Below are 288,358 nucleotides of genomic sequence, written 5' to 3'. Positions count from 1 at the left end.
GAGCCAGCCAACCATGGACTGTAACTGAGAAATCATGAGCCTAGATAAACCTTTTCTCCTATTTCTCAGGTAATCTGTAACATCAATGAAAAACTGACTTACACACCAGACATTGACTACCTTTCTATATCAATGAAAGTTCTATATACTAATGTGAAATATAAGTCTATTTTCTCTACACTAAAAAAAATGTGTAGTGTGTTCTCTTCCATCAGTTACCTTAGCTGTATCATCTGGAAAACTTGCTACAACCTCTACATCAGCACTTGCTATTTCAGCTTATACTTTCATTTTAGGGAGATGGCTTCATTCCCTAAAGCAAATAACTGACTTCTAATAATTTTACTCTGTAGCTTTTTTACTTCACTCAGTCTTCATAAAATTTCATAGATTTAGAGCCTTGCTCCACATTAGATTCTGGCTGAAGGGAATGTTGTGACTCATTTGATTATCTTTACAGACTTAAAATTTTTCCCTTTTAACAATAAGTCTGTTTTGCTTTGTTGTCATTCATGCGTTTACTGGAGTAGTAAGTTTACTTTCCTTCAGGAATTATTCCTTTCTCCTCACAACCTGAGGAACTGGCATAAGAGATCTGGCTTGCTGCAGAGGATGTCTTTAGAAACATCTTCCTCAATTAGTCTGATAATTTCTAGCTTTAAATTTAAAACAAGAGATGTGTGGCTCATCCTTTTACTTGAAAACTTGGAAACAAGTATGAGGTTATTAATTAGACTAATTTCAATGTTGCTTTGTCTGAGTAACTAGGGAGGCCTGAGAGGAAAATTATAGAGAAGAAAAGACTGGCCAGTGGTGTAGCCAGAACACACGTAATATTTCTTAAGCTTGACATATTATATAGTCATGTTTTGTGGCATCCCAAAACATTTGATAAAGAAAAATTAAAGATCATTGATTAAGATAACCCATAACAAATATAAAGATAATATGAGTAAGTCTGAAATATTATGATATATTATAATCACAATGTAAAAAGAGACTCTGACTGAGAGTATGCTATTGGAAAAATGGCAACGATTGACTTTGACTCAAAGATTCTACATTCCTTAAATTCATAAAAATGCAATGTCTGTGAAGCATAATGAAGTACAGTAAAATGAGGCATCTCCGTTATCAATACTATTCCCCAACTATCAAAGTTCAGCTCTGAATTTAAAATGTGGTTTTAACAATTGTTTTCCAAGTGATACTTAGGAAATTACTGAACCCCATATATCTTATGATTTGCATGTGTAGGTGGAAAAAATAATGTATAAACACTATGGGATTTTTGAGTATCTAAATTATTTGACTAAGATGCACAGATACCTGTGTAAACAATATTTCTGAGTAAGGATATTTCTCAAATATATTACCATTTGAATTGGCAGACTGAATAGAGAATATCACCCTCACCCATGTGTGTGGGCATTATCAAATCCTTTGAGACATCAAACGTTTGTTTTTTTTATATACTGGGGATTAAACCCAGGGTCCTATGCATTCTCAGTAAGTGCTTTAACACTAGCTAAACCCCCATCCCTGGATTAAATAGAACACAAAATCAGAGGATGAGTGAATTATTGCTTCTTGAGCAGAGACATACATCTTGTCTTGTCCTTAGACATGAGTGTTCATGGTTCTCAGCTCTTAAAATATGGACAGGGACTTTTAACATTGGCTCTTCTTGTTTTCAGTATCTTCGTTATGTGCCGCAGTCTTGGCTGGGCACAGAATCACGAGCCACTCAAGCAGGAACAAAACTTTATTTTTGAAAAAGCCGCCAATACTCCGTAGGCGCCGGCAAGCCAAAGCCGGTCCTCCCACGCGGGCGTCTGCCAGAACCGCGCATTCCCCGGAACCGGGGGGCTCGGACCTCCCCTGGAATTTCCTCCTACTATCCTTCCCCAACCAATGGGAACTCTCCAGGAGTCCTGTAACATGAGTCCGGTAGCAGGCCAAGGTGAACAGCAGGAGCCCAATTTCCATATGAATGTAAATCTTAACATAATCATATCATCTCAGTGGCTAGCTGGTGTCACTTTACAACCAAAGGTGCCATGCATCATTTATCTGCTTGTGGCTCCTAGCCTCTGCCCCCTTCTGTTTAATTAAGCAACAAGCAATGTGGCTAGGGACCATGCCTGGTAGGTTGTCCAATTCAACATATGGTTCTTACCCGTCATGGGAGAACTGACCTTTAGGCGTCAGCTTCCTGTCTTAGGTTGAATCCACTGCAATCAGATCAACCCGTCACTGACTACCGGTCCAGCATTCAACCATGCTTGTGGATAGGCCTATGCACCAGTGGGGGGGTGAGGTTCTTGCCTCACCTCTGTTGGCCCCCAAATTTTGCCTTGGTGCCAGTGGGGGGGGTGAGGTTCTTTGCCTCACCTCTGTTGGCCCCCAAATTTTAGACCATCACTAGTAGAAGGGAGGAGGATACAGAAATGCCACGACACCAAGCCAATTGATGGCTCCTTTGGAAAAATTGCGTCACTGGTGACACCATCAGCAAAGATATGCCAGTATTACCACAATTAACATGGGGTGAGCTGGCAAGAAAATTGCATCACTGGTGACACCATCAGGAAAGATATGCCAGCAGTACCACAATTTGGTGCACCAGATCATATTTCACAATGTATGCAACTGATATATAGTCCAGGCAAGTTCTGCAAGCAGTTCAAATTGGAGGAGTCTATCAATATGTCCATTTCCTCCCAAAGTAAATCAAGTCCTTGATTGAGCATTACTTGTTGAGTTATATTCATTGATGCATCAGTTTATACAGTTTACTGTGATAGCTATCATAGAAGCTGTAGTTTGGTTTTATCTCAGTCTTCACCGGAATTGGGATGGAGATGGAAATTCTGGCAATGATGCTAAAGAGACATTATCCTGAACAGAATTATTAAATATAATGAAAAGGAAAGGTGAAAGTAAACAAACAGATCTGTTAAACTCCTTTAAAAACAATCCTTAACAGCTGTTTACCTAATTTAAATTAGTAAACAAACAGATCTGTTAACCATCTTTAAAAACAATCATTAACAGCTGTTCACTTAATTTAAATTAAACCATAAAAATCACATGAATAAAGAAAAAATTTGGATCCATTTTTTCATGAGCGCTCCTCATATAAGAAATATGGACATACACACATACAGACATACAACACAAAACAGAAGTGTGCACACAACATACAACACATAACACAATAGTAAATAAAGGCCTTGTAGCTATACCTAGGTGAAATCTCCATTGCAATGTTTAAAAACTCCACAGTCAAAAAATAAAACACAGTCAAAAAATAAAACTGATCAGAAAAACATTAACCTAGGTTTGTATGAACTCAAAAATAAAATAGAACATTATGATGCGGGAAAAATGCAATAATAAAATAGATATTGAAAAAAAAAAAACACCTTGGTTAATCACTGTCACAGATGTAAGAATAGCCAAGCTGGAGCTCTGGATATCAGTTGTTATGGATTTGAGTCAAATCATCTTCTTTTTCTGTAGAAATTGTTTTAGTTAATCTCTCTGGAATCCAAATCGGTTGCTGTTCCTCCTGTGGAAAAACACAGACAGAGCCCCGATTCCAGACTATCACTGGATCTGGGCCTTTCCATTGTCCTGTTAGAATATCTTTCCAAAGTACCGTAGGCTTATGTATATTTTTTGGGTACAAATGTCTTTCCGCTGCACTAAGTCCCGATGAATCCAAATTCCAGCATCATTCTGAATGGAGAAAAATTGAAGGCATTCCCTCTAAGATCTGGTACAAGACAGGGATGCCCTCTCTCACCACTTCTATTCAACATAGTTCTCGAAACACTGGCCAGAGCAATCAGACAGACGAAATAAATTAAAGGCATAAAAATAGGAAAAGAAGTACTTAAATTATCACTATTTGCAGACGGTATGATTCTATACCTAACAGACCCAAAAGGGTCTTCAAAGAAACTATTAGAGTTAATAAATGAATTCAGCAAAGTGGCAGGATATAAAATCAACACGCATAAATCAAATGCATTCCTGTATATCAGCGACAATTCCTCTGAAACGGAAATGAGGACAACTACTCCATTCACAATATCCCCCCAAAAAATAAAATACCTGGAAATCAACCTAACAAAAGAGGTGAAAGACCTATACAATGAAAACTACAGAACCCTAAAAAGAGACATAGAAGAAGACCTCAGAAGATGGAAAAATATACCCTGTTCATGGATAGGCAGAACTAACATCATCAAAATGGCGATATTACCAAAAGTTCTCTATAAGTTCAATGCTATCCCAATCAAAATCCCAACAGCATTTCTTGTAGAAATAGATAAAACAATCAGGAAATTCATATGGAATAATAAAAGACCCAGAATAGCAAAAACAATGCTAAGAAGGAAGTGTGAATCAGGCGGTATAGCGATTCCAGGCTTCAAACTATACTACAGAGCAATAGTAACAAAAACAGCATGGTACTGGTACCAAAACAGGCAAGTGGACCAATGGTACAGAATAGAAGACACAGTAACCAATCCACAAAACTACAACTATCTTATATTTGATAAAGGGGCTAAAAGCATGCAATGGAGGAAGGATAGCATCTTCAACAAATGGTGCTGGGAAAACTGGAAAGCCACTTGCATCAAAATGAAACAGAATTCCTTTCTCTCGCCATGCACAAAAGTTAACTCAAAATGGATCAAGGAGCTCGATATTAAATCAGAGACACGGCGTCTGATAGAAGAAAAAGTCGGCTATGATCTACATACCGTGGGGGCAGGCTCCAAATTCCTCAATAGGACACCCATAGCGCAAGAGTTAACAACCAGAATCAACAAATGGGACTTACTCAAACTAAAAAGTTTTCTCTCAACAAAAGAAACAATAAGAGAGATAAACAGGGAGCCTACATCCTGGGAACAAATCTTTACCCCACACACTTCAGATAGAGCCCTAATATCCAGAGTATACAAAGAACTCAAAAAATTACATAATAAGATAACAAATAACCCACTCAACAAATGGGCCAAGGACCTGAACAGACACTTCTCAGAGGAGGACATACAATCAATCAACAAGTACATGAAAAAATGCTCAACATCGCTAGCAGTCAGAGAAATGCAAATCAAAACCACCCTAAGATACCATCTCACTCCAGTAAGATTGGCAGCCATTAAGAAGTCCAACAACAACAAGTGCTGGCGAGGATGCGGGGAATTGGGTACACTTGTTCATTGTTGGTGGGACTGCAAAATGGTGCAGCCAATTTGGAAAGCAATATGGAGATTTCTTGGAAAGCTGGGAATGGAACCACCATTTGACCCAGCTATTCCCCTTCTCGGTCTATTCCCTAAAGACCTAACAAGAGCATGCTACAGGGACACTGCTACATCGATGTTCATAGCAGCACAATTCACGATAGCAAGATTGTGGAACCAACCTAGAAGCCCTTCAATAGATGAATGGATTAAAAAATGTGGCATTTATACACAATGGAGTATTACTCTGCATTAAGAAATGACAAAATCATAGAATTTGGAGGAAAATGGATGGCATTAGAGCAGATTATGCTAAGTGAAGCTAGCCAATCCTTAAAAAACAAATGCCAAATGTCTTCTTTGATATAAAGGGAGTAACCAAGGACAGGGTAGAGACGAAGAGCTGGAGAAGAAGATTAACATTTAACAGGGATGATAGGCGGGAGGGAAAGGGAGAGTCAAGGGAAATTGCATGGAATTGGAAGGTGAGCCTCAGGGTTATACACAATTACATATAAGAGGAAAGGAGGAGTAGGAGAGAAATTATATAAGTGTAAGAAACGATTTACAGTAGAGGGGGTGGAGAGAGAGAAGGGGAGGGGAGGGGAGGGGAGGGGGGATAGTGGAGAATGGGATAGACAGCAGAATACATCAGTCACTAGAAAGGCAATTTGTAAATCAATGGAAATGTAACTGATGTGACACAGCAATCTGTATACGGGGTAAAGGTGGGAGTTCATAATCCACTTGAATCATTCTGTGAAATATGGTATATTAAGAACTATGTAATGTTTTGAACAACCAACAATAAAATAATAAAAAAAAGAATAAAATAAAGGTATTGTGTCCAAAAAAAAAAAAAGTTTAGAGTAAAAAGGGTTATTTTAAGTTTATCTTTGGGGGATATATACCCCTTTCCAATTCCCTCCTTTTGTTTTAATAAGTACATTTTAATAGTTTGATGAGCTCTTTCAACTATGCCTTGTCCTTGTGGATTGTATGGAATTCCTGTTATGTGAGTAATACCAAATGATGAGCAAAATTGTTTAAAAGAGGTGGAAGTATAACCAGAACCATTGTCCGTTTTTAACTGTTTTGGTACGCCCACAGTGGCAAAATTTTGTAAGCAATGAGCTATAACATCTTTAGTTTTTTCTCCGGCATGAAGGGAGCCCATCAAAAATCTGGAAGAAGTATCAACTGTAACATGTAAATATTTTAATTTTCCAAATTCTGGCAAGTGTGTGATGTCCATCTGCCAAATATGGTTAGGTATCAGTCCTCTAGGATTGACTCCAAGATTAACTTGTGGTTAAAATGTCACACAATTTTGACATTGTTTTATTATATGTCTGGCTTGTTCTTTAGTTATTTTAAAACACTTTTGTAAAGTATTAGCATTGACATGGAACCTTTTATGAAAATTTATAGCTTCTTCTATTTTGGAGAAAATATGTATGTCATGTGTAGATTTATCTGCTAGTTCATTACCCATACTAAGGGCTCCAGGCAATCCTGTATGTGCCCTGATATGACCTATAAAGAATGGATCTTTTTGGTCCTAGATTAGACTTTGTATAGCGGAAAACAAAGAGAAAACAGTAGAAGAAGGTGAAATCCTACCAGCATCTTCAAGGGACACTATAGCATTAACTACATACTGACTATCAGAAAATAAATTAAATACAGAATCTTTAAACATCATAAAAGCTTGTAATACTGCATTAAGCTCTACCTTTTGAGCTGATTGTTTGGGTACTAAAAATGTAAAAGTTTGATCAGGAGTAACTACTGCTGCTGTACCATTGTTTGACCCATCAGTGAATATATTTGGAGCATTTATGATAGGGGTTTTTCTTGTCATTTTTGGAAAAACTACAGGATGCTTATACCAAAAAGACAACAAAAGATTAGATGGTAAGTGATTATCAAATGAAACACTAGTTTTACACATGATTATTGCCCAAGTATTTAACTCATTAGCTAACTCATCAATTTGATCCATAGTATATGGAGTAATAATTTTATTGGGAGAAATCCCAAACACTCCCTTTGCTGCTTTTATTCCTTTGAGTATTAATTGTCCTACAGCCTCAGGATATCTAGTAAGAATAGTGTTAGGAGAATAAGATAAATGTATCCACAATAATGGACCTTCTTGCCGAAATACTCCTGTAGGATTATTTTTTTGTTGGTAGTACAATAAATAATAAAGGCAAACTTATATCAATTCTATCCAAATGCACATTTTCCATATATGTTTTAATGATTTTTAATGTTTTTCTTGCTTCAGGCGTTAACATGCGGGGTGAATTTGGATCTGATGGACCTTTTAGAATATCAAATAAAGGTCCTAACTCTCCTGTTGGTATGCCTAGATAAGGCCTTATCCAATTTATGTCTCCCAATAACTTTTGAAAGTCATTAAGTGATTTGAGTTGATCTACTCGTATTTGAATTTTTGGTGGACGCACCATGGTTGAGGATAATAGAACTCCTAAATAATTAATTGGAAGATTTAATTGTACTTATCTATTGCTATCTCTAGATTATAATTTTTCAATAAGTTTGTAAGTGTGGCATAACATTCTAGTAATGTGTTTTTATCTTTATGTGCCAATAACACATCATCCATATAGTGAAATATTTGTAGTTCAGGATTTTGATTTCTAAGTGGCTGGATTGCTTTATTAACATAAATTTGACACATAATTGGGCTGTTAGCCATCCCTTGAGGGAGTACTTTCCATTCATATCTCTGATCAGGACCTTCATGATTCAGTGCAGGGATAGTAAATGCAAAATGTGGACTATCCTCGGGATGAATTGGAATTGAAAAGAAACAATCTTTAATATCTATAGCTAAAACATGCCAGGTTTTTGGTAAAGCAGACAATTGAGGAAACCCTGATTGAGCAGGTCCCATAATAACCATCTCATTATTAATGGCTCTTAAATCTTGTAATAATCTCCATTTACCAGATTTATTTTTAATGACAAAAATGGGAGTATTATGGGGGGATATGGAAGGTTGTATATGTCCTTCCGCTAATTGTTGTCTGACCAAGTCATGGGCTACTTATATCTTTTCTTTAGTCAGTGGCCACTGAGGAACCCACACTGGTCTTTCTGATTTCCAAGTAATTTTGATTGTCTCAGTGGCCCTTTCTGAAAACCCAATCCATGTCTACTTATTTTTTGATCTATTTGAATAGGTGCTGTCATACCTTGTTCTTGTTCTCTTAATCTTTTTTCTTTCCTAAAGCCTTGTTTAGCCCTAGTAATGGGCACGTTAGGATTGATGTTATTTGTTAATGTCAATCCTAATTGATCTAGGACATCTCGTCCCCATAAATTTATGGGAAGATGATCCAATACATAGAGCTGTATAGTTCCTTCACATCCTTCAGGATCCCTCCAATCTAATACCATAGCACTTCTATGAGGATTTGTTGCCACTCCTAGGCCTCGAAGCGTTTGAGTGGCTTGTTGTAATGGCCAATGTTTTGGCCATTCTTGACGAGATATGATGCTGAGGTCAGCTCCTGTGTCCAGCAGCCCATTATAGTCATGTCCTTGAATATTTAATTTTAGCATTGGGCGAGAATCTAAATTTAAAGACAGCATAGTCCAATCTACACCTGTGGAGCCTAATCCCTTGGAACCTCTTTCTATATTACAACTGGAAAATTTATCATGCAGGCTGGGTATTATTAATAACTGTGCTATTCTATCTCCTGGTGAAATTACTGATATACCTCTTGGAGAACTAGCTATAATTTTTATTTCACCCTCATAATCGGGATCAATTACCCCAGGACTTATCATAAGTCCTTTTAGTGTAGAAGAACTGCGTCCCAATAATAAGCCTACTGTTCCCTGGGGAAGAGGTCCTTTTACTCCTGTGGGAATGATTTGAACTCCCATCTCTGGAGTTAGTACTGATTTGGCAGAGGCACAGATGTCCAGCCCTGCGCTCCCTCTAGTTTGTCTGATGAGGGATTTAATGGATAATGCGTCCTGGGCACTACCTTGATGGTCTTGCTGGGTTCCTCCATTGCCCCATATATTTGTGGTTTTGGGCCCCGGGGCATTGGGCCCTCTAGTCCGTTTTTTGGCAATGGAGCCTGATACCTTTCTCCACAATATCGTGGGTAAACACTTGGTCCTTGTCCGTTTTTTGATAACGGAATACCCTCTATGGTGGTTTGAGAACGGCATTCATTAGCCCAATGTTTCCCTCTATGGCATCGTGGGCAAATACCCGGTATTCTATTCCTTTGATACCCAGCTTTGTTAAACCCTCCTCTTATGGGGCAACTCCTTTTAAAATGTCCTGTTTGATTACAATTATAGCATGTTTTTGGCCTGGCATCTAAAGCCTGTTGTACTGCTGCTAAGACTTGCCCTTGTTCATTAATGTCTCTACATAATTTAATATATGTGTTTAAATCTTCATGTCTCCATGGTCTAATGACCTCTCTGCAGCAACGATTTGCTTGGTCATAAGCCAGTTGTTTTATAAATGGCATTACCTGTTCTGTATTTCCAAATATCCTAGAGGCTGACTGAATAAGTCTATCTACAAATTCAGCGTAAGGTTCATTAGTTCCTTGTATTACCTTAGATAATTGACCTTGTAAGTCTCCATGCCCCTGTAAAGTTTTCCATGCCCTAACTGCATCTACAGCAATTTGTGCGTATACGCCAGGGTCATGTTCAATTTGCTGTCTTTGACCCTCGTAAGGTCCCTTTCCCAATAGCATATCTATATTTCTTTGAGGGTAACCGGCTTCTGCATTTCGCCTAGCTGTCTCCATGCAAAATTCCTCATTGGTAACCTTCCATAACAAATATTGTCCTCCGATTAGCACAGATCGACACATGTTAGCCCAATCTGCTGGTGTCATGTCCAAGTTGGTAACAGATTCGACCATGCTTATTGTGAAGGGAGCTTGCGGCCCATAGGTTGTTACAGCCTCCTTTAATTGCTTTACTGTTTTGAAATCTAAAGCACGGTGAATTCGTTGCCCTCCTGCCTGCTCAAGTACAGGGCATGCTAATCTTTGGGTCCTGCCTCAGAATTCCGTCCATCAACTACGGGAGTTGAGGGCCGCTCAGTTGTAGATGGAGCTGTTGGTTGAATTACGCCCTCTGGTGATAGAACGGAGTTAGTAGCAACCTCCTGTTGTAATTCTCCACCTGATGGCTGTTTTTCCTCTAAGCTTTCTTTCTTTAAATTTTCCTCTGTCTGACTAGCTTGAGAGACCTTCTCTTTTGGTTGACCTAGCGTTTTTTCTACCATAGTTTGGACCTCTAACAATTTACTTAACAGTTTTTCGGTTTGTTTTTTACTAGATTCTAATCTACTATAAAGGTAACGTAACCCAATAAGATAGCATAAAACAAAGCCAAAACACGATGAAACAAAAACGGAACAGAGAATGGTTATATCAATTTTCTCTTTCTCAGGGCCGAATAACTTCAAACCTTGAGCCAACCATTTTTCCCAGTTTGCCTGAGAAAATTCTAGGGCTAGGGAGCTTGAAATAAAAACAAAATAAATCAAAACAAGAACACATTGTGTTTTGAAATGGTCACCCATTCCGTCGCCTTCCCTCAGGGGTGAGCAATTTTACTCACCTCTAAGTTTCAGGCGTTCCCCACACGGGCCGCCAATTGCCGCAGTCTTGGCTGGGCACAGAATCACGAGCCACTCAAGCAGGAACAAAACTTTATTTTTGAAAAAGCCGCCAATACTCCGTAGGTGCTGGCAAGCCAAACCCGGTCCTCCCACGCAGGCGTCTGCCGGAACCGCGCGTCCCCCGGAACCGGGGGGCCCGGACCTCCCCTGGAATTTCCTCCTACTATCCTTCCCCAACCAATGGGAACTCTCCAGGAGTCCTGTAACATGAGTCCGGTAGCAGGCCAAGGTGAACAGCAGGAGCCCAATTTCCATATGAATGTAAATCTTAACATAATCATATCATCTCAGTGGCTAGCTGGCGTCACTTTACAACCAAAGGTGCCATGCATCATTTATCTGCTTGTGGCTCCTAGCAGTTATGGATTAAATCTATACCACCTGCTTTCTTGGTTATGTAGCTTGCAGAGGGCCTTTTTCATCCCGTATGCTAGTAATTTGAGTTCTGTCTCTTCTTCTCTTCGTTAGCATGGCTAAGGGTCTGTCGATTTTATTTATTTTTTCAAAGAACCAACTTTTAGTTTTGTCAATTTTTTCAATTGTTTCTTTTGTTTCAATTTCATTAATTTCAGCTCTGATTTTATTTATTTATTGCCTTCTACTTCTTTTGCTGTTGTTTTGCTCTTCTTTTTCTAGGATTTTGAGATGAAGTATGAGATCATTATTTGTTGGTTTTTTCTTTTTTTAACGAATGAACTCCAAGCAATGAATTTTCCTCTTAGAACTGCTTTCAATGTGTCCCATAGATTCTGATATGTTGTGTCTGTGTTTTCATTTATCTCTAAGAATTTTTTAATTTCCTCCTTGATGTCTTCTATAACCCATTGATCATTCAGTAACCTATTGTTCATTCTCCAAGTGATACATGATTTTTCCTTCCTTCTTTTATCATTGATTTTCAGTTTCATTCCATTATGATCAGATAAGATGCATGGTATTATCTCTACTCCTTTATATTGTCTAAGAGTTGCCCTGTGACATAATATATGATCTATTTTTGAGAAGGATCCATGTGCTGCTGAGAAAAAAGTGTAACTGCTTGATGTTGGGTGGTATATTCTATATATGTCAATTAAGTCTAGGTTGTTAATTGTGTTATTGAGTTCTATAGTTTCCTTATTCAGCTTTTGTTTGGAAGATCTGTCCAGTGGTGAGAGAGGTGTGTTGAAATCTCCCATGATTATTGTATGGTGGTCTATTAGACTCTTGAACTTGAGAAGAGTTTGCTTGATGAACATAGCTGCTCCATTGTTTGGGGCATATATATTTATGATTGTTATGTCTTGTTGGTGTATGTTTCCCTTGAGCAGTATGTAGTGTCCCTCTTTATTCGTTTTGATTAACTTTGGCTTGAAATCTATTTTATTTGATATGAGTATGGATACTCCTGCTTGTTTCTGAAGTCCATATGTGTGATATGATTTTTCCCAACCTTTCACCTTCAGTCTATGTATATCTTTTCCTATCAAATGTGTCTCCTGTAGGCAGCATATTGTTGGGTCTTGTTTTGTGATCCATTCTACTAGTCTGTGTCTCTTAATTGGTGAGTTTAAGCCATTAACATTTAGGGTTATTATTGAGATATGGTTTGTTCTTCCAGCCATATTTGTTTATTTATGTTACTAAACATGGTTTGTTTTCCTCTTTGATTATTTTCCCCCCTTTACTGTCCTACCTCCCACTGTTGGTTTTCATTGTTATTTTCCATTTCCTCTTCCTGAAATGTTTTGCCAAGGATGTTTTGAAGAGATGGTTTTCTAGCTGCAAATTCTTTTAACTTTTGTTTATCGTGGAAGGTTTTAATTTCATCTTCCATCCTGAAGCTTAATTTCGCTGGATACACGATTCTTGGTTGGAACCCATTCTCTTTCAGTGTTTGAAATATGTTATTCCAGGATCTTCTAGCTTTCAGAGTCTGTGTTGAAAGATCAGCTGTTATCCTGATTGTTTTACCCCTAAATGTGATCTGCTTCCTTTCTCTTGTAGCTTTTAAAATTCTCTCCTTATTCTGTATGCTGGGCATCTTCATTATAATGTGTCTAGGTGTGGATCTCTTATGATTTTGCACATTCGGCATCCTGTAGGCTTCTAGGATTTGGGACTCTGTCTCATTCTTCAAGTCTGGGAAGTTTTCTCATATTATTTCATTGAATAGTTGCTCATTCCTTTGGTTTGGACCTCTATACCTTCCTGTATCCCAATGACTCTTAAGTTTGGCCTCTTTATGTTATCCCATATTTCTTGGATGTTCTGCTCATTGGTTCCTTAACAGTCTTGCTGAGCTGTCTATGTTCAAGTTGAAATACTTTGTCTTCATTGTCTGATGTTCTACCTTCTAAGTGTTCTACTCTGCTGGTAGTATTCTCAATTGATTTTTTTTTAAGACAGAGTGAGAGAGGAGAGAGAGAGAGAGAGAGAGAGAGAGAGAGAGAGAGAGAGAGAGAGAGAATTTTTAATATTTATTTTTTAGTTCTCGGCGGACACAACATCTTTGTTGGTATGTGGTGCTGAGGATCAAACCCAGGCCGCACGCATGCCAGGCGAGCGCGCTACCGCTTGAGCCACATCCCCAGCCCCCGAGTTTTTAATTTGGTTTATTGCTTCCTGCATTTCTAGGATTTCTGTTTGTTTTTTATTACCTCTATCTCCCTGTATAGTTGATCTTTTGCTTCTTGGATTTGTTTATGTAATTCATAGTCAAAGTGATCTTTGTCTGATTTTGCTGTCTGATGTCTTCCTTGAGACTCCAGATCATCTGAAGCATGTATATCCTGAATTATTTATCTGACATTCCATCTGCTGCAGCTATTACCTCTTCTAAAGTTCAGTTGACCTGCATTGCTTGTGGTCCTTTCTTTCCTTGTCTTTTGATACTGCTCACATTTCTTTCTGCTTGGTGAAAATGTTGTGTTTTTGAAATTTTCCCCCTATATATTTATATTGCTCTTGTATAGTTGACAAGTCTCCCTTGCAGGGCGGGCAGCGGCTGTACTCTTCCTCCAATTGGGGTGATCTACCACGCTGGCGGGCCGCTGGGTCTGTTCTGCCGGTCGGTCGTAGGTCTGCCTACCTTGTAGGCGCAGGCGGCGGCTCTGCTCTGCCCCTCCTCCAGTTGGTGTGACGTGTCTACCACGTCCGCAGACCCCTGGGCTTGTTCTGCCAGTCGGTCGCAGGTCTGCCTACCTTGCAGGTGCAGGCAGCGGCTCTGCTTTGCCCTTACTCCAATTGGGGTGATGTGTCTACCATGCCAGCGGGTCGCTGGGCCTGTTCCGCAAGGCAGTTCTTTGATGAGGAGAGAAATGAAAGTATTTGAAGTGTTCAGAGTTGCATCACCTGAAATCACAATTAGAGATATAATCTCCATACCCTTCTGTAACAATTGTTCCTGTCCTCTGTGAGGCTCTGGTTGTTGGTTATTATTTATTTATTTGAACTAAATTTTACATTTATGATATTTTTATTATTGTTTGCTTTGAAAAATAATGTTACTCAAGATAGTTCAAATTATCTTTTATAAAAGGTGATAGTATTAGATTCTCAGTGATGAAAGCTAAAATATGAATATGACAATGAAAAAACAGACATAAAAATAAAATATATATAAATCTGTTTAACATAAAGAGTATTGGTAGCATTGTTGATTGATTTGATTTGAAAAGAGACGTCAGAAGATGAGTCCAGGCAATTTTTCATGATTACTACTTTCTGCAAACTTATGTAAATATATATCCTCTACTGAGCTAAATAATATAAAAACAGAAGTCATCATAAGATATGTAAAAGTATCATGGGATAATAGGATTTCCACATGTAAGTTCTACTTATCTCTTTTTTCTTCAGAGGAAAAAAAATGATGTATTGGGACCTTTTCTTATCCATAATTTCTTCTTGGTTTTCCTATGCACATTCACCATTCAACAATTTGACTGTGTAAGGTTTAGCTCCTGCAATTCTTGCTGCTAAAAATAAGCATTTTGGGGAAGTGTTGAACATATTTTGGTTCTCAAATCATAGAATATGTAACATCTCACTGAAAATATTGTGAAGATATTGATAGAAAATATGAATTCAAATGAAATATTAATATCACTAAGTGAAGTTAAATGAAGCTAGTGGTAGAGTAGTCCAGTATAAATTGTGTGTTATCTCATGATTATTATATAATAATGAGTAAATGAGGTATTATTTATTGTTATTTTTAGAAACAGAAACTGTGATATAGAAAAATATTTTGAAAAAAAAATGATGATTCAAATAATGCTGTTTGGAGTATGCTGAAAGTAAATAAAATATAATTATATTTCCAATTAAGTGGTTTCATTACACAGTTTTATTGAGTTATAATCTAATTACCATGAAATTTTCTAATTTAAAGTATACAATTCAATGATTTTTAGTATGTTTAAAAAGATGTGGAGCCATCACTACAATCAATTCTAGGACATTCCCATTACACTGAAGTTTCTATGTACTCATTAGTAGTTATTTCCATTTCCTTCCAGTCTACACTGCTTTAAGCAACCATTAATCCACTATTATGTTCTATGTAGATTTTCTAATGGTGGACATTTAAAATAACTAGTTACATAGTAGGTCTTCTGTTCTGCCTTCTTTCACTTAGCTTTAAGTCTTTAAGTTTCATCATGTTGTAGAATGTAAGAGTACTTGATCTCCTACTGTTGATCAACATTCCATTTTGTGGATATGTGAGATAATATTTATTCATTCAACAGATCAATAGATGTGTATACGTTTCCACTTCTTGGTTATTATGAACAATGCTCCCTTTACTGTTTATATGTATAATTTTACATGGAGGTATGTGTTATGGCTTAGATATGAGGTGTCCCCCAAAATCTCACATGTGATACAATGCAAGAATGTTCAGTGGTGCCAACTGTGGTGATGCACACTTGTAATCTGCAGCAAATTGGGAGGCTGAGACAGGAAGATCATGAATTCAAATCCAGTCTCAACAATTTAATAAGGCCCTAAGCAACTTACTGAGACCCTGTCTTAAAGTTAAAAAAAAAAGATGGGGATGTGGCTCAGGGTTCAGAGGTGACATTTTTAGATTATGAAATCTAAACATAATCAGAGGATTAATTCACAGATAGATTAATTGGGTGAGCACTAGGCAAAAAAGAAGTTGTTGAAGGAAACAGGCCATTTAGGGGTGTATATTTTGTCCCTCATTCCTGGTTGCAATGTCCAGAGCTGCTGCTCTCTGCCATGCTCTTCCACCATGATGTACTTCCCTATCTCATGCCCAGAGCTATGGAGTCAACTGACTGTGAACTGAACCTCTGAAACCGTGAGTCAAAATGTATAGTTTCTCCTTTAAATTTTTCCTGTTAGGTATTTTGCTGACAGCCTCACAAAGTTAACTAAAACAACAAGTTTACATTTCTCTTGATATATTCCTGGGAGTAAAATTTCTGGGTTATATGGCAAAAAAAAAAAATTAAATTTCTGAAGATCTGCCATGGTATTTTCAAAATAAGTTTTGCTATTTGACATATTATGTGTAACATGAGGCTTGCTATTTCTCCACATCAGAATCAACACTTCTTATTAATGGTTTCTTTTTTTTCTATTATATATATGGTATTTTCTATTATATATGTGGTATTTTCTATTATATATATGGTATCTCTATGGTTTTTATTTGCATTTTCTAATGCTTTAGGTTTTTGAGCATCTTCTTAGGCATTTATTACTTATTTCCACATGTCTACTCAAATCTTTAACCCATTTTAAAGTTAGATTATTAAACTATTTGCACATGTATATTTATTATTGAATTGAAGAGTAATTTAGATACTCTAGATAAAATTTGCTTATCAAATATATTACTTACAAATATTTTTTTGTCAAATTTTGAGTTGTTCTTTCATATTGTTAATACTATGTTCTGAAAAACAAAAGTTTTCTTAAATTATTTTGATAAAATGCTATTAACGTATTTTTTCTTTGGTCACTTTGTAATTTTGATTCCAAATCTAAGATGTACATTTTTGACTTAAATTCTATTTTATATTATTCAATCATAGATGCTTTTTATATAAACATAGTAAATCCTGCTTGCTTTTCTATTTTCAAAGAAAATTACTATTTCTAATCTTTTTCTTTTAGTATATGTCTTTCTTTAGTGGTAAAATGAGTTTCTTTTAGGCAGCATTATCATTGAGATTTGATTATCTATTTTTGGCTCCATGTCTTTTGTTTGAGAAATTTAATTTACTTTCATTCAGGAATATTATTGATGAGTAAAAAATTGCTCCTACCATTTCCTTAATTGTTTTGGATTATTTTGTATAATCTTTTTCTTTTCTATCTCTTACTTGATTTCTTTGGTTTGGAGGTACTGGAGAGTAATTTTTTCCCCTTCATCTCTGTATCTGCTTGATGAATGGAGTTCGGTCATTTACCTGTTTTCATGGTAGTAGCTATTGCGCTTTCAGATGTAGAACTTCATTAATAATCTCTTATAGAGTTTATCTAGTGGTAATAGGTTTCCTCAATTTGTCATTTTCTAAAACTGTTTTTAATTCTCCTTTGTGAACAAAAGACAGGTTTTCCAGGTATAATACCTAGGTTGGCAAGGTGTTTTTCCTGTTGTTTTGTTTTGGTTTTTCTTTTCTCTTCTGTGTTTTGAATGTTTGAATGTGTCATCTCACTTCTTACAGCCCTACGAGATTTCTGCTGATAAATCTGCTCTTAATCTTATGAGGACTCCCTGAATGTGTCATGAAAGTTTTCTCTTTGCTTTTAAAATTCATCTTACAGTTTGCCTATAATATGACTTGCTTAGGATCTTACTTGATTAACTCTATTTGGGATTCTTCTTTTCCCCTGGACATGGATGGTGATTTCCTTCTCAAGATTTCAGAATTATTTTATTGAATATATTTTCTACAATCTTTTTTTTTTTGGCTTCTCTTCTTGTTATAGTTTGAATATGGAATACTCCAAAAGCTTTCATGTTAAAAGTTTCAACCCCAATGCATAATGTTCAGAGAGGGAACTTTTAGGATATGATAGGGTCTAATCTCTTCAATGGATTAATCCTTTGTAAGTTCATAATTGAACGGACGATTTGGAATTTATGGAAACTGTAGTATTTGCAGCCTAATTGGAGAAAGTGGGCATGGTGGTGTGCCTTGGAAGAATATATCTTAACTGTGGTTCCACCATCATTCTCTTTCTCTGTTTTCTGGCCCCCATTATGTGAGGAGTTTTGCTCTATTATGTGTTCCTTAACATGATGTTCTGCCTCGCCACAGCACTAAAACCACTGGGACCAACTGAACATACATTAAAAATCCTGAAGCCATGAATCAATAAAAGCCTTTCCTTTTAAATTAATTTTCTGATATAATTTGTCACAGTAATAAAAAAGCTGATTAAGACACTGGAATATATTTAAGGAAAATATTTTTTCACTAAAGAATAGTCTTGGGCTGGGGATATAGCTCAGTTCCTTGCATGCACAAGGTCCTGTGTTCAATCCCCAGCGTGCACGTATACACACACACACACACACAAGCACAAATGCACACACACACACAAAATTGTCCTAAGGCTTAATTCATTCTCTTACTTATTGATTTGTGTTTTTTGATCTAACTGGGTTATTGCAAAAGATGTTCTTCAAGTTCAGAATTCTTTCCTCTTGATTTTTTCTTTTATTGAAGCTCCAATTTGTATTTTGTTCTTTAGCACCAATAGTTCTATTTGGCTCTTTTTGATCATCTCCATATCTGCTGAATTTCTCATTTATATCATGGTTTGTTTTTCTGATCTATTGAATTATCTGGGCATTTTCTCTTGCATTTTAATGAGTTTTCTTGTTACCATAATCATTTTCAATTATTTTGTAAATCCTCCTTAGCTTGCAGTTTATTTTGGGAAATCATTGTGAAACATTGATGGTGTCATCTTTACTTGTTTTTTCAAGATGATAATGTCTGTGTGTTAATGTCTACATATCTGATATAAAAATCACATCTTTTATTTTTGTGGAGTAGCTTTTATATATAAAGATATTTTCTTACTTATGAATCATAGGGTTTTGTTTGAGTATGGCATTTTGGCCTTAATTCTGAGTGGGCACAGAATTAATTAAAATTCATATAAGGTATGAATTTTTCAGATCTAGTCAACATTGGTAATTTCTCTGATTGTCTCTGTTCTTTAGACTGCTTATGTTTGTGGTTGTAGTAATGTGAGCCTGCAGAGGATTTGAGCTACCAGAACCATATAAGCTCAGAACCTAGGGGAAGGAACTTCAATCACTGATTGTGAACAGGCCTCTAAAATCAGCAGGGGCAGTGTTAGGATGTGTGGGGAACTTGTCCTCAGACCTATCCGGGAGTGAGTGAGCACTGGTGGTAGGATACTTCTGGCAATGGGTGTTATGGTGGTAGGGTATAGTAATGTTGATTTTCCCTTAGGTCTTCTAGCATCAGCTCTGGTGGAGACATGGGTCTCTGATAGTGGTGACAGTAAAGTCAGAGGCATGAAACACATTAGTTATATCTTCAAACTCCCTTAGTGGCAAGCTCCGCTGTCATCAGAATTTTGGGCAAAGACAATAGTAGAGCTGGGAAAAGAAAATGGAGTATATATCCTTAGGTTCCAAAAGGGTAAACACAACTAGTGGTAGGGATTTCCAGCAAAAGCAGTGGTAATACTGGGACTGTGGATAATAGTGGATTTGTCCCCAGCCCTTGCTTGTGAGTAAATTCTTTTGATGTTGGGGGGCCTCTGGTGGCTGCAGGGACAGTTCTTGGACACAGATTGTGGCAGTATGTCCTTAGTCTTTGCTTGGACTATCTCTGATCAAGCAGGTCCTAGTGGGAGGTTCATCAGCAAGCCCTATGTCTTATGTCTAAAGCAGTGGCAGAAGCTGTATTGAGTGGCATGGATTACAGGAATCACATCTCAAACTCTACAGTGTAAAGCACCAGTTGCAACACAGGGTGGTGATGAGGTAGTGCCGAGGAACAAATACCAGATCATATGGGACAAACACTGTGGTTCTGCATACCTTGAGGGCAATACCTTCACTGTGAAATATTATGTGTCCCCCAAAATGCAAGACACTGTATGGTCTTGAGCTCTAGGTCTGCCTGTGTTCACAAGTTTGCAGTCTTTTGCTTTCGTGTGGTATATTGTTTGTTCCCTGGTGATGATATGTAGTGGCTTCTGTGCCCATGGCAATATGCACTCTCACAATGATTCTGTTTTCAAGATGTGCTGTGTTGCAACAACTTACATTGTGTTTCCCTTGAAGCTCTCCTTGAGCTAGAGTCTGCAATGGCAATGAGGTTTGCTGGCACTCCTCTGTTTACCTTTCTCCCTGCCATGGAGTATCTCCACAGCTGGATTATCAGAGTTGCAGTTGCCAGTGAAGTTTTTCCCTCTCTCTTTGTTGTTATTCTGAGTCTCTATGTCTTTAAGTACCCTCTTGCTTTTTTGCTGAGTCTCACTGCTGCCTCTCAGTCCCTCATGTCAAGATACACTATTCATGTTTAGGTAGATTGGACTTTGTTAAGGAGCCAGGTATTGGACGCTTCTATGTGGTCATCTTGGCGGTTCTTCCTGGATTCTTTGTTAAGAAATGCAAATTTTTCCACAGAATGTTTTTACATCCACTTTATATTTTTTCTGATGTCCCATTAGTGTAATGTTTTAAAGCACTCTTTCTTTCCCTGATTATATAGCTGAATAATGACTAGTTCCACAGAACTGTCATTTTATTGATATATTTTTTCAAAATATATTTTGGGATTTGGACATTCTGTATCCTCCACATTTTGAATATGGGACCTTTTTCAGACTCAATATTTGTTTAGCTTTGCCACTTGGGACACCAAATTGACAATGGTCTCCTGCTGAGAAAATTTTCAGCCTAGAGGTTGAAATTAAAATGCTTCCCATTACATCTGAAAGTATATGAGTCATTGTAGTTTTAAAAACAATCTTTTTGATCCTGTTATTAAAATTGTCATTCGGATATATATTAAGAAATTTGGAGTAAACCTAGTATAACATATTACCTAATAAATTATTTTTTAAACAATAGCCTTCATTTTGTGTTTTTGGTGATTATTCTATTGACCTATTGTTATATATGTACATGAACATGTGCACACACACAAACACATACATTTTCTTTCCATAACAGTGAATCAGGGCCCATAGTAAAGTAAAATTAGTTTTTTCCCCCCACAGGAAGATAATTGATAAAGGAGATAGGATACAAAAAGAATTTATTTTTCTCTCTGTCCTAGGAAAAATGCGTGTCTTTTTTCTACACAGAGTGGTAATGATGTTCTAGGTTAAGGGGTACTACTTGTGTGTTTTCTATTTAGTGGAATGTATAAAATAGATTCATTATGTCAATAGCTGCCCAAAGAAAGCCAGGGATATATTGATTTCACCATTAAGGAGATCAAAGCTGCAAATGGAATCTTAACTTCATTAAGCTTAAGCAAGCATATTACCATTACCTCAGACCCATCTGTCTTTTCTCCACAGGGTGATCAAGAATGTCAAATGAGATGTAATAGAAATTGCTTTTAGTATAGTATAAGAACAAAGGTTTTGGTGTGAAAGTGCTCATGGACACATTTAGTTTTCTTTGGATTAGTTGTGAAACTTAGGTATTCATTTAATGTTGCTGGGTTTCAGTATTCTCTTTTAAAAATAAAAATTGTAATTGCTCCTGTTTCTTAACAATGTGGTTAGAAGTAACAAGACAGTAAATGCAATATCATGTGACTTCAAATGAAAACTAATAGTTATTATTTTATTATTATTCACAGTAGGTGATTATAGAAATTTTGCAATTGGATATGGTTGTACACACCTGTATCCCAGTGACTCTGGTGCCTAAGTCATGAGAATTGCAAGTTTGAGGCCAGCCTTGGCATCTTAGTGAAATCCTTTCTCAAAGGAGTCTGTAGGTACTATGATATAAGTCTTTAAATGGCAATGGGAAAGTGACTGCAGTCTTAAAGTTAATAGCACACAAAGTTGTAGTGGAGGAAGTCTGCATCAAATGTGTGGTAGCCCTCAAGAAATTCACCAGATTTCAGCAAATTGTGAACAAAGATTAGAATGTTTTTGGTACAGAACTAAGCCCCCTGTAGTCTGTCCTGTGGGTGGAGACCCAGCTCAACCACATGATGACCAGAGTCCTGGAGAAGTGCTGCTGAGGAGGCCAGAGAAGTGCCCTGGACTGAACAATACAGAGTACACCCTCTGTTCCAGAACCTGATTAGGTTTTCCTTTTTAACAAAGGAAGAGAGGAGACCTGCTTTTGAAGTGTGTCATTCCAATCTTCTATGGAACTTTTACACAAAATTCTAAGTGAAACATTACCCAAAGAGGTAGAAAGGCATGCACAGCAATTGAGAGAAACAAAAATATGATATCAGAATCACAGACGATGGCTCATATTTTTTTTAAGAGCATATCATCAATTCTAACAAAGAATTGTAAGGTATTAGAAAGACTCATATTGGTACCAGCCCATTGAAGATCAGGAACAGGCCCTTGTTCCCCAGTGTTGAAGATTAAAACATCAGAAAAATGCCAAGGCAAGGGTAGAGAGCAAGTTTTATTTAAGAAAGTGATAGAGACAGATTTCTCCAAAGAGAAGGCGCCTTCAGAGCCAAAAGTCCATGGAAAGGGATGTGACTTGCTTTTTTATAGACTCCAGAACCCTTCTACTTAACCATTGTCTTCTTTTTCTCCCCCATATTCATGCAGAGAGCAGGGAAACAGAGGTTCATTATTAGCACCCAGAGTGCTCAGGAGCCTAATCGTGGAGGCTGAAAACCCATTGTTCTTTCTTTGACAACTAGTCATATCATCCTCTCTGGATTCCATCATTCATTACCTACACTGACTCCCCAACTTTGCCTCTGCCTCAATTTGTTGATGAATGTGACATACCCTATCCACTTAGGCCAAATGGGGCTGCAGGTCAATTGCTTTTTGGCAAAGAAAGCATGTGGGGTCAGCAGAGTGGGCCCGTGTTACAGAATTATTCTCTTAATCTTGTGTTCTGACCATTCTCATCTATCTGTCCCCTATCAATTATGATCATCCACAACCATCTGAGGTTGTGTTTTATAGTATACTACACAAAAACTCAATGACAGACTGATTGAACATATCTAAATTGAAGTAGAAGACAAAAATGGGGTAATAAACCTAAGATACTTGTAGGAAATAGTCAATAGAACTAACTTGTGTATAATTTGTTTCATAAAAAGTAAGTTCAAAGGGAATAGTAGACACAGAATTTGGCAAAATACTGATTTTTATTAAGAAAGTATTTTTCCAAAGTAAGGAAGGGCACAAAAATCATAGTCAGAAGTCTCAGCTCTCTCCATACAGGAAAACAAAACACAAGTGCACACACACTCATATACAAACACACAGAGCAAGGTACATCCTTTCCAGACTTTGGAACTCCAAAGATAGAGAACATCTTCAAAAGTAGGGAGAGATGGCTAGGTATGGTGGTACAGGCCTGTAATCTTAGCACCTTGGGAGGTGGAAGCAAGAGGATTGCAAGTTCAACAACCTAAGCAACAGTAGAGTGCCAAGCAACTTAGTGAGACTAAGTTTAAAAATGGGCTGGAGATGTGGCTCAAGTGGTTGAGTGCCCATGAGTTCAATCCTTGTTACCAAAAAAAGAAAAAAAATAGACAGGGATGAAAATCATTGATTTCTTAGGTAAGTAGTAAAATAAATGGCTGATGTTTCAGAAACCAGGGAAGCAAAGGAGTAAAATTTTGAAAGAAGAAAACAACATAACAGATGTCTTAGATTTCTGTAGCTAGAGAAAGTTTCCAGAAAAAAAAAATAAAAGAATTTTGGACACTTAAAATCATTACCAGTTCTAAAAGAAGTACTAAGAATACTTATAATAATAATAATAATAATAATAATAATAATAATAATAATAATAATACTTAGAATAAATGTAATTATTCCAGAGAGAATTATGCAAAGTTCCATTTCTTTGATAAACTACAATGGTTCTAAAGTTCCTGAAAAAAAGAATTTCAACATCTTAAGACAAAGATGGACATATATGTTTTCAATTCAATTTCATTAAGTTCACTTTAACTTTACAAAACATGTGGGTCTGAGATTACAGAATATACAGAATATGCTATGAAAATTCCAAGAAGGTTATGAAAAATTTCTTGTCACAAGATGTCAGTCACATGCAATGATACATAAGTGGATGATAATACCAAATTAACATGCTGACACAAGTACCCACAGACACATATACACAGGTTCTGAGGTGCATAATCTCATCACATGTTGCCAATAACTTTGTGCTTAAATCTGGGAATAAAATAAAAAAAAATAAAATTACATTTTAAAAATATCACTGCTTTCTACTTTTTACAGTGATTAAGAGTGAATGTTTCATATTTTACATAAAATAAAGGTTTAACAGTGCTTAGACAACACACTAAACTTATTAAGACGTTAAAAGTCTTTATAAGGAGAGAAACAGATATATAGGACATCATTTAAAAAACACTAATAAACTACAAGGAAAATATTGAGATAATTATTATATCTGCAAAAATCAAAATTTTTTATCCAAAATGAAAATTGTAGAATTGAATATTTTTCCTGTAAGTAAAGTTTACTTCATGGTAGTCATATAAATACTGGATATTAATTTATAATCTGACCTAGATTACAAGGTGGCTATGCTTGCTTATGGGGAAAGGGGACTGGGCTTGAGTGAAATAGGAATGGTTTGAAAGAGAGAAAATACTCTTCAGTAGATAATGTCTCAAACTAAGAAATCAAAAAGTACATATATAAGCAACATTTCACAAAATGAAGGCATTTGCCAACATGTTTAAATGAAATTTATTTCTACAGAATTAAAATTAAGAGTGCATTGCAGAAGCAGTAAATATTTTAATATATGTCTTTATCACATTGATAAAATTAATAAAATAATTTAAATGAATAGAAAATAAAGATGTAGAGAAAATAATGTAGATATTCTTTGAAAAATTTAGGCCCAGGAAAACTGAAAATACCAAGGGAAAACAAGAATATAATAATTTTAATATTGATCCACACCTAGATATGTTAACATTGATCTACAGATATTCTGTTGGTCTTTATTGATGAAATTATTTAATTGAAAGATGACACAATAAGCCTCAATAAAACTTGTATACATACAGCTTTATGAAAATGTTAGATTAAAAATAAGTATAATAAAAATAAAATGTTAATCTTATTTATTATTTGAATAAAATTAAATATAATTTGCAGATCCTTATATGAAGATTATATTACCAATAAATAATTTTTTTAATAAAATGTGAAGCATTATTATTATTAATCTCAGATATAAAAACTTTTAAAACTATGCTGTGCAATTATATTTCTATTTTACAGTAAAAAGTGTCAGAAATTATAAAACAAGACACAGATTATTAGAATATTTGGAACAATTGAGGTAGCCTATTAAATAATACAAAATATGAATAACAGTAAAAAAGTCCAAAAATACTAAACTTGAAACTCAGTAAGTTTTAATTCTTAAATTTGAAGACTACATATTCTAAATAAAAAACTTAATTAAATGAGTTTTAATGCAATACTAAAAATATTAAAAATTAATATGTAATATATATAATATATGTCTATATAAATAAATATATATATATATATTTTTTTTTTAATGGGAAGTAGTACTAGGGAATGAACCCAGGACCTCACACAATCTAAACAAGTACTCTTCTACTGATTTATATCTCCAGGTTGATATTTTAATTTTGCAACTGTTCATTTTTCTTTCCTTTATCTATATTTCTATAACTATATCCCTATGTATATGAATATACAAGTTAAATAAAATTAGTAATTTGAGGATAAGTATTTTGTGGTTCTTTACATAGTGTGAAATACATAGAGAAGTACTGATTTTGGAGGGTGTTTGTTATTATTAGAGTAAATATACATTCAACAAATTATCAACATGTCACAGTCTATATTGTTTTCATTATTAGTAGAATTTGTGTCTTTAAATTTTCAATTGAGGAAACTGTTTTTGTTTATGTAATTTTTCAAAGTATGTCTACTAATAACCTTGACAGCTAGCATTTAAAGGGTAACAAATATTTTTCCTTCATATTCATCTTCAGATTGGTTATCTTTCTTACTCTAACGTGAAAAACATCTGATATTAGTTTATGAGAAAATCATGATATGAGAAATTATTTTTAAAGTCTTCTTAGTTATAACATATTGGGGGATAATTATTATATATTTTGGGGGAATTACATTTATTGTGCATCACATAATTCGATAACAATAAAAATATAATCATGAAAAAAAAACAAGTAGAAATACTAACAAATCAATCAACATAAATCTGTAATAATACAGAATTGTTTATTTACCTTCAGTTGGAACAACAGACTATAAAATAATGTTTGATACTTAGATATTAGATTCAAATTCTCTAATTTGAAATCTCTGGGTTTTCTTATTTGTTATTTGTTATAATTTACCATGTCGTTGCAAAATTCATTTAACTATCTTTCTCTCAATCAATAAATGAAGGTGACAATCATATTAGATAACCTATGGGGCTATCTAAGACTTCAGTGAGTTATACCTGAATTAACATTCAGTGTTAAAAGCTCTCTTAATTTTATTGTGTTACTACTACTAAATACCTGCTGAGCACTGGAATATACCTGTAATCCCAGATACTAGGTAGGCTGAGGCAGGGGAATGGCCAGATCAAAGGTTAGCTTCTACAATTTAGCAAGACTCTGTATTAAAATTAAAAAATAAAATGACAGATCATCCCTGGGTTCAAGTCCATACCACAAATTAAAAAACAATACACTTAAGGAATTCCTAGAATTAGGAATTGATCTATTTTGAATTTTTTAAAATGACACATTATCCCACTGATTGTTACTGTTATTGTAGTTTAAGGCTCAGGATACTCATCTTTAAATTAAAAACAAACAAACAAAGAAAACCAAACAGTCATTTGTTTCTGAATCCTCTAAAATTAGGAATGAAGCACTTTACCTTGGTCCTGCTGTCTTCCAGAGTTTGCTGTTTCACATTTTGTTTATCTCAGAGCTGATAACACCTTGGACCCCTTATCTTTCCACTAGACTACACTTTCTTCTGTCTGCTATTTTTACTCACCACATGAGTTAGTTGGTTAGGACTCCTGTAACATAGTACCACAGATTGCATGGCCTAAACTAGAGAAACTCACTTTCTCACAATATTGGAGCCTAGAGGTTAGAATCACGTATCACCATAGTGGGTTTCTTCTGATGCTACTCTTCCTGAGGTTTCTCTCCTAGTTTCTTCACTTGGTCTTTCCTCTGTATCTGTGTGCCTAAATTTCCTCATCTTATATAAGGATACCAGATGGTGGAATTAGGCTCCCCCTGGTAACTTCATCTTAACTTGATTACCTCTTTGAAGAACCAATTTTCAAATAAAATCATCTTTTAAACTACAAATTCCTTCTTTTATCAGGCTCAGTAGGCTGTCGTTTTGATTCAAGAACTTTCCCTTTTTATTTTCTCTTAAGTTCAGGTAATGTCCTCAAACCAACATAATCTTCTATGCCAATAGTATTTTAGATCCTTTCTTAGTTTCCAATATATTAAGATATTTTGCTAGTCACTTTGTCTCACATATCTCTTCATTCTATGTGGAATTAGACCAGACAGTGGTACAGATACAGGGAATATAAAATAAAGGATAGAAAGTGGACTTTTTTCATTCAAGTCTCCAAAGGAATGGGTTCATAAATTATAATCAAAATAAATGAAATGAAATTTTGATGGTGTAGAATCATGAGAATGTGCAATGCGTTAAGAATATACAATATTGGGGTCAGACTGAGAAGGTCAGCAAAGTTGGCTGAGAAGGGTTATTGGAATTGACTAAGCACATGAGGAGGCACATCACTGGTAGGAATGTGGCAGAATAGATGAGGAGTTGGAATTCTGTGGCTGTGGAAACTCAGTGCCCCTGAAAAGCCGAATGCAGACCAAATAAGTCACCAAAGCATTGTTTGTTGGGTTTCTAGTATGATAGTTTCCTAGTCTCTGTGTTTAAAAACATAAATGGTGGGAAGGGAAAACATGACATACATGTTGGTTTTAATAAAATTGAAAAGGGCAGATCTGGACATTAGAAAATTAGGTAGGTGTCTATGCAAGTAGTCTAAATTATCATATCTTGGTACTGAGCAGTAGCAACTACAATGGCTGGAAGTAATTAGATTAGTGAAGTATGAAATGAGTAAGAATGACACAATTAATCACTGCTTTATGGGATTTAGAACAAAATCAAATTAACAAGGATGGCTCTTAAATATCTGGCTGATTGGCCAGATGATGGCAGTATTTTATATACTTAGAATCTAATCTTTTGTGCTAGAACCAAAGGAGAGTGGATCTTACTCATTGAAGTGTTAAGTGAGTCTTCTTATGTTAACCTCAATTGTAACTTCAAAGAGTGTGGGTTAATTTTAGCATAATATAGCAAAAAAAAATGCTTACAAAATAATTCAATCTTTAAGCATTTTTTCTATGATTTAATTAAAAAACCCTTTAGTTTCTTCAATTTATTTATCTTCTAAGGATCCTTTTTAGAATGTCCCCTATTTTTTTCTATTGTCCATGACAATTTTAATATGAAATATAATTCTACATATCTGTTTATATATTTTATACATATTTGTGCTTTAGCATACAAATTGTAACATTTTTCATACCAGTCCGAGTAGCAATATAAATCATTTCATCAGTGAAAATTCTGTCACGATAAACAGAACTCATGATTCTATGCTGTAAGATACATGTCTTGGAATCATGTCTTATACATTATAGGTCATTATCACATAATATCATTCCTGAAATAATTTGCAAAAAAGGAAAATCACATTAAGTATGCAAAAATAGTCATCATTACATAAAAACAGAGTCCTCATACCAATGCAAAAAAAGGAGAAAATTTAAGAGAAAAGCTATTTTGGTAATAAAAATTAAATCAGGAAACTTTATAGATACATTTGAAAAATATCCCAGAATCAATACACACACACACACACACACACACACACACACACACACACTGGACCCTTTTAAAGCAGACATTTGTTCTTTCTTAAATGACCCCCATTAGCTATGGTTTCTATTTCTAGTTCTTTTAATAACTTATTAAAAAAATTATAGAAGGTGAATGTAGAGGTTATATAAAAAGGCTTTCTTTTTTTTTTAAGAGAGAGAGAGAGAGAGAATTTTTTTAAATATTTATTTTTAGTTTTCGGCGGACACGACATCTTTGTTTGTATGTGGTGCTGAGGATCGAACCCGGGCTGCACGCATGCCAGGCGAGCGCGCTACCGCTTGAGCCACATCCCTAGCCCTAAAAAGGCTTTCTAAGTAATCTATATTAATTAGGAAAAAATAAAAACAAGAAGGTTATATCAGTAGTCAAAAGGCTTGAAAAATTATAAAATCATATTCCTTGGTAACTTTCCCAAATTAAGTATATCTATAGGCTATATAGTCACCTTTTGAAAAAGTTTGTTCTTAAGCCTTCCTCTGCCTTATTTGTGATAAAAATAGCCAATGTATCCCATCTCAGTGTAAAAAATTATGATTTTCTTACTCTTTTACCAAGACTGATACACATATACACAGACATGCAAATAAATACACACATGCACACCTATATATAAACACACATTTATATGGATATTTGTATCTAGATATTGAGAGTCCCAGGACTTATGCAAAAAGCAAAATAATTTATTTTTCAAAATATTAGAATGATACTGATTTTCTTCTGTGTTTTATTCTAGAATCTGCTAATCATGGTAACACTATGCAAATTCCCTTCTATTCTTTAAAATAAGCAAGGTGAATATATGTTCTATCTTTTCACAATGAAAAGAAACAACAAGTCCTGGTGATCTCAGGCTCTTTGTTTTTATTTTTCATAGCAACTATATGCTGCATAGACAGGAGTCTTATGGCTCTGTCCTAAGAATGGCAAGATGAACAAGCTATAAGGTTTGGTAAGATATTCAGACCCTGAAAAATGTGAAAAGCATCTATACCTATATCTCCATCTGATTATCACCTTATGCAACCTCACTGTCATAATAACTACACACTAGGTTTGCTTAGTTAAGCAAATGGAAGGGAAATGAAGTCTTGGGGAAAAGAGGAAGAAGTGGTCATTATAAGATGAAGAACATAATCTAAGAAAAGATAACCTAGAGGATAGAGGAAGTTTAAGTTTCTCTAGTCATGATCATCTGTGGGTGATATCATTATCACTGCCAATAGAAATTATCTAAAATATTTTTAAAGTACCAACATTATGAAACAGAAGAAAATAAAATGTCTTTCACTGGGTGTCAACAAATTTTTCCTTCTACTATTTGTTTTTCTCACCTGATGAAAATTAATTATTATTGCATTAAATCCAGAAGAATTTAGACTCTTTTGCAGGTAGGCATTTGAGTATGAATTTCAGTATTCTTATAAATAAACATATGTATACACACACACACATATCTTAATTTTGTATTCATTATATTGGAAAGTGGGGGTGGGGTGGGGGGAAAGGCTGTGTTGACTGCTATGTCCTAGAAGTAACAGTCCTGATCATCATTCCATTTATTTTACTTTGATCTACATTTCCTAAGTTTTGATTGAAAAAATGAGTTTCAGATGGGTCAAAAAATTCAGATACTTTACCTATACCTGAATAAACTCAAGTGTCTTAGCTTTTTTGTCTTATGTATCATACTTCATTAGAGCTAAGATTGTTAGACTATCAAAATATGCAGTAAATCAAATTTAAAATAAGCAATATATGTTTTATCTTTTCACGATGAAAAGAAACAACAAGTCCTGGTGATCTCAGAGGACACACACACACATAAAGATACAGATACACTTAAGTTTTATTGTTTAGTAATTAGATTTTATCATATATCAAGCTCACATTTTACTAAAATATTAAGTATGTTACTAGCTCTTGAAGATGATATTGTTGTCATGGCTAATCAAAATTCTATAGTTTTGTAGTTTACAAATAATTCACTTCACATTGTGTTTAGATCAAGGACCAAAGATTTCTTTGTCTTGTCTTGTCTAGATTTATATCAAAGTGAATTTCCCCTATTTCTTCAATAAATTTTAGTAGCTAGCTTTTATTCTCACATATAAAAAACGTAAATTGCAATACTGTTCTTCCTGTCAGGTTATTCACATGAATTGTGATGGATTCCTGTTGAAAGTTCACAAAAATCTCTTTTGATATTACACAGATATTCCTTTCATTATATATTATATATATATATATATATCACTAAATGATAAGATAATTTTTGGTCTCAACTTAAGATCTGACTCCTCAAAAAAATAATAAACTTATTGTCAATCAGAACTGAGATTATTAAGACTGCACTTAAGGAGCATGTAGGAGGAGAATCAAAACTTTTTAAATTCAGTTTGTACTGATTTCTATTTCTACCCAATACTATTATTTAAAACAGCCCTAATGGTAGTCAACATAATAGGGAACATTGTTAAGATTGTATAGGCATTGCAACTAATTTTAAATTAAAACTACATATTTTCATATATGATTTTATCTGAATTGTAATGCATGCCTATGGAATCTTAAATATTCACATGCAATTCATAGTATTACTATCTCTTGCTGTATATATTATTTAAAGTCCCTATTAGTAAAAGTGCATGTAATCACATATGATAAATATATGTATGTTTTTAAATACATGCATATGTAAAATTACATTGATACAAAGGTACTATAATATGGTTTTCAGAGTTTCATTTTTGAAAATATGGTTCACCATTTTTTAAATGCAGTATTTAAGAAATCATGAAAACTTACACATTTTACTCAGGCCTAATGTATGTATACCACATATCACATATGAGCTATCTAAAGCAGAGAGAATTTTAGAGGGGTTGTCTATTTTTTAATTGAGGTCAGTAGGTAATCTTTGGATATGTGCTTTCTCAGCTTAAAAAAAAGGTAGACTTTGATTCTAGAAGCCCAAATCACTACTAGTAGATCAATTTTTTATATGAGTAAAGTATAGAGAAGATTTTTAACCTATCTGGGATTTTTAGTTTTTGAGTTTAAGATGCAGTGTTAAGGTGCCAATTTCTCAAGTTTCAGAATAGAGTGTAAGGATTTCAAGTCTTCATTTTCTAACAGAATCATAGAAAATACAGCAAATAAAGCTTTTTTTAGTTAATTAAAGAAATTTTCTTTTATACTCTATAGAATGTTTCCTCCATAATCAAAAACCTCTTAATTCAGGCCCCAAAATGTAATGATAACTTAGCCTTCATGTTTAGCTTACCCTAGATGCTCTTATTTCTACAAATAGTACTTCTTTCCTTGCTATATTTCTACTTATTCTTGAAAAAGTATCTGTAAACTCATTTTCTGTAGAAACATTTTCAACTAAATTTAAATGAGCAAATTTTGCTGCCTATGTTAACTCTTCTATGTACCTCAATAGAAATTATAAATTGTTATATTTATTTCAAAACAATTTCTCCAAAAACACTACCAACATTATGGTAGTATTTTAATATATATTCATTTTGTATCTCCAGCATATAAAATAAAACCTGAACATCATAGATCATCACAATTTTTTTTTTGTAAATGAACATTAATTGAGGTTTTTTCCCTTTCCCCTAATTTATTGTATAGTCCAGAGGAAGGAAAGACTCAGAAATATCTCTGTCATGTTTCTCAAGAATGAGAAGCACTTTAGAGGAATTTGGGCAGATGGCCCAGATGAACTTAATGCTGAGAAGGTGAAATTAGAATGTGCCATCCTTGGGTCACAGTCTTCATGTATATGTGCAGGAAATAACAGTCTCTAACAAAAAAGGAAGACTAAAATATCCTTCAAGCAGCTTTGGGATGTGTATCTGAAAAATGCAGAAATAACTGTTGGATGGTCTATATATTTGTGTATGTATATATGGTTATAGGATATAGGATTTAGATGTAAATCCTAATTCAGGATAATGTTTCAATATTTCAAAAATTATTTCACCTTCAGCAAGGAGAATTAAAAAAAACATATCCATTAATCTCCCCCTCATAAATTTAACACCAAGTGTACATATACTATGCATATAGTTTTTGTGCATACTAACCAAAACCAGAGTGATTTATGTGCTCCTTATGATCAATTACATCCCTATGAAGGGAATTTTACTTCTGTTGAGAATGCATGACTTTGAAGTACAGTTGTCCAGGTTATATATTAATAGATGAAATCAGAGAAACTCTTAGATCATATAGATACTGAAGTACATAATTAGAAATTGGCAGATCTGGATAGTTATTTGAATAATTTTCTATAGTCTTTATATATGTATTATAAATATCTTATTACATTAAAATTAAGAAATTTAACTGATTAAAATCACTATTATTTTGAGATATTATACTTTCCAATTCTCCTTTGAATATTATTACTTCTTTACAAATCTGTGAACAATTTATTTTCTTTCAGAGGTTCATTTTATTCATATGTAATCTGAAACAATAACAAAACTTACTGAGAAGTTATGTTTATTAAATTATCAAATTATAGTGTATGCAATGTAGCATGGTGAATCACATGTGGTAGGTGTGCAACAAATATTAAATAAAGCTGAATTTAAATTATCCATCAATAAGATCTAAAAAACAAATAGATTTAAAATTAATAATAATAATAAGAAGAAGAAGAAGAAGAAGGTACGAATAGGATTTGGCATGTACTAAAAATTGACTACATTCTGTGCACTATTTTTAGTGCTAGCTACATATCGCCATAATGAATAATGTTAGAAACTAGAAACTTAGTTTCCAAGAGCTAAGTCAGCTCTTCATTGTTAAAATCACTGGAGGGATTGTAATTCTACAGCAAAGGCCTGGAAAGAAAATGCTGACTGGCAAGCTCTTGTGAATGACTAACTAGTTATCCAGCGGCTGGCTTGTCAGACATTTTAAGCATTGTATCAGGAAACTTCCAATGGGTTTCCATCTACAGTATGGGAGGAGCTAATCTGAATAGCTTCACTCATTTTCTGTTTTTCAGAATAAACCTAAGATCAAGATTGAGTGGAACCATCTAGGTGGAATTAAAATTTACCACATATCTGTGGATCACTGTCTCCATTTCCCTCTCTCTTTCTCTCATTCTAGTTTTTATTCTCTCTTCCTTGTGAAAGGCTCAAATTCACCTACTTTTTACTTTCTCAATGAATGTCTGCTTAGCTATCTATATATTTTTGTCCTTCACATCGATTATACTATGCATTAATTTTATGATTCAGGAACAAGAAGGAGATTTTAGCACATGCTAATTTGCATTTCTACATAGATTTCTACTATGTAAATGTATCTTGACAAAGCAAATGGGTTCTTTTTGAAGGATAAAACATATAGAATATAAATATCCCATAAGATAGAAATTGAAAATACAGTCTCAATATTTTTCCATAGAAGCAATTAAACTTTACTTATTATATCATTTAATTTGTATTTGCCACTGTGGTTGCAAATTATTGGATTTCTGTACTTCAATTTCTCCCATATTCTTTTCAGTTTTACTTTTTCCCAATTTCTACTATTACTTATGAGTTTGTTTTTTTATATCAATGATGCATAATTCAGTAAACAAATATTTATGTTTGCTATATCACTATTGCTGATCACTCGTTTAATTTTATTAAAGGAAAAGCTTTCTTGTTTAATGTAATAAATTGTAGTTTGAAAATTGCAAGTTAAGATTTTTCCCCCTTATTTTGTATTTTTGAAGAATGGAATTTCAGCTAGTATATATCTGTTTATTCTCAGCTTTGACAGGATGTCTCTTATATTTTACTACTTTTAAATATTTATAATATCATTAGGAATTCATTGGATATTATCACTTAAAAGTTATTTTAATATCCTGTGCTTCACATTTTTTTGTGTGTTTTTAATGAGAAACTGTAGTTTTATAAAGCTATTTAACAAAATTCCCTTTGTATTGAATTGTCCATATTAGGTTTCTGCTGTGTGTGCTAGTTTCATTCTTAAAAATTCATATTTGTTTTGTATTATACTATTACAGTTATTCTTACTGTACTTTTATGATGACTAAAATATATAAATCTTATTTTACCCTTTTTTATATTTATTGAGTAAATGAGTCAGTATATAAATAAAAAGGGACTAAGAATTGCAGGTATGAAGTAAATAACTACATTATACTGTATAGGCCACAATTCTAGGTCAACAATTTTAAATTTAAGTTACATGAAATAAAATGTTATTTCAAGCATTTTGTTAAAGACAAAAGTCTATTTATGATACATTAAGAGCAAATGTTTTCAGGGAATGAGACAGTGGGACAGGGAAAGGAAAATACACTGTACATACAGCTAATCATGAAGGTAACACACAGTGACAACATCATCTCAGCTTCTAGGCCTAGGTCTGGTGTTTGGTCAGACAAGTAATGAATTTCAGTCAGGTTAATATTGTTGCTTTATAAGATTAATTCCTGCTGAAGTCAGAGTTACTGCTTATATCTTCTAAAATGCACCTCCAACATCAAGTGTGGTAGCAGTAATTAAACAATGGTACTGAAATATATTTAACTTTGCATTGTATTCATAACTCAGAATATTTATTTTTCACTTAAATTCAGATCTAGGCAGTGATGGTGAGGAAAAATATGACATATCAAACAATCCACCATATGAATTATTTAGGAATGTGTTTTAATTAATTTGTTCACAAGCACTTAGTTCTTGATTCAAGGCAATAATTTTTTACTTGAATATAAACTGCACGAAGACTATAACTCTGGGGTATAATCCCCACCGCTAAGAATGGGAACAGAGCCATGTGCAGTAGTGCACCACTCTAATCCTGAAAATTTGGTGGATTAAGGTAGGAGGATAACCAGTTCAAAGCCAGCCTCAGCAATTTAGCAAGGACTTAAGCAACTTAGCAAGACACTGTCTCAAAATAAAACATAAAAAGGGCTTGAGATGTGACTCAGTGGTTTAGTGCCAGTGTTTTCTATTCTCAGCACCAAGAAATAGATAGATAGATAGATAAGGAATGGATACATTTCAGGCTCTCACTAAATGCAAATGTGTTGTAAATGTCAGTGTGGATGATATATGATGGAATCAACAATTTATGACGCCATGAAAAATAGAAAGGACAGGGTAGAGAAAAGTGAGTGGAACCAGAGAGTTAGGGTAGGAGAGAAGACAGGAAGAGAGGAAGAAGGGAAAAAGAAGGAAGGAAAGACTATTATGAAATATACTTCATCTTATTTAGAAATTATTATATTACCTATAGGGTTTGTAAAGTCTTAGCTGAATTTTTTCCCAATTAAAACAAAAAGGATTCTTATGCTGATTTCAAATTGAAAATCTTTTTCAATTCTTCAAACAGTTGGTAACCTGAATGTTTACAATTCGAATAAAAAGTAGGATGATTTCCAAGGAGGAATTGAGTTTTTAAAATTCAGGTCTCTCAATTGGGAATTGGAGAGCAGTTCTCTGAGCAGTTTCTACAGTGTGTTGCCTGCTGTTTTCATGAAACAGTAACTGCTTTTTTTTTTCTCTTTTTTGAACTTTGCCCTACAAAAGTAGATAGAAAATAAAAAAGATCAAATGAATTCAAGTCAAACAGTTGGAGTTTCAGGTAGAACTGAGGTGTTTTACCAAAAATGTCAAGTACTTAAATGTAGATGGTTCATTTTCACTGTTATAGTAAAAGCCACATTCCTTAGATTGAAGTTGATTCACATCATCACTTCCTAAGGAGCCAGAAGAACTCACCCATAGAGATGGAGAGGCAGAGAAAGCAGCAGCCCAAACCAGAGGATGCTGACTGGGAACATAAATCCTGCTCATTTCCTTATCTGTCTCATAGAAATACCTTAATAAATAGCATCTAACAAACAAATCATGTTAGAAATCAACCTTCAACAAAAATAGACAATTCAACAAATAACTCTTAAGGTGTACTTAATTATTCATCTATTTACAAGAAATTTTGCATCTTTTCATAATCGTATTTACCATACACTTCAGTTAATTTAAATACTATGCTTATTTTACATAAATTATAATAAGTTAGTTTGAAAAGTTGATTACAAAAGTAATTATAAGTTATTTTATAAGGTTCCTATTTTCAAACATCTTTTTGCATTTAATCTCATAATATGAACAAACCCCAATCCTTTAATTTTCTAATATATATGTGAATGTATATTAGAAAATTAAAGGATTTATATATATTAGATATAATATATATATTATAACAAGATATTCTAATCTAGAGGTCTGGCTGAATTATGTGAAATCAAATATACTGTTCATAGTAAAGAAATAGTTCTCTGGTTGATTTTAAGAGGCACAGAATAAGTAAGATGAAATTATGCACTCAATTTTATTTACATCCTAACACCGACATTTGCTAACTTTGATATTCTGGATAATCTACTTAATTATCTCAGGAGATACCTTGCATTTAAAAAGAAAAAAAAAAATTGTGACTCAGTTGGTGGAGCACTTGCCTAGCATGTGAGAGGCACCGGGTTCTATCCTCAGCACCACATAAAAATAAATAAAATAAAGGTATTGTGTCCATCTACAACTAAAAAAATTTAAAAAAGGAAAAAAAGTTATGTATATCCCAGTTTTATTGTCAAAGAATTTATATGTTTATAGCAGTACCTGGAAAATGTTGTGAATTTTGTATTTGAGAATATGCTTACTCATTAAATTTATTTCTAAATTAAAATCAATAATTGGGAATGTTTATGGTTGTGTGGAGACATATGCAATGCTGAAAAATTTGGGCCACTAGAATATACATTTGCTGCTGAGACTTCATGAGGCAATTCTTTTCCTTTGTTTATTTTTATTTATTATTATTAGTAGTAGTAGAACCAAAGATTAAACTCAGGAGCATTTAACCACTGAGTCACATCCCCAGTCCTTTTTTGCATTTTAATTAAAGGCAGGGCCTCACTGAATTGTTGAGGCTGGCTTTGAACTCGAGATCCTCCTGCCTCAGGCTCCTAACTGTCTAGGATTACAGGAGAGTGCCACCACCACCACCTGCTAATGGGGAAAATTTCTGCTATCTTCTCATAGTCTTTGGTACTCTATTTAGATCTATGTGGATCCATTTAGATCTATTTAGATCTACCTTTTTTTGTATGTTTTCTGTTTTCTTTGTGATTTTACTATTTAAAAGTACTCCAGGTGTGGAGCTGAAATGCTTATTAATATTCTCTAGCACAAAACAGACGTGATGTCTTATGGAGAAAATATTGTACTTGCATAGGACAAGCTTTATTTAAACTCAAGTTATATGCTGTTGTCTATGCATTTAATATTTATGTATCAACAATATAAAGTAAAGTGACTTTAAAAAGAAACAAACATAAAACAAGGCTATGTATTAACTGGTTGACTAAAATGTGCTAATCACATGTTCACAGTACCTTAACTCTGTATTTCTCCTAGAAACAATGGTTGAATATTTGCTAATGCATAGTAGCATCTACACAATAGAATACAATCATTATAAATCAGAACAAATTGTGAATGTAATATAATATGATATATAAAATAAAAATATCAAGTACATTATTAAGCTTATATAAATGTTTGCCACATGCAATGGTTAAAATAAAATATTTGAAATAGAATTTTAACTATATATTGCATACATATAAACAATGAGCTAAAAAGATGTGTAAAATATAGACAAGAAAGAAATATGCTGACTAAAACAGAAAGCTAAATTTGTTATCTTCTATGAAGTTATGAAAACATTTTTGTGGTCAACAAATAAAAGCAGTAACAATGTTATATTATATTAAATAGACAATGTTAAATATTACGGAATGGGTTATCTATGGACTGAATTGTGACTTTTTAAAATTCATGTTTTTATTGTATCCTCAAGAAACTTGGAATGAGATCACATTTAGATATAGGCTCTTTACAAAGCTATTTAATTAAAGTGAAGTCATTAGAATGGAGACTAATCTGATATAAGTGCCATTATAAAAAGGTAAATTTTTGACACAGATAGAGAAAGCATATACAAAGAGAAGAAGGCTCTTTTCAAGCCAAGGAGGAGCTAAGGTCAGATCCTTCCCTCCAAGCATCATAAGGAATCAGCCCTATAGATACTAAACTTTAATCTCCTATTTCTAGCCCCCACAGTTTTGAGAAAATATATATGCTATTTTTAGTCCCACAGTATATGGTACTTGTTATGGCAGGCTTGCTAAACCAACACAGGGGAGAAAGCATTAGATCAATATAGTTCTTCTTAGAAGAGGGTAGAAAAACAGGGCCGAATTTCTCTGTGTATTTTATCCTGTCTGTCTGCCACTCTCACTCTATTTCTGTCTCCATCTCTATCTCACAAATTTTTAAAAATTAGGAAGTTATAGAAATAGTAGAGAATGAGCTAAACTGAAAGAATCACATTTTTCCCATGGTCACTTTCTGCTTTATTTTAGGGAATATGGTAATAATAGATCTTAATAGCAATAAAATCTAATTTTATGTAAGTTGGCCCAATTATATTTTAAAGTCATTAGGGTTATTAAAATTTTTTTCTCTAGATCCACTTTCAAAAATGGCCTTCATTTTTTTTAACAAATACTGTTCTCAAAATTTGTCACCAGAAGCATCTATAATTATACTACCAAAAATAAACTGATTTCAGATCTATGATGACTTTATTAAGTAATTAAATTAAAACATTTTAATAGGGTTATATTACTCTGAATGACTGATTTTTTTACAGCTACTGAGATTTATGTGTTGAAATGGTAACAAAATTTATGTTCTACTACTAATACAATCATTACACATAAGAATAATTAATTTTTTTTAAAGAGAGAGTGAGAGAGGAGAGAGAGAGAGAGAGAGAGAGAGAGAGAGAGAGAGAGAGAGGAGAGAGAGAGAGAGAATTTTTAATATTTATTTTTTAGTTCTCGGCGGACACAACATCTTTGTTGGTATGTGGTGCTGAGGATCGAACCCAGGCCGCACGCATGCCAGGCGAGCGCGCTACCGCTTGAGCCACATCCCCAGCCCAAGAATAATTAATTTTTAATACATAATCTTTTAAAAAATTAGTGTACTCCTTATTATATGGTCTCTATATTTCCCCTTTAGTACATTTCAAAAGAATCATGTGAACTATTTTACTGAAAAGTAGTTTGTCTCTCAATGTATTTAATTTAATTTATTGTCAAAATTAATATTGTTTTGAAATGTAATCATAAAATGTTTTCCTGCTGTCCTTGAAAGTGAAAATTTCAGGGAGATATTAAGTTTTACTCTGAAAAAAGTTATCAGCAGTTATATTAATTAAATGCTTATGTATTTACAGGATGCTAAGGCAAATAATTTTGACTGACAGAATAAATGATTTTTCTACTGGGAAAATAAAATCTCAAATCTCTGGTGATTATAACAATAAATTCTCTGAAAATGGGGGAGAACAATTTATGACTGAATGTGCCTATGTTACTGTTTTATTCTAATTATTATGTGCGTATGTTACTAAGTTTTATTCTAATTATTAACAGTTATTTTTATCCAAATAAAATTTGGATTAATCTATTTCAATTTATTTTACCTCTAAAAAAACATAAAACCAGTTATAATCTTACCAAGTCTAAATATCATTTCTTTGATTACAACTGCTATCCATATTCATAGAGTCTATGAAAAGCTTTAAATGTTCACATTATCATTTCTGTTGATCCTCTTAAATCTTTGTGTTATACCAGGCAAGGATTATTTTTTTGTTGTTGTGGGTTTCCATGAGAATGATAGCCTGATTTGAAAATTGCCATGTGTGGAGCAGAAGAGAAATAAAGAATCCTGAGTGTGTGACCATGGGGATTGTTCTTAAGGAAAATGTGAATCAGCTTTTTATCAGTGACCAAAATAACTAAGAACAATTTAAGGAGGAAAAGTTTATTTTGAGCTCATTGTTTCAAAGGCATTTATCCATGGCTAGCTGGTTCATTGCACTGAGTCTGAGATGAGGCAAAACATCAAGGCAGAAGGGCTCAGCTCATGATAGTTGGGAAGCACAGACAAAGATCAAGAGAAGCCCCTGCCACATTCCACCTCCTAGGGTTATCACTCTGTAGCCCACTAATTTAGATTAATTAAATGTGTTAATCTGCTGATGAGGTCACAGCCCTATTCATTGCCTAAAAGCCTTCTTCTGTAGCTTCAGAGATCATGCTTTCAACACATGTGTTTCTCAGGGGGCATCCATAACAAACCATAACAGAAAATAGGCAGGAAAAGATGAGGCAAAGATTCAAAAAGGAAAAGGCAATGATTCAGAGTTTCAAAGAGTATAGCTTTTGAGATTAAAAAAAAAAAAAAAAAGGTAATAAGGAAAAAGGTAGAAGAAAAGCCAGACTGAGGGAGCAATCAAGGAGTCATGTAAATTCAATATAGACTTCCATAGTGCCATACAGTGTTTTCATTTGTTTCTTATTATTTCCATTGTGTTGTTCAATTACTTTTCCAGGTAGTCTCTACTTTCCTTTATTCTACTATCACTTTAGCATGTGCAAATAAATTACTTTTTGCCACACAGAGAATATGGTGCAAGAAATGCTTCAACTTCCCACTAACACACATATAAGCATAATATAGTCTTTGTGTGTGTGTGTGTGTGTGTGTGTTTATAATTTTTTATGAGTTACAGATGCTAATAACTTATTGAGGTATTTGAAAATCATTCCTTTTGTATCTTTACAGCATACTTTCTTAGAATCAATTATTTCCTACAAAATTATCTTAACAGCTGAACTTTGTGAAGACATATTTGCCCTTATGAGATTTCTCAGAGCACTTCACATACACACACACACACACACACACACACACACACACACACACAAAACCATGGCAGTTAGAATGGTATTGAAAATACCATAGAGTAGGTAGCTTAAACAGCAAAATACATATTCCTCAGAGTTCTGAAGTCTAGAAACTTCAAAATCAAGATATTGACCAATAATTTTCCTGTGCTTGATGCATCTCTACAGGTAGAGTGAGAGATCATCTGTCTCAGGGCATGAATTTCTTTCCTCAGGGGCTCAAATCTCATGATTTAATTACTTTCCCAAGGTCTTAATTCCCAAGACCAACAAGTTGGGATTTGGATTTGGGGAGTACGCAAACCTCTCAGTCCATGGCATGTTCAATGAACATTCAGGTCACTGATTGCCATTTTATGAGGTTTTGAGAAAAACAAATTTGGGGAAAACACAGTCATTTATCCTATATCCCACTTCAGAATAAATTGAATTCATGTTCCTCAAGCATATATGGGAAAAATAACACATAAATTGCCTAACCATTTAACAAGCAATACAACATTACCTACTTAGAAGGAGACTGTTTAAGTGAACTTTCAAATATCGTATTATAAACACCAGACAGAATTTAGGCACTGAATCACCTGAAAATGTCTCATAAATGAATAGATTTATGTATGTGATGAGTATCTCAATTTTAATGAAATTCAAATTGTAAAAATGTTCTGGAGATCCACAAATTATATCACCTCCTTATTCTCTAGTAGTAATGAGTGCCTATTGTCTCCACATTCATTTTGAAAAAAAAAGGGCATGATAGTAGAAGTTTTGAAAGAAGCAGATGAGTAAGTGGCAGGAGGTTAATATCCATGGATTAGATCCTAATATTAGTTGAGCTAATGGTAATGGTTTTTCCTATTACATCACATAATCAAGATGCCTCCCTAAATGAATATGGAAGGAATACAGTACAATCCAATTTTTTATAAGCCTCTCATTTCAGCACTCTTGGAAGCCAATTTTCATATTCATTTTCCTGGTTCCAATAAATCAAATTGAAGTACTACAATTTATCCTTGACAAAATTATATGAAATTAAAATATGCTTTTGGAACCACCTATAACAAATTTCACATTTGTAAATTATTATTGCTGGAATCATTTTTAAAATGCTGAAAGACTCCTATGTCCTTCTGAATTTTTTTAAATTTTTTTTCTTAAAGCTATTACTGTTCATACTATAGTTGATATGGCTTTTTATAGGAAAATATCATTTTTATAAATAAATAGACCTTTAATTGAAATATCAATGTCAATAACTGTGTACTAAGATGTTTGTGTGTGTTTATTTCCTTAGAATTTAGATCTACATGGTATGACATATATGTAATATTTTCATTCCACAAATGAAATTCATTAAATTTGTATAATACGAAACAACTTTTATAAATACTACATTGTTACAAGTTAAGGAAATAAATTATTACAAAAGAAATAAATACATACTTTATGTTTTGTGTCAATACTAATATGTAATAACACTAACATAGTCTGTGTAAGAGATAATCTAGGTAAGCTGATATAATTAGATTTCTGTTGCTAATGTGCATTTAAAATTCTTAGGGTTATTGGTAGTGCAGGCTATATTTCTTTTCTGGCTCACAGTTACTTGAGGCTTAGCTGAATCATAATGGTTTGGAGCAGTCCATTTTCTCAGCATTATAGTAATGTGTGTGTATGTGCATGTACCTCATTCTATATAATGTTCAGAATAAAACTAATTGAGCCAGGCATGGTAGCACATGTCTGTAATACCAAATGCTCAAAAGGCTGAGGCAAGATGATCACAAGTTTGAGGACAGCTTGGAAAAATTGGACTCTGTTCCAAAATGTAAAAAAGAAAAAAAAAAGGGTAAAAATCATCTGTAGATATTGCTTAGTGTTAGATCACCTGCCTAGTATGTACAAGACCTGGGTTAGATACACTGGATTGACAATGCCCCTCAAAAAACAAAAAAACAAACAAAAAATCCAAAACTGGGCATTTAGAATTTTCCAGATACTCATTCAATCTTTGTAGTTTAATTCTCACAGCAACCTTATGCATGATTGTATTCTTAATCTCCCTTGGTAGATGAAGAAATAAAAAAAGTATTGTGAATGCAAATGTCTCTGATTTCCCTGCTGTCTCACTGATAATCCCAGTTATAATTTATTTATAAAAATTTCAAATTATGTAATTTTGTTTTCAATGGTATATCTGTTAACTTTCCAATAAATGTATTATAAAGTTATAAAATTAAGTGCCTATGTGATTAATGATGACTGCAATTGCTTGTTAAGATTGTGAGTCTATTAACCTTGTTGCCCCTAAAAATGTTAAGATAGTAGGTTTGACACAGCTGCCCCAAATCTGTATTTTATAAAGAAAAAGTGGAGGAACTTATTATCAACTTGGAATTTACTTCTTGATTATTCTCAGTCTGCAGAATTTTGGGTTCCTGGGCAGAGCATTTGTTTTCTGTCGGGTGACAGGCTTTCTTGCATCTGGGTCACAGTCTAATTGGACCTGATTTCTAAGAGACCTAGGAAAAAAGTGTTTTTACCTGACTTTTATTGTTAAATATTAGTTTTGACCTATCTAGAGTATTCTACTTTAGAAAAAAGATTGTACTTATATTTTTAAAAGGACATAGTATTGTCTCATTGCCAGTTTCTTTACCACAATTAAATGGCTATATTTGAATGTTTACTTATTTTCAAATGAATTTTTGTATCATTTTTATCACATCATCAAAATCTCTATTGATAGTGCTATTTAAGTACATTGATCATATAAATTAATTTATATAGTTAACATTTTAACCATATTATATTGGAAAAGGGAAAAATTGCAGATGTACATATTTCTTCAAAATTTGTTCCTGAAAATTTCTATATTTTCATTATAAATTTTTTATAATTATATACTTATTTATAGGTACTCGATTTCACACTATAGTTAATAAAAATATCATCTAATTTTAAATTTTCTGTACTAGTTTTTATTGATCTCTGGAACTGGTGGAATAAACTATGCCTAGAACTGCTTAGAGACTTGATACTGAGGAATCATCCTTCACTCTATGTGAATGCTCATTTATTCTGCTACTTGGTTGATAAGGCCCAAGATTTCTGGCAGATCTAAAATATACTGACTACACGCATTTTGGCTTATAACAATAGCCTCTATATTTTTATAATCATGGATATCAATAGTAAAACACAATCATGAATCCACAATATTAGTATATTTATGCATAAATTTATGTTCATGCCAACACACATATAATACTGTCAAATTCGCTCCTACTATTTTTGGTAGAAAGTAAACATAGAAGCCTGGCAAGGTGGTGCATGCCTGTAATCCCATTGGTTCAGGAGTCTGAGACAGGAGGATCACAGTTTCAAAGTCAGCCTCAGCAACAGTGAGGCACTAAGCAATTAAATGAGACTGTGTCTCTAAATATAATACAAAATAGGGCTGGGGATGTGGTTCAGTGGTTGAATGCCCCTGAGTTCAATCCCTGGTACTAGAAAAAAAGAAAGAAAGTAAACATAGAGAATGCAATGCTTTCTTCCCATACTCCTAAATTGTCTCTTGGCCAGATAATTTCTCCTACAACAAACCCAGGAAAAAAAATGTTTTAAACATACATTGTTTTCCTACAATTTACTTACTAACTAAATTCCAGTGACCTTTCAAGTGTTTATATCATACCAAAATATATTGATATTGCTTATAATATACTTCATGCATTTTAACTATTGTTCTTCATGCTTCATCATTTATCACTTTCGAGCAACAGATTTCAACATTCACATAAATAGATTGATCAATTTGAACTTTGAAAAATTCTATTCATTCATCTTCCAAAATATTTTTTTTCTTTCTGTACTTACTATCATGTGGATTGAGGTTTATATACAATTGTAAGCTCTCAAGTCGTCCCTTGCTCTTGAAGATGTTAATTAAGACCTTCTCTTAATGTTTTATATAATCTTGCATATAATGTTTTGGCAGCACTCACTTCACTGTATTACCTACAATTGTTAGATTATATCCCAGCACTTCTTGATTTATTTTTTCACAAATAATAATAAATACCATGATTTTAAATCCATGATGTGAAATCCCAGGAACTAATGAGTAGTTTCAGTCTAAAACTAGTATGCCGGAGACACAAGAGCCAATGTTTTAATTTCAATTCAAATATTGGAAAAGTCAAATGCCCCAGCTAAAAGCGGTCAGCCTTTTTGTTCTATTCAAGCCTTCAGCTGATTGGGTGAAACCCACCACACCAAGAACCACAAACAGCCTTACTCACCCTACCAAGGAAAATGTCAATCTCATCCAGAAACACGCTCCCAGACATGCCTGGAATAATGTTTGGACATCTTGTAGTCCAATCACCATTACAGTGTTGTTCATGAAAATGATATAATAATTTTAAATAAAGAAACTTTTATATTGGGAATTTTATCGTGTATGGAGGCAAGTAATAATATCTGTACCTTTCTCACAACATTCCAGATATTCTCAATATACTATAAAATTAACTGCATATAAAACAAAATTTTGAAAATCATCACTGTAGACAATTTAAGTAATACATTTCTTCCTCTTTATTGTAGCATCTGGAGAATGCTACAACGTGGCAGGGTTTACACTGAATTAATATGTATATCTGTACTTTTGGGGGTGTGTAGTGTATGTTTAAAGAGATGGAAAATGCATAATCTTATACTTAAGACTCCAAGAATAAATGGCATTTGAAAATCAAGCAAATAAATCAAAAACCCTCAATTAGCTTCCGGCATATCATTGAGACACAACTCTTTTTCTTAAATGGTCTGCTATCGATATTTTAAATATTGAATAATACATTCATTCATTATTCTTTAATAAAAAGCCCTAAAAAAATTCATAGGTTATATAAAGTCTGCCAGTTTTACAGTTATAATTTATTAATATTATACTTATGTATTTTTGCTATTTTCCTCTGAATTTTTAAAGTTAAATTACAATAACAATGAAAATTTTAGTGGTAGCCAAATGATGAAAGATATCTGTTTCATTTGTCCTTACAAAGTTATTTGACATTACATTGATCTTGATCAGCTAAGGTTGTCCTAAGAAAATTCCATACACACAATGGCTTAAACAATATCAATTTATTTCCTCAGTTTGGTAGGATGGAAAGTCTAAGGTGAAGGTTCTGGCAAGGATTTGATTTCTGATAAGGACACTTTTTCTTCCTTTTAGTGGATCATCTTTCATGTCTTCACATGGAAGAGAGGAAGAATGATCTCTGATGTCCTTCCCTCTTCCCATAAGGATGCCAGTCCTAAAGGAACATAGTATCTCATTATAACCTCATTTAACCTTGACCACTCCCTTCAATTAGTCCCTTCTCTAGTACAGTCACCTGTGGGGATGAGGCTTTGATAGTATTTTAGAGATACATTTTTGTTCTTTGCAAAGGGAGAAAGTGGTCACAAAAACTTCAGCCTAATCACTAATCAATGTCTAATAACCTGAAGAGTTTAATTTGCTCTTATAACTTGAAGAGTTATTAAAAATAAGAGCAAATTATTTTCATGGTTTACAAATGAGAAGCAGAAATGAACATTGAAATTACAACATGAATAAAAGTTAAAATAATTGTGTCTTTCACACCATCATGACTGTATTGATCATTAATCCTATTATGTCCCCTTAAATTTTCCTGTGTATGAAGAAAAAATTTTAAGTCTTAGTCTTCAAGGACTTCTCAATGGAAAGCACAATCTATGTACGCATGTGCAATATTCTTATAAAATATACAACTTTTAATGGTTGAATATCACAGAAATTATGGAATATGTTGAAATTTATTATTGTCTAATTTCACTGGTGGGTTTAAATTTAAATTACAATAGCAATTAATGTTAAACATATTATGGATACATTATGAACACATTATGATGCAGGCCCTATACATGATGAAGTGAAACAAATAATTCTACGAGCAGTTCAAACTGTGTTAACCTCATTTCCTAAGAACAGGTGATTATTTAACTTGCTACAGATGATCCATTACATTGGTTTAATAGTTGTTTTAGTTCTCATTATTATGCCCTGCATGAAAATGATAATTCAGTTTAACAATGAATAATGTAGATTAAAAGCCTAAAAGTGCAAAAAAAAAGTTAATTTTTTATGCACTAACTTTTGCTGATCTGAAAGTAATTTAAAATGGGACTCTATTTTAAAATGGAAAAAAACACTAATTGTGATCCAATCTATATTATCTAACATGAAAGAGGTAGTAGGAAAAAAACTGGCCTATTATGTTTCCCTTTTAGAATTACAGGCCATAGAATCAAATATAAGCAATATAAAACATTGTGATTCAAGGGTTTTAAAAGTATCTATTTGGGTTAAAACGAGAGAGGTTTTTTTTTGTTTTTTTTTTTTTTTGTTCAGAATGGGAATGATGATTCTGCACTTAAAAAGTGTGGAGAAAATGTTGAAGCTGACATTTTTTTTGAGGATAAGTTCAGGTTAATGGCTTGAGAATTTTTATGATGCCAAATAATTTAAATGACATTAAAATCTTTAAGAAAATTGAAAATCTATGTAATAATAAGTCAACAATTTTTTATGAAATTGGGTTGATTTCTAGGAAAATATGAGACAGCCTTTTAGAAATGTAGGGTAATAAATAAACTATGTGTTTTAATTGTTCTTAGAAATGTGGGATAATAAAATTTGACTTTTAATTCATGTGAAAACATTTTCATTTGAGAAGTGTTTTCAAAAGTTTTAATTTTTATAATTTTTATGTAATAGAACTGATATTAGAGAAACATGTGTATTTGTACAAACAGAATTGGGGATATAATTTAGAATTAGCTATAAATTGAATTATATATACAGAAAAATTCAAATGTGGGTGCATTACATATTGTTTTAGTCAGCTTTTGTTGTTGTTGTTGTTGCTGTGACTAAAGAATCTGACCAGAACAATTTTAGGAGAGAAAAAATGTATCTGTAAGCTCACGGTATCAGAGGTCTCAATGCAGAGACAGAAGGTTCTATTCCTTGGTGCTCAAGGTGAGTCAGAACATCATAGTGGAGGAAAGAAGCAGAAACAAGCAGCTTCCTTCATGATCAGGAAGCAGAGAGAGACTCCATTTGACAGATACAAATATGTACCCCAAAGCCACGCCCCAGTTCCCACCTCCTCCAGCCACACCCTACTAGTTCAATTACCACTCAGTTGATTCCTATCAGGGGATTAATTCACTGAATGGATTAAGACTGTTATAACCCAATCATTTTTTCTCTGAACCTTCTTGCATTTTCTCACATGTGAGCTTCTAGGGGATATCTAAACCATAACACATACCATATAATTTAATAGTATAAAATTATATTCTTCCTGATGCTATTTGTCATTCTTTTCTATGTAATATTTTGATGATTTTCTAATATTCACTCTGATGGAAATACTTAAATTGCAGTTGAAATGTATCCTACTCTTCAATCATGGCTGGAATTGCAGAAAAGAAATCTGTCTATACGTAATGGTGAATCTCACTATTTTTAGTTACTCATCTGTGTGTGAGAAATTGTGCCTATTTATCAAAAGGTGTACAATAAGAGATTTAGTTTACAGGGTCAAATAATATTGTACCAAGTATATGAATTTTAAAAAGTAACTTTAGCTGGGCATAATAGCACACACCTGTAATCCCAGCAACTCTGGAGGTTAAAGAGGGAGGATCACAAGTTCAAGGCCAGTTTCAGTAACTTAGAGAGACCTTTACCAAATTAGCCAGGCCCTAACCAGGTAGTGACACCCTGTCCTCAATAAATAAATAAATAAATAAATAAATAAATAAATAAATAAAATAAAAAGGGACTTAAATAAGTGAGAAAAATCGCCCGTGAGTTTAATTCCCCATACACAAAAAGAAAAGACACCTTAAAAATTTAGAATAAAAAACAAAGGGATAATTCTGATGGAAGAGTCTTAAAGACTTTTTAAAGGAAATTGTGTAAACTGTGGCAAATATACAAAATGTATTTTCCATAAGTAGATAGAAATGTTGAGAGAAGAAAGTCAAAGAAGCTAGATTTTAAAAAATCACATAAATTTAAGTCAAATCATCAATTTTAGGAATTAATTTTCCAACAGTTTAAAACATCAACAACATCACTGGACAGAAAAGTATTATCAATATATTGTTTAGAGTTAATTTAAAAACATATAAAAAGAACAAATAAAAATTAAAAAAATAAACTAGAGACATAAAAAATAACATTGTATATGGCACATATACTTTTTCCTAAAATTTACTCTAAATAATTAATGCCTTTTTTATAGATTTTATTCTTGTTCTTTTTAAATGAATGACACATAGAGTCATGGAAGGGTAGGAAGTATATGGAAAGAGGTCTATGATTTGGAAAGCCATTTTGGTGTAATGTGCAATTAAAAAAAAATAACTTGAGGGGCTGGAGTTGTACCTCAGTGGTAGAGCACTTCCCTTGTACATGTGAGGCACTAAGTTTGATTTCCAGAACTACATATAAATGAGCAAATGAAATGAAGATCTGTCAACAACTAAAAAAAAAATGTTTAAAAAATAACTCAAGAAAGTGTAGTATTTGCTTAAAGAGGGAGGGAAGTAATTCAATAAAATAGTATTGTGATTACCTTTATCATAGTAATGATAAAAGACACAATTTTAACATAATACTGCCCCAGCAGAGGATGTAAAATATGGACCTCTAAAAGACTGGCATTGTACTGGGCCATGTTACATGATTTGAATGATTAAACAGTGGACCAAATGGAACAAAGACTTTGAATGTATTTGCAGATTGGACCTGGATATTTGTGCTTCTAAGGTTTATCTTGGGATATTGCTTTACAAGGAACATAGGAAAGCTTATGAAGTAGCATTTCACTTGAACAATAATATGAAAGTAAGCTGTTTCATCTTACCTTCAGAAACATGGAGAAAATGAAAGTTTATTATTATGTTACTGAGATTTTATGTCTTCTTTAAAAAAATCACATACCATTATTGAAACAATAGATGGCTAACAGAACCATGGTTATACTCGCAAGGAGGAAATGTATTTTGTCTTCATTGGTCTATGCAAGATAACTTCATTTGATTTATTATTCTCTTTATTTCCTTTTATTCTTAAAACATCTATTTTCTACTTTTATTCCTCTCTCCCAATTCTGTACTACCAAACTATCATTATTCCTAAATGTTTTCTAAGTATCCATTTATTTTTTTTTAAATATAAATATACTGTTTTATATGTATAAAAGTTGATTTTATACATATATATTATGCTATATTTTTATTTTGTGTTTTTTTTCTTTTTCTTGTGTAATACATATATGTGGGCATATTTTTTCATATATATGTATATACATATATATATGTGTATATATATATATATATGCTTCATCCATATTGCTAGTATATACCTAGCACATTACTTCAATGTGCTTTATGGTTTCCTAGTCTATGCATCCAGAATATTTTACATACTCTCCCTCTTTTCCATGACGAATAGAATATTTATATGCCATGCATCACATACATTTTAGTAGATGCTTTCCAAATATTTAGTGCATGTAAAATATTTCCCTGATGATAAGAGCAGAGAATCTGATTGACCAATCCCCCATTTTAACATATATGTCTATTCTACTAGTTGGCAAAATTCAAGACATTTATTCATCTTAACAAAGTATTTACATTTAAATTTTGGAAAGTAAAACATTCAATGAAATACTGGGTAGAATATCAATCATATATTTTAGTAGTAGCACATTTTAATGTAATCTGTTTGTTAAGGTCTCCATATTCTTATTTTTTAAATAAAGTTTCATTAAAGTAAATATGAATGATGCATGTTACATATATGTTTATTATATAAGCTGATAAGTAATTTGCCGTATACAAGTAAGATAGAGTCAATGGCCTCAGCTCAAGTTAAATAGCAGTATGAATACGCTGAAACCATTCATCAGTTGAAATACTTCTTTCTTCCATTGTAAGGAGTTCTTGCTACATACAAATTAAGGTGACATTTGCTATGGTTTAGATATGAGGTGGTCCCTAGAAGCTCATGGGTGAGACAATACAAGAAAGTTTAGAGGTGAGGTGAGTGAGCTTTAACTTAATCAGTATATTAAACCTCTGAAAGAGATTAACTGGGGTGGTAGGTATGGGCAAGTATTATGTGGCTAGAGGGGGATGGATCGTTGGGAGCGTGCCTTTGGGATATATATTTTTCAAGCTGAGCTTAGTCTCTCTCTTTTTCCTGATACAAAGTCCTAGTTGTTTTCTTCTACCACATCCTACTGGCATGGTGTCCTGCTCACCTTAGTATCAGAGCAATGTAGTCAGCTGTCTATGGACTGACACCTCTGAAAACTTGAACCCCAAAGTAAACTTTCCCTTCTCTAAAATAGTTCTTGTCAGGTCTTTTGATCACAGCAATAAAAAAAATCTGACTAAAAAATTATAAAACTATTCTTACATTTATAAAATATATCTACTTATTTATATTTGTAGCTTCAGGTGTTGCTTTTTGTAAAACATGGTTTTGAGTTAAAAAAGATAAAAAGCTTTTATTTTCTTTACAATTCCTTACATCCAGATGAATAAAACTTAAGCTTTTTCACCTCATGTTTTGGCATAACTTTTATTAACATATCATAGACAATTTAGTTAAGTTTTTAGATTAATCAAATTGTAGTGTTGATAACTCCTAGTATGATAAAAACTAGGAAAAAAAAAGCAAGAGCTGCCAAAATCCTGTAGTGATCTCTAGTCAGGTGGTAGAAGATGCATAATGCTTGTGACAGAGACTTATTGAAATTTTATATTTAATTCTTACTTGCCTCTGAGGATTTATGTGATGGAAAAGTTATCAAAAGCTATATAAATATTTCTTCTCACTTCAGAGTTTATTGATTCCGTGAGCTGATTTTTTTTTATATTCAAGATTAGAATAGTGAAGAGAAATTTAAAATACATTTTCTTTAGAGTTCTCTTTAAATGATAATGGCATTTTGGGGAGGATTAAGTCACATTTTTTTTCTGCTAATGAAATATTCTTTTAAAATGTAATTAAGATAATGCTTCAGAATATATTACAAAAAGCTAATCCTAATTTTTATATTATGTCTTTAAAATTTATAACATCCATTACTTTATTTTGAATATTAACATGATTAAAATTGGCATTCACAGAAAAAAACTAGGCATGTGTTAAGCCAATGCAAATGATGGATTTTACCATCTTAAAAACAAATACCCCAGCACAGTGTCTTATAATTTCTTTTTATTTGAAAAGACAATAGGGAAAAGACATAAACACAGTGTGTTCAGATATTTAGAAGTATCTGTACCACAGATTCTTTGGGAAATATTTAAAGTGTGAGTTTTCAGATTTTCCTAAAGAGATGGTGTCTACTTCCCCACTAAGTAAATACTGCTTAGTATGATATAAATGTGATAGAATCCTGTCTCTGTCATCATCAACAAAACAAAACAAACAAACAAAAAAAGCTTCCATAATTTTAATAGCAGTATGGAAGAATGATGAGGAATTGAAACAGATATTAGTCTAGACCCGTTAGCCTTTAGTCAGTGTAATGAAAGAATTATAGAGGTTATGAGCACACTTAGCTAAGATCATCCAAAACCAGAGCAATGGCTCCAACTAATCCCAGAATAAACTACCAACCCACAGAATTCTGAGTAAAATAGCTATTGCTTAACCCATTAATAATCCATAAGTTCTTTAAATAGCAATAACTAAATAATATACATATATTGAAGGGTGCAGCTTCTGAAGACAGTATATGTCCAACACCTACCACAAATGTGAACCTAAAGTGCCACTCAACAAAAAGAATAACTTTGTGAGAATTAACATTTAGCATAAGTCTCTGAGATGTCAGATATGTTTGTCACAACACACTTTATCCTATTCTTACCTTTAAAGGTGTAGACATAATTCGCCCTAGATATACTATGACAAGTGTTTTCAACGTTTACTGAAACCTTACTCTTTCCAAACACAGTCCTAAGGGTACCTTCATTTGTTTAAATGTTTTTAATGCTTTCAAAATTGGTATCATTTATATTTCTTAACTTTCACTTAAAAACAAACGAACAAAAAAACAAAAAACGAACACTCTGTAATCCCAGCAGCTCAGGAGATGAGGCAGGAGGATCACAAGTTCAAAGTCAGCATCAGAAACTTAGCGAGGCCCTAGGCAATTTAGCAACATTCTGTTTCAATATAAAAAAATATAAAGGGCTCAGTGGTTGAGTGCCCCTGGGTTCAATCCAAGAAAAAAAGAAAATCAAAATAAACAAACATCAAAAACCAAGAACACTAAAATAATATGACTAAGATTATATACCTTGCAATTTCAAAGTCTAGTACTGATGGGTAAAAAAAAAATTGTAATTAATTAACCACAAAATTTGTCTCAGAACAATATGAATTGAATCAACAAAGCCAGCAAGGCTTTTAATCTGTTTGCTTTTTCTCAGTTCCATGTGAATTAGTGCACTCTAAATTCTCTACTAGATATCATTTAAGCTTAATTTACTTATGGTTAATAATGTTTTCTTTTTCCCCTCAGCTTTGTGGCAATTACTCAGAACTGATTGAGCTTCCATGAGGGGACCATGCCTGTTGTATATTGAATCACCCCCACACATACCTGCAATTCCTAAATCCAGTGCATGATCTTACTTGGAGATAGGGTCATTTTAAATATTAATAAGATCTAAATTTAGAAGAATTCTTAAAGTTTAGGGCTAACACTGAATCCAATTTCTGATATCTTTATAAGAAAAGATAAACACAACCAAGGATAAAGCCAGGTGAGAATGACGGCAGAAAGTTGGAGCCATGTCTCTTTGCCAGGGAAGCCAAGGATTGCCATGGAGCCCTAGCACCAGAGGGAGGCATGAATAAACACTCCTTTAGAGCCTACAGAAGAAGCCAATGTTGGCATCTTGACAGGAATTCTTGAGAACTATAAGAAAACAAATTCTTGTTGTGGTGGGGCACTCCTCTTGTGGTATTTTTTTATTGAAACCCTGGGAAACTAAACCCTTGAGCTAAACTTTCCCATAATTATTTTTATTCATCTAAAACTTGGAATGGCATCAGATCTTAGACTTAGCCTTTCATTTGGAGACTTTATTCAAAGCTTTCTTAAAACCTCAAACCCTATCTCTTACCTTTTGAAATTTCAAAGCTAAAACCTAGTTTCATTTGGCAAGTTGCTAAAGGGTTAACTTGTCTTATTTCCAATTCCTTACAAATTTACCCTTCCCAGTTCCTACACTAATCTCTTGCATTTAGTATTTTATCAGATGAAGCCAACAGTAATTAAGGTAAACTAAGAAAGTTTAGTTTTCCATATTTTATTACTGAAGTTTTAGGTTTCAAATGTATTCATTATGCTTATGAATTTTTTTTCAGACAACAAAACACTCTCTTATTATAGTATTGTATTAAAAATTTTTCCTTCAGCCTCAATGATCATTTTCCAACACATTTAACCACTATTCACTAAACAAATCCCTGAATCTTTACATGACACCAACACATTTTGCTGTCTGGGGATGTAGAAAAAAAAAAAAAAAAGCCCTAGGACAATGTAGACATTCTTATGCTCAGGTAGATAAAAGAAACATGCTATCAAAGAAATTTAGAAATGTCTAATAATATCTATTTAAGGGTATATTGGGCTGATATTTCTGATTGGCTGATGAAACCTTGTAAAATTTAAAGAAAAATTAAACTCCCATCTGAACCCAATCTCACCACAAAACAAATACCATCTATAAAAAATCAACACAAAAATCTTGTTATTTTGTGAACAAATAATGAGATTTATTGATGTTTTTTCCAGTAATCCCAACACTTGCTATTATAGATCATATCTTGGATTACTGTGATATGTATTTTCCTCCTTTTTATAAGAATTATTTTCTAACAGAAAGTACTACAAAACATGTAAGGGAATAGATGTCATCCTTTAAATTTTAGATCTCTGCAATTATTTTGCCAAACAACTAATGTACATTGACATACAATAAATATGTTTATTTCATATATATAATTGTACATATATGTGTGTACACATATATAGAGAGGGGGCAGGATAGATTACTATATAAGATGTGCCTTATTCCATCCTTTTGTGTGTGTGTGTGGGTGTGTGTGTGTGCATGCATGTGTGCACACACATGTGATCCTCTCAATTTCTTGGAATAATGAGCAATTGTAAACTGCTACTCAGGAGAAAGATTAGTTAAATTCAATAGCATATAGTTTCAGATGTATTGTCCCAAGAGCTATTGGATCTGACTGCTGTACATAAGGAACACAGCTAGGAAATCATTGCATCATTTATGGTGAGTCACATTACAAAGAGCAGATTGAACTTCTGAATGATCAGATTGAGGAGAATTTCATTTATCTTCTGATATCTGCTCAAACAAAATTGCATAGAGACCACATGTGATAACCAGAAGACAGCCCTGCAGACTGGGAAGAATTGTTAGCTAGGTCTTGTAAGATGTTCTCTAACTGAAATGTGTCATAATTCTAGTTAATACTAGGAAAAGGGGACTTTATAGAGCCAAAAAATTCCTTCAAAAATTCCCTGTTAAGTGTAGGTATACATACAATAATACATACATACTCAGAATATATGTAGCATCTTTTAGGTTAGTAAAAATATTTTCTTATGAGCCCATAAAAATATAAAAAAATTTCAAATCAATTACACATATATGTGTGAATGCTTATAAAATTTTTTATATTTCCAAGATTGTAGTGAAATCATAACTGTCAGTTTTGATGACATACTTAGATTCCAGTTAAAGCTTTTTTACTTACCACTTAATTTATTGAATACCTCCTTTATCAAGTTTTATCTGGCAAATTTTCTCTGCTTCACTTAATAGTATATGCATTTTCAACTTTCTCTTTTCTGTGGCACCTCAAAAAAATATGTTGTAGATCAACATTTTTTGCCTTTTTCTCAAAACAAACAAACAACAACAACAAACACTCTTCTAATAAAATCTCCCTTAATGGACATAATGCAAAATCCAAAAGTCAATTGTAAGTTCTCATTTTCCTTGACCTATTTCCACTACTTGAAATATGTGATCATATTATTCTTAGGAGAACTGCCTTTTCTCTTAATTTATCAAATACTATTCAGATTACTAACTTACTTCACTAGTTAATACATCCCTGAAATTTTTCTACATCCTCTTAATTTTCACAATTTAAATATTTTGTTTTCCTGGACACAGTTCTTACCCCTCTTTCATCCCCTTCCAATTTTCTCTCCCTGGCCTCATTCATTAGCACATAAACTCTGATGATTGATAGTCTCTGGATGGAAATCCAGGCATGTGTTTACTACTTCCCAATTCCATTTTCATATAAATATCTAATAACATCACATGCAAAGCATCCATGCTTATGCTTTTGAAATCCCTAACTCCTTATCACCAACAACCAAATCTGTGTACTGTTCACCATGTCTTCTCCAAATACTCTGGTCCGAGATATCAGCATACCTTTTCTAGAAGGTTGTTATAATCATCATCACCTGTACTTCTGCTTCTAGTTGAGTTCTTACACAGAAATGTGGTTTCCACATATTAACCACAATGGATATTTTTAAATATAAATTTATGTTGGGACTAAAGCCAGATTTATTGCATAGAGTTTATATGCTCTCAAAAGAGATTATATCTCATTTATGTAACAAATATGTTGTTTTTAATATTTATTTTAATAAAGCATTAATTTTACATATTAATGGGATGCACCATGATACTTCCATCTATGCCTTCAGCACACCTTGTTCATATCCTTCCACCTTTACTTCCATCTTTGTTTCCCACTCCTGCCACCTTTCCTGTCCCCTAATAATTATTGTATAACTGTCCTATTTTAGGTTAACTTTTTTTTAACATATGAGAGAACATGCAATTCTTTTTTTTCCTAAGTCTGGCTTATTTTTGTGTAACATGGTGTCATCGGGTTCCATTCAGTTTCTCAGAAATGATATGATTTTATTCTTCATGGTTGAATTGTTTATAGCAATGTTTTTATTCTCCATTTATCTCTTGATGGACATCTAAGCTTTTCCATATCTTGACTATTGTGAATAATGTCACAACAAACAGGCATCTTTTCTATATCCTGACTTCATTTCCTGGAGTGGTATAGCAGGATCATATGACAGTTCTATTTTTAGTTTTTGAAGAACTGTTTGCCACAGTTGCTGTACTAATTTCCATTCCAACCAACCGTATACACGAGTATTTTTTTCCTCTACAGACTCTTCAGCTTTTATTACTTTTTGTGTTATTTATAATAGCCATTCTAACTGATGTCAGATGATTATTCATAGTTTTGCCAAAATGTGATGTTTAAGAAAATTAAGAATGCCTTTTGCTTGCCAAAAATATACTGTTAAAATGTATTTATTTCTCATAGTACTTATATATTAAATAAGAAATAATAATTTTCACGTGTTAAAAAATCTAAGAATTAAAATTTCTTTTTTTCTAAGTTATTTTATTTTGCAATATTTTTCTCATTTGTATTTCAAACATTTTTATATTTTTTTTGTTTTACATCCAAATCCTTAACACCCTCCATTATTTTTCACAACTTTTGCATTTAATTGGTTGTAAACTTAATCTGTGATTATTAATTACCAAAAGAATTTTTCTAATACTGTAATTAAGCCATTAGTATAACTTTAAGTATAGCAAAACACAGGAGTGACTTATTGTTTATACGAGCTTGTTTTCCCTATGATATTTACAGTGCAAATTAATTGAAATTCAGTTTAATAACAAAATGTCATCATATTTTTCTTAAAGGGCATCTTATGTTTATTAGCCATTAGAGTGTCTTACCAGATGTAGACCCATTCACACTCTCCTTGTCCATATTCTATTCTTTCTTTGATATTAGTATGTAGAACTTTCCATTTCCCTAAAATGCATCTTTTTTGTTGCCCTACCTTCTCCAATTTACTATTTTTATGGTTTGGATGTGAAGTGTTCTCCAAAAGCTCATATATGAGACAGTGCAAAAGGTTTACCTTTTAAGAGTTTTAACCAAATCAGTTAATTAAATCCCTGATAAGGATTAACTGAATGGTAACTCAAGTGATAGGGTGTGGCTTCAGGAGGTGGGACTTGGGGTGTAGCTTTGGGGTATATATTTGTATCTGGTGGGTAGAGTCTCTCTCTTTGCTTCCTGATCATCACATGAACCACTTTCTTTGCCTTTCTTTTACCATGATGTTGAAGAGCCTCACCAAGGAATGGGGCCATATTTCTTTGGACTAAGACCTCTGAAACTGTGAGAACTAAATAAACCTTTGTTCTTCTACAGTTGTTCTGGTAGGGTCTGTTAGTCACAGCAGTTAAATAGTTGACTAAAACAACTGTATATATGATTTGTGTATGTGTGTGTGTGTTAAATTATGCAGTAAGTGTATCTGATATGAGGTAAAAGATAATAAAAGACCATAATAGAGGTTAACACCTAAGTTTCTATTCTGAGCACCTTCATGGTAGATCTCAGGATAGGAACTAAAGCTAGACATATATATCTGAGAACTGCAAAAGTTCATAATTTAAGCTAGCTATTTATTTAAAAACAGAAGTATAATGGAAAAATGGTTAATGAAACATCCAGCCTGCAATACAGTAGATTTTAGACTATTCCTATTCCAAAAACTGAAAAAAAAAATGTGGTGTATACTGTTAAAAAATCCTATCAAATGAAGACCTTTATGTGACTTAAGGATTTGACTATTTTGAGTTCTTGGGTTGAAATTAATTGATTTTAGAGTTTTATGGGGTAGGATATCCCAGTTTTAGTAGGATAAAAGGGGAATAGGGATAGAATCAGTTGAATATTTGTGTACTGGGGATTAAACCCAGAGGGATTCATTTAAGACACAAAACAAGGTCAGTAGTTGTAGGACTACTGACAGTGCCTACAATATATTTCCTTGCTAATTACAACAATGAGAATAAAAGAAAATATTGTGTTGATGCTGGCCTCTCTCCGCAGTCTAAAGGAGGTACTGCAGCTCAAATCATGTACAGATGATAGAAGTCTTCCATAGAAGTAAAAACTTGTTATTAAAAAAATAATATTTTAATGAAAGAATGGAGGACAAATTTTGGTCTCTCCACTTTTTCAATATATCACAGTCAATGGAGTCAAGTGAATCGGTAAAAGAGCTGGCTCTAAGAAAGAGGACATATCAATATGTAATATATTTCCCATCTTTATGGGGTAACATATTGTGATTATCAGATTGATGAGGATAAAATGTCATTGGAAACTTGAGAAGCTCTCATCTCCTTTCTTAAAATAAAAGTCTCAGGTAACTGAAAACAGTAAAATAGCCCTGTAAGAATAAGGTCTCAAATTTCCCAGGAACAATAATAAAAGAATTGGACAACAATGAGATGTCATAAATAATTTGTTGTCATTACTTTTAAGTTATTTAATTAATTATATTATTTTCTTCAGAGCTATTCTGGAGTTCAGTTAAAAAGTGCAATGAAAATCATTTTTACTTAATGAGAAATAGGGCCCTGCCCATGTATTATGTATTAAGTAGTATGCCCCCAAATTTATCTCCACTAATAACCTCATAATGTGACTTTATTTGGAAATAGGATTTTTAGATGAAGTTGTGCTGGATAAGGGTGGACCCTTATCAAATGACTGGCATTTGTATAGAAGGGGACATGATGATAGAGATACACAGAATTAATATGGCCATATAAAGGTGGTTGCAGGAATTAAATAAAATTAGTTTTGACTCAAGAATTCTAAAGATTGTCATCACCAACCAGAAGATAGGTCGAAGCATGAAGGATTCTTGCCTAAAGACTTCAAAAGGAGGATGGCCCTGCCAGCACCTTAATTTGGGAACTGACGTCTCCAGAAATATAAGCAACCCGTTTGAACATTTTTTTTTTATTGCTCAAGGCCACACAGGTTGTTGTATTCTGTTACAATAGGAACTGACACATAGCCATTTAGAATTAACACAATCAATCAAAGAAAAAGACAAGAGGCTAAAGTGTGTCTAGTTGGGTTTGTTAGAAAGTGGTTATGTCATTCCATGGGTTCTAAGTTAAGAAAAAGTAAGAAGCATATTTAAGGGGAATGTTGATACTAAGAGGTGAACAGGATCTCTGGATTCTATGCAGAAAGTAGATAAAGTGATTATTGAAGAAGGATTTAAAATTAGAAAGGTACAAAAACCACCAATGACAATTGTGGCAGGATGATCAAAATTCATAATTTGGAAATATTGTAATGTTGTTCTAGTGAAAAATTCTAAAATATGATCATGTGAGTGTTACGGTGAGGATGGAATAAAAAGCCATAGGGCTTTGGAAGGTCAGGACAGAGAATATGAGCAATTGAATTAGGAGCAATGGAAAAATTCAGGATGTAAAACATTTCAGTGAGTATAGGTTGCTGTAAAAGTGAGGGCAGGTGAGACAGAACTAAGGAGCTATGGTAGGTGGTATGCTTTAATTTTAGACCCTTCAAATAAGAGTTGTTTTAGACCAAATTTCAGCAAGAAATACTATGGGTACATTTTCTACTTTTAAGTTCTAATGTTAAAATATCTGACAGTACCATTTACACATAGATAACCATGATCTACAATTTTTTTTAAAGTATCATTTGTTTAACCAAAGGAAAACATCAAGTTGTCAGGAAATTGATGATACAGTATCATCTTTTGAAACTTTAAGTGCTACGTGTATTTTTTCAGGGGTCATTATTTAGTCTGCTACTATTAAATATTTTTAAAATTAATGATTGGGGTGATGAACTGGAGTGTATCTTTATTAAATTTGCTGATGACACCAATTTAGTAGGACAATTAGCACATTTAAAAGCTGGATTAAAATTCAAAATGACCTTGATGAGTTGGAGAGGAGCCTGGATATAAACAAGATGAAGCTGATTGAGTTCATGTGCCGTAATTCATTTAGCCTATTTCACATTCACAGTGGCCAAACCATTATGCAACCCTGATCGGAACTTTTAATCAAAGTAGTTTGAACAATCTGTCTTCATTGCAGTGCAGTCACAATGAAAGTGAAGTCAAGAGTTTTGTGTATCCAACTGGCATAAAACCTGAGTTATTAGTTTAATCAAAGTGATGTAGCTGCCAGGGATCTTCAAGGCATGAACACTAAGTTTTATTTCCACATAAAACTCACATGGAATAGGTCAGTCTTTCTTAGATAAAAACAACAGATACTCGCATGTTGGAAATGCCAAAATTACCATATGACCTGACAATTGTGCTAGAAAATTAAACAATGCTATAAGTATGAATAGAAGAGAGTTTGAAGAGCATGCTATGTTAATTGATGAATGCTTTGAGGGAAAATGTCCCTAACTTAATTATAGTATCACTAATTCAAATTTGATTATAAGTGAATAAATTGTTACATGTGAGTGAAGTGACAAAAAATAGTTGTGAACAGTTAAGAAAGTAAGAATTGACTTAAACATTAACAATAATATTCGCACTTTAGGTATGAAACCTTTAAAGTCAAGGTGTATAGTGAGAATCTCACAGAAATTTTAAATGACAAAGATAAAAATTTTCACATAGATGTCAATATTCTTAACTTATTCTTGGCACCTTTTCTTTGATCAATAGATCCATGAGCAGGCATGTGCATGTATACTTGTGTGCATAGTATTTATATATGTATAGTATTTATATATTATACATGATATACATTACATAGATATTTTAAATGTAAACATATATTGGTATATAGATAGATAGGTAAATATAAGATAGATTAAAGAATATCTCAATGGTTTTCAGCTTTGGTAATCATAAAAAAAACCTACTATAAAAAATAATGCATTTTTTTATAGACATAAATTTTCAGTTTTCATCTCTTTGGAAAAATATCCAGAGTGCAACTGTTAGATCATATGGTTAAAGTATGTTTAAATTTGTTTAAAAAGTTCCACATCTTTCTTTCAAAGTGATTATATCATTTTAAATTCTGATCTACAGTGATTTAAAGTACTTTTCCTCTAGTCTCTCTATTTATATTGTCATGGTTTGGGATTTGGTCCATTCTAATTGAATTGTCATGGGATTTTGTTGTTTTGATATATAATTTCCCAATTATATAACATATGATGAGCGTATTTTCACATGTCTACTTTTCTCTCTTCATGTCTTCTTGAGTAAGGGATCTATTCAGTTTTTTTTTTCCCCCCCGCATCTGACCCTCCCTTTCCTTATTGATAATTTTAAAGAGTTACTTGCACACTTTAGTCACAAGTCCATTTTCAAACATGACTTTTGGACACACTTCCAGTTCATGGATTGTAATTTCTTTTTCTCTTAATAGGATTTTTTCACAGAGTTATTTATTTATTTATTTATTTAATATTCTTTCAATAGTGTCTGCCATCATTTTTTTTCATTAGTCCTGCTTTTGATGCATATAAAAACTAACAGCCAAATTCAAGGTCACCTATATTTCCTTCTTTGTTAATTTGACAAATCTTAGATTTTGTGTACTATTCATATTTCCCATATTTCCATTTTCTGATGCCACATATAATATTTTACTACTACTATCCTCACAATAAGAATAAAGATGAGCAATCTGAAAATCCAAAATCCTTAGTTCCATGAGATCATTGGGGTAACCAAACTGCAGCCTTGAAACTTGGGAATGAAGGCAGACAGACATAGAATCAAGATTAGATATCCACATTCAGAGAAATAAAACTAAATACCTATCTCCTACCAGTGACAAAAATCAATTAAAAATGGACTAAGTATTTACACATGAGATGTAAATCTGTAAAACTTATACATGAAAATGTAGGGGAAATCTTTCAGGAGACTAAAACTGGCAAGACATTTTTTTAACAAAACACCCAAATCAAAGAAAACAAAAGCAAAACATAGAGAAATCAAACTACATCAAAATAACACCATTTTGCTCAGCAAATGAAATGATCAACAGAACAAGGAGACAATGCACACTTTGGGAGAAAGCATTCCAAACTCTACAAGAGGTGGATTCCAAAAATATACAAGAACTTGAAAACACCTCAGACCAAAGCAAAACAGAAACAAGCACACCAATGAAGAAATTAACGATGGACCAAAAATGACATTTCTAAAAAAAAAAAGACATACAAATAGCTAACATGTGTATAAAAAAGACTTGACTTCACTAACAGAGAAATGCAAATCAAAGCCACACTGGTTTATTGTCTCAACCCAGCAGAATGGCTATTATCAAAAAGTCTAAAGGTAACAAGTGCTGGAGAAGATGTGGAAAAAGGGGAACCCTTATAAATTTTCCTCTATCATGGAAAAGAATACAGAAGTTTTTCAAAAAACTGAAAACAGAGATACTATAAGATACAGCAATGCCACTACTAGGTAAACATCCAAAGGAAATGAAATCAATCATGTCAGAGAGACATTTACACTGCTATGTTCTTTGCAGCACTATTCACAATAGGTAAGAAATGGGAACAACTTAAGCGTTCAGCAATTATTGATGGATAAGGTAAATATTGCACACATACACAATGCAGTACTATTATGCTGTAAATAAAATGGAAGCCTGTTATTCATGGCAACATGGGTGGAACTAGAGGTCATTATGCTAAGTGAAATAAGCCAGCAGAATAAAACAATTACCTCACAGTATTACTCATGTGGAATATGAAAAAGTGGATTTTGTAGAATTTGTGAAGAAAATGATGGTTATCAAAAAATAATAATGTTAAAGTCAAGGGTAAAATAGAAGGAGGGATCTTGGATAGAGGTTGATCAGTGGATACTCAGGAGTAGGAGGTCCTGGTGTTCTATTGTACAGAAGGCTGACTGATTATACATAATAAAAATGTACTGTATATTTCATGGAGGTAGGAGAAAGGAATTTGAATGTTCTTAAACCATAAAGAAATGATAAATGTTTGAGGAGCTAGATATGTTTAACTTGATTAAAAATTACACTATATGTATCCATATATCACAAAGAACAACAAGAAAATATATAATGTTTATGTTTTGTAACAGTACAGAATAAATAAAAAAACCTGGGAATGAAGGGAATTTGCTGTTTTAATATATAATTTCCTAATTATATAACATACGATGAGCATATTTTCACATGTCTACTTTTCTCTCTTTAATTTCATAAAATTTGCCAACAGAATTGCTATAGTTCAACAATAATAGATATTTGATTGACAATTACTCACCATGACATTAGTATCTCAGTGTTATTATTCATTAGAAAATGCTAACTAAAATCGCAATGAGATATCTCTACACCTCTACTTGAAAAATCAAATTTAAAAAGACTAAATAATTAACAAATTTTGGGCTGGGGATGTGGCTCAAGCAGTAGCGCGCTCGCCTGGCATGCGTGCGGCCCGGGTTCGATCCTCAGCACCACATACAAACAAAGATGTTGTGTCCGCCAAAAACCAAAATAAATAAATATAAAAAAAAATAATAATAATAATTAACAAATTTTGATGGAGCATTCCCTTGTATTGCCATACAAAATGGGATAGCCACTTATAAAACAGTTTGACAGTTTTTTTTTTTTTTTAAAGAGAGAGTGAGAGAGGAGAGAGAGTGAGAGAGGAGAGAGAGTGAGAGAATTTTTAATATTTATTTTTTAGTTCTCGGTGGACACAATATCTTTGTTGGTATGTGGTGCTGAGGATCGAACCCGGGCCGCACGCATGCCAGGCGAGCTCGCTACCGCTTGAGCCACATCCCCAGCCCATTGACAGTTTTCTATAAAATTAAAACTATCTTTCTCATGGCATCAGCAGTTTCACTCTGAAGTAATTATGAAAGTAAATTAAAGTATATGCACCCAAAGACAAGACCCAGATACTTACAATAGTAGTTTTTTTATATTATATGAAAACTGGGCAAATAAATTTTGTATATCTATATAATACAAATAAACACTATAGTTTAAATTCATTTCTGATTCATGAAATAGTTTTATAAATCTCAAAGATATATTTAAAAAGCCAAAACCTGAACACTATATCTTATATAACTTTATTTAATATGGCGTCAGGAATAAGTTTATTCATTGCTGGTATACAGAGCATATGAGGAGAAGACTGCTTATAGAAGTGCACAAAGGACTTTGCTGATGATGGAAATGTCCTGTATAATCACTGTGGCTGTAATTAAATAATTGCAAACTTTTAAGATATCATCAAATTACAAGTTAGAAACTGTTTACATTAAAATGATACTTTAGTAAGACCTAAATTAAAATAAATAAGGAGGCAAGCCACCTAACTAAGGACATTTTTATAGTTTGGGTACAAATTGTACCCTAAAGATTCATATAGGAAGCCTTGGTCCTCAGGTGGTAGTATTGGTAGGTACTGTGGACCTTTATGAATCGAGACCTTTGGGTGGGTTCTAAGTATATTTTAAGTACACATTTAAAACAATTATGGGACCATGCTGATCCTCTTTCTCATTCTGCTTTGGTTTAAAATGTGAGTTTGGGGGGCTGGGGATGTGGCTGAAATGTTAGCACGGTGGCCTGGCATATGTGCACGGCGCTGGGTTCTATCCTCAGCACCACATACAAATAAAATAAAGATGTTGTGTCCGCCAAAAACTGAAAAATAAATATTAAAAAAATTCTCTCTCTCTCTCTTTCTTTTAAAATAAATGTGAATTTTTCTCTGATCTTTATTAATGACCATTAGCATCAGCATCATGAGGTAATTTCATTAATCACTGACTATTTCGAGGTCAGTACTTTGAACCTCTGAATTGTGGGGTGAATAAGTGTTTTCTCTTTATGAAGTTAAGTATTTCAGTTATTTCATTATAGTGATGCAAACATGACCAATATATTCAGTTATTTCTAAGGGTAAAATATTTGCATTATTCTATATTTCATTCTTTGTCAAATGCCATGACATGAAATTATAACCATTATGGTATGTCCAAGAAAGATCTAATTCTTCAAGGCACTAACAGGAAGGTGATCCTTTCCATTAATGAGACTCTGCTATTAAGTAACAGATCAGAATATTCATTCCAGTCTGGTGCCACAGACAGATTGTCTTATTTTGACACTTTATATACCTGATTCTAGAATTCAATTTTAGTTTTATTTGGGGCTATACATTTTATCTTGTCTTGTTACACCTTCAAGCACCACAGAATATTCTATTCCTTTCTTAATTGTCTGAAGCATGGCTTTAGTCATTGTTTTCACCTCCATATATCTAGGATTTAGGGATTCTGTGTCCTGTCCTTAAAATCCTTTTATTCTATGAAAGATCCACCCACCAAAGCTTATCATTTGTTCAATATACAAAAACAGAGAACTTCCAATAAAAGTTATTGGTATATAATAAATTCTTTATGTATGTGTCTGTGTGGTGTATGTGTGTATTAGAAACACTACATTTCAGATATGACTTATTGTTTTGGTATTTGATGAAGGGCTATCCAAATTACATGAAAACATGAATTATTTCAGGATAAATTTTACAGTTTAACAAGGAAATAAAATATGCTGTGGTAAATTTTTAGATGGCGAGTTAAAAAAAAATCTTGCCTTTTTAATTCATGAATGATCTCTCTCTCTCTTACTTTTTATGCCCTTCATTGCAAAATGAAAGAAAGACAAGTATTAAAAACAAAATGGCACAACTGGAAAATTTTGACTATGTAAAATGGAAGATAGAGCCAAAATGGAATGTCTTTAAAATGGTAGAGCCAGAGAGGCATTGTGTTGAACTTCATACAAAATGTCATCATTTTTTCTCACCTTCTCATAATAAGTTTTGTTGACTTTCTAAAGGGGACAAAATCATCCTGGTTTTTGGATGAAAATTTAGCAGGACTGTCAGAAAGATCAAATTTTTCTCAAGTATTATTCTTTGTCACAAAACTCAGAAGTACCAGATCCCCTGAGGCAGATGTAAACAGCCTGCCACTTTTGGACTCTGTCTGCTCCACTGCTATGTGATGCACCGTCTCTTGGGAAACAGACCTGCTTCACTGACTTCTCAAATATTTACTTTGTACTACTAAATACTAGGTTAAATACTAGGTTAGAAAAAGTCAAGGTGAAATGATTCCTCACAATTTAGAATGGATATTTTAGACTTGGGATTCTTTAACATTCTTAGTCATCAATAAAGATCCATTAATTAATTAAAAACAAAAATATTATAAATCAATATGAATAAAACAATTAATTTTATACCATTAAAGCAATTATTGGCATCAAATAGTTAACACATAAGAGAGAGATGAGATAAGGACATTTTTATAGTTTGGGTACAAATTGTACCCTAAAGATTCATATAGGAAGCCTTGGTCCTCAGGCAGTAGTATTGGTAGGTACTGTGGACCTATTATGATGGTGAAACAAATCCATGATTATTTCATTATTACAAAAATATAAAATAATTAGTAAAGTTTTCAATATTTCTATTTGAGAATAATATTGCCTCAGTAAATTATCAAAAGCAAGGGTAAAACAGGAAAGAAAATTAGCATATATAAATATAGGTCCCAATAGATATACCTCACGGCACACACTACAGAATAATATTTAACTTTATTATAAGCTTTTAGACAATAGATATCTCAATAACTGAGGAGTAGTAAATAAAACTTTTACAGGGAAATACAGGTGTTTTGCACACACACACATAAATACAGTACACAAAACCATAGCCATAGGCACAAAGTCCTGGCTTCATTCAAATGTCAAGTCATGGAGATATTTATTAAACAATTGCCATCTCATTTCATCCTCAAAGCCATATATCAGTGTATGTGCTCTTTCACTTATTTAATAAATTGAGGGCACCAAGAATCATTGATTTAAATAGCTTACACAATCTTGTAAGTGAAAAGGTTGTATTTAAAACCAGATGTGACTTTATCCATGGTTCATCATATCATAGTTACCCTGATGCCACCTTACTGCTGCTTTCTGAGAGAAAAGATATAAAAGTGAAAAACTACAAAAGAAACACAAAATACACTGATGCACAATAATGTGGCTAACAAAGCATTTCAGAGTTTCACCAGATTGAACTTCCCTAAAAAGTCTTATTTTTAAGAAGTCAATGAAGTTAAGAAAAAATTTCTCTGTATATTCTTCATATTATTTATAAAGAAATTTAAAATAGTAATGTGGGTCCAGCAATACCACTAAAGTTCATACACAAAAAAATGAAATCAGTAGATAAAATAAGTATCAGCTCTGCCATAATTGTTTCACCATTATTCACAATATCCAAGTGATAGATTCAAAAGTATCTATGAACAGATGAATGAATCCAGAAACAGAGAATACACAGGGATACGCAATGAAATACTACTCAGTCTTTAAAAAACAAAGAAATCCTGGCATTTACAATAACATGGATGAACCTAAAGATCAGCATGTTACATGAAATAAGCCAGGTACAGAAAGAGAAGCACCACAGGATCTTATTTACATGTACAATCTCAAAAGTTAAACATCATAGAAATACAGAGTAGGATTGCAGCTACAAGGGTCTGACAGAATTGGGGAAGATTGAAGATTTTGGTTAAATACTACAAAACTTTTTTTATACAGAGAAATAATTTCCAGAGATATATTATATAACATGACAACTGTAATTTATATCAACATATTATTCTTGAAAATCTCTAAAGACTAGAATGTGTGTGTGGTGTGAGACACTAAAACCAGGGTCTCAGACAGGCAAAGCACACAGACTTACCATTGAGTTACACAACCAGCTTCTAAATAGTAGATTTTTAAGTGCTCTCACCAACAAAAAGAGGTGAGTAGGTGAGATAATATGTATGTCAAATATTTCAATTTAGCCATTATACAATGTATACATATTTCAAAGCATCATGTTTTGCCATGTATCTATGTTTTATCTATTAAGAAAACAATGAATTTAAAGATAATGAAACAATGTTGAACAATCAGATCTCTAAAATAAATATCTGAGTGAATGAATTAAAAGCTAAGGTAGTCGTGTTCAAATTGGTTTAGGCTCAACTGCCAAAGCAATCAAATTTACACAATTTTTCCAATCTTCTATTTATGACATCTCTAAATAATTTCATATAGATTATTACATGACTAAAATTATCTTAACAAATTTTATGTGGGAAAAAGTTTTCAATTTTAATGAGGCATGCCTAGTTTTACAATTATTGCACCATATGATACAGTATTTAACTGTGTCAGAAATGACCAAAATGGAAGCTGGGTACGGTCAACCACATCTGTGATCCCAGCTACTCAGGAGGATCACAATTTTGAGACCAGCCTTGGCAATTTATCTGGACCCTGTCTCAAAATAAAAATGGTTGAGGATTTAGATATCCCTAGTAAAATAACACCAATAAATTTAAATATCCCTAGTAAAAATAACACCAATAAATAAAACTAAACAAAACAAAAAACATAAATAAAAACAAACCAAAAACCCTGCCAAGTATCTTTTATATTTTAAAGCAACTGTACCAGTTTTCATTCCTACAGCAATGCATGAGAGTCTCTGTCTTCAAGCATTCTCATCAGTACTTGGTAAGAAAAATATTTTATGTATTTTTTATAGTGTATAGCAGTGCTTTATGCTGTTTATTTATGTAAGTTACTATTTTTTTTTTGAGAAATTTAAGGTTTACTCAGAAGTTGAATGGAAAGTAGAGTTTCCATATGCCCTGAGACATGCAACCACCAAACCACCTTGGTTTCTCCTAATATTGACATCTTGAATTATTGATGTGCCTTCTTTATGATCAACAAGTGAATCTTGAAACATTGTTATTAATGAAAGTCTATGTGAGTTTTTACTCAGTCTTGTATCTGTGATGAGTTTTGACAAGTATATAATGACATGTATATACCCACCATTATAGAAGCATATCAAATAATTTCATTGATTCAAATGTTTTCTTATTCTGATTTATAATTTTGGTTATTGTGCTTTGTTTGCTAGTAGTCCCCTTCCCCAGGTGAAAACACTTGAGTCTGGATTTCTTAAATGCTTAATATTTCTTAATATATTATTTTTAAAATTAATTTATTTATTATAATTTGTTAAACATGACAGAAGAATATATTTCAATTCATAGTATAAATATAGAGCACAATTTTTCATGTACCTGGCTTTTCATAAAGTAGAGTCACACCTTTTGTGTCTTCATACGTGTACTTAGGGTAATGACTTCCATCTCATTCCACCATCTTTCCTACCCCCATATTCCCTCTCCTCCCCTCCCCTTTGCTCTATCTAGAGTTTGTCTAATTTTCTCATGGTTCATTATGAATTAGTATCCTTATATCAGAGAAAATATTTAGCCTTTCGTATTTTTTGATATTGGGTTACTTCACTTATTCTCCAACTTCATTCATTTACCTGCAAATGTCAGGATTTTATTCTCTTCTAATGCTGAGTAATATTCCACTGTGTATATATATCCCACAGCTTCTTTATTCATTCATCTATTGAAGTGTATCTAGGTTGGTTCCACAATTTAGCTATTGTGAATTGTACTGCTATAAATATTAATGTGGCTGTGTCACTGTAGTATGCTGGTGTGAAGTCCTTTGGGTATAACCCAAGGAGTTGGATAGCTGGGGCAAATGGTGGTTTCATTCCAAGTCTTCCAAGGAATCTCCATACAGCTTTCCATATTGGTTGCACCAATTTGCAGATCTGCAAGGGAATTTGACTCAGTGTTGCATTGTTGGTCTGTTTCTAAGACTCAGAACTTTCTAGACATTTGTTTAATAGCATATCACAATGCTTATTTGCTTAATTCATGGATAGCTTTGGTTATCTGTGAGGTAAGGATTGTCTTTATGGTTTCAAAGACTTTATCACAAGGTTATTAGTTTCAGAAATTCTCTGGGTAAGAATTCTTCCAGAAAACCCTGTGTGAATCACATTTACAGAAAGCTGGTTTCCAGGCAAATGATAAAATGCCAAACATTACACAAAGTTTTCCCCAGCTTCAGTTTCCTCAAAGAAGTTCCTAATTAAGTTTATTTCAAGTGCATGTATTTTTTACATGAAAATCTTTTTATTTTTTATCTGACTGAGGGTGGAACAAGAATGTTAAGCAGATTGACATATTTTTGTTTGTAGATATATATTTCTAAATAGTGCCCATTACATGGAAGCTTCTCACTCCTTCCCTTGATGTTTCTCACATACCTCATGCATTTAGTGGGCACATTGATTATTATCCATGGAAGAGTTGGGTGTAGTAGCATTTTCTACTTCTTCACTTCTCAACCACTTCTAATATGACCTTTTAACAAATTATTTCATTAAAATAATTCCCCCAATAAAAGTCTACAAAAAATCTAGAAAACAGTACAATGAATAACTTTCTATTCTTTACTGATATTCCTCAATTATTAAAATTTGTCTCTTTAGCCTTATTTCTGGTGAAACAAATTTTCTGTACTAATATTTTCTTTATGACACTTTGTTTGTTTGAACTGGCTTGACTTTAGTATGATAGTTTGTCTTGCTTTGTTTCTGAATAAATTGTGTCTTTAAAATAATAATTATTATTTTTTATTTCAAAAACTTGATAACAAATTTTTTTTAACCAGAAAAAAATACTTATTTTGAAACTGTCTGTTAGGTTTAATTTTTAATTTTATTTTTTAAAAATTTATATCTTTGAACAACTCATCTCCAAACATCCTTTTGTCTTTTACTGACCCTGTTGGTATAGATATTATGCTCAATTCCACTGTCAATACATCTTCTTTAACCAGATGCATTATCTTCTTGAAAGTTCTAAAGTACTACTTAGCATTTTTGCTGAGATCTGATACATCCATGTATTGATTTTAAAGTCATTAATTCTGCAAATTCATGCACTAAAAATATAAGAATTTATGGAGGATAAAAGATATGACAGAGTAATTAAAACTTTGGCAGCTTTGTAATCTGGGCTTCAACTAAGCTTCTAACTATCCTAATAATCACACAAGCATATTAAACCTCCACTGGCATTTCAGCCCAGGATCAGCCAGTTCATCAGAAGCAGACAATGCAGGGCTTTCTGCCTCTTCCTTGGAGACTGTCAAAAGAAGCATGGATTCTATCCCAATTAAAATTTTTATAAAGCCTACATTTCTATCAATCAGGTTTTATTTAAGTATTTATTTTTTGCACAGGGGAAATATCTCTGCATTTATTTTATTTCTATTTGCAGCATCACAGTGTCACCAGAGAGCTTGACATCATTGGGAGAAAAACACTGTTTCCAACCACTAAAATGAATACCATTGATCTTAGAAAAACACACTTGGCAGATATTTCCAACTATAATTTTTCCTTTTCTTTTTTTGACAATTGTTTTACTGATTTTTATTTAATTAGTTATACATGACTGTAGAATGCATTTATGCACTTTGATATATAATACATAGATGGGATATAATTTCTCATTTTTATGACTGTACATGTTGCAGAATCATATTGGTCTTGTAGTCCCATATATACATAATGTAATAATGTCTGTTTCATTCAATTATTCTTCCAATCCCCACATCCCCTTCTTTCTCCTCCCATAACTTCTCTCTACCTAATCTAAGGTAACACTATTATTCTCTAGTGCTTCCCACATTATTGTGAATTAGCATCTGCATATTAGAGAAAACAATTGGCCTTTGGTTTTCTGGGATTGGCTTATTTTGCTTAGCATAATATTTTGCAACTCCATACATTTACTGGCAAATGCCATAATTTCATTGTTCTTTGAAGTGGAGTAATATTCCATTGAGTATATATACCACATGTTCTTTATCCATTCATCTATGAAGGACACCTAGGTTGGTTCCATAGTTTAGCTATTGTGAATTGAGCTGCTATAAACATTGACTTGGCTGCATTACTGTAATATGCTGATTTTAAGTTCTTTGGATATAAACTGAGGTACATAATTTCTCCTTTTCTTACTTGAAATTTTGGCATGTGTTCTTTTATGGTGCTACATATTTTGAGGCTTAAAATAGTTTGTTTTTTCATATTTCTCTTTATTTGTTATAATATTGCAATAGGAGTGTGGACATTAACAGTCTATAAAGAAGATTTTCTAAAAAATTTGCATTCTTTCTGAATTCGAATTCTATTATAGCATACCTATGTGAAGCTATTAAAACTCATGCATTATTTCATTTTATTTATGGATAATATTGTCTGTACCATAAAATGCTTATATGGTGAATATACAGTGTGAAGATAAAAATAAATGCATTGTAAGCTTAAATATGAGTAGAATAGAAACCTCCTACTATGGTTTATCTATAGTTTTTATATGTCACCCAAAGGCTTGTTTACTAGACCTTGGACTCAGTCTGAAGATATAGAGTCAGTGGTTTCTTTAAGAGGTGGGATTTAGTTCAAAGTCACTAGACCATTGAAAGTACTTCATTTATAAGGTATAGATGCTGTACTACTAGGATCCTGGTTAATTCTTATGAGATGATTATTGTAGAAAAACAAGCCTGGCCCTTATATCTCTTCTCTCTCTCTCTCTCTCTCTCTCTCTCTCTCTCTCTCTCTCTCTCTCTCTCTGTCTTTCTTTCTATAACCTGTCCCTCTCACACACATTTGGGCCATGGTGATGCTAAGATTATCCACTATACCCTAAGATGTGAGTGCCATGCCTCTGAAATTCTAGAAAAGTGAGCTTAATAAGTATCTTCTCTTTATACTTAAGTCACTCAAAGTTATTATAGTACAGCAAAGGACAACCATTTATTTATATATTTATTTAAGTAACATAGCTATACAAAAGTCTTGAAAAGTTGATTTGGGGCCAAGTAACTGAAGTCTAGCTATTGAAGTATAGAAGAAAGGAATATACTTCAATTTCTAGGTTTGACTCTTAAGCTTTCCAACATATGATCCTCTTCTTCCTATTACATCACAAATTTGAAGGCACTACCAAAAAAAGTAACTTCAATCATGGGAAAGCCATACAAGCAGAAAAGTATAATTCTAACAGCTTGAAATGAACTCTGGTGGTGGAAAATTAATTGTTATTATACCTTAACAACATATTTGCACTATTTGTTTCAGCATGCCTAATATAATGACAAATTGCCAGAAGAAGAAAGTGGGAAGTATAAGAGGAGAAATAGCTGATTTGAAGGCACCTCAGAAAGTGTTGACTATGTAATAATTTATATTCTCCAATTCAGTGAGGGTGGCAGCGCTGTCCCATGCCACCCTACAACATCAGAAATTAAATCCAATGCATTTTTTCATATGGATATTATTATAGCTACTGTCTATCCACAAGTTTGGTGGTTCCCTATGACTTATGATAATGCTTCTTTGTGCTTTGTGGCAACGGCTGTCCTCAAGAATGTTAAATTTGCTCTATAAGCAAACCATGATTTACTAAGAGGAAACAACTTGAAACAATAAGTATTAGATTCCCAATTTTTGTAATCTAATTTAGAGAAACCTGAGAAACAATTCCTTATTTCAGATGCCATAAGCCATGTGAGAGGTAGAACTTCTAACAAGATCTGTGAAGAATCTGATATTTTATATAACATGTTTAGTTTAAATTTATGTAGTGCATCTCAAAGGTATTAAGTCAGCAAAAAGAAGGAGGTATATAATTGAATTTCTATAGAACAATGGCTCAAATATATTAGGATTCCTTGCTAAATCTAATTTTTTATATATGAATTAACGTTCAGAAACTATTTTATATTTTGACATGTTCATTGACATGTCCTGAGTTCCTTTCAATTAAGAGAGACTGACCCTTTAACCCACTACATTCTAGTTTTCAAAAACAAAAGAAAACAAACAAATTTTAGAAGCGATTATAACCAATATGTTATGACAAATCAGGTGATACACCCTTGAAGACTGCACACAGGAAATTGGTATGTTTAGTTTTGAGGAAGAGCTGCTCCTTAAGCACAGATGTTACAGCTCACACAAGGGAAGCATGCTAGGCATACACAGCCGCTCTCTCAGTGGGGATGGGCCACCTCAATTTTTGGAAACTGATTTTCTTTGCCAAACATAGGATGTATTATACTCACTGCCTAATTTTCTTTGCAACATCTAATTTTCTTGCCCTCAATAAGAATAGACCCATTTTCTTGGGTAGAAGAGTATTTATATCAACCCTAGGTCCACATATTTGAAATAAACATTCTTTTTATTGGATAGACATAGTCCAGATTGAGCTTCTCACAGGATTACCCCCTTGTTCCAAAAATCATTCATTCAATGTAAGTCCAAGTCCCTGGATGATCCATAAGACATAGTCTTTTTTTTTTTTATCTTGTGTAAAGATAAAAAAAAATTAAAAAGGGGCATATAAGTCAACTGGCAATCATAAGACACAAATCTGGACCTATTGGTGGACAACTTAGTTTTCACTTTGAGAATGCCTTGAAATGAAGCAAATTCAGTTGGAAATGATATAGAGCTAGAAAAAATAAGATTCTTGATGATGGTACTCAAACATCTGAACCCAGTTCTAGTAAAGTTTTAGTTTTCTGTTGTTTCATTGGTGGGTGTGTGTTTATGTGTGTGTTAGTATCAATACATTTGTGTCTTTTGTTTAAGTCAGTTTGAGGTTAATATTGTAGTCTGATTTTCTATGAAAATCTGAAACTTGATTGTCTGTTGTAGTTTTGTTTTATCTTTTGACTAAAGAAGGAGAGTACAGCAGTATGGTTAAGCTCTGGTCCATACAGAAGCACTAACACGAACTATGTCATCAACCTTACCCAATATAAGCAGAAAACTGAATGTGCAAACAGAATTGTTTTGGAAGCAAGAATCAGAGGTGATGCTTGGAGTGGTGGGATGCAGGCAACCTGGGTTTGGTGCAACGTTGTCCTTCTTTGGCCACAACACTTCTAAGTACTACAAAATATATTTAATTTACCATCTGGATTCACCTTCGTACCCACATATGCACTTGCTGTTATTTCTTCCTTCTTTTAATTCCCCTAGTCAAGGGTACCTCTACTGGTATCTGATATAAGAAGATAAGTGACCCTAGATTTCTGTGACTATGTTTTTAGAATTTATATCATGACATCTTCTGCCCAGTGTTTACCTTCTACTTTCACCAGTTTATAAACCATCAATTCAGCTACGCTTATTACACAAAAAATAACAAAAAGTATTGCATGAATATTAAATATTTTTTTCTGGAATTAAAAAGAAAATTTGTCAGTTTACATTTTAATGAGAAAAAGAGAGAGAGACAGAGAGAGAGAGAGAGAGAGAGAGAGAGAGAGAGAGAGAGAGAAGCCTGAGTTTTCTTTGAAGTTCAAAACTTCTCTAAAATTGTATATTGATTGTGGGGTTAAAAAGCAAAGTTTTCTTTTTTAAAGTTCAGAAAATGCTGTATAAAACTGATAATAAAATCCTATACATCTTTTTGAAAACTTTCATGTAACATAATATAATTATTTCAAGACCAGTCTCTGAAATTTCTAAACAAATGATTACTGTGATCTACTTCCTTTAAAATATTATATTCTACATCCCATTATGTGAAATATTTATGGGCTTATTCATTATCTCTTCCTATAGGACTATAAATTTCCAGGAAATTGATCCTTTTATAAATTATATTTCACAACAATACATGTGAAAAGTCATTTTAATTGTCCACTAAGCATTGAGGACGTAAAAAATTCTTAATATGGACATACCTTATGATTATAATAAATTTTTTAATATTTATTTTTCTGTGATATTAACTGCCTAAACTATTGATTTCACAGTTTTCCATTTTGGATCATATTAGTCTCAAAACAATTCCGGATTAAAAAACAGTAACAACAGAGATGTTCAACTGGGTACAAATAGCAAAATGTTTTGTTGTTTGGGAATTCACTGAAGATAAGTGCAGTCTCTGGGGATGCTCAACGTGATCCAATGCTGCAGCCTTCTGCCCAAAGAGCCTCATTGCAGTAACAATCCTGCCCAAATGGTCTCTGCTTTCATTTATTCCTAAAAACACTGATAAAAATGCCCCTCTTATAAACTTCCATTTTTACCCCATATACAGATTGCAGAATCATTCATAACCCACTTGAATCAAATGTATGAAATATGATATGTCAAGAGCTTTGTAATGTTTTGAACAACCAATAATTAAAAAAATGTCCCTCTTAATATTACTCATAAATATGAATAGTGCATATTAGAAACTTTGACTTTAAAACAAATGATACTTTCAAAGCAGCAAATTCTGAAAAATATTAATAAATTGTTAAAATAAAAATGTATTCTGCACATCTATTTTTTTAATGTTCTATTTTATAATGGACAAACCTATTCACATATGTACATCCTGTTATAATATTCATTATACTTCTTTTATAATCATAATTTTAATGTTGTAATTAACAGCAAAAGGATTTTGTTTTGTACCAGGGATTAAACCCAGTTGTACTAACCACTGAGCACCATCCCTAACCCATATATATTGAGACAGGGTCTCACTAAGTTGTTTAGGACCTCACAAAGTTGCTGGCTTTGAACATTTGATCCTCCTGCCCCAGGGTCCTGGACCACTATGATTACAGGCATGCACCATCCAACCCAGCCAGGAGAAGGATCTTTATGAATTTGTGCAGATGGGATAACTTTGATAAACTTTGGTGTGAAAGAGAAGTCTTACATTACTTGTGCTTCCTGGAGAAGCTACTCTTGGTTTAGCAGAAATAAAAACCCAAGATTGAAAAATGAAGCATTCCTTTGAGTACTTGCATAAAGAATATAGGGTCCAGAAAACAGGGAAATGGAATAGAAAAATGAAAAGAAAATTAGTTGGGGCATCTTTACCTTTACGCACTAGTGTGGCACATGCTGAGTCCACTGTATTTCTTTCCTTATAACGAAAATAATATGTGAAAAAATGAAGCCTTTATTTTACATTCTTCAAAATATGTGGCTCTGCATAGCAATTGAACTTTAGAAATTTTAATGTAAGAAAAATTTGTATATCTCATTCTGAGAATGAATGCCACTTTTGATCACGTCTTAAACCCCTTTGATATTGAGTAGAACCTCTGAATATGACAGATGTCATTCTTGTGACTGTGGCACATTGTGTGACAAAGAGATTTTGGGGGTGGGTTCCATGTGATCGAATGAGCCCTTTGCAGACTGTGACCTCCAAATGATGATAGAGGAGGAGTCAAGGAGATTTAAAGGCTAAGAATGACTCACAGTGCCACTGCTGACTTTGAAAATGCATGTGGCATTACATTGACCTTAACATTTCCACCAACTTAACTAACCTTTAGAAGATTTCTTCTTCTTGACTGTGGGCCTCTGATTTACCCTTTGTTAGAGCACATATTTTAGAATTTGTAATTATAAAATCTGCCTTTGCCTCATTTAGATGTGAATCCTTTGTGAAACTAAAAAAAATGAGATGTAATCATCAAAATCATCACATTGAGATGTAATTATCCAAAGAGATGAGAAATCATCTTTTCCCCTCAAGTCTTGGAAGGCAGGATAGAAGCCCAACTTCAAGGAACAACAATCAGCACACTTGATGGCCAGATCCTACTGGCCAACCCTTCTCCTGACATCTACCACTATTCCATTAGCTCAACCCACCAATGAAAATCTTCCTAATTATTTTTCTTCTGGAGAATTAAATTTAATTTCTCACCTCTGTGACAATAATGGCTTTCCCCTATCCCAATAGTCTTGAATGAATTCTTCCTTTAATGTTTAACTGATCTTATGCAACGTTTCTTTTATAGAATACAAGAACTAGACAATGACATCTAGGAGCTGATAGGAATGAATGAGGGCAATAACAGTTAAAAAGTGAGCTCAACTTTTTAGCCTCGAGAAATAAACTACACCAACATTCCCAAAGAGGCTGAAAGTAGATTCTTCATCAGAGTCTTCTGCTAAGAGCTCACCTTGATTTGGCCTGGTGAGAACAATTAAACACACACCTGGGCATCCAACCTACTAAACTTATTAGAGCCACTGAATTTCTGGAAATTTGCTATAAAGCAATAGAAAATGAATACATTTCATTTGAATCACAGATAATTTAAATTTCCCAGCTTAAATATGCAGAATGAAATAAAGATTGAAGACTTTTGGAATGCAATTTAAATAATTTGGTCTGTTTGTAGCTACATTAAATGGCACAACTGAGGATTGTTTAGGCTTTATTTTTACATAATTCAGGTACTTCAATGTTAAAAAAAAGGTCTTAAATTTTGATCAACTTTTTAAGATAACTTGTACATACAAGTCAGTTTATTGATCACTATATGCAATAAACATATATAATAAACATAATAAATATCAACAATAAAATAGATTATATTAAAAAATAAAACATCACATGTATTTTAAAGCTTTCCCATATTGTTAGATATGCATGCTGGTAAGATTAGTTATTGACATGGCTTAAAATGGGCAAATGTTTAGCTGTTAACTTTCATTTAAAAAGGAAATATTTTTAAGAATACTTGAAATATGTTAGGATAATCTGATATAGATTAATTAAGGAAACATAAAAAAAATTAAACAATTTTGAAAATTCTCCAAAAAGCTCCAAAATATACATGTAATGGATGATGTACTGTAAATCATACAGTATTTATATATTGAAAATGAAGCCTTTCAGCTGCTCATTTCTGGGTTACATTTGTAAAGAAAAAAAAAAGCCATTCATCAGCTAGAGTCATTCTTATGCTTAGCAAGTCTCTTGATCTAAAAATGAATGTAATTCATTAGGCCATCAACTAGAGTACATTAACAAAATGATGTTTATCATAACTACATTTAAAGTTGAAATTTTATGACTGCATTCATGCAATGCAGAGCACAATCATACAAATTATTTACTGAATCATAACCTAGCTCATATTTCCAAGAAGGCAACATGTTTTTTTTTCCTCTGAGTATTATTATATAATTAATTCTGGGAACAATGCATTTTAAAGTGTGTTATACATTTTATTACACCAAAGACAGCTGAAGTACTGAGTCTCACCACACTTTACACACTAGTCCAGTGTTAGTGCTGCTTTGTAGAAGCCATTATTCAATCATACCAACTGCCCACTTGCTGCATAATCAGACTTTGGTCTTTGAGTTTTTCACTGATTGACATGAGACCTGGAACTGAGAAATGTTTCCAAGTCCTCTTTCTAGCTTTCATTTATTCCATCATTGAAACTTCTTAGAATATGGAGTTTCCAATCGGTTCTTAAACCTTTTGTAAAGGCTTCAATCTTACTTTCAGTATTGGTGAAAGCTTTGTCCTTAGCTTCAAAACAGAGCTCTCTTAGTGAAAGACCTTGGTACAGCCTTTGATAGAGCCACTTCTTATGTTCAACAGCCTCCTTTTTTATTTCTGATATCAAAACTATTGACAAATTGATGAAAGCATGGAATATATCTTATTCTAACTAAATAAATAAATCTTTAAAAATTTCATAAATGGTGTCTATGATTAAAATAAGTTTCCATTTCATTTTGTACTGATCTAATTCAATGCTGATTGAATTCCAGTCATTTTAATAAGTAATATCTTGTGATTATTTTTATTGACCTACTGTTTCTTAAGCATCACTGAACTCAGAGCACTATAACAAGCTCTTACAGAGACCAACTTGTGTGCCCAGAGAAAACAGCACCTCAACAAAATTCATTTGTGGATTGGTATTGGTTAATGCCTACCAAGAAAAAAAGCTAAGTTGCATTATGTAGGGTTTAAGATGACAATGAAGATCTAGCTAGAGAAAATAAAAAGAGGAAAAGTATGCTGAAATATAGAGAATCATTTTAGGAAGTTGGCTATACATTGAATGATTTAAAATGATATGATCAGAAAATTACTTGACTATGACTACACAACAAAAATCACCAGTTATTATTGTAATTAATTAACCCTGGAGAATTTCTTCCAGGCCATTTATTCTGACTGTGAGGTAAAAGAAGCAACTCAGACAGTTCCTTTTAATTTTCATTAAAAATCAGTTTTTGTTCATAAATCAAGATGTCCATCTCACCATGATTGCCTAATCTTCAAGCATGCGTTTTGGATTTTCCCACTTAATTCAAAGTGGTCTGAAAGGAACAAGTGAGAATCATTCTAAAATCTTTCCCAAAATTGTTTCACAAACTTTGTCCATCTTTTTTTAAGACCATAGTCAGGAAGAATAGTTAAACTAACAAAAGTTTGGTTTCTGGAAAGCAAGACAGTATGTTTTGAAACATTTTGTTTCCTCTATGACAAAAAAATTAAAGTAATATTTTTGAAGCTTAATAGAATAAGCCTAAAGATATTACAAAAGACAAGTGTAGCCTTAAATTTATATTAAGGGAAGGAAATCTAGTTAGGCCACAACTCCCACCACATCAAAAATTATTATTCAATAAGCCTGTAGTTTAGGCAGGAGGAAAGTAACTTTAGATAATGCTCTGAGTTGTTTATGGAATAAATTACAATAAAAATGTATTTATAGAATATTAATGAAAGTTGACAATTAAAAACCTACCACCACATAGAGGTACTTCAAAGAAAAGAGCAGTACCAAGGTGATGAGGAAAAAGATAAAGAATCTCAAGAATTTAGAGGTCCTTTATTTAGAGGTTATTAGATAGGGTGACATAACTGAAAAAAATCACATAATATCATAAAAAAACATAATGAGGTCAGTGATTCTATGCTAAAAAGCAATTCTATAATTTCACTTGCTTGACAAACAAAAAGTTTACTTCAGATAGATACTATGTGACCAAAATAAATCAAGGAATGGAACTGCTCATGGAGTTCTCTAGGGACACAGGCTAATGGATTTGATTGATGTGAGCATGTACATATGATCTCCCAAGTTGTGGGAAGTAAACCTGGTAAGTTCACTTTTACTTGGGGATTATTTCCCAAAGTGAATCACATTTCTTCTGGTCTTATGCCATTGTCCAAGAAATCAGATGACCATAGAAAACTTAAACAATTTTTCAAAAAATTATCTTCAGTATATTTCCATGTAGCTACAAAGAAAAAATCTGGAAAGATTGTACTAACAACAACTGATGCATGTCTTAGTCAACCTTAGTACCCAAATCACTCTTCCTTCATTCAGGTGAAATGCTCTCCAAATATAACATCTAGAGATGGAATACCACCCTAGACCCAAAGACCTATAAATGGAAAGGAAAAAAAAATCCTTTTCACACACACAAATTAAAATTGGAAGAATAAGGCCCCCTGTTTTGTATTTTGTTTTGTTTTCATAAGTCTCTTTTTTTTTTTTCTCCACTCACATGTAGAAAACTTGTGACTTAATGATTTTGGGGTCAATGTCTGCATTTAATGTCTTTTCTCAATAATCTTTCTCTCAATGGAAAAAGTGTGTTGAGTTCTACCATAACACACTCAGAAGTATTAAAAAAGAAACTACTAATGTACTTGATGACTTCCTCTTTGTAAAAGGGCTAAGCATAATCATTCCTAGCTATCAAAGTATATGTCAATTTTTTAAATTATTTAATAGTTGAAAAATCCTTTAGTTCTCTCAATATTTTGACTATTCTGTTTGGTTTCAAATTAGCCAATGGTATATTTCTTTCTGAAGTCAATAACTCTGAAAATATGTTGCTGAGCATAGAAAATGAAAAATACTACTACATTCAGCCAAGTATCTCAATAAAAAATAACCAGAGAATTATTATATCATTCAGTAATCAGATAATACATAGCATATAATCTGTTTTCCAACCTACTTGTTGCTACTTATGCATTATAATCTTGAAACTATGCATACACACACACACACTCTATGGTGAGGATTTTACCTAGTATTTTGGCATTACCACAATGATCACCTTGTAATGAATTTGTATCATTTCAATTTTCATTACCATTTTCTCATTGTCCTTCAGGTGCTTGCCTCTTTATTTGTTCTTAATTTTCCTTGAACACCCTGTCTTACTGGAAATCATTTACATTTTATATGTAGTCAGAACTTTGCCAAATGTATAGGAAAATAAATAACATAATAGAAAAATGAGCCCAGAAATGGGTACATAAATAGTTTTTGATTCTATAAAAAAGTGCTCAACATGGCAACCAATAAAACTATCCTCACAATAAAAAACAAAACACACACACACACACACACACACACACACACGCAACTTCAATTTGGATAGGAGAGTCAATTAGAACAGTTACTTTGCAAATAAGATTGGAATTTTATAGTAACAATAAAAATGTGCAAAACATGGGCACAAAAATCCCTCTGCCTTGTATCATAATAGATCCAAACTGGAAAAAAATAATAAATCCATCAATAACAAGATAAATAATGTAGTTATTACATACTTACATAATTAACTGTTACAGAACAATAAAAATAAAATGAATCTTTATACAATAACAAATAACATTCACGAATCAGTTGATTGAAACAATTAACCAAAGAAAAAAATATATAAAATAAAACACATACTATGATTCAATAAACAAAACAGGCAAAACTTTGATAACAGTAGGGATGGTTAATTAGGTGAGAGAATTTTAAAGAAAATTAAGGTGACAATTATCACAAGCATTGGCACAGATAGGGTGACATCAAGGTCAGTTGTACATTTTCATACAGATGGAATGTAGCTAAGCTTTTCCTTAGTCCTAAGTATAGTAATAACCAGGTATTTTCATTTTAACTATTTGAACCAGCATATATATATCATCATGTATGCTTCTTTAGGTAAGTTACAATCCTAATAAGTTTTGATAATATAATATAAAGCTCATTCTTTGGTCATGCAATTAAATAATCCTATAATTCAACTGCATTAGAAACTAAAATCTTGGGGAAAAAGTAAGAATACAAAATTTCAATGAACCTTCTGGTATTCTAGAAGAGTTTTCTAGCTGCAGTATGTATTAGCTGTTTGAAATTGGCAAAAATAATTTGCACTGCTGAGCTCGTTTTTAATTTCAGCAACACAAATAATAAGGGAACTTATATCATTTGATTGTTGTGAGGAATTGATATGTGATATGAAAATTGCTTCACACTGTGGCTTATTAATATTATTATGTGGTTATTATTGTTATAAGGACCACATAGTTAATTAATAATTGAATTGATTACTCTTGAGCTTTCCTGTTTGTCAATAAAACCCTTCATTCCCTTAACATATTCTGCTTTTAGGTTCCTCTAGGGATCAGTGTAAATTAGTTATATTTTCAAAATTATAAATTATTTCCATCAAGCCTTACATGCCTAGGCAAACATTCTATTATGGTGAGATTAAATTTTAACTTTTTTTTAGAAATAAATTAAATCAAACAAGAATAAAACTCTCATTAAGTGAAAATGATTTCTCTATGAGTTGATGTCAATGTTTATGTTGAGGACATGATCAGCACTCACACATTTTAAGTAAACTCTGCCTATCAGCAGAGTTAGTTTTGATGATTTACATCTCTTTGGAGATTAGGATTAGTGATGTTTGTAAATTAGCTTTACTGAAAACTAACTAGAACATAGCTTTTTTTTCATTGCCAGATATAAGTAAATACAAATCTCACTTAGGCTAAAAAAATGCTAAATGATACCAAACAATCATCATTGGTTATTTGTCTATTCTGTGAGTTTTTTATGGTTTTATTTTTTTAAAATTTTTTTTTATTGATTATTTAAAGCATTACATAGCTCATGATATATCATCTTTCATACATTTGACTCAAATTGTGTTTTGAACTCCCATTTTCACCCCAAATACAGATTGCAGAATCACATCTGTTACATATTCACATTTTTACATAATGCCATATTAGTGACTGTTGTATTCTGCTACCTTTCCTATCCCCTACTATCCCCCCTCCCCTTCCCTCCCCTCCCATCTTCCCTCTCTACCTCCCCTGCTGTTGTTCAATTCTCTCCCCTTTTTTTTCCTCCCCCTTGCCCCTCATGACCTCTTATAATTTTATGTATCATTGAAGGTCTCCTACCATTTCCATATGTTTTCCCTTCTCTCTCAGTTTCTCTCCCCCCATTCGTCTTTGTTTACTGTAGTCTTTTCCTCATGCTCTTCCTTCCTGTTCTGTTCTTTGTTGTTCTCTTTATATCAAAGCAGACATTTGGCACTTGTTTTTTAGGGCTTGGCTAGCTTCGCTGAGCATAATCTGCTCTAATGCCATCCATTTCCCTGCAAATTCTATGATTTTGTCATTTCTTAGTGCTGCATAATACTCCATTGTGTATAGATGCCACATTTTTTTTATCCATTCATCTATTGAGGGGCATCTAGGTTGGTTCCACAGTCTAGCTATTGTGAATTGTGCCGCTATAATCATTGATGCAGCCGTATCCCTATAGTGCGCTCTTTTAAGGTCCTCAGGGAATAGTCCGAGAAGTGCGATAGCTGGGTCAAATGGTGGATCCATTCCCAGCTTTCCAGGAATCTCCACACTGCTTTCCAAATTGGCCTCACCATTTTGCAGACCCACCAGCAGTGTACAAGTGTACCCTTTTCCCCACATCCCCGCCAACACTTATTGTTGTTTGACTTCATAATGGCTGCCAATCTTACTGGAGTGAGATGGTATCTTAGGGTGGTTTTGATTTGCATTTCTCTGATTGCTAGAGATGGTGAGCATTTTTTCATGTACTTGTTGATTGATTGTATATCCTCCTCTGAGAAGTGTCTGTTCAGGTCCTTGGCCCATTTGTTGATTGGGTTATTTGTTATCTTATTGTTTAATTTTTTAAGTTCTTTGTACATTCTGGATATTAGGGCTCTATCTGAGGTGTGGGGGGTAAAAATTTGTTCCCAGGATGTAGGCTCTCTATTTACCTCTTTTATTGTTTCTCTTGCTGAGAAAAAAAACTTTTTAGTTTAAGTAAGTCCCATTTGTTTATTCTTGTTATTAACTCTTGGTCTATGGGTGTCCTATTAAGGAATTTGGAGCCCGACCCCACAATAATGTTCATAATGTTAAATTCATTTTTATACAAATGGATGGTTAAGGCAAAAAGAAATGCATACTTGTTTAATTTAAAAATAACAACATTGGCTTTTATTTTATAATAAACTTCAGCTCATTAATTTAATTTAATACATTTTCTGCTGTGTAACCGAAATGCTTAACAGGCTCATAACAACAACAGAAATGGGCAAACTGCACACAGTTATTTTAGATTATTTTGTTAAGACTTAAAATTTCCACCAGATGGCAGTCCATCCCCTAAAATGAAGAGCTTACTAGAAAGCGAACTTAAAATAAATGTGAAAATTTAATAAGAATGTTTCTAAAAATATTGAAATAATCAATTTCAACTTATTTCATCTCTTATAATACTTTGAATTATGTTTTTTAAATAGGTAAGTAGATCACTATATTAACATTTAGGTATTTCAATCTTGGTTATATTTCACAGTGAGAGATGAGAAGTTTAAAAAATATTTTAATTAAAGATCATATGTTATTTTCAAAAATAAATAACAAATTTCACTACTATGTTATCCTGAATGATCTGCACATTTAAAATATTAGTCATGTATGTAAAGGTCAGTGGAGGAAAGTATGTGAATGAATAAATATTTAAAAATTGCATCTTTTTGCAAAAAGCTCACACTGTAGTATAAAAAACACCATGTTTATACTATAGTTTGATAATACACTATGATTAAGCTTTTTGAGTTCAACAATTATTTGAAAGGGAAATTAATTTTAGTGCAACAATTATTTGAAAGGAGAGAGAAGATTTTCACAGAGAATATACTGGTATAGTCAAAAGTTAAGGGAGGTAAAATTGGCATTTTTCCATCTGTGAAATACATTTAAGGAAGGGAGGCCAGTGTACATAAAGCCAAGGAAATAAGGAAAATCACAAGTTGTTTGCAAAAGCTGTCAGTTTAGGAGTGACCAGAGACTAAAAAAGGAGAACTGCAAAGTGAAGAGAGAGAAGAGTGGAAAGATAGTAGGGAATGATTCTGAGAGCATTGAAAATGTACTAAATTTTATGTAGTGTGAGCTTCAGTAAGGAAAGCACACTGAAAACTTTAAAGCAATGGAAGATTAATTAGGAAGTTGCACAGGTGGGGACAAATTATTTAGCCTGGCAATGAGCCTGGATCACACCATGGGAGGCCAAGTGAATGAAAGGAAGGTGAAAGAGACAAGAGCTCTCAAGAGTAAATGCTCATCTCACAGGTGAGGTTGCTGCACTGCCTCAGTCAGTAACATGAAATGACTCCCTGCCATGGTCAGACCTTATCTATGGTGATCCTTTATCCCTTTCACCTATTTAAAATGGACAACAACCATGTGAGGGAGAAAAGGCAAGTGTTTTTGAAACTTTGGGGAAGATCCATGTCCTTGTAGTAGGTGTGGAAAAGGCATGGGTAAGAGGCCATGATGGTTATAAGTGGAGAAAGGGGAAAAGTGGTAGTTATTTTAGATTGGACATAGTGTTCTTTTGAAGAACAACCTAATCATTCTATTGAATAGGTAGCTGGAAATATGAATGAAACTGAAACTTCACAGACATCAGGAATATAACAAAGATTTAACAGTCAAATCTGAAGAGCAACTTTTATAAAATGAAGAAAGAAGCATCTGAAGAAAATTGACACTGAAGTAGAAAGCAAATACAGACATCCTTACAAGCATGTGTACGAACAGTAATAGTATATTAATAATACCAAATGTGTATGGAAGATTTATCATGTGCCAGGTACTCAAATTAGATGCTTTAAATTTACTAGCTTTCTCACCCTCTGAACAACTCCATGATATAGGTATTAATTTTATGCCAATTTTATAAGTTAAAAAAATAGACAGAGTTATTGCAAAACTTCTCCAATAACACAGCAATGATTTGACAGTCCGGGTTCTAAGGTTGGGTCAGATGACTCTGAATTTTGAACTTTTCTTCCCAAGTTGTCTTGTACTATAAGCCAGAGTTCTGTATAACCACTCATGTGTTTTCCTTCTTATGTCCAATGAAATGATTGGTTTTATTAATAAGCAACAAAATTTCAAAGCATTGTTTCATTTTGGTCCTGCTTTTGATACAATATTATCTTTGCTTCATTATTTATTGTTTCTTCCATTATTTTTTGTTCTTTTTCTCTCTATAAGTTAGGTTTCAGTCATTTTTCTTGGTTTTTCTTAGATTAGTTTGCTAAAAAGAGGTACTGGGAATGTAGATGGTCTTTGTATTTCTGCACCTTAGTAATTGGAACAAATGATCATAACTTAACCACACATGTGTGTTATTGTAGTCATTACTGTCGCTGCTGTGGTTCTCTTTGATTCTGGATGGGGATGGTTTTCATTTGATTTTAGACTGAGATAGGAGAAACAATCAGGGCAGAGATTGACATTACAGGGAGGAGGAGACTTGATGACACCTTAAGGTACTAGAGAGAGCGCTATGGAAAAGATGTCAACAGGACACAGCTTGGCCTTGAGGTGGACGTGTATATCTTTCAGAAAACAATCAAGAAAAGCTAAACTACACAATGAACACGGAGACAAGTTTCTATTGAAAATATATGTCTCCTGCAACAAAATTGCAATAAGCACAATGAAAAAAAATATGGACCTGGGTTATTATCCAAGTCGTTTATTCAGAAAAAAAATATTGATATAAAGTTGTATCCAAACCAAATTGCAATTTGGGGCAGATTACTTTTCTCTCTCAAGAAAGTCTATGGTGCTGTGGTATCCATCTTTTATTTGGAAAATGAGTAATAACAGAGCACACACATATGTTAAACAATGTTATTGTGTGTTTACTAGTGACATTTTGATTATTGATCATAAGTAAAAGAACAAGAAAACATATAAACAAACAGAAAATAAAGAAAAGCAGCAAAAATGAGTGCATAAAGTATCCTACATAAATACAAAAGGTTTATATATCAACTATCTTTCTTTCCTTTTTAAACTAAGATTTACCTTTGTTCAAATTAATAACTATTGGTTATGTTAATCTTATCTATGCAATCATATATTGTAACCACTGTCTACTAGCAGTTGATTAAATTAATCTTAGCTAAATTTAAATTAATTAAATTTTCAATAATTAAGTCCTGATAGCCACACTTCTAGAACTTTGTAGCCTCTTGAGTCTAGTGGCTACTATTTTGCCCACAGTAGTGACAATGTCTTTAACACTCAGAGCAGCCTTAATGTTCCTCTCAAAATTGACTCAACTTTATAGATGGCTTTTCCCTTCATGTAGCCTCTGATTTTGCTTTTATTGCAGCATTTTTTTAGAAAACTTATAATTGTAAATACTGTCTCTGCCCCTTTTAGATACATGTAAATGTATTTAAAAACCTCTCCCCAGGTTTACAATCTGTGAATGTCTTTCATAAGGACCTTAGAGACATCTTTTAGAACCTAAATATAAAGAAAGGTAAGTACTCTCATCCCTCAGTTTGTGGTAAGGCAGAAACCTAACTGCATTGGGAAGCTCACTCTTGGGAATAAGGGGAAGTTACTTGTGTGGGGGAAAGGCCAAGTAGCACACACTGTCAACTAGCGCCCTCTACCACAGCCTTCAAAGTCCTTCTGCCCTTTTAATCAATGGAGTTATGTTCAGACTGCATTTTGGACTCTTGAAAAATGTTTTCCTTAAGAATTGAACAATATTCTCATGAAAAATTTTCTTTGATGTCATCAAAGTAGAAAATTATAGTACATAGCAATAATCTATGCTAAGACTGAATTAAAGAGAATATTCTGATAAAAAATTGGCCAAGGTTAAAACACAAACAATTCTGAACTATCAAGAAAAAAATGTCATTCCCTCTTTAGATATGCATTTTTGTTCTTTGTGATAGAGCACTTGTGCTCAGTGAAGAAAAAATGGAAGCATTTGCCTCAAAATGTAAGAGATCTCATGGCATAGTGCCTTAAGAACAACAAGAACAATTATTCTTTAAGGTACATTTTTACACTTCACTTTTCAACACAATATTATTGAGCACGTATAGAACAGAGATAACACAATTCACTTTTCTATCATTATAAACAACAGTAAATCTTTCACCTGAGGTATCATTTGGAGAACTCCAAACCTGTCATCCTATAAAAGTAATTGGTGAGTAAAGTCAAGGATTTTTGTTTTGGTTTTCTTTCTTGTGTCTGCTAGGTAGGATAAAATCAAATAGAAATAATAGTTGAGTCATAGTAAAACCTTTACTTCTTTGTTTAGCTTTATGAGTTCTAAAGTAAATAATAGAAAATTACAATAAATTGGTGTGCATGTGTGTGAGGTGAGTGGTAGTGGTGTCCAGACGTATGTGTTAATGGTGTGCATGTATGCATACATACATCTACAAGCAAGTGTTTATATAATTTATTATAAAATAAAACATATTTTTCATGAAATAAAAATGCATGTTTACAGGTGCATGTTGGCTGAATGACATTTGACATCATCACCATTGCATAAAACATATGATATTTTAGTTATTATTATTAGTTTAATTTGTTCACTGGGAAGAGAGAATGGGTCAGAGCATGGCAGTCTAAGTGTAAAGACCTTTCTTATTTTTACATTCTCAGTTTTTCAGATCTCTAACTCATACCTATATTCCCTTATGTTTCATTTGTTACCTTACAATTTGATATAAAATAGATTGTAAAAATAAGAAATTCTGCTGTTTCAAATATATTCAAATTTTTCTTCATAATATTTATGTGTCATTGCTGTAATTTTAAGCATAAGTTACATAATTGGCTTTGAGGAAAAGTCATCCATATTTTGCAAATGTTAATGTCATGTGCTAGAAGAAGTTATTGTCCATCTAGAGGAGAAATGAGCTGCCACTGGCATTTGATGTGCCCTAGGCATCAAATTCATATGCTTTACACAGGCAATGGGGATCATTGACTGGTATAGCAGATAGTTAAATGAAGAAGCTTTGCTAATAAACTTTGCAATGTTTAAAGTTAATCTATTGAGGAAAATCATTCTTACTTGAATTATCTAGATTAACTGAATATACTAATTAAATATTTCAAGTTTTTTTATAATAACTTATATATACACAATATTGAATCATAAAAATCTTTATTCCAGTAGACATTAGTCGATCTATTAGAACATAATTAAGATTTGCTTTTCTGCATAGTGATGACATATATTTGAAAGCCAACAGTTAACCATAAATGGATGATATATTACAGAAACTAAATGATAGATATCAATGTATGGCAAACATGTAAAATAAAATTAGCATATCACTTGCATTCAAATTATGCCACAATGTGAGCATTTAAGTATCTAAATATTTTAATTACAATGATACCTATTCATTGGCCATTTGATGAGCCTCACTGAAGAGTAGGACAGGCTACTAGAAAAAAAAAAAATTGAAGTCAATGTAGAATCCGAGGCATGTGATAGCCAGCTACATATCTAATAGGCTACTAGCAATAAATTCTACATGGTTAAAAATGAACTTTCTCTATAGTGGTGGTATATTTCTCCTTTACAATGAATTACATTCCCAGGTCTTTTGTTAAGAATGAGGATGCTATTCCAAATTCACAAATGTTCATGGATATAGGCTCACTGTATAGCTTGGTCTTGCTGGTGGGCATTGTGGAAAGAGATTGCCAGGTTCCCGTTCCCTTTTCTTTGGTGGGCTTCTCTTATATTCTACATTCAGCTCTACCTTTGAATTTCCTGCTCCAGTTATTAAAAATACTTCAATTCTTCTGAGATTAATTATACCCAGTAATACTAGACATATTCCACAAAGTAATTTCTGCCTTTCCTGAAAAACTTCAATTTTCCTATTTCCTCAAATACCAGTCTCCTCAATATTCGCAAGTTATGCTTGTTGATTGAAATCCTTGTCTGCATTGGAGATATGATTCTGACCAGCTAAAGAATGTTAGTTTATTAGAGATTATGGTAAATGTCACAACCAATAAATGTCAACTAAGTTGAGACTTCATCTTTGTATTGTATCAGAGTAGGATGGGAAAGCATACAAAAGAAATCTAAAGTTCTGATACCATTATAAATATTCCCAAAGAATTATATGATTGGATGGATCTGGAGACTATTATGCTAAAAGAAATAAGCCAATCCCCCAACCCAAAGGTCAAATGTTCTCTCCGATATGCAGATGCTAACATACAACAAGGGTACAGGGGCAAAGGGAAGAGTAGAAATTCAGTAGATTAGACAAAGGGGAATGAAGGGAAGGGAGGAGGTACAAGAATAGGAAAGCAAGTGGAATAAAGCTGACTTAACTTTTCTTTTCTTTTTTTTTAAATTGCTTTTATTTTTTAAATACATACACCACAGTAAATCTCCACATCATGTACAACCACAAGACACAAGACAGGGATCCTAATTAGAGTAAAATGTACCTCATTTTGTATAAATATGTCAAAATATACTCTACTGTCATGTATAACTAAAAAGAACAACTTTAGAAAAGAATAATTTGGTGAAATAAACTTTAGAAGTCCTTATTTCAAGTTACAATAGGCCATTTATTTTCTCTGTATAGTCATCTTAGCTAGCCTCAAAGTGTTTACTTTAGGTGTGCTGTTAGCATATTACCAGTTTCCTAAAAAAAAAAGCTGTTTTCAACCTATTATGATTTTGCTCTGTTATTAGAGGAAAACATCTCCTTGGTAGTCTAAATCACATGAGTATCAGAGTGTCTTGCAGCAGAATTGTGGTCACATAGGTGCTGATGTTGTGGACAACACAAGTACTCCTGGCCTGCCCTGATTTGTCCAGGTGTAAACCTGTGATTGACACTGAGAAGTTTCTTTTGTCTCAGTGTTTGAAATTTATAGCAGTGATATCCTAGGATGGAGATATCCTGAAGCTGAATACTGCTGACTTTCGTGCCCTGAAAAAGGATTAAAAAATCCCTACTGCTGAAAACTCTGCCACTACTTCATTACAGGTATTTTTAGAAAAAAAATGCATTTTTATTAATTATTATCTTAATTTTCATACTTATGGAGTATTGTGTGATAATTCAATACATGTATACAGTGTGTATTAATCAAATCAATGTAGTTAATATTTTTTAGACTATTTTTAGTTGTCAATAAACCTTTATTTTATTGATTTATATGTGGTGTTGAGAATCAAACTCAGTGCCTCACACATGCTAGGCAAGCACTCTACCAATGAGCCACAACTTCGTCACAGTAGTTAGTATTTTAATCTCCCTTTATGTTTTACAAAACTCTTTGATTAACAGGTAGTAATTAGGTACATTCTTGCAGCATAGTGTAATGTTTTTCAAAGTAATAATGTGATGGAAGTCTTAATGACCTTTATTTGATCAATATAAATTATAAATCTTTACTGTATCATCTGGGCCCTTCTTGATTCTTGGTATTCCAACCTTTTCATTGACTTCCATTTTTCTAAGCTTTGATTTCTCTTATTTATTTAATAACATGAATTCAGTTTGATAGTGAGTATAGACTGTGTTTCTACAAAAACTCTGTCCTCTGACTATGGATTCCACACCTGGAGTGTTATGGTTTAAATGTGAGTGTCTCCCAAGGTAGGGTGTGGAGATGTGAGGAGGAGGAAGCAGAAGCTGCAGTGGTGACCCCCACGTTAAGAATTGCCTGTTCAATGGAATGTCTGCAGAGAAAATCTGTAGGAATGAATCAAAGACAAGACAACAGAGAAACCAGGTGGACTGCAACAAGCAAAGTCATAGAGTTAGAGCTACACAAGACCTTTGGAGAAAACATCACAGAGCCAAGTTCCCCAGATGCTGGTCATAGAAATATAAGACTTGTTTGCTCAGCTGGATTTTAGTCTTGCTTTGGTCTCATCCCTTCTTTTAATGCCCCTATTTCTTACTTTTTGAATAAAATGTTTACTCTGTGCCTTTATATATTGGATAGATGTAACTTGCTTTTGATTTTTACAGGGGCTAATGCTGGGAGTTTGCCTTGATTCTCAGGCAACATTGGACTTGGACTTTTGGGCAATCCTGGAACTGTTGAGACTATGAGAACCCTAGGAAATGGGCTAAACATGTTTTTCATTGTGTGATGGGGGAAAGGAGTAGAGTATTATGGTTTAGATGTGAAGTGTCCTCCAAAAGTTCATGCATGAAACAATGCAAGAAGACTTAGAGGTGAAGTGATCGGTTTATGAGAGTCTGATCTAATCAGTGCATTAATCCCCTGCTAGGAATTCACTGGGTGACACCTGTAAGGAAGTGGGGTGTGGCTGAAAGATCTGGGCCCATGGGGGCATGCCATTGTGGTTTATATTTTATCTATGGTGTGGAGAGCCTCTCTTTCTCTGCTTCTTGGTGGCTATATTCGGAACCCCTTTCTTCTGTCACACTTTTCTGTCATGATGTTTTGCCTCCTCTGGAGTCTCAAGGAATGGAATCAGCTATCTATGGATTAAGATCTCAGAAACCTTGAGCATGCAAATAAACGTTTCCTCCTAAAAATTGTTCATGTCAAGTCACAGTGGTGAAAACACTGACCAAAACCAGGAAATTCAACCAAACTACAATTGAAAAATATTTGGAGAAAGAACTATCTGTACTGGATATCCATACACTTATTTTCTTGTCTTTATTACTTCAACAAGTATTTATAAAAGCTGTTACTTCTACTTTGTAACAGATATGAGCAGGAATCTAGAAATGATTAAAACTGTACGGAAGGTGTGTATAGATTATGGGCAAACACAACACAGGGCTTGAGCATCTATGGGTGTTAGTATCCAAGAAAGTCATAGAGTCCATCCCTCACAAATACCAAGGAACCACTGAGCTTTATGGTCAAGATGAAATAATTGTAGTTGAAGAAGGGAAACAAAGAATTACAGAAAAAAATTGTACAGGGGTATAGTATTGATGTAAGAGGTAATATTTTATAATTTAAGCGAGCAAGAGTAAACGGATATTTCTCATTTGATTCAACATGTAGAATCTGTTGCAAGACCATTTGATTGCCTATAAATGGGTAGGGACTTAAAGTTTGCACTAAATGAGTACAGCACTGATCAGTGGGGTAATTGTGCCCTCACATTATATTTTCTGAATATTGTAATCATGAAATCCTATATCTGAAATACATGCAAACACACACCTATTGTTAGGGTTTAGATATGAAGTGTTCCCCAAAAGCTTATGTATGAGACAATGCAAGAAAATGTAGAGGTGAAGTGATTGGATTATGAGAGCCTTTACCTAATCAATGCAGATGATTAACCCTAGATAGGATTTAACTTGATGGTAACTGTAGGCAGGTAGGTTGTGTCTGGAGAAGGTGGGACACTGAGGACTTGCCTTTGGGGTTTGTATTTTGTATTCATTGAGAGCACAACTCTCTCTGCTTCCTCTTATGATGTTCTGAGCTGAATTTCTCTGCCACATTCTTGCACCCTAGTGTGCTGCCTCACTTTTCACTCACTAGGAATGGAATCTGCCTTGTATGGACTAAGACCTCTGAAACTGTGAGCCCCCAAATAAACTTTTTTTCCTCTAATTTTCTTGTAAGATGGTGACAGTGACAAAAAAACTAAGTAAAACACACACACACACAAACACACACACACACACACATCAAGGCTCAAGGCACAGGACAGTATTTTCTTAGGTCAACATAGAGTTTTAAATTAGATATTGGCCTGCATCATATTTTCATTAGATGTTTCTGAGAGATAAGTGCCATTCTGTATGAACTCACCTCTTTTGTGTTTGCTTTCATATGAAAAGAATTTATGTTTGTAAGAAAAAGGTTATATTTACTATAAGAGACAAATATATCCACATGCATTTAAATATAATAAAATTTCAAAACATAATAAACCTCTGTAATCTCCTTAGTCATATACAACAATACATATTTACTCTAGGGAAATGGCCTCAGCCTTTTTCTTTATTGTGGTTTGATTTGATTTGACTTCCTACCTAACAGCATTAGACTTTTCAAAACCTTTAAGGAGCACATACTGCATTATCAATTCAGATAAGGATTAAAGAAAATCATAAACTAATACAAAAATATTAGGTGAAAATGCATCTTAATACAATAAGCCAGAGATGAACAGAGTAATTCAGAGTTACATCAGGAACAAATTTATATCATTTCACAGCATGATATGTTCTAAATGATTGAAATGAAATTACCCTGTGTACTAGAGTTGACAGCAGAGCCAGGTATGTCTCTTTGTGAATTCAAATATAGAAAACCCCTCAACATTGGGAAGTAAAGTCAATTAAAATGTATGAATGATTTTACTTTCCTATACAAGCAAGTGTTATTTTCCTAAAAACAACCAGACGACAGGCAAAAAAATTTACCAATAATAGAGAGTTGGTAGTCAAGGTAGAGTCCAAGAAGTTTTCAAAGAAGTGTAGTCTCAATTTGCATCAACATCTAATTAGTTCATTTAATTACTCCATGCTGAGAGTAATTGATTTTAGGCCTAGAAGGAGAAACATGTCTACTATCGGGAAAAAAGTAATTTTGGCTCTTTCAATTGGAAGCTGGGCAAAGGTTGCATCTAAGAGTGTATACTTTTTCACATTTTATCTACTATTTCAACATTCTTTCTAGTTATCACCAACATTAAATACCAATGTAATTTAGGTCTGATTAAAAAATGCTCATATTATGGAAATAAACTTTTATATTATCTAAATAAAATAATATAATGACATAAGTTACAATTAAAGATTTAGATACTTTGTTGAAAGATTTTGGGTCATTTTTATTCAAAGATATTATTTTTATATGGTTTCATGTTTTATTTTAATAAAGAAAAGTTTTTGTTTCTTTTTATTTTACCACATTTCTTCTGATTTCAAACTGCAAAAGGGTGAAAATCCTCCCTCTACCTTAATCTCTAGTTATCCACAGATATCAATCAAATGTTTGCTTAGGTGAAAACTCACTCTTCCCTTACCTCATCCTGTCCTTAAAAGAGTTTTATGTTATGATAGGGCACTTCATGGGCCAAGAAAGAATTTCTGGGGTGACTTCCTTCAGTAACAATCAGAAGTAGAGGCTGAACTTTTTCTTAACAGCTTTTGAGGAGGGCAGGGACTCCTCTCAAAATATGGAAACCCAAAGAAGGCATCTTGTACCTCTTCAAAGTGAAATGAAATGCTCTAAGATCCATCAGCTTCCTGACCTGTCACAGTGCAACATCACCAATTACTGCAGACACATACTTAAGAAGTAAGTATATCACTTAAGCAAAGTAGAGAATATCTCCTCATAAAATAGTCCATTATTTAAAAATTTTACCACACCCTCCCCATCACATTTTAGAGTCTGTTTCTAGGATAAATTTCACATATAATCTATCACCATTTTATTTCCATTAAAACCATGGTTATCTGAGTGAGAATGTTCTTGTCTCATTAATATTGAATGCTAGGAAAGTAAAATAGGAATCACTATCCATTCCAATGTCACAAACTATACTCCTCAGATTATAGAACATTTCATTATGTGTTGTATGAATCTTTTTTTTTCTTTTGAGGGGAGGTAACTGGAGACTGAATTCAGGGCACTCAACCACCGAGCCACATCCCCAGCTCTATTTTGTGTTTTATTTAGAGACAGGGTCTCACTGAGTTGCTCAGTGCCTCACCATTGCTGAGGCTGGCTTTGAGCTCTCAATTCTCTTGTCTAGCCTCCTGAACCACTGGAATTACAGGTGTGCACCACTGCACCTGTCAGTTGTATGATTCTTAATATTGCCTTTAAAATATACTTTTGCTAGTTATCAAATGACATAAGTTGAAAATTATTGGAATCTATAGAGAACGACACAGAAAAAGTCATCAATAACTCGCTGTATAGGATAAGCAGCTGTGTGTGATTATATCTAGATCTGGAACTTCAGCTTAGACACAGGTTGAAATACCAGGGTACACTTACCCATCACATGTCACATCCCACGTCTGGAATATTGCAAAGATCCACTCATCACATTAACTCTCTCTGATTTTCCAAGACATTCAATTCATAGCCTTGGCACCCATCTAAGTGGTAAAATTCCTGTCAAAGGGAGATGGGGTCTCACCAGCTGCATGTGGACAAGTACATTGTCTGAAAACATCCTTCCTCTCTTCAGAGTACAGGTTGAAAATGAAGTTGGTGGCATAATTCTCATTGCACTTCTCATCCTTTAACACCAAGTGCCTTTTACAGATGTTTTCATCTTTTGCACCAGATGTTCAACACTTGCCTGCAGGTCTCAAATGGTGAAGGGCTCCTCAAAAATGTTGGCAGCATTGGCTACAGCTGCGTATTCTGCCATGTAGCAACAGTGACTGCCCACAGTCTTGAGGATAAAATGCTTGGTGCACACCGTTAACTCTTTGATCTATTTACAGGTTTTACAGATAGTAGTGAGTGCTGTGTTAGTCCCTGTACTGAAGTTTGAGCCAGGGATGTTATCTGAGACTATTAGGAAGTACCACACACGGGATACAGAAATTATCAAACTTCTTTCTGCCCTTTATCTATTAGAGACATCTCTAGCAAGTCTAAAAGTCCCCAATTAGAATAATTTGAATGCTAAGTATAGTTATTTTGGGTAGAATACTTTTCATCTCAAGTTTGTAGACTTTGATCACTTCAATCAACCTACACCTCAACATAACTCTGACTTCCTCAATTTGACCCTTGGCCAGTCCTTCAAAGCCATCATGCAAAACCAACAGGTTTTCCCTGGATGAGGACAATTCTCTTGGATGTGTGGTAATTGCAACCCAGGCCTGTAGCAGGGCTCTCATATTCTTCATGGCAACTGTATGTAAACCAATCTTAGTGATTGGGGTATAACACGAGCTAGAAGCTTTTCAACACCCCATTTGTTCATGAAGCTACATCTTCTTGGTGACATAGCTTAATTAAATCTCCTTTTATCTATTGCCTTAGTTAAACCTTTCACCCTCTGGATATAGTCCACTGAGGTGCTGGCACATGGACAGGTTGCCAGAGAGGCTTCCCTCACATGTAAGAGGAGTCTGGGATTCCCTCCAAAAACACACACCCTTCTGCTACCCAGTATTTGGTCAAAGGCTGACAGTGTCCCAGTCCACTGCATGTGCCCCCACATGGTGACTCAGTTGTAATATACCTGATGTTCTACCACCAGGTTTTGGTTCTTTCCTGAAGAGATTGGTTTTGTAGTTCTTGTCAATTTTAACTTCAGCTAAAATGATGCTAATAAGAATTGCAGATCCTTGTCTCACTTAGCTGGTGACAAAGGTGTTCCCCTGGTCATCATTTGGAAGATGTTCTGGAATAAAAATCCAGTCAGCTTCATAGAAGAGATACATTATAAGGTCTAGGTATGCACAATAGCAGATGTCTTATTATAGCTGTAAGCAGTGTTAGTGATTGTATTTACAACTTCTATGATCTGTTGAAGGTAGAGTCAATAGAGTCATATCAGTGGAAAAAAAAAAAAAAAAAAACATTGTCCATTAAGCTGACTAAGCCTAGAGTGTTGAGGTAGGTGGACTTCACAGGCCCAGGGAGGCTACCATTATTCCCAATGGCACATAAATTGATGATCCTACACTTCACTAAAGTGTGAGGACATTAGAGTTATCCTTCTCAGTCCTGAAAGTTCATGCACCAAATACTTCCAATCCCTTCTGAGACATCATGGAAACACTTTCCTAGGAGTTTTCCTTGAAGTGGTCTCTACCACCAAAGAATGCTTGGTAACGCTCATGGATCAAGAAGACATAGGCACAGGTAAAAATATCAACTTCAACCAGAACCCTGCCAGCACTGTTCATATCTTGGGAATCTTTACCAGAGCTTAACATGAAATGCCTTTGCAGATCCCCAGTGCGTTGACTGCCTGTACTCTTTACCAGTTATTATGTCTTTCAGTCTTAGCTTTCTTCTGTTATTGCTTGCTTGCAGATTGTCCTTGGGTAAAGACAGCAGCTGTTTTCTTTTTTCATAGTTCATCAGCAATATTTGAAAGAGTAGATATCATCCTTTTCATGCAACACTTACTCTTTGGATTCTTTTAATATTGTTTTTTAGTTGTAGATGGACACAATAACTTTATTTTATTTGTTTTTATTTTTATGTGGTGCTGGGGATTGAACTCAGTGCCTCACACATGCTAGGCAAGTGCTCTAACACTGAGCCACAATCCTGACCCATGCATTGTTTTTATATAATTCAATCTCTTAATTTTATTTTTGTTTATATTAATGCCTCTTCCATGTTAGGGTCTGTAAACAAGTCAGGATGGCACCTGGCTAATGTTAGAGTCTGTAAACAAGTCTGGATGGGGCCTGGCATTTTGCCAGACGGAGTGGTTTGTGAGGTAACTCCAGCGAGCCATTAAGTGTGGAGATTCCTTATTGGTTGACTGCTGTATCTAGTTTATGTTAATTAAGATAAGCTGTGTGGAATGTATATATACCCCTCCTGTCCTACAATAAATGGCTCCCACTCCTGCTGTATCAATGTACACAAGTTGTTCATCACCCCCTGGTTATTTTGCTGCAGCCGGACTGCGGTACTTCCAAGTCCAGATTTTTGTGATTATCTGTCAAGAGTATCAAGTTCAAATTCCCTGTAACTTATGGGACTTGAACCTCACTCCTACCCTTTATATTTTTGTTATGTAATTCTCTAAATGCCCTTTAAATGATAATGGTGATAATGAAGTACAAGACACATTCATCCTGGAACTCACTCTGATGTGCTATGAACTGTATATATAATATTCAGGGATATGTATCTGCCAGTAGTTATGTGATGAAACCCCAAACCCCATCATGTGATGATATTAGGGGATTGGGCTTTTGGGAGATGATTGTCTCTTTTATAAGAGCACCAGTTAAACATGCTGGTGCCTTTAGCTTGGACTCCCCATCACCTGCCACTGTGAAAACTCTATTTCTGTTGATTATAAGTCACCGAGTCTATAGTATTTTATTACTAGAGCCTGAGAAAACTCAGTCACTCCTTGTCATTTTAACATATAATAGCTGAACTGGCATAATGGCCTAAATGGAACATCTGGCATTTCTTTCCCTAAATTGCTAAATCTTCAGTATTCACCTTCTCATTAACTGGTAATTCCATTATCACAGTGTCTCAAGTCCTAAACCTCTGGGGTTATTTACAAAGTCATTTATTTTTTTCTCTATCTTATCTAACATTTACTTTAAAAATAATCCAAATTCTGGTAACTTAATACCTATACCACTGAAATCCTAATATAAACCACCATCATTTTCTGAATTATTTTAATAGAAATGTAATTCGTTATCCTGCCCCGTGAGTTATTCTCTGCTTATAGACTATTTTTGTTTTAATTTTTAAATCAGATTTTCTGAATGTTATGTTCAAATTTTCCCCATGGTTTTTCATCTTACTCTCACAACTACAGTGATAAAGCAATACAGATTCAGTTGTCAGGACACTTTAAGACACTCTGCAGCAACACATTCACCCTTTGTTCTCATCTGCAGACATGTCTTGTTTGCTCTGGTGTCCATTCTTTCTGCAAAGTCTCCAGACACTGGAAAGTCTGAGGTCCTTTGACTTTGTTGCTTTCTTTGCCTGGGAACTTGAGTCCCAGGTTCTTCATCACTTCCCATGCCATCCCTTTTAGATCGTAGCTCAAAAGTAACCCTCAAGTAAATTTTCTTAATCTTTAACATCAATCCCATTATTTTGTGCAATATTTCATGTATTTATTTGTTTATTTATTTATTTTCTTTCATTTTTTTTAACCAGGGATTGAACCCAGGGATGGTTAATCACTCAGCAATTTCCTCAGCCCCTTGTAATTTTTATTTTGAGACAGGGCTTCCCTAAGTTGCTTAACTTGTGATCTACCTGCCCAAGCTTCCCAAGCCACTGGGATTACAGGTGTGCAGGACTGCATCTGGCTTTGCCCAATATATATATATAACATAGGTAAGGGCTGGGGATGTGGCTCAAGCGGTAGCGCGCTCGCCTGGCATGCGTGCGATCTGGGTTCGATCCTCAGCACCACATACAAACAAAGATGTTGTGTCCGCCGAGAACTAAAAAATAAATATTAAAAAATTCTCTCTCTCTCTCTCTCTCTCTCTCTCTCTCTCACTCTCTCTTTAAAAAAAAAAATAACATAGGTAAACCAAAATAAGGTCCAAGAAGAGCAAAAACATGGAGAATCAAAAAAAATGCAATGTTAATGCCATAGCAATATGCTGCTAAGCTACAGTTCTCTTTTCATTTAACATGTATTAAATAATCAGTAATTTTAAAATGTGTACATGCTAATATCTACCACTATGCTACCCGTGACTAAATATGTACTTACATATACCTACATGACATTCCTTGCTTGCTCTCATGGTTTTAACATACAGTTTTCAAAATGCACAGTAGCAGGTTTTCTTTTTGGTTTGAATCAGAATACATATGTAATTATTTCATATTTTCTCAGCGTTTGCATTGTGCTGAAAAGAACATCACACCCCTGGAAGCATTAGGGTTATAAATGTGAATGCCATTTTCCAATTGATGGTTATCAGGAAGGTCTGAGGACTCTGTTAGTCTGTGTGGCAGCTTGTTCAATACCTTTTTCTTGAGATTCTGAATTGAATCAATTGCTTTCTGATTGCTGCACACTGGGACTATTGCCTGCAATCCTAAGCACTGCACTCACATCACTCGTTGTTGATTCCTTTGAGGATTTCCTTCCTCTATACAGTTACACCACTGCACATTCCCCTTAGAATAAGTTCATGTGTGGGTTTCCAGTATCTATTCCCACTCAGATCCTGCCTGTTTCATGGGTAATCTTACTGCTCATTGTCTTTTTCACTTTAGCAAAATGTAGGAGATTTTTTTTTAATTACACTATAAAACCATAAAGATAATGGGGAAAACAGGGCTTAGGGACATGACATTCAAAATCTACTTGATGACACATAAAAAACAGATTGAAACATAATAGCACCTTTTTTACATATTAAATGACTAAAACATATATATAAAACAATGAGTGGATTGACCTTGACAAGAACTGAAGTTGGCTTGAGAAATAAGGATCAGAAGCATTGCAATTTGTTAGTTATCTTAAAGTATTGGAAAGAAGGTTATCTGATTATGACTGGGAAGTATAATAGCAGATGTGAATGGGTTAGCTCATAACACATGCAATGAACTGAGTCACTGGTAGGTATTTGAGGTATGTGCAAATTTGGGTTTTGTGTCTTCTTTGGTGGCTGTGCTCAGGTGAGGGCAATTTTCTGTATTCATCTGATGTTTCTTGCAGACAAAACTGCACATAAGCAAACTCAAAACTCACATTGTGTTTGCTGGTTTTCTAAATTATTGTATGATTTGGAATAAAGCCACACTTACAATGCAAGTATTATAGCAGAACATTCTAAACTGATTTCTTTCAGGTGAGCCAGAATTACCTTTGAAAGGCCAGATTTTACCACAACTGGCTTTCAAAATTGTGACTTTTAAGTGGCTGCTCAGTTAAGTCAATGCTTTAAGCTATACTAATGTAAAAATTAAAGGAACAGAAAAAAGTCAAATAAGTAAAAATTTAAATCAAATCACATGATTTACTTGATGAAAACAATGAGAAAGTGTGTGCTTTTGGTATCTTAATAATTGTGTAATTGCATGAACCACACAGTGGAATCAAAATATGGGGAAACAGCATGAGCTATAGACATTGTTAAAATAAAACAGAACAAAATAGATATTAAACAATATGGCAGCTGATGGGATATTGATAGGCAACAAGCCTCATCAAGGATTTATCATTGGGTATTTGAGTAATATGCTAAAAAAGTGAGGTTAAAATAAAAAGCTGAGAACTGGGAAAAATAAAAAATACAATAGTACAGGTAAGCAACTAGTTTGCATGGAGAAAAATCCATGAATACTCTTCAGTTCCTAAGCAAACAGCCAATACTTGGGATGCTTTCCATGAGTGAGTGAAATGTGTGTTGAAAATGTAAAAACACGAAGGGAAATCAGACTAACATGTCTGAATTATAAAATAGGATCACTGCTGTAAAGAACCACAGAGTCATGTGATTTCTGTATAGATTTAAGGAAGGTTATTAAGTCATGATAGATTATGGTGGAATATTAGAACAGCAAATTCACCTTAAAATATCTGGGAGTAAGCCAAAATAGTTTTTTCCCTTTATGGTACATACTAAACGTGCTTTGATGGAAATTCTCGGGTTCAGAGACTTCAGGAGTATATGTTGACTGAGATTCTGATTACACTGATAACTTGGTTCACTATTTAGGTGGTGGGACCTTCTAAATCACTGGAACACTGGAGATAAGGCAATGAAGTTTGAGGCACACACAAAAAAATCAGTGCTCTGGTCTGGATATGAATTTGAGCATACTACTTATGCTCAAATCTCACTGACCAAAGCGAGTCAGATTATACTTCTTCCATCAAGTGATGAGAGAAAGGAAATACAGTATCACTGGGAAAACAGAATGAGAGATCAGAGGTGGCTGATCTTTGAGTGTTTACACATTGAGTCTTAACCAAAGGTTTTGATTGCATGTCAGGAAAATGAATAAACATTTAACTACAAGTGACATCTCAGGCTGCACCTTGAGGGTGCATTCCAAAACATCAAGGAATTCATTCCTTCATTTATTTTCTAAAGAAAAAACATATATGTACACCAGCAAAGGCCTGTTGAAAGAGCCTAAAAAATAATCCTCATCCCATATAATCTTTACCATGTATCAGTGTTGTAGTTGTGTGCTTATTGGAGAATTTAATTCCCTGTGGAACATTAATTTTTTTTTTTTTTTGGAATTTAGAGTTATCATAAGAGACTACTTTAGACTTTGTGCTTTTCAGCCTTTGTTCACTAAAATTTGATGAATAATCATTTAATATTTTATAATAAATTCAATTAAAGTGTCTTCCAATTCATGCATTATTATATTAAGGAAAGCACAACTAGGTTATTATTTCTGAAGATATTTCCCAAAACATTTATAGAATTCCATTCATAGATAAACAATTATATTTGGACTGAAATAAATAATCTGTAAAACTTTATATTCTTCTCAGTTTTAACTTTTGTACTTCTGACAAGCATCAGCCAACGGCTCATAGAATATCACTCCATATATTTTTTCTTTTTATATTACTCTCATGATTTACATATTATACTAGAGGTTTTTTTAATAAATTGAAGTAATAAACTCTCTTTCCTGCCAAGAACCATTTCCTTTCTTCTGCAATATGTTTCACTAACTTATTCAAGTAAAGTTTTCCACTAATTAGAAAAGCCACATGCATTTGGAATTAATATTGCCAGTTTATTTTAGTGTGTATTTAAATTTCTGGTCAGGTCATATGGTTAATATTACAAGGCAGTCTTATAGAAAAAGAACATAGTATTTTATATTTTCACATAAAATGAATAAGTGAAGAATTCTAGAATTAAATCATTATGCATATTAAATATTTACATTATATAGAGATTATTATATGTTAAAGTATTAGATATTGGAATATTAAATAATAATTTAAATAGATAAGGATAATTCTTTAAAATAAACCATGCTTGTATACAACCAATAACTTTCAAACAGTGATACCTACATGAAGTTCAAAAGCTGAAGCTATAGAAATCTAACAGAGTGTAACCCTATGTGACAAGTGCCATTTATGGGAAGATCAAATAGGCCATAGCTCCTATATACCTGCAGAGAGATTCTGATAAATTGAAATCAACATTAATGTCAGTCAAAATTTTTCTGTGGGCTGTCTACTTGTGCTGGACACTGTGAAAAGCTCATTACAGTATATAATGAAGGCAAGCCCACCTCCTTCACATTCAAAGGACTATGCAGTCTGGTTGGGAAGGACAAGTCAGTATTAAATTAAAAGTGAAACAGAGATTATTTGACATTTGGACTGGAAAATGAGGCATTAAAAAAAATGTAAGCTGGAGTCAAGAGAAAGCATTGTGAAGATGTATATTGATAGTCCTGTGAATTAGAGAATTAATGACAATTTGAGACAAGACAATTAGACAACAAAATTTCTGGATTAACAACCAAAAGTTTGAAAGGTTTTTTATTTGTTTTAAAATACACATTTAGTTCTCCCTATTAGTTCTCCCTATTTACTAGTTCTACATCTGCAGATTCAACCTAGTATAGACAGAAAAATATTTGAAAAACAAAATTCCAGAAATTTCCAAAAAGCAAAACCCACTTGAGTTAAAACACTATGCTGAATCTATATGTAGGAAAATATTTGTGGGAATGTGTGACATAGTTCTGTCTTTTTACAAGTCCTTCTCTTCTTGTCAACACTCATTTGAGTATTTTATTCTGTGTCTCATCTATATATTACGTGGTTCAACCAATTATGGTCAAGTCTATACTAAACAGGTACAGACTTTTCTCATCAATATTCCCTCAACAATATAGTATAACAACTATTAATATAGCATTTACATTATATTATAGATGAGTTCAAGTAAAAGATAAACTGGGCATAGGTTATCTGTAAACACTATACTTCTTTTTTATTTAAGGGATATGTGTCTGCTCATTTTGATATCCACATGGATGCCTAGGATTAATTTAACATTGATACTGAGGGACAACTACACCATGCTTTGTCAGATCATTGTGTATTATATAGAGCATCATGTTAAATAAGTAACAGTCATAAACTTATACTATGGTCCAACCTGGTAATTGAATATAGAAATTATTTTAAAATTATTGTTCTAAACTAGTGTCTTACATTAAAGCTGAAATACTTTAATTGTTATAAATAAATTGTGGGGAGCAAAACATAAGATTTTTTCAGGTGAAAATACAAGAAAAAAGATGCAAATAATTGAAAGGTCTGGCTTTTAGGAAAACTCCATGTAGCAAAAGCTTGAGTTTCCCCAGGTATGTTAACCACTTGCTTGACTTTAGTGGGCCTCTCCCTTGGTCCATGACCAGAGTGTACTCATATCCCATATGAGACTGTAGCTTAATGAACTTGGTTCTGATTCCTTCATTTAAATTTGTTACCTGTTTTTATGGTTAAACCATGATATGAGCTTCTCAAAATCACACTAATTTTACACAATCCTCCATTATCTATGACTTGGCAGGCTAGGATGAATGACATCAAGAATTTGGCCTCAAATACAGCTCTGTCCTCTGCAATGTCTGAGATTTATTTTATTTTACATGGTTTAGTCTGTTTTTAATCAGTCCAATATTCCTGGGGCCAAACATCAACTGGAATCTCAATAATTGTTTAATGGACTTGGTGGCAACATGGAGTATCACTTTTAAGCACTTCCACAAAGTTCCCTAATAGTTAGCTTAACCAAGCACATCAGTTACTATGGTATTGATTAGTAAATAAAGTTATTCAGAAAAAAAAATGTGATTCAACTAAACTTATACAACAGAGAATTCAAACAGCATTATGTGACATTCCTATGGAGATTTGGTCAGCATACAATCCATAAGTAGCAAGCTGAAAATTTGGACTGGGATAAATTGAAAGTAAAGACTATTTTTTGTAAAATTTTCCTTTTCTTTGGTTTCTACCAAACACTCTTCTTTTTTATATTTTAGCAGGTATGCTGTAGCTTCATTCAATTTTGTATCAAAATTCTGAAGACAATTTATCAAATATTTTCCTACGTGAATTTACTGGAATAATTGGCTCAATGTATGAATGTGATAAACATTATTAGTTAAATGTACGTTCTTGTTATGAAAGATAGTCTAACACCTTAATATTTTCAAAATCAAAACATTTATTTTATTGTAATAGATTTTATTGCATACATATTTACATATTACTTTTCATTTTTATGAATACACAAGTTTGAGATTATTCATTCATGTTAGATCATTTATAGAGATAAATATATATATATATATATATTGCAAGTTTTTTGTCATATATTTTCCTACAGCATTTAGAAAATTATAATATTGAAATTCTTATTGACTGATGGATTTTAATATGGGATTTCTCTGGATAGAATACACAGGATCAATATGTATAACAGAGATCTTATTTTTTGTTGTATTCCATAGCTCTTTTGAGGTGGAAAAACCTATATTCAAATCACCCTTTTCCTAGAGAGAAAAACTGAAAGATGATCAACCCCTACCCTTTGGTTTTGAAAGAATCTCTGCTGCTCTTAGGCATCTTTATGAACAATTTGAATACGACTACATTGCAAAATTAATGATCCAAGAAGATGAGTGTTAGTTAGTTTTCCACCCTTTGACTCCTAATATTGTACTTGTCCCTATAGTTAACATTAAAAGCACTACATTAAACTTATAGAAAATACGGTTTTGTTGTCTGATCTATTCAAAGCTGGCCACAATCTTCTGATGATAATATTACACGGCTAATTATTATTGTTTACAAGAAAAGCAATACAGGAATTTAAAAATAAATAAATCTTAAAAAAAAATACCAGCCACAGGACTGGCTTTGGGAATGAGCATAAATAAAATCTAGGCTTTTCAAAACCCTGGCTCAATGGGTGGTAAAGGTATTTCAGTACTCTTAGATTTTTGTGTAACTAAATGTGTGACACAGCTTCCTAACAGTGCACAGTATAAAGGTCAAATTCTGGCCACTTTATGAGAATATTTACCTTGGAATTTACTCAGATGTTTGCACTTTTTGGATATTACAAACTGAAAAATATACCATGGAGGTGTGGGCTATGCATTTGTCATTGCATCTGTTGTGCACAGGTAATATTGAAAGCAACATAAACATCTTTGGGGAAAAGAAGAAACAAAAGAAGGTTTGAAGAAATCTCCCTCTAACCACAAAGAAAGAAGCACGAGGAAGGGACTGTTTCTGAATATAGACATGAATTTCTATGTCCACAAAGCAGAAAGTGCACACACAACATGGCAGGATCAAATAAACATTTGTTTTCATTGAAAAAAATCAATATGAATGCTTACATTCATACACACGTATATCAGTGCATATAACCTATAGAAATAGCACTGAAACTATAAATACTCTGAGTTGAATATGATAAATAAAAATAAATCATTTCTGCTGCCTCATATCTGCATTATGAACTACTTTGGCATAGCATACACATCAGGAGCAATACAGGAGCAATACACTTTAAAAAAATATTATTAGGGCTGGGGCTGTAGCTCAGTGGCAGAATGCTTGCCTAGCATGTGTGAGGCACTGGGTTCGATTCTTAGCACCACATAAAAATAAATACAAATAAAGGCATTCTGTCCATCTACAACTATCAAAAAAATAATAAAAAAAATATCATTAGACTTGTGTAGAACCTACACTATATCATTAGACATGACTCTCCACTTACTCAGGATTCTCTTAGGCAATAAAGAAAAAAAAAAAAAGAAAAATTTATACTTAAGTAAATTAATTTGAAAAAAGTTTTAATATCTAAAACCATAATAATGTACCATATTCTGCAAAGAATATTTCAGTAACAGGAATTAACATTACCTCATGTCAACAGACTATAAATTGGATCTTTGATTTAGCCAGCTAGGACTGTAGAGGGAGATTATTTGCAGGTTAAGGGAATAAATTTGACCTTCCCAACCTCTATAAATACCTAAGCTTTTTGCAGGCACTCAGACAACCATCTTATTATTGAATATCCCAGAGCACTCTCTAATTATCCAGTCTTGATTTTCCTTAATGAATGAGGCCTCCCCTGATCATTTTGCTAATTAATACTTAATAGCTAATAACTACATATGACACTATAAAACATGCTTGCTAACATATCACATTTAAGTGCATTATTTTCATTTGGTATAATTCATTCACAAATATATATGTAAATGATACAGAATTGTAGTTAAAACACAAAGTTCCATTTTGGTCAGAAATAAGTTTCAGTAAAGATGTTATAATATATGATAGACTTCATGAACCTCAATTTTTTAGTTATAAAAAAGGAGAATATTAGATAAATTAAAATATGTAAATATTTACTCTAGCTGCTGCTAGAGTAAATAATTAATACATTTTAGATACGGTAAATGGGAAAATATCTCAGTAATGATAGGATGACATGTTGGAGTTAAACAAACTAGGCATCATTTACTGTGTATAACTGAGTAATTTAAACTTTTTTAAGTTAATTGTGCTCCTATTTAAAATGATATATTCTTACCTCCTTACCTTTTCAAGGTATAAGTAGGGTACATCTATTTTAGCTTTCAGATTTGTGTAACTATTTTATTTGTTATATTAGAATAGGTATTTTACATGTTATAAATATGTTACATAATTAAATTATAAATATTTACTGATTATGGCAAAATCATATTTTTATTTTTACAAGTAAAAATAACCTTGTATTTAAAATCAAAACTGATACATTATCAGTTTCATATTTATTATTTATAAGTGCTTTTTCTTATCTTTAGAGGAAAGCTTTGGCTTAGTTCAAATTCTCATCAAGAAACTATCAGTGGAGCTGGTAAGTAAGAAATAAGTGGCTGCGACACAGTGGTATCCCACCACCCAAGCCCGCACTGACCCCCGGGCTGAGTTCGGGATTGCAGACGGGGAAGGAAGCGGTACAGCCCCATCCCCCACAAGGGACACTCCACTAAGGCAACCAGCGGCCACCATCTTGGAGAGCTGAAGTATCCACCGCCACTCTCAGACAGATTGCAACAACAAAACAGGTGTGTGTGTCACTCAGTTCAGCCCCCATACATAGGGGGATTTCACATAAAATCTCTCCTAGACTTTCAGGGGAAGGGAGTATCACAGTGAGCTTGCATAAAAACTAAAGAAGAACTAGAGGCACCTGACCTTCAACCCCCCCCCCCATCAGCAGCCAAAACAAAACCTGTCTAGCCAGCGCTGGGGGAGGGGCAAGCAGAAAAAATCAAAACCACAGAGTGCCAGGGTTCCCAAAAGCCAACAGTGTGACCCTGGAGATCCAGGCTGTCTTATTCGCGCGGCCTGCCCCGCAGCTACAGAAGGTGTGGCGCCGCAGAGAAGGGATTAACTGGTAAGCAAGAGATAAGTGGCTGCGACACAGTGGTATCCCACCAGCCAAGCCCGCACTGACCCCCGGGCTGAGTTCGGGATTGCAGACGGGGAAGGAAGCAGTACAGCCCCATCCCCCACAAGGGACACTCCACTAAGGCAACCAGCGGCCACCATCTTGGAGAGCTGAAGTATCCACCGCCACTCTCCGACAGATTGCAACAACAAAACAGGAGAAACCAAGACTAGCAGGAGAAACCAGGAGACTAGAGGCAAGGCCCTCGCGACTGGGCAGCTGTAAACTGCAGGCCCGCCGGCAACAGTTCACCCACTGCCCGCGTAACTGGGCGGTAGGAGAACGCCCACCCACTGGCGACTGATCACCTGCCCGCGGCCTGTGATACTGGGTGGCTGGAGACTGCCCGCCTGCCGCAACCGGGAGCTGAAACCAAACAGAGACAGTCCAGTCACAGCCCCCCATTAGGGCACCCCGGCAAGGAGACTGGGGCCCGTCATAGCAGAGTAGTGTCGTCACTGGAGCTCGGACGTCGGAATTCCTTCCCAGCGGAATCCATGTTAGCAGGCATAGTTTAACAACACAAAGGAGAGACATCAGAGTAATACAGAAACAAAACAAATCTGTAGAAGAGAGCAGAAACACGACAATCAAAAAGAGCTGGAAAGTAACGTGGACAACATGAGAAAAAAAGGGAAAAAAGGATTACAAACAATGCAAGACAACTCAATTCTACAGGAGGACATAGAAACATCAGAAACAGGGATAGGGAAAGAACTCAAGGCATACCTAACTCGAATGGAAAGGAATATTAGAGAAGACATGAGACAGCAAGTCCAAGAAATAAAAGTATATTTTGAAAATGAATTAAACAAACAAATTCAAATGGCAAAGAATGAGCTCTACCAGGAGATAGAGATCTTAAAAAAAAATCAAACAATAATCCTAGAATTGCAGGAAACTATAAACCAAATTAAAAACTCAAATGAGAATATTACAAATAGACTTGGTCAAGTAGAAGTCAGAACATCAGATAATGAAGACAAGGTTTATCAACTTGAAAAGAATATAGTCAACACAGAAAAGATGCTTAAATCCCACGAGCAATCTATTCAAGAGATATGGGATGTCATAAAAAAACCAAATCTGAGAGTCATAGGGATAGAAGAAGGCACAGAGATTCAAACCAAAGGAATGGACAGCATATTAAATGAAATAATTCTAGAAAACTTCCCAGAGATGAAAGATGGAATGGATTGCCAAATCCTTGAAGCCTACAGGACCCCAAACATTCAAAACCATAATAGACCAATTCCAAGACGTATAATTATGAAGATAGCCAACGTACAGAACAAGGAGAGAATACTAAAAGCTACGAGAGAAAAGAGGCAGATTACATTCAGGGGTAAACCAATTAGGTTAACGACCGATTTCTCATCACAAACTTTGAAAGAGAGAAGATCCTGGAATAATGTATTTCAAACGCTGAAAAATAATGGATTCCAACCAAGAATACTATATCCAGCAAAATTGAGCTTCAAATTTGACAATGAAATTAAAATCTTTCATGATAAACAAAAGCTAAAAGAATTTGCAGCAAGAAAACCAGCTCTGCAAAGCATTTTGAACAAAACACTACAAGAAGAGGAATTGAAAAATAGTGCCCAAAACTAACAGCAGGAGGTATCTCAGTAAAGGGGGAGGAAAATAACCAAAAAGCAAAACTAGCCAAACTAAAATAAATAAATAAAGAAGCATGACTGGAAGTACAAATCATATCTCAATTGTAACCTTAAATGTTAATGGCCTAAACTCACCAATCAAGAGATATAGGCTAGTAACCTGGATCAAAAAAACAAATCCAACAATATGCTGCCTTCAGGAGACTCATATGATAGGAAAAGACATACACAGGCTGAAGGTAAAAGGTTGGGAAAAATCATACCACTCACATGGCCCTCAGAAGCAAGCAGGAGTGGCCATACTCATATCGAATAAAATCAACTTCAAACCTAAGTTAATCAAGAAGGATAAAGAAGGTCACTATATACTGTTAAAAGGAACCATCCACCAACAAGACATAACAATCATCAATTTGTATGCACCAAACAATGGAGCTGCAACGTTCATAAAACAAACTCTCCTCAAGTTCAAGAGTCAAATAGACCACAACACAATAATTATGGGTGACTTCAACACACCACTCTCGCCATTAGACAGATCCTCTAGACAAAAGCTGAATAAAGAAACTATAGAACTCAACAGCACAATCAATAACCTAGACTTAACCGACATATATAGAATATATCAACCATCATCAAGTGGATACACGTTCTTCTCAGCAGCACATGGATCCTACTCAAAGATAGACCATATATTATGCCATAAGGCAACTCTTAGTAAATATAAAAGCATGGAGATAATACCATGCACCATATCTGATCATAATGGAATGAAATTGGAAATCAATGATAAAAGAAGGAAGGAAAAACCCTACATCACATGGAAAATGAACAATATGTTATTGAATGATCAATGGGTTATAGAAGACATAAAAGGGGAGATGAAAAAATTCTTAGAATCAAATGATAACACAGACACAACATACCGGAATCTATGGGACATAATGAAAGCAGTTTTAAGAGGGAAATTCATTTCTTGGAGTTCTTACCTCAAAAAAAGAAAAAAAACAACAAATAAATGAACTCAGGCAACACCTCAAAAACCTAGAAAAGGAAGAGCAAAACAACAGCAAATGTAGTAAAAGACAAGAAATAATTAAAATTAGAGCAGAAATCAATGAAATTGAAACAAAAGAAACCATTGAAAAAATTGATAAAACTAAAAGTTGGTTCTTTGAAAAAATAAATAAGATAGACAAGCCCTTAGCCATGCTAATGAAAAGAAGAAGAGAGAGAACTCAAATTACTAACATACGGGATGAAAAAGGCAATATCACAACAGACACTACAGAAATACAGAAGATAATTAGAAAGTATTTTGAAACCCTATATTCCAATAAAATAGAAGATAATGAAGATATCGATAAATTTCTTAAGGCATATGATTTGCCCAGATTGAGACAGGAAGACACACACAATTTAAACAGACCAATAACAAAAGAAGAAATAGAAGAAGCCATCAAAAGACTACCAACCAAGAAAAGCCCTGGACCGGATGGGTATACAGAGGAGTTCTACAAAACCTTCAAAGAAGAATTAATACCAATACTTTTCAAGCTATTTCAAGAAATAGAAAAAGAAGGAGCTCTTCCAAATTCATTCTATGAGGCCAACATCACTTTGATCCCAAAACCAGACAAAGATACTTCAAAGAAAGAAAACTACAGACCAATATCTCTAATGAACTTGGATGCAAAAATTCTCAATAAAATTCTGGCGAATCGAATACAAAAACATATCAGAAAACTTGTGCACCATGATCAAGTAGGATTCATTCCTGGGATGCAAGGATGGTTCAATATACGGAAATCAATAAATGCTATTCACCACATCAATAGACTTAAAGACAAGAACCACATGATCATCTCGATGGATGCAGAAAAAGCATTTGACAAAGTACAGCATCCCTTTATGTTCAAAACACTAGAAAAACTAGGGATAACAGGAACTTACCTCAACATTGTAAAAGCTATATATGCTAAACCTCAGGCTAGCATCATCCTAAACTGAGAAAAACTGAAGGCGTTTCCTCTAAAATCTGGAACAAGACAGGGATGCCCTCTATCACCACTTCTATTCAATTTAGTTCTCGAAGTACTAGCCAGAGCAATTAGACAGACAAAAGAAATTAAAGGCATAAAAATAGGAAAAGAAGAAATTAAACTATCGCTATTTGCGGTTGACATGATAATATACTTAACAGACCCAAAAGAGTCTACAAAGAAGCTGCTAAAGTTAATAAATGAATTCAGCAAGTGGCAGGTTATAAAATCAACATGCATAAATCAAAGGCATTCCTGTATATCAGCAACAAAACCTCTGAAATGGAAATAAGGAAAACCACTCCATTCACAATATCCTCAAAGAAAATAAGATACTTGGGAATCAACCTAACAAAAGAGGTGAAAGATTTATACAATGAAAACTACAGAACCCTAAAGAGAGAGATAGAAGAAGATCTCAGAAGATGGAAAAATGTACCCTGTTCATGGATAGGCTGAACTAACATCATCAAAATGGCAATATTACCCAAAGTTCTCTACAGGTTTAATGCGATGCCAATCAAAATCCCAATGGCATTTCTTGTAGAAATAGACAAAGCAATCATGAAATTCATATGGAAAAACAAAAGACCCAGAATAGCAAAAGCAATTCTAAGCAGGAAGTGTGAATCTGGAGGTATAGCGATACCAGAGGTCAAACTGTACTACAAAGCAATAGTAACAAAAACAGCATGGTACTGGTACCAAAACAGGCAGGTGGACCAATGGTACAGAATAGAAGACACAGAGACTAATCCACAAAGTTACAACTATCTTATATTTGATAAAAGGGCTAAAAGCATGCAATGGAGGAAGGATAGCATCTTCAACAAATGGTGCTGGGAAAATTGGAAATCCATATGCAACAAAATGAAATTGAATTCCTTTCTCTCGCCATCCACAAAAATTAACTCCAAATGGATCAGGGAGCTAGATATCAAATCAGAGACACTGCGTCTGATAGAAGAAAAAGTTGGCTACGATCTACATATTGTGGGGTCGGGCTCCAAATTCCTTAATAGGACACCCATAGCACAAGAGTTAACAACAAGAATAAACAAATGGGACTTACTTAAACTAAAAAGTTTTTTCTCAGCAAGAGAAACAATAAAAGAGGTAAATAGAGAGCCTACATCCTGGGAACAAATTTTTACCCCCCACACCTCAGATAGAGCCCTAATATCCAGAATGTACAAAGAACTCAAAAAATTAAACAATAAGATAACAAATAACCCAATTAACAAATGGGCCAAGGACCTGAACAGACACTTCTCAGAGGAGGACATACAATCAATCAACAAGTACATGAAAAAATGCTCACCATCTCTAGCAATCAGAGAAATGCAAATCAAAACCACCCTAAGATACCATCTCACTCCAGTAAGATTGGCAGCCATTCTGAAGTCAAACAACAATAAGTGTTGGCGGGGATGTGGGGAAAAGGGTACACTTGTACACTGCTGGTGGGGCTGCAAAATGGTGAGGCCAATTTGGAAAGCAGTATGGAGATTCCTGGGAAAGCTGGGAATGGATCCACCATTTGACCCAGCTATCGCACTTCTCGGACTATTCCCTGAGGACCTTAAAAAAGCGCTCTATAGGGATACGGCTGCATCAATGATTATAGCAGCACAATTCACAATAGCTAGACTGTGGAACCAATCTAGATGCCCCTCAATAGATGAATGGATAAAAAAAATGTGGCATCTATACACAATGGAGTATTATGCAGCACTAAGAAATGACAAAATCATAGAATTTGCAGGGAAATGGATGGCATTAGAGCAGATTATGCTAAGTGAAGCTAGCCAAGCCCTAAAAAACAAATGCCAAATGTCTGCTTTGATATAAAGAGAACAACTAAGAACAGAACAGGAAGGAAGAACATGAGGAAAAGACTACAGTAAACAAAGATGAATGGGGGGAGAGAAACGGAGAGAGAAGGGAAAGCACATGGAAATAGTAGGAGACCTTCAATGATACATAGAATTATAAGAGGTTATGAGGGGCAAGGGGGAGGGAAAAAAAAGGGGAGAGAATTGAACAACAGCAGGGGAGGTAGAGAGGGAAGATGGGAGGGGAGGGGAGGGGAGGGGGGATAGTAGGGGATAGGAAAGGTAGCAGAATACAACAGTCACTAATATGGCATTATGTAAAAATGTGAATATGTAACAGATGTGATTCTGCATCTGTATTTGGGGTGAAAATTGGAGTTCAAAACACAATTTGAGTCAAATGTATGAAAGATGATATATCATGAGCTATGTAATGCTTTAAATAATCAATAAAAAAATACAATTAAAAAAAAGAAACTATCAGTGCAAGCATAAAATACAGGATTACATAGTATTAAATATTATGGATTATGAGTGTGATGGTATTGTCCTTATGTGTGTTTTTCTAGTCTTAGTTCATGTAACAAATTTTACATGGCTTATGCACATACAAAATCTGCTTTGTTGAATATCTTAATTAGTTTATGGAAATTAAGTGTTACTTGGCTAAAAATTATATTCCAGTGTCAAATGTATTTACCACAGTCTTCTTCAACGTATAAGTAGATAACAATAATTAGGCAGTAGGTATACTATATGTATTTCAACTTACCTCAGAACATTTTTTATGCACTTGTTGAGATAACAAGGCAAAACTTAAATTAGTTGTGTATTTTGCATGTATTCCAATCTGAGTGTCCATAGTTTGTGATTGACATTGAAGACATAGCCTCTGTTTATGTGGTTGTTTTTCCATCATCAAATTTTGATTATATCTTGTGATTAAAATTACTCCCTTTTTTCTATTTTTAATTTCACATTTTATTAAGCATGACCTGGTAAATGCATATATTCTTTTGATCATATCCCATTGAGAAGGCCCACCTATGGATATGGGAGCCTGAGAAATACTTCTGGACTAGAGCATAGTATATACAACTAAAATATCTGTTGTTATACCTAAATGGTGTGGATAGACAGCTAACTGACTCTGTTGTCACAGACTTCTCTTCTGACTACCCGGGGGACAGGTACCACATTCAATTTTGTAATAGCACAGCTCTGATGATCCCATAGAAATGCTCAGCGTCTGTATTGTCATTACCAACAGTGTTAAGATTCAACCAACATTATTGTAAAATCACTGGTGACCAGTTCTACCCTATAACAACCATCCTAAATTCCTAAGTTTGTATAATGCTGAAAATCCTTAATTTGCTTGGAACTTACAACTATTTAGGGACTGGATGTTACATAAGTCACTGATTACATAGTCTGTCTCTTCTCAGGAGGATATGTGGCTGCTTTACTCCTGTATTTGTGATTTTTCAGAATAGTCACTCAGTCACCCAAGTTTGAAATTAGAAAATGCAAATAATTTTCTCCACCTTTTTTCAGTAAAATGCACATAAAAATCACTTTTCCACTGTAGACGCTACTGTCAGAATCCACTCATTTAGATGTTTCCTGCCTTCATCTTCTCCCAACATTGGTCTTCTTGTTTCTGTTGTAGCAACATTAATGTCAAAATAATCTAAGACATTGTATTAAAATTACATTAACTATTAAAATATCTTCTGATAAAATATAAAATAAAAAAGAATCTTCTTACATTTTAGCAATTTATAGAGGGATTTTACTTTGAATTTACTTGTCATCCCTATTAGTCCATCTTTTGGCAAGTCATAAGTTACTACCTGTAATTTTCTCACAATGCTCTTAGCTCATGCCTATATTCTGTCGCATAGGTTCCTTGGTGAAGTTCTGGCACAGAAACCATTTTGATGTCTACCCATATCCAAATCCTCTCATATTCAACTATCTTCATGTATTTCCACACCAACTCTGTACTTAATAAACATTGCAGAACGTATCATATTTGATTGCAACACTCCCTTCCAAGACTCTATTTTCAAAGGGATAAAGGTAATGTTTTATATCTTACTATCTGCAGTCCCTTGTTTCATATGTAATGCAAAGTCTACATAAAGAATATATTTGTGAGGCTGGGGTTGTGACTCACTAGTAGAGCACTTGCCTAGCATATGTGAGGCGCAGGGTTCAATACTCAGCACCACATATAAATACATGAATTAAATAAAGGTCCATCAACGACAAAAAAAATAATTTAAAAAATAATATATTTATTAAACAGTATCATTCCAGCTGAGGGTTTTTCAGTCTTATTTTGAACAACAACAATAAAAATAGTCATCATTGATTTCCTGGATCTATAAAACATTTCTACCTGTATTATTGTTTAATTATTTTTTGAATTTTTATAGGTACATATTAATTATAAATAAGAGTGGGTTTCATTGTGGCATACTTATCCATATGTATAACATTATTTGACTGGTTTCACTTCCCAGTACCTATTCTGATTCTCCCCTACTTCCTTCTCTTTGATCTTCTCTTTCTTCTCTTTTAACCATAATGATCTCCCATCTTTTCTCATGAGATCTCTTTTATTCTTTTTTCTTTCTAGCTTCTATATATAGAGAAAACATACAACACTGTCTTTGTGAATCTGTTTTATTTGTGTCACATTATGCTCTGCTATTCCCTGCCTTTTCTTATAAATGACATGATTTGGTTCTTCTTTCTGACTGAGTAAAACTCCATGATACCACATTTTCTTTATGTATTCCTCTGCTGATGGACACCTAGACTTGTTTTCATAATTTAGCTATTATAAATGTAGCTGCTATGAACATGGGAACACATATTCATGCTGCATGCTGTTTTCAATTCTTTTCAGTAAATTAGGGATAGTAGTATCAATGCCTATCATGGTAGTTTCATTTTTCACTTTTTGAAGAGCCTCTAGAGAAAATAATTCTGAAATTCATAAGCATCAACAAAACATGCAGAATAATCAAAGGGATTTTAAAGAAAAGAAGCAATTATTTTAAAGAAAAGAATCAGAATGCGAGATTTATAATTTTATTATTGAGATATAGTAATAAAAACATGTTACTGGTCTAAACACAAACATGTAGACAAATGGAATTGAATATATGATAGAGACCAACTCACAAAGGTATAGTCATCTAATTTTTCATAATTCCCATATCTTATCCTGCACAAAAGTCATTATAAATTAATCAAAGACCTAGAAACATGACTAGAAACTGCATTTACTCGAAAACAAAACCAAAAAAAAGAAAAAAGAAAAAAAAAACACATATCAATAATCTGACATATAATCACAAGCAATGACTTCCTCAATAATATTCCTATAGCTCAAGAAATAATACCAAACAACCATAAATGTGATGGCATCAAATAAAAAGCTTCTGCACAGCAAAGGAAACAGGAGTGATGAGAGTCTACACTGGGGAAAATATTTGCCAACTACTTTCACCAAAGATTTAGTGTCTAGAATATATAAAGAATGCTAAGAACTAAACACCACAAAACAAATAGCCCATTCAATAAATGGATTATTGAACTAAACAGAAGAAATACAAATGAACAACAATTACATTAAACAGTTTACATATTTATCTATTAATGGAAGGCAAATAGAAACTACATAGAGATTACATTTCACTCCAGGCAACATGGAAATCATCAAGAATACCAAAAATATATATTGGGGAGGATGCTTGGGAAAAGGAACACTTTTACACTCTTGGGTCCATATAAATTATGGAAATCAGTATGGAAATTCTTCAAGAAACTAAAAATGGATCTACCTGAATCTTAAATACTATGTTCTAAATATTACCTTCAACCATGGGTGTAATTAAATTGTTAACACTTAGTTTATGAAGCAACTTTATTTTTTTTAACCATACAAAAATAGAAACTAAAACATAGTAGTACTTTGGTTGATTTAAAAATAAATATATTTTAAGGGATTTAAAGATAAATTTCTGAAATTCTAGATAATTCTAAAAATTATTCAATGGATCCTAGTAAAATTTTGTGCTTTCATTCTGACACTGGGGAGATTTATGTCACAAGTATTAATAAATACTTTGCCTTCAGTCAAGAAAATCTGAAGAGTCTCCAGAGGTAGGTGGGACATATTATGTTTCTCTACAACAGGAAAATTAACAAATCAATTTCCATTTTGAATTTCACAGAGAAAAAAAAAACCTGCTACTTAGATTGTTATAAATTCCTCTAGGAACAGTAGGTTGAAGTATTCCTTGCAATATCATATGGTGACATTTTTATTATCAGAAACTATTTTTGCATATACAAATAAAAATATGTTTTATGCTCTTGTTTTCTCACTGTGAGCAGTATACTTAGAAAACTGATTCATATTGTTACCCTTGCATCTTTATTGCTCACCACAGGCTGCTTATCATGTGTGTGTCCTAAGGACTATTGCAACTTTTATTGCTACTTGCATGCTGTTCAGATTATATGAATGTATAAGGCCAATTAAGACCGTCTTTATTTCATAACTTTGGGTACATTCATGGGAAATTTGTTTTAGAGTTGGCAAGAGTGTATCTATAAATGTAGTTTAAATTAAATATCTCAACTGAGAATTATTTTAATAGGATATTATGTACTTTGCTAACTATCTGTAAGTTGAGCAAGTAATAATGTAAAAGCAAGTCAGTAGTCTATGCAAATTTTACCTATTATCTAACCCAGGAGCAGTAAATCATTCCAAAGTAAAATTTATAGAACATTTTGCTACTCCCTTAATTTTTTTGTTTCCAAAAGTCTTTGTTTCAGAGAAATAATACCAACCATCTTCATAACATTTTTCAACCAATGAAGCACTTTTATTCTCTTTTATATTTTCACAGTATGTAGATTAGTCATGTATGCATATTACCCACATTTTGCAGATGAGGAAATAGATCCCAAGGCATTAAGTAATTTGCCTAAGGTCACAAATCAAATACAATTTGCACTAAAGAACAACTCTGGGGATATTTGTTGCTGATCTAGTTTATTTGTGACCTACTCTTCTTTCCAATACCATACAGATTAGTATGTTTAGTAATTATCAGTTAAGTTTTCCATCATATAATTTCTCTTTCTGTTATCTCTTCAATTATTCATTTTGCATTCACTTATTTCCCTTGAATACAATTGTGTTTAGTCATTTTTGTGTTGAAACTCTTTTTTTCTTCTACTGTGTTTTAAACTCAAATGGCTTCAAACCCCTAAGTTTACCAAAAAAAAAAAAGTTTGCATCTAACACCTTATTTCCTCATCCTGCATGTCATCATATAAACCATTACTATTTTTCCTGCTTATTGACATAAACAACATTATGTGCCTTTTTCATGTTGAAGTTCAATAAAATTCACTTCCTGATCAATCTGCAAATTTCTGGGATACTTTGACTTTTACTGCTATAAATTTGCTAGTACTTTTTCTATGGATTTATTTATTTATTTATTTATTTTTAAGAGAGAGAGAAGAGAGAGAGATAATTTTTTTAATATTTACTTTTTAGCTTTTGGTGGACACAACATCTTTATTTTATTTTTATGTGGTGCTGAGGATCGAACCCAGGGCCCTGTGCATGCCAGGCAAGAGCGCTACCACTAGAGCCACATCCCCAGCCCATTTATTTATTTATTTTGGTCAGGTTCCTGCATGTGATTTCCAATCTGTTCTACTTTACCCTCTATTTTCTTACATGAACATTATTCTATGGAAACCCTGACCACTAATTTAATAATAAATGAAATCAGGGACTGATACATTGCTAAATAGATAGAAGTTTATAATTGCCTATCTGTGTTGCATAGGAATGCTCACTGCAACCTCCATACATTTTAGTTAATAGAATAAGGTTTAAATTGACTTTAAATACATTTGAAATTTTTTTTGGCATTGCTATCTTGCCTTTTTCTACCAGTACAAATAATTTTATTTATGTATCTATTTATTTGTTGATTTATTTTTGCAGTGCTACAGATAAAACCCAGAGGTTAATACATTCCAGTGAAGTACTTTAACACTGAGCTACACTGTTAGCCTCAAATAATTCTTAATACTCTACTGTCCTTCATCCTGCAAATAAATACTCATTTTTACCTATCTTTACTGTTGATTGCCATTCAGAATCGCTCACCACCTAAAAAATGTCTTATGATTTGAATTTTTGTTTCCCAGATTATGCTTGAGGGTCCTTATTTCTACCTAAACTTAATACTTCTGTGTAAAAATTTTATAATAACTTTCATATACATGAATTTCATATTTCTGAGTCTGATACTTCTACTTCTGCTACATTTTGATCCAGTGGGCATTAATTTTGTTCTTGTTGTTACTGATAAAAGTTTAAGAGCATCACATTCATAACTTCTCTTCACTTTCATCTAGCATAAAATGTATTTTGCCACATAAAATTCAACAAATGTTGTTACATGATTGATTTAATAACACTTTAGTTGGAAATTGGTCTTTCTTTTGGGCAATGCTGGGATTTAGGTAATAGTAGATTCCTTTGTTGAGACCATTTTGCTTAGCGTAAGTTTGACCACTGAATAATCTGATTTCTAGCTTCTAGCGTTTCATCCTGTTCATCTTCTGGACACGTACAGAATCTGCTTATCTCTTATTGAGAGAAAAGCTGTTCACGTTTCACACAGAGAAAAAACAAGCAGCCAGAATCTATTCAGTGCTAGGAAATTTAATAATCAGTAAAGTGCAAAGCTGAACAACAAATCATCTCTTTTTCAATGAATTCTCAGAAGGTGGAGAAGGAAAACTCCATGATTTTAAGGTGTGACATTTGGCAAATAAGAACTAAACAAGATCAAAGACATGAATGGGGCCACATAATAAACATCTTCTTGATTAATCAATGAAAATGTCTCTGTCATATTATAAACAATTATACAAATGTCTTCTCTGAATAGTGAAGGTAGAAAGAAAAATTATATATTCATATAATTATAGGTTAAAATTGCTTATTATTTGATTTCTTTCACATATGTGATCAAGTTTTATCCACTAGAAGATTAGATTAAGTTAACACTGATTGATTTCTTCTGTATCCACATGAAAAAATAGGGCAAAAATATCTTGATAAATTATAAAATATAAAAATGCTACTAAATTAAACAACTATATCCAGAAACTAGGTTTCCAGACTTTTAATCCATAGCTCCTAGATTGAAACCAGAAGTAAAAAAAGAAGAGAATCCCTCATCTCTCTGATACCCATGGACCTAGTCTCACTTTCTAACACTGTGGTCTCTCCTTTCTTCACACTTTGTCTCCTTCGGTTTGTCTCTTTTTCTCTCCCTTAGATTGTCACATCTTTTTAATTATTAGGATTTCTTCATTTTCTCTATAAGTTAGTTTGAAGGAATTTGGTCTGGTAGAAGCCAGCAGCATTACTAGAAGTGACCTAAGATGGAACTGGACATAGTTTTGGTTTTGAAGAACAGTGACTAGAGCTATTTTATTTAAATAAGTCTATGAATGAATGTGAACAAAGCAAATCAGAAAGGAATTATATCTTACTCTTTTCCCATTTACACCCTAAACTCTTAGGTATATTATAAAATGTTTATGTAAATATTTAAGTAGGAAGCAAAATTAATTTTCTTTAATGTTCTTCAAATAACAGCCGTATTTACTTTAAATGTACTTTCATTTCTTTATGGAATAATTAAATGTTTCAAGTAGTCTTTTTGAGTTAAAAAACACTGACATTTCAAAGAGCAATGGTTGTTTTTGTAGTACATGAATGTGATGAAAGACCAAAAGAGAATTGAAAACATTCAACTCATTCAACTTTAAAGGACGTAGTTGGCAATTACCAACATGGCAACATCTCTCTACCAAATGGAAAACACATTCAGTGATATTCCCATTCACAATACATCCACCATTTCTTTTTTTTTTAATATTTACTTTTTAGTTGTAGTTGGACCCGATACCTTTATTTTATTTATTTATTTTTTACGTGGTGCTGAAGATCAAACCCAGGGCTAGATGAGCACTCTACCACTGATCCCTTCATATTTAAAACACTAGAAAAAAACTAGGGATAACAGGAATATATCTCAGCATCATAAAGGCTATCTATACTAAGCCCCAGGCCAACATCATTCTAAATGGAGAAAAATTGAATTCATTCCCTCTAAAAACTAGAACAAGACAGGGATGCCCTCTTTCACCACCTATATTAAACATAGTTCTTGAAACACTAGCTAGAGCAATTAGACAGACAAAATAAATTAAAGGTATACACATAGGAAAAGAAAAACTTGAATTAGCACTATTTGCTGAGGATATGATTTCACACCTAGAAGACCCAAAAAGCTCAACCAACTTCTAGAACTAGTAAATTAATTCATCAAAGTAGCAGGATACAAAATCGGCAGCCATAAATCAAAGGCATTTTGGTATATCAGTGACAAATCCTCTGAGAGGGAAATGAGAAAAACTACTTCATTTACAATAGCCTCAAAATAAAATAAAATAAAATAAAATAAAATAAAACAAAACTTGGGAATCAACTTAATGAAAGAAGTGAAAGATCTATACAATGAAAACTGCAGAACCATAAAAAAAGAAATCAAAGAAGACCTTAGAAGATGGAAAGATCTACCTTGCTCTTGGATAGGCAGAATTAATATTATCAAAATGACCATACTACCAAAAGCACTATACAGATTTAATGCAATTCCAATAAAAATATCAATGGCATTCCTCATAGAAATAGAAAAAGCAATCATAAAATTTATCTTAAAAACTAAGAGACCCAAATAGCTAAAGCAATCCTTAGCAGGAAGAATGAAGCAGGTTACATCATTATGCCAGACCTTAAACTATACTACAGAACAATAGTAACAAAAACAGCATGGTATTGGCACCAAAACAGACTGGTAGACCAATGTTGCAGAATAGAGGACACAAAGACTAACCCACAGAATTACAATTATCTTATATTAGACAAAGGTGCCAAAAACATGCATTGGAGAAAATATAGCCTTTTCAACAAATGGTGCTAAGAAAACTGGAAATCCATATGCAACAAAATGAAATTAAACCTCTGTCTCTCACCTTGCACAAAACTCAACTCAAAGTGGATCAAGGACCTAGGAATTAAACCAGAGACTCTGTGTCTAATAGAAGGAAAAGTAGGCCCTAATCATCATCATATGGGTGTGCCCTAACTTCTCTATAAGACACCTATAGTGCAAAAATTAAAACCAAGAATCAATTAATGGGATGGATTCGAACTAAAAAGTTTCTTCTCAGCAAAAGAAAGAATCTGTGAGGTGAATAAAGAGCCTATACCTTGGGAGCAATTTTTTACCCCTCACACATCAGATAGAGCAGTAATTTCTAGGATATATAAAGAACTCAAAAAGCTAAGGATCAAAAAAAAAAAAAACAACAAAAACTAAATAACACAATCAATTAATGGCCCAAGGACCTGAACAGACACTTTTCAGAAGAGAATATACAATCAATCAACAAATATATGAAAAAATGTTCATCATCTGTAACAATTAGAGAAATGCAAATCAAAACTATTCTAAGATATCATCTCACTACAGTCAGAATGGCAGCTATTGTGAAGAAAAACAACAATAAGTGTTGGCGAGGATGTGGGGAAAAAAGGTACACTCATACACTGCTGCTGGTGGATCTGAAAAATGGTAAGCAGTATGGAGATTTCTTGAAAAACTGGGAATGGAACCAGCATTTGACCCAACTATCCCTTTCCTCAGTCTACATACTACAAGGACAAAGCCACATCAATGTTTATAGCAGCACAATTCACAATAGCTAAACTGTGGAACCAATCTAGGTGCCCTTCAATAGATGAATGGATTAAAAACTGTGGCATATATTCACAATCAAATATTACTCAACAATAAAAGAGAATAAAATCATGGCATTTTCAGGTAAATGGATGGAGTCAGATAAGATAATGCTAAGTGAAGTTAGCCAATCCCCCTTCCCCCAAAAATAAATGCTGAATTTTTTCTCTGATACATGGAGGCTGCTTCATAGTGAGGTAAGAAGAGGAGCATGGGAGGAATAGAGGACATCTAGAGAGGGCAGAGGGGTTTGGAGAGGATGGGAGGGGACAGGGAATTAGCAAGAATGGTAGAATGTGATAGACATCTTTATCCAAAGTACATGTATAAAGACACAAATTAGTGTCAATATACTTTATATACAACCAGAGATATGAAAAATTGTGCTGTATATGTGTAATAAGAATTGTAATGCATTCCATGTCATTTATTTTTAAAAAAATCAATTAATTAAAACAATTAAAAAGAAATATATTTTTTTAGTTGGACCCAATACCTTTATTTTATTTATTTATTTTTACATGGTGCTGAGGATTGAAACCAGGCTAGGTGAGTGCTCTACCACTGAACCACAATCCCAGCCAGATATTCACCATTTCTTAAGTTTAAAAATAAAAAAAATAAAAACCAAGCAAACAACAACAACAACAAACAGTAAAATAATAACAACAAAAGAGCAGAAAGCACTTCATTCGTCAAAAAAAAAAATGATTTTTTTTTTAAACAGGAAGGAGTAAGGGCAAACAATTGTGTATAAATGAAAGAAATAACCATATGGCTTGGGTAGTTATAGGCTAAACCTTTGTGGCATTATTAAGAAGAATACAAAGATGCCATTTTTCTGTGTGTGCATATATTGCCAGGAATTGAACAGAACAGAAGACCTCACACATGCTAGGCAAGTGCTCTACCCGCCTGAGCTGGTGATTTATTCCCCCAAAGGTTCTGTTTTGAAAAAGCCAGTAAATAAGTCACATACACAAGTCTTTGAACAAAGCATGGTTTGGGAAGCACACAGTGGTAATTTCCCTTCTTCATGAAAAGCAACAGGAGGTTGTGTATGCATTCTGTACTAGCTATTTACTTATTATATCTTGTTGGAGATAAATACAGAGGGAAAAAATGTAGATATGTGAAAGTGCATGAAGAAATTAGCACATGGTATTTAAAAAGAAAATCTTTTTAAAAAAGTGTTTGTTCAAGTCCTTACCCTTTTTATAATTGTGTTATTCCTTGTTGTAGAGTTGTGAGGTCTTTTTACACTTTTGATATTAACTCCTTATCAGAAAAACAGCTTCCAAAAGGAGTTTCTCCCATTCTGTGGGTTGTGATTTTTATCTTGTTGATTGTTTCTTTTGCTAGGCGGAAGCTTTTCAGTTTTTGTTTGTTGTTTGTTTCATTCATTTATTTTACCTTTGTTTCATATGACCACTAAAAACAATGCCAAGAAGCTTTTCTCTTTGTATTATTCTAGGAGTTTCACAACTTCAGGTCTTATACATATATTTTTCACCCATATATAATGTTATGTATATATTGATATTAATTATTATTCAGTTTTAAAGAGAAAGAAATCCTGGCATTTATTAGTAACTGAATAAATCTGGAGGATTTTATGATAAATAAGGCATATCCAGAAAGACAAATGCTGTAGGACCTTACACATGAATCCAAAAATGTTGAACTCTTACAAGCAGAGAGTAGAAAGGTGGTTCCCATGGGCTAGGGCAAGGAAGTGGGGAAATGGGAAGATGCTGGTAAAAATGTCCCAATTTTAATCAAAAGCTGAATAACTTCTGGGACTATAATTCACAATAGCCTATTATATACTTTATGAATAACCAGAATAGAGGAGATTGAAGGTTCCAAACACAAAGTACTGATAAGAAGTTAGAAGCATTAATCATCAGGACATGATTGTTACCTACTGAATACATTTATTGAAGTATCATAATATAATTCATAAATGTGCATATTATTAAATGTCAATCAAAACATTCAAAAATATTTGCAACAGAAATGTTAACTATACTGATTTTGTCATTACACAATGTATACATGTATCCAATTATTAAATTGCAGTCCATACCTGTATATAATTAAAACAGGAATTATTAACAAATAAATACAATTACAAAAACTAAGTTCTAAGAACTTAATATCAACATGTTAAAAATAGTATTATTAATAATCCTGTAATTTATACTTGAAGTTTTTTGAGTATATAACTTAATCAATTTATCAGACTGTACATTTTCAGTATATCTAATTTTCTTTTGTCAACTATATAAAAATAAGCTGGAAGAAAATTTTTTTAAAAAAATCACTAAAACCAATTGCAAGGAGCTTTTCCCCTAAAAAAAGAAAAATAGAAGATGACAAAATTAAAGTTCATTAGGGATATTAAGTATTAATTGAATACAAATGAAATATAAATACACATAAGTTATAATAATTAATGTTATTTTACCTTATATTCATTCTTTAAAAATATAATTTCTTTCCAGCATAATACTTGTTATAATTAAATCACATTAAAATATATTTTTGGTATCAGCATATGTGCTGATATTTATAATCTTTCTTACAAGGAGTTTCATAGTTTGGGTACAAAAGAAAGCTCTATCTGCCTTGATGTTGAATAGAATTTTTATATTCTTCTAAAATACTGACAACAGGATCATGATTTAAAAATTATTGAAATATGGACAATTAACATCAGTCTCAAATTTTATATCTTATGCAGGCTTCTTATTTTGTAAATATATTGAGAAGCAATTTTATTAAACACTTCTGAGTGTCAGTCATAATAAATATATATTTTATTCCCTGAGAAAGACTAAAAAATTATATGACTAAGTAAACTGAAAAAAAAAAATCAGTTTAGGCTTTAAGAAAAGAATATTCAATTAACATGCCACTCATGCTGATATAACAAAAAATTATTCAGAAGTACACATGATAAATATTGGACATTCATGGATGATCTAAGTTAAAATGCAGCTTATCTTTCCTTGTTGAGCCAATTCTCATAACCATTACAGAGTACTCCCAGATTTTAGAATAAAATATAAAATAAATATAAAATATAATTCAAAATGAAAGATTACTACATATATAAGTAATTAAGTGTGTATAAATACATTTCAAAAGAACATCAGTAACTAAAAGGACCGTCCTTTGGATAACGGTGTTATAGGTAACTTAAAACTTTTTTTCTTTATCTTTCACAATTTGTGTGTGTGTGTGTGTGTGTGTGTATTTTGGCTACTTTTGCAATTTAACACTGTTTATAAACATAAAATTATGTATGCTACTCATAAAATTCTGCTGCTTTTCACAAAAGAATATAGCCTTTAGTAATAATATTTACCTACTTAATATAAATTATTTTATATTTTTAGAAAAGAACTTCCATCATATCACTCATTTTTTTTTTTTTTAAGAAAGACAAGTTTATTTGGATTTCACAGTTTCAAAGGTTTCTGCTATGAACTAGCAGGCTGGCTCTATTTCTCTGTGACTGAGGTGAGGAAAAACATCGTAGCAAAGGACTGTGGTGGAGAAAAGCAACTCAAGATGTGGTTATCAGTATGCAGAGAGAGCTACTTGAAAAGCATGCCCCCAGGGACTCACCTCCTCCAGCCATACCCTACCTGCCTATAGTTACCATCAAGTTAATCCCTATCAAGTGATAAACTCAGGGATAAGGTTAGGACTCTCATAACCAAACCATTTCCTATTTAAACTTTCTTGTATTTTCTCACACAGGAGCTTTTGTTGGACACTTGATATCTGAACCATAACATTGTACCCCTGGCCTTCAAAAGTTCGTGCCCATCTTAAAATGAAAAGTCCTTTTTCAAGAGTCCCCATAGGCTTAACAATTACAAGACTGCCCAAAAGTTCATGTCCAAAGTCTCCTGAGACTCAAGGTAAATTCTCAGCATGAGCTCCTGTAAAAATCAAAAGCAAGTCATATATATCAAATATATAACCATACAAACTAAACATTTCTATTCCACAAGGGAGAAACAGGGGGATAGTAAGAAGGGATGGGATCAAAGCAACAGCAAAATCCAGTTGGGTAAACAAGTTCTGTAGCTCCACATTCATCTGGGGCACAGAGAAAACATGAATAATATTTAAATTAATTATAAAAGTAAAACAAAAAATTGCTAATCACCCTCAAAATGTTTCATTAGTTGACATTTGAAAAAGTCACTCAACTTCAATTTGGTACACAAAGTTCCCAATTAAAGTTGCATTTATTTACAACCTTTCAATTTTATGATGGTGCCACAGTGATAAACATTCTGAAGAAACCATACTACGAATTTTGAATTTTAAACTTTTCTGGGACTAGATATATGACATTCAGTACTCTCTCAGGATGCTGGATGGTAGCAGTGGCACTGATTACAATTACAACAGGTGACAATTGTAAAGCTATGATGCTTTTGTAGATAAGGTTTATTAAATGTATTTTGACTTGTGGTATTTTCAGTGTTAACTGTGCTTATCAGGATATAACCTCATTGTAAGTCAAGGATCATCTGCATTTTTTAAATTTAAATTGCAGTTTATCTATAAAACTTTTTCCCATATATTTTTAACATTTCAACATTTCTGAGATGTCATTTCCAGTTATCTGACTGAATATTATCCTTTGCATTTCTAATAAATTCAGTGCAATTGTCTATCATGTTCTCTACTCATATAAGAAAACTTTGAATTCCTGATCTACCTCCTGGTATTTACAAATCCACTTATATCTTTATTTCATTCGACCCTTGGACCCTTGAAATCCTTCACATATCGTTTTCAGTGGATTCTTATTGGTCCATCACTCTTCAAGGAATGGCACATTACATAGATTCAAATGGACAACCAACTCTTCTACAAGAGGCTTAAACCTCTTAAGGACAGAGGTATGCTTTATTCACTGATTTATCCCCTCAGAACTGAAACAATACTTGTGTAATGTAGGTATTAAATAATATATATTGAATGAAAATGAATATAGAAAACTTCATCATTTCTTCAGTTATTTTGCTCATATCCATGTTTTGGCTTCATGCCACAATCTAGTTAACATAGCCTCTAATTAAAGAAAATACACATATCAACAAAATTTAACTCTCTACTTTATTAAAACCTGAGTAAACTTAAAAATAAAATCATCAAAAGAAGAGAATAAATATACAATTAATAAATCAATTTCATCAATGCATTGTATTATATATGTACAAGTTTATACAGTGAATATAAATATACTTCTTTATTATTTTCTTTGCTACCTGATATGATTATACTTATTTTAGCAGTAAAAATAGAACAGAGGCACTGAATTTAAATTCCTTATCTTTTCCACAATAATAATAATAGATATATTGAGAATCATACTTTTGTTGATCTGCAGGAAGTCAGACATTCAATAATCAAAAGTAAAGATTTTTCCCTTGAATTTAGTAATAAGTAAAAAAAAAAAGTTTTGTAGATTTTTTTGTGTATATTCATTTTCAATGTTCTCCTTTCTATTTAAGTAATTTATCTTTTTCATATGGTACAGAGCACTGTACTGTCATCCACACACTCATCTGGATTGTTTATGTGAGGACACAGAGGGAGAGGAGAGCACAATTGTCTGTTAGAGTTTTGTTAAAGTAAAGCAAATAAATGTTCACAGGTAACTCATCAAGGTGAAAATTGAGCTGTCTCTCTGAATGAAAAGTTGAAGAATAAGGAAACAGTATGAAAATATAGAAACAAGGCTCTCTTGGTAAAGAGAAAATGAGTGAATCAGGAGTACCATAAACAGGAGTATAAGTGCAATGATTGAATATTGAAATGTTAAGATATGTGCTTGTCTGGTACTTTCAAATCAAAATGTCTTCATCTTTATGAAAAAGTTCAAAGATAATATTGATCAGATATTTAGAATACAAATGTACAGACCAAACTCTGGGGCACAGCAATTATAAACAACATTCTTTTCTAAGAGTCTTCTCATGGGATGAGAAGTTATCCCATAGATGATGAGTTAAAAGTAAGGTAAAATTAAATAAAAATCAGTTATCACAAGTAAACTCATAAAATAATTAAATTTTTCAACCCTCAAGTGCAGAACCTCTTCCCAATAACAGATATGTATTATTTGGTCACTTACATGAACAAAAAAATATTCCTAAATCCTAGACCAATTAGGAACAAGGAGATCAAGTTTTTGCTCTCACACAACAGAATTCCCAGGTAAGATGGTGCATAAAAGTATCAGAAATGCTGTTTCCATGTATCATTCCACCTGCTTACTGCAGAGGATGGCTTTTGGTATCATTTTCCAAGGTCCTAGGTAGCTTTTGGAATTTACATCTTTACTTCTGCATTTTAAGAAGCAGAAAAAAAGGAGAAAGTAAGATTAAAAAAAAAAAAAAAAAAAAAAACCTCATTTTCTCAAAGTCTGTTTCTAGATGCCCCATTGCTGTTATGCAGCACATCTTCTCCAAAGTGTGTGTGTTGCTTATATGATTGTAATAAAAGATAGGGACTCTAGAAAGTGTTCTGTCACAACAGCTCTTCACTGACTGATGGGATTCAGGCATTTATAAAGCAAGCTTCCTGCAGCTGCTGTAGAGCTGGAGGGCTTTTCTGCTTTCCTACAGTGTGAGGACACAGCATTCTTGGCTTCTGGATGACTCAGCAAGAAGACCTCACCATATGCAGAACTTGATCTGGGACTTTCCAGCACACAGAATTGAAGGAAATAACTTTCTGCTGTTTATAAATCACATAATCTCATATTTTATTGGTTTAGCACAAAAAGACTAAGACACTTCAGAATCAGTCACAATGTCACATTTAGTGACAAGAGAGATTGAGGAATACAGTTCAGTAACTCGAACACCACTGCATTCTACCCTCAGTAGGTAAATCAAGGTCTCTGCCAAAGTCTTTGGTGAAAATATGTCACATTTACATCGTTCAAATATTTTTTTTCAAATTACTATAATACTTTTTGTTTTGTTGATTTTTAACCCTCTTTCTTCCCTTTCTTTTTTCTTTCTGAGTCAAAAATTATTTCTCAAAGTCATTTGACTTAAGCTTTAATTAAAACCCCATAATACAGGAACAAATCATCTGGATTTTGAGATCTTCCCTGTCATAAAGCCTTACAGTGAGTTTCAGTTCCATTAATTTGAAATTTATACTGTATCTAAATTTAATTAGCATAACAATTTTTCTATATTTAATATATTTATGATACCACATGTGAAATATTTATGTGAATAAAAATGTTTCTAAAGCAAATCACTAACTTAATTCTAGAGATTTTCAATGAAAAATTAAACAACCAAGAGTAAAATTTATTTAATTATAATTGATCCTAAATAGTACTCCTAAATTTTAATTTTATTGTTACATTTTTATTCTGAAATCCAAGGTGAATCTCATTTTTTTAGGTAATCAGTAAATTAAGGTAATCAGTAAAAAGGTTATTTAAAACCTAATATACAGCTATTATTTTCCTAAGAAATTATAATACACAGTAAGAAATTAGCAGGTAGATCCATATCTTGAGTAGATGGCAATCTAAAAGTAAATACAAAAAACATAAAACAAGGGACATAGTTTAATGAAAGTCTATAATTTAGAGAATGCTTATGGTCAGTAGACCTAGGGGATATTCCTTTGCAAAGTTTATTTGCATATCAGCTGTCCACATAGTGAAAGTGGAAAGTCCATTAGGTGTTTGAAGCTCAGGTTCAGGTATGAGAATTGGAGAAAGAAAATTGGAAGTTACGGATTCCATCTCTTGGGTCCCCTTCTTCCTCCGGGAGAAGTCTTTTCTGCTGTCCTTTAATAAACTTCTAATTTCTCCTCTGAAAAAAAAAAAAAAAAAAAAGAAAATTGGAAGTTACAGATATACTGATGACAATGAAAGTGGATAATTTGTATTCAGATTTTCAAAAGAAATATTAAAAAAATAATTTAAGCTAGTGTAACATTAATAGATGTTCCCCAAAGGAATTCAGCCAACGACATTGGGGGAAAAGGATAGGGAGAGGCAAAGAGGTAATAAAGAGTGTAATTGTTTGATGTGGAAACCTGGAGAGGAGAGTGTTTCTAGCAGGAAGATATATGGTCATCCCTTTCTTTCAAGTACTGCTTAAGATGAGTAAGAGGAAGTGTGGGGAATGACCAGTAGATTTAGCCAGGTGCTTGTTAACAGAGCAGTTTCAGGGAAATGCACCAACAAAGCCTAATTGAAATGGGTTTGGGAGAGCATTGCAGGAAAGAAAGATAGCCCTTGGCAATTCTTTTAAGGAATTTTACTATGAGAAGGTTTATATAGCGAGCAGGACCTAAAAATGATATCCAGGTTTCCTCAATCATTTATTTAAAAATAAAAAATTAAAATTATGTGCCACGCTGACAACAATTGTAAAAGCAATGAAAAGGAAAACCTGAAATAAGGAAGAAAGTGGACAAGTGCTAGATCAGTTCCTTGCATAGGATATAAGGAATGAGGCCTCTTGTGCAAGTTGAAGGAATGGCTTTCATTTGAATACAGGATTGATAGTTTATGTTTTATGACATAAATACTAAGATTACAAAGCAAGGATGACACATTACTGGTTTATGTAACAGGATAAAGCTGTATCTTTTACTGAGGTGTGAAACCTTGGAAACATTCCAGTTTTATTATGAATAGATTGAGTTTCATCTACCTTTGAAATACAGAATTGACAATCTCTAGTAGTTACTTACTTAATGATAGATACGAAAAGTAAATGTGATCCAGATATGAAAAGAATATCCAAATAGATCTTAGAAGTAAATGTGACACTTTATTTATCTGTAAATGATCATTAAAGATAATCAATAGGCTAGTCTTTGAAAAGAATATGAAGTAATTGATAAGAGGACTGAAATGTAAGCCTTTCGGGATCAGTCCCAACACATATCTGTTTTTGGAAAATTCTCTCCTCCAACAATGTCCAAAATTGATGCACTATATGAGGTCTTTTTTTTTTTTTGGTTACAATAATTATATTAACTTCTTTAACATGAATAATATTCCAAGACTAACATTGTACAGTTTCCTAAAAAAATATTTCCCCCAAATCTTACATTAGTAAATATCTCTCTATTTCTGTTATATCTATATATTAGTACTAAATTATTTTAACAATGCTTCACAAATAACATTGTAGCTGCATGGCCAATCCTGATATCAGTCTTTAGATTTTTTTCCTTCTTTCTTTATTCAGAGTATCCTTATATTACATATATATATATATATATTTTTTTTTTTTTCTGTAACACATATTCTTTAGTTGCCCCACTGAATGTGATATTTTAGTTTGGCTGCTTTTCTTCCCATACAATTATCATCATTTCAGTTATTCCTGTTGAAAAAGTATAACTTTTAATGTTAGCTTTAGAAGATGGAATTTTGTAATACAAAGATGAATGCTGCCTTAATACAAAGAAGCTAAATGTTATGTAAAGAAAAAAAAGTTTTATTTTTTGTGCCATAACATATCTTTTAATATTCTCCCATGTGGAATTTCCCTGAAATTTCATTGCTTTTGAAAACTTATAAAATATTTTTTTACTGAATAAAATAAAGCATGCAGGAATTTCTGAAAGACTTGTTCTTTGGCTGTAATACTTAGTAATGCATAAAACCATGGCTATAAGTCTTTTAAGAACATATTAGTTTGAAATTCTATTCTTTCTGTGAGAAATGCAAGATATTAAAAATGTATTCTGAAATTATTCTTTGATCCAAGGCTTTCTATCCAGAGGAAACAATACTTGTGGGAAGTTTCTCCATTACATTGATAGATATTGAATAAAATCCTTTTCAAAAATGTTACAAAGTAAATGGGGAAAACACTATATACACTACTAACTAAGATGTTGAGATCTGCAAAGCATACTGACCCAAGTGAGCTATTGCATAGATCTCACTTTGTTCCCAATGTAATACAAAAGGTTTAATTCTTCAGAAAGAACTAAAATGTATTCTATATTTGCTTGTATGTGGAAAACTTTTATTACACATTAATTTTAACAAATCTGTATCATTTCTTAACTTCATAAATTATGTATATGGGTGTTTATGTTTGTATATTTTTGAATATATATATATATATATATATATATATATATTCAAATCAGCCTATATATATATAGTGTGTGTGTGTGTGTTTGTGTGTGTGTGAGAGAGAGAGAGAGAGAGAGAGAGAGAGAGAGAGAGAGAGAGGAAGGGAGAATGTGCAAGAGAAAGTTCTGGCACTGAAATATCTCAGACTAATTTTCATAACTGTCTTTAAGAGACAGGCTGATTATGAAAAAAATTAGAGACTAAAATAACTCCTATTCAATATTCAATATTTTAGAGACTCTTTTTCTAGGAGTCTAGATAATATATAAAATCTCAAAATCTTGGTTTAGTTTGAATAAACTGTTATTGAAGAATATTAATAAAGCTATTATTTTTTAAATGAGAGAAAAGATTGGCTTTGGAAAGTTGGTCATTTAAATAATTTCTTTTGATTTCTTCTATGAAACTCACAAGTTTTGGACTATACCCTTGTGAAGTAGAACAAGCAATAAGACTAAAATGTGACATGTGAGGCCAGAAGATCATTACAGTACTAGAGTCATCTCAAACTTCTTCAAGGTTTATAAAACACTGCAATAAACTAGCTTCCATTTCTGATTGAAGCAGAGATAGAAAATGCAGTAGTGGTACATGGAATCTTGTCTCTAACTGTTCACTTTCACCATATGACATAATTTTTTATATTCATGCTTTTTTTCCCTTGATATGTGACTAGCTAGAAAGAGTCCATGCTTGTCTCTATATGTGTCTTTCTGTGATTAATGTCATTGTGATATGGCTTTGGGGGATAGATTTTTGGGTCTGTTGATCAAGCACCACTGTTCAGTATGCACACACACACACACAGAGACAAATACACATTATCTGGCTAAATTTGAGGCCTTTCTTTTATTTGAAATTAGCCCTTAAAAATTTGGAGAAAAGAAAGGGAATAAAAGTAACAACGGGGGGAGCTGGGGTTGTGGCTCAGTGGTAGAGTGCTCATCTAGCCCACGTGAGGTGGGGTTCAATCCACAGCCTCACATAAAAATAAATAAATAAATAAATAAAATAAGATCTTATAGTAATAGTGGGAGCTACAAAAAGCAATAGATATTACAATAGTTAGCTATTCTGGTCAAATATCTCTATGACCATCAGAAAAGGCTTTGTCTGAAATGTACAAACTCTGAACCTTCAACATAAGAACTGTTTACAAAACATAATGTAATAATTTCAATGATCAAAGTTTATGTTATAACCTTACTACTATGGAAGTATATAGCCATAGCTTATTGGTGTATTATAAATATACCTAGTGAACTATATTTCATTTTATTTATCATTTAATGAATATATATATATATATATTCATTATATATAATGAATATTTTGGACATTTTATTTAACATATATCATTCTAGAAGACTGTAACAATATATACAAATATGTAGCCTCACACACTGGTGTCTAGGAAAATACTCAAAATTTCTTTATTAGAAAAATGTAGGAAGTCCTACTCTTGGGAAATTTCTTGACCAACATTTCTCAAATTTCAAAGTGGTGTGAATACATTTCTACAAGCTTTATTATTTTCCTGAGGTTTGATGAGTCTTTTCTCTCTCTTTATTTCATATCTTTATTTAGGCTTTTAAAATGAGTAAGTTGTAATGCGATATTACAAGTATGATTAAGATAAACCATATGATGAATTCTATAACTAACAGTCTTAGTTTATATAAGAATGAGCCATAGAATAAATAGAAAAAAAAACACACAAAAACGTTTTAATTTATATGACCATATTTATAAATATGAAGACAAAACTTACTTTTTTTAGTATACAGGAACTCAATTTTAAAATGACAATATGTTTCTAAATAATACTGTTCTCTTTTCTCAGAGGTACATTTCTTTTATTGTAGTTAAAGTCCCCAAAATCCTCAATAATATTAACAAATTAGAAAATGTTTTCAAAGATCTTAATGTCACAAAAGTATTGCATGCTTTTTGTATTTGTGTGCTCTACTTTGATAAAATATAAATGTAAACTCCCCAATATTAATAAATCTTTATGCTTATACCAAATTATAAAAATGTTTTACTTTCCCAACTTTTAATACGATAGACAAGGAATTTGATAACCCTTTTTCAGCTTTCCTCAACTCTGACTAAAGTACATTGCAAAAAAAACTTAGAAAAGGAAAGATTGGTATTAGCTCATATTTTCAGAGGTCTAATTCCATGGTCAGCTTGCCCAGTGCTTTGGACCTGGAGTGAGGCAAAACATCTTCCTGGAAAGTCATGGTAGAGCAATTCTGCTTAGTTCATGGCAGTCAAGAAGCAGAGAAAGAGGTGACAGAGGGACCAAGGAAAAAATATAGCCCTCAGTGGCATACATGCTTCAACTGTGCCACAACTGCCCAGTGTCCACTGCTTCCTAGTAGTTCTTTTGAGAACTGACTTTTCATATTTTTATACATTAAAATATTACTTCTTTCAATAATAAATACTCATCATAAATTCAAAGAAAGACAATTTTATGAATTTGGGTAAAATATTTAATTCTAATATTAAATGTATTGTTAACAAATGACAGCTGTTCTCATCTAAGTATAAATAGTATACATTTAATGAGGAAAATCACATATAAATGCAATATAGACCCTTGAAATTTCATTTCTACAAAGTTTAAATACAACTAGTGTTGATTTCTTTAGCTTAATTTTTCAATCCATTTTAGAAATTGAACTGGTTTTACTTTTGTACCTTAATATTTAGTGACTGATATATAATATTTACAGTGAAGAAAATAAAGATTATGTTTTACAGTTTTCAGCAAAATAAAAGCTATTCAAATGTGCATATTCACATAGGTACGTGTGTGTATTACTTCAACTGCTCTTGTTTTAAATATTTTAAAATCATTTATTTTTAACATATATTAGTGTATATTCATTTTTTATGTTTATGTATATTTTAAATGACGTATTCAGCTACCTAAAGTACATTAGGTTGTAAGTTAGTTGTTGCGAACATAAACTTAACCAGGTACACAGGCTCTCAATGGTTTAAAGAGAAGGGAGAGGCATAAATATGTAACCAGGAAACTACACAATATAATGTAGGATTTTTTTATATAGATAATAATAATGCTGGTTTTGTGAGTGCAAACATCATGTATAAAAAGCTTTCAAGATCCAACTGAGGCTAAGAAGACAGTAGCAGTAATTAGAGGTTAGAGAAAGTAAATAAAATATTACAAGAATGAAACAGTATTTGCAAAGTCTAAGATGTAGTACTGAGCTTATTATATTAAGGCTGTGGAAAATGTTCTTTATAGCTTCAACACAGTGTTTGAAGATGTGGCACACATAAGGCTATAGATACAAATGACCATGCTTTAAGAGTTTGACGACAATTATGGCAAAGAGTTTACACTAAAATTAAGTGCATCATGATGAATCCTAAATGTATCTTAGAAAGAACACTAATAACTGCAGTGAAAAGCATAAATATATAAACACAAAAGAAAGAAAAACTGTTTAGGAGTATACATCAATGATGTAAGTGATAAATCGTAGTTTGAAATACAACAATATGAATGAGGCTGGAATAGAGTAGAAAGGCTTGGCAGAAATCTAGACAATAAAATTGTTAGAAATTGGAATCAATTTAATATACAGTGGATTACAGTAATGGTGGGTTGTAGGATGTCTTTGAAGTTTGTATCTTAGGCATATAAGTGAATGAAAATAATTCTGTCACCAAAAGCACAAACCAATTTTGTTAAGGAGAGGAATATGGGGTCAATTTTGTGAATCCTGAGTTGAATAAAATTGAATATAGGCAGACAAAAATGATATCAAATGTTTTATTTATCTGTAGACACTGAGAAATGATATTGTAAAATGTATAATGTATGATAGTAAATATTTATAAATGATAAAAATACAACATACAATAAAAATAATACAATCAAAATATGCAGGACTTTTCAATAAAAGGCACATCATGATAAGACATATAGAGGGCTGGGGATATGGCTCAAGCGGTAGCGCGCTCGCCTGGCATGCGTGCGGCCCGGGTTCGATCCTCAGCACCACATACCAACAAAGATGTTGTGTCCGCCGAGAACTAAAAATAAATATTAAAAATTCTCTCTCTCTCTCTCTCTCTCTCTCTCCTCTCTCACTCTCTCTTTAAAAAAAAAAAAAGACATATAGAGATTCATGTCCAAGCAGAGTTAAGGTTTATACAATTCAGAATGTAGAAAAAGAGAATTACTGAAGATCATTATTAAAGAACTTATTGTTCTGTGCCTGCAGAATGAAGCCACAGGAGATGTCAATATATTCTAGCAAATATACAGAATGGGAAGAGAATGAGCATTATGAACAAAGTATGAAACCCTAAAATGTGGAGAAGCCTTGCTAATATCATTATTGACCTCAGCATTACTTCCTGAAACTTCCTCTCCATTTGATTCAGTGACAAAATAATCTATTCATAGTTTTCTATCTTATCATGTATTCACAAAAATGCAAATCTACATATTATATGTTATAATTTTCAGATGTTTTACTGGGAATATAGTTCAGTGGTGGAGCTATCTAGCACTCCCATGCATCCTGGGTTCAATTTCCAATAACATGTGCATGAACGTGAGCATGTGTGCTTACATACACAGACACACACACACACACACACACACATACATACAACTCAAATAAAAGGCAAACAAATCATATGATAGTATCTAAGTCTATTGGTAGGTGCAATATTTAACTCATTTATCTTTCTTATTCTAGCGTAGACTTGTGAATAAATGTAATTATTTGTTTACTTATTTCTTTGTTTACAATAATTTTAAATGCATTTATGTGATATTTATATTATGAAAATTTTCTAGTATATAGGAATAGTAAAATTATATTGGATTTTTTTTAAAGAGAGAGGAGAGAGAGAGAATTTTTTAATAGTTATATTTCAGTTTTTGATGGACACAACATCTTTATTTTATTTATTTTTTATTTTTTTATTGGTTGTTCAAAACATTACATATCTCATGACATATCATCTTTCATACATTTGATTCAAGTGGGTTATGAACTCTCATTTTTACCCCAAATACAAGTTTCAGAATCACATTGGTTACACATCCACATTTTTCCATAATGCCATATTAGTAACTGTTGTATTCTGCTACCTTTCCTATCCCCTACTATCCCCCCTCCCCTTCCCTCCCATCTTCCCTCTCTATGTGGTGCTGAGATTCAAACCCAGTGCTGCGTGCATGCCAGGCGAGCATATTACCGCTTGAGTCACATCCCCAGCCCTTAAGTTGGATTATTTTATGAAACAAAATTCCAGACCCAAATTACAAACATAATTATCCTTAAATGCAGAAATGGTTCTTCACTAGTACATAGAGTTGCAATAATAACCACAGTGCTCATAGACTTAGCAAAACTAAACAAATTATAATGAAAATTTTATTAAAAATACTATGTTTTGGCATTTAAGTTGTATGGTTACATGGACAAAGTTGTTTTATTTATTTAGCATATCAAAAAATAAATGACTGAAAGTGTAATAATTAAAATTATTAATGGGCCAGGCATGGCGGCACATGCTTGTAATACCAGCGGCTTGGGAGGCTAAGGCAGGAAGATCTGGAGTTCAAAGCCAACCTCAGCAAAAGCAAGATGTATATATATGGAGAGAGAGAGAGAGAGAGAGAGAGAGATAAATAGATATAGATATATAGATATATCTCTTTAAATATACTGCCTGTTTTAAATTATCTTTCATTTAATAAGTGAGATTTAGTTTTTGTGTTACAGTATTTTTAGTTTAACTATAAAAACAACCTGTTTATTATGGGAAACACATTGTGATTTCTTTCTGTTCCTACAGAAACTTTTGAAGGGTTAAATAATAAAACACTAGTAAATCAGACAAAACTCAATTCGGCTCTCTTCCACTGCAATACCTGGAAGTAAGGAAAACAGTGTTGAAGGAAGTAAGAAACCTTGATTGATATCCTCATTGGGAAGACAGATGAGGGCTGCCTGACAGTTTCTGTCTAAAATTCGATTTCCTGCAGTTCATGATACTTAGTTTCATTATTTATTTATTTATTTTAACAATATGAAATATTTAGTTTTGAAAACTAAATATTTCAAAAGGAAATTTGATGTTTGTAATTTGTAATTACAGCATACATGTTTAAAGTTCCTTTTATGCTGTTTTTCTTTGAGCTCCTCCTTGAAGGAAGTACACCTGATGCTCTTTGCTTAGGGTCAATATATCCAGTGCATGTCTAGGGTTGAAAATACAGCAAACATGCATCTGTCTCTGGAGTTCTTATTTGTCTTTTTTTCCTTATATTTTCAAGACAGCTATCTCCTGAGAAGACTAAGTGACATAACAGCAGATCAGCAGGAAATCAAAACTCTAAGTTCTATGTGTTAATGCATCAAACATGCCACCATTAAGATGAAGGATAACTTCCTGGCATAAAGATTAGGATGCATTTTCAAGAAGAAAACATCCTCCTGTGAATTGTTTCTTATTTAGAGACAAAATACAAAAAAAAAAACATATTGTACTGTCAATGTACTTTCCATAGGCATATAAAATTATACTCTCTGTTTTCATAGCATAATATAATAGACCATTAATAAATTTTTCTGTTTAGTTTTTCCAATCCTTTAAAATGTCTTAAATTGAAAATTATGACCTGATTAGTGACTTAGTGACGGATGCTGAGTTAAGATGCACAGATCAAGAGTTAACCATCAAAGGAATAATTATATTATTTTGTGACAATAGGTAATCTGATAAAAGGAAGGTAAAGAGAATGTGCAGCAACAGTAAAATTCTACAGTTATTTCCTTAAGATTGGTCATATAGGTACATTGTAACATATAAAAAAGAATGAAATACAGTTATTAATTTTGTGAGATTTCTATAGATGTGTTTGTTAATTAGACCAAGGTTAATTGAGTTCCAAACATTTGACACTAGTTATTGTGAGATATATACATCAACAAAATCATCACCTTCAAAGATGTTAAATATGGTAGGGCAGGGGTGGGGAAGAGACAGTAAAAACAACAAAAATGTAGATATGTTTAACTGATAGAATAAGGGGATTCTAGAGAGAAGAGTATGATTTTAGGTGTTTGTTCTCTACATCTATCAGAATAGGTAATTTTCAAAGATAACAAAAACTAGGAAAAACAGGCAATTTGGGAAGATTGAAATCAAAATTGTTTTTATAGGATGGTTCATATGTCTATGACATCAAAGGTAAACCTTTTACCCAAAGGAGATTGGCCACGGTGAATGATAAAGTCTACATAGAAACACTTCTTAAGCTAGCAAGTCTGGAGTGGAGACTATTGACACCAACTACATTGCTTTTCCCAGGACAGTGCATTCATCCCCCAGCTGCCATACATTTTGGCTGTCAAGCTCTCACTCTTGTTCCTTTCTTTGAAAAATTTCCTTTCCTACCCTCCTTAGTGGGGAATGACAGAAAGATTCAGAAGTTCAAGCCTAATAACTGGCAGGGTGATGGGATACAAGGGTCTATTTCCCAGCTTTAGCACTGCACTATCTTTATGGTACAAATCATGCTCCAGAGAAACCAGGCTGAAACTAGTTACCAGCACAAACTACAACCTGGCTAACCTTTCTTCCTGTCCTGTTCTGTGTCTCCCAGTCCCCATTCTCTGAGAACACTTCTTTAATTGAAGGCACATAGAAGGAACCAGCCCAAGCACTTCCAAGGAAACTCATGTACAACATTAGTTTAACACTCAACTGCTGCTAAGGAAACAAGAAGTTAATGAGCTTCTAAAATTGAGCTCTATCTTGAACTATAAATCTACTGACAGAAAATGCTTAATTTTCTCAGAAGGCAAAGTTAAGGGGACAGCCTTGTTCTTGCTATGACTCAACCATATAGTTATTATTGTTCTTTCCTTTACTTGCACACACACACATACACACACAAAAAAAAAAAATCCAAAAAAAACTTGTCTCAAAATACTCCAAATATATCAATGATTTTTTGCACCATGATAGAGTATAAGGAGCAGAATACATGATTCAAAAGGACATAAAAAGAAATAATGTCATTTATTTTTAATGTGAATGTAGTAAATTAAAACAGTAAAGGTATCATTTGGAAGATTTTTAGGATATAATATAATTGAATTTTTTTCAGTAATTTGTACTTAGATGAATTGTGAAACTCAAGGTAGAAAACTTGATGCTGGTTAAGAATTAAAATTTACATGTTTTCTGGCTCTTTGTTTATAATACCAAGTGGGTCCTCATAATGTAGGATATGTATCACAGATTTCAAAAGAACAAACCGGAAGCCAACTGAAATCCATGATTTTCCACACTCCTTTTCCCAGCTTGTCTAACACCTCTTGCAGTCATTGGGGGAGAGTATGAAAATGCCCTTTTATAACCACTACCTCACATTGACACTCTGTGCTTTTTTATTTTACTTTTTTTACTTTTTTCCTCTCAATTAAATTGAGAAATTACAAAGCAGCAAAACGTTGCAGTTAATCCACTAGGAAAAAAAATTATATGCTTATAAAGTAAAATATACTGCCTCTTTCATGAACAGTGTGTGAGCTATTTGAGAATTTTATGCCATTAGCACTTTCAATATGTCATTAACCTAGAAAATAAGAGGTAGTAATGAAAGTCATTAAATGCAGTTGAGTGTCCTGCTGTAGCTTGGCCAATAAGGGCATAAAGAATGAGAAACAGAGCAAGACATTCTAGTACATTACAACTTGGCAGGGTTGTTTCTTCATTTATATATATTTTTTCCTGCCTCCATATTACACTTATTGTCTATAGAGGACAAAAGAAGGTGTTAGACAGTTTTACCAGTTACCAGTCATAAAATGTCTACTGATCTCTAATATAAAGACCATTAGTATTTATTTTTGAACACTGAGAGCATCACACTCTCTATGTCCTCCAATCACCTGGTACTGTCATGAATTCATACACTGCTGTGTGCAGCTAAGTTTTGATGTTATGATAATAGTCACGAGAAAAGTTGCTGAGAGGAAAAATGTAAGATGATTATTATTTCTCTAGCTGAAAATTTATATTATTTTTGTGCGTTATGAGCCATAAAATTATTTTTTTCTTTCTTTAAATACTGTCAAAATTATTTTCCCTATAGCCTATGGCCAGTCCAGAAAACTCTTTTATGATTTGACCAATTTTGAATGGACTTTAATATAATCAAACTATTTTGTACCGTTCTCCAGAACATATCAACTTTGTCACCAACATTAAACTGGAAGGAGGAAAGTCAAGATCACCTATACATTTACCTCTACATTTTTTAATAGACCAAGATAATTTCATGAAAGTTGGTCCTGCCTGTAGCAACATGTGGATGCTAGATATCTAATGGTGTTGACCTTTTTTCTGAAATAAATTATACTTAATGCTAACATTAGAAAAGTTAAAATAAATATATCTATATATACTCTATTGCATGTATAATTAAAAAGAACACATGAAAAAAGCAAAGTTGAAATAATGGATAATTGCTCTAAGTAGTAGGATAAAAAATACTAAAAGCAAAATGAATTTATATGTGAAGTAGTGTAGCAGAGATACTGAAAAACATGAAGTGCTAGAGGAAAGCTTATAATTGGAGAATAGTTTTTAATTATAGGAAAATTATAAAGATATTATTATGATTCATGATATAAATTACAAAGATCCAACACACACACATATATTATATATATGCTTTTTGATAGAATGAATATAGCTATTGTTATTTGTTATAGGCACATCATGTATATATAAACACTGGATAATGGACGAAATTTTGCATATATGACAAAGTTTATGACTAGAAGTACTAGAAACCTCACCATGGTATAGGAAATATTGATGAAAACTGATCAGTAGACCTACTTTGCTAAACTCCCCAGCTGTAGGGAAGAAAAATAAATTATAATTTTTACAGCAAATGGATGTAAAATAATTATAAAATACCTAAAATGTAGTAGCTGGAGTATGCCATGAAAAACAATAAGTTTTATAATTTCACAAAGCTTGGAAGTTATATGGACAGAATCAAGAAAATGCTTTTAATGCTTTGTCAACTCGTCATTATTTTAAAATGATAAAGCCTTTCTGACAAATACAAAATTTGACAATTCTTCATATAGGTGTTATTTGAACAAAGAAATTATCTTTTCAAATATCATGTGATTAAATAAGGTTTTCACTCAAAAGTAAAGGCATGAAGAAATTGAGTAAAAGAAGGGTCACTTATACTCTTGTGGCCAGAATTCTCAGTTTAGATATGATTAAAACTCTTAAATTCATTAAATCCATTGGTGTCATGGCTGTATTTAGGGAGTATCTCCATGTATACATCGTGTGTAATGAATGAGTGCTATAACAAATGTACATTATATTTAGAACCCGAGTATTCAGGCAAATGTCACCATAGCTGTGTGAAATTCTGTACGTGTGCTTCTCCCCATTGCTAGTAATTGCAAGAAGCCCAGCAATCAAGAATTATTTTATTATCATGAAAGATCATGGCTCTAGAGGAGGAAGTTTCTGTGTCAATAAAGTCAACAATCCTGGAAATAAATAAACCACATGGCATAAGGGTAAGTTTTTCTATCTAAATGAGTTAAACATGTCCAAAAAGTATGAATGTATTACAAAAGAAGAGATCTCAGAAAAGGAAAAAAGATGTGATCTTGAAATATCTTGCCTTATTTTGTACTGCAATATGAGGAAACAAAATATGATTATTAGGCCCATTAAAATAATGTAAGACCTCCAAATAACATGAGTTCTATGTACATGGATTCAACTGTGAATTAAAAATAATTGTGCATCTATAACACCAATGACTCTGGAGGCTGAGGCAGTAAGCTTGCAAGTTCAGGGAAGCCTGGGAAACTTAGCAAGAACTTGTTTCAGAATAAAAACATAATAAAGGGGTCTGGAAATATGAGTAACTGGTAAAGTGCCCCTGGTTCAATCTCTAGTACCAAAAGAAAGAAAAGAGAGAAGTGAAGGAAGGAAAGAAGGAAGGAAGGAAGGAAGGAAGGAAGGAAGGAAGGAAGGAAGGAAGGAAGGAAGGAAATATCTGAGAAAATATTTTTATTCATAATGAACATGTGCAGTTTTCTTTCCTGTTACTTTTCCCTGAGTAACGCAATCTGACAATGACATACATGGCATTTGCCTTTTCTTTTTTCCTTCTTTTTTTTTAGGTGTTATAAGTAATCTACAAGTTTATGACTAGAAACTGAGAAAGACTGAGGGGAAGTGGGCTTCCAGGGGTGTGTGTGTGTGTGTGTGTGTGTGTGTGTGTGTGTATGCCACATGCATGTGTTATTGCAAGTTGAGCCCAAGGGGTACTATACCAATGAGCTAGAAATCTGACCTTTTTTAATTTATTCATTTTTATTTTGAGGCAGGATCTTGCTAAATAGCCGTGGCCAGCCTTCAACTTGAAATTCTCTTGCCTCAGCCTCCCAAGTTGCTGGGATTGCAGATATGTACCACCACTCTAATTCCCTTTGTTTTCCTTACAATAGCAGCACAAACCCATGAGACATATGTGTATCACCTGATTAACTGATTCTAAAGTTCATCTTAATAAAAATTTCTGTCTATATCATACAATAAAGACTTCGGTACATACTTAATATAAAATAGTACGTTTCCCCAAAAAACAGGAGAGAAAATTCTTTGTGTTATAGTATTGAGAAATGGTATTTTTAAGTTGAAACAAACATATATCCATGAAACAATTTCTGTTCGTCAAACAACACATTCATATAGCAAAAATAGAAGAAACCTACTTAGATAACATACACTAATGATATATTTGATAAAATAACTTTTATCTACAATACAAAAATCTTAAAAACTTAGTTGTGGTAGTTATCTTTCCATTAGTATAACAAAAGTTAACCAACTTCGAAAGAAAAAAAATTATTTTGACTCAAGTTTTGGAGGTTTCAGTACGTGATAAGTTGGCCCCAATGCTTCTGATCCCTTGTGAGGTAACACATCATACCAGAGAACATGAGGTGGAGCAAAGCCAGTCACCTTCTGGCAAGGACGTAAACAAGACAAAAGTCTCACAGTCTCCTTCAAGGGCCTGAAGTTCTCTCATGGGGCCACTTTTAAAGTCTTCACCATCTCCCAAGAGTGCCACGCTGGCATCAACTCTATAACACAGGTGACTTTGAGGGATGTTTTAGAGCCAAACTACAGCATCTGTTAAAATAAAATGAGGAAAGATGTGAACAGATGCACTATGAAGGAAGACAGAATAGGAAAAAAATACACATGAATATATTACGTGAGTCCTATAAAAATTATGACCCATGAAAGGAACTGAAACTAAAAGTGAAGAAAGTGCCTCTCCACAGTTAGAAGACTTAAAGATCATAGCAAATGTAAGCAAGGATATCAAAGAAATATGACTCTCCTTAGTTACTGGTGGAAACACAAATTCTACAACTACTTTGAAAAAGAGTTTGAGAGTTTGTTTTTAAGTTGACCATACACCTACCATATGACCCAGGAATTTTGCCTCTGTTTATCTAAAATATATGAAACTAACAATACAAATACTTGCACATTGATGTTCATAGCAGCTTTTTTTATATCATCATGACCCCAGTGTCTACCACTAAGTAAATGAATACACAATTTCTGCTATCTCACACAAAGCAATACTAACCAAGAACAAAGTGAATAAACTATTAGTGCATGGAATAGCATGAAAACATCTTCAAAAGTTAAGCTAAGTGAATAATGGTGTATAAAAAAGGGCACATACTCCACAATTCCCTACAAAATCAGATGTATAACTTGTATGGCCCAATGACAAAAAAATAGTGTGTTTCTTGTTTAAAGAACAACGATTTCACAATGACAACAGCAGATTATTAGGCAGAGTGGGGGTTTTCTGTAAGCCTGGTTTCAAATTTAACTGCATATTCTTTTTTAATTTTATTTTTTTATTGGTTGTTCACAACATTACAAAGCTCTTGACATATTTTGAACACTTATGAAACTGACCTTGGATTTTAGAAAAGAAAAAGTGCAAATGAATTGTTTCCTGAGGATGACAGGTGGTACAAAGAGTGAAAGGAACAGATTTTTTAAAAAGGAAAGTTTTTAGATGATGAACACTTTTATTACTTTGATTTAGTTGATAGTTTATATATACATATATGTGTGTGTGTGTGTGTCTGTGTGAGTGTGTGTGTGTATAGTGGGTCAGGTTATATGGGCAATGACCAACCAGACTCCATTTTACCCTGAGTGTACCTATCCTGTCATATCCTGTAAGAAATGTTTCTATCTTCTGTACCCATTAATAGTTACTTCTGCCAAGCCACCAGCCCTGGATTCATGAAAGAAGGTTCGATTCATGAGTAATTGCTAGGGAGTTTTAAATTAAAGAGACAAGACTCTCATTACCTTTAATACCAGCTCCGAGAAGGCTTCTCCTAGCTCCCGCCTCCAGCCACCTAATGCGGAAGCAAGGTTTACTGAAGAGGTTAGCGAGAGAGAGAGAGAGAGAGAGAGAGAGAGAGAGAGAGAGAGAGAGAACATGATGTCAGGGAGTGAGCTTTTATTGGGGAACAAAAAATTCCAGGGAAAATCCCATCCAATGAAGGTTAAGGGGGGCAGCATCCCAAGGTCAGGCGTGACGATTGGGTCTTGGGGGCAGTGGCCAGACACGCCTCTGCACAGATAAGCCCTCGGACCTGGGAAAGGGTGGGGAAAGCTCTAACACAGCTGTGTCTAAGCGCCTCTCACCCAGCCAGGGAGGTAACTCAAAATAATCATTCTCCAACTTGTACTGAACTAGGGTAATTTTGACCCCCTTCCCTACTGCTTGCTTGCTGCTATACCAACCTGGAAATTCCTGTGGGAAATACCGATGTACCCATTGCACTGTCTCAATAAATGCACAATTCAGCTTCTGTACCTTCTTGCTTGCAGCTACATCAACCCAGATGTGGTGTTTAGCATTAAATATCCTAGTGTTCAGGCTCAAGCTGTTCCTTCTAGAGACAATTGTGGGTCCAGCGGAGAATAGTCACTGGCTGGCTAGCTGAATAAAGACTCTTCAATTTGGACTAAACTGGGACTTAGTGTGTTTTCTGAGCAACCTGCTCCACAACACACACACACACACACACACACACACACACACACACGATTGAAAACCTGGAGAACTCATCAGTAAATTAATTAATAATTAAATTAATTGTGAAGGTAGTTTACACAGAGTAAAGATGAAGTACTATTTTAAAAACAATGTCCAAATGATCAGGAAATATATAGTTCTAGTTTCACACAAATTTCTTGAGAGAATTTTTTAAATGGAACCGGTTTTAGAGTTTATGCTAATGAAGCATTGTGTTTGGTGGGTGGGTCAGAAAGCCAAAGCCTAGATAGTAACTTGTGTGGGGGATAAGCCAGAAAAAAGAAAAGAAAGTTTAAATTTCCATGTGATATTCATGAAATTTTTCTATGAAAAAAGCCCTAATTTATTAATGTTTTTATAGAAAATAGAAAAATAAGAATCACTTTATAGCAATTTTCAGAAGATCAGTATAATTATCCTATCAAAATTGCATTTTAAAAATATAATATATTCAAGTTTTCTAAGGAATCTCCATACTGCTTTCCATATTGGCTGCACCAATTTGCAGTCCCACCAGCAATGTGAATGCACCTTTTCCCTCACATCCTCGACAACATTTATTGTTTTTTTGTATTCTTGATAACTGCCATTCTGACTGGCATGAGATGAAATCTTAGAGTAGCTTTAATTTGTGTTTCTCTAATTGGTGGATATGATGAACATTTTTCCATATATTTGTTGATGAAACATATATCTTCTTCTGAGAACTATCTGTGCAGCTCCTTAGCCCATTTATAGATTGGGTTGTTTGTTTTTGTGGTGTTGAGTTTTTTGAGTTCTTTAAATAATCTGGAAATGACTGTTCTATTTGACATGTGTGTGGCAAAAATTTGTTTCCAAAATGTAGGGTCTCTTTTCACATCATTGATTGTTTATTGTTTCTTTTGCTGAGAAGAAGGCTTTTCAGTTTGAGTCCATTCCATTTATTAATTCTTGATTTTATTTCTTGCGCTTTAGGAGTCTCATTAAGGAAGGCAGGGTCTAATCTGACATGATGAAGATTTGGGCCTACTTTTTCCTTTATTAGGCACAGGGTCTCAGGACTAATTCTTAGGTCCTTGATCCACTTTGAGTTGAGTTTTGTGCATGGTGAGAAATAGGGGTTTATTTTCACTTTGTTGCATATGGATTTCCAGTTCTCCCAGCACCATTTGTTGAAGAGGGTATCTTTTCTCCAATGTATGTTTTTGGTGCCTTTGTCTAGTATGAGATAACTCTATTTATGTAGGTTTGTCTCTGTGTCTTCTATTCTGTACTATTGGTATGCATGTCTGTTTTGGTGCCATTTGTGTTACTATAGCTTTGTAGCATAGTTTAAGGTTTGTTATTGTGATACTTCATGCTTCACTCTTCCTGTTAAGTATTGCTTTGGCTTTCTAGGTCTCTTCTTTGATGAATTCATGTGAATTTCATCATTGCTTTTTCCATTTCTATAAGGAATGATGTTGGGATTTTAATTGGAATCATTTTTAATCTGTATAATGCTTTAGGTAGCATGGCCATTTTGACAATATTAACCAATATTGTCAAATATTAATCATCCAAGAACATGGGAAATATTTCCATTTCTAAGGTGTTCTTCAATTTCTTTCTTTAGTGTTCTGTAGTTTTCATTATAGAGGTCTTCTACCTCTTTTGTTAAGTTGATTTCCAATTTTTTTGAGGCTATTGTGAATGGGGAAACTGTGTTATGTATACACAGTGAAATATTACTCAGAATAAAAGAGGATATAATTATGGCTCTTACGTGTAAATGGATGGAGTTGGTTATATCCAGCTATGTGAAGTAAGCCAGTCCCCCAAAAACAAAGGCCAAATGATCTCTCTGAGAAGTTGATGCTGATCCTTTAGTGGGAAGGGAGAGCCATAGAAAAAAAGGGGAAGGAGGAGAGGCAGGGTGCATGGGAGCAGAAAAAAATACTGAAATGAGATGGGCATCATTACCTTAGACTCATGTATGGCTGCACATATGGTGTGACACTACATTGTGTACAAATATAGAAATGTGAACTTGTGCTGCAATTGTGTACAGTGAATCAAAATGCATTCTTCTTTCATATATACCTAATTAAAATAAATAAATAAATTTTTTAAAAGACAAAAACTACAATATACTGGACAAATTTCTTATGTTCTTGTACAAAAAAGATCTAAACTATTGAAAATCTTTCTACTCTAATCTCTAAATTCAGGCTAATATCCAACCAAATGAAACAGCATTTTTATTTTGTTTTTTTTTTTGTTTTTTTTAATCTTTTTTTTTATTGGTTGTTCACAACATTACAAAGCTCTTGACATATCATATTTCATACATTAGAATCAAGTGGGTTATGAACTCCCATTTTTACCCCAAATACAGATTGCAGAATCACATCAGTTGCACATCACATTTTTACATACTGCCATATTAGTGACTGTTGTATTCTGCTACCTTTCCTAACCTCTACTATCCCCCTTCCCCTCCCCTCCCATCTTCTCTCTCTACCCCATCTACTGTAATTCATTTCCCTCCATGTTTGTTATCCCATTCCCCCCATAACCTGTTATATGTAATTTGAAACAGCATTTTTAAAGGAACTGAATGAATGTATTCTAAAATATATACGAAGGTGTATAGAAAAATCTTGCAACAATGAACAAAGAAAAATGCAGCTGTTAACAGATCTTATGTATTTCATAGCTGAAGTCATCTTAACCTTGTAATAACAAAAAGAGACAAATAAATGAATAAAATATAACACAGATAATATATATATATATGTACATTATATACATACATATATATACACACATATGGATATCAAATATATCAAGAGGTTTTTTGTAAGTCAGTGAGACAAAGTTAGATACTTAATAAATTATGTTTGGAAAATTGGCTAACTCTCTGAAACCAAAATAAATTAGTTCTGTAATTTACTGAATTATATAAAATAAATATAATTAAGTATATATACATATATATATTTTATATATAAAGTATATAAATATATATAATAAATATATATGTATAAAAATAAAATCCAGGTATATTAGTAACATAAAAGGTAAAAATTAATGTGAAAATATTTCATATGCAAGACTCCCAAAATGAAAATCATGATGGGTCTTTTTAATCACTATTAATAAATGAGTTTTTAATCTGAATGAGATGAAGAGTCACAAAATAATTTATTTTGATTTCAAAAGGAACACTGTGTCTGCAGTGTTGAGAATAAATTCTAGTGAAGCAGAGGTTTAAAGAAAATCAAGTCTGAGGATATCGTAATATTCCAATCAGGAGCTGCATAGCCTGGGTAGTAGCAAACAACATTGCATGATGTGATTATTTATATTAAACAAGGACCCTGATATTTCTAGACGTGTTTATATTATATGTATGATTAAGAAGTTAAAAGGCAATTTACCAGTTTGTTTTGCTAGAAAAACAAAGAATAAGGATGCTGAATGTGGGAAGGCTTCAAGATGAAGTATGTTTAATAAGAAAAGCAAAAATGCAGTTTAGATTCAATTGATTTCCAAGGCTTTCAATTATATTTATTATTAAATCCTCCAGTTCTTTTTTTTTTTTTTAAAGAGAGAGTGAGAGAGGAGAGAGTGAGAGAGAGAGAGAGAGAGAAAATTTTTAATATTTATTTTTTAGTTCTTCGCGGACACAACATCTTTGTTGGTATGTGGTGCTGAGGATCGAACCCGGGCCGCACGCATGCCAGGCGAGCGCGCTACCGCTTGAGCCACATCCCCTGCCCATCCAGTTCTTAATATATACAAAAATGGAGCACTAGCCATAAAGAACAACAAAATCCTGTCATTTGCTGCAAAATGGATGGAATCAGAGAACACTATGTTAAATGAAATCAGCTGCATACAGTGAGGCAAGTACCACATGCTCTTTCTCATATGTGGAAACTAAAAATTGTTGCTCTGAATGAAGAATAGAGAAGGATGAAGCAGTGATTGTATGGTTGATGAAGGACTCGGGATACAATCAATGTACATTGAAAGCATGTACAAATATCACACTGACCCCTTTTAGTATGTACAATTAATATGAGTTAATAAAAACGTATTTCCAAGTGGAGATATTTGAGTTTGGAGTAAAAAAGTGAAGCAGTTGTTACATAAATTTAGAAATTATTGGAATATATGTAAAATTAATATTGGTAACAAAAAAGATGGAGGGAAAAGACAGAACTAATGTGTTTTATAATCTTTTCAATCAATTTCAATTGAAAAAAATATGTATGAATTTAACTTACTTTATTACATGTTATACACAGAATCAACATAACATAGGTCAATTAAATTCCATAAATATATATTAATAAATAATTTATTTCATGGTTAATCGACTAAAATTGCCAAACAGCATCAAAATATATGTGATAGGGGACCACAAACAAACAACAAAATACCTCTTGAGAATATTCCTGGATATGCCCTAGACTCAGTGTTAGAAAGGATCTTGATTTATAAGATTTATTCATTGGTGAAAATCTGAAATATTTCAAAAATAAGTGAAATATTAAGGCTCTAGTTCAGATCTCCTAAATCTTATTCCAATATCCTATCTTTCACAGAGAAGAGAACAGATATCTCTAGACAAAAATAATTTTGGAAATTGAAAATCCATTTGGATTGAGAGGTAAATAATAAATATTAAATGTGAATTTTAATAACCATAAAATTTTAATAACCATGGATTTTAATAACCTTGAAAGTTGATATTCCAACTACAAGTATGAGAAACAAAGTGTGCATAAGCTCAAAACAAATTAATGTGCTTTTGGGTTTTTTAGCTAAATAACAAAATCAAGGGCCATTACAAGCAATCAATGCTGACATATTTAAACATTACAAATTTCTACCCCTATATATAGAATTAATGAATAAATAACCAGGCAGCATCAAAATTTTTAATTCCAGTATCTTTATGACATAAAAAATTCTTTAGATGTAAAAGTTTTTGAAAGTCTGTGTAACCATACTGGAATTAATATGGTGGAAAATCTGGTTTTACTTACTTAAACTGCTTAGAGTAGTGGATTATTCTCTTCTGAAATAATTATACAAATAGACACCAACACATATGGCTTAATTTCCTTTTTTGGATTCATAGTTCATTGGCTTCTTATCCATAAAATATGGATTGGTCAAAAGTTAAGAAAGAGAAACATAAAAAAAATTGACGTTTAATAATACTTTGGTCTTGAGAGTCTCTTTGAAGTATTTAATCCAATTAAAAAATACCTTTTTGCTAAGCACAGCCACTACATTACAAAGCAGATCTTTGGAATTTAAATTGGATAAAGAATAAATACTATGTTAAGAATTCTTATGATATATGAAAAAAAAACAACAAAATTACACAAGGCAACTGTTGAAAGTGCTGGATAGGTTTACTGTCTGGATTTTGGTGAAAGTGTCTAGGTATTTGCATGGGTCTAAATTCATCAATTTGTGTACATTAATTATATATGAGAAAGATAATAGGAAACTTTGACCATGCACAGATGTTTCCTCTTATTATAGATGCTATTTAGTCATCACATTTTAAATATAAAAAAGGAAACTTTAAAAAATACACTTATTTTTGTACATAATATAATCATTTATTATAAATATTTTCTTCATGACAATTTTTTTTTGTTTTATTTTAGTTTTAATGGCAAATTGTTACATTCTTTTAATTGTCTCATATTTTATAATAGCAGGAATTAAAAAGAATAATGTAAAAAATTATTCTTAAATTTCTCTTATTATTTTAAAAATCAACTAATTAGAAAACATACATCAACTTGGAGGGAGAGAGGAAAAAAGTAAAATTGTGTATGTTTTATAAATTATTATACATTGCTACAACCTAAAAAGCAGCTCTTTCCATTTACATGTTTATCTTTTATTCTACAGATTTTTTTTCTTTTCTTTTTTTGAGGGAATGTTTTTTATTTCAAAAAGATACTTGTCAATATTCAGTTTCAAAATAGTTGCACTATTGTTTTTTTTTATTCTCCCAATTGGCCCCAAAGAAACCACAAAAAAGGAAAGTATATTTTAAGCCAATACATTGCAGGATGTAGACTTAATAGACTTCACAGAAAGCTCACCTAAAAGTGGAGACTGGGGTTGGGAAAGAAACTTTGAAAGATCAGCATACTGCCAGCCCAGACTGTAGGACTCTCAAAGACAGATAGGGTAGCCAGGTACCTGAGTCCCAAAGAAGCAAAGTTTCCAAACAACATAAAATTTAAAGAGTTTTGTACATAAGCTTTCTCTAGCACTGACTGATACAAAGCACAATGAGATGGCACTTCTAGAGATAGCAGTTTCAGAGAAACCTGATGTGATGATGAATGAGATCAGTAGGCTCTCCAGGCCTGCAGTGGCAAAACACCAGTTTTATTGCTAAGTCAGTGGCAAAAACATCTTTTTTTGCAAGAAGGCAGGAGAGGTCACCTCAAGGTTAAGGGGCCCACAATCTATTCTGTGAACAGTGGAGAAGTGGATAGAGAAGGGAGAAAAATTTGGTCTCAGATTGAGGCTATGGCTCAGTGTTAGAATGTTAGAGGCTCTCCCAGAACAAAGAAAAGGCAATGTGTCACACTTAGCATGCATACCAACACAATGGTAAATCTCTCCTGAATGTGTTGTAACTCAGTTATGGGTGACGCTTTTGCCACTCTATAGTAGAAGAATATCCAATCAAACTGTGTGTTTATTATCTTTTATGGGAGACAAAGAGCTTATAAGAGTTAAGTGCTCAGCTTTCAGGATGAAACTCCACAGAGCCTAGGCTGGCACAAAAATAAACACTGGTTCCTGCTGAATGCCCAGGTGCCCTATGCACAAATATCACAAGGAGAGCACTTGCCCAACCTGAAAAAGGTCCTGGATTTAATCCCCAGCACCACAAAAACAAAAATGTCACAGAAGTATGATCATCTTAATTTGGTCACAATGAAAAAGAATAAAAAGAATAAAGTTATCTAAAGATACTAAAAAGAAAAAAAAATCTTGAATAGCAGAATAGCATGGTTTTATTTTTTGACAAACTCCTCTTGGAATCACCTTTCTGGTTTGGCTGGTACTTTGTACAGAGGAATTAGATAGTGGAATATTTCTCTCGACTTTGTTTGTCTCTCAGTAGGGCAGCCCCATTCCTGTTTTCCTTCTCTGTGGAGAAGGCAATATGAATTAGACTGGGAAGTTACCTTCCAAAAGTGAGAACGGAATTAGATTGCTCCTTAGAGCTGTGGAATTATTTGGATTGTTTACAAATGGTTACTCTAAAAACATAAAGTAATTACAAAATATGTACATCAGAATTTGATTTAAAGACACTTCATGTTGTGCTCACATTCCCTTAAATGTTACTTCCAAAGGTGCTCAGCCTGTAGCCCAGCTGGCATTTATGGGAAGAGGCAAAGACAGTTTGGGGAAAAAGACAAGGGTGTGGGAGTACAGGGGATGTCAAGGAGAAAACAGCCTTCCAGTTGAAGATCAGCCCTCAATTTCAAGGTCAGCTTTGGGCTGGCTGGCCCCACAGGCAGATCATGTGAAGGAGAAGCAGCCTCAGGCCAGGCCTGGGGAGGTCTACATCTTATTGAGTTCAAGCAGACTCTGGTTCAGCATCATTTCTGTACAAACTTGCTAATCTTTTGTGAATTTCAGTTTATCTTTCAAATCATCAATTCTCTTTTCTACTTGGGCAACAAAACTCTCAGCAAACTCAGCAGTGTTCTCTGCCTCCTTGAGCTTATCAGTAAGAATCTTTATTTCTTCCTCATGTCAGTCTTGGTTTTTAAGAATACTTTTTTTCAGTAGCCCTCAGACACATCATTCTGATCTGCTCATCCACCTGTTGGAAAGGAGACTGTGCAAGCTCACCTGGTTCTTCTGCCATTCCAAATCTTCAATAATCATTAACTTACGAGTCCCCTCTTCATACTTCCTATCCACTTCATCTGCAATGTGCTTAGGTTCTTAGAGTTGGATTTACTGGGTTCCATCTTTACTTCATCTTTCAGGGCCTGATTTTCAATAACTTTCATACCTCTCTCACTTTGGGGCAGTAGCTAGGCACTCTTGGGCGAGGTCCAGCTCCTCTTCCTCCAGTTCAAGGAGGATACCTCAGCCTCAGCCTTTTCCTGGCCAGCCTTTCTCCATCTCCTCATCATCCTCAGCTTGCTGCTGCAGAACCTGGATCTTGCGCCTCACCTTCTCTACCATGGTCATCTCTGCCATGGTGCCATCTTGTCACTTCTTGATATCTGCCTTCTACCTCCTCCACTCAGCTTGGCAGCCAAATTTTTTCTATTGTTAAATTATAAATTGTATAACCCATATAGATTTTTAGACATACTATCAATCCTTAGAAGTTAAAGGCATTTAACATCTTCAATCCTACATGCTTTAAAAGATAACTTCCAAACTTTTCTGGGTGGAAATTGTATTTAAAACAACTAATTGTTCAGTATGATTAAATCGCAATTATCTTTATGGACACTGAAATAAATTTTAACAGTGACACAGTAACACTTTTGAATTCTAAAATATTAAAATGATATTGTTTCTGCTTTGTCATTCTCAGATTTGTAAATAAAAATCATATGATGAGAACTATTTGATTATTTTTGACATGTGTAATGTAAAAATACAAAGTAGAAGAATATAAGATAAATTGTTATCTGAAATCTGAGCTTTAGAAATTAGTGGAAGTTGCCTACCAAAATGAGAGATTTATAATAGCTAAGTCATTCCATCTTTTAATTTAAATTACCCTATATTAAATAATATATTCAAATGTATTTTTAAAATACATACAATATTGTTCTGTAGCATTGCTTTAACATGGTTTAAAGTATACTTGCATCAAATAATACTCAAATTTTCCCATTGGAAATAATAGTTGTTTCAATTGTGTATAAGCAGTACCAAATATTTCAATCATCTACTAAAAACCTGCCCTATAACCTGCCATATCTAGGTAGTAGAAAATTCCCATTTTGTTGCACACTTAATGGCTCTATTCCCTTAGAATTTTACTCCCAAATATTTGTCCAACTTATGTTCACAAAATGGTTTACACATGCATCATATGTAAGATTGTTCCTAAGAATCCTGAGAAGCACTAAATCCCCATTTAGTTCTACAATTCATATGAATTTCACATTACAGGCTAGCTACCATAACTGGGTTAATGATTTAACCTTCTGAGTTAAAGTACTCCCCTAAATTTGTTCAACTCCCTTCAAGTCTGGCTTTGTCTTCCTATGATCTGGAGTCTTCTTTTGAAACCTGATCCTGTTGTTGAATAGTTAAGGCCCAATGTCAATGCTCATTTAGGCAAATTTCCTACCACTACTTTTGCTTTTTCCATTATGTCTAATGCAATATCACTCTGTAATTTGGATTTTCCAAATACAGACTACCCACATTTTATTTTTGCCTGGGAATGTTTTGTATATTGCTCTTGCATCCTTGACTTTTGACTGCCTCATATTTTTCTCATGTATTTATTATATTCGTTAGTTGTATGTTTTTTCAACAAAACTTTTTCAAATAGGTGTGTATGATTTCTAAATTAGAGACTTTTTGATTTTGACTTAATGCTCTAAATAAACATTTTAAGGCATCACATAGTGGCAACTTTGAGGAATATTCATTGATTTGGTCATATTTAATAAGTCAAAAGTGAGTTACTAAAATTGAAGAACATAATAATCAAACAACATTCCACCTGCATGTAGCTGTCTGTCTAGTTAGGACCTTACCCTAGTTATACTCACTTTCCTATGTACAAAATTATGATCATATGTTCTCTAATTCTCAAAAAAAAGTTTTTCTTCATTTGTTTTGTTTGTTTTATACTGTCAAACCCAGAAACTCATGAATGCCTTATTAAGCAAGTGCTGTACCACTGAGCTACACTCTAAGACACATCCCATCAAGCCACATTTATTTTTCTAGAAGTTTCATTCATATGTATATCTGTGTCTCTCAAAACTGCACTTAGGTAACTTTTAAGTCATATTTTTTTAATGTTACTTTATTAGTGAGAATAAAACTTTTGTTCCAGAACTTACTAATATATAAACAGAAGCATATTTGATATCTTATTCTTCAATATGTTCTTAACAATCAAAAGGATATTTTAAATTTGTATTTCGATCCCTAGAAAGTATCAATAAATATTTTAATTTAATAGTCAAAACTACATATGTATTATTTATTTTTTAACTCTGGTATTTCTATAGAAGCTGCTAAAAAAATGTATGTTTATTAAATTTTACCATTTATCTTCTACTGTGTTTGTTAAAGCTCTTTAGTTCAGTGGCCAGTTTGGGTTTCAATATGGAATTGAGTCAGCTTTTCCGAGCTTCTCCAGAATGCAAAAGTGCTATTTATTTGAATTTTGCTAATGTTTTCACAGAGTCAATGAGAATGAAAAAAAAAAGAAAAAAAATTGCTGTGTTTGTGATTTTTGAATCAGAAAGTTTCTGGCACTGAAAAATGAAAAACCATTCCTTCCATTCTGTCAAGTTCCTAACAATGCTGAACTATTAACACTAAATCATTTTGAGCCAAACTTCCTTTCCTAAGATTTGATTTCTTTCCTGAGATGATATGTCAAAAAATATACAGGTACATTTCCAAAAAAAAAAAAAAAAAGTAGGTGTGAATTTATTTTTCTAAAGGACCATAACTATGTTTGGAGAGTTCAAATATATAAAAGTACCAAAGGTTTTTTTTAAAGAAATTTTCATTATTTGGGACCTTTTGATTTCTATGTTGAAATCCTGATATTACTAAAATTAGTCTCTTCTATGAGTTTTTGTTGTTGTTGTTTTGTTGTGATGTGTTGTTTTCTTTTCAATCTTTGGATGTTCTATTCTGTGCTTAATAAACCCAATACAAAGCTCTGTGCTTACTATTACCATGCACATCTGAGTCCTATCAGGAAAAAAAAAAAAACAACTTCTAAGACAATATAAAGGAATTTATGTGTGTGTGTGTATGTGTGTGTGTATGTGTGTGTATGTGTGTGTATGAGTGTGTGTGTAAAGGTACTTTAAACACCATTTTACCACCGTTCTGAGGCCATTTTAAGTTCTCTATATTCTGACTAGTCACAGAACAGCAATCAAGTGGAAATGACAGTGACTGACAATTACAGAAGAAATAAAATGGCTTCCAGAAGTGCACAGAGACCTGTGGACCTCAATCAACTGAACTACAAATCCATTAAATGACTTAATTTTGTGTATCCAACTGTGAGATATACTTACCACTACACTGACAAGAGCTATAGATAATAAATGCAGCCTGTAATACAACTCACCAAGTGAGAAGTGTGTTCCTCATGCTGAATAATCTGTGCTTTCCAATACCTCTTGTAGACAAAAACTGAGAAAGTGTCACACAGCTTAAAAAATGGAAAATAGGCTCAGTTTCATGGCTAATACTATCATTAGCTTCAAAAGAGATTCAAATTCAAATAATGTTAATCACAAAATTTAAATTTTCTAAACAGTAAACTCTTATAAAATATATTTTAGTTGTTAACGAACCTTTATGGTATTTATTTATATTTGGTGTGGATAATTCAACTCAGTGCCCCAAAAATGCTAGGCAAACACTCTATAACTGAGACATAGCCCCAGCCCCAACAGTATACTCTTGAAATGAAAGAGTGAGTCTTTTTCTTTTAACTTATAGATGAATACACAGTAACTTTATTATTTTTATGTGGTGCTGAGGATCAAACCCAGTGCCTCACATAAGTGAGGCAAACTGTTGAGGTGTAAATTAATCAATAAAATCAGTAAGAGTATAAGTTATAAGTTATAAATTAGTAAAAAATATAGATTATAGAAATGATAAGTTAGATAAGGCAATTATAAAGCAAGAACTGTCATAGACAAGCCTAAGTCTCTATTTTGTTGCCTTCTATTAAAAAAAAAAAAAAACCTGTTATAAGAGCTGTTTCTGAGAAACTGAAATGAAAGCTGTTTTCTTATAATATATTGTTTTCTGTGCTTTGTACCCCACAAGATGTACTCAACCCAGGATATGGTGGTCTTGGTGACCCAAGACTTTGAAGTAGTCTTGCTCAAACTCAAGATAGAATTGTCTAACACGGGCTCAAACCCAATATGTGGTTAACTAAGTTGCAAAGCTGACCACTTTTTTTTCTAGCTTCTCTGACTGGCTTGCTTGCATGATGAGTTGTGGCTTTCATCTATTAAGTTCCTAGAATACAGGCCAGGAAGCTGCTGTTCTTCCACAGAGCTTCAGTCTCTATGGGCAGGTGACAGTCCCTGGCCTGATAAATAAAGCTTTCACTATTTGAATTCGGACTTAAGAGTGTTTTCTGAAGTGGCTCCCCATAACACAAATGCTTTACCATTCAGCTACAGCCCAAGCCCAAGAGTGAGGTCTTTTTACATTAATATCTATTTTAAAATAGGCAAGATCACTAAAAAGTTAGAGGTAAGATCAACTTTAATTTTGAGACAAATTTACCCAAATTCCATGTGCTTTAGAGATTTGAACATTTTAGAAATGAGGCATTTTCCAATGCGTACAAAACATATACTATGATTTACACTAAAAGATTCCAATTGATCATTTTCCTTTTTCTTTTTAAAATCACATGCAAAACTCATTTTCTTACCAATTTAATGACTACAATCAAAATAAAATAATTCATTCACTCATCCATATATTCTTTGGCAGATATTCATTGAGACATAGCTGTGTGTCAGGGGTTTGTAGGAGAGGCAAGTTTGAAAGAATCCACATGAACACCTAACACAACTTCAAGAAAGTAATATTAAAAATGACAAACTTCATTATTCAATAGAATTCAACAGTAAGTAAAATTTAAATTTCAAGACTCTGTTTGTTCATTCACATGTAGTTTCCAGTAGAAATAAATATAAACAGATGAAAATTTTTCTTTTTTCATCAGTAATTTTTCATTAATAATTTTATATGATGAATGTGTCTTAGTCTTAAGTTAATTCATTTGTCTATACTCCCAATAAGTCTGTTCTACAATTTTAGCAATTATCATTAATTTTTATCTCAAAATCTGTAAAATCTACAATTTATTTTAATTTACTTTGGCGGTATAATTGCTGATGAAGAAGCCAAATAAACAAACTGCAGCAAATTCATGCATCTTCTGTGCAGGGAAGAAGCAAATGATGATTGATTATTATAAAATCCTTACAATAAAATAAAGTATAACTAAGGGGATGAGGGAAAATTGATCAGCATAAAGATTTAGAGACAATCTTAAATAAGCATTCATTATAATTCTTTTATTTTCTTAATTAGAAGACAAATGGGAAAATGTGAATGCTATAAATATCTGATTAACTACACAAAATGATTAATTTGACACTCTCAGTAGAAGAACAAATGATGACCATGATATAAATATGTGTTTGAAACATGCTTTCCAATAATCCACTTAATTAATCAATGTTGTATGAGCTACATATTTATAAAAATAGATGCACATTTGTACATACTATGTATATATGTATTTTTGTTAAAAATATGTTGTGATAGTTTTATTTTCTGAAATGTTTAAAACTATACTTTTCTTACCTTTCTTTTTTTTCTGAAAAGTGAGTGTTTGATACGCTAAATGAATATTTTCATAATATTTACATAATATAAACATACTCATCTTTATAAATATTGTTTAAGCATTGTGCTAGTGAGATATCTGTCCATGATTTTATGTCTTTATATGTGGCATTAAGTATGGAAAGCTAAATATATTAAAATGTTTATACAAAATTGTGTTTGGTCTGAAATCAAATTTCAATTAAAATAGTATGTAAATATTTTTTTAGAAAAAGCATGAAATAAATATTAAGGAAGAAGAATATAAGTTTATTAATCCACATTATGATTTGAAGGTATTGCTTGGGTTATTTCAGAACATTTTTGGAATTGGGGGACAGGGAGAGATCAAGGGTGGAAGAATGGTGACCTTATCTGATATTCATATGTGAAGGAAACATTCTTTTGATTACTTAAAAAGAAAAAAAAGTGAGTCTTAGAGAGGCAAAATAACTTTTTGAATTTGATATAGTTAGTGATTAACACAAGCAAGCAAAAAAGATATAAGGAAAGTCCAGTACAAAAAATATGTCTTTGGTGGAATTATTATCCTTTCTTTGTTACCTGTATGAAAGTTAGTCTTTTTATTTTCTACTTCATTTCTATTATTCACTGTAAAGTCATGGAAAACAGAGCAACTGAGAAATAAAAATACACACATGATTTAAGTCCTTGTCCCTGTCAACAACCCTGTACTGGTACTCCTTGAAGGGTAAATTTATTGATAATAGCAATATAGCTGTGAGCTCTTTATTTTTATCATGAAAATGAGATTCAGAAAGACCCCAGTGAATAATTCCATCTATGAAAACCTACTTGCTGTACTATTTATCTAAATTGTAGCTTACAATTGTTTTTTGTTTTTATATCAACTATGTGCCTTATTCATTAAAACTTCAGAATGACCAAGCTAAGTCACTCTAAAAGGAAATTATACCTTTGAACTTTTATTTATCATTGGAAAATAGTTTGTTTCTGTTTTTTTAAAACATTTGATTTAGTACTTTTGACTTACTATCAGAAAATGAGGTAATCTTTGGAATTGAAAATTTTCATACATTATGTTAGTTTGTATCATTGTTTTCAATATGCAGCATTTAGGAATTTAAGGAACACACCCTAATTCTATGATTCAGTGCATTATTTAGGTAATAATTTAGTCTACATGACTCATCATTAGTCTAATCAATAATGTATGTAAACATGACTTTTATATTAAATGTGTTTTATGTATACTTATGTAAATAATGAACAACAGAAAAACAACATAAATAAAATGACATAAATAAAATTAGTTTAAAATAAAATTCTACTGAAATCATAATCATCTTTTTTTTTCTGTACTTTCCAAATTTTTGGATATAGTTTAGACACCATGATAGAAATGTTGACAATAAAATGGAACACCACTTCAGGTAAGTTTGAGAACCTTGGATATAAGTTAATAATATTATGTATCCCAGTAAGACAAATGGCTAATCAGCTTATACCATATGATCCAACTGTCCAATTTCTGGATATATATCAGGAGAAAAATATGTCAGCATACAAAAGAGATACCTGTATGTCCGCATTTATTAAAACACTATTCACATTAGCCAAGATATGATATTAGCTTAGGTGTCCATCAAGAGATGATTGGATTCAGAAAATATATACACAACTATGAAGAAAAACTAAATCCTGTGATTTGCAGTCAAATGGATAGAACTAGAGGGCATCATATTAAGCAAAATAAGTCAAACAGAGAAAAATAAGTGTTGCACTTTCTGTCATGAAGAACTAAACAATAAAATAAATCTGAAAGTAGAAGGGTGATTTATAGACCCAGTAAAGGGTGACAGGGAGGGACCAAGGGTAGAAGAACGGTCACCTTATCTGATATTCATATGCACCACAGCATCAACCGTCTAATATTTAATGCTGCATAAATATTAAAATATTAGCACTTCCAACTGATATTTTACACATTTTTCCAGACCACGAGGAAACTCTTTATAGATATTATGGAAAGATATATTTTTCTTCAATTTCTTAGGTTCTTAGACTTCACTAAAGTATATTGTTCTGTATTGTTTTGCTGGTTTAGACGTACTTCTTCTTTGTAATCCAGACGAGTCTCATTCATTTTCAAAGCCACAGAAACAGCCTGTGTGAAGGCACCCTATAGGTACACAATCCCATTTAAGATGCTTTTCATTATTCTTTTTGAAGTATACCAATACCTTATTGCCCATGTCTCTAGTGTTTTTATTAATTTCAAAATTGTTTTTAAGACTTTGAACTCTGCAATGATTTATCTATTGCTGATCCATTACAACAATTAATAAATTCACACTGGAGATAAGTGTGTTGATAATTTTTTAGGATGAGAGTCAATAACAAACTAGTGTATTATCTTATGAAAGTAATATTATAAAGAGTATAATTTATTTTTTGCACTTTAAAGAGACATAAAATAATATAAGGTAAGCATTTAATGTTGAGAATATTTTACTCCCATTTATATAGTAAATGATAAATCTGTTTCTTTTTCCTGGCCAACAAGAACTGAGCAAAGTATTATTTCTAACAATTATTAAATTGTTTCTAAGTTAGAAAAGGCTATTTAGTTCAAATGAATATATTCTACACATCTATGAGATAGTCTGAGTGGAAAATAAATTGCTATTACACTCAGCTTTTCTTCTGCTCTAGCAAGTTGGCAGGACAGCAGAAACAAACAGAGAGCCACAGTCTCTAGCCCCAACTGCAGCAAGCTCTACTGGTTGCACATCTATGTGGATTCCCCTCACCAGAGAGCTAGTGCTCAGTACTTCTACAGATTTTTAATGCCAAGATTAAAAAATAGACAAGCTGCCAACATAGGTTTAGTGAAATGGAATATAGGACAATAGAAATATATATATATATATATATATATATATATATATATATATATATATATATATATTTATATTTATATATAAACTGAAACTAGTAAAACACAAAAAATAAAATTATGTGAGAAGTTAAAAATAGGAGCCATAACATAACCATTCACTACATGAAATTTAAGTTCAATATGGAGAAGAGAAAGAAAATAGGGAATCCAAAATATTTCAATTGACAATAATTGGTGGAAAGAAGTCAAATGAGTTGAGAATTTCTGGAAGGCTATGTAAGGCAGATATATAACAAATTATATCAGAATGGGTACATCAGAATGAGACAAATGAAAATAAAAATTGGAAAATTATTAAAAACATTGTCAGAGCAGAATAAAACATGTTATTTTGTTATCTTCAAAGGAACAATATTAAGCCTGAAAGCCAGTTTTTCTACAGAGATAATGGAAAGCAGAGGACAAAGGAAGGACATTTTCTAAAGACTGAAATAAAATTCTACTCATAACCCCATTTGCAAACAAACCATTTAATAGTAAAAGTCAAAAATAAACCATTCTCACGTGAATAGAAAACTGAGGAGTATAATTCACTGCACCCAAAAAATGTTAGACAACTTTCTAGTAAGAAAAATAAAGATGTAGTATGATACCAATATACAAATAAAAAAAATAAGTGTTTATTAATGTTGTTTCTATAGAAATAAATATGACACAAAACTGAACTACATGAGAATAATAAAACTAAAGGCAATATTGAGATAAATAAATTCAAGTGACTTTAGACTTCAGCATATAATATTGTTTTCTAACCTACACCAAAGCTAAAAGCAGCTTAAAGCAACAAGGATTTATTACTATTTTTAAAAAATGACCTACTTTATATTTCTTCTGATCTTATGTGATTTTTCTTGATTAGCTAGAGCCACGTGTCCTTTTAATGGCTCTCATCATCTTGGATGCACTGTCGCCTTGTGTGTAGGCAAATTTATTCTCATCTTTCTCCAGAAGACTAGAATAGATTTCTTCATAAGTTTGTCCAGGTACAACTTAATGCAATAAAGAACTACAGGAACATTGTCAATGCACAAAAACAGTAAAGTTTTCAGAACCACTGGTGAATTGTCATTTCCATCAGATTCTATTGGCCACACCAAGTCACGGTCCTGTTAAATTTGAAAGTTCTAGAACATTACTTCATCTCAATAAGAAAAACTGCAATTTTATGCAGCCAATGTCATAGACACAGTAAGGGGTGTAATATTGGGTCCATTTATATAGGTAGAGTCATTTTATTATTCAAGAATATTGTTAGGAAGCTGTTTACTTCATGAAAGGCGAGACTGGAAAGCTGTATGAGGGGGATTTCTGCTTCCATTAAATCTACTGTTATACACAATTCTTCTTATGTGTTTTCAGCTAATGAGACTAATTGATCTATATATTCCTTATCACTCAATTTTCTATGTGTATTATATCTCATCAATGATCTTTAAAAAATAAAAGCACCTAATTGAATAATGATAATTTCTCACAATATGAGATGAATAAAGTCACTTACTTGTCATGAAATACACATGTGGGAATAACAAACTGTGCAAAAAAAAATAAGCATGGGGTCTTAGGTTGGTCTAAAAGTTTGTTTCAAAGTCAAAATGTCATCCACTGCTTTTCTTATAATACCATGTAGAATAAATTTAACAAAAATCATATCAGTATTTGTATATTACAATTATAGGCATCTAAACTAAGAAGCAAGTACTCCTTTATCAGTTTCTTTTAATTACAATAAAAGCATTCAGAGACAATACACATTATAGAATATAAATGGATCTGTCTTTTATTCATTCTACATTATTTTTTATTTAAGTACAATACGAATTTAAGAGTGTCCAAAGATAGATTGTATATATCACATGTGTATATGTATATATGTACATGAATAAGTGTGTAGATATATGTATACACATAAACATATATGTGTATATATGGATATACACACATATATGTGTGCATGTGTGTGTATATATATATATACACACACATATAATCACATATGTGTATTATGTGTTTGTTCATGTATGTGAATGAGGTAAAGTCACTTATATTGTGCTTCTGGTCAGTACTGCTTGTGGCTAAATTTATTTCCTTGTTTCTAAAAGGGATACTATATAAGACTGATTATTACTAAGCATACAATACATTATGCAATTCCCACAGTAAAGGGGTTATTTTTATTCAATAAACGTCTGAGTTAGAAAGTATGATTATTCCCCTTTTCTTTTGAAAATTCCAAATGTTACAAAGCTGAGTGAGATATCATGTGAGTCTGAGTCATTTTCATCATTTATAGTTTTTTCTTTTAGTATTCTTTTAAATTTCGATTTTATGAAATGGGTATAAAAATAGACTTAAGTATGTATACTTGAAATGGGAGAATGGGGAAATTTGACAGCCTGCAAAAATGACAGACTGCTTTTAAATAACTACTAAAGTCCTATGTCTTTAATAGGTGGTTAGTCTCTCCTGCAATAAGACTTCTCATTTTGATTCAATACAGAAGTATTTCCTACAAAAGCCTACATTTCAAAACGTCTGATGCCTGTGACAAATCATAGTGAATTTTAGGATATGAACAGAGCAATAAGAAAAATATGTAGAATATTTTACTCATGATTATGTGTAAGTAATTTAAATGTATGCACATACATTTTATAGAACATAATTGCCTTATACATATTTTTAACAAAAATCATGTTTCCCAATGAGTGATTCAGAAATAAAAATTATCTGTGTATTATTTTTGAACAGCCCAAAAGAATTTCCCTTTAGTTACTTAAATCAAAAAGCACAAAATACATTTCCTTCAAACTTTCTGAATTATTTCATTCTAGGTTAAGAACCATAATGATGAAGTTTAGCCCCAAAGGTATTCAGTGGAAAAGCTATAAGCCATGGAAAATGGAGCTTAAATTCAAAGTGCCATCTCAGAAAGTATAATAAAAATAGATTTTCAGTCTGCCTCAAACACAAATAGTAATGCCATAAAATATGAAATATTGGAAGTATGGTATTGCCATCTTTAATTTTTACAGTGGAATTTTTCTCAGATTTCCTCTATGCTAGAAAATAACCTTATATACCATGAAAGTCATCTACTTATTTTAAAGACCTAGAAACTTAGGTGAAGTCTCAAAATATGAGAATAAAAAGATTTAGTTGATTTGAAGATTAGAATACTGTGTTACAATTTATACTTATCTTCAAAAGAATTTATAATGGCTTACATTTGGAAATCAGCTTTTAGAAATGATACTTTAATGGAATATCTCAATCAAAATATGATCAATAAGCATAGAATTGAAAAGACTCAGATTAATTGACTTTTATTTGGTTTAAGATTTTACTTTATCATATTAGATTATACTTAATTAGGGAGTGCTCTCATATGTGAAGTTTAATGACTCAGTCTTACATCATATTGCCTCACTGTTTCTTGCAGTTGTTCATCTGAATGAAGACTCATAATTGGGTTAAGAGAGTGAGTCTGGGTTTATATATAATGAATATATTTAAAATTGTAGCAATCACTACAGAGATTTCACTGGCATACATATTATTAGCAAAAAAATGAATTTCTTTATTTGTATTTATATACCTGTGACCTGTTTGATGGGGTATGCCTGCCTATTGTGTGTGTGTGTGTGTGTGTGTGTGTGTGTGTGTGTGTTAGCATTTGTGCATGTTTACACTGCCCTTTTTGGACAGAATGCCATTAGTTTATTTTTGCTACTATAAACTTTGCTCATGCTTCACCTGTCTTCAGATAAAGTATCCCATAAGAAACCAAATTAAATTGTCTCTTAATCAATTTTTAAGCAAGATATTAATATGGTTTATTATTTTTCTAACACACATTTCCATAACATCACACAATGTTGTATTATGTTTACATTAATTGATATCAATAAAAGTCTCTATTGTAAATACCAAACAAAGAAACACTGGAGAGTTTCCAAGATTTCAGTCTGTCATAACAACAAATGTCAAAAATGATAATAGTTCAGACACACTGGGTTCATTATAAAACATATATTATTGTATAAAATGGGCAAAATTAAAGGGTAGAAATATTTCTATCACTAAAACAACAATTTTTTATTATATACAAATGAAGAATAGTCACTGTATGCCAAATATGGCCCTATGTTAAATATATTATCCAAAAGACTTCAACAAATGTGATTCTAGTCAATTTGAATACAGAAAACTCTCACTCTACATGTCTATGGAGTGTAGGACATTACTTATTAATCAAGGCATATGATCTTTATTAATGACATATACTCTTTAACTTAAAATCAAAACAATTTTTCAGATGAAATTAAAATAAATCTCTGCAGTATTTTGTGTACATATTCTACAGAAACATCTTATCTTCAAAAAGACATGATATCAGATCAGAGTTTTCTTCCAGCTATCCAGAATATTAAAGGGCAAGTGGTGCACATTAAAGGCTCTGCTAACATGAGACAAGCAATGTGCTGCTTTTTTTGTTTGTTTGTTTGTTTGGGTCCTACACCCCTGGAATCTTGCTTATATGGCTCTAATGTAGCAGCAGTTTCCAGGAATGATTTGGCATTTACAGGAAGCCAGTATTGGCTTTCTGCCCAATATTAAGTTCTGCTTAGTCATATTTTGCCCCATATAGTGAACACAGTAGATGGTCTTGGATATATTGAGAATGATTGCCACTAAATTAATGTTTCTTGCCTTTTAAGATGGAAGTTGTTAATAGAAAGCCAGTTGTGACCTAATGCAATCAGTACAAATGGACATTTATATTTCACATATATTTTTCTCTCTGTCTTGACTTAAGAATGAGGATGTTTCCTAGGGGGCTGCTACTGTACACTTTCAGCATTTTCAAAGTGAAATATGCCATAGGAAAAATCATGTGTCAGGCACCAGTGATCAAATGTTTCAAGTAGCAGTTTAGATGTATAGAGAATTATTTCTTTTGTTAAACTCATTTCATTTTGTTATTAGTTCATTTAAAAATGTTCTACTGTATGACTAGAAATCTGATAATACTAAGGCTTTAACTCTGGACAAAACCATAAATTCTTCATATTCAGAGCTTATGTTCTAAGGAGAAAGATAAATATGAAATTAGGTAAATAAGTAAAATTATATGAGCATTTTTAATATTGCTGAATTTAAATAAAATAAAATCGATAGGAAGTTGAGGGAATATAATTTTGGTTAGAATAAACAGAGCACATGTTTTATATTTAAATAAAGATAATAAGGAAATGATAAAGCAATCTATGTAGTCAAAGAAATGCAAATATCAGTAGATACAATATGTCATTATACATCCATCAGTTTGGTACATTTTCACAAAGCTGGTAGCAATTTTACGAATTCATAATGCCTAAGCTTGTCAGGGATTTAGGCAAAAGCATACACTTAAACTATGAATAAATGTAATTTGTCATAGCTTTCAGAAGTAATCCTGCCATGAAAATCATAGTTGAAATACATGTGCTTTTCAAATTGGCAATATCATTTTTCATTTCCTTCCATGGAATCAGATAGATAGATAGATGGACAGGTAGGTAAATAGACAAATAGATTTTTTGAGACTTATGTGCCTATGAAACAATGTATTTAGATATAATTATTATTGTTCACAAAAATCCTCAGAATCTTAATGAATGACAATAATGGAAAGATTGAGTAAATATTTTATACAGCATACACAAAATATCATTTAGTCAATAATAATGAGTTAGAGCTATCATATTTCGGTTTGGAACATCTCCAAGTTATGTTTTGAATTATTCATGTTGAATAAAGATGTAATCTTCTATTACATATGATTTTTCAGTACTGTTTGTTAAACAATATCTTTGGGCTCCACCTTGTGAAATTTGTAAGTCTTCATGTCCATAATTCAGATATTAGGTACAAATAAAATTATGGACAGAATAAAAAGATTAATAGAATATGTCAAGCAAATATAAGTTACTACATTCTGTTATGTCAATCAAGATATAGAAAATTAAGGCTTAAAAATGTGCCGGTCAGGTATATGCATATGTCTGAATTCATCAATGTGCTCACATGAAATGTGTGAAATTCTTGTGTATGAATTATGCTCCCAAAGAGGTAAAAACAAATCAGGTATTCTTGAAAATTAAATATCAGCAGCTTTTCAAATTAACATTTAAATTTATAAATAATTAATGAAATGTCATTTTGTATGATTAAGATTATTTATTATAATTAATTTCTAAAATCACTTTTAATGCCCTATATAAAGTGATGACATACCGCCTTCACATATTTTAGCATAATATCAGAAATATTTGTCATAACAATTTAACCAATCTTTGATCACCCAGGAGGAAACAAAATTTAGGTTTATTTTTAATTAATGCTTATAGTATAACCTGTAGGTTTGTAAAACTATTCTTTATATCTTGCTTTAGCAAGTTTATTTTCACTTTTCTATGATTAACTTATTATATGTACAAGCAGATTTATTCTACAACTCTGTTTACATAGAAGAAAAGAAAATAGAAATAGCTTCAGAGTCAATTTGATATGCCAATATTCCATCAAATGGTAATGAGGTTCTTTTTGTATTTGAAGACCTTGAACACAAAATATTATCAAAATAAAATTTGTACCTTTATAAGAAAATATAAAAATATATAAATTTCATGCTCTGGCTACTAGCATTTACTGTCTCAACTCAATGTAGCAGATATCATGTGAAATCTCAGAGCTATAGGAGTGAACTAAGGTGTTTTTCCTTAGGGAATTTGAATCTAACAGGAATTTTATATGCTATGAGTGGGGAATATATTTTGCTAATGGAAACTTTTAAGCAGAAAACTGACTCTAGTGATAAATCAACAAGTTGAAAATAAGGAACTCTAAAGAATGATTAAGAATTAGTCTTTAAAAAGTTGGGGGGGGGAGTTGAAAGTTGATATAGTTTGTGAGCAAGCTGTGAGAAAAGTCTCAAGAGAGAAATAGACAGTTGAAGAAATGGGAAAAGGTCTACATAGCAGGCCTGAGAGAAAGGTAGAGAGTATTGTGTGAAATAGCTTGCAGAGGTGGGCAAGGCCTGGTCAGCAAATGTAAGATTGTGTATATTAATCCTGATAACTATGTGAAGCTACATATAAAAGTTTATAACAAAGGAGAGACTAGACCTTATAAGCATTTCAGAAAAGTGATTTTGATCTCAAAATGGAGCAAACAGGCTTGAAAACAGGCACTTAATGTAAAGAAAAAAATTAGGGCAATGTGGGTGGGAAGTGATCATACATTCACAAACCAAAATGACAGTAGATGGTAAAATGTGAATTTTATGTATGTATTAAACTATTTAAGACTGATATATGACTTAGATATGAATGTGAAGATACTGTGCATTTTAGAGAGACAGATTTCTGGGAAAGGGCTGGACCGAGATAAAAATGGGGTCTGATTTTTTTTATTTTTTTTAAAGTATGATAATGTGGTAGTTAATGTTGATTGTCAACTTGATTGAATGGAAAGAAGTCTGGGAAATTAGTAAAGCATATTTCTGGTCTATCTAGGAGGTTGCTTCCAAAGATAACTTGGTTGTGGGTCAGTGAATTTAAGAGAGACCTGCTGTGAATGTGTGTGGCATTGACTGGTAGGCTGGGTGCCCAGAGAGACCAAAAAAAAAAAAAAAATGAAAAAAAGAAGACTGAAAGTATGTGCAACATTGATGAGCTTGATTCTTCTTGAGCAAGAGAATTATTGTTATTATTTTTTTTTTCTGCTGTGGTCAGCACATGGACCTCACATTTCAGCTTTTTCTCTATCTTCACATGTAAACTCACGCCTGTGAATCTCCTGGGAGCATCTAGGTCTTCAGCCTTAGACTGGAGCTGCTTGAATGGTATCTCTCATTCTGAGGCTTCCTGCTTTTGGGGCCATGCAGCTACTTGTTTCTCAGCTTCTCTAGCTAGAAAGTGTCCATTTCAGGCCCGTCTAGCCCCTGATTATATAAGACAATCTAATAAATCCCCTTTTAAAATTACACACACACTCCCTCACTCACTTGCTTTTAGTTCTGTTCCTCTAGAGAACCCTAATATAGATTTTAGTACAAATCGCAACTCCAGAAAAATAGAATTCTTAGGATGCCTTTTTAAAGTTGGTTTATGGTTCCTGGAATTGGCCCTCCAATTTGATTTAATCTAAATTTGCTAGTCTCTCTGGATATTATAGACAGCATCAATAATCCATGAAAAGTAAGTACTTTTGGTAATCCTTACTTACCACTTATGTGAGGCATGGAATTTAGTGACTCTATATACTATGCATTTGAACATTTTTAAAGACAAAGAAATATAACAGTGACCATTTGTTCCTACCTTCACTGGATTAAATGGAGCTTTCCAGCTTGATGAAAGCCATTGTATAACTATTTGACTATTTGGACCCTAATTGTGTTAGCAAATCTAATAGATCCCATTTTTGGTATAATAGTGTAGGAAGAAAGTAAATCGCAAAGAGAGAAAAAACAAGAGCACCATTTTAATTAACTTGAACAGAATGTGGAATAGAAAGAACCTACAAGAGGGAACAATGGCAGAGCAGAATGGAGATAAAGATGAATTAGACTAGATTTTCAACAGCACTGTATGTACCTGATTGAAGAAAATGAAATTCTCTCAGGGTGATTAACATTTTCATCTCCTTATAATTAGTTTATATTTTGAGACTCTAAACTTCTCTCTTCTAATTACTAACAAAATACTTAATAGTTTAATATGAATTATAGTTGTCCCATTATAATATAGAACACTAACATTCATTACTTCTACTGATTATGTTTAGTATCCATTAAGAAGATGGAAATGCTGGAAATGCTAACTAACCTGACTTGTTCATTATATCTCATAAACACATAATGCATGTTCATACTACATACCATCTATGTCTACAGTAATAATTAATAAAAATAAAAGGGAAAATAAGAGCCTATTAAAAGCAAGTAATGTTTTCAAGTAATATAAGAAAAGAACATAAATAATCAGAAAAGCAAAGACATAATGAAATTGAGAAAAAGAGTGGAAAATAACAATATAAATATAAGTTCAATGCTATAAAAATGATAAAGAGTTGTGTTAAAATTAATCAAATATACAACTGGGAATATAAAAAATCATAACTATTAGAGGGAATTTAATACCATCACATATGTGAAATGAAACAGAAAAATATAAATGAAAAGAACAAAAACATAGTATAATAATAAAACCATATATAAAAATAATTTCCAGAGTAAATAAAGATGAAATATTAAAAAAAAATAATTTCTGGAATTAAATCCAATGTTTATTTTAAAATCTTTGATCTACTAAGAAAGACTATTCATTAATGAAATAGTATAAGCCATAAAAAAAGAGGTTCACAGATAGTACATTCTATATCATTGAAATTTTAGCAGTTCTCCATGAGTGTTCTTTGCTGTGTTTTTCACCTTTGTCCACATGATGGACAAAGATATCAATTATTTTATTTTTATTTCTTTAACTACTTATGAAACATAGTATTTCATGTGTTATTAGGTTTTATTAAATTAAGCATTTATTTCATATATTATTCACTTTAATCTTTATAATTAATATGAAATAATTTGTTTAGTAATGACATAATGCTCCTCTTATATAATTCTTTCAGAACTCCTTTACTTATTTTGATATTTGATGATATTTCTAAAAAAGAAACTATAAAATGTGTTCCCTTATAAAATATTGAATCCAAATATTTATGTTGTTTAATAGTTTATGGTATAATATTTTGGCCATGTTTACTTACTTTCTCATTCTACCTGAAATGAATATTTCAAGTATGAGGAGGTGGCATGAAGCTTACAAAGGATTTATGCTTTACTGAAATGTCTTACTACACCTTAATCCCACCTGAGTGTTAAACATTCTTGACTTAATAGTGAGAAGTGGCTCATTACCTCTTCACCTGGTTTTAGGGAATAGATGGTCCTGCTATAGAAGTGAACATATAAATCAGTTACAAAGCAGCAGGACAATGCCCCCAAATTTTAGAACATTAACATTTAGGTTTATATTTCATTCCAGATGTTTCTACTAGAAATATGTTTCAGCCATATTATTACTCATTTAGCTCATACCATTTAGGGTATTTTTCAGTTTCAAGTAATATTCATACATTTGTGACATAGTAATTTTTTCTTCAAGTAGGCCGTAAAGAAATTCCAGCTGTTTTGTGATTTGAAACTCTATCCTCCCTCTCATTGTATTACCAGGGAAATGTATATTTCTGGGTACTCTATATTGTTATATTTATTTATGTGTTTATATGTATACCAGAATCAATCAGTATTGTTGTAGCTTTATAGGAAGTCTTGAAATCATGTTGTATATGTATTTGTATTTTGGTCTCATTAAAAAAAATTATTTAAACACTTAAGTAAATTTTCAAAGAATTATAATTTATAACATAAGCAAAGTCATATACATATGTATATATAGTCATATATATGTACATGTATACGAATGATTAATTTATTGATGGTTCAAAAATAAACCATAAACACAATCTAATAAAACATACAAACTGAAGAGATACTCAGAAAGAAGAGTAACTGAAAACTGATTGACCAAGGACTCATTTATCATGAATCTCAATGTACAAAGTGGGATTTTGGGGAGACAGAGTTGACCTTTCAGAATATATTGAGAATTTATTTTGACTAATTCTCATTTTTTGGTTGTTTTCCCCAACTTTTGCATATCAACATTTATTAAAATCTTGTAAAAAATCTTTATATTTAACAGAAAACTTCTTTCATTATATTTGGTAACATATATTAATTGTGAATATTAGAAGAATTCATTGTTATATTCTCACACATTCCCATACCTTGCATTCATGTCCATCCATCTCTTCCACTTTCTTCCCACGTCCTCAATCCAACCTTTTCCCTTCCCAGTAGCTAATAGTGCTACTTTCTTGCAGAAATACTTTATCTTTAGTTTTTGAAATATGTATTCTATTATAATTTTGTTATTGTTTTATTTTGTTTTAATTATAAGGACAAATCAATTGTTCAGATTTCATACACCCAACATTTTTCAATTCAAACCTCCCATCTCTTTCTCCCCACTCCCACTGTTCCCCTTCCAGTCTGTTATAGTTCTACTTTAAGGACATCTTTTATTTTATTTTATTTTTTAATTTGTTTCCATATATAAGAGAAAACATAGTTTCTCTTTTCTCTCAGTATTGCTTACTCAGCTTGCATGTGACCTCTGGTTCCACCCACTTTCCTGAAGATGACAGAACTTTATTCTTGGTTATGGCTATTATTCCATTGTATATGTATATATCATATTTTCCTTATCCATTCACATCCTAATGGGCATCTAAATTGAGTTCATGTCTTGTCTATTGTGAATGATGTGGCAATAAACATGGATAGGCAAGTGTCTATTTTGTATGCTGACTTTATTTCCTCTGGACAAACACTGAACCATAGGATAGCAGGATCCTTTGGTAATATTATTTTTAGTCTTTGAGAACAATTCATACAGTGTTATACAATGATGCTACACATTTACATTGTAATCAACAGTGCAAAAGCACATACTTTCCTCCACAACCTTTATATCATTTATGCATTTTTTTATATAATAGCAATTCTAACTGGGGTGAGAAAAAATCTCATTATAGTTTCAATTTGTATGTCCCTGGTGGCTAAATATATTACATATTTTTTAATATCTTTATTGGCCATTTATATTTTTTTTCCTTGGAGATATATCTGTTCAAACTATTTGGCCACTTTTTATTGAATAACTTGGAGGCTTTTGTTTGTTTTGTTTAGTTTTAATGTTTTGTTTTACAGATTTCTTTTTCTTTTTTGAAATGGTAGGAATTGAACCCAAGGTCTTGTGCATATTAGTCAAGAGCTCTGTCATGGAGCTATGTCCCCAGCCCATATTACTTTTTAAAATCATCATTATTATTAGTTGCATATAACATTAGAATATATTTTGTCATAATCACTTTTTAAATTTTAACTGTTTTTAGTTCTTATGTATATACATATGGCAGATAAACACAATATCTTTATTTTTTAATTATTTATTTTTATGTGGTGCTGAAAATCAAACCCAGGGCCTCATGCATGCAAGGCAAGTGCTTTACCACTGAGCTCCAACCTCAGCCCTGTATTGTGGTTATTAATCCTCTAGCAGAAGAATATTTGACAAAGATTTTCTCCCACTGAGTAGATTCTCCCTTCACTCTGCTGATTGCTTTCTTTTCTGTCATTTTGTTGATTTTTATTTATTCATTTTTTTCTTGTTTGTTTGTTTTGCTTTTTAAATTTTCTTTGCTTCTTACTCATGTTTATTTTTGAAGTTTGGTCATATAATATATTGATGATATTTAATTCTTTCCTATTTCTCATTTATGCATCCACTTTTCTAGTGGAATTTATCCTTTCCTGTGTTTTGATGGTAGCAGTTATCCTTGTCTCCCATTGTGAGTAGAATTTCCATTCCAGAGATTGGGAAACTGTTCTTATTGTGATTCGTTCTTATCTTGGAAGGTTTTTATTCCGACTTTTATTCTGAAGGGAAGGAAATCCTTACTGAGTATTATAACTTTGACTGGCAGGATTTTCTTTCTGGTATTGAAATGAATCATTTTATGCTGTACAACCTTCAGGGTTTCTATTATCAATACCTCTGTGGTCCATTTTGTTTTATTTATTTATTTATTTATGTATGTATGTATGTATGTATGTGTGTGTGCGTGTAAGGTATAAATCTGAATCTTAATTTATTTGAAAGTATATAGATGTTGGTTGTCCTGGCACAATTTGTTAAAAGAACAATCTTTTCTTCCCTGTATTATCTTTTCTCTTTTGTCAAAATCAGCTTACTCATCTATGTGAGGCTATTTCTATGTTCTCTGTTGTGTTCTGTTGGTTGATTTACCCTTTTTTTTTTTTTTGCTATGAATCCTGTAACATGATTATTGCACACTCACATTGAATTTGAGTAGTCAGTTCTCCATGTTCGTACCCCTTTAATATTATACTGGCTGTTTTTGATCTTTCATCTGTCTAAGTAACATTTAGAATAGTTATTTTCTCTTGACTTTTTGTTGTTATTGCTGTTGTGTACTACTTTCCATAAATAGAAGTATGGCCACTTACAAACAAACCATGTTCTAATCCCCAGAGCCAATCCATATATGGTCATAGATGGCTAAAATGACTCTGTGCATGAGCTTGATTTAAGTATTGTGAGAATTAAAGATCATTTAGGAATGTCCAGATGGACTTAATTTAATCACAAAGAACTTTGTAAGAGACAGGCAGGAGTATCAGAATTAGAGAAAGATATATCGAGATGGAAAAAGAGGTCAGAATGATGCAGCATTGGGCTGAGGAACATAGATAGGTACTTGTGAGAAACTGAGAAGGGCAAAAAGAGAGAGGGAAAAAAACAGCCTTCTAGAAGCTCCATTGGGGATACAGCTCTGCTGACATCATTATTTTATCACTATAAGCCCCTTGTTAACTTCCAGCAACTGAAACATAATACAATACATTTGTCTTGCTTAAACCCCTGAGTGTGGTAATTTGTTATAGCAATAGTAAGAAATTAATGACTGGTGTAACCATTCATTACTATATTTCAGAATTAGGAATTATCTGCAATTGGTTTAATACCATTTATTGTCACTGTATTTCAACAAAATTAAATAGAAATAGAAATTACATAGAAGTTATTTTATATATTAAATATTCTTGAGTCATGTCAATTTTTAATAGGTGTATTAATCTGCAAAATCAAGCACATTTTGTATGTACATGTCCATGATCTCTTTGTGCATTCATCTTCATTTGAAAAGATAATCAAGGCCTCTAGGCCTCTCTTTGGCAGAGGACATGATTCTATTATCATTTTTTTTCCTGTGTGACCTATTTGCTTTTGATGCATACTTTTCTCTATCTTTAATTTTTCACTTTATTATTTAGAAAAAAACACATTTTCAGTATTCTAAACCTAATATGTTCTGATCAAAATGTTCAAGTAAGAAGATATCAGAAGTCCATGGTATTAAATTGAATTATTATTTATTTGGAGATGTGTATAAAACATAAATTTTATTTTCTCTATTACATTTTCAAATGAAATAGATATAAAATTATCTTTTAGATACAAGATTTCAATAGGGCTTATTTTGATACATTAATTTTCAAATCAATTTTTATATCTAAAATTTTTCATACTGTGTAGTGTTTACAAATCTAGTCATTCCAATGAAAAAATTTTCAGGACATTTATACTCTAATAGATATTTTTGAATGCCATTATACAATATTTTCAAAGAAAGTGAGAAAGTTTGTATCCTATATAATTTAGAAATTATCCTTTAGTTAACATTATTGGACAACATAGCAACCTCACATTTGGATACAAATTGTAGCTGGTTTTAATTGTTCAGTTACACCCTTCATCATTTAATTGACACAAGTAACATTATTTCCAAATTTTTAAATAGATGAAATATTTTTAATATATGTTAAAATGTATATTTTTAAAGTATATGTTAAAAATATATGTATCCTGATTGCATTTGGGAGAAATAGTAAAACTCTTTTTAAAAAATTGTACTCTGTATCAGAATGTCTAGTTGAGGTCATTTTAATCCAATTCAGCTTTGAAAATAAGAGGTCCTTGTATTCTTCTCCATCAGCTGAAAGCAATGAAGCATTACAATTCTTTGCCTATCCTATTAATAGACTTGCTACTGAGCAGGGGAAATTCAAGGCCATTTTTAGATCTTGGAGAATTTTACAACAGTGTCACCAGCAAGAGACCATAGAAAAAGCAAACAAAGCAAAAATTGCTTTGTGATGTGATAGCATATTTAGTTTCCTTATCAAACTCTTTATACTGATCTAGCATTTTTCTTTTCTCCAGCTAATAATATACTGCATAAATTATTTTGCTCTAAATTTTTAAACTGAGAGAAAGTAATTAATGTCATATTCTAAAGAAAATGTGTAAACTTTTTAATAATTCAAAAAATATATAATTTGAAATAAATGCACATTTTTTCTGAATTATTTTTTCTCAATATAAAACCTGATTTTGGGGAAGTGATTACTGTGATTTACACCAATTAGTTGTATTTTACTATAAATTCTTGAAATTGTACCAAACAAGCCAACTGCAATTTGTAAAGTTTAAATTAATGTGATTATATAATATATCTAAATATGGCATCTTGAATTGCATCTACAGAGATTCTAAAACTAAGCACAACTAGCCACTGTGTAGTACTTGGTAAAGATTGTGAAAAATTAAGAGATTAAATTATGTGGTCCCACTTGGAAATAAACAAACTATAAAGTATTAATGCCATTGGAATTTGTAGAATTTTCTTTTCTGTGTTAACTTCACTTTCTTACAACCAAAAGTTGAAAGGATATATCTCTGACAGACCTGCCTCACAAGAAGTATTAAAGGGAATAATTCAAAATGAAAGAGATATTAGTGAGTAAGATATAAATTCAGAACATACATAATTATCTTGTTAGAATAACTGTACAGATAAATTCAAAATTCTTCAACATTGTTAATGGAGTGTGCAAATCATCCATATCCTTGATTTGTGGGCAAAATTCATTATGTTTACATTAGTAAAAAGAGGCTATCTTATGATATAGCAATGCCACTTTGGGGTATATATCTAAATGAAATAAGAATATTGAAGAGACATTTGCACTCCTGTGTTCATAATAGCCAAGAAATGAAAACAACCTAAGTGTCTATCAATTGATTAAGGGATAAATAAAACTGTACAGAACACAGAGATGTTAGCTTTGATGTGAGAAAATGCTGACATTTATCTTTCAAGAAAAATAGAAAATAAAAACATGAGACTTAAAACACTGTACCATGTAGTAAACATCATTTCATTCCTCTAAACATGGAGAAATATAGTATTTTACCCAAGTTTTGAGAGAGAATGATGGATCAACTTGGATCACATTACCAAAAACAGACCATCTAGGTGGATATAAATCAATAGTGAAAGAGATACTAAAAGAATAATAATAATATTAAGGAATACTACACACTATTAAAATTGATAAGGTTAATATACTTTTGTATATTTACACTTTTTATGTATTTATACTTTCTTATTAATGCTGTCATAACAATGTAACATAGTCCTGGTATTACAAATAACAAATTAATTTTCTTAAAATTCTGAGGGCTAGAAGTCAGCAAAGCATTTTCTTCTGAGATTTTACTGTTTGGCTTGTAGATGACCATTCTTTCCCCCAGTCTTCACATTGTGCTCACTGTATTCATGTCTGTGTCCTAATCTCATTTAACAAAGATATTCATCAGATTGGATTAGGACTGATGTGTATAACTTCATTGTAACTTAATTATCTATTTAAAAACACCCTCTTAGGATGATTGCATCCTAAGTTATAGATGGTTAAATTTTCAATAAGCAAATATTCTAACATAATAACATAATAATAATATTACATAGTAAATATCCTAACATAACAATATTCTAACATAAATAATCCATATATAGTATGTTATTGAGAAACAAATTAGAAATTATATACTATACACAGTGTTATACTAAGTATAAAAGTATTCATTTTGAGTATAAAAATTTTACTAATTAATTTAAAATGTTGATTTTATGGCTATTTCAATGATAATTAAAATTAATAATATAGTAAATCATAATTATAAAATTATGAGAAATAGAAAATATCAAATTTAAAAAATAAATGAATAATTGATATCAAAAGCAGAAATAAGCTTCATTGTAAACACTACTAACATGAAGCATAGATTTTAAAATTTTTGTTTTAGTTGTAGATGGACATGATAACTTTATTTTTTTTTATTTTTATGTAGTGCTGAGGATCAAACCCAGTGCCTCATATGTATGAGGCAAGTACTTTGCCACTGAGCCACAATTCCAGCCCCATGCATAGATTTTTTGAAGCACATTTTTAAAAATTCTACAGGGCAACTCTTACACAATATAAAGGAGTAGAGATGATACCATGCATCTTATCTGATCATAATGGAATGAAACTGAAAATCAACGATAAAAGAAGGAAGGAAAAATCATGCATCACTTGGAGAATGAACAATAGGTTACTGAATGATCAATGGGTTATAGAAGACATCAAGGAGGAAATTAAAAAATTCTTAGAGATAAATGAAAACACAGACACAATATATCAGAATCTATGGGACACATTGAAAGCAGTTCTAAGAAGAAAATTAATTGCTTGGAGTTCATTCCTTAAAAAAAGAAAAAAAAAACAACAAATAAATGATCTCATACTTCATCTCAAAATCCTAGAAAAAAAAAGAGCAAAACAACAGCAAAAGAAGTAGAAGGCAAGAAATAATTAAAATCAGAGCTGAAATTAATGAAGACCCTTAGCCATGCTAATGAAGAGAAGAAGAGAGAGAACTCAAATTACTAGCATACAGGATGAAAAAGGCAATATCACAACAGACACTTCAGAAATACAGAAGATAATCAGAAATTATTTTGAATCCTTATACTCCAATAAAATAGAAGATAGTGAAGGCATTTCTTAAGTCATATGATCTGCCCAGATTGAGTCAGGAGGAATATCAATTGAGGAAATAGAAGAAACCATCAAAAGACTACCAACTAAGAAAAGCCCAGGACTGGATGGGTATACAGTAGAGTTTACCAATATCAATTGAGGAAATAGAATATCAATTGAGGAAATAGAAGAAACCATCAAAAGACTACCAACTAAGAAAAGCCCAGGACTGGATGGGTATACAGCAGAGTTTACCAATATCAATTGAGGAAATAGAATATCAATTGAGGAAATAGAAGAAACCATCAAAAGACTACCAACTAAGAAAAGCCCAGGACTGGATGGGTATACAGCAGAGTTTTATAAAACCTTTAAAGAGGAACTAATACCAATACTTTTCAAGCTATTCCAGGAAATAGAAAAAGAGGGAGAACTTCCAAATTCATTCTACGAGGCCAATATCACCCTGATTCCTAAACCAGACAAAGACAATTCAAAGAAAGAAAACTACAGACCAATATCTCTAATGAACCTAGATGCAAAAATCCTCAATAAAATTCTGGCAAATCGAATACGAAAACATATCAAAAAAATTGTGCACCATGATCAAGTAGGATTCATCCCTGGGATGCAAGGCTGATTCAATACATGGAAATCAATAAATGTTATTCACCACATCCCTTTATGTTCAAAACTCTAGAAAAACTAGGGATAACAGGAACATACCTTAATATTGTAAAAGCAGTCTATGCTAAGCCTCAGGCTAGCATCATTCTGAACGGAGAAAAATTGAAGGCATTCCCTCTAAGATCTGGAACAAGACAGGGATGCCCTCTCTCACCACTTCTGTTCAATATAGTTCTTGAAACACTGGCCAGAGCAATTAGACAGACGAAAGAAATTAAAGGCATAAAAATAGGAAAAGAAGAACTTAAATTATCACTATTTGCAGATGACATGATTCTATACCTAGCAGACCCAAAAGGGTCTACAATGAAACTATTAGAGCTAATAAATGAATTCAGCAAAGTGGCAGGATATAAAATCAACACGCATAAATCAAAGGCATTCCTGTATATCAGTGACAAATCCTCTGAAATGGAAATGAGGACAACCACTCCATTCACAATATCCTCAAAAGAAAAAAAATACTTGGGAATCAACCTAACAAAAGAGGTGAAAGATTTATACAATGAAAACTACAGAACCCTAAAGAGAGAAATAGAAGAAGATCTTAGAAGATGGAAAAATATACCCTGTTCATGGATAGGCAGAACTAACATCATCAAAATGGGGATATTACCAAAATTTCTCTATAGGTTTAATGCAATATCAATCAAAATCCCAACAGCATTTCTTGTAGAAATAGATAAAGCAATTATGAAATTCATATGGAAAAATAAAAGACCCAGAATAGCAAAAACAACTCTAAGCAGGAAGTGTGAATCAGGCAGTATAGCAATACCAGACCTCAAACTATACTACAGAGCAATAGTAACAAAAACAGCATGGTACTGGTACCAAAACAGGCGGGTGGACCAATGGTACAGAATAGAGGACACAGAAACCAATCCACAAAACTACAATTATCTTATATTTGATAAAGGGGATAAAAGCATGAAATGGAGGAAGGATAGCACCTTCAACAAATGGTGCTGGGAAAACTGGAAATCCATATGCAACAAAATGAAACTGAATCCCTTTCTCTCGCCATGCACAAAAGTTAACTCAAAATGGATCAAGGAGTTTGATATCAAATCAGAGACACAGCGTCTGATACAAGAAAAAGTTGGCTACGATCTACATATAGTGGGGTCGGGCTCCAAATTGCTCAATAGGACACCCATAGCACAAGAGATAATAACTAGAATCAACAAATGGGATTTACTCAAACTAAAAAGTTTTTTTCTCAGCAAAAGAAACAATAAGAGAGGTAAATAGGGAGGCTACATCCTGGGAACAATCTTTACTCCTCACACTTCAGATAGAGCCCTAATATCCAGAGTATACAAAGAACTCAAAAAATTACACACTAAGAAAATGAATAACCCAGTCAACAAATGGGCCAAGAACCTGAACAGACATTTCTCAGAGGAGGACATACAATCAATCAATAAGTACATGAAAAAATGCTCACCATCTCTAGCAGTCAGAGAAATGCAAATCAAAACCACCTTAAGATACCATCTCACTCCAGTAAGATTGGCAGCCATTAGGAAGTCAAACAGCAACAAGTGCTGGTGAGGATGTGGGGAAAAGGGTACACTTGTACATTGCTGGTGGGACTGCAAATTGGTGCAGGCAATTTGGAAAACAGTATGGAGATTTCTTGGAAAGCTGGGAATGGAACCACCATTTGACCCAGCTATTCCCCTTCTGGGTCTATTCCCTAAAGACCTAAAAAGAGCATGCTACAGGGACACTGCTACATCGATGTTCATAGCAGCACAATTCACAATAGCAAGACTGTGGAACCAACCTAGATGCCCTTCAATAGACGACTGGTTAAGAAAAATGTGGCATTTATTGCCAATGTCTTGGCTGGGCACAAGATCACAAGCCACCGCACACCTTTGTAGATTCAAACAGCAATTCTTTATTCCCGAACTCACACTGGCCTCCACACACGTTGTGGGGCAATCCCGTTCTCCCACCACCCAATTCAAGTACTCCACAAGGCTTTTCTTCCAATATCCCATTTGAATCTCACAAGAACTCAACGGGAACAAGCAGCAGTAACACTCTAATCCCGGCAGCAATAATCTTCAACCTCCAACTTCCCTAAACCCCCTATTGTCTTAAACCGGGAACGCCCTAAACCCAAGGACTGGGATACTTCCTCAAACCTGATCAGCTCTAAACCCGGATCCGCCTTGGTCCTTGAACAAGGTCACCTTACATGCAATGTCAACAGTGAAATCCATTTAACATGGGGTACGCTAGCAAGGAAATTTTGATGCGTCATTCCTACTTGGCAATGGCCCTCAGCATCTCCCCCCTTCTGATTAATTAAACAACAAGCAATGTGGATTAAGGACCGTGCCTGGTAGGTTGTCCAATTCAACATATGGTTCTTACCCGTCATGGGAGAACTGACCTTTAGGCGTCAGCTTCCTGTCTTAGGTTGATACCACTGCAATCAGATCAACCCGTCACTGACTACCGGTCCAGCATTCAGCCATGCTTGTGGATAGGCCTATGCACCAGTGGGGGGGTGAGGTTCTTGCCTCACCTCTGTTGGCCCCCAAATTTAGCCTTGGTGCCAGTGGGGGGGTGAGGTTCTTTGCCTCACCTCTGTTGGCCCCCAAATTTTAGACCATCACTAGTAGAAGGGAGGAGGATACAGAAATGCCACAACACCAAGCCAATTGGAAAAATTGCATCACTGGTGACACTATCAACAAAGATATGCCAGCATTACCACAATTAACATGGGGTACGCTGGCAAGGAAATTGCATCACTGGTGACACCATCAGCAAAGATATGCCAGCAGTACCATAATTCGCTGCATCAGACGATATTTCACAATGCATGCAACTGATATATAGTCCAGGCAAGTTCTGCAGGCAGTTCAAAGTGCAAGAGTCTATCAATATGTCCATTTCCTCCCAAAGTAAATCAAGTCCTCGATTGAGCATTACTTGTTGAGTTATATTCATTGATGCATCAGTTTATACAGTTTACTGTGATAGCTATCATAGAAGCTGTAGTTTGTTTGTAGTTTGTTGCCACGTCTTTGGTAAAGCAGACAATTAAGGAATCCCTGATTGAGCAGGTCCCATAATAACCATCTCATTATTAATGGCTCTTAAATCTTGCAATAATCTCCATTTACCCGATTTCTTTTTGATGACAAAAATGGGAGTATTATGGGGAGATACGGAAGGTTGTAAATGTCCTTCTTCTAATTGTTGTTTGACCAGATCATGGGCTACTTGTTTCTTTTCTTTAGTCAGGGGCCACTGAGGAACCCACACTGGTCTTTCTGATTTCCAAGTAATTTTGATTGTCTCAGTGGCCCTTTCTGAAAATCTGACCCATGTCTGTCTGTTCCTTGATCTAATTGAATTGGTGCTGCTAAACCTTGTTCTTGTGTTCGTAATCATTTTCTTTCCTAACACCTTGCTAGCCCTAGTAGTGGGCGCATTAGAATTGATGTTATTTGTTAACATCAAACCTAGTTGATCCAGTACATCTTGTCCCCATAAATTAATAGGAAGGTGATCCAAAACATATGGCTGTATAGTTCCTTCACATCCTTCAGGAGTCTTCCAATCTAATACCATAGCACTTCTATGGGGATTAGTCGCCACTCCTAGGCCTCAAAGCGTTTGAGTGGCTTGTTGTAATGGCCAATGTTTTGGCCATTCTCAACGAGATTTGATGCTAAGTTCAGCACCTGTGTCCAGTAGCCCATTAAACTCATGACCTTGAATATTTAGTTTTAGCATTGAGCGAGAATCTAAATTTAAAGACAACATAGCCGAATCTACACCTGTGGAACCTAATCCCTTAGAACCTCTTTCTACATTACGACTACAGAACTTATTATGTAGGCTGGGTATTATTAACAACTGTGCTATTCTATCTCCAGGTGAAATTACTGATATACCTCCTGGAGAACTAGCTATAATTTTTATTTCACCTACATAATCGGGATCAGTTACCCCAGGACTTATCATAAGTCCTTTTAATGTAGATGAACTACGTCCCAATAATAAGCCTACTGTTCCTTGGGGAAGAGGTCCTTTTACTCCTGTAGGAATGATTTGAACTCCCATCTCTGGAGTTAATACTGCTCTGGCAGAGGCACAGATGTCCAACCCTGCGCTCCCTCGGGTTTGTCTGATGAGGGATTTAATGGACAATGTGTCCTGGGCACCACCCTGATGGCGTTGCTGGGTTCCTCCACTGCCCCATATATTTGTGGTTGTGGGCCCCGGAGCATTGGGCCCCCCAGTCCGTTTTTTTGGCAATGAAGCCTGATGCCTTTCTCCACGATATCGTGGGTAAATACCTGATCCTTGTCTGTTTTTTTGATAACGGAGTACCTTCTATGGTGGTTTGAGAACGGCATTCATTAGCCCAATGTCTCCCTCTACGGCATCGTGGGCAAATACCCAGTATTCTATTCCTTTGATTTCTAGTTTTGTTAAAACCTCCTCTTATGGGGCAACTCCTTTTAAAATGTCCTGTTTGATCACAATTATAGCATGTTTCTGGCCTGGCATCTAAAGCCTGTTGTACTGCAGCTGCCAAGACTTGCCCTTGTTCATTAATATCTCTACATAATTTAATATATGTATTTAAGTCTTCATGTCTCCATGGTCTAATAACCTCTCTGCAGCAACGATTTGCTTGGTCATAGGCCAGTTGTTTTATTAATGGCATTGCTTGATCTGTATCCCCAAAAATTTTGGCGGCTGTTTGAATAAGCTTATCTACAAAGTCAGCGTAAGGTTCATTAGGTCTCTGTATTACCTTAGATAGCTGACCTTGTAAATCTCCATGTCCTTGTAAAGTCTTCCATGCCCTAACTGCATCTGCAGCAATTTGTGCATATATAGCAGGATCATATTCAATTTGTTGCCGTTGACCCTCATAAGGTCCTTTTCCTAAAAGCATATCTAGATTTCTTTGAGGGTAACCGGCTGCTGCATTTCGCCTAGCTGTCTCCTTGCAAAATTCCTCATTGGCAACTTTCCATAACAAATATTGTCCTCCATTTAGCACAGATTTACACATGCTAGCCCAATCTGCTGGCGTCATGTCCAAGTTAGTAATGGATTCGACCATGCTTACCGTGAAGGGAGCTTCGGGACCGTAGGTTGTTACAGCCTCCTTTAACTGCTTCACTGTTTTAAAATCTAAAGCACAGTGAATTTGCTGCCCTCCTACCTGCTCAAGTACGGGGCATGCTAATCTTTGAGGTCCTGTCTCAGGATCCCACTTATCAACTACAGGGTTTGAGGGCCACTCAGCTGTTTCCATCGGTGGGGCTGTTGGTTGAATTACGCCCTCTGGTAATAAAACGGAGTTAGTAACAGCCTCTTGTTGTGGCCTTTTTCCTAATAACCCCTTTTCCTTTAAATTTTCTTCCTCTCTCTGACTAGCTCGAGAGACCTTCTCTTTTGCTTGATCTAAAATGTCTTTCTCCATGGTCTGAATCTCTAACAATTTACTTAACACCTTTTCGGTTTCTTTTTTACTAATTTCTAATCTTCTATAAAGATAACACAACCCAATAAGATAACACAAAACAAAACCACAACTGAATGAAACAAAAACTGAATAAAAAATCGTTGTATCAAATTTCTCTTCCTCAGGGCGGACAAACTTCAAACCTTGAGCCAACCATTTTTCCCAGTTTGCCTGAGAAATTTCTAGGGACAGGCAGCTTGAAACAAAAACGAAATAAATCAAAACAAGAACACATTGTTTTTTGAAATGGTCACCCATTCTCTCGCCTTCCCTCAGGGGTGAGGAATTTCACTTACCTCCAAGTTTCAGACGCTCCGCGTATGGACCACCCAATGCCAATGTCTTGGCTGGGCATAAGATCACAAGCCACCACATACCTTTGTAGATTCAAACAGCAATTCTTTATTCCCGAACTCACACTGGCCTCCACACACGTTGTGGGGCAATCCCGTTCTCCCACCACCCAATTCAACTACTCCACGAGGATTTTCTTCCAATATCCCATTTGAATCTCACGAGAACTCAATGGGAACAGGTAGCAGTAACACCCTAATCCCGGCAGCAATAATCTTCAACCTCCAACTTCCCTAAAACCCCTATTGTCTTAAACTGGGAAGGCCCTAAACCCAAGGACCGGGATACTTCCTCAAACCTGATCAGCTCTAAACCCGGATCCACCTTGGTCCTTGAGCAAGGTCACCTTACATGCAATGTCAACAGCGAAATCCATTTAACATGGGGTACGCTAGCAAGGAAATTTTGATGCGTCATTCCTACTTGGCAATGGCCCTCAGCAATTTATATACAATGGAGTATTACTCTGCATTAAAAAAATGACAAAATCATAGAATTTGCAGGGAAATGGATGGCATTAGAGCAGATTATGCTAAGTGAAGCTAGCCAATCCCTAAAAAACAAATGCCAAATGTTTTCTTTGGTATAAGGAGAGTAACTAAGAACAGAGTAGGGAGGAAAAGCATGAGAACAAGATTAACATTAAACAGGGGTGAGAGGTGGGAGGGAAAAGCAAAGAGAAGGGAAATCGCATGGAAATGGAAGGAGACCCTCATGGTTATACAAAATTACATACAAGAGGAAGTGAGGGGAAAAGGGGGAAAAAAACAAGGGGGAGAAATGAATTACAGTAGATGGGGTAGAGAGAGAAGATGGGAGGGGAGGGGATGGGGGATAGTAGAGGATAGGAAAGGCAGCAGAATACAACAGACACTAGTATAGCAATATGTAAAACAGTGGATGTGTAACTGATGTGATACTGTAATCTGTATACGGGGTAAAAATGGGAGTTCATAACTCACTTGAATCAAAGTGTGAAATATGATATGTCAAGAACTATGTAATGTTTTGAACAATCTACAATAAAAATTAAAGGAAAAAAAAGAATTTAAGTGAATAAAGAATTGAAAGGGGCAGAAAAAAAAAGAATGGGATCCTTATTAGAATACGTAGTACTCCAAGTATGTATAATATGTCAAAATATACTCTACAGTCATGTATATCTAAAAAGAACAAATTTTTTAGAAAGTGACATTCTTATTTGTTCTATCAAATATTTTAGATTCTTATTGTCATAGGTGTTTCCACACACAAAGAAATAATATATTTTCCTTATCATATTTCCCCATTATATGTTTGTATAGGTGTATTTGTACATTATGAGCAGCAATAAAACTAACCATATAAAAAAATTCTAATTTGTTATATATGACAGCAGAATGAATTACAATTCATATTACACATATAGAACACAATTTTTCATATCTCTGGTTGTATTCAAAGTATATTCACACAATTCATGTCTTTATATATGTACTTAGGGTAATGATGTCCATCTAACTCCATCATCTTTTCTACCCTTCTGCCCCTCTGTTTTCTTCCTATTCCCTTGCCCTATCTAGAGTTTCTCTAATCTTCCCATGCGCTCCCTTCCAACTCCACTATGAATCAGCCTCCTTATATCAGAGAAAACATGGGGCATTTGTTTTTTGGGAGGATTGGCTAAGTTTACTAAGCATTAATTTCTCCAACTCCAGCCATTTACCTGCAAATGCTATGATTTTATTCTTTTTTATTGCTGAGTAATTTATCCCATTGTGTATATATACCACATTTATCCATTTATCTATTGAAGGGTATCTAGGTTGGTTCCACAGTTTAGCTCTTGTGGATTGGGCTGCTATAAACATTGTTGTGGCTGTGTCCCTGTAGTATGCTGTTTTTAAGTCCTTTGGATATATACCAAAGAGAGGGAGAGCTAGGTCAAATGGTGGTTCCATTTCCAAATGTTCTAGGGATTCTCATATTGCTTTTTATATTGGCTGCACCAATTTGCAGTTCCATCAGCAATGTATGAGTGTGTGTTTTCCCTCACATCCTTGCCCAAACTTATTGTTGTTTGTAATCTTAATAGCTGCCATTCTGGCTAGAGTGAGATCAAGGAGAATCTTGATTCCTTTCCCAAATCTGAATCCCAATGTCTTGTTTCTGTTATTTCTCAGGTTGAACAAAAAAAATCTTTGATATTTTGTGCCTATGATTTAGTCACCATAGAAAAACTATAGGCCATTTCTTCAGATTTATACTACTGATTCTGGAGAAAGGTACAAAACCAGACCTGTGCTTAAACTTGGATCTTGTCAAATAGTCTCTATGTATTTCTTTCTGTTTGATTTGGATATGAAAGATACCCCAGAGTTTCATGTGTTCAAATCTTAGATCCCAGAGCAGCAATATTTAGAGGCTGAGCTTTAGAAAGTGGTGAAATCATGAGGGTTCTAACCAAAGAAACTACTCCATTTGATGGATTAATAATTTCAATGGTGAAAACTGCAGGCATGTGGGGCATGGTTGGAGAAAGTATGTCACTAGGTAATTATCCTGGGAACTAAATCTTGTCTCTAGCCTCTGTGCTCTTTTTCTCCCCATTTGCCCCAAGCAGAACAACTTTCCCCTGTCACTCCCCACTCCCCACCCAGATGTTTCTGTCTTGGAGCCAACCCACCACACACTGAATGAAACCTCTAAAACTAAGAATTAAAATAAAGCCTCCCTCCTTTAATTTACTTATGTCAGATATTTTGGTCATAGGAAAGGATATCTGACTAGTCCATATACATTTATTTATTTTCATCACAGTTCATTTCTCTACCCTTATGCCTCTAGCATATAGAGTCTAATCCTATGAGTTAGTGAATAGAAACAAACCTAGTTTAATTTTCCATCATTCCTTGGCATTAAAGCAGAAAAAAAATCCCTTAAGCTAGACTAATGAGAAAAATTAAGATATATTCTTAATGCCTTATACATTTAATTAGATGTTGAACTGTCCCAGGAACACTGGGGACATGAAAGATGTTTTCTTCCTTCCCTTCCTTCTAGTTCACATAACATGGATGAAGTTTCTTTTTAATGCAAACATTGTCTTTCCTCATTTATTGTCAAACAAAGGCAGGTGATTTTGCTTGAATGTCCTTTTGTTTATTTTTTTATTAAATGTTTTAATAGCATATTTACTTATTAAATGAACATGTTTCTAGGCTTTGAGCTACATGGATCATTCCACAGCAGAGATCTATAGGATGGATCCAGGAGCCAGACATCAACTCAAATTTTTTTTTCTTTCATTTTTCCAGTGTGTGTGCAGCAAATTTATAGTGGCCTTAACAAATCCTAACAGCCACAGGATCAGGAACAATTTTATGTCATGAGATTCTGACTGCTGAAAATTCTTTCTTATAGGTTATCATTGCAGAATCTTAGTTATTATAGCAGAGTTGAGTTTGAGAGTGGGTACTATGAGTAACTTTAAGGTTTGAAATTCTTTAATCATTAATCATACAACTAATGACAGTCCAATAGTACAATCAGGACATTAAAAATGATATTTAAGACATAAGTTTATTGTATTATAGTTATTGTTCAGTCTGTAAGATAATCTTATCATCTTCCTTAAATGATACTTGGAAAGTGCTTTTCTAATAAACCAAATTAAACCATATCAATATTTTAGGCAAATTTGTATTTATACATATTTCATCAAAGTAGCATCCTTAATGAAATGAATGATGGACTGAACAACCAATTTTATTATTAATCTTTCATTCTGGCATCTCATTTCATTTATTTAAATTATAATATTTCATGAATAATATGAATCCTTTATATGATGTATGGGCTGATATATTTTAACAATATAAATTGTGCTCAAAAGAGCATCATATTTGATAAAACTTCTTTAAGTAAATTTTAGAAAATTCAGACATAAATACACACTTTTCAAAAGAAATCAATAATTTCTTATTTTGGTTAGTCATTTGTTGTTGTTGTTGTTGTTGTAGTATTTGAACACAATACTTTTATTTCACTTATTTATTTTTATGTGGTGCTGAGGATTGAACCCAGGGTCTCACACATGTGAAGCAAGCACACTACAGCTGAGCCAAAACTCCAACCCCTTAATTTGTCATTCTTAAGAAAATATTTGCACTAGCTTTTAAGAGATCAAAATATAGGAGCTAGAGTTGTGGCTCAGGGATAGAGTGCTCGCCTAGCACATCCGAGGCCCTGGGTTCAATCCTCAGCACCACATAAAAATAAATAAAATACAGGTATTGTGTCCATCTACAACTAAAAAATAAATATTAAAAATGAGATCAAAATATAAATTAAGAATTACACAATGTATTTAAATACACAGTCCAATATTAATAGAATTTATTCATGTTTTGTGATGACATTAAACTTACCAATGGAGAGAAAAAATCAAACTCAATTTCTTAAAATTGTAAATTTTCAAATTACAGAGTTAAAAACAAAAACAAAAAATAAAGTGGTTGTATTTTTCCATTTGAGTGTCTTTTGGGTTTTAGGAATTTGTGGGGGTTTTTTGTTTGTTTTTGTTTTTTTGTTCACCAAATTTACTGATTCACACAGAGAAAAAATCCATTTTTAAAAATATTTATTTTTTAGAAGTACTTGGACACAATACCTTTATTTTATTTATTTATTTTTATGTGGTGCTGAGGATTGAACCCAAGGCCTTCCATGTATTAGACAAACACTGTAGTGCTGAGCCACAACCCCAGCCCCAAATGAATCCATTTTTTTTTTATTTCTTACATACATGACAATAGTGGAATGCATTATAGTCATAATAATCCATTCACAGCACAATTTTTTGTAACTCTGTATATAAAGTATGTTCATATCAAATTATGCCATTATACATGGGCTCTCTTATTATTATTATTATTATTTGCATTATAATTCTTAATACACCTTTATACCACAATTTACCATATCTCTGTTTGTATATAAGATATGTTGACACCAAATTCACATCTTCATACATGCATTTTATATAATGATGAATCCATTTTTATGGAATAAAATACCCTCAGTAAGCACCTTGCTTATTTCAAATATGTTATATATTTGTTTGTATATAGACATGTATATGTGTATATATATATATATGCCCTTAAGGTAAATAATTTCTTTGATTATCACTATTACTCAATATTTTAAGACAAATACATTAAGAGAATAAAAATAAATATGTGGTCATGGAAACAGAGAGAAATTTTTCAGAAGAATATATAAAAAACTGAATAAAATTACAAAGAAAGGAATGTAGCACAAATCTATTCAAATTGCAAAGTAAATTTGTAATTGTAGTAGATTGCAAACATGATCAAGATTCTTCCCATCAGTTCTGCATATCCTTTACAATGTGATTATTTAGTTTATCTAATTAATGGGTAGGACCTATGTTCCCACCCCCTGAGTCAAAGCTTGGTTAGATGACCAGATATGATCCATGAGTCATAAGCAAATATGATACCTGCAGAGTCTTGAAAAGTAGATGCACATTGGTGCTTTGTGTTCTCTGTGCTCCTTTTGGGCTAGCCTGCTGGATGTGACAGATGTGACATATAGGCAATGTTGTCCTAAAAAATTCAACCCTATCAATTCTGTTTGCAGGCCCAGTAAGCTGGCCTCTATCAACCTTTGGTGTTGTCAGTATGCTGGATTTTCAAGACTCTAATAGGCATATGTCTCTTTGTTTTAAAATAAATTTTCTGTGGATAGCTAGGTATCTCAATGCTAGTAAACTTGCCAAGAATGCATAAGTCTCTAGGTTTGCCACAGAAAATTTCTAAAAGTACCATTTCTTATTGAAATATGATGTGAAATATGTTTTCACATGCTTATTTTAATCAATAAATGTTCTCTGATTAGGTGTCTATTGAGGTCTTTTGCCCATTTTTTTAAATTGGGTCCTTCTTTTCTTATTACTTAATTTTAAGATTTATTTAAAAACACATTGGATAATTATCCTTTATCAGCGTCTTTGCTTCTTTGTATAAATGTTGGTGAAGCCAGAATTAGACAGGCAATCAGTGTAGATAGGTAAATGGAGTCAGGCCGGATCTAGGAGGCCAATTTTGAGTGAGTCTGGGAAGTTGGAGGCTGTCCCCTGAGAGATTTTATCAAGAACTTGCCCCTCCTCCAACCTGTTGCTAAGGTAACCTGTACCAGGAATTTCCCCTCTCTACAGGGAGCTATAAAGTTGTTAATGTGTCCTTGTCTACTCCATAGGACCTTCCCCCTTCAGCCCACCTATTTCCCACCTTTTGGCCATCCCACCAATAGGCTACATCTTCCTGTGTAGCCTATTCACCTACACAGGAAGAAGAAAGATAAGGGGAGGAAAGCAGGAGAACAAAGGAAGCCTAGGACATATAAAAAGGGCAGAACACCTGCTTCTTGAAATACCATGTTACCAGTTGTGGCCCCCTTCTCCCTAGTGGAAGAAGTCTATATTACCCCTTTTTAAATAAACCCTGCTTTATATGCTTGCCTGGCATGCTTCTCTAATGTTTAAACTTCAACATGTGGGTAAGCAGAACTTGTCATGGATAACCTGCAGTATCATTGGCACCATCTCAATATCTGTATAATAATTTGATGAGATTTTGACTGGGTTACATTGAATCTACACACCATGCTGGCAAGAACTGAAGTCTTGAAAATATTGAGTAATCTATCTGTGACCATGGACTCTCTCCATTTATTTAGTTCTTTTTGATTTTTCAAAATATTTCATTTTTTCTTATACTAATCTTATACATAGTTTGTTAGATTTATACCTCAATATTTCATTTGGGGATTCTGATGCAAAAGGTAGTATGTTCTTAGTTTTAAATTCAATTATTTTATTGCTGTTATATAGTAAAGGAGTTAACAGTCATTTATTAACTCTTTATCCTGAAACTTTGTTATGACTCCTTGTTACCTCTAGAGATTTTTTTCTCTTTTGATGTTGTGTTGTTTGTTTTGTTTTTGTTTGTTTTTTGGTCACCTTTTCCAAAGACTGTCTACATAGATGATCACATCATCCACAAGCAAAGAGCATAGGTTATATTACTTTCTTTCCTATATGTCTGCCTTTCATTACCTTTCATTGTTTTATTTCCTTAATTAGGGGAGTCTTTGTCTTTTTACTGAACTTAGCAGGAAAGCTTCTGGTTTCATATAATTTAGGTTATCTATTAGTGTCTTGTAAATGTTTTTTAATAAGACGTTTCCTTCTATCTCTAGTTTGCAGAGAGTTTATTTTGAGTGGATATTGTATTTTGTCACATGCCTTTTCTGCATCTATTGATGGGATGTAATTTCTCTAGTTTAGCCTGGTGATGTGATGGATCCCATTGATTTTTGAATGTTGAAACACATTTTCATAGAGAAGGAATCAATTTAGTTGTGGTGTACACTTCTTTTTATACATTAGTTAGATTCCATAGTCTAATATTTTTAGGACTCTTAAACAATGTTCATGAGGAATATTGGTGGATAATTTTCCTAAAGCCCTTTTCTCTGATTTGAGTGTTAAGATAATGCTAGTGTAATAGAATGAGGTAGGAATTTTGTGTCTATTTTTATCTTCTGTGATTGTAGAAAATTGATATAATCTCTCCCTTTAATGTTTAGTAGAATTTAACTCATCTGAGTCTCATGTTCTGTATTTTAGAAAGTCATTAATTATTGATACTATTTCTTCAATAGATAATTTCTTAGAATACCAATTTCATTTGCATGGAATTTATAGACTGTGTCAAGGAATGGATCCATCTTTTCTAAGTTACCATATATCTGGGCATAGAGTTGTCACACTTATCTTTTATTATTCTTTTGATGTCTAGGAGATCCTATCTTTTATTTTTGATATGATATGAACCGTCTAACTTCTTTTCCTTGGCCTGACTGGAATTTCTTTGAATATTGTAGACCTTTACAAATCACCAGCTTTTAATTTTATTTTTTATTTCAACATTGATTTCCTTATGCCAATGTTATTGATTTCTGTTCTGTATTTTCATTCATTCACTTTTTTTTGTGGGGGAGGTACTGGGGATTTAACTCAGGGCACTCCCTCCACCACTTGAGTCACATCCCTAGCCCTTTTTTGTATTTTATTTAGAGACAGGGCTGCACTGAGTTAAGCACCTCCCTAATCTGCTGAGGTTGGCTTTGAATTTGTGATCCTCCTGCCTTGCCTCCAGAGCCACTGGGATTACAGGCATGTGCCACCATTCCTGGTCTTGATTATTCCTCTTTTCTATTTCCTATGTGTTTGTTTTTATTTTCTAGTTTATGAAGAAGAAGTTTAGCTTTTTGATTTTAGGATTTTGTCTTTTTCCAACATGTTGTATTAAATGATATAAATTTCTATCTATGAGAAATCTTTCTGCATCATGAAATTTGGGATAGATTATGATTTCATTTCTATTTATTTTATTTTTTTATTTTCTGTTAAGATTTCTCTGACTTATGTATTATTAGAAGTGTGTTATTTAATCTCCAAATATTTTCATATCTTAAAATTGCTTTCTTTGATTTTTTTAATTCTATTATAATCTAAAAGTATCTATTATTAACTTTCTATTCTTTTCAATTTTTTTGAGGTTTGTCTTATAACTCAGAATACAGTATTTTCACTGAAAAATGTGTTTTTTTGTTGTTGTGGGTGAAGAAGTATTTTGTGTTAATTATATCCAAATGATTCACAGTACTATTGAGTTCTTCTATATCCTAATTAATGTTCTCCCTGCTTGATATCTCCATTTCTGATAAAGGGTTTATTTAAGTTTTTGCCTATAATAGTGGATTAATCTATTTCTCCCTGCTATTCTGTCATTTGATGCCTCACATCTTATGTTCTGTAGCAAGCTATGTACAGACTCAATAGCGTTATCTCTTATTGAAGAATTGAACACTTAAACTTTATGCAATTTTCTTAATTATCTGTGGTAATTTTCCATGTTATTAAGTCTGCTCAGTCTGAAATTAATTCCACTTCTTTTGATTAGTGTTAATATATTTTATATTTCTCCATATGTTTATTTTTTTTAAAAATGCATGTATTTACTGTAAAGTGAGTTTCCTGTAGAAAGCTTACATTTGGATCTTGTTTTTAATTGACTTTGACAATTTCTGTCTTTTAATTGGTGTAGTTAGGGTATAAAGTCACTATAAATATAGATAGATTAGTATCTATTGTATTTGTTACTATTTTCTATTCATGTCTCCTGTTTTTTGTTCATATTTTTGTTTTCCATTCTTTCTGTTAATTGTGTTTTCAATTAAACATTCCACATGACTCAATTTTTCTCTTCTCTTTTTTGACAAGTCAATTATATCTCATCACTTACTTTTTTCAGTGGTTATCCTAGAGTTTTCAATATGAATCTGCCACTAACTCAAGTCTGCATTCAAATAATATTATACTACTTCACAGGTAAGGTAGTGTGAGCACCTTATTATAATAAATTATGCCTAATTTCTTCCTCCCCTCCTTTGTATCATTGCTGTCATTCACTTGAATATACACAAGCATGTAAGAGTGTATATATACAAACATTTTAAATCAAATACATTGTTGCTATTATTATTTGGAACAAACTCTTAATAGTGAAGAAGAATAAACATTTTGATTTATCTTCAATTATTCCTTTAATAATTCTATTTATTTTCTTATGTATATTGAGGTTCCTGACTTACATCACTCTCTTTTTCCCTGAAAGATTTCTTTTAAAATTTAAGGCAGGTCTGTTGGCAACAAGTCTCTCCCTCCAGTTTTTAAATTGTTTAGTCTGTAAACTCTTTATTTTAGCATTCACTTGTGAATAATAGCTTTGCAGGATATAGGGTCTGGATGGATGGTTAAATTATTCACTCCAGAATCATAATGCTTGAATATTTTTTTGAGGAAAAGTCAGATATAACTTTTGTCTTTTGCTCTTCCACAGGGTAATGTCTTCTCCCACTTCCTCTGCTTCTTTCAAGATTTTTTTTTTACTTATCTTTGATTTTTCTGCTATGTGAATAGGATTATGATATGCCTACATGTAGAGGTTTTTCACATTTATTATTTTCTATGTACTCTGAGATTTCTGGATGCATGTTTTGGTGTGTGATATTAATTCAGATAATTTTCAGTTTTTACTGCTTTGTATATTTCCTCTGTTCCTTTCTTTCTTCTTCTGCATTGCATTATGCATGTTATAGCTTTTGTATGTACTATAACCAGTTCTTGGATATTCTGTTGTACTACAATATTTTTTTCAGATTTTTTTTTGGTCTTCCTTTTTGGAAATCCCCAATGCTACATCTTTGAGCTTACAGATATATATATTTTACCTCTGCCATGTCTTCTATGTTAATGAGTTCATCAAAGGTTGTCTTCTTTTCTGTAGACATGTCTTTGATTTCTAGAATTTACTTTTCTCACGTTATCTACTTAATTCTATAAAGCCATTATCATATTAATCATAGCTGTTTTCAATATTCAGTCTGATAATTCTAACACCCCTGTCATATTTAAGTCTGGATCTGATGCTGTAAAACATTTGAAAACATTTTTTTTTCACTATTTAAAATGGCTTATAATATTTTTTTGCTATAGCGTCTTGATGTGCTGGGTAAAAAGAGCTATGGTAAATAGGAAGTAATGTTAGGTAAGGTGCGGGGTAATGGACACATGGTGGAGTTCTAGTATAAGACGTAAGTACTTGAGTGAGTCTATACTTCAGGACCATGAGCTTCAAAAATGCCTCTGTTTATTTTTGTCTCCCACTTTAGGTCAGATGCTTTGGAAAGGGATGGATTAGCATTTATTTCCCTTCCACATTCAACAGGCTGGATTGGACTAATGCTGAGAAGTTCTCTTTCCACAGATTTATTAGGCTAAACGTAACCACAATAGTAGGTTCTAACAATCTAGTTTGTCTTCAGGGGAAGCCTTGTTAACAACAGTGTTCTGTAGCACATTTCAAAGAGATTAACCTTTACCCACCCACCCCCATGCTAGAAAAATGAGAAATTTTTCACCTTTTCATGTGAGAATGCTTTAGAATGCCAAGAGATTAAATGCACAAAATTTGGTGATCAATTGGGTCTCTTAACTCTCAGGTTCGCCCACACTGTGCCTCCACAGTTTGTCAATTGCAATTTTGGTTTTCTTACTGCAGCACTGCATTCCCATGGAAAGTGTCTGCCTGGGAGTTTTTGCTTCAATGAACTGTATTTCTCTGTGCTTTTTTCTCCAATTTTAGGACCAGCAGTTTGCCATGTGTTCTCCCTGTTCTGAGAGAGCTAAAAAAAAAGTTGCTGATTTTTCAGGTTGTTCAAATTTTTACTTGTTATTAGGACAGAGTGCTTTTATCAAAGTTTCTAATCTGCTGGATCCAAAACCAAAAGACACATATAAGGAGCTTTTATCAGTTCAGAAGCTACAAATTTAACAGAGCTCCAAAACAAGTTTTAATATATAGATAAGTTTGTATTGATACCCATCCAATTCAGTGTACTTAGGAACCATGAAAATAATAAAATATATCATTTTCATTTTCATGACATTAAGGTAGAAGTTATATTCTATATTGCCAAGCCACTTGCATAAATTCATTTGAGTCTAAACCATAAGTTTCACAGTGAAAGTTTTGTATAGATTTCTGAGTGAGTTTTTGATAAAATACAAATACATAATTTGATACATTTGGTAGACTTCACTTTGGGGGCAAATATAAAATACATTTAAAATATTATTTTCTGCATATAACTATTATTTCTGTTCACTGATTTTTTGAAAGATTTAGCTTACATGAATCAACATTTCAAGTTCACTGTTCCCTTTTCAATCTTATCTATGTGATTAATTACCACATCTTAAAGCCCAGTTGTTTACATTTAATATTGATGAAATACTTTCATGTTTTAAAATATAGCTTTTGGGTTTAGTTTCTATAAGGAAGGATTAGTCAGTAAGAGATGAATGATATAACATCTAAATACTCTTTCTTGGAAATTGATCAATATTTGTCTAAAAATTTGATAATGATTAGTCCTGGAGTAATCTTTGGATCACACAAATACAGATGATTTATCCTGGATACCAAAATCCCCATTTTAAAATATTTTTCTTTTAATGATTTAACATTTATTCAAGTTTCATTTCTATTAGAAAATCTTTGTAATTACTGCTGCTCTTATGAATTTCAAAACTAAACATACAAGAAGTAACCTTTGGATGAAAAAAATTTTGATTTGCTGGATTTTACTCTCTCCTGTGACACAGGAAATAAAGGAAACACAGTAAAACATGTTCCGTTTAAATACTAATCTGATATTCTTAGTGGCACATCAACAGTGGTCATGTTAAAGGAGAGTTCTGTAGGATATGTAGTTTTTTTATTTCCAAAAATCTTGCCCCAGTATAGAATATTTCTATCATGAGTTAAAGAAGGCATATGTGGTAGGACTAATACCACTCCAAATACCCAGAAACTGAATGTACAACCTTATATAGCAAAAGGAATTCTGCAGATGTGATTAAATTAAGGATCTTGCAAAGTGGAGATTATCCTTAATTGTAAAGTCAACTCAATACAATCATAAGAGTAATTATAAGGAAGAAAGAAAGGTGGGAATTAGTCTAAAAAGGAAGTGGTATGACAGAAACATAGGTCAGAGAGTCAGAGGGAGGTGAAGATTATAAGGAACTGCACTGGAAAGTAAAAGGGACTGTGAGCCAAGGAACAGAGTAGTCTCTAAAGACCAGAAAATAAAAGAAAAATAAATTTACCTAAAACCTCTGGAGCTCTGTATCTTAATATTTTGACATTATCCCAGTGAAACTGATTTTTATATTTCTGACCTCAAAAATTGTTAAATAATGTATGTTTTTTTTAAGCCACTGCTCCAATAAGGGGGGGATTTGCTAGAAAAGTGATAAAACTACTATAATATGGAATATAATTTTTCCCAATCATGCATTGTTGTTCCATGTAATAAGTCATAATATGAAAATCACCAAATATAAAAGAAATCACACCAAAATGCATAATTGTCTTAAAAAATCAATAATGAAGGCATAAATAATTATGTGCTTTGGAAATCAAAATTACATTGCTAATGAATTAATGAGTTAAAGGGGAAATTAAAACTAAAATACAAAATTCATTAAAACAGAATAAACTTAAAATGCAGATGAATTAAAAATATGATTAAGTTGTGAAAGTAGAATTCAGGAAAAATTACATAATTTTGTCATATATTCAAAAAATCAGAAAACCTGAAAAATGTTGGGCAAAGTATTCAAATTAAGAACTTAAGGAAATCAAAGTTAAAAGGTAAAATTAAGGAAATACATACTACAAATATAAAAAAAAATGAAGTCTACAAGAAAAAATCAATAAAGAGATTTCATTTCATGGTCAGCAAGAAGCCTTGTGAAAACAGTTGGCACATAGTTATAAAGATGGTTAGAAGGAAGAATTAAAATGTATAAATTTTTTCCCACTTGATATTAATTTTTCTTAAATTTTTGTTTCTCAAAGACCAATGATTTTTATTTTCCATTTTCCAGTTCATGTTTCCAGTTGTTCCTAGTTTAATGAGATGAATTTTAGCTCAGTGTTATAGAGACATGGTGGACCAAAATATAGATATACATGTATCTTGACGAAAGGAGACGCATCACATCTGTATCCTCTCTGAGCAACTTCTTCCAAAGAAATATTGGTTCAAGAGCTTTGAAGATAAACATCAAAAATGCCAAAGGATTTAAAATTAGCATACTACAGTGATGCAGCCACATCAATGATTATAGCAACTTAATTCACAAAAGATAAACTATAGAACCAACCTAGGTGTCCTTCAACAGATGAATAGATAAAGAAAATGTGGCATATATACACAATGAAATATTACTCAGCCTTAAAGAAGAATGAATTATGGTATTTGCCTGTAAGTGGAATGAGCTGGAGAATATCACCCTAAGCAAAATAAACCCATCCCAAAAAACAAAAGTCCAAGTATTTTCTTTGATATGCAAGTGCTAACTTACAATAAGCGGGTGGGGATAGGAAAGAATAGAGTTACTTTAGTTAGAGGAGTGAAGGGAGGGTAGAGGGTGTAGGGGTAGAAAGCATAGTAGAATGAATCATACATTACTACTCTATGTATATATGTGACTACATGACTGGTATGATTCTACATCATGTACAACCAGAGAATGAGAAGTTATATTCCATTTATGTTTGATGTGTCAAAGTGCGTTCTACTCTCATGTAAAACTAATTAGAAGAAATTTTTAAAAAATACTTCAAATGGATCCAATAAATTATTAAGTGTTTTAAAAAATGTCCTTGTGATGGCTAATTTTGTGTGTCAACTTGTCAGGCTTGAGGGATGCCCAAATACTTGTAAAACATTATTTCTGATATTTCCTCTGAGAGTGCTTCCAGAAGAGATTAGCATTTGAGTTCACAAACTGAATAGGCATATCACCCTCTCCAATGTGAGTGGGCTGGCCATACAAAATGTTGAAGACATGATGAAACAAAAGGAAGAGAAACAGTGAATTATTGAGCTGAGATATCAGCTCAACCTTCACCAGTTCTCAGGCCTTCACACTCAGACCAGAACTTCCAGCATCAAATCCTGCCCTTAACACTCAGGCCTTGGAATTTCAACTGAATTACAAGATATACTTTCTTGCTTTTCCAAGACCCTTGGCAGATCAAAAGACTTCTCGGTTTGTACAACCTGGTTAGCCTCTTCCTAAATTATTTGCACAAATGTATGTGTTCTGTTCTTTGGAAAACCCTGACTAACACAGTCAGGAGCAAATCAATCTCGTTTCTCAGATTAGGTTAGCCAATACCTGTTAGAGGGTGTGTATAATGGTCAGCCAAGCCTCTTAAATAAAAACCATTTTGGATTTTTGTGGTCCTTGAACATTAATTTGATATTGAATACTCTTCTGGAATTAAAAAAAGGAATAAAGCAGAAATAAAAAGGAAGGAAGGAAGGAAGGAAGAAGGAAGGAAGGAAGGAAGGAAGGAAGGAAGAAAGGAAAGAAGGAAGGAAGGAAGGAAGGACAATAAAGGAAAGCTATTTCCATTATGAACATCAATACAGAAAATAGGGAGAAAAGTACACATAAACCATATTAGAGGTGAAAAATATGTGAAGTAACCAGAAAAAAATATGTAACAAACCCTGTATTCAGAAAAAGGTCAAGTTGCCAGGTATGTTTATTTTGAAACAAAAAAAGAATCATAAGTATTATAAGATTTACTATAGTATTTAATATACAATAAAATATTTTGGAGATTGCAATAAAGAAAACAAACAAAAAAAAACTCAACTTCTTTTTATCATCACTTTAAGATTTTTCCTCCAAGATGGAAAGCATATAAATATCATGTAATATATTTTTGATATGGTGGACAAATATTTGCCATATAAAATTATATTTACACACATATATGTATATATTTATATATACCACACAAACAGACACACATAATTTCATGAGTTATTTTTTTTTCTTCTTTTTAATACTGGAGATTGAATCCATGGGTATTTAACCACTGAGTCACATTTCTAGCCCTTTACATTTTTTATTTTGAGACAGGATCTCATTAAGTTGCTTAGGGTCTCACTAAATTGCTGAGGCTGGCATTGAACTTGTAGTTCTCCCACTTAAGACTCCAGAATTGCTGGGATTACAGGCATGTGTTACTGTGCTCTGCTGTTCATGAGTTCTTAAATGCTAGTTTTGGATGTAGTGTATGAATATAGCTCACTGGTTATCCATAAAGTAAACTCAAAAGGCAAATAGTTATTTTAAAACACCACATTTAAATAATTGGTTATATATACACCAAAATAATATGAAATTTCATGCCTGAATTTACCAAGGCATAAAACTATAGGTATTATAGAATCCCCTTTTTACTTCCTAAAATAATGTCTTTACATCATATAAGATGTAATAGATAATCAGAACAAATATCTAAATGCAGAAACTTATTTTCTGTAAAGTTCTCTAACAACTTTCAATTTTGTGTATGTCATTGAAATTTTATAAAATAGAGAATTTAATATACTTTCATTTGTTATTTTTAGATATACATGACTGTAGGGTGTATTTTGAAATATTATACATACATGGAACGCAACCCATTACAATTCTGATCCCACATTCTTTGTTGTTGAACATAATGTGGAGTTACACTGTTAATCTATTCATGTATGAGCATAGGAAGGTCAAATCATTCTACTGTCTTTTCCATTCCCATACCTTTCATTTCTCTTTGTCTAATCCAATGAATTTCTATTCTATACCCATTCCCACACCTTATTGTGTGTTAGAATCCACATATCATAACATTTGCCCTTTGGTTTTTTGGAGGACTGGCTTATTTCATTTAGCATGATATTCTCCAGTTCCATTCCTTTACTGGTAAATGCCATAATTTCATTATTCTTTATGGTTGAATAATATTTCATTGTGTGTATATACAACATTTTATGTATTCATTCATCTGTTGAAGGACATCTAGGTTAGTTCCATAGCTTGGCAATTGTGAATTGAGCTGCTATAAACATTGATGTGGCTGCATCAATGTTCATTCTATAAAATGTTGCTATAATTACAATTGTGATTATGTATGTATTTCATATACATTGGCATGTTTTTATTTTCAATTTTTGGATAATGCCATTTATCTTATTTTACCAAAAAATTAATTTAAGCTATTTTTAAAATAAAAATACTAGGTATATATATTCATGAGGAATTTATTTACTTCTTTTAGGTTGTATAAAATGTCATCAGTACAGAGCTGTGTCTTAACACATAATTTCCTTCATTTTAAGAGTTGAAGCAGCCCTTACATCTGAGGAAAGTTTATACATATTTATTCTTTACAGTTCCACTTCTGTCTAAAAAAACCCAGTGAAAGCTGTACTTTACACAAGTCATTGCTTATTCATCTTGAGATAAATAAATTTGTTAATAAAATAAATCCATATGTGCATCATGATTTTTAAATACTGGAAATTACAAACTACTTTTTAAATGATTTGTAAAAAAAACCTAATCATTATCTTTATCGAAGTATTACTCAAAAATAAATTATCATACAAATCTCAATGAATACATCTGACACATTATTTACAATTTCATCCCATTGGAAAGACCTATGCAATTTGATTATATGATAATGTTAGGAAAACAGCATAGAACTTTCACCTAAAAGAAGAGAGAGAAAAAGAGAGAGATATAGCGAGAGAGATACAGAGACAAAGAATATTTTTTTTTCTACCTCAGCCATTTCCAAAAATTTTTCTGAGCCTGATTACCAATATCTAATTTGTTACACTCTTAGAAAATCATAAAAAGTCATTTTTTAAACTTCACTTACAAAAGTAAACAAAAGTTAAGTTTTGCAGCTTCTATTATTCACATTTAGTAGTTTAACTTCCTCTAAAAGAAATTACTCAAGATACAATTGCACAATCTCCATGAATTTTTTCAGCTGTCTGCTCTTCAACAGACAATTGACTAGCAGCTTTAAACTGACTGGGGATTTGTCACCCACCCATAGGCACCATTCATTTTAAATAAGAGAAGTATCTCTTTGGTCTGAATTGTGCTGCTGCTTCCACAGAGTTGGCATTTTCCCACATATTAGATAGATTGCTCAAGTTGTATCAAAGAGGAGCAATTCATCTGTGACAAGCCAAGATCCATAATAGAGTTAAGGCTCACACTACCTGCCTGCAATCCAATAAGAAAGGTTGAGTTTATCCTTCATGGATGAGAACAAAGAAAGTAACTGACCCATGAAATGAGAAATGTAGCTGAATAACTTCTGGATGTGAAGAGATAAAAGTTGTTGACTGAGTATTACATAACTTGGAAGCACATAACAGTATGGTTCACTGAAGGCAGTGGGATATCCTAAATGCAGAAATTTGTCAGAAAAACAAGTTGTATAATTTTATTTAAAGTTAATATACTTAAACCCCATCACTAAACTTTATATAAAAATAAATTCATCCTTCACAGATTTGTTCCAATTTTTACATACAAATGAGCCTATCTATGTCTAACATCTATCTTAACCAGAATGACTTACATGTACTTGCGTTCCATGATGAATATATATGCAATCATCCCCAAGTGTTTATTTGTATATTTAACCACTGTCCTAAATAAAACGAATAATATAAATAAAACTAGTAATGTCAACCAATGATGTTTTCAAAGTATCTAGGAATTACTCTACTGGTACACCTAAAAGTCTGCTGAGCCAGGGTGTGGTGGCATACAGCTGTGATACCACACAGCTGAGAAAGGAGGATTGCAAGTTCAAGGTTAGCCTCAGCAACATAGGGAGAACCTAAACAATTTAGTAAGATCCTATTTCAAAATTTAAAAAAAGAATGGGGCTGGGAATGTAGCTCAGTGAGTGGTAAAGCACTCCTGGGTTCAATCCTTAGTTCCATCTCCCCCAAAGATAAAGGAAAAAAAAATGATTACTTGGAAAAAATTTATACATTACATATAATGTTATTTTACAGTTGAGGAATCGGGAACAATTTGAAAACATTATCCAAGTCATTAAGTCAGTAACTTATGAAGAGTTTTCAAACCTCGGGAGTCTGAATACACAGTACATGATTTTAACACTCAGGTATACCTACTTTAGTTTATAATTCCTAAAGATTGATTGTTTGGCCAAACTATAGTCAGGTTTCTAAACTTTATTCTAGGCCAATCTGTATATTTTCTTAAAATTCAAATTCAGCCAAAAAATTCTTCTAAGTCATTTCAACCAGAAACACCCATTCCTCAATATCTTAATAATCTACAAATTCTGATCAGGTTTCTCATCCTCCACCATCCCTGCCTGGTGATCACCTAGCCAGTTTTCAGCAAAAAACTTTTCAGGTTGGGTTATTCTTATCCCTGCCTTTTCCTCTTAATAATTTTCTATCTACTGATCTCCATAACACATCTTGGCTTTAAGTTCCTACTATCTTGTGCCCTATTAAAATTTGAGCCCAATCTCTGTCCTCTACTGCAAGACCCCACAACTTGTTAACATGACCATCAATTCTTGACTTAAAAATTATATATATACATATACATACACACATACACATACATATATATAATTTAATCTATATCCAAATAGAAAATTTAATCTATAAGATACTCCTAGAAAAATAAACAGCCTTGTTCTGATTAAGCATGATTTAATTGTGTCCCTACAGAAGTCCATGTCCTAAAGATGGTGATATTGGAAGGTGCAAAACACTTCAGAGCTCTTTGGGAGGTCCTTGGTTCATTGGAATCATGCATTCATGGAGAGTACTGTGTCCTGGGGTAGGTTCCATGACAATGCCTTGCTTTAAGTGCCTCAGTCTGACCCCATGTCCCTCTCTCTGCTCAGTGTTCCAAATGTACTCTGTTTCTGTATGCATTCCTGCCATTGCTGTTTCCATGAGGTGTTCCAGTCACAGGGAAGCCCATGCCACAGAGCTATTGTTATTTCATTTGAATTTTGAACCTCCAGATCAGTAATCTAAATAAATCTCTTTTTTTCATAAGTGAAACTTGTTTAGTATTTTGTTGTAGTACTACAAGCTAATCTAGCACTAACAAATTCTCAGTAATTGTTGGTCCAAAACAAAATAAAACAGACTGTGATTAGATAACTAACTCTAAAAAGTGAAGATTGATTCTATTTTAAATACATTTCCTGTTTGTGGGATTTATTAATCTATGAAATAGTTCATTCAATTTCTGCATAGGCCCAATAGTTAGTGTACCATTTATTTATTTTGACATACATCTTTCTCTTGCAATTTACATTAGTGAACATAGTTCAGTAATCTATTTTTCATGTTAGGCTTCCTTAAAATTTGAAATAGAATCTTAAGTTTTCATATTCCATGTGACTATCTACCAGTGCCTCATTTCACTCATATGACTGTATGAAGAAGAGTTCTACGAACATATTTAACATGTCTTTTCCTGAATATATGGATATGTTATATTAGATATTTCTCTTGATATACTCATACAAATTAAATTAGTGATACAAAAGTATTTATGTGTGTAATAGTAGGTATTAAAAAATTCTACCCTTGTTATACTAATTTATATACTTAACATTCTTTGAAGTAATTAGTACTACCATCTGCCTTTATTTCATCATAGACACTCTGAGTCATGGATTAGGATAGGTATCACATTGAAAGTTTAATTTACTTTTCATCTTGAGAATAATGAGAAACTTTTCACATTTCTATTAACTGTTTAGGAATCCTCTTCCATAAAGCATTGTTTTAAGTTCTTTTTAATCAATTTTACAGGATTTTCTTCTTTTTGTACCTGATTTGAAAAAGATCTTTGGATACATTATATATGTATACTTTATCAAATATATAGATGGCTATTATCTCTCCTCTATTCCTGATTTCTTTATTCAAAAGAAGATTCAATCTGAATATAGTCTAGTAACCATTTTATCCTTTGGAAATAACTTTTGTGTACTATTAAAATATTTCTCTACTATAATTTGTTGAAGGCAATATGCACTGATCAAGGGGTATACAAAATTTGATTGCACTTTATATGACTAAAGCAGAAAAATAATTTCATAGTGATATCCAGGTTGCCTAAAAATAGTCATTAATTCTAGAACTCTTTACCATTATTAATCTCCAAGTTTTAGCTAAGTACAGAGATAAAATTTTAAAAAATTTGAGAACATGTACCTACGTGTGTGTGTGTGTGTGTGTGTGTGTATATATACAAATAATTATATAAGCATGGAATATAATTTGTTCCAATTCATTCACCGGTATTTCTTCTTTCTTTCCCCTCTTCTTCTAGAAGAAAGATCATTTAATCTTAATTACCTCCCAAAGGTCCTGCTTGCAAGTACTATAGCCAGATTGTTTCTGTGTTCTTAATATCTCACAATGAGCTCAGAGTAGGGATGAAATTTCAACATGAGTTTTGGTGGGGTCATTCCAGCCACAGCAATCTCATGTTCAGTTTTCTTTTCCAGCTTCTTTCTCTTTTCGGGACATTTTTATGACATCAATAAAATTATAATTAAGGTATTTTTGAATTTCAATACTTTAACTTAGTATACCCACACATATGATTCACTCAATACTGTGTGTGTGTGTGTGTGTGTGGACAACATCAATACTGATGTGCTTACTTCTGATGGGAATGTTCACTATTTCTAGAAAGCGATTAGAAGCATGTTAGGTCCACCCCCCCACACACACCAAAAGAAAAGATACTAAATCTTCTGATATAATGGCATTTGTTTCAAGAATTTTACACAATATGACAAGATTCATCTTTCTAACAATCCATGAAATAGAAATTATTTCACTCCCATTTTATAGAAAAGAAAACAGAGATAAAGAGAGATACAGCTGTTAATCCAAGTTCTCAAACAGCTGTTAGAGAGAGCACCAGAAGCTGTACCCTTAAAACTGGCTCCACAGAATAAATATAACTTCCATGATTGCAGATTTATGCATTTTATGCTATATATCCACTTCTAGAAAAACTTCAAACATTAAGTTTTATTATGAATATCAATTAATATGATATGATATAATATTTACCGGTATTTCAAATTTTAGCATAGACAGAAAAAAATCATGAAAATACATTAACTACAGCTGCTGCTGGGTGACAGAATTATAGTTGATTTTATTCTTTATACATTTGTGCACTTCCTGTGTCTTCTTCCCTAATAAGCATATATTGTTTTATAAGAAGGAAAACAGAGATAAAAATGCTTTTATCCTTTGCTTTACAGCTTAGCTCAGTCTTACTAAAATATTAATTATCTTCTATGGCTGTGTAGAAGAAGGCAACAACCACTAGAACTTTCTATTATTTGCATTAAGTGTTTTTGTAACACCAAGAACAAAAGGCCTCATGTAAATAAGCTCTTAATAAGTGTTAGTGAAAAGAAGAATTGTGCTGCAATAGATAATTCTGGCCAGTTGAACATCCAGTGTCACTTTTCAAGGTCATCTGCATTGCATAAGAGAAACTTGCCTGATAGATGGAAACATTATAAAGATAGTGATACCCTGTTTGTAAATGAATCTCATCAATCAATTAAGAGAGTGTTCTGAAGTTATTTTTTGATTAATGATATTCGTTTGTTTTTTAAGAAACAAATACAGCATTTGGCTTTCACGATTTGCTTTACTGATAATCTCATTATTATTTTGCATGCAGAAACATAAAATTTGCAAGTACTTTATAATTTTTGTAAATTTTCCAGATTCTTATAAATATTCTGTAAATTATTGTGAGCTAATACTATGCTGTATGACTTCATGAATAAAACATTCTGCAGGGTAACTTAAAAGGATTAATTGTGGTGGAATTTGAGTTGACTTGTTCAAAATTAGATGCATAACGCTCATCAAATTCCAGTCAGTAGCTTTGCTCAGCTTGTGTGTATTAATAATAATCTAAGGACAGTTTAATCCTTTCTTGGGAAACATTCCACTACAACCTTAATCAAAAAATGCATACTGTATGCATTACTAAATATATTTTACTTTTTATTAAAGTTTACGTATTTTAAATATTGTGTTAAATTATATAGATAATTATAAGAAATAGAAATTATGGCTTTCCAATTACAACTATGGAAATTTTCAAAATGATCATGAAATTGAAAATTCAACTGAGACTATTATTAGACCTATATAGTAAATAATAACTAATGCATTCTATGTAAGTCCCCTTAAAAGATAGAGAATTGTAGAATGTATTTGACATTCTTAAAGTGTCTTTCTTGAGTCAATAAAATATATTATACATTGGGCTTACATCTTTGCCTTTATGTTTTATTCTATGTCATCCTAGAAACTTACCAATGTACCTGATATATCAGTGTTGTTTGTGCACATGTGCGTTCATGAGAAGACAGATATTGGTGAGTCAGGAAGACCACAGAGGACATCTTTTCAGGTTGTCTCAGAAAGCAAAGTTTGAAATTTGAGAAAAATTAAAAAGCTGCTTAACAATGGTGTGTGAAAATGCTGATTTTGTCTGGACTCACTTTTATTTGATATTGGTGGCCAGGCAGGTCTTAAATGGTCCCACAAATACTTGAAAACACTCAGTTTAAATAACTCTATATATTCAGGCATCTCCTAGAAAGGAAGAAAAGTAAGAAATTTGTTATTTTTCTTTTCTTTTTTTCATTTCCTACAACTGATTTATAGTTTAAGTTAAAAAAAGTATCAAGTATTTACTTTATCAGGCAGAATCTTAGGTATTGAAGGTAAACCTGGTCACAAAATATACATTAGTCTCTTACATCACTACTAGGCTTGGGAATTATATTTTTTTTTTCAAAATCACAGCCCAGATTCATATTTGTTTAATTTCCTAAAAAATAATTTCTAGTGTTTCTATGTAAGGATTCTGGCTGTGGAAATGTATAGGACAGTGTTCCCCTGGTGAGCAAACTCCTGGAGGCTAACAATCACCATGTTTTCCACACTTGTAATATTTTGCAATTTCTCCCAAGAACTAGTAAGATTACTAATACATGTGCAAAGCCTAGCTGCTGTGGCAATGCACTGCATGAGGAGGCTCTGGGCTAGAGTCTTAACAGCCTCAATTTTGATCTCAGGCCCTCAGTTTCCTGGGAATAAAGGAACTCTCCTGTTAAACAACCACAGAGTTTCACCAAGCTCTGAGGGCCTGTCCAGATGACAGCAACTTCAAACATGGACTTTCTTGAGAGCTCCACAAAGCTCCTCACATTGCACATTCCAACTAGAGTATGTGACTGAGAAAGAAGCTGCATAATGTTGCTAACTCTGTAACCTGCCTAATGACACAGTGAACAATAAGGTACTGCCGATGGATGCCTCTGACCTAATGTAACCTATTGATATAAATAAGGCTGACAGCTTGGACAAGGGCTTTTCTGCCTTTCTATCATTCTGTCATTCTGCTCGTCTGCCATTTGCCTCTGCACCTTGCTTCTGTCTCCATTTGATTTTCTTACATTTATAACCTCATAAAAACTTTGCTTTTACTGAAAAAGTTTAAATGCCTACAAAAAACCTTGGAAGACATATGTCCACATGTTAAGTATAATATTACTAAGTTGAGAAATAGTATATTTATTGATATTTTATTAAAAACTTTAACCTTTGTTTGGATTTGCATTTTATCAAAATGCCTTTTAACAGTAACACAGCTAGTGAATTTTTGAATTTATTTTATCAGGTAATGAAAACTAATTTATGCTTTCATTCTTTGCCCTAAACCCTTTTGAGTCCACTGATTTGCTCAACACATTCACCTACTAAATATTCATTAAAGGCCTATTTTCTCCTTGCTTTTGTTTTTGTTTACCTCATGTTTTAGCCTTAAAATTCAGGGATTTTTTTAAAGAAGAAAATCCTTTCAAAATATTATAATTTAAAGGATGAATTAGTTACCTATTCCTGTGTGACATATCATTCTAAATATTAGAACTTTAAAATAACGTGTAAAGATTTCTAGTCAGCTAGTAGATCTGATGCATTCTTTTCTCCTTCTAGCTCAGTTCTTCTTGAGGTTGTCAGATAACCTTGGATCAGGGATGTGGTTCTAATGATTTTGTCTGGGCTCACTTTTATTTTGTATTGGTGGCTAGGCAGGTCTCAAATGGTTCCAGTTGGAATTGCTAGATTCTTCACATGAAGTGAGATAGCAAACTTCCCATTTTCTCTGTAGAGCTGTGTGAGGGAAAAAAAAAAGTACTGTGTTGTGTGTGTGTGTGTGTGTGTGTGTTTATAACAAACTTTCCTGAAACTCCAATTTAAAAAATACTATATAAATGTATATATATATATATGTATGTATGTATGTATGTGTATATATATATATATATATATATATATATATATATATAGTACACACATATACATAGTATTTTTTTAATTGGAGTTTCAGGCAAGTTTGTTATGCACCAACTGCCAATTCTGAAACTGTTCAAATTAAAATGTTTCTGTTAAGAAACAAACAAACAAAACAACAACAACAATGACAAAAAAAAAAAACATGAAATATGTGACTTTGATCCTGTGACATTCAATAGGTAGAAGTGGAAAAAAAATGGAGCATACAACTTAAATGAAGGCTATGAAGAAATAAAGAAAATGTTTCTAGAGGAAGGTAAATTGACAACTGTTGTTATCTAGTAGCAGAATACTATAACTAGGAAAATTGAGAAACAGAAAGTTTTATAGAATGAGCATTTAAGTTTGACTAAAGGGATCTTCAGGTAAAATAGGAAAAATATCAGCTAATTGCTTCCTTCTGTTTCTGATAACTACCAGAAGGACTGGAGTCTGAAGACAGTGGCCAATTTGTACATATAATGAAACAAACAAACAAACAAACAAACAGGTCTTGTTATGTTACAAAGTAGCTTCTCATGTGCAATTTCCCAGTCCCTCCTCAAGGGAAGAAAAAAATTCTTCACATTTATTTAGAGAAGCACTTAACAACAAAGCTTTGGGGGATATTGTAATAGAACCTCAATTAGTAATTTTTAAATAAATTAAAATCCTAGATCCAAGACTTCAGTTTTTTTAAATACAAAAGATTAAAGTTGAAAGAAGTCTGGATGAGAAATTTTTCAAAGTCTCTTTAAGATATATAAGACACAATTCTAGCTAGTGACTGTAGTGTCATCCTGATTATTCATTTTTTTTTCTCTTCTAAAGCTTCATTCATTCACTCATTGACTCTTTCAATAGACATTTATTAGGATATTCCGGTATAAAGTGGCCAGGGAAGAAAAACATGAAAAATTCAAAAGATTGCTATTATGCCTGCATTCTGAAAAATGGAGACAATCATACTATAAATGCTGAGACAGAAAATTGCATGTCTAGCTGGGCTTGTAAGTGTCAGGGTAGAGCTAAGTCACACATTTAAAAATGATATTGGAGAATTTCTGAAGAAGACTATGGCAAGTTAAAATCCGGCATGAGTTTTACCATAAGAGTGTCTTTAGCTTTGCTTCATAACCTATAAACATATAAGGTGACTTTGCTATGAATATGTTTTAAATAAAAATGTGTCCCTTTTAGTTACAAAAGAAGTAATTTTACCTTGGATATAAATGATTATCTCACATTAGAAATAACCTGTATATTCAGTTTTACAATATGTAGAATAAGTAGTAAGATGCAGAAAGGAGAAAGCAGAGAACAAAAACAATAATGCTAATATTTATTTTATTACTTATATGCTAATTGTAGTTTTTAATATGCTTATATATGTAAAAGTGATGATCCTCTAACTTATGTAATAGTTATACTCTTTCCATTTTATAGATTAGGCAATGAAATTTGAGAATTCTTCCAGATGATATTCAATTATAATTTATACTTTTTGTCGTGTGTACAATGAAAACTTATTAAAGTATTGTTCCTGAAGACAGCAAAGAGACATTTGCATTCATGCACAATTGAAAAATAAGAAAATCAGTGAGAATGATTCTTCAAAGTCAAAGAAAGCACTTGTGAAAAAGTGTTTTGTTAAAACAGATTCCACAGACGTTTTTTTTCAACTTTTGAGGGTTTGTTTGTTTTTTTTTTGTTTTTTTTTTTTTTTTTTGTACAGAAGTGTGACCATGTGGGCATTTAGTGAATATCCCTAGTTAAATGCTTATATAGAATAGGCCCATAATCGAACGGCTCCCCAAATGTTGAAGCATAGAGGAAAAAGTGTGAAGAAGGGAATTGTTTTATTTTGGAGGTGCTACAATCGAAGAACTTTGAAATTACCAGGCAATGATGAGTGAGAAAACCTAAAAGCAGAGACATGATCTTACCCCTTGGGATCATTTTGGCTCTTGGTACATTTCACAGTCCAGAAGAAGTAAATGAGAAGCCAAAATAATAAGGGAACAAAAGTGGAAATTCAGGAGCTGTAGGGTATGGAAATCTAAAAGAGCCACCTTTTCAATGATCCATGGCTGTAATGTCTATACTTTGGAACATACCATAGGAAAGAATTAAAACATACCTCACGTGGTTCTGAATCTTAGAAATGATATTACATTATGAATCTAGATTAATATGATTATATATTGTTAGTGATTTGAAAACACCTGAGAGAATTAAATTGTTCACTGAAGAAAAATATAAAGAATCTATAGGTTTTTTTTTCTAAAAACAACTCTAAACCATAATGCCTAGCATCCAGTAAAAGATTATGAGAACAATAATACCACAGGAAAACATGAATAGGAAGCAATAGACAAAAGAAAATAATTAACAATATTTTTAGCTATTAAAATTATCAGACATACTATGAAACAATCAGACCTACTACAAAGTATGAAGTATAAGTCAATCTACAAAATTTTAGCAAAAAAATGGAAACCATAAAAATTTGGCATTAAAAAAATATTTTTAGTTGTTGATAGATATTTTATTTTATTTATTTTTTCATATGTGGTACTGAGAATCAAATACTTTACCTCACACAAGCACTCTACTACTGAGCCACAGCAACAGCCCTGGCATGATTTTTCAAAAAAGAAAACAAGTAGAAAGAAAATATCTGTAATAAAAAAATAATAATAATTGATAATTTAAGGAAAATTTAGTAATCTTCACAAAATTTTATACCACCTTTGTGCAGAGCCATGCTAACCTTTTCTGTATCATTTCCATTTTAATACAAGTGAATTCAAAGAAAGTACAAAAGAACAATCACAACACTAATAGAAAACCAAAAATCAAAGTAAGATTGATTTCCCAGAAACTAGTGTCACTGAATGCTCATTTTTCAACAGCAACAATTAAAGTAGCACAGGAATTCAGTATCTCCACTTTTGAATTAAGAGTCAATTTAGGATTTTAGGACTAATAAATATTATTATAGAAATAACCATGAATGACATTTTCTGACTTACAGTGCAAAGTCTTTAATAAAAAATTCAATTTTATTTGTATGTATGAATGTTTTTAGATTTTTTTTTTTTAAATTGTGATTTTCAACTAATTGGTACATTTCATTTAAGTTTCCATGTTTTGGGAGAAATTTATTATATTATCCTTTAATATTTTTAAATTGACTTTAATATCTACACTGAATTTTCTATTTTATTCATGATAATGGTAATTTATGTTTTCTCTTTTTCTCAGTCAGTTCTGGAAAATTTTGTCATTATAGTAATAATTCTACACTTGAAATTTTGCATTAGTGATACTCTCTATTGAAGATGTTTTCTATTTCAATGCTATATCATTTAAAAAAAAACTTGCTGTTATTCTTTTCTCTCTTTTCTTATATTTTGGGTTTAAATTTCTGTTCTTTTGCCTGATACTTTAGTTAGAAGCTTAGATCATTGATTTTTTTTTTTTAAAGAGAGAGTGAGAGAGGAGAGAGAGTGAGAGAGAGAATTTTTAATATTTTTATTTTTTTTTAGTTCTCGGCGGACACAACATCTTTGTTGGTATGTGGTGCTGAGGATCGAACCCGGGCCGCACGCATGCCAGGCGAGCGCGCTACCGCTTGAGCCACATCCCCAGCCCTGATTTTTTTTTTTAATTTCATTTCCTTCTAATGTATGTATTCAATGCAGCAAATTTCTTTCCACTGTTATTAAAAGTTATTATTAAGTACATACAAAATTCTATTATTTTCTATGAAGCTATAATATATGTCATCTCATTGACCACCAGGTGGATTCCACTGATCTGATTGGATCAGGAGATATCCCCTACCTCCTCACCTCTCCATATGCAGCCCTCCTGCAGCTGTGCCCTCAGTCTAAGAGGATGAACATCCCACTCGGGAGAACTATCCTTTGATCAAGGGTATTACAGTAGTTACTTTCTTCTGCAAATGAAATTCAATTATTACATCTTCTTGTTGAAGTAAGCACTTAATGATTATAATAAAGATCCCCTTACTTTTTGCAATGCTTACTATGTGAAACACTCCATCATCTTATTGTTATAAAGCCATGTCAGGTGATTCATATATTAAATATCTTTCATATATTTTCTTCAGATGAATAGACCTTACCTTGTTTATTCTGTGAGTGTGATATATTTTGTTACTTTTATGTTTAATTCAGTGTCATAACTTAACTTCATTTAAGTGTTCATTCATTTAAGGTTTAATATAATTACTTATATATTTTTATTATGGACTATTGTATTGTTATTTGTTATCTGTTTTTTGGATGACCTCCAATTTGCCATTCTCCTACCATAGCCTCCCAAGTCACTGGGATTATGGGCATGCACTAATACATGCTTCTGATTTCATTATCTTTAATTTTCAACAGTATCATAAAATTCATGCTGTTTCTAAGAAAAATTTATTTTTTTGTGTGTGTGTATAATGAGCTTATCAAATTTTCAACATCAACATGGAACTCCTTTGATTATTATTTCTCCAAATATTGCTATTTTCTTTCTTCTCTTTTCCAAAGGAAATCAATCCCAAGTAGGCTATCTCTCTTTTTTATTATGTTTCATGTTTCCAAATTTTTTCTCTGTTTAAATTTTCATCATTTTCTATTTGAATATTTTCTTTTGATTAGTCATCAATTGTTTTGAACCTTTCTTTTACTATGTCAAGTTTGTTGTTATGTCCACCAAATATATATTAATTTCATTTTGTTTTGTTAATTATACTCTACTTCTATTTTGATGTATACAATCCTATGCATTGTTTACTTCCATATTTTAAATTGTCTTTTACTAATTATAACAAGTACATTGTCTAGGACTCCATGTTATTTTATCACTTTATTATTGATCACTATATTATGATTTTTTTGCATATATTATAAATGAGTACTCAAAATTATAAAAATAAGCTCTAGAAAATTTTCTATAGTTTCAATTTTTCTATCCTGGCAATTCTTATTAATTTCACAAATGTCTTGTTGCCTTCTCATGGTTCTTTTTATAAAACATTCCTTTTGGAAATGGTTACTATTAGGCTTATTCATATCTCATTGTGTGATAGAATGTTACTCAGCCAAAAAGAAGAATGAAATTATGGCATTTGAAGGTAAACAGAAATATCTGGAGAATACTATTCTAAGGGAAATAAGCCAGTCCAAAAAAACCAAAAGCCAAATGTTATCTCTGATATGTGGATGACAACATATGATAAGGAAGAGGGGGTAGAATAGACATAGACGTTCATTGGATTAGACAAAGGGGAATGAAGGGAAGAAATGGGATATTGGAAGAGGAAAGACAGTAGAAAGAATCGGACACAAGGTTCCTATGTTCATATATTAATATATGACTAGTGAAACTTCACAACATGTAAAACCACAAGAATAAAATCCTAATTAGAATGTTATACTCCATGTATGTTTAATATGTCAAAATATATTCTAGTGTCATGTATATCTAAAAATAATGAACAAAAAAATAAAAATTAAATCTCATTGTGTGGACACACAGTCTAAAAGGTGGGAATTTTTTTTCAAAACAGCAAGGAGAATCTGAATATATTTGATTGGTCACTTATTGTCCTGAACTTTTCATCAGAAAATACCCCTTCCAGAAGTTGTGATGAATATTAGATTGAGCCAGTATATAGTATATCTCTATTATTTTAAGAATATTTGTTTGCATTTATTACTGCACATACCATTTTTTTCTTAAAATATATACTAAATATATGTATCTATATATATGTACATATATATTAAATATATACTATATATATATAAATATATACTAAATACATATACTAAATACATGCATGACGATGTGAGGAAAAAGAAAAAAAAAGAAGTGTGTCACATTAGATTGGGCAGAGAGAAGTGATGGGAGGGGAGGGGAAGGTAGGTGGGGAAAGGAAGGACGTGACTGCATGACCAATGTGATTCTGCAACCTGTACACTCAGAAAAATGAGAAATTATACCCCATCTGATTTAAATGTATGATATGTTAAGATCATTGTATTGTCATGTGTAACTAATTAAAACAAATTTAGAAAAATAAAAAATATATACTAAATTTAAGGTTTCTATTCATCTAGAGCAGAAAGATAAGTTTAATGTAGCTGGTTTATTATCTGCACAATAAAATGTATTGTTTTATTTTATTCAACTTTTTATGTTGTAAATACATAGTTATGTGATTTTAATTACGTGTATCAATAAATCTTTTTTACCTTTCTTTTACATACAACTCAAGTAGATTTCTAGCTTTTACAACCTTGAACAAATAGGACAACAAAGTTTCCAAGTGTCTCCAAAAACAGTATGACAGATCTAAAAAGTATATTTAAGTATCTCTGAAATGTTGATGCTAACCCACAACAAGGGAGGGAGGGGAGGAAAGAAATAGAAGTTCATTGGATTAGACAAAGAGGAATGAAGGGAAGGGTGGGGAGATGGGGATATGTAATACACAAGAGTGAATCAGACATAACTTTCCTGTGCTCAGACAAGAACACATGACCAGTGAAACTCCACATGACGTATGACCACAAGAATGGGATTCTAATTAGTAAGCTCTACTCCATGCATATATATCAAAATACACTCTACTGTCATATATATCTAAAAAGAACACACAAGCAAAAAAAAATCTCTGATTTGTAGATCTTATACATAATCTACAAAGTTAAACATTTTTCAAGTTCACCCTTACCTTTTTCCAGAACTGCACTTAAGTTTCTATGTACAAGCATTTTTTAAGTGATTAATTTACTCTTCTGAAGTCCTGATGGAACTTAATGCTTAGTTAAGCAAACACATTGAGTATGATATCAATGATCAGATCCCAGAGGACATTTTCATTGGTTTCAATTATTTTTAAAAACAATCTGGAGTTTTTTGAGATTTTCATGTTTCTGTTTTGTTGAGTACAAATGTATTGATATTTATTGTTCCAGATAGACTTCACAATAATTATGCAGATATTCAATAATTTAATTTTTAAAATAGAAATGCTTTTTAAAAAAATTTTAAATTTTATTTATTATTTTCATGGTCCAAAAATAAAATTTCCTAAACTTCATAACTAGAAGACAAATCCTATTTAAAAAAAATGGCAAATAATAAATTTTGGTTTTATTCAAACATTATACACACACACACACACATATACACATGCATCTATACATATACATATTAATAACTAAACTTTATTTCAAAAATTTTACTTAGGTACCTTTCGTATACACATTTCTAAAAAAAAAAATTCCTGACTTTTGCCAGATTATTTCTCTTGCCTTTGATACTTTTTACCCAGTATATCTCTTATTTGTCTCCTTTTTTTGTTTTTAACATAACCATTTGTGTTAATGTCTAGAGAATAGTGTAAGACAATATTAAAAAAGAAATTTATTTTCTCGTAAAACATTATTGGCTACATTCAACACATTTTTAAGTGCAATGTTCTCATGCTGAGTAGAGTTCCCAGTCCAAAGCCCAGTACTAAGCAGGTTTTTATTTACTATCTAAAACTCCTTCATTTTAATTTTTTTCTCTCTTTCTTCCTTTTTTTTTTTTTTTTTTGTACTCAGGTGCACTCGACCACTGAGTCATATCCCCAGTCCTATTTGGTATTTAATTTGGGGACAGGGTCTCACTGAGTTGCTTAGTACCTTACTTTTGCTAAGGCTGGCTTTGAACTCAAGATCCTCCTGTCTCAGCCTCCCAAGTTGTTGGGATTATAGGCATACAACACCATGCCCAGCTTACTGTCTAAGTCTCTGGTACTATTGATGAATGAAGCACACAATATATTCTATTAGGTTGCTCAGTCACCAGTTTTAGTTCATTTTCAATCCTAAATATAAATTTTCTTTTGATGCTCTAATTTTAAAAATATGCTTCAATACTGCCTAAATCAGCTTCCCAATATTTCTAATATTTGTAGTATTATTCTGTGTTTTTTTTAAAGACCATCTGAACTATATTTTGTAAGCATCAGAGCCCCACTCACTCAAGCATATCTGTAAATGTTTAGTTCTTAAAGGACATTAGTCTCTCTCAGTGTACAAAAAATAAAACAGTTTTCTTTTTTAATTTTAATTTTCTAAAATTCAGATATGCTATAATTTGAAGATCTCTTTTCTGTTATCACTGTTGTTATTCCTTGGTTATTTTTTGTTCATTTTATTCTGTTCTTATCAAAGTAATCCTTATGTTCTGATATTCTAGATTTTATTTTTCTCATAACTAATATGAAGAGAGATTGCTATAAATTTTGTCGATTTTCTGTCTGTACCTGAAACATAACAAGATATTTTGGAGATGCCTGAACTCTACTTAAAAGAAAAAAAAATCATTGTTAACACAGTTAAATCTAATTTTATGACATTATGCATACATATCATTACTGTATTCCACACATATTAATCCATCTTATTATTTTTCTTTGTTGTTTTTAATTATATTTGTGTGCCACAATGTGTGTTAACCATGAAGACAATATCTCTAGGTTGTCATTTCCACATTTTGATTCACTTTCCCAATTAATCATTAGTATATAAATATATTTTCTTAACAATATTTTATTTTTTTCAATTTCCACATTTTTATTGGTGCAATATAGTTGTACATACTGTTTGAATTTGTCATTACAATATTTGTGCATGCACTCAATATAACAATATAATTTGGCTATTCCCCAGCATTGGCCTCCTCCCTACCTACCTCACAACCCTTGATTTCTTTTTTCTATTAATCTCTCTTTAATTTTCTTGAGGTCCACCCCCACCTTTGTTTTCCTTTTTCCTCTCTAGCTTCTACATATGAGAGCAAACATACACCCTTAACCTTCTGAGCTTGACTTATTTTCCTTAACATGATGGTTTTTAGTATTTTTACAAAAGTACCCTTCTACAAAGTATTACTATGTTACTTGTACTTCACTATGTTTAAATATCTCTTGTAATCTTAGCTTTTAACATGAGCCAATTATTTACTGACACATCTCTCAGGTGGCTATAGATTTTGTTTGCATATATTTGATGAACTAAATGCATTGGCATCAGAGAACATAAAATATTAATTAATTTTTATAAATTTTTTCCATTAATATCTATAAATGTTTACCTTAATTTATGAAATTGAGTTCTCAGTATATATACTTCACATTTATAACACCAATTTTATCATCTATTCTCTGATAATGTCATATTATTGACAGATATTTTAATAATATATAAAAGTTTTTGGATTTTTTTGCAGAGCTTGGAATCAAACCCAGGACCTTGTCTTTGCTAGCCATGTGTTCTTCTACCAATCTACACTCCAGCCCTTTTTTAGTTTTCTAAAACTAAGTATATTTTGAAGGTATTTTAACTATTAAGCCTTTAGTATTAAATACATATTTGAGGAACAAGTGGATAATATAGATTTTTATTCTGCTTTGTGTCACTAAATTTCAAAACAAATTAAAGACATATTTGGACTGAAATAAAGAATAACACAATGCTTCCTTCTACAAAGAAATTATAAGAAAAAAATGACCCATGAAAACATTTAAATGAATTAAGAGAACTATTTATGAGCCATATTCACTTCAAACAACAGTATTCAAAGACAAAAAGTTTACAAATAATGTCATTATTCTGTTGAGTCATCTAATAGCTGCATTAAAGGTAGCCATACTAGAATGCAATCATATAAATTACATTTTTGTTTATTTATTTTTGGTAGATGAACACAATACCTTTATTTTATTTATTTATTTTTATGTGGTGCTGAGGACCAAGCCCAGTGCCTCACCGTGTTAGGCATGCATTCTACTACTGAGCTACAACTCCAGCCCCATAAATTCCATTCTTAATGTAAAATTGAGGGAGATATGTTTCTGTGGACATTTCCTAGAAATTCAATAGGATAGAATAATTCAAAACAGATTTTTTCTTCATTCATTCAATGTATAAACTGTACATGTATAAATAAACTAGTTTAATAAAAATTGTTTTTACATTACCTTGTCACAATGGTATTACTTCATAATTTCTAGTTCAAATCAAGATGTAATTAAAGCAATGACATAATAATTTTGAGGAATTTAAATTTTTTTTAAAGTTTTTATGAGCATGCGTCTATCCTAGACACAAATTTGTATGCAGCATAATTGCATTAAATATTTCTACCTCTACAAATTAAAAAGGAACTAATGTCTATAAATTTGGACTAATAAATTTAAATAAATACACTAGTTGAATTTTTAAAGATATAATAAGTTGCTTAATATGCAAAATGAGATTAATTATGTTAACATGAAAATTATAGTTACATTTCATGCATACTATAGAATATTTATATACCATAATAACCAGTGAGAGAAAAAGATAAATTATTTATAACATTGTAAAGTTATAATGGGCTCAAATATATAATGAAAAAATACTGTAATTAGTTATTGTGGAATTAAATGTCAGTGAAAACCATTAGATTGTAGCATAATTTTCCTAGGTAATAATTCAAAGCACAAATTGCCATTTTGCATATTAAACCTGCATAAATAACATTTGTAGTCTTTGCTCTGAAAATCATACATTACTACTGAGTAGATGTGATATTAAATCACCTACATATTATGACTGCACTATACTAATATTCTACTACACAATATACTAATTTTATATGATTTATAGAATTTGGAAGCTAATAGGCACTTTTAAAATCATTCCTGACTCATTTTACAAATAAGGCATATAAGATCCACAAAATGTACTTAATTACAATGTATGTTTGTTTTCACTTGTTTAGTTAAATTCACAACTTATTTTACATTTTTGTCCACATACTAAAGGGCGAAAAGCATCCCGATAATGTTCATTGAGACTTCTGGGCTGTGATGTTACATGGTTTAGTATTGATTCCCTCTCACAAAGAAAAAACAATGGAAATAAAACCCATTGCCTGAGAATACACACAAGAATGATGAGTATAGTAAAAACACTGCCTATGGCTTACTCATCCTTTGAAAACAGAGCTAATACTTAATTTTTTTCTATTGAAAATATCAATAAAGAACCTTAGTATTTGATACAATCACTGACAGAAAGCTGAGCACAGATTTGCTACCAATGGAATTAGTTTACAAATAATTTTTTCCCAAGATTTCTTTTTTGTATTTTTATAACAAAATAACCAAGTCTAAATAATTAACAAAGGACACATCTACTTTCTCACAGTTATGGAAGCTGGAAAATCCAGTATCTAAGAGCTAGAGGGCTTGATTTTCTGAGGAAGGCTGCAAATTGCTTCCTAGAAGCAACCTGGTTTCTGATTCTCATGAGACAAAAAGTGGAAGGGCCAGCTATCTAAATGCTGCATGAAGTCTACTGTATAAGGGCCATAATCCCAGATTATGATTGATTATGAATGATTATGGCCTAATCATTTTTCAAAGGACACACTTCTTAATTCCATAATTTTGGCAATTCAGTTTCACCAGCTGAACTTTGGAGGGGACGTGCTAAAGCTTTAAAACTAGGAAGGTATTCACACCTAGATCAAACATGAATTATTTCTGGCAGTATAACAGAAAAGAGAGAATGTGTGTAAGATCTTTTGTTAAAATTTATCTAGACACTCTCAGCAAAATATTGCCTATTTTCATTAGAATACACAACTGAACTTAGAAATAAGTGATATATTGAGGTTGTGTCTTTAAAAATTATTTAAAAATACAGTGCTATAAGTGAGCAAAAATGTGTGTCTATTCCTTTGTCAATGATAGAGGGACAAAGTGTTTCATGTCTATGGAAATTTTGCAGATGATACCAAGAGCTAAGACAAAAAAAAAGTGAAGTTCAAATTTGAAACAGCATCAAAAAGCCAAATGTAACATTTTCAATCACCACAGGGAATTTAGAGAAACATTTTTGACCCATCAAGTTCTCAACCTGTACTCTGAAATGATAATAACATATGAACTCTAAATAAATGCCACAAAAAGTAGAGTACCAGGTATTAAAATAAATTTCTGGCTTCCACTTGTGCCTATATCTACCATGGTTTAGGCAATTTAATTTGTTTGTTTGTTTTTGTACTATGGACTGAACCCAAGGGCCCTTAACCAGTTTTCACTGAGTCACATCCCCAGATCTTTTTTATATTTTACTTAGAAATAGGGTATCATTGCATTATTTAGGGCCTTGCTAAATTGCTGAGACTGAGCTCATGATCTTCCTGCCTCAGCCTCCCAAGTCCCTGAGATTACAGGTATGAGCCGCAGCACTCAGCCTATGCAACCTAATTTTTATACATAACAAATAATTTACATTAATGTCAAGAAACATAAAATCAACAAATCATCTTACATTTTTTCCACAAGCATATTAATTTGTAAGCTTTTCTTCTTAAACACACATTTTTTTGTTGATTTAAATTGTTTATTTAGTGTTAACAATGAGAGAGATTATATTAGTAGACAAAAGTTGATCCTGTTACAGGTCTGTGATATATTCTTGCTTCTTAATCTTCTATTAAATATATAAACTTAAAATATGCATGAAGCATCTTTGTTTAGACACTATTGGACAAATCATGAATCTATAATTTTCCACCAGCCTTCCCCTTTTTCTGTCTATATAAGGAGGTGAAAATGTCAATGCTCAATTTCCTGGCCTCCTGGAAATTAGTACTTATGTGAAAATTAGGCAAATACCTCTTGGGGAGCTTTGAGAAAGCTTTGTCTTTATGATAAAAGTGGTTGGTAAAGCTTCCTTCCTGCACCCACCAAGAAGCTGCCCTTTAAGACTGAAGTGATGAGTGGGTTTGACAGCCACCTTAGTTCCATGAGAAAAATGCTAAGAATATATCATAGATAATGGCTTACTAGTTATTTGGCTATGTTGCAAAAATTAGACTTTTAAATTCTAATTTTGGGACATTTATTTAGATTTTAAGACAAAATCATTATGTTTTCACATAATTCTTCATTTTTTTAAGCATCTATAGGAAGTGCAATGAATGAGAACAAACATTTTCAATTTAGCTTAACATGAATTATGGCACATGCATTTTATCATCTCAATTCTTATTTCTAATAATGTGTTATTTATGTTAAGTAAATAGTAGCATATTTCTTAAAAGTTTTATTAAATTTATGCTCATTAAATAGTGAATTCTGGGATTTTAATTCCCTATGCATAAATGTAAAGCCTGGGATGACCATTTTGATATTTAAGCATGCATCTGTAATTTTTAAATAAGTTTTCTTGTTTAGGAAAGCATTCTATATCTGGTTTTGCTTCTTGAGGAATCATTCTTGAGAGAAAAAGAGAAACTTAACCAAATAATTGTAGTTTATTTTGTTGACTGAAAATATTCCAATTAATAATGGATTGAGAGGCTGGGGATGTGGCTCAAGCAGTAGCGCACTCGCCTGGCATGCGCAGGGTGCTGGGTTCAATACTCAGCACCACATAAAAATAAAATAAAAATGTTGTGTCCACTGAAAACTAAAAAATAAATATTAAAAAATTCTCTCTCTCTCTCTCTCTCTCTCTCTCTCTCTCTCTAAAAAAAAAGAAAATAATGGATTGATTTAGACAATTGAGTTATTCACAAATAAATGACTTATCTTCATAATCTCTACTGACCTATGGAATGTATAATAAATTTCTTTCCGTATTATTTATTTTTTATTTGAAATAATACATATTCTGTTTTTTAGAAAAGTAGAAATGTGCTACTTACAAAACTATAAAATATATTTATGTCTCCTAGTTCTTATTAAAATTAAACCAAGAATATATATTTATTATTTTTCTCATTTTCTTTCTTCTCCATGACACATATTATTCACATATTCACTTGCTAATCATTTTGAAATAATCTATTGGCTATATAAATTTTCCAGGTATTAAAAGTTTTAGGTGATAAATATTATACTAAAAAACATGTAAGATTTTTAGTTTCTGTCTTGAACTATACAAGTCATCACCTAATTGCAGAAAAACTGTGTGTAGATTTTCATAGATGAGCAAAAGAGTCTCAAAATATGTTAAAATTTAGCTAATTTCACATAAATGATTTCCAGCAGGGCTAAACTCTGAAAAAAAAAAAAAACAATGAATTTATCTAATCAAGTTTTACTCTTGCCTAAATTTGAATGTTGAAATTTAAAGGAAGGCTGACTCTTCTGTTTTACAAATCCATAATCACTTGGAATAATTTTAGTAAACTCAATAAACTAGTTATTTTTGCACTTTTACTATTATAGTTTTGAAAGGTACTTGTAGAGTTTCCTGTTGTGACTACACAGATGATTTGTTGTAGACATGAGGTTACTTTTTCATAGTACAGAAACAGTTTGACATTTTAATGACAGGTATAAAAAAAAGTACAATAAAGTAATATTAGTTTAATAGTTTTTAAGAAATTATTACATTATTTTACTACTAAATCTCAAATTTAGTATGTAAAGGTTTCAATATTTACTGATGATTATTTTGATTTATATAAGCTTTATAAACAAACTCACATTTTGTTTTTAAACTAACACAATGAGATACAAAAATGATTAACATTAAATTATTTATTAAATTAGCATGTAAAAATAAAATTCAAATGGCAATATGTGGAACTTTTTATAGAAAGTGAAATTAATGTATATTTTAATTAAAATTTGAGAAAACAGGAAACTAAAAGTTATTATTTTTTCTGTATTTTACTTTTTCAGATTACTTTAGCATGTGGACATTTATATTTCCTAGTCCACATAGTTAAATTTATGGTTCATTTTGATATTTATAAAATAAAGCTTTGTGTGCCAAATGAAAATTAAGGAATTATATTTGAGTATATCTTTCAAAACGTGTCTCTGGCATGATTGATAAATCGACTGAACAAATTTTTTCAATGACTACAAGTAGATTTCTCTTAATTTGTGTTAAATGCTTCATTTTATTTCTATGGCAATTCAGAACAAAAGAGTTCAAATGTTAGCCTAATTTTATTTTTTAAATTCTTATTTGTAATGCCAACCAATTATTTATAAACTAAAATTTTATTTGAGGTATAAAAGGTACCTTTTACAATAAGTCTACCCAGTCATTTTATTTTAAAACTCCTAATCTTAGTAACTTTTTTTTTTTAATCCACTGAACCTCCCACCCTGCTCTTGGATAAAAATCCCTACTTACCATTGTTGAAGTGGAATTAATTTCAATCTGTCTCTGGCTGCAAAGTGCTGTGCACAGGTCTCCGCACTTAGAACTGGAGCCCTCTTGAATCATCTTTGTCCTTCATCACTTTTATATATTTTATATATTTTTAGTTAACAACTGTAATAATTTCACTATGCCAATATATATTGCATGTTTATTAAATGAGAGTGTAAATGAGAAAGATGATTGCAAAAGCAGAACAATCCCAAGAGAATCAATGTTGATAAAACAAGAATCTGATAGTCACTACAAACTTTAAAAAGAAACAACAATGAATTTGACTAGATTATTGAAGTATCTATTGAGGGCAAATGTAGAAAATTGCTTCTCAAGAAATGGAAAAATTGTTGGAAAACAGATGAACCCATGCATTAAAATACATGGAATTCTATTTTCAAAATGTTTCTCTCAGCAACATCTCTGAAATCGTGTATAATACCATTGGACTCAGCCTTTTTTTTTTAAGACATTAAGAATTAAGAATACTTCTATAAAAATGTTACTCAGCCTTTAGACTTTCTTCTAATTACCAGGGTCCATTACCCTGGAAATGACAGTGACTCACAGTAGATGAAAGATGATTTCCAGATGACTGAGGAAAGCCTCTATAAAGGAAAACAATAGCAACAGTCAAAAAAGAGGATTGCCTGGAGAAAAATAATCTAAATATAGGGAAAAAAAGGCAGGGTGGTTGGTGGGGCACATCTTCGTATCCTCTAAGGTAAGAAAAAGTGGCACCTTGAAAGAAGATAATGAATTCCTGGTTAAAAATTAAGAAAGAATCTTTAGAGAATAATAATAACAACATATAAAATAGAAATTAAAAACTGGAAGTAGAAATTTTTTAAAAAGGGGTAAAATAAGAAATATTTCAGTTGTAGACAAATTATGAAAAGTAGGAATTGATTATGGCACTGCAAAAGTTTAGTCAATTGAACAATGAAACATCATTCAGAGACTCAGGTTTTCACATATGTGAAAATTTTATGCAATTCAGATTTAAGCCATTCAGTGCATAAAAATATGATGTTCATAAGGGAAAAAAACCTGGAGATCTATACACCACAGATTACATATGGTAAAATTATGAATATATCTGGGTACTGTGGCACATGCCTATAATCCAAACAATTTCAGAGGCTGACAGAGGATGATCTCAAGTTCAAGACCAACCTCAGCAACTTGGTGAGTACTTCAGAACATAGCAAGACCCTCTCTCAAACTAATAATAATAAAAAAAAAAAGGTCTGGGGATGTAGTTCAGTAGTAAAGCAGCCTTGTATTCAATTCCCAGTACCAAAAAATAAATAAATAGAAAATTTAAATAATTGTGAAATCTAGTAGTTTATTATTTGGAAAAAATGTAGAAAATTTTATTTTTATTATATTAGCCATTTAGATTCTATATAAAGAAGCAAATTTCAAAGTCTTGGAATATACAAAAAAATTTATAAACTTGTTATTCTAAAAGATTAACTTGAAAAGATTAAAAATACACAAAAAAAATTAAAGGAATAAATGGAATATCAAAATCTTTAAAAATCTGTGAAGGAACAAAAGGAAGTTAGATACACTGATATTTTAAATGAGAAAAAAAGTATTTGTAACATATACAGCACATGAAAATTTTTCAAATCTTATAGATCATGATTTTTAAAAGATATAGAAAAAGTATTTTAACTTCATAGAAATATAAATTGTACCTATCACCATCTAGAAAAACAAGTTAGCAATAGAGTGGTCTCCCTTCATCAGTGGATTCACTTCTCACCTGAGGCCTGCATGGCGGAGGGAATAAGTAATTCTCAGAGGTGTGGGCCAGCTGGAAATAAAAGTTTGAAAAGTAATATCAAAAAATAATACAAAGATAGGTAAATATATTTAAGCAAGGACTTGATGGGTAGAAGAGATCTGATGGGTCTGATCCTAACAAAAGGAAATGCCCACAAATGCTTTATTTATAGTGAAACACACCAGAGGAATCTATTGTGAGGAGGGGTACCTTAGGCTAAATAAGGAGAGGCTGTAGGAGAGTTGGCCTGGTTGGAGACTGAACACTTGACAGCGATTCTTCCTCCTCCAGGCAGCTGGCAATGCAAAGCTGTTTAGGGACACTGATATGACTTTTACCCAAGGCTACCAAGCATCTAAACTGAAAGTTATCAAGATCACAGATTCCATGCCAGACATGGAATTGGCCCCATTAAAAACTGCCGCCTGCAAATGAGCATGTCTTTCTACACCTTTGCTTGGAAAGATTCTCAGATGGGGTAGTCAAGCAGTCCAAGGTTGTGAAATTCAAAGCAATCATTTATTTGCCGCTCCTGATATTTGCTTACCACAGTATGTTACCCATGTACAATGGATGTCCAAAAATGAATAGTCCAGAAAGAAACAAATCATGAATTTGACTATGTGCTGTTCGGAGTAGCATGCTGAAATATTGTGCCTTTCCTCCCACGGGGATGCCAGTCATCTCTTTGACCAGCATATCCATGCTGCATATGCCACAATCCTGCTAGTCATTGGAGAGTCCTATTGGTTCCTCAGGTCTATTGTCCTTCGTCACAGTTACCCTTAAAACTTTTGAAGGCATTATTACATCCCTCCCAAATTCATGCTTATACAAAGAATTCTTTCTTTTAGGCCTTCCTTATACTACAATTTTCCAGGCATCCTATTCCTTCTGGCTCAACCTGGCTCCCTTTTCCTGGAATCACATTGTTTGTTTTCAAGTACCCCTTATTTTCCTTAGTAACAGCTTGAAAAGACAAAGATATACTTTTTAAAGTTTCTAGTAACTACTGCTTTTCCTTACTACTTGCTTTATTTTTCCCAGTCTTAATATTCACCTTTCTGAAACTCAGTGTACTTAACTAGTCTTTCTTTGCTTCATCTGTATCTACCCACACTCTTAAAGATAGTACCTTTTTTTTAAGAGAGAGTGAGAGAGGAGAGAGAGAGAGAGAGAGAGAGAGAGAGAGAGAGAGAGAATTTTTAATATTTATTTTTTAGTTCTCAGCGGACACAACATCTTTGTTGGTATGTGGTGCTGAGGATCGAACCTGGGCCGCATGCATGCCTGGCCAGCGCGCTACCGCTTGAGCCACATCCCCAGCCCCAAAGATAGTACCTTTTAAAAATCTTTCTGAGATATCATAATTTAAGTATATATTTTGCCTCACATTGAAAATTTAGCTTTTGTGGGCATTTCCTTTTGTTAGGATCAGACCCATCAGATCTCTTCTACCCATCAAGTCCTTGCTTTAAATATATTTACCTATCTTTGTATTATTTTTTTTTTTAAAGAGAGAGTGAGAGAGGAGAGAGAGAGAGAGAGAGAGAGAGAGAGAGAGAGAGAGAGAGAGAGAGAATTTTTAATATTTATTTTTTAGTTCTTGGCGGACACAACATCTTTGTTGGTATGTGGTGCTGAGGATCGAACCCGGGCCGCACGCATGCCAGGCGAGCGCGCTACCGCTTGAGCCACATCCCCAGCCCCTGTATTATTTTTTAATATTACTTTTCAAACTTTTATTTCCAGCTGGCCCACACCTCTGAGAATTACTTATTCCCTCTGCCATGCAGGCCTCAGGTGAGAAGTGAATCCACTGATAAAGGGAGACCACTCTATTGCTAACTTGTTTTTTTTTTTTTTTTAAGATGGTGATAGGTACAATTTATATTCCTATGAAGTTAAAATACTTTTAATATATTTTTTAAAATCATGATCTATAAGGCTTGAAAGTATATCTTATGGAGAAGTGAGCCTTGAAAGAAGAAGTAATTTTTATTGGAAAATCAAATATAGCAAGAGGTTACAATGGTTAAAATGATTAATTTAAAGCACATTTTATATTATTTCCTGTTTATGAATTTTAAATGAGTGATCCTACCTATCTTCTTCAACCACTAGCTCCTATAGATTTTTCAAGTATCAGCTCCTGGATGGGAGGTTTCATTTTTGTTCCTTGAGAAATGACTGATAATTCATTATTACAGGATGTTATTCTTAGTAGTCTTGTGTTTTCATTGAAAAGAATTATTATACAAACCTAGAAAATCTCAGCCACTCACCTGTATTCCAAAGTTAATTATACTTACTCAAATTATGTAGCAGCCACTCAGTTTCCCCTGATAATCTAGATCAAGTACATTGTTTGATAAAATAAACTCCTCTTTGTGGGTTTAGTTCCTGGTTTTGAGATTCTAAAATGACTAGGGCACTAACACAGATTCCAGTATACCAAAACTATGACAATCTTCTTTGTTAGAAAAATGGTTCTCATTTCTCCTTTGTGAACAAAAATCTCTAAAACAATGAAAACCAAGATATGGGCACCAGCAAAATGACTTCACAGGGAGTTTTTAATGGTATGTCACTATCTTTTGTTGTGAACCTTCACATCCAGGCAGTTGAGAAGGATTGTGCAATACATTGACTTATGATTTAATGCACATGCTGCATTCCATGGGGTTTTACTTCAGTTTCACAAATATATTGTCTTCCAGGTGATGCCCTAAGGAAGCTCTCATAGATGGCATGTGAGTGATGGAATGAATTCCAGGAGAGTGAATTCACTGCTAATCCTTCTTTGATGAAAAACAAACCCATTGTTATGAGTCATTACTGTATAAGAACCATGGAAAAGCAAAAGGCATTCAGAAAACTCACTGCTGTTGGTGCTGGAAGGAGCACTGTGTACATATCTGTCAAAGTACAGGAAACAAACTGCCCTCCTCCATTGTAGGAGGATCTCAAAAGCCTAAACTGCAGAACATCCTCAACAAAATATTCCATGAGGAAGAAGAGAAAAAAAGTGAAAACTAGCAAAGGGAGGATCTACACTAATATGCAACAAAGGGAGAAGCAAAGTCAAAGTAGAAGACAGAAATAAGTCAAAATGACAGAGAATACAAGTAATATCTCAATAATAACCTTGAATGTTAGCCTATAGTTATCAATCAAAAGACACATACTGGCAGATTGGATTAAAACCATAAATATTGAGAAGGATATGGGGAAAAGTTATACTCATACATTGCTGGTGGAACTGCAATTGTACAACCGTTATGAAAAGCAGTATGGAGATTTCTCAGAAAACTTGGAATGGAATCACCATTTTGTAGGGTGTGGTTGCCTGCTTCCTGGTCTTGAGGCTGCACATGTGGCTGGGAGGGCTCCTGGCGATCAGCCAGGAGGCCGTGCTGTGGGCGGTGACAAAGGAGGCGGACCACCTCAGGATAGGTCCAGGACTCTTCCGCTTGTGCCTTCCCTTACAGACTATGGGATGGGTGTACACATGAACTTGCTCCACCCCTCTGACCTTTATTCTGATTGGCTCCTATGCAGTATATAAGCTGTGTGTACTTCCTCATTAAAGGAGATCCTGCTTTGACTGTTCTCCCTGGCATGTCTGATTGTCCTCCCAGGAGAGAGGGAGGGAGGGAGGGAGGGCTGGGGTGGGCCGCCAGTGGACCTTTAACTTTCTTGACTTGTCTTGGTCAGGGGTGCTTTTCCCGCTTCTCCTGCTGGTCAGGAGGAGACCGGGGCTAAAAACCCCGACACCATTTGACCCAGATAATCCACTCCTCAGTTTATACCTGAAGGATTTAAAATCATTATACTACAGTGATGCAGCCATATCAATATTTATAGCAGCTGAATCCACAATATCTAAACAATTGAACTAACCTAGGTGTCCTGGAATAGATGCAAAGATTTTTTTTTAAATGTGGTACATATACACAGTGGAGTATTACTCAGCCATAAAGAAGAATAAAATTAAGGCAATTGCCAGCAAATGGATAAAGTTGGAGAATATCATGATAAGTGAAATAAGCCAATCCCAAAAAGGCCTAAGGCCAAATGTTTTCTCTAATATGAGAATGCTAATCCACAAAAAAGGGGGTGGGGCACTAGAGAAGAATATAGTTACCTTACATTAGGTAGAGGCAAGTGAAAGGAGAGGAGGGGAGAGAATGTGGGGATAGGAAGGATATTAGAATGAAACAGACATTATTAATTCATGTATAGATGTGATTGCATGACCATTGTGATTCTGCAGCATGTACACTAAGAAAAATGAGAAATTATATCCTGTTTATGTATGATATATCAAAGTACATAAATGCATTCTACTGTCATGTATGACTAATTACAACCACAAAAAAAAATCAATCTCAAAATACTAGTTGACTGATTACCCCATACCACAATGCCATCTTAGGAGACTAACTGTGGCTTCTGAATGTTAGAAATTTTACAGCTCTGCAGAGAATTTAACTAAATCAGCATTGGGTACAGAAGTCCATACATTTGAGATTGTGGATAGACTCTTCCCTTGCCAAAATATCTAACTTGTTCATGGGCCGTTTATGTTATCTTTAGAATGACCAGGCAAAGAAACTGACCATCTTCCATAGGTTAGGTCACCTTTGCCATCTAATTATTGAGATCTCTCACTGCCTTTGATGTTCACTACGTGCATTCATTTGCAATCAAAACAACTTCCCACTTGGTGTCTTTTTAAAAAAATCCATCTGCAGATATATTACCCAGATATCTTTGCTACAATTTCCCAATGTTATGATACGTAAGGTAATTGAACAGCTCCCACTGGCTTTTCATCTCATGCAGATTCATGTGGTAACCTTACCAGTATTTCTTCCTTCTGTGTTACAGAGGAACTTAAGAAGTAGGAAAAATTCAATAAATTATAATTCATTGAATCATGAACCACTTTCTTATGAAGTTTACTTTAAGCTTTTAGCCCTCTTGATCCCATTCTTCTGTTTATTTCTTTTAATTGACCAATCTTAGATCATGATAATTGACACTGCCTCTTATCAATATCCTACTATTGGTTTCATGTATTTCAAATAAATAGATCAGAAAGAATCACTGCATATATGTTGCTTACAAACATTGTTTCTTTTTTTTTTTTTTTGTGAACAAGACAGACCAAAATATCTTTTTCACATTAGAAGGAATAACATCATGTGCCTCAGAGCACTAATTTAGAAAGGTAGTGATTTACATTCTGTATCACACAGTTGCATGTGAGATGTTTAATACTTCATATTCAATGAATAATTAACATAATACCATCAACACAATAGCCAATGTGATCCATTCAAATTTTTATCATAAAATCTTTTTTTCCTAGGTTGTGTTGTTCTACAAATAGCAACATTTGATTTAGTCCTGAAACAATGAAAATATATTTTTCCCTGTATCTACCTTTGTTTTATAAGTACAAATTTTGATTTTTGATGGAATGGAAAGGAAGCATCTCAGCAATTCATACGACATGAGCTGTATTGAACAAAACACACCATATCTAGAAAAACCCCATATCCAAAAAGAAAGCTTTGATTGTCATCGCTAACTGATTTAGTTTGCAATTATCACAATTATCATGCATTACTCAATTGTTTTGTGGGTTTGTGTGTTGAACATCAAGTAAGTTAAATAGGAGATATATGAATCAGTATTTTTGCATTTAAATTTCCATCTTGAGGATGGAAATAATCTCTTTAGATTCTCAGTGCTGCAATAGCAAATATGTATACATATAAATGTATATATATTTGTTGTTGTTGTTTGTTTTGTTTTGTTTTACAGGAGTATGTATTTCCAGAGACTTGCAATTTGCTTTTTTTGCCATAACACACTTTACTTCATGGATAATAAAATCAAGGTGGAAATCCTTCTAGTTTATATTCTGAGATTTGGAAAATAACACCATATTTTTTCCTCAGTCTCAATGCACTCACTATTATATTTACATGGACCAAGATTCTACGTATTATCTGGCTCATAAATCCCCTGTTTGGTGAACCAATGTAGCATTGGGTCTCTGGGAAGCACAGCAGACTTAAAAGTATCCTAAGATATTCTCTGAAACTTTGGGGTAACACTTATTTACTAGGCTTTGTGACCCCAGTGAATAGTTCAGATCCTTCTATGAAATGCTTTGGTGAGAATTTACTATTTAAACCCATGGTCATGTTATAGATTGTCTTAAACTATTTATTTCCCCCCTTAGAGTTCCTCTTGTATAGAGCAACATCTGGGAACTAGTTAAAAGGTTAAGTGTCCTCAATGTTTTTTGCTGAGTGAGGGTTCTGTCTCTATTACTCTATCTATACCTTGGAGTCTGACCATTTCTGACATTTCTAGGGACCCATATTTATCTGTCCACCACTATAGATTTAATTCTGTCCCCTTGTATCTGATGGAGCATTTCTATCTAGCCTTGGAGATCCCATTATTTCTTGTTGAGATCACAGATCTCAATTATAATCAGCACTTGCCACGAACATTTCCAAGTCACAAATGACATTTGTGGGACCCTCCAATGATACTGGTTATGGATCTTCACCTATCAAATTAAATGGTTTGATGAAATCAACATGGTCTAGTTTCTCTCTGGATGATACCTATGAATACTAGTTCCACTAAAATTTCTCATGTAGAGGTAAAAATCAGATTGGAGGGCTGAGTTAAAATGCTAATACATTTTATTTTTTCTCTTATTGCAATTTTTAGAATCTGACCCTTTCTTTATAAATTTCAATTAATAATAGTGCAAACTTAAGTTGCTTGTTCATTTATCTGTGTATTCTTTTTTTTTTTTTTTTTTTTTGCGTGTATGTGTGTGGGTGGGGGTAACCAGGAATTAAACTCAGGAACACTCAACTGCTAATCCACATCCCCAATCTTATTTTGTATTTTATTTAGAGACACAGTCTCACTGAGTTGCTTAGTGCCTTGCCCTTGCTGAGGCTGGTTTTGAATTCACAATCCTCCTGCCTCAGCCTCCTGAGCCTGAGACTGGGATTACAGGTGCCAAGGTGCCAGCTATTTTTGTATTCTTAATTTAAATATAATATTCCTGAAATGTAGGATAAAATGTTTCTGAAATGTGGTTCATGTACCAAATTTATCAAATTTATCTGCTAGCACATATTAGAACTAGAGGATACCAGACCTCAAACAGGCAAATTCCTTGGAAGTTATAGCAGGTAATATGCATATTAACAAAATTTTAGATGATAGTTATGCTTTCTAAAATGAGATGAAGACATTTGGTATTTGTTTTTTAGGGATTGGCTAGCTTCACTAAGCATAATCTGCTCTAGTGCCATCCATTTCCCTGCAAATTCTATGATTTTGTCATTTTTTATTGCTGCATAGTACTCCATTGTGTATAGATGCCACATTTTTTTTTATCCATTCATCTATTGAAGGGCATCTGGGTTGGTTCCACAGTCTAGCTATTGTGAATTGTGCTGCTATGAACATCGATGTGGCAGTATCCCTGGAGCATGCTCTTTTAAGGTCTTCAGGGAATAGTCCGAGAAGGGCAATAGCAGGGTCAAATGGTGGTTCCATTCCCATCTTTCCCAGGAATCTCCAAACTGCTTTCCAAATTGGCCGCACCAATTTGCAGTCTTCTTTGATATAATGAGAGCAACTATGAACAGAGCAGGGAGGAAGAGCAGGAAGAAAAGATTAACATTAAACAGAGACATGAGATGGGAGGGAAAGGGAGAGAAAAGGGAAATTGCATGGAAATGAAGGGAGACCCTCATTGCTATACAAAATTACATATAAGAGGTTGTGAGGGGAATGGGAAAATAAACAAGGAGAGAAATGAATTACAGTAGATGGGGTACAGAGAGAAGATGGGAGGGGAGGGGAGGGGGGATAGTAGGGGATAGGAAAGGTAGCAGAATACAACAATTACTAATAGGGCATTATGTAAAATTGTGGATGTGTAACCGACGTGATTCTGCAATCTGCATTTGGGGTAAAATTGGGGGTTCATAACCCACTTCAATCTAATGTATGAAATATGATATGTCAAGAGCTTTGTAATGTTGTGAACAACCAATAAAAAAATAAAATTAAAAAAAATAAAAAATAAATAAAATGAGATGAAGTCATCTGAAGGTATTAAAAACAATCACAATTCAGAATTGTGTTAAACATCCAAAACAAAATTTTGTGATGCTCCAGGAATAAGAAAGACTAGGAGAGAAAAAGTCATATTATCCTTGCTCCCCTTTTTTCTTTAATACTGCATACTTTCTTTTCCTTGCATTCATGAAATAGTTTTCAAATTGTGCTACCAACCTCCCCTCCACTATTTATTGTCATTGTCTATTTTCTTACTTTTAATTTTATCCAGCACCTTGGTTAGAGTACACTTGCTAAGTTCTTTCTCAACATGAGTAAAAATATTTCAGTGACTGCTACTTTAAACTGAAACTGAATTAAAATAATTGCCAGTTAGAATGGCTGTGATAAGTGATAGGTTTATGATGTGATCAGAAATAGAGGCTGGGTCTGAGCTAGGCTTTGAGATGTGACAGGATCAAGCCATTCAGCACATGTCCTCAGCACTCACAGTTTCTGTTCAAGCCAACTGTTTCCTCCTTCAACCATATGCCTGTCTGCCTGGGGCTTTCACTGGAAGTGATAGGGATTTAATGATGAGTGGAGCTGATAGATAAATAAAGCAGCTTCCTCACCCCATGGGAGGGGCATTAATCATTAAAGGCACATTTCATATGGTCTCTCAAGGGCTCCTACGGGTAGTCTCCAGGGGTCTACAGCAGTTATCTGCTTCTTAACCTAAGTATATATTATCTTGCTTTCATTTCCTGATTTACTAATTTAAGCCATTAAAACTTAAACCATTTCCTGAAATTCCCTCAAAGTGAGCTTGTTCTCCAAACTGTCTCCAGTCTCTCTTTCACAGGTAGCACAAGTTTAAGACAAAGAAAGATTAACTTTATGAGCTTGATTACTTTTAGTATTTCTAGCAGAATTGGTCAATTTAAGAATACTGTTAGAATTTAAAATAGTGTGTCTTTCCCCCTTAAGTTTAGGATTAAAACAAACTGCTTAAGAAGGAAAATAAGTGTCCATTAAACATGCAGAAAATTCATAAATAAATTGAAATATCTTTGTTTAAGGAAGTTAGTACTGGGTGACAATGAATGATGAATTTGCAGATGTGGAGGAAATTATTTACTGCAATAAATGAATATATTTGAAGAATGAATTTTGAATTAGAGTTGATATTAAATTTCATTTTGGGACAATTGCTTTCAAGTTCTTCAGGGTACAAAGTCAAATCTCAGTTAATAGCTAATATATTTCACAATTAATCCCTGAGAATTCATCTCATCAAGATTTTATTTTATTAAAATATTTTTAATTATAGATGGACATAATTCCTTTATTTTATTTTTATTTGGTGCTGAGGATCGAACCCAGTGTGTTCCACATGTGAGGTGAGCCCTCTACCACTGAGCTACAACCCCAGCCCAACCAAGATTTTATTAATTTAATATCTGGCAATACATTTTATTTTGACTTTTTCAACTTAAAATTAGCAAGTGTGTTAAAGTAAAACACAAATCAGCAAATATTATAACCATACATTTCTCTTAAAAATACTATACTGAATCTTGACTGTTAAAGAGTTCTTAATATAAAAGGGTGTTATTTGTAACTTCTTAACAAAAACTCTAGAATTAAAACCACATGAAGATTGACTACTGGTGAACATTAAAGCAGGTTATACACAGAACAAAGAGCAAATTCCTTTATAGAACAAAACTGAGATGATTAAAACTTGATCATATAAAATTGTAGGGAAAAAGGAGTTGAGCAAAATGTAAATGGCTTACTTCATTTTGGTTTTCCATAATTGAAAATCAGTCGGAAATATAAAATAGAATTGTAATTATATTTTGAAAAATGAAATAAATAAAGACAGTGCCCACATTTTTCATTATGTTAGAGAATCATTCTAGAAACATTTACTTTAAGCTCTGTAATTTAATCTGATTCTGTTAAATTCAATGAAATTTAACATTTTGTTATGAGACAGGTAGTAGGTAGTCAGGTTTGAATTTCTGTCATCTTATTTGTACAGATAGAGAGAAATGGAATCTTAAACCATGGTAACAACATTTATTTGTGAGTGATAGTAGTTCTTATTTTTTCTTCCTTTTTATTTCTTTTATTTCTAAATTTCTCAATTTCTTCAAAATAGACATGCATTTATTTTTAAAACTTGCACAGTATTATTACTACTTTAAATTCTTGAAATATGTAACTCCATAGATAGTTTGACAGGAGAATAAGACATGTTAGAATGGCAATTGTTTCTCAACTCCATTGTCATAAGTCATCTGAAATTCACAGTAATTCACAGAATTAATCAGACATAAAGTCTTTCCTCTAAACTCCATACATAGTGTTCAAAATCATGTGTCTTAATTTAGATGAATGTTTCATGTTCTATCAACATGCTTTTACCTATATTCAAGTATCTAGTCATTTATTAGAAATTTGTCACCTCTTTGAAAATCACTTTGGTGCTTTCTTGATTTAATGTGCTTTACCTACCAGGAGTATCTACTATTGTTTTTATTGGATCTCAAGTGGAGAAATTACCATCCTGAATTAGAAATACAGAATTCTGCCTTTTTTGTTCAGTCAAATCATTTTTATATCCTAGAGTTGATGGATTTCTGTATATCATTCTTGAAAGCCTATGTCCTTTCTACAATGAATGAAAGAAGGACTTCTATTGTGGAAATCCAGGACTGCTTAGTACTATTCACCTGTCTTGCCTACTCCTCATCTCAAACATCATTTGCCTCTCACTATGAAAACCACTTAGTCTATCCACACCACTACTTCACAGAAGATTTCCAAACAGCCTCATCCACAGTCATTCACATGAACAACCTTAGACTCCGTTATTTACTATTCGTCCCTGCAATAGTCACTCTTAAAATTCCTTATCTGTGTTTATTCATCAGGTAGATTTCTCGTCTTTTTTCTCTATAGTCTCTTACACACTGAAGAGTTTGTAAACAACTCCTTTCTGATCTTGATTAAAAAGACTTCCACAAAAAGGCAGAGATGTCTGCTTCTTTGATGATTCTGTGGGGTTTAGCATTCACTTGTATTGCAATAACTATACTCATTAAATACATTTGTGACCTTTGGTTATAGACATTTTCCACGGACTCTATGCTTAGTCGTTGTTAAAATACAGTTTTAGTTATAGTTATCTGAACTAACATGGTACTGTGCTGTTATTTTTAATTTCACAATATTTAAAGAACATGATTTTTGCCCCTCTTACAACAGGTTTTGTTTGTGGACTAAAATCCAATTAACACTGAATCAAAAGTTTCATGAATTTTGTGCATGAAAATTGTATCTAACTAAATGAAGAAAAATTTAAATGATGTTTATAATATTGTATTTTCACATATAAAATTATATCAACTATCTTTGTTAGTAAGACTTTCACATATCTTTGGGTTTCGTAACTGCATGAGGTGACTTCAGAATCATTTCAGTTGTTTAACAACACACCACTTTTGGAAAATACTATCCCCTTTGGAAATGAATATAGTACATTTGGAAATGCTATGTTTCTATAGTAATCTTTTTTCTCTTAAGTGATATAGTAGCAGCTTATACCTTATTAACCACCTCTACGACTATTAGTTTAATAACAAGTTAATATTAAGTTACTTGATTTTAAAATAAAATGATATTTTACACAAGTTGGTAAACATCATCATAAATTATATGAGAATTATAATATATTTTTACTATAGTTAAAACAACTGTTGATATAAAATCAATGATTGAATCTGCTGATATTTTACATTGATGACTTTAAGCAAATTTTTAACAACCTTTTGCATGCAAGATCTTTTGCACAAAGCAAATAATCACTGGAACATTTATTATGGTATTTTATATTTTAATTAACTTCACCAGGGTACAAAATGTGAAGAAAGAAACTTAGGATTTCTTAATTAGTGTTTGAATCATACATAATAATGCTTTTTGAGTGTACCCTATATGGAGGAATAATGGTCAGAACATCTGTGGAAAAGTTTTTCTTTTTCTTGTTTGAAAAATAAAGAGAATGACAATTACTCCTTTTTTTTTTTGCAATTCTTTCATTTGGTTTTCATATAATTTATTTCACTTTTGTAAAACAACATTTTTTCCTTAGTGTATAAGTGCTAAATCTTAAAACTGTTAAGTTCTGTAGTTTGTGGAAAAACTACAAATTATATATTAGTTATCTTTTGAAGCAAACCATACCATACTAAAATGTAATGGCTTAAAACGAAATATTTATTATATGCAGATTTTGAAAGTCTGTAATCCAGGTGCAGCCTAGCTGGAGACTTCTGGCTCAGGGTCATCATGAGGGTGTAGGCAAAGCTTTCAGCTGGGATTGCATCTTCTGAAGGCACATTTACTCATTTATCTGGTAGTTGACACTGACTGATGGTCAATGCTTCAATTCCTGCCATCTGGCCTCTCCTTAGGGCTGCCTTAAGTAATGTGAAGACATAGTAGTTGCTTTTTGCAGAGTAATGAGATAAAGATAGAAATAGACATAGATTCAGATAGACATAAAGGTATAGAAACAAGGCAGGAGCTTCAGACTTTATAACCTACTCTGTGAAGAGGTGTAGTATCACTTTTTTTCTTAAAGAGCAGTTTCATCAGACTAAGTTTGTTTTATTAGAATATGATCTGAAGGAACATTTAACTTCTGACTCAGAATCAAGATGTGGTGGTAACACCTAGCAATATGCCACTTTGCCTTCATTTGGTTTGCCTGTTTGGCTGTATTATGCAATCTGCTTAAAGTCATGCATCAAACAACAGTGTTACTTTCTGAGAAATATGATGGGAGGTGATTCTGTCTTTGTGTGAACATCATAGAGTATACTTATATAACCTAACATGGCTATGATGTCACTAGATTATATATTATGGGACCACCACTATGCATATAGTCCATCCTTGTCCAAATTATCAATGTTTGGCAAACGGTCATGTTTATTATCCCTGGGTTAGAAATGATATTGGAGTATGCACTCAGCTTCAATGTAAGCATTTTTCATCCATGGTTTAATTTACTAAATCTTCTTGATTATAGTAAAGTAGGACTTTATCTCTCAAGAGTCTTTTAATATTTGGAAATATTTTTATTGTGCTAAAATATTTACAGCACAAAATTTACAATGTTAACTACTTTGGAGTAAAATTCAATGTTATACAGCCATCACCACTATTTATGTGAGACATTTTTTTCTTTCAATATAGGCACACTGTAATTATAAAACAATAGCTACCTATTCCCTGCTTTTTGTTCTATTTTGTCTGCCTTATTTCATTCATCATAAAGTTTTTGAAGTTCATTGATGCTGCAACATATATCAGAACTTAAGTTTATTATTATTATTTCTAAAAACCAGGTATATATCATGCTTAAAAGTGTGTGTGTGTGTGTGTGTGTGTGTGTGTGTGTGTTTTACTGGAGATTGAACAAAGGGATATTCTACCACAATTGACATCCCAGCCTTTCTTATATTTTATTTTGAGAATGTGTTGCATAGTTGCTGAGGTTGGCCTCCAATTTGAGATCCTCCTTTCCAAGCCTCCCAAGATCCTGGGATTACAGGTGTGCACCGTGATGCTTTGGTCACATATATGTTTTTATGCATTCATCTGGTAAGAGTCACGTGAGCTGTTTCTACCATTTGGCTTTTTCAAGTAGTGCCAAAATAAATATTGACTTCCTAGTATCTTCTGGATTCTACTCAATTACTTTGAGTTTGTATAACTGTGAGTGGAATTTGTGGATTACATAATTATTTTGTTGACATTTTTTGTAAAACTACCAAACTGTTTTCTATAGAAGCAACACCATATCATTTAACATTTCTATCAACAATGGAAGAAATTTCTAGTTTTTCCATATCTTCATTAATACTTGTTTTTTTTCAATTTTAAAAAATTGGCCCCTCCTCATAAGTATAATATAATATCTCAAGGTGATTTTAATTTACGTTGCCTTAGTGACTAGTAATGTGGATCTTTTTAATGTGTTTTTTTTTTTTTTGGACTTTTTTATCTTCTTAAGAGAAATATCCATTAAATCATTTTCTAAATTTTTTTTAAATTTAATGTTATTGTTGAGTTAAATGATTTTTTGCTAAAGTATTAATTTTTGAATGACATATGATTAGTAATTTCTTTCTGTCTTGTTTAATTTCACTTTTTACTTTATTCATGATGTTTCCTATGTACAAAGTTTTTATTTATGCAGTCCAATTTATCTATTTTTATCATTTATTGGTCATGCTTTTGGTGTCATATCTAAGAATCTAGTGCTACATCCAAACTCATGAATATTAATCCTGTGTTCTTTCCTAAAAGTGCTATACTTAGCTCTTATGTTTGGGTCATTGAGACCTTTCAAGTTAATTATTGTATATATTTGAGGTAAGAGTCTACTTCATTTTTGTTCATGTAGATATTCAGCTTTCCTGGCACTTGTTTAAAAAGTGATTTTTTCCATTGAATGATTATGGCAACTTTATGATAAAATAATATGCTATAATTTATAGATTTACTTTTTAATGTCTTATACATGGCTCTCCTTTGTTTTTTATTATTGTCTTATTTTATATTCAGTTTTTTTGTAAGCCGTATGTATTTATTTTAATTTATTTTGAGAATATTTTTAGATATTTTTAATGATCATCCCAAGGATTATAATTAAGTTTCTAAACTGATAACAATGTAGTTAAAATTGATCAATTTAGCTTAAATTGCCTATAAAAAATGCAGCTTTACAAAGTCTCATCTTCCTCCAGACTTACAAAGATATTGTCACAATTTTTTTATACATTTTATACTAAATAATGTCATTTATAATTTTTTGTTATGGTTCGCTTTAAAATTCTATACAAAGAAAAAAAATAGTAAATGGCAAGCCAAAAATACAATAATACCTGATTTTCAATTGTTCTTTGTGTTCATCTCTATGGGATCATTTTTGTTTCTTCATGTGACTTTGAATTTAGAATTATATGTCAAGTATCCACTTATTTCAATCTAAAAAAAGTCTCTTTAGAATTTCTGTATGGAAGAACCACTAATGATGAACACCCTCAGCATTAATTTCTTAGGAAATGTCTTGATTTTAGACAGGAAATGTGACTCAGTGGAGAAGCACTTGGCTAACATGCACAAGGCTCTGGGTTCAGTCCCTAGCATAAGAAAGAAGAAAGAAAGAAAGAAAGAAAGAAAGAAAGAAAGAAAGAAAGAAAGAAAGAAAGAAAGAAAGAAAGAGAGAAAATGTCTCAGTTTCACTCTCACTTTTGAAGAATTACCTGATGAGACAGAGACATCTTGTTAGAACAAGATGTCTTTGTATATATCATATTGCATATATCTCAGTACTTTATATATTTCATATTGTATTCTCATTTCCATGATTATACTGAGAAATTGCTGTTAATCTCATTGAGGATTTGTGGTAGTTTTTTATTACTGTGATAAAATACTTGAGAAAATCATTTTACAAGAGGAAAGCTTTATTTTGTGTCATGGTTTCAGAGTTTTTAGTCCAGGGCCAGCTTCATGGTTTGGGGCCTCAGGCAAGGCAGAACATCATGGCAGAAGGGCAAAATGGAGGAAATGATGATCAGGAACCAAAGAGGAGAATGTGTCAAAGTTCAGGAAATCTCCTCCAGGACCTCTACTCCCTCCAATCACCTTTCACCTGCCTTACTTTCTACTGCCTCCCAATAATGTGTCCCAGTTAATCTCTTATGAGGTCAGTTAATCCCATCACTACCCAAGTGTTCTGCCTGTAAATATTGCTGCACTGGAAAACAAACCTTCAAAAAATATATTAGACTTTGGGGGACATTCCAGATCAAAATTGTAACAGGGTCCCTTATATGTAATAAGCTGAATTTCTCTTGTTGAATTTTTTTGTAATAAACTTGGTGGTTCTTTTGAGTTTATCCTTTTTGTAGCTTATTGTGTTGTTTTTATTGTAATTCCATATTTTCACCAGATATGAAAGGTTTTGAACATTATTTCTTCAAAAACACTTTCCTTCCCTTCTTTCCTTCTCTTTTCTCCTGTGGGCCTCCATTAACACCTATCTTGGTCCAGTTGATGGTGCCCTATAGTACCCTTATAATCTAGCCAATTTTATTTCTCTTTCTTTTTGCCTCTCAGAATTGGTTAATTCATTTCTCTTATCTTCAAGTTCATGGATTTATCTTTTTGCTTAGTTATTGTACTTTTCAGCTCCATAATTTTTGATTAGCTCCTTTTTTATAATTTATATTACTTCATTAATATTTTATTTTTATTTTTAATATTTTATTTTATTTTCAGATATACAGTGCCTGATTTTCTGCAATTTTTGGTTCAGGTTTTCTTTTAGCATGTTTAAGATAGTCAATTTATTTTTAATTTTTTAAATATAGTAACTTTTAAATTTACAGACAAATTGTTTATATTATATATGTATATATATAACACAAAATATTTTGATAGTATATACATTGAAGAATAGCTAAATCAATCTAATTAACATATCAATTATGTGAAAATTGTTTTAATCCTTGTCTAGTAAATCCAAAACTTTGACTTCATTAGTTAGTTTCTGAGTATATAGTTTCTGAATGGCCATAATCAATATTTTTGTAAATCTTACAAATTTTTGTTAGCTAAAATAGTCCATTTGTGTGGTATCTTTTATAAACTATTTTTGCAAAGGCTTTATATGTCATTGTGTGTGACCACTAAGATACCTTATTGTGTATTCATGTACTGTTTTGATGAAGATCTTGAATGGCAGCAGTTGAAACCAACAAACCACCAAAAAGCAATTTTCCCGTATCATGGGAGTACTAGTCAGGTTTGTATTCAACTTAGGGATAAAGAAATAGTGATTTCATAATTTATTTTCAGGTTTTTCTGAGCATTTTCTTACCCTGAAAGTGAGCATGGTCTTCTAACTATCCCATATATACATATATGCTTTAATGAATGCTTATTCGTAATCTCCCAAGGAAACTCTCTTCAGATTTTCTTACCTTCTTGTAGGTAGTCTATTGTATATTTCAACAGTATCTTCTGCAATAAGAGCCTAGGTTATTAAGTTTGTTGGCAGTATTTCTAATCAAGTCCAGTGGTTTCTGTTTTGAATTTGTAGTTGAAACAGAAATGAATACCTTATATCACTCCTTCAAATATCTTTCAGAAAGACTAGAATGGATATGCAAAATAACTTGCAAGTAAGGTCTGGTCTCTTCCTATAAGAACCAGGGACTAGAGTTCTACTTTGGGGATGTGGGCTTTCATCTTCAAATATGTCAAAGTATACTCCACTGTCAAGTATATCTAAAAAGAATAAATTATTTTTTAAGAGTGCTACTATGCCCAAGAGTTTTGAAGCAAGGGATATATAAAGCTCAAAAAACTTTTCTACAGTTTTGAAATTGCCATTATCTTGATTCAATATTCACTTGTTTGTTGAACCCTTGGACTTCTTTTTAGAATTCTGCCAAATTATCTTGGGGATATGAGACCTTGGAGTTGCAAACTGCAGGATGTGCTGAAATAATGCATACCATAAACCTTGCCATATGCTTTTGTTCATACATCCAACCCTAGTAGATGCTGAAAGGGAAAATATGGGGCTAATATCAGAAGGCAGGAATGATTGGGAGCTAATGTGAAATCTTGTTATAAGTTATTTTTGATTCTTTAAGTGACAACGAGAGAGTAATAAGACTATTTAAATCAAGCTATTGGAGCTGGTATTGTGACTCTGTGGTAGAGTGCTTGTCTACCACCCTTTGAAACACTGGGTTCGATCCTCAGCACCACATAAAAAAATAACAAATAAAATAAAGATATTGTGTCTATCTACACCTAAAATATATTTTTAAAAACAGGCTATTAAGATAATTTATTTTTCTATTCTGTGTTTCAAAAATTTGCCTCATAAAATTGAAAATAGTTACCTTAGATAAATCGCCTTGTGTAGACACATTCAGCCATGCATGGTACATACGAAAAATGTAAAGTTCCTTTAATTAAGAAAAATTAGGAAAATGACTTCATTAGTCAATATCTGTGCTAGAAACAAAGCACATTGCAAGGGTGTATAGAATATGAAAGAATAATATTTTCTTGGACAGGATAGGAAAACAAAGATTGCTAAGCATGAAGTTAGGTGCAATAGTGTGAAATCAATGTCACATACAGGATTGAGATGACAAAAGGAACATTTTGTAATCAGAAACCAGAGAGTTCTACAGCTATGGGATAAGACCAATGGCTTTTTTAAAAGAAAATAGCTGCTGTGAAACTACTAAATAAAATAAATAAATAAATAAACAATAAAGACATTAATAGTTTCAACTTCTTGTTTTGTATTTTTCTGATCTTTACATTATATCTTCCATTACCCAAAACCAGTTTAAGCTTGATGGAAATTAAAGTGAGTTGGTGTCATTCACAAAATTCTACTTCCAATGACACAGTTGAAGGTGGAGGAGAGTAGATGCTGGATCAGAATGAGTGAATAGAGAATATTCAAGTTTAAGTTGACTTTAATATATGCAATATGAGGAAATGTCATTTTATTACAATGACATAATGAGAAAAAATTAAAATAGATAATAAAGAAGAATAGAATAGTTAAAAAAAAGAAGACAGATGAAGGCTAAATATGAAATCTATTCCTTAAATTTCCCTAAGCTAAAGCTAGGTCATTTATTTGTCTCTTCCCTCCAATGTAAAGATCAAATTTTATTCAGATAAATGAAAGATAATGTCATAAAGAAACAGAAAATTTACTGAGGTATAGCATTATTATTCCCATCACAATGGCCAAGGATACATTCACAGTGTCAGTCTTCACAGAGAAAATGACAATTTGTTGAACACTTCAACTTTACAGAAAATATAGGTAAAGACTAATAAAGCTACATTTTATAACACTGCCTAATGGCTGTTACCAAAGGTATTTCAATAAAACCATTCCAAGTAGGCTGAAATAAAGTGCTTTATATTTGCAACTTCAGCTGTTCTGAGGTGATCTGGGGATAGATTATGTAGAATGGATAAACTACATACCCCTAAGGTTATATCAAAAAGGTTGTATTTTCTGCAGAGCACCAGGGACTTAGCACTTAACTTCATGATAGGTAGTTGGAGTGCAGATAAACTATACTGCTGTCCCATTAAGGGACATGTGATATTTCTTGCAACTCTCCAGCCACCTATGTTCCATGTCATTCTTCTTCCTGAATTCTCTAACTTTGCCTGGCCCTTCATATTGAGTGTTATCCTGGGATTTCTTTCTGCCCTCTTTGCTTTTTCTATGTATGCATGCCAGATAAGAACAATTTAAACCATTTTCATGCTTTCAGATTTCTCTGTAGTGATAATTCCCAAATGTTGCCTATATCTTTTCTTGAGCTGCAGATCCAGAAGTCCCTTTCACTTACTGGACAATTCCCATTTAGATAACCCAGGTTACTAGGTTTTAGAGAAACTTCCTCCTTATTCTTCTCTTTGAAATATTTCTATCTATACCCAGAATCTTTTTTCTCCTTTTCCATTTTCTTATGGGCTTAAATGTTTAAAAATTAATAGTCATAAGCCATTATTGATCCTACCTATTTATTAAATCCTACATATATTGCCAGTAAACAAACAAAAGCAGTTTTTTTTGAATGGAAAGAAAGTACAAGGAAACCCAGACATAAACACATATCCATGTATATCACAATATTGTGAGTCCTCATATAAGTAATATTGAATACATACAGATTTTCATCCACTGGTAAAGAATACTAAAACACGTTTAATATTATTGTGTGTCCTAAATCTCAACTTTGACCAATACAGCTGATTAAAAAAGAAAGAGTAAATTATAATTTACAAAGACATAACTATATTTTTATACCTTCATTTTTAATTTATTTTTATGTGGTGCTGAGAATCAAACCCAGGGCCTCGACATGCTAGGCTAGTACTCTGTCTCTGAACCATAACCCCAACCCCATAACTATATATTTTAAACATTATTTAAAACCATTTCTCATATACAGAAGATATCAAATCAGAAGAAAAATTTTGCTTTATGCCAAGTAAATAGACTACTATATCCAGAATCATGACTATAGGTAAGTGGCTCATTAAGAATTAGAAAATACTACTAAGATTGTTTCAACAGTATGTCATTTTTTTTCCTGAGGGGTAGAATGTCCTGGGTCCAGACAGAATGTAGCCTGTGCTACTGAAAGAGTGTGCCTGCTGGACCTCAGTTGGTAATCTCTGAAACTGTGTTCCATGTATATATACAGAAAGGCTATTTCATAAATTTATTAAGGTAATCATGCTCCAGAATTTGTCTTCATTACTGGATTTATCTAAACTCAAGTCATTACCTACAAATTCACTGATTCATATCTGAGAATTTTAATGACTTGAAGAATGAGGGGCAAATGGGAGTGTGTAATAATGCAAGAATTAATTTTATGAATTCCTGGGTGTCCATTTCCAATATTTACTTTGTATGTCTTGCCAACCTTATTATAAACTCATGTATTATCTATTTATTCATTCACTTAATGTTTTTATGAAGTCCATGTCAAATCATGCACAAAGGACATTTTAGATATTAACATAAATTATGCTGGAGTTTTCAAGGAGCTGTGACTGCTATTTCAAAGAGAATCCATTCATAAGAATAAAGACATTTAACAACAGTTTCAATAAGGTAGAGTGAAAGAAGTATCGTAAACTAATTTTAAAATCTATACTATGATGTCTTCCATAGAAATAATTGGTATGAAATCATGAAAATGAAAATATATAATATAAACATTTATTAGATTGACTATTAGAAGTAAAAGTATACACTCAAGGAAAATATTAACTTTTTAAAAGTAAAATACATTCTAGGAGAATTATTTCATCTTTATGGAACACAAGGTAAGGTTTCTTTCATCTTCAATTTTTTTTTTTTTTTTTTTTTTTTTTTTTTTTTTTTTTTGTGGTGTGAGAGATTGAACCCAGGGCCTTGTGCATGGGAGGCAAGCATTCTACCAACTGAGTTATATCCCCAGCCCTGTCTTGAAGTTTGGTATAATTAATTAATAAGCATATCCAAGCACATTAGGTACAATAAATATTTTACTAATTAAATTCTGGAAATAAGATTTTTTATAGGATAAGGAATGAAATTAAGGCCAATGCCACTTATGCAGCTATGTCAAATTCAGATATGAAGCCTACTACAATATTTATCAATGACCTGGTGGTCTGCTTCAATAGTCCTGAACGTTAGTATGCACAAAATATTTCTGGAAATATGTTGTACTCACATCCAGGGGAACTAATATGAAAGGCCCATTTAGAATGAATACAGATCTCACACACACATACACAAACACACACGCACATATACACACAGAGAGATATATAGCATGGTAGAAAGAAAGAGTATAACAACAAATATGCATCTTGTAATGTCAATACACAGAAAAACTTCCAAAATATGAGAAAAACCCGAATATCTCCTCATGCACACATGTGTATCATGTCATAAAATTCATATCGTGATGTATAGTTCATAATTTAAAAAAAATAGATTGCAATAATCTTATAAATCTTGTGTCTTTGTTGGTACTTTAAAGTTATACATATTGATGAGATTTCTTGTTACATATTTGTAACAATATTTGTACATGCATACAATATAATGTTATATTTTGGCCAGTATCACTCCCAAAACACTACATTAGAATAAATTAAACTGAGTAATTTTTAAATATCAGAGATTTACTGACTTATAGTTCTAGAAGCTGGAAAGTCCAAGACTCAAGAGTCACATTTAATGAGAAACTTCTTGCTACTTCATTTCATGGTGCATAGTGGGAGGGCACAAGCATGTTTGAAAGTTGGAGAGATAGATATAGAGATAGAAATAGAAATAGAGATAGATAGGGGGAGAGAGAGAGAGAGAGAGAGAGAGAGGAGTTCAATCCCATCATTTTACCAAGAACCCACCACATAGGGCCGGGGTCATAGCTCAGTGGTAGAACGCTTGCCTAGCATGTGTGAGGTCCTGAGTTCGAGTCTCAGCACCGCATATAAATAAATCAAGATGATTGACAACTAAAATTGTTTTTTAAAAAAGAACCCACCACATTAGGATAATTAATCCATTCCCATGATGATGACAATAATCTGTTCCTAGTAATCTCTTAAAGGTTTTACCTGCCAACATGTTACATTTGAGATTAAGTTTCTCACACATGAATCTTGAAGGACGCATTCCTAGTATAGCACTATTGTATTTAAATATTAAATTTAAAGTTAGACAAAGTTAAAAGGAATTCTGACATATATATTTGTGATCAAGGCCTAAAAAACTCTATATTATAAAATGGTAATTACTAATTTAGAGTCATTATTGTTGTATTTCACATTGTTAACATGATTCCACTATAATTTGATACATGTTATTCTGAGAATATACATTGACCAAAGGATTTAGTGCATATGTATCTTAACTGAAAGTTCTGAATTTATATTAACATCTGCATAAAATAACCCTACATTTTAAATCAATAAAATGAAAGTTCATATAATAGTTTAGTTATATTTAAAAAATTAAATATATCTAATATGCATTTAAAGTCATTAAAACAAACCTCATTTCCATTACTTTGAATATTAATTCAGACTAAAATTTTGTTGAGTTTCATACAAAATGAATATTTTTATTTATTCACATTATATAATTAAATATAAAATTTATTGAAAAATAAACATTAATAATTAATTTATTTCTTTAATATTTAATTTTTATGTTTTTATTTTTTATATAACAGTGGAATGCACTACAACTCTTATTACATTTATAGAGCTCAATTTTTCATATCTCTGGTTGTATACAGAGTATACTCACACCAATTCATGTCCTCTTACATGTACTTTGGATAATAATGATCATCACACTCAACCATCATTAATTATCCCATGTCCCCTCCAGTCCCCTCCCACACCTCTGTCTAATGATTACTTTTAAAAAAGTACTTCACCTTGACTTAATAAGCTCGATTTGGATATAATTACAAGTCAACCATACCTATTATTTTAAGTGGGTTAGCAAAGATTTTATGATTACAAAATACTATTTTTCCTATTTTAAAAGCAGCAAATATTCCTTGGAACTGTATTGTACATATACATGAAAATAAATTAAATAAACATAATTTTATAATAATATTGCAACCAGTGTTGATGCTTTACTATACACACAAATTTATTACACTTTTGTAATCCTAATTTACACTATATACATGAATATAAATAATTTTCTAGGACACAATATGTAAAATTTTCCATGTATTGACACTATTTTTTATGTAAATTATGTTAGTTAATGCTATGGTTTGAATATCTACATGTGTTTGGAACTTGATCTCCAATGATGTGGTGGTATTTGGAACATGGAGATGCCACCTCATAAGTGGATTAATGTCATTATTATGGGAGTAGCTTCCATATAAAAGGATGAATTTGGCCCACTTTTGTCCCTGTACCACACTCTATCATCCTCTAACTTCCACCATGTAGTGGTGCAGAAAAAATCATTCCTGTGAGATGCTGGCCTGTTGAACTTGTGTTACACAACCCTGAGTCTTCAAATTTTTGTTCATTATAAAGTACCCAATCTTTAGTAATCTGCAGTATAAAAATGGAATAAAGCATTAAATATACTTAACAAAAATATATATAGCTTCGCTTTTCCCTAGTTAGTTGTTTTTACCCTTCTCAACTATTATTATATTTATCTAAGAGTTAGCATTTTATGTGATTGATATCTTTATATAGTCTAAAATATATGATATATTGAGACTGATATGTTTTTCTTTTTTTTGTTTTTTAAGTTTTATTTAAATAAATTTAATAATTGTTTGTTTCTTTTCATTCTCGTCAACATATTTCCATATTGCTATGGACACTTCACTAATTTGCAGTCATAAGAGTGCTTTAACATGAATCAATGGGGTTGTCCTTTCCTTAGTGATTTTCTGTAATTAAAGTAAAACCATACATATCAATGGGGGAAGGGTTTTGAAATTTTAGAAACTTGTTTTTATTTAATTTAATGTAGTTCCATAATTTATCAAAAACTTTTTGACAGTGCCCTCTTTCTTTCTTTCTTTCTTTCTTTCTTTCTTTCTTTCTTTCTTTCTTTTTTTTTTGTTAATTGCTTGCTGAAACTTCAGTTTTTGAATCTGAGGTAAAAATTAATTTCTATGCAATAAATCAGGCTGCTCTGTAGGGCAGTCAGTGAAACAGTGATCATTGGTGAGTGATGAACATGCAGGAAAAATGGTTTGTTTGTGTATCATGCCTTCTTTAAAGAGATGATATTAGGAAGCAGAATTTTACCATAAAGACTAATAGGCAAAATAAATTTTGTAACTATACTCAGAAATTATAAAGTACTTCTAAGGACATCATTTAATTTTTGAAAAAGATTTAAACAATCTATATTTTTCAAAGTAAGTGATACTAATGTGCTGATACGCAAATGTGCCTTATCACCATGTAGCCTCAAAACATTGTTGTTCTATAAATAAAAAGAAGACAAAGTATGTTATTTTACCTATCATGGGGGCAAAATAATGAATAACTTTAAATGAAAATCACATTGGTTAATTTTTCATTTTATTTAAATATCCTAAATGCAAACACTTAAAGGCAAGTGACAATGACAAAATTAAATCACTTTCATGTAATTTCCTTGTTTCTCTACTTCTCAAAATGGAGATCACTTCCATTTATGTGCTGTCACAGCCTTGCCCCACAGTTTCAAGAACTGGGGTAATGGTTGAAAAAAGACATCTGAAGTATATTACTTTCCATGCTATTTTTTGTTCTTAAATTGAGCATGATGTTCAAAACTAAAAAGATCCATGATGTGCGTGGCAAATTGTAGTATCAAGTTACTTTCTTCACACCCACTGGTATCTAATGAGAAAAACAAGAAGAAAACAAGCAGCATGCTTTTCAATTTTCCCGAAGTTTATGAAAAAATAAAATGAAAGAATATGAGGCAGAAGTTTGTGTTTAGCCTTAGTATGTATAAACGTTTACTTCTGATCACAACTCTACTCCCAACATTCTAGAAAGAGGGCCTGTGAAATGGTGGAGGCAGATTTTATATATTAAGTATAATTTTCAGAAATCATAGAACAATTAATTTCTATTGCTTTCAGCTTTTGGATGTCATTGCAAGTCACTGTTGGACCAGGACGCAAAAAAAGACCACTGACTCCAATTAAAATCAAATTAAAGCAAGCTTATTATTTTGATGGCCTGGGCTGCCTCTCCCTACAAAAACCACAGGAACATTAGAGTCCCACAGCTTTCTTGCAGCCCAGCTTTATAGCCCAGAAAGTTACACAAAGGGGGGTTACAGATAACAAAAAAAAGGCTAGTTTACATTTTTGCTGGCCCTGACATCAGTATTTATGAAGATCATCAGAGCCTCAGAGAGGGTTGTTATCTGGCCAAGGAAGGCCAAGATTTATGAGGCGTCACTAAAGTTTCAGAGAGGGCTGCTATCTGATGAGAGAGGCAGGCGTGTGTGAGTTCAAGGCACGGGCAGGCATTCCATACAAGATCAGAATTTGCAGTAATTTATAATAAAGCTGAAATTATCTTTTCATGGCTTTGTGGAGAGATGGCTCCCAATTTTAAGAGAAAATCAGGTTGGGTCTATCAGTCACCATTAAACAAAATATACCCTTGACATTTTAAAATTTATCACTTTTTTTCCCCTTTGGCTTACATGATGTTCATGATTGGAATGATGCAATAAAAGTCAAGAATAGATTAAATAAATTTACATAAATTAAATAATAATAATCAAGATAATAAGATTAAAATTAAATCCTTTGGGAAATTAATGCACTAGAAACAAATTACAATATATCCTAAAAAACAATACTTCCTTAAAAATTACATTCTTTTATTTATTTATTTATTTTTTTTAATTTTGTTGTTGTTGTTGTAGATGGGGCTGTAGCTCAGCCTGCCTAGAACATGTGAGGCACTGGGTTCGATCCTCAGCACCACATAGAAATAAATAAAGATATTGTGCACATTCTTTTTTAAAATATGGTTTTTAGTTATAGATGACACAATATCTTTATTTATTTTTAAGTGGTGCTGAGAATTGAACCCAATACCTCACATGTGCTTGGCAAGCTCTTTACCTCCTAGCCACAACCTGAGCCCTAGTCTTGTTCTATCTCTCCTAGGACCAATTAAAAATCCTATAACTCCCAAATCCCCAAAACAATTTCCTCAGCAAGTATTTCTAAAATTAGCATAATTTAATGAACACATTATATAAGCTCCTCATATTGTTGTAATATGAATAAATATGTGTTTATAATGTACATACATATATTTAATGAGAATAAATAAATATATTTAACTCTTCACATTTATTATGAACATATGAGACAGCAATTTATTCACCCAATTGCTTATTCATTCAACAATATATACTAAAAACTGATTATATGCCAGGAATTGTGCTGTCCAGTTTAAAGAGTTGAGATTACAATTATCTTTTCTGCACTGCCCTCATGCCATCTACAGACTAATGTGAAGAAAGAAATACTATCACAAATGTAATAAAAACATCAATTTAAACTATATCAAATGTCACGAAAGAGTGCAAGTTAAGTATAAAATGCCATCTCTAAGGAATTAAAAACAGGATTCCTAACAGGCCCTGAGAATTAACTATAAAGTTCATATAAACTGTACCATAAGAATGAGGGAAGAGAATGGAACTTCAAGGAAAAATTATCTGAATTTATATAAAAACATATCCTGTTTTTTAGTTTGTTCTATTGCTTTATTTAGAACAATGTGATTACATATTCAAAATGATAAAAAATTACATTTTAAAAGAGAAACACCAGCTCCTCAACAAACTTTCTCCAGTGTTCCGAAAAGATGAGACTTCTCTCTTTCTTATGCTTCTGTAATATTTTATGCAGTGTGTTTTATATATACTGTTGATATATACTGTTGTCTACAATGCTTCTAAGTTAGAAAATACATCTTTCTTTTATCATGTTTATAAGACTTGTTTTCTGGATAATAAGTAGCATTTTAGTTTATTTTCTATTCAGAGCTTATCAAGATTACAGAATTTATCATGGTTGTTGTTTGCTAAGTCCTATTTTCTATGTTTTAGATGACCCTTAAGAATGTGGTGGGGCAAGTAGACCTGCAGCGCATGGGAACAACCTCAAAAAGATGCAAATTCCTAACTGAGAAACCTCCAAATTCTTGAAAAATCAGTGTAATTTGAATTTATAGAAAGAAAGCAGACTGGGACGGGGGGTGGGGAGGAAAAGAAAGAGACAGAGACAGGGAGCGAAATTAATTTTTTCCATTCCAGTTTGATCAGTTAAACTATAGATAAGAAGTGTATTTGTGTGTGCACGTGTGTGTATGTTTTTTTTTTTTTTTCTACTCAATAAGAATACAGCATCATTGAATCATCACCATGGTTCAGGGGTTAAGAGCATGGATTTTTCTAATCATTCATATTTCTGGTCTTTGCTCCATCATGTATGAAGACCATGACCCTGTGCAAGTTACTTTTTAATCAAATGTACTTTGTCTGTAAATTGAGAAAAATATTATATTCCACAAGAAATAAGCCTGTAAGACCTAAATATAAATCAATTAGAATGGTGGCTGTATGAAAGTTCTCAATATATGCTACTTAAAAAATGCATTTTTAAGTAGGACTCAGCACCTGAAGTGCTGAGTCCACTTTCTCTAGTATATTAACATAGTTTAATTTATCATTCCATTACTGTTGAACATTTCAGGTGCTTGTTTCAATGGCAGATATGAAAAGTGGGTTTAATTAATTTGATAGTGAACCTCAGGCATTAATGCTGTTTTTATGGTTATTTACTAAGTGTAGATTATGAACTATAGTATGTGGTTATTTTAAGTCTTCTAATACATATTGAAAAATTATCAACAAAGAGCATGATTGCAGCTTACTCTGACATTAGGAATGTCAAGAAATAAACACCCTCTTCCTTTCATAATCCTGAATATTCATGATCTTTCTAGGTCTAATTTAAGTTCTATAGTTTGATAAATAAAAACAAAATCCCTTTGTTTTAATTTAATTTTTTTAAACAGTACTAAAGTGGAACATTTTCCCAAAAGTATTACTTGATATTTGATGAGACTTTTAAAAAATAGCATGTTGTTATTACACTCTTTGTAGACAGAGTTCAATAGATGTAGTTCTTGTGTTGCACTACTTGATTGCCACCTTTAAAATTAATTACTTTTTGTTTATACTTCTTCTTCTTAGATTACAATAAATCATGCCATTCACGCAAGTTCTTACAGAGACTTAATTGCTTCTTTGAAAGGTTTGGCAGATACATCATTCCAGTTCATTAATGCACAGATGATTCCTTCACATTAAGAAAGACACATTGGAGCACCACAAATGTCAAGGCAGTTATTATGCACAAAAAGCATAAAATGGCAACCATCTAAAGGTGAGCCCTAATTCAGTCGGGATCAAAAATAAAACTGCAATAATTCCTTAGTGTAATAATGGAGAAATATTAGATTGTTTTAAGGTCACACAAGGAGAAGCTTTCATTTGTCAACTCTGCCCCTTGGAGGAGAATATTTTTCTGTGTTCTCTACTTTTGTTCTTACATCAGTCTGGAAAAAAAAAAAAAAACAGCAAATTTTACCACTGTAAGTCACTTGTATGCGTTCATCTGCCAGAAGTTTATTGAGTGTATATTAATTTCAGGGACACTTAAGTGTACATCTTTGCCTTTGGTAATTTAGAGTTTACTAAGAAAGATTTAAAAAAATATTCCTATATACTATATATTTTTAAAACACACAAAATACACCAATGACAACGACAAAGGGGTAAATATAGAGCTTTGGAAATTCAGCATTACTAATAACTCTGAATTCTATACAACTGGGGTCAGTATCCCATATTACGTTAGATAACAGAAAAATGTCAAATTGTTTTTGAAGCATATAAGGTGTCACTTAAGCACTGATATGTTCATTTATCTATGTGATCTGCCTTCTACTGAATAACAAACTTGAATTACATGTAAATGATTAATGAGATTGCACTTTATTAATAACTTTGAAAAAATATAGATGGATTACACAATGTCACCCCAAAGTTGCTAATTTTTCTCAATAAAATATTTATTTTGAGTGAGTATAGTGGAATAACCTTAATCAATTTTTTTGAATTATTGGCATTAGTTCTTCTTTAAAATTCTGTTAAAACTAAGCTGGGACTCCATCTGGTTCTTAACTTTTCTTTGTTGAAGAACTTTTAATTGGTGCTCTAATCTCATTGCTTGATACTGGTATGATTAGGTATTATGGATCCTCTGGGTTCAACGTGGATAAGTCATACGTGTCAGTAATCTGTCAATATCTTCTATATTTCCCACTTTATTGGGGTAAAAAATTGTTAAATAGTTCCTAATGATCCTCTGGATTTGGTAAATATCTGTGTTGATATCTCCTTTTTGTTATTTCTTGTTGATTTGAGTCTTCCTTTTTGGTTACTTTGACAAGAGTTTACCAATCTTATTTATCTTTTCAAAGAACCAACTCTATTACATTGATCCTTCACATTTTTATCCTCAATTTCATTGATTGTGAGTCTGATCATAACATTTTCCTGTCTTCTACTAATTTTGAAATTATTTTGTTCTTGCTTTTTCTAGAGCCTGGGAATGTAATATTAGATTTTTGTATTTTTATGTTGTACTCAATACTATAAACTTTCCTCTTAGAACTGTCTTCATACTGTCCCAAAGATTTTGATATGTTGTATCTCTGTTCTAATTTGTTTCTAAGATTTTTTTTATTTCTTCCCTTACTTTCTCCATGACCCATTTCTTATTCAAAAGCATTCTTTTTACTCAATCTCCACATATTAAAACAGTATCTGTCTTTATCATGCTATTGCTTTCTAATTTCATTCCATTATGCTTTGAGAGTGAAAAGAATTATCACTTTTTTAAAATTTTCTGAGATGTTTTTGTCTTTAAATGTAGCCTATTTTAGAGACAGTTCCATGTGCAGCTGAGAAGAAAGTGAAATTAGTTGTTGATGGATGGAATATTCTACAGATGTCTGTTAGGACTATTTGATTAGGAATATTTGTTGTTGTTGTTGTTGTTGTTCTGAAGGCGTTTGCTTCATTTACATTAGGATGACCTATCTCTTGGTCAGACAGGTATGTTAAATGATCCAGTATTATTATACTGAAGTTTATTTCAGGCTTTATATTGAATAAGGTTTGTTTTATACCAGTGTAAAACAAATTTATAAATAATGTAACTTATAAATAATGTAAAACATATTTATGCCCCAAACATAGGTACAACAATGTGTGGGGCATAAATATTTACAATCGTATGTCTTAGTAGTTTATTCCCTTAACCAATATGAAATGACCTTTTATTCTCATCTGATAAATTTTGACTTGAGTTCTACTTTGTTAAATATGAGAGTACCTACTTCTGCTTGCTTTCAGTAGATGTAATATCTTTTATCATCCTTTTACTCCAGCCTAGAGATGTCTGGGCCTATAAAGTGAATCTTTTCTCATATGGCTGGGCTGGATTTTTAATCCACTCTGCTCATTTATGAAATAGAAGGGAGGGAATATCTTCAAGCTTATGCTGTGAATTCAGTACCACACTGATACTGAAACTAGGCAGATACATCAAGGAAATAAAAGTGTAGACCAATAATTTTTGAACATAGACACAAAGATACTTAATAAAATATTAGCAAATCGTACTCAAGAACATATTGAGATTGTATATCATAATCAAATGGGTTTCATTCCAGTAATGCAAATTTGTTTCAATATACACAAATTCACTACATAAATAGAAATAAGGCCAAAAATCATAGGAGTATCTTAATAGAAGCAGAAAAAACCTTCGACAAAATCTATCATACATTCATGTTGTAATTGCTGAAGAAACTATGTATATAAGAAATTTACCTCAACATAATATTGTTGTATATAACAAACACAAACCAACCTCATACTGAGAAAAGAAAAACTGAAATAATTTTCTCCAAAACAGGAGCAAGACTAAGATTTATACTCTCATTACCCTTCAATAAATTTCTTGAGATTCTAGCCAGAGGAGTCAGTCAAGAGAAGGAATTAAGAGGATTACAATCAAGTAAAAGAAGTCAAATTTTCTCTTTACTGATAACATTATCCTATAATCCTAGAAGACAGTCCCCTTCCAAAGCAAAAACAACAGCAAAAAAAAAAAAAAAAAAAAAGAAATTAGAAGATTGCTAGAGCTAATTATTTAGCAAACTAGCAGGATGTATGGTTAAAATATACAAAATACCCCAATAATGAATTTTCCTATACTCCAATAATGAATCTGCTGAGAAATAAATTAAGAAAACTATTTCATTCACAATAACCTAAAATAATATATGGGAATAAATCTAAGCAAAGAGGCAAGAGAACTTTACATTCAAACTCTAGAACCCTGAAGAAAGAAATTGAAGATCTTAAAGAATGAAAAGACTTCTCATGTTCTCAGAGAGGCAGAAATAATAGTGTCAAAAATCACCATATTATCACAAGTGATAATACAATTTAATACAGTTCCCGTTAAAATGCAAATGACGTTCTTCATAGAACTAGAGAAAAAAGGTCTAAAATTTATATGAAAAAAATTAAAAACCCAGAATAGCTCAAGCAATACTGAAGAAGAAGAGCAATGCCGGAAGCATTATCATACCTGATCTCAAATTATACTGTAGGGCAATAGTAGCAAACATAGGATAGCATTGCTATCAAAATAACTATCAATGAAACAGGATAGAAGATTCAGTCATAGCCCACATGGATTCATCATTTGATTCTTGACAAAGAACTCAAAATCATACGTATATATGTTTACAAATGGTCCTAGGAAAATTGGATATCCATATGAAGAAGAATGAAGCTAAATCCCTGACTCTCACCCTGCATATAACTCAAAGTGTATCAAATACCTCCAGATTAGATCAGAGGCTGTTACTATTAGAAGAAAACCGATTCAACACTCTGACATATTCACACAAGTATCAACTTCCTTAACTAGATTCCTAAACCTCAGGAAATAAATGCAAGTATCAATAAGTGGGACAGCATAAAATTCAAATCCTTCAGCACAGCAAAGGTAACAAGAGCATGAAGAGAGAGTCTACAAAATGGGAGACAATCTTTGTCAGCTACTTCTTTGACAGGAATTAATATCCAGAATCTATAAAGACCTCACAAACTTAACACAAGCAAAATGAATAACCTGACAAATAAATGGGCAAAAAATCAAAACAGACATTTCTCAAAATGTCTAACAAATATATGAAAAAAACATTCAATATATCTTACAATCAGGTAAATCCAAATCAATACTTCATTGAGATGTTTTCTCACTCCAGTTATAATGACAAGCATCAAAAATACAAATAACAATAAATTCTGATGTGAAAGTGGGGCAATAGTTACATTAATACCATTTTTGGTGGAAATGCAAATTAGTAAAATGAGTTTGGAAAGCAGTATTGAGATTCCTCAAAAATCTAGGAACAGGACCAGCATATGACCCAGCTATCCCACTCCCTATTCCAATTATTCAAAACTAAAATCAGCATGCTGCATTATAAAAGGCATATCAAAGTTTATAGCAGTGCCATTCATAATGGCCAAGTTATAAATGAGCCCAGATGTCCATCAATAGATGAATGAATAAAGAAAATGTGGTTTATATACACAGTAGAGCTTAACTCATCCACAAAGAACACTGAAATTATGGCATTTGCTGGTAATTGGATGAAAATGAAGGATGTGAAGCTAAGTGAAACAAGCCAGACTCCAGAAGTCAAAGGTGAAATGTTTTCTTTCATATGCAAAAGCTAGAACAAAATAAGGAACAAAAATGGGGTAACCCAAGAAAATAATTATAATGACCAGTAGAGTGGAGTAAAAGGATTGGTGGAGAAAAATGAGGTATAGGAAAAGGAGGAACTGCCAAATTAAAGTGATCAAATTATGCTATGTATGCAAATGAATATACCACAGTGAATCCCACACTTATGTATATCTATAAAGTACCAATTAAAAAATAAATAGAAGGAAAAACAGTACAGCAGAAGATGAGGAACTGAGGGAGGGATGGAGGGAAGGACTCATATGCACAGGGGATTGAAATGGAACAAATTATATTCCATGCATGTATGAATCTGATGAAATGAACCACACTATTTTCTGTAATTAGACTCCATGAATAAAACCTTTAAAAATTCTGGATGACACATTTGCCAGTAATACACAGAACACAAAATAAGCAAAAGTCTTTTTTTCCAAAGTTTACTTTCTAGAGGGAAGAAAAGAGTAAGCCTTATAATCATGGAAACTACAAGGGAAAGTAGAAGGAGTGGTGTAGAATTGGAAAAGAAAGAAAGGTAAGAATTAGGAATTTGAGGTGTGTGCAGTTTTATAGAGTTCAATAGGAAATCCCCCTTGAGTGGGATGCTTGGACACAGTCATTAAATTTCAAATGGAAAAAAAATTGCATTCCCAAAACCATTTAAACAAATTCAAAAATCCTGTGGTCTCAGACTTCTAAGATAGTTTTATGAAAAACACCTATATAAATTCACATGAGTATAATGGATAAACAGAAAAATAGAATGAGTTTAGAAAATCAAATGGAAAGCAATATTATGCGTTTTAATTGAACTCATATTTTGGTGGGAAGTGATCATATTCAGAGACCTTGCTTTTTCAAAATGTTTCAATCTAATAAATTTAAAATAATATGAAAAAGTGTAATTAGGTAAGCATTCATCTATTGATACCAAAATCAGAACTCAAAATATTTTAACTAAAATGCAGGCAATATTAAACCCTATAAAATTCAAATTGGCAATATTAATTCAATGTATTTTTTTTGGTGAAATTAAGTGTTTGACAGTGTAATAAAAATAACTTTCTAGTAAAATATTCAATTGTTTTTATTTATGATTAACTCAGTTCTTTTATGTCTTATTATAGTGAAAAATATTTAAATTTAAATTTTTATTATCATTACTTTTTTTAAATGGTAAAGTCATTTCACCATAGCTTAATCATTTGAGTAAGTTAATACATTTACTAAAGAACCATACAATATGACATCAAGTGGTTAAAGTACTATTTTTTTTAAAGAGAGAGAGAGGAGAGAGAGAGAGAGAGAGAGAGAGAGAGAGAGAGAGAGAATTTTTAATATTTATTTTTTAGTTCTCGGTGGACACAACATCTTTGTTGGTATGTGGTGCTGAGAATCGAATCCGGGCCGCATGCATGCCAGGCAAGCATGCTACCGCTTGAGCCACATCCCCAGCCCCTAAAGTACTATTTTAAAATTTTCCAATGACTATTTATATCTTTCATAATAAATAATTAATTCAAATTTAAATGCAAATAAATAGAATCTGAGCAATATATATATACACCCTTTGTTTGAATTTATTCATCAATATACATTTAAGTAGTTTTGTCTTTATCCTAAATATACTCTCACATAATTATGATGACAGTTTTCATAATATTTATTCTTATCTGCATTGTTGTGAAAATGTTCTTTGTGCAGACACCCCTGGACTCATTTGATCTATATTTTTCTCAAAAGTATCATGGACACAAAAGTAAACTCACCTGTGGACACTGAAGTCATTCATTTTACCTTGCTTATGTAATTATAATTCAGCATGTATTATGTTGATTTTATTAGATTAGGATTAAAAAAACAACCTCCCAATAAAATAGAAATAAAAAAACTTCCTTCTTAATGAATTCAGAAATGCCATTGAATGTGTCATTTACAGAAGTTTGTGAATTTTTTAAAAAACCATCAAATGTGTTCCCTTTACTGCAGAGAAAGGGAACACATGTTTTTGCTAAGGAATTATAGTTAAGAGTACTGGACTGGAAAGCCTTACACAATAAAGCACCACTCATTGAAATCATCCAAGTGTCTAATTATCCTTTGTCTTCAGTATATATTCATTGATAGGACAATAGTTTAAAAAAAAATGTAAAGCCAATTTTTAAGACTCACCTTTCAAGTGATTGACTGAAAAAAAATTCATTGAGGGTTAAACCAAAGTTATGTAAAGTAAAGCACTATCTTTTGAACTTCTTAGGCCAGCAAATATTTTTCAAGGAAAAAAAAATGTAACACTAAAATGGTTCACCATGAGGACTAAATTAAATCTGTAACAGGCTTCTCAAGTCATTTTCATTGGATGGCTAAAAGCAAGAACATCAGCACAATGGAATTTGACACCCCATTAAGCAGCAGTGAAATAAACTTCCTAACACACAGGTTGATGAGAATAGTTAGAGAACTTCCATTGAACTTTTAAGGAAGATGAAATTATTACATCTTTGAGCTTCATGCCACCTAGTAAACTCCAAATAAATTTATCAATGTATGAATAAAGCATGACCTAAAATAAAATATTTCATATCTAAAGAAGTAAATATTTAATAAGAATAAAGGTATAAAATTAATTATAACAAAACTTTTCCGTATTATATAGGTACTTGCAATTTTATTCATGTGCTCTAAAGCTGATCTACATTTTATTGATAGCATAGAATAAGAGTTAGGATGACAATTTGTATTAAATATTTTTGGTTCAGTAGAATTGGGTTATTCTGGCCTGATTTTTGGTGTGGTAAATGTAGTTTGCATTGGTCATCTAAATCTAATATGTTTTGTGAATCTGGGTGGAAGTTTTAAGAGCCAAAAGTCAAATTACATTTTCTTTCTCTCTGAAAAAAATGCAGACATGGTCTGCATTCCTATCCTGGTCTGAGCAGAGGAACAAAACTTCCAGGCTTCCCAGGAAGAATGGATGGCATGAAGAAGAAATAAATCTTAGTTCTTGTAAGTCTGTAAGATCTTTATGTTTCTTACCAAAGCATATTCCCAAGTCCATTTACATCTGCAAATGAATTAATTTGCAGTCGTTTTCATTCTAAATATTTTTTTTCAAAAATTTCATTTCATTATTTTAAAAATATCCAACACAAAATCTACATTACCCAGGTCAAATATTTTTATAAATTTTATTAGATAAGACATATAATAAAGGGCATATGAAATTATAATAATCTTCTCTTTGCTATTAATCCCCCTAATTTGCAATAACTTTCTTATTGTTGTTTTGTCTGATCCTCTTAGGACAATTAGGTAATACAAAAAGAACAGCTCAGGACAGCAGATTCACTCCAGAGCCCAGGCACAGGACAAGGACTGCAGATCCATGTGGGACTCCAGGCCCTGGTCAGGCCCAGCACCACCCCACTGGCCCACCTGGGAGCTCAGACCTAGCCCACTTCCATCTTGGGACACGCAGCCATTGCCATAGCTCTCCTCACACAGTAGCCTCTACCTTGTGACAGTGGACAGGGCCTAGAAGAAGCTGCATCTCAGAACAGGCAGCCCAAAGCCATTGTAAGTCCCACTCTTTAAGCCCTATCTCTGAAAGAGGTTTCTTTTATCTTGGGACAGTCCCCACTGCTATCTTTAGTTACCTCCATTATTGCTGCCACCACCTTTAGTTGCAGTAACATCCATTCTGGGACACCAGCAGAAAGTGGAAGCCCAACACCAAAGTGAGGTACAGATAATCTGCATGGACACAACAAGATTATAGGGTAGGAACTGTAATATCTCAGATCCACACTGCAAGAAAGGAAGACACACAAAGTGAAAAAAAAAGTAAAGAAAATGCCCCAAACAAACCAAGATACTACAATAATAAAATCCATGGACAGCATAATTGATGAAATATCAGAGAAGGAGTTCAGAATATACATAATTAAAATAATCTGTAAAAAGAATTACCTAATTGAACAAATACAGGCAAAAATTAATCCATCAGTCCAACAAAGAGATAAGGGAGAAGATACAGATAGCAAAAGATTACTTTAGGACAGAGAAGTTCTTTAAAAAAATCAGAAAATATTGAAACGAAGGAAACAATTAACCAAATTAAAAAAAAAAAAAAACTCAATAGGAAGCATCACCAACAGATTAGATCACTTAGGAAACAGAACGTCAGATAATGAAGACAAAGTATATAATCTTGAAAATAAAGTTGACCACACAGAGAAGATGGTAATAATCCATGAACAGAACATCCAAGAATTACAGGATATCATCAAAAGACCAAATATCAGATTTAATGGAATAGAGGAAGACAAAGAGATTTAAACCAAAGTAATGCACAATCTCTTTAATGAAATAATATCAGAAAATTTTCCATTCATGAAGAATGAATTGAAAAATCAATTATAAGAGGTTTACAGGTCACCAAATGTACAAAATTACAACAGATCTACACCAAGACACATTATGATGAAAATGCCTAGCATACAGAATAAGGATAGAATCTCAAAGGCTGCAAGTGAGGAATCTGATCACATATAGGGGAAAATTAATATGTGTCTCAGCAAGTTTTTCAAACCAGACCTTCAAAGCCAGGAAAACATATACCAAGAAGAGCATATACCAAGATCTAAAAGAAAATGGATGACAACCAAGAATTTATATTCAGCAAAACTAAGCTTCAGATTTGATGGTAAAATAAAAGTATTTCATAATAAACAAAACATTAAAAGAATTTACAGCAGTAAAGCCTGCATAACAGAGCATCCTCAGCAAAATATTCTTGGAGGAGGAAATAAAAATAAAGCAGGGGTTTCCAACTGTGTATCAGATAAAGTGACCTTCAAACCAAAGCTAGTGAAAAAGGACAAAAAAAGGACATTTTATACTGCTTAAGAGACTCATACATCAACAGGATAAAACCATCATAGATATCTGTGCCCAAACAATGGGACATATATGTAAGTCAAATAAATACTTCTCAAATACAAGAACAAAATAGACCACAATGTGGTGAGCCGTTTCTTCGGACTGTGGTCGCCATTACAAGATGGCGCTGGCTCCGCTGTGGTTTGTGACAAACAACTCCTTATTTGGGAGAGTTGGCACGTGATGTTTTGACACCCTATGAGAAAGCTCCACGTAGCAGCTACGCATTGGGGCTTGGGATGCTTTATTAAGGCTGGGAGGGGCGTCCGAGGGTTAGAAGAAGAAACATCAGGGGCCTGAATAAACGGCTGAAAGAAGATTCCTGTTGTTGCATCTTCCTTGCGGGCAAGGGGTCGCGACAAGTGGTGCCGAAACCCGGGAACCAGAACTTTCAGCCGTCAGGGGTGGTGCACCGGTTAGTCCCAGGTAAGTGGGATCCGCGACCAAAGCGGGGATAGTCCCAGTAAGTGGGATCCGCGATCAAAGCGGGGTCAGCTCCTCTACAAAGAAAGAGAGAGCTTTATATTTTATTGCAGCTGCACTGTGTACTTTCACTTTTGTTTTCTGTCTTTCTTTTGTTGCTGTGTCATGGGTGCCGCATCTTCAAGTCCGCTTCTTCTGGCCCTAGACGGCCTGTTACGTTCCAAGGGCCTGGAAGTGAAACATAGAACTTTACAAAGATTTTTACAGAAGTTGGATATTGCTGCACCGTGGTTTGCATTTTCGGGCAGTCTTACTATACCTAGTTGGGATAAATTAGGCAGAGATCTTGACTTTGCTTCTGAGCAGGGCATATTAGAGGGCGGGGTGATACCCCTTTGGAAAATGGTCCGTAGTTGCCTCACAGATGGCAGATGTCAGGAAGCACTTACTAAAGGACAGGAAGTTCTAGAACAATTACATGAGGAGAAATCGGAGACGGCAGGAAGTGAGGTATCTAGGGAGGATGGAAGTGTGCGGAGCGTGAAGCAGGGGAAGAGACGATTGTATCCAGATGCAGGAAGTGAGGTATCTCGGGAGGATGGAAGTGTGCGGAGCATGAAACAGGGGAAGAGATGATTGTATCCAGATGCAGGAAGTGAGGTATCTCGGGAGGATGGAAGTGTGCGGAGCGTGAAGCAGGGGAAGAGACGATTGTATCCAGATGCAGGAAGTGAGGTATCTCGGGAGGATGGAAGTGTGCGGAGCGTGAAACAGGGGAGGAGACGATTGTATCCAGATCTCAGTGCGCTGCGCACACCCCCATGTGAAAGTGGGTCAGAGGAAGAGGAGGATGAGGAGGAGGAGCTTGGGAGGCTGTCTCGCCAGCTAGGGAGTTTAGCTATAGGAGAAGGGAACAAAAATAAACAGGAGCTCAAGAAATGTGATCCTCCGGATCCACCGCCGTATGGCGGGGGTGTTTCGGGGAGAGCTTTCCATGCTCAAACATGGAGGGCTGTTAACGCTGAGATGGGTCTTGCTTATCCAATTTTTCAGGATGATAATAGGGGAAGATTCCATGAGCCTTTAGATTTCAAAATTGTGAAGACTCTGGCGGAGTCTGTGCGCACTTATGGGGTGGATGCCGCCTTCACACTAACTCAGGTGGAGAGTCTGTCTAGATACTGTATGACTCCCTCTGATTGGGCTAGCCTTGTTCGGGCTTGTGTTTCCCCAGGTAAATATTTGGACTGGAGAGCATTTGTGCTAGAGGGCGCAATAGAGCAGGCCGCCCAAAACCATGCGGCGGGACACCCTCATTGGGATAAGGACATGCTTTTGGGGCAAGGTAGATTTGCTAATCAACAGACGGGATTCCCTCTTGAGGTATATGATCAAATTAATAACATTTGCATTCGGGCATGGAAGTCACTTCCAAATAGAGGAGAGGTATCTGGTAATTTGACTAAGATTATACAAGGCCCTACAGAACCCTTTTCAGACTTTGTAGCAAGGATGGTGGACGCTGCTGGAAAGATTTTTGGGGATCCTGATAGAGCCATGCCCCTTGTCAAGCAATTGGTCTTTGAGCAATGCACCAAGGAATGTAAAGCAGCAATCGCTCCTTATAAGAACAAAGGCATAGAAGCATGGATGAAGGTGTGTAGAGAGATTGGAGGACCTTTAACTAATGCAGGTCTTGCAGCTGCTGTCCTTCGGATTGCAAAAGGGGGCGGTCCTGCCGCCGGAACATGCTTCCATTGTGGTCAACCCGGTCATTTTAGACGTGAATGTCCCAAAAAAGACAATTCCAAAAAAGACAATTTTACTGGACCTTCTCACGGTGGCCTTTCCAATGGCCTTCGTCTACCGGGGTTGTGTCCAAGATGCAAAAAGGGGAAGCATTGGGCAAGAGAGTGTAGATCAGTGAGGGACATCCATGGACAGCCTATTTCAGCTGGGCCAAAAAACGGCCAACGGGGCCCTCGACCCCAGGGCCCACAAATATATGGGGCAGTGGAGAATGTCACACCCGAACCCGAGACATGGCCATCTCTACGCCATCCCATGAAACGCGGAGAGCCACTACAGGTGCCGCGGGATTGGACCTCTGTTCCACCTCCAGACTCGTATTAACACCTAAGATGGGAGTCCAATTGGTGGAAACTGAGTTTACAGGGCCTCTACCACCTGGCACTGTAGGTTTGCTAATTGGACGTGCATCCTCTATTTTACAAGGTCTTCATGTTTTCCCCGGAGTCATAAGTCCTGATACTGTAGGGATAATAAAGGTTATGGTGGAAGCTCCAAGGGGCATTGTGTCCATCTCCCCAGGGGATCGGATTGCTCAATTGCTAATTTTGCCTAGCTTACATAATCACTTCCCTGCTGATTCAAGGTCACGGACAGGAAATGAGATTGGTACCACCGGAGGGAATTGTGCCTATTTGTCACTAGACATGAGTAATCGCCCCACTTTGGAATTAAGCATAGAAGGTAAATCTATTGTAGGATTACTGGATACCGGAGCAGACCGTAGTATTATAGCACTTAGGGACTGGTCTAAGGGATGGCCAGTGCAGACTTCTGATCAATCCTTGAGAGGACTTGGATATGCCCAGGCCCCTCAGATCAGCTGTAGACATCTAGTCTGGAAGGATCCAGAAGGACATAATGGTACCTTTCAACCTTATGTACTTGATTTACCTATCTCTCTATGGGGCCGTGATCTGATGAAAGACATGGGGTTCACTCTTAGTAATGACTATTCCCCAGTGTCTCAACAGATTATGCAAAATATGGGGTATAGGCCAGGTTTAGGACTAGGAAAACATTTACAGGGACGTAAGCATCCTGTACAAGGTCATCAAAAGCTTGACAGATTTGGTCTGGGTTTTTCCTAGGGGCCACTGGGGCTCAAATACCCATAACATGGCTCACCGAGGAGCCTGTTTGGGTGCCTCAGTGGCCTCTTCCCTCGGTTAAATTGGCAGCAGCTCATGCTCTAGTTAAAGAACAACTTGACTTGGGTCACATCCAGCCTTCTACTTCTCCATGGAATACTCCCATATTTGTCATTAAGAAAAAATCAGGGAAGTGGCGTCTACTGCATGATCTACGAGCAGTTAATGCTCAAATGCAACTTATGGGGCCCATTCAAAGAGGGCTGCCTCTGCTCTCCTCGGTTCCTCAGGGTTGGCACATTATTGTTATTGACATTAAAGACTGTTTCTTTTCTATTCCTTTGCATCCTAAAGACTCGCAGCGTTTTGCCTTCACCCTTCCCTCGTGTAACCACGAGGAACCAGATCAAAGGTTTGAGTGGGTAGTGTTGCCGCAGGGAATGGCTAATAGTCCCACGATGTGTCAGATGTATGTGGGGAAGACACTCGCACCTCTCAGACAAAAGTATTCCTCCATCAAGATTATTCATTATATGGATGATGTATTATTGGCTGCTAAATCAGAGCAGACAGTTCATGAGGCCTATAAAGACCTAGTGAAGTTGTTAGCTCAATATGGACTGCATATCGCACCTGAAAAGATTCAATCAGGGGATTCTATTAAGTATTTGGGAGCAACAATTGGGTGTGACAAATTACGACCACAGAAAATCACCATACGAGCTCAGGATCTCCAAACTCTAAATGATTTTCAAAAACTGCTGGGAGATATTAATTGGATACGAGGATATTTACATATTTCTAATGTTGTGCTACAGCCTTTGTATGCTACTCTTAGGGGTGATCCAGATCTTACTTCCCCTCGTAGCCTCACCAAAGAGGCTAGAGTGGCCCTTATGACAGTAGAAGAAGCTATACAACATGCTACTTTATACAGGCTCCAGAGTGATAAACCTTTCCAGTTATGTGTGCTTGCCACTATGCGGCAGCCTACTGGAGTACTGTGGCAAGATGGACCTTTGCTATGGATTCACCCACATGTATCCCCAGGAAAATCCTTAGAATATTATCCTAATGCTGTTGCAGCATTAGCACTTAAAGGGATTCAACAAAGCATTCAATTTTTCGGACAATCACCTTCTTCTCTTATTATACCCTACACTAAAGCTCAACTTAGTGTCTTGTGTGCTACTCTAGATAACTGGGCTATTCTATGTTGCTCGTTTCAAGGGGATATTGATAATCATTACCCTTCTCATCCGTTACTCCATTTTGTTAAAGAACATCCTATCATTTTCCCTAAAGTAACTTCATCCAGTCCCATTCCGGGGGCTGTTAACATTTTTACTGATGGTTCCAAGTCTGGAATGGGAGCTTATGTGATTAATGATTCTCCCCCTGTCCAGCATCAATTTGCTCCTGGAAATCCACAATGGGTAGAACTACAAATTGTTATTGAGGTTTTTAAACAGTGTTCTTTTCCTTTTAATCTCATTTCGGACTCCATCTATGTGGTGCAAGCACTACAAATCCTGGAGGCTGTGGGAGCTATTAGTGATGCCCGTAATGTATCTGCTTACTTTAATCAGCTTCAACAGCTTATCCGTGGCCGCACTGCTCCTTTTTATCCAGTGCACATCCGGGCTCACACCTCTCTTTCTGGTCCGTTATCGCAAGGTAATGCCTGTGCGGACTCAGCCACTAGAGGTCAGTTGATCTGTTTGGCTTCCTCCTTAGAGGAGGCTAAATTGTTTCACCAAAATTTTCATGTTAATGCTTTAACACTGCGCAGGCGTTTTTCTATTTCAAGAGCAGATGCTCGGCAGATAGTATTACACTGTCCCCATTGTGTCACATTTCTTCATCCCCCTACTTATGGAGTGAACCCACGGGGATTGAAGCCATTGGTTGTCTGGCAAATGGATGTGACACACATACCTGACTTTGGTAGCCTCAAGTATGTCCATGTTTCTGTTGATACGTACTCTGGAATTATTCATGCTTCTGCTTTATCGGGAGAAAAGGCACGTAATGTCATTACTCATTGCCTGGAGGCCTGGGCGGCGTGGGGTGCACCTACGTCCCTTAAGACTGATAATGGACCTGCTTATACTGGAAGACAATTTACATCTTTTTGTTCTACTATGGGAGTGCAACTTACTCATGGTTTGCCTTACAATCCTCAAGGGCAAGGCATTGTTGAGCGTGCTCATCGCACCTTAAAGGAAACTTTACATAAACAAAAGGGGGGAATAGGTGCTGAACATACTCCTAAAGAACGCCTGTCCTTGGCTCTCTTTACCATTAATTTTTTGAATTTGGATATTCATGACCGCTCTGCGGCCGATAGACATGTGTCCCCTCAGCCCTCTGTGATTGGCTATGTTAAGTGGAAAGATGTTCTTACGGGCCAATGGAACGGCCCCGACCCCGTGCTGACATGGGCACGAGGATCTGTATGTGTTTTTCCCCAGGATCGCACGGAACCGTTGTGGGTCCCTGAACGCCTGACAAGAAGAGTCTTGACGTCGGCTAACCAGCAACGGGAAATACTACAGCAATCCCGTGATGAGGATCTTCATTCTGCTGAGTGTTCTGGCTCTGGTGCTGATGCCGATGACACAGATGACACCAATGCAGTGGTGGGCAGTGGCACGGGCTTGGCCAATGCCAATGCCGGTTCATGGTAATTCTAGTGTCCTCCCCACTCTTTTCTCTACCTCATGTGAGATGTCTGCTCCCTGTGCCTCTCCTAGAGGGGATGCGGATAGTATTTTTAATCAATCTCAAGTTAATCTCACAGGAGTTTTTTGTTTCAGCCTTGGGAACACTCATTGTATTAGTCTTAAGACCAAGAATTTGACTAACTGGGAGGACCCATTGCGGTCCAGTCAGGTTTCAGGGAGCATTCTCAGTGCTGTGCTGAGCCAAGTAGTCTCAGGGGAACTAACAGGCTCAGGAACCCCCGCAAATAGCTCTGCTTTAAACACAACTACCTTGGCTATTATCTCCGAGGTACTAATCCCAGTGCCTCCTTCTTCTAATAGTCTTTATAATGCCACCCATTTTAAGGCCTCTCCTTACTGTACCCCTAATCTTGGTTTCCCCCCAACATTTACGCCTTGTCAGGATCATTCTTGGGAGCAACGTCAAGTTGCTAAAGGTTTCTCCCTTTCCCCCTCTCTTAAGAGGTATGTTTATAACTTTAACAACAGTGTCAACTCCTCTACAGGAGTGGGTTGGTCCTGGTTTCGATGGCTGATTTCCAATGAAAAGGGGGCTTCAGCTGATATTTCTGCACTGGCTCAATTGCTGGGAGCCAAAAGTTGGCTGGCTAATGTTTCTGGCACTGTTAGGGAGAGTGAACGAGGTAAAAGACTCACATCTGTTTCGTTCAACTCTCTGTTACATAATGCCACATTGCCCCCTGCAATGGTCTGTGTCCAATCCCCGTTCTTACTCCTTTTGGCTAATGACACCTCGTCAGGGGTGCTGGATTGTTCTAGTATTACCTGTTTCTTATCTGAGTGTTGGAATGGTTCTTGGACTGTAGCGGTGGTTATGAAAATTCCAACTTTTGTCCCAATCCCAGTCACTGCGGACCCTGACAAATTCCCCATTGTTGAGCTACTTAGAGTCCGCAGGGATTTTGGAATCACAGCTGCTATAGTGACAGCCGTGGCGGTATCTGCTGCTGCAGCGGTCACAGCCGGAGTGGCCATGGCCAGTCAAGTGCAGACTGCTGCCACCATTAATCAAGTTGTTCAACAAACTTCCACCATACTTGAATCCCAGAATACAATTAATCAACATATTTTGTCAGGGATTTTAGCTGCCAACCAAAGAATAGATTTACTCCAAGCTCAGGTAGAAGAATTGGCTGATTTGGTGCTTTTGGGCTGCGTTGACCAACGTGCACATTTATGTATAACCTCTGTCAGATTTAATGATTCCAGGAATGCCTCCCGTATCATTGGCGAATACTTGGCCGGAAATTGGTCCATGGCAGCGGAAGACATGATCCAGTCTCAACTGACCCAGATAGCTGTCTTGAACAGTACCCATGTCGATCCCGTAACTTTGGGTCAATTCACCGATTGGATATCCTCTGCCTTTTCCTTTTTTAAAGAGTGGGTGGGGGTAGGCATTTTTGGTGCTATGTGTTGCTTCGGTATGGTTCTCTGCTTGTGGTTTCTCTGTCGCCTCAAGGCCCGCAATGCTCACGATAAAGCTATGATTATACAAGCTCTTGCAGCTTTAGAAAATGGCAACTCACCTCAAGTTTGGCTTGCGCAAATTAAACAGTAAATCTTTGACATGGTCGTTGCGCCCCAAGTTTTATGAACATTGCACTGGGATCGACATGTCTTTCTTTGTTATTCTCTTAGTGTTGGAAAGCCCTTGCACTCTGCCGGCTTTACTGCCCTTGCACGCAGATGGGTTTCCACACTAGTGCTTTTCTATCGCCTTAAGACCCGTGCCTTTCTTTTAGGGTGTTGCCAACTTGTTTGTCGTCGTATTTCTATACAGCCACAGTTCAGCCTCGGCCATCCCCCTTCGTCCACCATCATCACGATACAGGATGCGAGGCAAGGCACTGCACTTGAGTGATCCTTGAAGTGGACCTCAAGGAGAGCATGTCCTATTGCATGCGGGTTAGACGCGTCCACGCCCCATCCCACGAAAAAAGGCGTCGGCTGATATGGCCTCAGATCTGGGGAAGGGCCCTCCTTGGGGCTGAGCCATACTATGCAGCCACTTCTGCACAGTGGGATAGGACCTCTACTCTCTCCTGTGTTGTTCTTAGAAAACAAAAGGGGGAACTCTGGTGAGCCGTTTCTTCGGACTGTGGTCGCCATTACAAGATGGCGCTGGCTCCGCTGTGGTTTGTGACAAACAACTCCTTATTTGGGAGAGTTGGCACGTGATGTTTTGACACCCTATGAGAAAGCTCCACGTAGCAGCTTTGCATTGGGGCTTGGGATGCTTTATTAAGGCTGGGAGGGGCGTCCGAGGGTTAGAAGAAGAAACATCAGGGGCCTGAATAAACGGCTGAAAGAAGATTCCTGTTGTTGAGTCTTCCTTGCGGGCAAGGGGTCGCGACACCACAACACAATAATACTGGGTGACATTAATACACCTCTCTCTCTACTGGATAGATCTTCCAAACAAAAAACTAAACAAACAAACTAAAGAACTGAGTAATACAATCAATAATTTGGACAGACATATATAGAGTATTTCATCCATTGCATCCCAATGTAATCCAACATCCAAGTGGAATCCAAGTGATTATACTTCTTCTCAGGAACACATGGATCCTTCTCTAAAATAGACCATATGTATGTCACAAAGCAAATCTTAGTAAATACAAAAAAAATAGAGATACTATGCTGCATTCTATCTGAACATAATGGAATGAAATCAGAAATCAATGATAAAATTTAAAAAAAAGATGCTACTCCTACACCTGGAGACTAAACAATACACTATTGAATGACTTATGGATAACAGCAGACATCAGGGAAGAGACAAGAAAAAAAAAATTTAGAAGTAAATGAGAACTCCAATATAACTTATCAAAATCTATGGGATACTATGAAGGCATTAGTAAGAGGAAATTTTATTGCATTAAGCTTATTCATTAAAAAAGAAAAAGTCAACAAATAAATGACCTGATATTACTTCTTAAAACCCTAGAAAAAGATGAAAAAAAAAAAAACACCCAAAGCAGTAGAAGACAGAAAATAATTAAAATAAGTGTGGAAATCAGTGAAATTGAAATAAAAGAAACAATTCAAAAAATTGAAAAAAACAAAAATCTGGTTCTTTGAAAAAAAATATAAATTTGACAAACCCTTAGCCAAGAAAAGAAGGAGAAAGAAAACTCAAATTACTAAAATACATGATGAAAAACTAAAACATCACTAGAGACACAATTGAAAAACAGAAGACAATTAGAAACAATTTTTAAAATGTATATTCAAGTAAAATAGAAATCCTTGAAGACACCAACAAATTTCTAAAGGCATATGATCAACCCAAACTGAGTCAAGAGGACATACACAATTAAACAGAACAACTTCAAGCAAGGAAATAGAAGATGCTATCAAAATCCTACCTATGAAGAAAAGCTTGGGACCAGATGGTTTCACAGCTGAGTTCTACATACAAGACCTACAAAGAAGAATTAATACCAATACTCTTCAAATTATTCCACAAAATAGAAAAGGAAGAAACCATCTCAAACTCATTCGTTTCATGTTTAAAACATGAGAAAAACTAGGGATAATAGAAAAATACCTCAACATTGTAAAAAATATGTATGCTAAACCCAAGGCCAACATCATTCTAAATAGAGAAAAACTAGAATGATTCCCTCTAAAAACTGAAACAAGACAGGGATGCCCTCTTTCACCACTTCTATTCAACAGAGTCCTTGAAACTCTAGCCAGAGCAATTAGATGAAAGAAATTAAAGGGATACAAATAGGAAAAAAAGAACTCAGACTATCATTATCTAGTGATAACAGGATGTTGTACTTAGAGGATGCAAAAAACTCCACCACAAAACTTGTAGAATTAATCAATGAATTCAGCAAAGTAGCAGGATATAAAATTGGTACCCATAAATCAAATGCATTTCTATATATCAGTGTTGAAACCTCTGAAAAAGAAATTAGAAAAACTACCCCATTCAAAATAGCCTCAAAAAATAAAATACCTGGAAATAACCTTAACAAAAGAGGTGAAGGCCTCTAAGGTGAAAACTACAGGGCACTAATGAAAAAAAAATTGAAGAAGATCTTAGAAGATGCAAAGATCTACCATGCTCTTGGATAGGTAAACTTAATATTGTTAAAATGGTCATACTACCCAAAGTGCTATACAGATTCAATGTGATTCCAATTAAAATTCCAACAGAATTCCTCATAGAAATAGAAAAAAATCAATCATGAAATTCATTTGGAAAAAGAAGAGACCCAAAATAGCCAAAGCAATCCTTAGTAAGAACAGTGAGCCAGAAGGCATCACAATACCAGACCATAAATTATACTACAAAGCTATAATAACCAAACTGGCATACATGGGTATTGGCATAAAAATAGACATGTAGACCAATGGTACAGAATAGAAAACATAGGGACAAACCCACATAAATACAGTTATCTCATACTAGAAAAAGGCACCAAAAACATACATTGGAGAAAAGGTAGCTTCTTCAACAAATGATGCTGGGAAAGCTGGAAATCCATGTGCAGCTAAATGAAAATAAACCACCACTTGATCCAGCTATACCACTTTTCAGTCTATACCCGAAGGACTTTAAATCAGCATACTATAGTAAATGCAGCCACAACTAAGTTTATAACAGCTCTATTCACAATAGATAAACTGTGGAACCAACCTAGATGCCCTTCAATAGATGAAAAGAAAAAGAAACTCTGGTACATATACACAATGGATTATTACTCAGTATTAAAATAGAATAAAATTATGGCTTTTGCAGGTAAATGGATGGAGTTGAAGAATATCATACCAAGCAAGTAAGCCAATCCCAAAAAACCAAAGGCTGAATGTCTCTCTGATAAGTGGATGTTGATCCATAATGGGGGATGCATGGAAAAAAAATGGAGGAACTTTGGGCAAAGGGGAGGGAGGAGTGGGGAAGAGACATGGGGATAGCAAAGATGTTGGAGTGAGATGGATATCATTACACTTCGTACATGTATGACTGCACATGTGGTGCAATGCTTCATCGTGTACAACCAGGGAAATGAAAAGTGGTGCTGCAATCATGTACAATGAATCAAAATGCATTCTGCTGTCATACATACATAATTAAAATAAATTAATTAATTAATTAAAAGGAATAAACTGATACTCAGAGAAGTCAGGCAATTTTCTCAATTGCAAGCATCTAGGAAGTGACAAGCCCCTCAATCAGCTGTGTTCTTTATCCTAATGTCCATCTGCCTCTCTAAGATAATGGGGAGGGTGAATTCAGGACTTGTGTGAAGTATGGTTAAGTGAGACAGAGAAATTAATCAAATTGCTTAGAGTAACTGGTTCTTAGGATTGAAAGAATCTTTAGATATCACTTGGATGACCGGCATTATCATATCTGGCAAGTGACAAAAATTAGAGCCAAGAAGGAGGAGTAACTTGTCCAAATTCACACAGAAAAAGATGCAGCCAACATTTATCAGGTACATAGTTCTAAGACACAGGTACTATGTTAAATTCATTTATTCAAATGATCCCAATCAATCCTTGAAATCACCTTATGAACTAGCTATTATTATCACCCATTCTATCCATGAGGTACTGAGGTTCCTGATAAAATCACTTGTCCTGGATTGCAAAGCAAGTACATGTTACAATCCAGGCCTGCTTGCATCCACATCCATGTTCTCGGTTATAACATATAGTCTAAATTCAGTGAGAGGCTAAAAGAAGATGTTTGAGGGTTAAGGATGGGACACAGAAGAAATGAATCCTTTGTCTTAAAAATATTGGTTTATCTAGTATGAAATGCCCACTCTCAGCACTTGATTCAATTTCCTCCTACTAAGCAAATGGGAAATACAATTTTCAGAAAGAAAGAAAAAAAAATACACACACACACACACACACACACACACACACACACACACACATATATATATAAAGAATAAAAACATCATTTTCTGTTAATGGTTTTCTTGTTCATAACTCTTTATTTAGAAAACAGCTTATAAATACATAATATAGGCCAACGTGAAAAAATATAATTATCAGTTTTAGAAAAATTTGAATTTTAAGTCTGTAATTATTATAGTTTGTGTCTTAAAAATCTCTAAAGGTTCATATGCTAAAGGTGCTGTCTCCAGCTTGTTTCTCTACAGGGAGATAGTGGACACTTTGGGAAGTAGGTCCTTGTGAAAGGAAGTTAGAACTTTGTTGCTATGCCAGTAAAGGGCTATTGGGACATTAGTCCCCTCCTGTGTTTCTCTTTACTTTTCAGCTGCAATGAGATAAATAACTTTACTCAACCCTGAGCTGCCCTCCATGGTTTTCTGTCTTATCGCATAACTAAAATCAACAAGAAACAGCCAGCCATGGACTGAAAACCCTTAGTCTCAACCAAAACAAACATTTCATGCTTTTAAGTTGATTATCAGGTATTTTTTTTTTTTACAGTGATGGAAATGTAACACAGAAATTTAACAGAGAATGGTCTCTAATGTAATAGTTGCTATTATTATTAATATTTAGTTTCTCCAGAGCAAATAATGTTGAATCACAACTTCATTCCAAATCACATCTTAATAGAGAAAAAAGGAACACAGGAGTTTTATTCTTAATTAAATATTCAAAGAAAAGTTAGAGTGAAAGCTATACTATAAACAATATTGAGAAAGCATAAATGTAAAATTAAAATCACATTTAAAATTCAATTTCTGGAAGCAATTATAATCAAAATCCTCATACTTATGAATGTACAAGTAATTATAGAATTTATTTGCTGATAAAGAGCAGTATGATTTTAAACATGTAAGAATAACATGACTTTTCATATACTTCTGAGGAAACCACAAATATACACAAACACATACTATTTAAAACTAAGAATATCAAACATTTAACATAATCTGAGGTATGTCTTCATTTCTTTGGGAGTAAACTTTAAAAATGTGTCAGAGACTCACTCAAAATATCATTATTGCAAGAGAAGAAGGGATAAAGAATTTATCAACATCCCTATATTTTTCTAGCTTAGAAATGTAGAAAGGAAGCTAACAAAAAAGGAAGTAATTAGGAGTTAAATGTTCTTGGATACAGGATATTTATCCAATCTTTTGCATTTTTTAGTTGAGTGCCACAAAGCAGGTATACATGGAAGTGGACAGCAGCATGCACAATCTACAAAAAGAAAATTCCTATACTCACAGCCTCAAAAGCAATTCATAGAATAATAATTCTGCAATGTCGACTCTTATAACAAAAACCGAAGCTACGATGCCTTTAAACTCAGTCAAGGAATAATGAACATTCTAAACATCATGGAAACGAAATGTAGATTTGTTGGCCCAGTCTCAACCTAAAGATGAAACTTTTCTATGGAAAACCATGGTAATTTAATTTTGGTAATTTTACCAAATTATTCTTACCTTTCTGGCAGAACATAACTGCATGGGGATAGAATTCATATAATTACATTTAGAAAATTTCTGAAGGCAGATGGCAAAGGAGCTTTCTGGCTTTAGTTGTATGACAAACTCACTTGAATATTTATTCTCACACACACACACACACAAATGAAAGTGATAAATATGACGGGTCAACACACACAACCTAGAAATTGCAGAGGTGTTACAAAGAAAAAAAATAAAACAGAATCATAGAAAAAATGACTTCCTAAGTAAAACATTTATCACAACTTATTTGTGAAAAAAAATGTCATGTATGAGAAATGAAAAATCTCATTTAAGGCTTAAAATACCAATTAAGGTATCTTCAGGTTATAAAATTTCATTGATTCTATATAAATAAAAATCTTTCCACAAGGTACCAAGAACTGTTCCAAGTTTGAAAGAAGCCAATGTGTGTTCTTACAGTTTTTGTTTACTATGGACTGAACTGTAACTTGTAAGAATATTAAAGTTGCAGAAAAAGTAGTGTGCAAAGTTCATCACACCGAGTTTTGGAGTACAATTGTATTTATCAAAGTTATTATATAACATTGTTAAATTACTTATGCATATGAAATTTATAACCAGGTCTTATATCCAAATAAGAAATCCTTTAAAAAATATTTGAAATAACAGATAGGGAATTTGGTCAATGGAGGTAAGCCATTCTCTTTTGTATGTCACTATGCACTGTATGTATTTTCATTTTATATAAGTAAGTACTTTCGTACTCAGCAATTTCGCTAAAGGGTGTATTTGAGAAAATAATTGTTCTTTATATTTTACTATTTAATAAGCATATTTTTAATGCTCATATAAAATTTGGGTGGAGAGGGAATTGTGAGACACAAGCTTCTAACTGAGCTTAAAATTATGAAGATAAAAAATAAGGGCAGTGAACCCTGGCCTCACAGAGGTATTCATTCATATTTCAATATAACTCATTGTGGTTAGGAGGTTTTATTTTACAGGATAAAAGCGAAAGTCTTGTGAGCATTTGCAGTCATTAAGAATAGAACGCTTGTTATTTTGGTTGAGCTTGTTTGATCTTTGTCCTCTCATTAACCTCTTTTCATATTTACTCACTTGTGTTGTAACTCATGGTTTCATAATTTATTTTTCACTCCTTTTTATCTGGCCACTTGAGAAAAAATTAGGTCAGGAAAGACAGTTATGCTTTTGATGTTGTTATAATGGGATAGATTTTGACAGGTGAAGAAAACCAAAGGAAGTCTAATAATTCAAATTCATAGTGTATCCAACAACTAAAGCAAAATATAGATCTAGCAGAGAAGAATTTAAACTAGTAACTAAATATCTTGGCAATGCATATGTTAGACTATGATTAAAAATGCAGTGTCCTGAAGGAATTAGATCATTAGGACGTGCTTGTTTTTCACACTGGTCAATCCATTTGACTCAACTTTTAGAGTCTTTTTAATTCTTTTTTTTTTTAACATAACATTGGAATTATACACAGGCCCAAGAATAGACCAGGGTTAAAAATGCACTTGAAAGATGCAAAATTCATAAAATCATCTATCAGTCACTGAGAGGAATGGTAACTTATATACATAGGAATACTATTTTATTTCACTCTAAATTGTTGAGAATATATAGTTACAATGAGTAGCTTTACCTATAAAAATTGATGTTTAAAATTAAGTGGCACAACTTTATGACAACTACTTTTGTCCCCAGAAATCTGTTGGTCATGTGGGCATTGTTGA

The sequence above is a fragment of the Spermophilus citellus genome (genome assembly GCF_964194105.1).
Source record: "Spermophilus citellus genome assembly, chromosome: 1".
NCBI classification, from domain to species: Eukaryota; Metazoa; Chordata; class Mammalia; order Rodentia; family Sciuridae; genus Spermophilus; species Spermophilus citellus.
Note: the sequence above shows the minus strand (reverse complement) of the source record.